The sequence below is a fragment of the Anabrus simplex genome, chromosome 1 (assembly GCF_040414725.1).
Source record: "Anabrus simplex isolate iqAnaSimp1 chromosome 1, ASM4041472v1, whole genome shotgun sequence".
In the NCBI taxonomy this organism is placed as follows: Eukaryota; Metazoa; Arthropoda; class Insecta; order Orthoptera; family Tettigoniidae; genus Anabrus; species Anabrus simplex.
This window is the reverse complement of record NC_090265.1, coordinates 185,335,164-185,623,521: the sequence shown is the minus strand read 5'-3', so window position 1 is coordinate 185,623,521 and position 288,358 is coordinate 185,335,164. Positions and strand designations below refer to the sequence as shown.

General features: G+C 41.3%; 1 protein-coding gene across 1 annotated transcript; it reads right to left on the bottom strand.

The window, feature by feature from the left end:
- Positions 1-91,650: 91,650 nt before the first annotated feature.
- LOC136885440 (meteorin-like protein) lies at positions 91,651-234,120 on the bottom strand. Its single transcript, XM_067157998.2, has 4 exons — positions 233,782-234,120; positions 100,508-100,911; positions 98,347-98,403; positions 91,651-96,245 (listed from the first exon to the last, which is right to left on the bottom strand). Exons 1-4 carry the CDS (start codon positions 233,937-233,939, stop codon positions 95,896-95,898), a joined length of 969 nt encoding a protein of 322 aa, XP_067014099.2. The 5' UTR covers positions 233,940-234,120; the 3' UTR covers positions 91,651-95,895.
- Between the last annotated feature and the right edge of the window lie 54,238 nt (positions 234,121-288,358).

Here is a 288,358-nt window from a genome sequence, read left to right as displayed (position 1 = left end):
CTACATTTGATATTTTGTTTACTATGTACAAATATACTATCAGAACATTTATTTAAGTAGAACATCTCTATAATTGTGGATATATGCAAACTAATATTTCAACAGTCATTTTTAAAACTTATACTGTATATGATATGTACTTTATATATTTAAACATGATGTTTCGCTGGCTGCATGGCAAGTTGCTGAATGCCACATATATATATATATATATATATATATATAAAGGAAGAAACTTAGACAGGTAATTGAAAGTAAAAACCTTTACCGCGAGACACAGTGCACTCTGAACCCTGTATCTCAGCAGAGATGGCATCTGGACAGACATCTAATATAAGGCGGGTTATCATGTTCACGGATAGATTGTCGAAGCTAGTGATTAGAGTTGTCTCCAGGCTCGAATTGGCAACAACAACAACAACAACAACAATATCAGCCACAAACAATTTCTAATCTCTTCTTCCGCTAACCCAGGAATGAGGGTCAAGCTCACTCCTCCGAGATGTCCTTACAAGGCGCATCGTTCGCGTAAGTTAAGCTTTGGGCAGGGCTAAATTTTCATTCCAAGACCCTCCCTGTCCTAGAAAGGGTTGAAATCCCTTTGTCCTTCCACTCTCACAAAAGCACTTGTCTAAATAAGAGCTCTGTGGTTCTTTTCGATCTTTGTTCGACGTAGGGACAACCATTTACTGAACCAGCCTGTCATAATCCCTTTTAAATTGCCACCCTCTCTCTGTCTACCCCTTCCTTACAGTTCGAATAACTGCAACAAAATAAAACGTGTTGAGTCCCCAGGGGGTGAGACCCGTAAACAGGTATGCACAAAAGAAACCTTTGAACGCTATTATATCATAAAATTCCTCGGAAAATTACAAGAATTACATTTTTCTGGGTTACCTTCAACATGCAATATTCCTTTTAAGAGCGTTCAGAGTAGGTATTTATTAGTTTCTACTTTTAAATTCTAAAATGATACTCCGCGGACCCAGTCTAATAACACTTATTACTGATACAGTTGTAAATGTTGTAATGGAGGTAGGGGAGACCGTTTGTTAGGGCACGCGCGGTCAGTGCTAGGGGCAGTCTCCCGAGCACGAAGTAAATTACATCGTTGCCAGTGATACTGAAGAATTCCCACATTTTGGGGGAAAATAAAACTTGCAATGTGTGTTTTACATCACAAGATGGAAGAAAAATTTGAAAGCTTGATGCGATTTTCGGTGGTAATTAATCGTAACCTCAATCAAGAAACTGCTTAAAGAATTAATGGATTGAGTTACTTATATTTGTGAAAAATAAAATTTGCAAGATGTGTTTTACATCACAAGATGGAAGAAAAATTTGAAAGATTGATGCGATTTTTCGGTAGTAATTAATCGTAACCTCAATCAAGAAACTACTTTCCAAAAGAATTAAAGGATTGAGTTACTTCTATTTTGTGAAAAATAACACTTGCAAAATGTGTTTTACATTACAAGATGAAAGAAAAATTTGAAAGATTGATGCGATTTTTCGGTAGTAGTTAATCGTAACCTCAATCACGAAACTACTTTCCAAAAGAATTAAAGGATTGAGTTACTTATATTTTTGTGAAAAATAAAACTTGAAAGATGTGTTTTACATTACAAGATGAAAGAAACATTTGAAAGATTGATGCGATTTTTCGGTAGTAATTAATCGTAAGCTCAATCAAGATAATTTATAATCAATCTGTTCAATATTGTCGGGTAATTCAAAACTGACAAAATAATAGTATTAAAATTTATTTAATTAGTTTTGTTTTATGAATGATTATACTGATTATGTTGATTTTGTACTTAAATAGCTTATATAGAGCACAACCCTATATACTGGGCGACCCTGATAATTTTACTCCTTGAGGGACTATACGAGCGAATATATGAGTTGTATGGTTGATTCACTTTCCAAAAGAATTAAAGGAGTGAGTTACTTCTATCTTGTGAAAAATAAAACTTGCAAAGATGTGTTTTACATTACAAGATGAAAGAAAATTTTGAAAAATTGATGCGATTTTTCGGTAGTAATTAATCGTAACCTCAGTCAAGAAACTACTTTCCGAGAGAACAAATGGCCTCGTTTACGTCTATGATTAGAAAAATAAAATCAGGAGTGATAAAATTACTGTAGATGTTTTGTACCCGCCGTCAGTGGGTTGTTTGACTAATTACAACAGTAATGCCATCTACCTAGCGAATGTCGGAGCGGTTTGGGTCACGTAGCTGTCAGCTTGCATTCGGGAGATTGTGGGTTCAAACCCCAATGTTGGCAGCCCTGAAGATGGTTTTCCGTGGTTTCCAATTGTCACACCAGACAAATGCTGGGAATGTAGCTTAATTAAGACCACGGTCGCTTTCTTTCCACTCCTAGCCCTTCCCTACCCGTCATGACCATAAGACCTATCTGCGTCGGTGCGATGTAAAGTAAATTTAAAGAAGAAGAATACAAACGCGAGTAATTTTTATAACAAAACTAGGTGTTCTGTACCCGTCAAGTCCAAGTCTAAGCTCCAAATGGCAATGAAAACTGGGGCCACAAAAAAGGGCCTATGTCCCATGTCAACGGAGGGGAAATTGCCTTTTTCTATTGGTTGATGATTACTCGCATTTACGACGTAGTTAATGTATTTACGGCGAAGTTGGTCCTAGTCTTCCAATGATAGGTGGAAGGGTAGGAGTGTGACTTGAGATGGAGTGGTTGAAATGTGGTTGTGGAGGAGAATTGAGTTACCAAGGGATCAGTACGAGGTTTTTGAGAGGGTGGGGCTACTGAACGTACACAGGAAGGAATCTGCCGTCCCTTCCGGTGCGCTTGTGAGGGCTACGAGGAGAGTGGTGTTATTTGATGGAGCATGCCGTATTTAAGGGATGGGTACGGGGTCTGAGGAGGGGGAAGTTCTGGGGTTAACAAAAGTTTGTCAGGAGGGAGAGTAGGGACTTTATCAGTTCTATAGTGAAGTAAGGCTGGCTGACGGGGTTCGTTGTGATAGGGGATGTAGGTGAGTTAATTTTGAGACTGCAGAGGGACGGGGGAGGTTGAGATTGAGGTTTTAGTCTTGATTGAAGCTATCGTGTGGAACAGTGTGCTCTAATGGCCTGCTTGACGAAGGGGCAGCCAGGATACGAAGCTGCGTGATTGCCGAGGCAATTTGCACACTTCGCCTGCATACAGAGTGATGGTGTTGATTACCACATCTGTTGCAGCGGGTGTTGTTCTTGCATTCTGCGGCTGAACGATGTAGTTGGAGGCAATTGTAACCCATCATGACCAATGAGGGGCAGTTGTTAGGCTTATTTGGGTTGGTTCGGGTTCGAACCTTAAGGAGAGCAGTGGTTTGAGTTGATGAGTGCTCCAGTTGGGCTGTAGATACTGCGGGCAGATTGGGTTTGGGTGCGGCTGGCTGTTCGTCGATTTGAATGGTTTGTGAGGAGGTGGGCTGAGTAATTGTTTGACTAATTCATCGCCTTCTATGTAGTGCATAGCAGAAGGCGATGGACCAATTATATCAGTAATGCCATCTTGCGGAGATGAGTGGTAGCAGAAGAAACAAGCGACACATCAACCAACGACATGCCCGGTAAGGTGTCAAGTCTATATGGTCTGACACCGTTGTTAGCAGATTCGAGACCCGTTGCTGAAAAAGAAAATCACCATCAGAGTGTTCGCCGGCAAGGTAGGAAAGGTAGTGGTATACAACTTCTAATCACTAGATTGCATGCTAAAACCTATATTCAGTTCCATACCTCTCCACACTGTTGATATGCAGTGAGGGCATATGCTGATTAATGGTGATTCGTCCGTCGGATGGGGACGCAAAGCCTTGAGCAGACCCCTTGGTGCTATTTGACAGGAGTAGGCTATCTACCGGCACCGGATTTCACCCTCTCCATTCCTACTTTCATATATCACGCCATTCATTTAATCTCATCTCATTAACTTGTTTAATGAGGTTGACGCTAGGAAGGGCATCCGATCGTAAAAACTCGCTACGACGATTCATCTCACTTCATACCCAACCCTGTAGAGAAACAGAACAAAGGTTGGACATATATTACTATAGTAATTTTATTTATGTAGATGATGAGGCAGAAAATCTGCAGGATATATGAGACATTGGTGCTCAATTCATTTCAGGTTAAAGCACTAGATGAAACAGAATTTCAGAGTTGTTTCTTCTTCAGTGGAGTGTACATGCCAGGTAAAAGACAGAGAAGAAAACAACCAAACAAACATTATCACAAAATATATCGGTGTGAATGGCCAAGTCGTCGATTAGCGCGCTAGCTTCTTGTATCTGGGTTCGAACCGGCCTAGGTCGGTGGATTTTTGAAAAAGTGTCGTGCCAGATGCGACCGTGCCGTACGCGACCTGTGCCACTAGTGACCGCATAATCTGTAATCGGGCCGGATGCGACCGGTGTTAACAACCTAGTTTTAATTTAATAAGCTATGTCATCATCCAAGATAAGGTAAGCTAAAGCAGAACATGAAAAGGTTAGAAAATAGACCAAACATTGATAGCATTCCTTACCGTGTTGGGAATTAGCTGGTTCTTTGTTCTGTTCAAATAGCGAGCTACTATAACCAGAAATCGTGCACAACATTGAATTATGTACGCTGAATTGGGCTAGTCGTCGGTAAGAAAAAAATGGCGTATGGCTTTTAGTGCCGGGAGTGTCCGACAACATGTTCAGCTTGCCAGGTCCAGGTCTTTTGTTTTGACACCCGTAGGTGACATGCGCGTCGTGATGAGGATGAAATGGTGATGACGACACACATACCTAGTCCCCGTGTCGGGAATCGAACCCCGGACCCCTGTGATTAAAGGCCAGCACGCTAATCATTTAGCCATGGAGCCGGAGTCGTCGGTAAAAACAGCCGATATAAATCTTTACGGAGAATAATCCCAACGACTGCGTGAAAAGTTTATAAATAAATGAGTACATTTTTATGACGAAAGTTCAAATAAAACATGCATACATTATATCACACACAAAGGTAATATCTAAAACCAACTGAGGAACTCGTCGTTCAACAAATCAGTGTAATGTAAAGTTTGGAATGCCATAAATAGAGATACCCTTCCCCGAGAGAAAACTTAGATGCGTCATAAATAAATAATGTAAGAGATATTTTAAGGTCAAAACCCTAAAAATGAGAGAGAAAATGTACAATCAGGTAATTCTATAGTGAACACTACAATACCACAAGTTCAGTTATATTTTAACGAAGATTATGGTTGTATGTAATAATAATAATAATAACAATAACAATAATAATAATAATAATAATAATAATAATAATAATAATAATAATAATAATAATAATAATAATAATAATAATAATAATAATTGTTACCGTGTTTTTGTGGTAGTTAGAGGTGAAAGAAGGTGCGGGGTGGTGAACAGGTCTCAAGCTACGAAAGTAAAATTAATTTAAAATTTAACAAGGTTATATTTTCTTTTCAAACTCAGAAATAACAAGAATGGCAGGTACAGAGTAGCAAGGCAACAAAGAGCAACAATAGTATTTACAGGTTTTGGGCTTCGGGCCCCGAACTTCCAATTCTCGAGCAGTTAGCCCGAATTTACATGTACATAAGGTTAAGCAAAGGGGCAGAAAACCCCAATCATGCCCAGGAGCACTTGCTCCGAATTACACAGTAATACCTCCTAGAGGCACGCAGAAACAAATTGCAAAAGAGCGATCCGCTCTCAAAGTTTTGAGCCTATCACAAGGCCACACCTAACTCTACTTTCAAGCTGTCCTCTAAGGACGTAAGCACAGGGGTAAAATACCCAACCTACTGAGGTCTATTAAGCGATAAAAGGATAATTACATGACCTCTAAAATACCAAGTTGAGAGGAGGCGAACTGCACTCCTAAGACATTTGCTTTTAAAACCTAATCTGGCTCTAGGCCACAAATGCAAGGGCTAATCCCATACTAAAGAGGTGACTTTAGAAAGAAACAAATTTACATAATGTTAAGGAAGAATAGGTTGAGAAAATAAGTTCACCTCAAAACAATATGAGTGGGAGCTCGAGAGGGTTAAGCACTCTCTATCCCAATATGTAGTTTAAAAGATAGAATAGATACAAGTTTCTTTACATTTTAAGGAAGGTTACATAATGGAAAAACTTCGGACCCGCCCCGAGAGTTAAACTGCTGAGCAAGCAAGAAAAGAAGTAATTAATCTGCCATTACCTGGTTGTTGACTGCCGCCGAAGAAAGAGGCGCTTCCCGCCCCCTGCTATGTACTTTACACACGAAAAGATGGAACAGAAGTGGCGCAGAGACCCTAAAATCAGCAGTTTATATACTCTCGCGGAAAGTTCGAGGCGTTTTAGGAAGGAAAACACCCGCCCACAATCTTTTATTGGTGGTTAAAGAAAACCCCTACACAAGATGAAGAAGAAACACATCATTGGTGGAAAATTAATTTAAGAAATTCGGGATTGGCTAAATTCAAAACAAGGGGAAAGAAAGGGTTAATATTGCCAACTTAAATAATGACTGAAGGAAATTTAGCAAAGAACAAACTTTTGAAATTAAATTTTCTCCAAAAAAAAAAAAAAAACAGTTCTTTCACTCCGCACTAGGGTGCACTATTGTTGATCTTCAGTAGTGTCCTCTAGAAGAGAAAGTTCACACTTCTTACTACAAGCAAAACAAAAATACGTCGAAAATGACACAGTTCAAAAACTCCAAAATTTCCAGGTAGTGACATCTTCTGAGAAAGTAGAAAATTAATACCGTAGATAAAGTTCAGACTTCCTCCAGCAGAGGAGTTTCAACTGGCGCAAATTTTAAATAAGCGGCATGGAGGTGTACCGCCCGGTACAATAATAATAATAATAATAATAATAATAATAATAATAATAATAATAATAATGACTTTACGTCCCACTAACCGGGCGAGTTAGCCGTGCGGTTAGGGGCGAGCGGCTGTGAGCTTGCATCCGGGTTTAGTGGGTTCGAATCCCACTGTCGGCAGCCCTGAAGATGGTTTTCCGTGGTTTCCAATTTTTACACCAGGCAAATGCTGGGGCTGTACCTCAATTAAGGCCACGGCCGCTTCCTTCCAACTCCAAGGTCTTTCCTATACCATCGTCGCCATAAGACCTAGCCTATTTGTGTCGGTGCGACGTAAAGCCACTAGCAAAAAAAAAGTCCCACTAACTAATGTTACGGTTTTCGGAGACGCCGAGATGCTGGAATTCAGTCCCGCGCGATTTCTTTTACGTGCCAGTAAATCTACCAACACGAAGCTGACGTATTTGAGCACCTTCTGAGCCAGAATCGAACCTGCCAAGTTGAGGTTAGAAGGCCAGCGCTTCAACCACCTGAACCACTCAGCCCGGTGATTATATTTGTTTTACAGTTATCTTATCTATGAACACAGTTCTTGGGGATCATGAAGTTCAGTCCCTGGATTTTAGGGAAACAAGTAGTTTTTTACAACACGAAATATGAAGATCCGTTTACATTTTATGTAAAACATGCCCATTCATAGAGCTGCGTGTCCATGTCTAGAAGTTACCAAACGGGTTAACTCAGTGCGTTACGGCGCTGCCTGTTACGGCTATTTAGGGAGACGGCTGGGTTCGAATCCCCGTCGGTCATCGTCGAAAATGGTTTTTCATGGTTTGCCATTTTCATTTCCAACCAAATGCCGGGATGGTACCTTTCTCATGGCCACGACCACTTTCTTCCCATTCCTAGCCCGTATAATTACAATTACACTCACCGACAACACCCTCACACAGTAGTACGCCTACATGTACCTCACTCCCGTGGGGTGTACTGGGAAAAGGGGCTACAGATATGGCGATCCGAACATGTCATCGGACACTCCCAGCACTAAAACACATGCGCTAAATATAGATGTGGGAACGTTCAAGTAATCTTAAGAAATGGGAACAATTATTCTATGCTATTTGCTTTACGTCGCACCGACACAGATATGTCTTATGGCGACCATGGGATAGGAAATGCCTAGGAAGTGAAAGGAGGCGGCCGTGGCCTTAATTAAGGTACAGCCCCGGCATTTGCCTGGTGTGAAAATGGGAAACCACGGAAAACCATCTTCAGGACTGCCGACAGTGGGGCTCGAACCCACTATCTCCCGATTACTGGATACTGGCTGCACTTAAGCGACTGCAGCTATCGAGCACGTTGAACAATTATTCAAATACTTTGAAGTTTGGTGAGATCGTGTTACATAATCAAACGGGCCGATGACCTTCGATGTTAGGCCCCTTTAAACAACAAGCAAGCAACATAATCAAACCACATTGCAGTATATGCAGCATGGAAGGTAACTGATGCACCAAATTAACATTATAGATCTTGGAGAGAGGATCACAATATCGTAATTTCTAGGTCTGTAGCTTGCACCGTTACGCTTAGACTTGCGAGAAAGGAGACGAAGTGCTCGACTAAGCGGTATGTTCCGAGCTGTCAGTGGAGAGAATGGTGCTTTTAAAAGTAGGAAAACCGAGCTCGATATCTGCAGTCGCTTAAGTGCGGTCAGTATCCAGTATTCGGGAGATGGTAGGTTCGAACCCCACTGTCGGCAGCCCTGAAAATGGTTTTCCGTGGTTTCCCATTTTCACACCAGGCAAATGCTGGGGCTGTACCTTAATTAAGGCCACGGCCGCTTCCTTCCCACTCCTAACCCTTCCCTGTCTATCGTCGCCATAAGACTTATCTGTGTCGGTGCGACGTAAAGCAACTAGCAAAAAAAAAAAAAAAAAAAAAAAAATGTAGGAAATATCACAATCTTCTTCTTATTCTTCTTCTTTTCTAGCCTATTTCAATCCACTGCTGGATATAGGCCTCTTCCATGTGCTTCCATCGTCTTCGGTCTTGAGCCACTTGGAACCAGCGTGTTCCAGCCAACAGCTTTATGTCGTCGAGCCATCTCTTCAGGGGTCTTCCAATGCCTCTCTTGTGTCCCCATGGTCTCCAGTGAACAATCCTAGAGGTCCACCTGTTGTAGTCTTGTCGAGCTACGTGTCCTACCCATTGCCATTTTAGTTTTGCTACTATCTCTAGGATGTCTGTTACATTAGTTCTTCTCCTGATGTCCTCTGAACGGATCTTATCCCTAAGGCTGATCCCTAGCATCTGTCGCTCCATGGCTCGTTGTGTTCGCTGAAGCTTGCGAGCACTTTCCTTCGTCAGAGTCATCGTTTCCAGACCGTAAGTTGTAACTGGCAGCACGCACGTATTATAAACCTTGGTCTTCAGGTTAATTGGAACATCCTTGTTAGTGAGGATGAATCTTAGTTTTCGGAATGCAGTCCAACTCATACCTATTCTGCGAGGAATTTCTGCACGTTGGTTGTCTTTTCCAAGTTTTATCTTGTGTCCAAGATAGATGTACTCATCGACAGCTTCTATATATTGGTTTCCCGTTTTAAGTGGTCGACTCTCTGGGCTTAGTATTTTCGTTTTATTAATGTTCATTTCCAAACCAATCTTAGCAGAAGCAGTTTTTAATTCTTGGATCATGCTTTCTAGCTCATCTAGATTTTCACTTATGAGCACAATGTCATCGGCAAAACGCAGGTGGTTCAAATATACCCCGTTGATTTTTATTCCTTTATTATCCCAATGAAGGGTTTTGAATACATCTTCCAAGGCAAGGGTAAACAGCTTTGGAGAGATTGTGTCACCTTGTCGAACTCCTTTGCCAACTGGGATTTTATTGGTGATGAGGTCTTCGTCCACTCTGACTACCATTGTTGCTTGATCATAAATGTTTTCCAGAAGCTTTATATACCTTGAGTTTATCATGGCATTTTGAAGTGCCTTCATGATTGCCCAGATCTCCACTGAGTCAAAAGCTTTTTTATAATCAATGAAGGCCAGATGAATCTTGATGTTGTACTCAGTGGTTTTCTCCAGAAGAAGACGAATAGTCTGGATGTGTTCAATAGTTGAGAAGCCTTTACGAAATCCCGCTTGCTCGGCAGGTTGATAAAAATCCAGTTCTCTTGTGAGGCGGTTGGTTACAATTTTAGTCAGGAGCTTATAAAGGTGTGATAACAAACTCACAGGACGATAGTTCTCTAAATTTTCCTTATCACCTTTCTTGAAGAGAAGTATCACTTCAGCATTTTTCCAATTTTCTGGTATTCTTCCAGAGTTAATACACTTGTTCGTGAGTATTCTCACGGCTTCTAGCAGATCTCTTCCACCTAATTTCAGCATTTCATTCGTTATTTTATCCTCCCCAGGGGATTTTTTATTCCTTAGTTGTTTAAGAGCACTTTCAATCTCAGCAGTGGTTACTTCCGGTGTTACTTCATGTGTATAATTCTGGGCTAGTTGTTCATCACTGGATGGTTTATTAATGGTTGATGTATACAGCTTGTAGTAGAAATCTCTAATAACTTCAGTAATCTTTTGCCTATCTTGACTATTTCTCCATTTTGGTTCTTAAGTTTTGTAATTTTTGGTCTTCCTGTAGACATGCTGTTCTTTAAAATCTTCATGTTTTTATTTTCTTCAATTGTCTGTATGATCATGTTATTATTAAATTTCCTTAGATCTTTTCTTATTTCCTTGCGAATGGTCTTGTTAAGATTTTTGTATTCTGCTGTATCCCTGTCCATTGTCTTCCTGTCCTTAATGAGCTGCATGGTATTGAGTGAAAGTCGGCTCTTCTTATTAGTTTTCTTCAATGGGATCTCCTTTGCTGCATTTTGAATACTGGCTGTAATTTTCTCATTAAGTTCGTTCAAGTCCAAGTATTTCAAATCTTCTGTTGGGTTAAGTTTTTTGGTAAGAGCTTGTTGAAATGATGATTGATGTGTTTCTAAGTCCTCTACTCTTGGAAAAGTGTACCCCCTTGTCATTTTGGACCGTTCAAGTTTGAGGTCAAATGTAAAGGTTGCTCGAACTAGCCTATGGTCGCTTCCTGTATCAAATCTATTGAGAACAGTAACATCTGTACAATATTTCTTCTTGTTGGTCAGGATAAAATCTATCTCATTCTTGGTTTGTCCATCGGGGCTCTTCCATGTCCATTTTCGTTGGATGGGCTTTTTAAAGAAAGTATTCATGCAATAGAGATTTTCGGCTGTGAGATATTCTAGCAATCTTTCTCCTCTTTCGTTTCGATCGCCTAGTCCATATGTACCAATGTTCTCTGGGTCTCCGATTTCCTTTTGACCCACTTTTGCATTGAAGTCTCCAATGATGATACAGAATTGTGTCTTTTCTGAATTTTTCGCTTTGGTGATATCTTCATACAGCTGTTCCACTGCCTCTTCGTCAGAAGTACTCGTTGGAGCATAGACATGTATGACTTGTATGGAGAATTTACTATTCAATTTGAGGACGATATATATCACTCTGAAAGAGACACAAATCATCTTGTGTATGAATTCTTTGATATTTTTATTGACAAGAATAGCAACCCCATGTGTAGAAGCATCCCCGTTATTACGTAAGATGACGACCTGATGGAAGGGTCTCAGCTTTTTCTCCTTGAAGGCGAGTCTCACAAATACCCAGAATATCCCATTTTATGTCATGCAGTTCTTGTTCTAGCCTTTCAAGGTCTTCAGCTAGTCTCATAGTTCTTATGTTGTATGTGGCTATTCTTACTTTTTTAGTCGTTCTTTTCGAATTTGTGCCTCCCCCAGAATCCTTGAGGCAGACTGACGTATTGTCAGTGTGAGATTCTGAGTCTTTCACTCTACTCACCTGGGGTAGTTTCGTTTGAAAATTCGAAGTCATAGGAGTTTATGGAAGGTGTTCGGCAATAAAACACCACGCTTGCCAGACGTGTTGGTGAGTTGTGATTCAGCCGCCCCTAACATGGGGAACAGACGCTGTCGGGGTACCGCCACTAACATGTGGAACCGTCGTGCCCTTTGTGTGTTGTACACGTATTAATCCCCATGTACAGGGCTGCCTCTTCCAACATCTCCGCCGTACCGAAGGTCACCCTCTCCGCCGTTGATGTCGTTGAGTTGGAATTCAAGAGGACAAATTGAAGCAAATATTCGTTTATAAGAGAGAGTTAGGGATTGGGATAATTTCTTTCTTTCTTAATCCGTTTACTCTCCAGGGTTGGTTTTTCCTTCGGACTCAGCGAGGGATCCCGCCTCTACCGCCTCAAGGGCAGTGTCCTGGAGTGTGAGATTTTGGGTCGGGGGTAAAACTGGGAAGGAGGACCAGTACCTCGCCCAGGCGGCCTCACCTCTTATTTATTTATTTATTTATTTATTTATTTATTTATTTATTTATTTATTTATTTAATTAATTAATTTATTTATTTATTTATTTATTTATTTATTTATTTATTTATTTATTTATTTATTTATTTATTTATTTATTTATTTATTTATTTATTTATTTATTTATTTATTTATTTATTTATTTATTGCACACTACAGGACTTAGTGTCCCAATTACAGTGGCAACTACGACAGATAAGCTACAATTAACACGGTGAAACTTATAACTAAACTGTATTCTACAATTTTATCTAATTTCCTATAATATTGATATAAAATATCGAAGTATTTTTCTAAAGACTAAAGAACCGTATGTCAATGCGGTGGAACAACACACGACAAAGTAAAATGATAAAATAAATGAAGCAATACATTATATTGCATAATATTATAGAACTTCACCTTACAACTTCCTCTATTTTTAGGACTTCATACAATTGCGCGATGAAGTTCAGTTACAAACTCACGCAATGGCAAACTGAAGTCAAGGCCATTATTTTTCTGATTGGGACTGTTGAAGATACTGCAGAGTCTGTTTACCGGCGAGTTATCATGGGCACACGTCCTGGTTTTTTCATTTAAAAATGTTATGTTATTTCTGGAATTGAAGCGAGGTACATGGAAATTTAGGACAGAGAAAGTAATTCAGGATTATCAATAGCATAGTTTACAACTTTTAAAATAAATTTTACTGCATCCTTCCGTCTGCGAATTTCTGAACTCTCCACTTCGAAATTTAAAAAGATATCACTATAGGGTACCATACGGGGATAGCAGCTAGTTTTTTATATTGTAACTATTTTAAATTTTTTTTTTCAATCTGATAGACATATGATTGACACCTAGGGCTCCAAACGATGCTGGCATATTCTACTTTTGGTCTTACTGTGGTATTGAACAGATGAATGCAAGTTTGTGTGTTTTTGAAGGGTTTTATATTCCTGATAATGAATCCTAGGGTCTTGTACGACTCAGCTACTACTTTCAGTACATGCGAATTGAATGTAAGCTAGTGGTCGAATAAAACCCCGAGGTCTTTCATCTCGCAAACCGATCGTAAATCAATGTCACCTAGCTTGTAAGTGTAGTGGACGGGAGTTTTCCTCCTGGTGAACGACATCGATACACATTTTTCTACATTTAAATACAGTTTATTTTCAGTCGCCCGCTCTAGTACATTTTTCAAGTCTAGTTGAAGCTGTTCACAGTCGTTTATGTTTTCAATGGCTTTGAACACTTTGAAATCGTCTGCGTGGGGCCTTGTGAGGGTATGGAAAGACTGGAAGGGATAGACAAGGAAGAGGAAAGGAAGCGGCCGTGGCCTTACGTTAGGTACCATCCCGGCATTCGCCAGGAGGAGAAGTGGGAAACCACGGTAAAACACTTCGAAGATGGCTGAGAAGGGAATCGAAGCCCCCTCTACTCAGCTGACCTCCCAAGGCTGAGTGGACCCTGTTCGAGTCCTCGTACCACTTTTCAAACTTCGTGGCTGAGCCGGAAATCGAACGCGGGCCTCCGGGAGTGGCAGCTAATCGCACTAATCACTACACTGTGAACTAACGAAGATGAATCCTTCGAGCAATCCAGAACAGACGCCTCGTATAGCGAGGTTACACAATGCGTCACTCCAATTTAATGAGAATTGTAGCAGAAGGCTTCCTTGAAGCAAAATATTCACGAGGAAGACCTAGAAATACCTTCGCTTAAACAAATTACAAATGACATCCAGGCACAGAAGATGTACCAATGACGGAAATTTCAAATAACAAGATAATCTGGAAATGTTTTGCGATAACTGATGAGTCTTAAGGCTGTAAACCAATGATGAAATATAATTATGGTAGCGTTTCCGAAGAGCAAGTAGTATTTTTTTTAGTACAACAAGTCGAAAAATCCTACCTCTGTGACGCTTAAAAGTGAATTTTCTGCTTGAACTCAGTCCTTATAAAATGTAACAGGTGTACTTTGACTTCAGCTTCCTACAGAGAAAGTTAATAGTTTCTTTCTAAAAACTTACCACGAAAAGAATGTTATTCTTTGTTTTGGTCCATGTTTTATCCAACGAAAGCCAAAAGGTATTTATTTATTTATTTATTTATTTATTTATTTATTTATTTATTTATTTATTTATTTATTTATTTATTTATTTATTTATTTATTGCCTCTAAGAGCCAACGCTCGTGCAAAAAATCTTATATAACAGCACAGGCAACATACAAAATTTACATACGAAATATACGATATAATTAAATACTTACTGTACTAACTATGCACAAAAGAACTAGTAAAATCAGCCTCTACAAGTACCACACCCAGAAATTATACTATTATGATTTCACTGCAAATAACATTAAATGGCTTAAATGAACTAATACATAAGCAAACTATACAACCTACATGAGAGCACAGATAACATACAGGACAACATTTATGAGTAAAATATAAAAAGTAAATTCTCATTGTACTAACGAAATTCAGAACTGTTAGTCGAATCAGAAAAGGAACATACATGCAGGATATATAATTACATTTCCTATAAAAATGTACATCTTATCCGAAACTGTCTGCCAGAACATTGCAGTTAAAAAAAAAGCGTTTCCAGCATGTGGAGCTGGGCGCTTTGCACGTCCAGCGCGGAACAGCTGAGTGGATAAGTGTGAAGAACATTATTTGTTCCATTAACGATGTAAGTTCAGCAACTCTTACACTCTTTCGTTCCGTGAGTGAAAGTTTGAGGTGGAAGGTAAAGACAGTGAAAGAAAATGTGGACCACGCTGAAAGAAATATACGTCTGAGTGAAGGGACCCTATAAAGGAGAACACAGTGCTCTAATTTGTTAGAAGTACAAGTTCTGTAAAAAAAGTAATGTTCCTGGCTGCGGTCCTAGGCACTCTTAAGTGATACGAGGCTGAAAGGGAGATGAAAATTGACAGAGAGGGTGACCTTGATAAATGATTGTTCAATTCTTCACCATTGTTACCAACAGTGCACCAATCTAATTAAGTCACTTCATTGCGGATGGAGCCGTGTGACCTGCTTGTCAATTATTGCAGTATTTATCGTTCGAAGGCATGTCCTTATTTTATACAATATACTCAAGGAAAAATCAGGCACCCTTTACAATTTATTATTAGTGGATGCGGGAGAAACTCGGTCGACGTTGATGGTCGATATCTGGAGGAAATATCAGTAGAGTCTCCTATCACCGATTGCCAAGACGGTGATAATTGAGCGAGTCCTCCTTCTGGGCAGTGTTGCCAACTTATATTTTCAAGATCCGCTAAATAATACTAAAAATCCGCTAAAATTCCGCCAAGAAATCCGATCTCAAATAATGAACTATAAAAATGAGCAATAATAAAAGTAATAAATAATAATAAATAATAATAATAAAAGTAAATGTCTGTACTCACCTGATCTGTGAGTTTCACCGGGATTAACCCCCTGCGTGCGAGCCGGCGAGCTAAAACTTGTAGACGTTTTACTGCCGGGTGCAAACTAGGTGAATCCCCTACCTCAAGGGCCGCACACAGAACAGGCCAGTTCATTAAACGGTCTACCTTCAGAGCATAAATATAAATGCTACTCTCTCACAGTTTCATTATCTGTCGTCATTCGTCAACTAAGAGATAAGTAACCTTTCCTCACGCATTACAAAGTTATGATACCACGATCTCATAACATCAAATCCATATAACTTGTTTTCCTCATGTGACTGCTACCCCCTGACAAGGAATACGGAATAGCTCGGAGACAGACTGGTGTAGAAATTCAAAATAAACGTTAAAAGGATAAAACACTAAATTCCGCTATAATAAATCTAGAATTCCGCCAAAAAATCCGCTGTCCGCTAAATGATATATTTCTCCGCCGACAGTCTTCTAATTCCGCCAAATTTAGCGGAAAATCCGCTAAGTTGGCAACACTGCTTCTGGGAAATCATCTTATGTGTAATCGAACATTTATGTAACTATGCTGTGTCTTATGCTAGCCTGTTGACTGTCAATTCTGTAATGAAGAATTACATATCGATGGCAGTTCTAACAATACCACGTAAGTGACGTTTTGGTGAACACTGGCGTCTAGAAGCAGAATTTATGCTCTACAAAACTATTCCAATTACTCATGTGTAGCGTACAATACAGTACTGTCTGTCTGTCTGTCTGTCTGTCTGTCTGTCTGTCTGTCTGTCTGTCTGTCTGTCTGTCTGTCTGTCTGTCTGTCTGTCTGTCTGTCTGTCTGTCTGTCTGTCTGTCTGTCTGTCTGTCTGTCTGTCTGTCTGTCTGTCTGTCTGTTAAGTCATCAACCCAAAGGCTGGTTGGATCTTCAAATAGCACCACCAAATGTTATGCGGTTACGGGGAAACCGCAACAACCGATGGCGGAGCCAAGATGAGGAGTGAGGTAGTTTGCCATTGCTTTCCTCACTGGGCCAGACAGTGCTATTGTAGCACGACTGATCCTATGAGCAACACCTTTCATAACACTCAGACACTATTTGTGCTCCGAATGTCATTACTCAGCACTACTCATACCCCAGCAGCTTCCATATTGTCACAGCCATGGATGAGACTGGGACTTCGGTGGAAGCTACACTTTATTCTGGCCTGTGCCAAGAGACAGATGCAAAGTCACTGCATCCATCAAGAAATGACAGTACAATGCCTGAAAATTACTTTTCCAATACCTCATACCAGACTGAAGTGAAAACTTTGTGCTAATACCACGTAAGTCGATTCGTTCTAATACTAAGTTTAGATTTCACTTTACATAAAACTGTTAATACCCCGTATCGCAGGTGCACGTATTACTGCTTAATTCCTTCTTCCGCTCACTTTCAACAATAAACCGTTTCTACAACTAAAAATCTAGAGGCAATGGCACAGAATACAACAGAAATAGATTAAAAATACAGGTCGATGTGGAAAAAAGAAGTCTTTACGCAGATCCCGTGTTTAGTCATCTAATCCATGTGCCAGTCATGAAGGTTACTCTCACAACAAATATAAAAAGTTTCTTCTCTGTGCTCTTTACATGGGCCTGGAGCAACTGCTAGCGATTATTTTGAGTGGAACAGTTAACATTTAGTTTCTTCCGCAGATTCATTTGTGGGGGTAGCGTGTCTACTCCGGCAGCCTTCTTTATTTTCTTCCTGAGACGAAGAGAAGGGTTTGGAACTGACATACCTCTGAGCAAAGTTGGTATTACGAGCATCAATTTACTGAGTTGTGTGAGATATATCCTTTGTCTGTGCTGATGGTCATAAGGCAGAAGGAGACAGAAAGAGGTCAGCGATTATTTATTCTTGAAACGGAATACTTCGAATTCGACCGATCCACAACGTCCAAACCTCATTATGTGTTACCTCGAAGGTTCCCTATCAATTGTTTCCTAGCTTTGTCTTAAACATTTTTAAAGAACTCGGAATGTTATCGAGCATTTCCCTTGATAATGTATTCCAATTCCTTACTCCTCGTCCTATGAATGAATATTTGCCCCAGTTTGTCCTCTTGAATTCCAACTTTATCTTCATACTATGATCTTTCTTACTTTTACAAGCTCCACTCTAGCTTATTCGTCTACTCGGATACGTTTCGAAGGGTTGAATGAAGGCTGATTTAAACAATGTCCTTTAGAAGAGAACTGTTCGGGATGTGCCAGTGACGTCTAATGATAGCAAAGAAAGCTGTTGATAATACAACTGAGAACATCCCACCTGCACACCAGCTAATGAGCTGTAACACATGATCTGAACATCAGCCAGGCGTCGCAATAAATTGTGCACATTGAATGTAATATGTGATCATAATTACCTCTTTTTCTACCGCTTTTCCCACATCTGTGGGGTATCGGGTGTGGACTGTGTCTGACATGTGTATTTGGCCCTGTTTACGGCCAAATGCCCTTCCTGACGCCAACCTTATTACATGTCTCTGTGGCGGTTGGTAGTATGGTGTGTTGTCTGAATATGAGGGGTAGAGAGTTGGAACAAACACAAATATCCAGTCCCCGAGCTAGAAGAATTAATCAGACGCGATTAAAGTCAACAACCCGGCCAGGAATCCCACCCGGGACCTCTGAATCGAAGACATCAACGCTGACCATTCAGCTGAGGAGTCAGACATGTGATCATAATTATTATTATTATTAATCTTAATTGTTGTGTGCCATGTAGGACTGAAATAAATGCTCAGTAATACAATATATTTTAGCACCGGATTTGAACCTTTCAAACACATGCCTCAACATTGGTACGTTAATTTGCAGGTGTTATACCGTAACGTTTCAGAGTCAGCGCAGTGTCTGATCAACCCGAAGAGTTCTTTTTATGGTTCTACGTATTCATTCGGTATTAGCTACTGGATTACTAACAATGAATACACGTATTTCAGGTCATGTACTTACACAAGAACTTATTATCGGACAGGGGAGATATTTTCACGTTAGATTAAAATTAGGGGTTACATAAATCCGAAAAATTAGGGACGGGTGATTGACCCGATATAGTTAATGATGGCAGTGGTTGGTTTCTTCTGTCAAGTATATGTCTGAACTCGAGCCACCAAAGACTACATATTAAACTCCACACTTTCTTGCCACTATACGTGTAACACATTTGACTGCATTGAGCATGGAATATTATTCCTTGGCGGACTGTTTTGACTGCTCTAGAAGTGATAACAGCCGCCAGGTCTGTACAGTGTCTCGCAGAGCCGCCTGTGAAAGGCTTCTTTTATGAGATGCTTCGTTCTTCATAAGCAAGCTGTCTGCTTCCCCGCGTAAAAAAAAAAACATGCGAAAGACACTTCGATGTCTGAATTGCTCTTACAACTTAAGTAATAACATAGTGTAATAGGAGACTGGATGTTAAAATCTAAAGGGAAGTGCCTTTCACACTGCTGACGCAAGTCTCTCGCTCACATTCACACATCCTCGCAGCTTCACACGCATGAAATTTGTGTGCATTTACAGAACATTATGAGCACAGGAAATTAACTCAAAATGTGTGCATTAGTTGAATATGTAGACACATTCTCTGCAGGGAAGAAGAATTTCGATGGCTACAGTGAAGTCACAATGCTTCTGTATGTCGCGCAGCAATGTAATTTAGTACCGATTTCAGTCTGACATCAGCGCCATGTGACGTTTGTGAAGCATACTAAGAGCTTACTTCTTTGAGCCACCGCCGTCTCAATCAGGGTCGGATTTATACATTAAGGCGCTCTAGGCTTGTTAGAATAAGGCGCCCCTCCAACGCCCCGACACCCTCCCCCCGCGCATCACATCTCGAGGTCGCTCAAGATCACTAATATATGTTTGTGATCATAATGCCACTGTTGTCATCAAAGCTGGAATGTTTTTATTTCTAAGAGTAGAAGAATTGTGGTGTAGTGGTTATTGTAATTAGGTGCCATTCCCGGAGGCCCGGGTTCGATTCCCGACTCTGTCACTTAATTTGAAAAGTGGTACGAGAGCTGGAACAGGGTCCACTCAGCCTCAGAAAGTCAAGTGATTGAAGGCAGGTTCGATTCCCACCTCACCCATCGTCGAAGTAATTTTCGGTGGTTTCCCTCTTCTTCTCCAGGCAAATGACGGGATGGTACCAAACTTAGACCAGCTTCCCTCTTCCTTGTCCATCCCTTCCCAACTTTCCATCCTCCCACAAGGCCCCTGTTCAGCATAGCAGGTGAGGCCGCCTGGGTGAGGTATTGATCTTCCTCCTGAGTTGTATTTCCCCGACCCAAAGTCTCCCGCTCCAGGACACTGCCCTTGAGGCGGTAGAAGTGGGATCCATCGCTGAGTCCGAGGGAAAAACCAAATCTGGAGGGTAAACGAATTAAGAAAGAAAGAGTAGAAGAAAATTATATTTCTTAACTGAGATAATGAAATATTGATAAATATTCTACAATCAGCATAAAATACCGTATTGTAGCCGTGTTGTCTTGTGTTAACCATCCATTCTTCGATCGTTTTTAAGAGAATGAGACTTCCAAGTTACAATTCACGAAACACGGTGACGCAAATGAAACCACTTTCCTTCTTGCATTACGTCGAGCCAATGCATCAATGACGTCATCATAGTTGACCTCTTGGGTGATTTTCCCCTCAATGCCGAGTTGATAATCTCTCAGCTCCAACAGTTGATCTCGAATAATTCTTTATATATCTAAAGGGTATACAACGAATGTTCTAGTGGCTAGTGTGCAGAGGACTATCCTAAGAGCTATGCTGTTTGTTTTACGTCGCACCGACCCAGATAGGTCTTATGGCGACGATGGGATAGGAAAGGCCTAGGAATTGGAAGGAAGTGGCGGTAGCCTTAATTAAGGAACAGCTCCGGCATTTGCCTGGCATGAACATGGGAAACCACGGAAAACGATCTTCAGGGCTGCCGATAGTGGGGCTCGAACCCACTAAGGGCTATGCCTACATTAGAATACACCTTAACCGTGCCGTCGTGACGTAAGTTTGCTTATTTCTATTTAACTAACACTATTTTTATCTTCTGGTATCGTTGTTTCAGAAACGACTTTCGGTGCAAACATTCATCTGTTAACGAAGACTCAAGCTTTTTACGAATTCACTAATGTTTCTGCCTTCTTTTTTTTCTATATATCAGAGGTCTTTCGGAACTTCAAGAAATCTAAATGACTCTGAAAATGGTTGTATTCTTCAGTGTGTTTTCTCAGCTCTGTACTCAGTGCATCGAGTATGACAGTAAATGTATTTACGTGGAAGTTCATGGAGTTTCCAAGCCGAACTTCTCCATCTCTGGATTCACCAGGAGCCGTTCTTGCAGTCACTAAACCCAGTTGTAAACAAACCCACGGATCTCCTCGTCAACGTCCCATAGATTAGGATCACCATCATGGACAACATGTGATAGCCAGGAGATCTTTTCGGATAGACTGGCTGGCAGAATATTGTGTAGAGTACTTTACGGACGTGAGCAACATCAACCCCTGTGGTGCCGCACGGCAAACCATCCCTCACATCGTCGGCAGCTGCAAGCTACGTGCCTACTCGGGTAACTGGGCTGATTTCCTGATATTCCATCAGAGGCAGTATTAGAATGGACAGAAGCACTGGATTTCCTTATTTGATATTATGTTTTCTTGTTATTGTAATATTTTCAATTGTATATATGTACATTTTATGCCATACGCTAAATCATCATGGAGTCCGACTACCTGGCTGAATGGTCAGCGCTGAGGCTTTCGGTTCAGAGGGTCCCCGGTTCGATTCCCGGCAGGGTCGGGCATTTCAACCTCCGTTGGTTAATTTGTCTATTTCGGGGGCTGGGTGTTTATGATGTCTTCAACATTAGAAATCATCTTAGGTAGGGCCCCATCCTCACAGACATGCAAGTCGCCTATAGACCGTCTCCGGAAGCCATACGCCATTATTACCATCATAGTAAAAGGTTATACGAGTCCGGGCCTCTTTTCCTTTAACAGCAGTAACTCCAGTGGTTCAGTTTTCAGTGTTCTTACTAACATTGTCTCAGCGGTCACCTCAACGTCATTGTGAATAGTTTCATTTAAATCAAAGGGTAGGCTCAGATAAACGCTACTACTACTACTTGCTTCACCCACTTTAAATCATTGTCGTCCTCGTCCTTACGAGAAAGAAAGCTATTATTTTTCCCGCCTGTTTCGTTGGTTCATCGTCCTTAGCTTCCCGCTCTTCCTGCCGTTTGTTACATTGTGCACCACCAGGCTCGGACTTCCCACTGCTACTCAGTTTCCCGTCCATCTCTGTCACATTTACATAATAAACTCGAAATGGATCTGTACGTTTAACACGGCCACGACCGGAAGAACAGTAAAGCTAAGTGTAGATATAAACCACTGTGAGAAACTACACAGGTACACAGCTGATTGTTACTAACAGTAACGCAAACATTCGTCTTTACCAGAGAAATCTACAGTAAAATTAAGACGGCTCTGTCTTTACACAAGCGCTTGGCGCTTGCTTCTAGCCCAGCCAGCCCTCCCAACTTGCGATAGTTGAAATATATTTTTTCCCATTACGGTCGAGCGTTGCGCCCCTCCAGAAGACGCGCTGTAGGCCAGGACCTGCGAAATACGGACCTGGTCTCAATCCTATTTTAAACTGCCTGTTCTATGCTACTCGGCATGCTGCTCAGCGTGAGCTCTTAGTACCACAAATCTCCAGTAGGCGCGCCAGCCAACGCACACAGCTTATCTCCGTACCCACGTTCTTGTGTTCACGCGCGTTTTCTTTGAGTTTTCGTGTGCGTGTTTCTGGTCGTAAGATGTCGAATTGTTATGTTCCCCCCTGTAAATCAAAGAAAGGGAATTCAAATTCTTCAGATGTGAGGTTTCATGAAATCCCCTGAAGTGAAGGACTTCATATTTAGGCAAGGATCAATCAAGGTTAGTGAATGAATTCCATCCGACTATTCTCATTTTGTAGTCTGCATTTAGAGATGGAGATTATCGAGAAAACTGTAAAGGCGCGTACACACGTGCGAGGTCGAGCGGCTCATGAGCCGCTCACACTACCATGCTCGCAAGTGTGTACGGGGTACTGAGCGTGAAGCGAGCATGTTGTGAGCTGCTCACACTACCATGCTCGCAAGTGTGTACGGGGTACTGAGCGTAAAGCGAGCATGTTGTGAGCCGCTCACACTACCATGCTCGCAAGTGTGTACGAGGTACTGAGCGTAAAGCGAGCATGTTGTGAGCCGCTCACACTACCATGCTCGCAAGTGTGTACGGGGTACTGAGCGTAAAGCGAGCATGTTGTGAGCCGCTCACACTACCATGCTCGCAAGTGTGTACGAGGTACTGAGCGTGAAGCGAGCATGTTGTGAGCCGCTCACACTACCATGCTCGCAAGTGTGTACGGGGTACTGAGCGTGAAGCGAGCATGTTGTGAGCCGCTCACACTACCATGCTCGCAAGTGTGTACGGGGTACTGAGCGTGAAGCGAGCATGTTGTGAGCCGCTCACACTACCATGCTCGCAAGTGTGTACGGGGTACTGAGCGTGAAGCGAGCATGTTGTGAGCCGCTCACACTACGATGCTCTCAAGTGTGTACGGGGTACTGAGCGTAAAGCGAGCATGTTGTGAGCCGCTCACTGCGAGCCGACTGGAGTCGGTTTTCTAGGCGAGCACAAGGGATGCTCGCGTTCAGTGTGGACGGCCAAGGAACGTGCTCGCAAGTGTGTACGGCTACAGTGAGCATCCCGTGAGCATGGCGGCTTGGTCGGATGAAGATGTGCTTACGCTAATAGACACTTATCGGACACATTCTGTTTTGTGGGACCCGAAAAATGGCGATCACTTTAAAAAGAATGTGAAAGAGGATGCATGGCGGGATATTGGCACAACAATTGGACGACCCGCGGATGAATGTAAAAAGAAAATTATTTCTTTGTTGGCATCACTCCGGAGGGAAAGGAGCAAAGAGAAAAGCAGTCGCACTACTGGAAAAGGTAAGTTCTCGTGTTTAAATAAAATGAAAATGCCGCTCATGAGCCGCTCGTGAAAAAATTAAATGTCCCAGCGGCTCGCGAGCACTGCTTGAGCCATTTGCTCGCCGATTGCTCGCCATTTGGAAGCAGGATCAGTCTGTGAATTCCATGCAAAGATGTCTTCTGAGCATGAAACTCTGCTTGCTGTGATGGTAGCAAGTGGCGCAGCTATGATTATAGCCTATTTAAATAAGCAAAAGAAACCTCGTCGGTATTGGCGCACTGAGCTGTACAAAAAGCGAATTAATGTTGGACATGAAGTTCAAGAGCCGGGAATCGAACCCGGGCCTCCGGGGGTAGCAGCTAATCACACAAATCACTACACCACAGAAGCGGACATAAAGCCAATGGCAAAAAATAATGTATTAATAATTATTAATGAGAAAATAATAATAGCTCGTAGCACGTTACCTGAGGATTCATTCCCCTAACTTATACACACCACCCGGTTCACTAGACCATGAAGCGAACGGAGAAATAATTGAAGGAACATGGAGACACAATGAAGAGATGACTTCCATGAGACGGCTACGAAATGTTCCTAGGAGATCTTCTGCTTACAGTGAGCATCCCGCGAGCATGGCGGCCTGGGCGGATGAAGATGTGCTTACGCTAATAGGCACTTATTGGACACATTCTGTTTTATGGGACCCGAAAAATGGCGATCACTTGACAAAGAATGTGAAAGAGAATGCATGGCGGGATATTGGTACAGCAATTGGACGACCCGCGGATGAATGCAAGAAGAAAATTATTTCTTTGTTGGGATCACACCGGAGGGAAAGGAGCAAAGAGAAAAACAGTCGCACTACTGGAAAAGGTAAGTTCTCGTGTTTAAATAAGATGACGCTTCAACTTCCTTTTTGTACTTGATGTATTCATTTATTATCTTTTTAAAGCAACAATTGTTGTAAACAAGTAACGATATAATAACCAATAAATATCAAACGTGAACACATGTTGCAATTCAATAGGTAGTACTTATACAATTCAATCATTACGCACGACTTTTTTTTTTTCTTTAAAGGAGCTACGGAAATTTACAAAAGCCGATGGTTTGCGTTTGAAGCTTTGGTTCCTCAATGAAATATATAAACCAAGACAGACGCTAAACAACACAGGGAGCATTTTTCCTTTTCTTTATATTTTTCAAGCGTACGTATTTTGCCATGGCAGAGCTCCTTCTTTCGTGCAATAGGCAGCTACTTCAACTCTAATTTTGTTTACGTAAGCAGAAGATCTCCTAGGAACTTTTCGTAGCTGTCTCATGGAAGCCATCTCTTCATTGTGTCTCCATGTTCCTTCAATAATCTCTCCGTTCGCTTCATTGTCTAACGAACCGGTGTTGTGTATAAGTTAGGGGAATGAATCCGCAGGTAATTATGCAAAACTACTACAGACATAACAATGGTTTCGGCTTTAGGGGGCTCCAAAAGCATTCATTTTCTTAAAACTCGAAACAATGAACTTGATATACCAAAGCTATTTTCCACTACTCGTCGAGCTCTGCTCAATCGATAGTTGAAGATTCTCTTGTAAGTTCCAGAGGCATGATCTCCCGGGTATGGCTTCATAACATTTTCGCTGAGTGCAAATGCACTATCACCTACGAAAAAGTACGGCAACTTCATTTGACCATCCGGAAGTTCTTCTGGTCATGGCAGACATCTTTGCATGGAATTCACAGACTGATCCTGCGAGCAAATGACGAGCAAATGGCTCAAGAAGTGCTCGCGAGCCGCTCGGACATATAATGTTTTCCATGAGCGGTTCATGAGCCGCTAGGCTCGCAAGATGCTCGCAAGTGTAAGAGAAAGATACTCAAGCCTGATGTTTTGCCTAGTCAGTTTCCGAATTGTACCCATTACTATCAAATAAAAAAACAGGCACGAAATATTTCTTCGGAGCAAATTCACGATACACTGACTGACTGACAGAGCAAATGCAACACCAAGAAGGAGTGGTCAGAACTTTATGACGAGTACGAAATACATGTGATCATTTTCCTTGCTGCGACGACCACAATGGGCTAAATCATGTCCATGTCCCTCCTAAGTCCTGATACTGGTAGCCTAACAATTCCCAGAAAGTGAAGTATGTACTTGTAAGTTGAATGCGTTCAGCACAATGCTGACAGCGATATACACAATGCGTTCGTCCGTAGTCAGTGTTTAGGTTGCGGTATGTACTATAACTTCGTTATAAGGATATCTGAGACACCAGAAATGTCAAATCTTCATGAACGATGCCTACCCGAGTACAAAATGAAAATAAATATTTAAAAAACACGATTTCCTTTGCAAAAAACAAAAACCAAATAATATACACTGACTGACAGAGCAAATGCAACACCAAGAAGGAGTGGTCAGAACTTTATGACGAGTACGAAATACATGTGATCAATAATCTCTCAATTCAGGTCGATATTCCAACGAGTAATAATGTAATAATGACAGCGATCATCAAGAGATCATATTCAAGACTCCTATCGAGAAATATGAGATTGTGAGAAAAGCTGATGAAGAAGGATAATCCGGGCTGAGTGGCTCAGACGGTTGAGGCGCTGCCTTCTGACCTCAACTTGGCAGGTTCGATACTGGCTCAATCCGGTGGTATTTGAAGGTGCTCAAATATGTCAGCCTCGTGTCAGTAGATTTGCCGGCACGTAAAAGAACCCCTGTGTGATTAAATTCCGGCACCTCGGCGTCTCCGAAAACTGTAAAAGCCAATAACATTATTATTATTAAGAAGTATAATGAACTTAAAATACAGAGGATATTCGAAGACAACCCAGACCTTCATCTGAGCTAAATAATGGGAGGAACTCCTCTGTCAGCGATCCATAAAGCTACAGTACGCAACAGGAAGGCACATGTCCATCAAAATCGGTATTTCTCCATAGCGGAGCGACTAATACGCTTTCCTCTTCGCAACGTACGCTGTTAGAGAAGCAACTTTACACATTCGACTAAAATATAGTTGTCACCTGTAGATAAGGATTTGTTTTTTCAGAACGTTGTGCCCAAAGAAGCAGATTGAACTTATTTAGCCAATGAATTTGCTTTCTTCCCTTCCCAGAATCTGTTCATCCTCCCGCTGTGATTTTTCTTCCATTCTTCCCTCCAGGCAGTGGTCGTTCCCATCTTGAGTTTTTCAGCAAAATGATGTTCTTTCACCAACGTTCTAAAGCTAGGCCTACCCCATATAATTATCGTCTGTTATGCTGATGTGTTGAAGGTCTTTTCCAATTTCGAATATTCAGTTATTCCTGACTTGTAGTGAGGAGCCATAATTAAATATCCTTTTAGAAAGCATTCCATTGTCCATTCTAAGAATATGGCCATAAAATGTCAATCGTAGTTTTCTAATAGTATCTGATATTTTCTCAGAATGCTGGTATAACTCAGGAGACCTTTTCATTCACACACCTTCTACGCATACTGGGCCAAAAATTTTCCTAAGGATTTTCTTTTCTTGTTTTCCTAAATTTTTAATTAGTGATCTGCCTCCATCGATCAGGGTTTCTGATGAGTATAATGCTTCACGATTTAATCCGGATGATTGGATGATTTCCCCTAAGTATTTGAAATTATTTACCTGAAGGATTTTGTCATATCGAGTTACCAGAGGTTGTTTGTTTAAGTATCGAAAAGATCCTTCCACGTATCGGGTTTTCTCATATGAGATGTCCGGCTCCATGGCTAAGTGGTTAGCGTGCTGGCCTTTGGTCACAGGGGCCCCGGGTTCGATTCCCGGCAGGGTCGGGAATTTTAACCTTAATTGGTTAATTTTGCTGGCACGGGGGCTGGGTGTATGTGTCGTCTTCATCATCATTTCATCTTCATCCCGACGCGCAGGTCACCTACGGGTGTCAAATCAAAAGACCTGCACTTGGCGAGCCGAACTTGTCCTCGGACACTCCCGGCACTAAAAGCCATACGCCATTTCATTTCACATGAGATTTGGAGTCCAGTTTTAGATACAAATGCACGAAATTATTATTATTATTATTATTATTATTATTATTATTATTATTATTATTATTATTATTATTATTATTATTATTATTTTATTATTGGCCCCTCTGTGCCTGAGGTGGTTAGACGCCAGAATTTCATCACAGAGTCCCTGGTTCAAATCTGACATACGACATTATTTGTGCTGGAAAAAGTGGAAGCGGGACAGGTTTTCTCCGTGAACTGTAATTTCCCCTGCCGCATTTATTCCAACGTAGCTTCATAATCGTTCATTTCGCCACCACGGTGAGAAACAGTCCTCACCAACCGGCATAGCCTACTTCCATATCTCGGCGCTAGCCTGGCCTAGTATTAGACTGCAAAACAGGTAGTACCGGTAGTATGAAAACATGTACCTAAAATGTGGAGTAATAATGTTGATGTTATCTCCCTACGTACAACGCACGATGATGATACCATTGATTTTGACTCAGGTGAAGCAAGTAAGACACATTTTCCTTGCTGCGACGACCACAATGGGCTAAATCATGTCCATGTCTCTCCTAAGTCCTGATACTGGTAGCCTAACAATTCCCAGAAAGTGAAGTATGTACTTGTAAGTTGAATGCGTTCAGCACAATGCTGACAGCGATATACACAATGCGTTCGTCCGTAGTCAGTGTTTAGGTTGCGGTATGTACTATAACTTCGTTATAAGGATATCTGAGACACCAGAAATGTCAAATCTTCATGAACGATGCCTACCCGAGTACAAAATGGAAATAAATATTTTAAAAACACGATTTCCTTTGCAAAAAACGAAAACCAAATAATATACACTGACTGACAGAGCAAATGCAACACCAAGAAGGAGTGGTCAGAACTTTATGCCAATTGTAGGGTAGACTGACGTCACTGAGGTATGCTCATGATGTGAAATGCGCCGCTGTGCTGCGCACGTAGCGAACGATAAATGGGACACGGCGTTGGCGAATGGCCCACTTCGTACCGTGATTTCTCAGCCGACAGTCATTGTAGAACGTGTTGTCGTGTGCCACAGGACACGTGTATAGCTAAGAATGCCAGGCCGCCGTCAACGGAGGCATTTCCAGCAGACAGACGACTTTACGAGGGGTATGGTGATCGGGCTGAGAAGGGCAGGTTGGTCGCTTCGTCAAATCGCAGCCGATACCCATAGGGATGTGTCCACGGTGCAGCGCCTGTGGCGAAGATGGTTGGCGCAGGGACATGTGGCACGTGCGAGGGGTCCAGGCGCAGCCCGAGTGACGTCAGCACGCGAGGAACGACGCATCCGCCGCCAAGCGGTGGCAGCCCCGCACGCCACGTCAACCGCCATTCTTCAGCATGTGCAAGACACCCTGGCTGTTCCAATATCGACCAGAACAATTTCCCGTCGATTGGTTGAAGGAGGCCTGCACTCCCGGCGTCCGCTCAGAAGACTGCCATTGACTCCACAGCATAGACGTGCACGCCTGGCATGGTGCCGGGCTAGAGCGACTTGGATGAGGGAATGGCGGAACGTCGTGTTCTCCGATGAGTCACGCTTCTGTTCTGTCAGTGATAGTCACCGCAGACGAGTGTGGCGTCGGCGTGGAGAAAGGTCAAATCCGGCAGTAACTGTGGAGCGCCCTACCGCTAGACAACGCGGCATCATGGTTTGGGGCGCTATTGCGTATGATTCCACGTCACCTCTAGTGCGTATTCAAGGCACGTTAAATGCCCACCGCTACGTGCAGCATGTGCTGCGGCCGGTGGCACTCCCGTACCTTCAGGGGCTGCCCAATGCTCTGTTTCAGCAGGATAATGCCCGCCCACACACTGCTCGCATCTCCCAACAGGCTCTGCGAGGTGTACAGATGCTTCCGTGGCCAGCGTACTCTCCGGATCTCTCACCAATCGAGCACGTGTGGGATCTCATTGGACGCCGTTTGCAAACTCTGCCCCAGCCTCGTACGGACGACCAACTGTGGCAAATGGTTGACAGAGAATGGAGAGCCATCACTCAGGACACCATCCGCACTCTTATTGACTCTGTACCTCGACGTGTTTCTGCGTGCATCGCCGCTCGCGGTGGTCCTACATCCTACTGAGTCGATGCCGTGCGCATTGTGTAACCTGCATATCGGTTTGAAATAAACATCAATTATTCATCCGTGCCGTCTCTGTTTTTTACCCAACTTTCATCCCTTTCGAACCACTCCTCCTTGGTGTTGCATTGTCACTGTCAGTCAGTGTATATGTCTCCCGGTCATGGCCTTCCACCAAGGGCTGCTAATTTCAGATGCCAACCAGCTATAAGACAGCCAGCACGGTTGCTAGGTAGCATTGTCTGACCATCCACCCATACCTTACATCACTACCTGCACGTGTGCTATGGTTACACTTCCGTCATGCATTTTGTTGAGTCACATTGCACAAATTTCCGGATGACCCCCAGCCATAAGACATATTTATGTCAAAAAAAGATTATGGACAATTGCGTATTCGAACTCTCACTGCTCTGAGAAGTGAAGTACAGTATACCGTTTTATTTCTTTCTTAATCCGTTTACTCTCCAGGGTTCGTTTTTTCGCTCGGACTCAACGAGGGATCTCACCTCTACAGCCTCAAGTCGCGTCCTAAAGCGTGAGACATTTGGTTGGGAATACTACTGGGACGGAGGACCTGATATGCTGAACAGGGACAATGAAGAGGGGAGGAAGCGGCCGTGGCCGTAAATTAGGTACCATCCCGGCATTTGCCTAGAGAAGAATTGGGAAACCATGGAAAACCACTTCGAGGATGACTGAGTGGGAACCAGACTACCTCTATTCACTTGACCTCCCGATGCTGACTGGACCCCGTTCGAGTCCTTGTACCACTTTTCAAATGTCGTGGTAGAGTCGGAAATCGAACCCATCCCCTCCGAGGGTGGTAGCTAATCACAATAACCATAGCAAAATAAATACGATAAATAAATATGATTATTCTTCAATATAAATATGATTAGAGAAGTGGACTTCTCTATACATAAAAGGATACAGTGTTTTTAAGATTAGTCTCTTGTGCGGATTTTACATTGGACGGGAAGCTTACATCAAACTACAGTATACGTGCACAGCATTGCTGCAAGATGTCGCGCTGACATTTAATTCGTAGCAGGTTGCGTATGTTCAAGAAAAAATAGGCGCAGATGATTCGCCCACTATTTCTTTCTTTGAGAAATTAGTGTCCGACTCCATAGGTTAATGATCAGCCTGCTGGCGTTTGGACTAGGGAGAACCAGGTTCGGATCCCGGCCGGGTCGAAGATTTAACCTTCATTGGTTAATTTCGATGGCTCGGGAGCTGGGTGTGTGCGCCGTCTTTCATTACCTTCATTCTATCATTAGAATTCATCATACGTTGAGTCCCATTCTCATACACGCGCCCAAACCACTATCTCCCGAATGCAAGTTCACTGCTGTGAGTCCCTAACAATTATTATTATTATTATTATTATTATTATTATTATTATTATTATTATTATTATTATTATTATTATTATTATAGACGTTTACAGCCATTAGAGACCACAATAAGCAACATTTCAACATTTTTAGAAACTTTCTTTGCTACCCAGTATCGTTGCATTAGCTCTCTGGCAGCCTGTCTCTTTTCTGCTGTCCACCCGCCCGCTCTTCTGCTGTTCTTCTTCACGAAAGTCCTTGAAGTTATTGATCTGGTGTCGGTACTTGGTTTTGTTAGCAATGTCTTCACGATTTAGTCCAATTTATCTAGATCCCTCCAGACCTCCTTGAATCTAGATTATTATTATTATTATTATTATTATTATTATTATTATTATTATTATTATTATTATTATTATTATTATTATTATTATTACTACGGGGATACCCGTGGAGCAGAAAGAGGTTAAAGAAGTTGCCGGGGTGAATGGGTCCATCTACAATACTAAAATTAATTTAAAACTTGAACTGAAGGTTATATTTCCTCAAAAACAACAACTCAACAAATTTCCACATAACATGTCAGGTACAAAAGCAACCTTGAAACAAGACAAGGAAGATCCAAGATAGTGAATTTTACAGATTATGGGCTTCAAGCCCCTAGTTTTACAATTCCCGAGATATCGGATCCAGTTTACAAAACGTTAATAAAAAACAAGGAATTATTTAGTTAAGGGCAGAAATCCCCTCATTCAAGAGCACTTGCTCCCAAAATACAATATCTAGCCTCCAGAGGCACTCGTTAAACTTACAAAAATTTTGGAAAAGAGCAAACAGGCTCTCAGTTTCTTACTTCCCACTCAAGGCAACATTACATCAAAATTTACAATCTCTGGCCTCTCAATCCACCATTTACTAATTGAACTTACTTTTACAGGGGTATTTAATACCCAATCTACTGGGCCTTCATGGAAAAAAGAACAGGTTAGATCACTGGCCCAAACACAAAATGAATGGAGGCGCACACTGCGCTCCAAGATAATGAAAACTTAAAACCTACAGGGCTCTAGGCCGATGAAGCAGGGGCTATTCCCAAACTACTGAGGTGGCTCGCATGGAAGTTACTTTAACACATTACAGAAGGAAAAACAGTTACAATACGTAGTCACCTCAAACCAAGATGAAGGGGAGCTCGAGAGGGTAACTCACTCTCTATCCCCGATTTACAGTTAAAGACTTAATGAAGTTTTATGAAGTTTTACCTTAGCAGAAATACAATTTACACTTTAGAAAAGTATGTTACATGGTTAAAGATTCGGACCTTCCCCTCGGAATAATTTTAGGATACAGCAAGAAAGATAGAATTATGTTCTGGCTGCCGACGAAAGAGGCGCCCCGCCTCCTGCCTTAATACACACACTTAGAAAGACGACGATCAATTGGCAATTGGCAAGGAAACATGAAAAGCCGCAGTTTATAAACCCTCAGGGAAGGTTCGAGAGCATTCAAGACTAATCAGGACACACCCTCTTAATTTTTATTGGCAGATTCAAAGACAACAAGAAATGCGGGATTGGTTGAAAATTAATTACAAAAATTCGTGATTGGCTATATTCAAAACTGGCGGAAAGAAAAGGAAGTCTTGCCAACCCAAAAATAAATGAACGTAGATCAGTTATGGAAAACCTAGGAATATGAAACTTCTTTAAGTTATAAGTTATTTCATCTTGCACCAGGCTGCACGATCATAGTTTTTTGGTAGTGTCATCTGTGGAAAAATGTCCAAACTTCTTGATGTACAATATAGCAAACCAAAACAAGGATAAATTCAATCAGTTTAGGAAACTTCACAATGACACAATTACTTAACATTTCAGTGGTGACATCTTCTGATTAAAGGTCCAAATTCGGGTATTATCAGTTTCACCTTTTGATCGATAGGGGAGTTTATAAAGGCTCTAATTTTGAATGCGCGGCGTTGAGGTGTACCTCCCGGTACATTTATTATTATCATTATTGTGGGTTTTCTCTGGTTTTTCCGGTGTTCAGTTACATTGGGTGGGATTACTATACAAGCCTAGAGATCTTCTGAATTATATTTACGCTGCAGGTTCCTCAAACCACTCTCCTCTACATGTACATGTTCTCCTTAAATTTTAGCTGATGAAGTGCATCATACAATTGGTGGATAGTTTGTCCTGTGCTCACACCACTGATGGAACAACGACAACTCTATCCAGATCCTATCTCTCTTATTTCATTTGTCAGATGCACGTGCTGGTGCACTGTTCTCTTGTGTGCTACTAGATGTTCTGTAGAGCTAGGAATGCAATGTCGATCGGGTGTGAGGGTTGTTCAAACAGACGTTGCTCTTCACGGAACTGATGCTTACAATGTTGCTGGAGGCAGCTATTCGTAATTCCATTCCTGGAGTGGTACATGAGAGTTACAGACTATAAACGAGCAAATCGGTCTTCATTGAATGGAGTAGACCTTTTGAGTGATAGACTTCCATTACTCCGATTATGGGTTCGAAACCAGTTGCATGCAGCTGCAACAAGAGCTGCATTGACTAAAATGGATACAGGTGAAGGGCCGAGATAATTATAACATTTATAACGGGACGATTATTCTCATTCAACGGAACTCGCGTTGAGGAGTGCAATCAAGCGTCAAATATTAGGGCAAGATTGTGCTGTATGTTGTTATTATTTCTTACGAAAGGAGTCTGTATGGAGGAGGAGCCTTGGGAGTCGAGTGATATCAGCACTGCTTTCTGATCAATCGCGTAGTTCGAATTTCAGCCAATGAATCTGAGAGTGTAGAAGTGAAAAAGTCACATTCATATGGTTCAGATTCCACGCAAAATGGGAGTTCTCTAATACTACTACTAATAATAATAATGATTTATTTTTCTTTGTTTGCGCATAACGTCGCTTAACTCAGACAGATGTTCGGCGACAATGCGATAAGAAAGGGATTGGACTAGGAATGAATTGGCCATAGTCTTAATTAAGGTACAGCCCAAGCGTTTACCTGATGTGAAAACTGGAACCAATGAAACCATCTTTGGAGCTGCCTATTGTGGGGTTCGAACCTGCCGTTTCCCGAAGGCAGGCTTACAGCTGCGTGGCTCGTACCACGGAGCCAGCTCGCTCGTTGTTACTGGTTTTACACCCAACTAACTAATTTACGGTTTTCCAAGAAGATGAGATGTCAGGAATTTTGTCCCACAAGAGTTCGTTTGAACCGACACGAGGTCGATGTATTTGAGCGTCTTCAAATACCACCGGACTGAGCAGGATCGAAGGCTCAGAAAACCAGCACTTAACAATATGAGTCACGCAGCCCGGCAAATATACACAGTACGTTTCTGTGGCTATGATCTCTATAGCAAACGTTAGACCCGCCGTTAGTGATGTACATCGATTTTGAAACTTGTATGTGGCTGTAGCAATCATTTACAGACCTATCCCCCACATCAGTGACACGCGACCGACCCCGTAAAAGGGTCTGTCTTACAAGGGCTCCACCAAGCTAGAAGTAACAATACCCTACTACGTAATTATATTGTGCACGATATTCTGCACATCAGATATACCAAATTTTGGCATTGGTGTAGCTCAGCATTGTCAGTCAGTCCCTGTCTTCACTCTAAGAATCTAAGAGTCTCTATTTAAATAAAAAGAAATGGATTTATAGATATTCTTCTTCTTGTTCGTTTCACCCTCTTTGATAGATCTATCAATGGTTAGTGAGTCGTGTTTTCCTGTCCTCCCAGTATGTTTTCATTCTTTCAGATCTCTTCTTCAGAAATTCTGTATAGTCGCTTGTCCTGAAACCTCTTTATTTTATCATTAGTTATTTTCTTCGCAGATCCATCTACAAGCATCTCTTCTGTAATTTGGAATTCTCGTAAGTCCTTCTCAGTTTCCTTAAACCAGTTCGGCTTGGTTTTCTTTTTACGGAAATAGTCGAAGATTCTTTTAGTTATCCTTTTCGGGTCCATTCTTAGGATGTGGCCATAGCAGCAATTCTCCTTTTCCTTATTGTGTCGGAAATCCTTTCTGATTTCTTATACAAGGTTTCATTGCTGATGTGTGAAAGTTCGTTATATTATTATTATTATTATTATTATTATTATTATTATTATTATTATTATTATTATTTAATCAGTTTACCGTCCAGGGTTGGTTTTTCCATCGGATTCAGCGAGGGATCCCACCTCTACCGTCTCGAAGGCAGTGTCCTGGAATGTGAGACTTTGAGTCGGGGATGGAACTGGAAAGGAGGACCAGTACCTCTCCCAGGAGGCCACACCTGCTATGCTGAACAGGGGCCTTATCGGGGGGGGGGGGAGGATGGGAAGATCGAAAGGAACAGACAAGGAAGAGGAAAGGAAGCGGCCGTGGCCATAAGTTAGGTACCATCCCGGCATTTACCTGAAGGAGAAGTGGGAAAGCATGAAAAACCACTTCGAGGATGGCTGAGGTAGGAATCGAACCCCTCCTTCTGCTTAGTTGACCCCCGACATATATTCAATTCATTTTTTGTGGCACAGTCGTAGTGGCATCACATGGTGTAGAATATCAGTGTACTTCTTCTTGTACACTCTTTCCACTATACTGTAGGATCGAGTACTTATTCCGTCATGATAGTACTCGTAATAAGAAGAAGTACTTATTCCCAGATAGCTGGGTTGTAAACTGTATAGTATTTTGTGAAAGGTATTTCATGCTTGGTAAGCGCGTCACACATCAAGACGAGGCCATGACAGACGAGGAAACGACGGTGATAAATTGTCAAAATACTTCAAGATACATACTGTATGTAAAGCACACATCATAGTCAGTTTTGTAGGCCTATTACAACGTCCCTGTATACGAAGTCACAGTAATCAAAGCGTGTAGAGGCGCGCGGCTGTGAGCTTGCATCCGGGAGATAGTAGGTTCGAATCCCACTATCGGCAGCCCTGAAAATGGTTTTCCGTGGTTTCCCATTTTCACACCAGGCAAATGCTGGGGCTGTACCTTAATTAAGGCCACGGCCGCTTCCTTCCAACTCCTAGGCCTTTCCTATCCCATCGTCGCCATAAGACCTATCTGTGTCGGTGCGACGTAAAGCCCCTAGCAAAAAAAAAAAAAAAAATTCATCTTGAAAAACATACGTATCTATATATTTAAATAGTTTTAGAAGAACTTTCTTCAGCTTATTCCAGTTATTTGTGTGGGAGCCACCCTGGCCTATTTTGACTTTGGTCGGATGCCCTGCCTGACGCAGCGCACGTTTTAGATGAAAAATCATCAATCCAGAATCGACGGGGATTCGAACTTCAGCCCTACAGCTGGGATCTCATCAGATAAGCCACTGAGCTGATCTTCAGAGATTGTAGCGAAGAAATACGCTATTTCCCCCACTCATAGGCCCGGTTAATTATAAATACACACATCGGTACAGGCACTACATGTACACATTATTAGAGAAAAACTTCATCTACACTAGACATGACCAAAATGTCCGAAGTCGCTTAAATGAAGCAGCATAAATAAATAAATCAGTCACTACGCCAAAAGCATGCTAAGTGTGTACAGTAGTACCCTAGTGTTTAGTTGGGTAGGGAGTCATTATTTGAGGTAATAGGCGTAAAATTGCTGTTGGTAACTGTGTGTACAATGATGTGATGTCGTTAAAGGGAGCAAAAGGGCCCGAAAAGATAATGTGGTTCTTTCCTGTGCGTATTAATACTCTAATCACAGAAAATTACACTTCTGTTGATTAAAAGTTTGTCATCTTCGGTAATCTTCGATACTTTTTTATTACTACGCTGTTGCTCACTTGAAGTGTTTTCAAAGAATTCTACTCAACTCAAACGCTGCCGCTGACGACAATTTTCTATTATGTTCACCACGCTTGGACGGTTTTTATTGTGTGTTTAGTTGTTTTGTGTAAGAACGCCGTAAAGTGTATATCGATACGTAATGAAGTGTCACTCGCAATTAATAATCAAGAATATTAACATCGAAGCTGAATAAAGAAAAGGAAATTACATAGCTTGGTTCTTGTCGTCTGGCTTTAACGTTTAATGACCTCCTTTTGAAAACCCTTCGACGACGCCGCTGGCGCTAGGGTCAGGCGTGGCTTTGGTTCAAGTAGCACTCTATTTTTATGTACTATAAACATAGGATGTAGGAAAAATATCAGCAATAATCAATGGCGGTTTGTTTATCGTGTGGCACAAGGCCGTACCCAGGATTATTTTTTCGAGGAGGTGGGGATAGGACTTGTCGCGGGGGGGAGGGGGTGCGGACGCTCCAAAACCAAAAGCTATAGGATTAATAAAATACTCTGTAGATGAGTGGGGGGGGGTCTTCCGCCTGTCGTAAGAGATGATTAAAAGGGGGACATAGAGGGCTCGATTTGGGAGCGTGAGTTGGCAACCAGAGTTCTTGTATCTAAGTCTGGCATTGCCTCCACTTTCAACTTTCCTATTCAATCACCCTTGGTCAACACTGGTTCTCTTCTTCTTCTTCTTCTTCTTCTTCTTACCCCGAGTTTATTAGATTTGCAAGGCCTACGGATTCTATAAATTTCAACCCCTTCATCGACCTTCCTTTCCTTTTACCGATGCCGTCGTTCATCGAAGGTCGGGCACCTTCTACATTTTTTCTGATTAGTATTGATAGAGGCTGGTTGCATAATAATAATAATAATAATAATAATAATAATAATAATAATAATAATAATAATAATAATAATAATAATAATAATAATAATCTATATACATAAAATAAGGGTTTTGTCTGTACATTGCTCAGAATTTGAAAAGAATGGTATTTCTGTATCGATCATGTCCACAGTAACGAGGAAATGCAATTTTTACTTTTCCGTAAAGTATGTCTGTCTATCTGTCTGTCTGTCTGTCTGTCTGTCTGTCTGTCTGTCTGTCTGTCTGTCTGTCTGTCTGTCTGTCTGTCTGTCTGTCTGTCTGTCTGTCTGTCTGTCTGTCTGTCTGTCTGTCTGTCTGTCTGTCTGTCTGTCTGTCTGTCTGTCTGTCTGTCTGTACACGCATCACGAGAGAACGGCTGAATATAATTTAATGAAATTCGGTATGTAAAGCCGGGGTATGAGCCACTACAATCTAGGCTATAAATAATTTTATTCACGCTGAGTGAAATGGTAGTTTAGAGGAAGGTCTGAAACGTAATTCTCAAATATTTACATTATTAGAGGTCCTATCGACAAATACTACATAACTAAGTTATATAGAATTAAAATTTCCGATCATTTATGACTTTCCGTACCGGCTGTGATAACACAGATGTTCATGAATTTGTATTTTTGTTGGTAAGTCCATATCAACGCCGAGCCACGAGAAAATAGGTAAACAGAATTTTATGAAAATCGGTATATAGAGTCGAGGAATAAGAAACTACAGTCTAAGCTATAAAAAAAAAAATTCACCCTGGATGGTGCAGGTCTTTCGAGTTGACGTCCTATGGGCAACCTGCGTATCTGTGAAGATGCGGCCCTACCTATGATGAATTCTAATGCCGAAGACGGTACAAACACCCAACCACCGAACCAGAAGAATTAAACAATGAAAGTTAAAATTCCCGACGGGAATTGAACCAGGGTCTCCTTGGATCAAAGGCCAGCAGGCTAACCATTTTGCCATGAAGCTGGACAAAACTCTTGTCCTCATCCCAGGGTGCTAGAGCTCTTTTCAGACACGGGCCCAATGGAGGTGAGCTACCTGTATCATTTTAACCCCATACAAGCCCTCCTGCCATTCTTAAATCTCTGGCAGTACTGGGCCTTTGATGACGGCAGCTAGTAGCACTAAGAGTTACACTACGAAGGCGAACGTTGCACGGTTGAACATTCTCTTAAAGCAATAACCACGACCATCAGCAAATAAAAATGCTATATTTTTAGTCATGAAATAGATTTAATCGAATAAAATAATCATGTTTAAAGTAGTCTCATTTACTGCTCAACGGGTTAAGTGGAAATGTAAAGTCACAGCTGTCTAGAGAAAGATATCTGCCATTTTTTTAAACTGGAGGAAACCATTCTTTTACACTAAATTTTTATAAAGGGCGTTTACAAGTTTGATACATTTAAAAAATCTTATATCGGCTTGATACTTCTGTATGTTTATTTAAAATGATGCTACCCATGCATCATATTTAATAGTTCGTTCTTGTTTATATATCTTACTTGAATTTCATTAATTTACAACTCGAATTTACAGAATTTTTAAAACACTGCATACAAATTCATTTGTCAAATATTTCCATAATATTTTGAATTTTCAACGTTAACTATAGCCAAAATATATTTCATTTAGTACTATTAGATTATGTAATTTTTGCATTTGGATAATTTTGGTGAAACAGGGGACCAATTAATATATTTTGACCCATTTATATTATCAATTACACTTCATTCTTCAAGTCTGTCTGTTACAAATTAATCTTTCAAAAGATGTGTAAATGCAGACATTTTTTCCGTAAGTACCGAATGTTGTCTTTCGGCATAATGTTGGAAGCAATAATTTGTTCATACTAGTTTTGCGATTTTAGTAGGTAAAAATATTCACTAATACGCATTTTCTAATTGGGAAAAATTGTACTTTTTGTTCGTATAGAAGAAACTTTGGCGAGAAAATGTTAATATTTCATCAATCGTGTACACAAATGTATGTATAAATACTGTATTATTATGCAACAGATTTAACTAATTTATTATGTCTACTTATATATGTAAATTGTTGCTTAAAATCAGTTTAGAATCAATTCATTTTCACACTCCAATAAACTATGACACTTCACGCACATAAATAAATATAAATTATAATAACTTCTATTATAGCAAATTATATAGTTTTCAAAAACTCGCGGGTGTGATGTAATGTTAGAATGAGGAACTCGCGAGATCACGATCAAACTATAATTGTTATCAATTAAGAAGTTAACTGGCAGTCAGAACGATACGATGGTGAGACTTGTGATGTTCGAATACGATTTTAGACTTAAAAAACTTCGTTCAATTTCTCTACATATTTACTGCATAGATAACCCTGTAGGTGGGGAAAATAAAAATAACAAAAATGTGTATGCTAGGAAAAAGGTGGCCCACATCTGTTTAGGCCAGAGACCCTCTTTGCGAGCATTTATTTTCCTGCTTCTGACTAAGGGACTGGCTTTTTGTCAATAGACTTGACACAAGTAACGGTTTTACAAAATGCAATTAATATAAGGACAATTTAAAATGACGAACTGTTTAATAAAAATAATTCATGTTTATTTATAAGCATGAAAGGGTGACAACCATTCTGGATGAAATCTGGCAAGACACTGGAAAATTTGAGACTAAAAACTGAATATTTTTTAACAAAAACGAATTTGTTATTCGAATTCTTTGCTATAAATTATTGAAAATTCTCTTGTATGTATGTATGTTGGGTAGCCAGCCCGAAGGCTGGTTGTATCCTCAACAGGTCCACCATTAGATTGCCTAGGTGTCACTGAAGAGGCGTACTAGGGAAATGAGGAGAGGTAGTTTCCCGTAGCTTTCCTCACTGGGCCTGAAGTTGCTATTACATATCAGTCTGCCAAGCCCACTGAAATGCGTACACCAACCGACCCTATGAGCGACATTTTCACACCATTCATAGCAGGGACTGGCTGCATAAAGAATGGCATTACTAGCATCACTCATACCGCAGCCACTTTCATATTGTCAAAGCCAAGGGTAAGACTGAGACAGGTCAATGAAAGTAACAAATTTATTCTAGCCCATACCAGAAGACACAGTGCGCTGTAAACACTACATCTTGCAAGCAAAGGCACGAAAATTCTCTTACGAATATTTATTTCAGGCTTCTTCCAGGATTTGTGTAGGGCCCCAGGTTCATATCAAGGAGGGGCCGAGAATATTAACCACATTTGGTTAATTCTTCTAGGTCGGAGACCGAGTGTTTGTAATCATCCTAATACACCTTCCCCTACTCACAACATTTCACACCGCTAATCACCACAGAAACACGCAAACATAAATAAATCTCCACCACCACCACCACATAGCGTTGGCTTCAGGAAGAGAATGCTAGTGCTAATCCCAGATAACTGAGAAAAGGCCAGGAAAGTAGGAGGACCTCTTAACTACCTATATCTGAAATGTCATCCACATGAACTGATAAAATATATGTCAAAAAGTGAAGAATATCGTAGGTTTCTAGGATATAACCATTCAAATATATTGGTATTTCAAAACTTACAAAATTTTTGACAATGTACTTCACGTTTTCCACTTTCTGTATTTATATAATGCTAATAAAAGGCCCAAGCAAAACATTTTAGCTCAGAATAACTTGGTTTGAAGTGTGTAAATACTTGAATGATAGTGCAATATTCATTAAGAATATTAAAAACAAGCAAATCACACCAAAATTTAAAATTTTCACTCTTTTTCAGTAAATACATTACCTATATTTAGAGAGAAACTTTAAAGGTGTTTGTAATCATCCTAATACACCTTCCCTTACTCACAACATTTCACACCGCTAATCACCACAGAAACACCCAAACATAAATAAATCTCCACCACCACCACATAGCGTTGGCTTTATAGGTTAAATTCAATTTTTTTTCCAAAGTCTCGATTTCATAATAGTTTTAATTTGATGGGTTGATTTTTTGGAAACCCATAACTTATGTGTTGCTTACATTCTTCAAGCCATTTTTTTTTATTTCGAGGAGGAGAGGGGCGGGCGGGTTGAATCCCTCTAACCGCTCCTCCGGGTACGGCCTTGGTAGGACACATGTGTCAAAGCTTGCTCGCCGTAAGCGCAATGCCCATATTAGAAATGCCTGTGAACGAGGTCGGAAGTCGCTTCCCCTGACTCAGGGCTGCGCACGCACACCGGTGATAGGCTCTAATTAACTGTTTTGGTCTACAAGTAATAGTTCAAACATTCAGCTGCATAGGTTTTGGCATAAGGAGTGACACAGTGATTTACTATGATGTGTTTGTATACTTCAGTATTAACAAGGTTGCTTGAAGAGGTGCTACTTCCATCATAACCTATTTTCATTTGCTTTTTGTTTAAGTTTATAAAATCATGACGTTTTGCTACAGAAGCGATACAGTAGCGGCGTAGTATTCGGTATTATTCTGCTTCATAACTGTTCATAGGAGAGTTGAGCGTGTTAAACTCCTAAAAAAATAAATGTGTTTTATTTTGTACTTCATTGCTTATACAAACCTTTAAAGTAATTATTTATTTTCCTGGTACACTGTGATTACAACCACACAAACATCGTGTTGGATACTTTTATTTATGTACGTTCTTATATGAAAGAGTATCGCGGAGTACCGTAGTTCTGGACGTATAACTTACCTCCCTCCAGGCTTGCGCTATCTGATAATGTCCTGCATTGGCGCTCGTAACAGCTGTTTCTCTTGCACGCAGAGTTGTCCGTCAGCTCGTGACTTTGACATGACTGCCGTATGGCTTTTTGAGCCGGGTGTGTCCGAGGACATGTTCGCCCCGGGGCGACCTGCGCGTTTTCTTGCGGGATGACGATGTCGATTCAAAATGCTTACTCTTTGCTGACGACCTAAAGATTTATAAGCAAATTACCGGGTATGATGATGCTATGGAATTGCAAGCCGATCTGAACAACCATTACAAATGGTGTGTTGCAAACAGGCTTTTTTTTAATATTAAAAAGTGTTTTGTGATCACTAGAGCCCGGATTTCCATGCAAATGCATGTTTTTAAATAAGCTAGCTACACTTCTCAAACTTTGCAAATATTCGTTTTACGGCTTAACAATTCCAAATAACCGCTCTTTTTCCGTGCATGTTTGCATGTTTTGGCATTTTTCGGAGAAAATTCATGCATAATGCATATTTGGAAGATTTTGGATTTAATAGCGCATATTTGGACGTTTAATATTGCATAATATGACTTTTATTCTGACTTTCACGCATATATATTGTTAACTTGCATCATAGTGCATTTTCTGAATGTTAGTTTGCAGAATTTGGGACAATTTTTCACGTTGTAGGCTACAGTATGTCTATTACTGAGAGACGGAGAGAATGTATTCCTGGCATCCTATGTGACAACCATAGTTAGTAGCCTACATACGGTACAGGTCCTGCAGTATAATGCAATTAACCAAACACTTTATTATCTGTTGCTTGAGTAAACAATGACGTAAGTCGGAAGGCCCCACGTCGAAATCTAATTCTTAGGAATAAGGTGTCCCAGTTTTACAGTTGTACATTGCTATAAATTGAACCGTAAATTGTGCATTAATCATTGACGGCTCATTTTTCGTCTGTTAGACGATCAAGAGAAACCTTGTATCGCACTTCTGTGGCGCCGCGTTACTGGGATAGCAGCTTACAAATTCTGGTTTTTCATTGAACCCTCTACCGTTGTTATCCTGGAATGTCCTACCCGGAACTCTCAATCGTCACACGTCTGTGTTATCGCAGCAAGCAATCGTTACCACTGGTTCTAGGACATTTCGTACCACGGACATGTCGTACCACCGGACTTTTCGTACCACTTGACCGGCTGATTACCTGCGAAGTGTCAGATAATTACTTTAAAGTATTTAAGAGAGGACATTCCGTACCATTTGAAAGAGTGGGAAGTATTGCGAAGTAAAAATGATATCCTAATGAATGTATTCATGTGTATACCCATTGTCCACTACTGGCGCATGAGTCTTCTCATGGTGTGACTACTACTCGGGCGCAACTGATCTGAGTGGCACACGTGTTAATACTTATGTCGTATTCGACATTCGCTACTTCCACCTTTCAGTAGTTCCCTGTTTCCGCGTGACCTTCAAACCAATATTGGCCAGTTCATCAGAATCTTTTATGTTACTTACTTGATACTGAAATAATCCGGTAGTTTATAAATATTCAAAGTAACAGTAATATTATCCATCCTTATGCTAGTCAGGCACATTGTACCCGAACACGATGTATATTTCTATTGTATTGTTTTGTTTCAGGATTTATACTTCAAAAAATAGACTTTCTTATGACCATATTTAGGTAATCATACGCGATAGGCATAGTTCAAGAAGCAATTATTCAAGATCATATAGAAGTTTTCTTCAGCAAATGTAAATTATTCTTGTTTCTGATTTCTAAAGTGTGTCTGCCTGGCTCATTATGCCCACTGGCGTGGAAATGGAATTCCAATTTGACATCAAGTGGTACGGATTGTCCTGGCGTAAATATTTGGGGATTATGGGAAAACTGTTCGCAGGTAGATAACGACCTAGGTGGTACGAAATGTCCTCGAAAATCAAGTGGTACGGAATGTCCATGGTACGAAATGTCCGGACACCGTTACCACTTATTGAGGACATTCAAATGTGTCTGCAATCATCGCATGGAGAAGCAGCTGCCGCAGATAGAGATAAGTTGAACAAACTAATTAGTTCAAATCCTGATTTTGAATTCCTCAAGCTTATAAAAGACGTATTGTGGTGAAAATGCAAAAGACCTACAATTTGACCTCACTTTGTCCAAATGTCTTCATTGAATTATGCATCTATCACTTCTCGTGACGTAAAAAAATAATTTTCTGTGCTTGAGTATGTGCTGAATGATAAACGGATGAGCTTAAATCAAGACAATTTGGAGAAATTAGGGTAGTTTTTGTTCATATTTCAAAAGGAACTGAATTTTGATAGTGCATATTTTCCAGTTTATTGTGCATGTTTTGCCATATGATAGTGCATGAATGCATGCATATTTTGAGATTTGGTAGTGCATGGAAATCCGGGCTCTAGTGATCACATTTTCTCGTAATAAGAATGTGACTGTGCATAAATACAGTATAAATGGTGAGATCTTGCGGAGGTGTAATTTAATAAACGATCTGGGTGTTATGCTTGATTCAAAACTTTCATTCAACAGTCATATTCATAAAATTACAAATGATGGATTTAAACAGTTAGGGTTTATTATTAGGAATACTCGGGACATTAGGGATGAATATACTTTGAAAATCTTATTCAGTCATTTTGTTAGAAGTAAATTTGAATATGCATGTGTAGTGTGGGATCCTCAGTACATGTGTACAATTAACGAAATAGAAAAAATACAAAACACATTTTTGCAACATTTATATTTCAAAAAATATAACCGATCATCATATCATCAAAGAGTTTCTTATAGAACTCTGTTAAATGAATTTGGCTTAATGCAGCACAGTACACGTAGAATATTAGCTCAACATATATTTCTTTACAAGACAGTTAATGGAATATTAGATAACCAACAGTTTCTTAAAAGAATCAACTTCAGTACCAAGAGGGTAACTCTACGTTTGAGACAAACATTTTACTGCCCCTTCTCAAGCACCTCACATCATAAAATTCACCTGTTGTAAAAATGTGTGAAGTATACAACAGAATATCTTCAGACAACAGACAAATCGATTTTGCTTTATCACTTCCTTTATTTACAAAAATGTTAAAACAATATTTACATTACAATGAATACTTTATTGGAGGAAATTAATTCAGCACTGAAATACGGCGTATGTAATGCCACTATTATTTTTGCAATGTATACGTGTTTGTGTATTTTCTATTCTTATGAATATTTTTATTTTTTTCTCTCCTTTAAATTTGATATTTTATATGTTTGTATGTTTTATTGAAAATATGTTTAAATTATTCTTAATTTAGTCATGGCAATCTTGGTTTCTTAATTGTTATATATTCTTTTGTTCATATAGTACCATTTATAAATTGAATGTATTTTGTACCATCCATTGTAATTGGGGATATACAATGTTATGGATGTATTAATAAATAAATAAATGAATGAATAAATAAATGACGATACGGGAGGGTGAAACCCGGTGTTGGCACATAGCCCCATCCGACGGACGAATCACCATCAAGAACGTAATCTGCCCTCCCTCCACACGAACACTGCTGAGAGGTTTGGAATTGAATCCAGACTTTTAGCTCGCAATTTAGCGATTATAAATTGTATATACTTAGGGACAAAACATGACAGCCTCAGTTCCTGGAAGCGAGCTGGCAGACAGCAGTCAATTACACTCTGCACCCTGCTGAGTTGATGTGTTCTAAGCGATTATTGTATGGTGTGGAGAGGTTGCCAAACCACTTTCGCCACACTGTCTTTTCAGTTTTTACCATTTCTTCTTGTTGAGTGCAGAAGACAATTTGGCAACTCCGGTTAGAGTAGACATAGTAAATCCTGTAAGCCCCTAATAGACACCGGGCTGCCGCTGCAGAATAGTAGCATGAGGCGAGGTCGTCATGTTTTTTCACCAAGTATACCACCACCTCTCCTATTATACTCTGCTAGCCAACGGACTCGAACCAGCTAACCATGGTGTCAGACCATACAGACTTGACTCCTTAACGATCATGACCGAACAAGTGACCCCGCGATTTGGGTCACGTAGCTTGTAATAATAATAATAATAATAATAATAATAATAATAATAATAATAATAATAATAATAATAATAATAATTGTACCGGAGGTACACCTTCTCCGAGTATTTGAACTGAGCGCCTTTTAGAAGGCCATATGGTATCAATCTGAAACGATGTATCTACAGAAGTTTGGACCTTTAATCTTCAGATGTCTCTACTATCGACCTATGTGCCCCCTCTGGTGGGAGAACAGACAATTTTTCGGAGGGAGTTTGCTAGTGCTTAAGTTGGTAAACCTTTTGTGTTTGTTAATTGTTTTCTTATGTGCTGACGTTGTCAACACTTCTTCTACTTCTTTCTTAAGTTATTAGCCAATCAGAAATTTTTGTAATAATTTTTTGTAACCAATTAAAATTGGGGTTGTGTACAGGCTTTCGGCTTAGAGAGTTCTGGAACTTTCCCCTCTACTATAAAAACTGGGAGTTTTTGGGCTATGTTGTCTGCTTCATCGCTCCAGTCTAGAGTGCATAGGTTAGTGGAGGCAGGGAAAAGCCTTGCCCGTCGTCGGAAGGCCCACCAGCTCAAGGTAATGGCAGATATCTTTTAAATATGAGACAGCACCAGAAAGCTGACCTGAGGGGAAGGTTTCAATATTGATTCTTAATGTAAATTTCCGAAGTTTAATAAAATCTCTTACATGTTAATTTTCAAACAAGTCTAAGGACTCTATTCAAATCCCTGCTGGGAAGGATGTAACTTAGGGAATAAAGAGTGTTTACTCTCTTTTAATTCCCATTCAACTTGGTATGGGGGTGACTATGATTTTCGAAAACTTTAAATTTTAACTCTATTTTGGGACTTAATATTTTCGCCATCTCCTCACCCTTTGTAGTGCAGGCTTAGCCTCTGTAACTTCGGGCCATAAGCCCATGTATGATCTTAAGTGTTTTTCAAAGTGTATTTCAAAAGGAGTGCAAGTGTTTCGCTACCTAACATTTTGTTTATGGCCGATTCCTTAAACCTTTCCTTTTGACAACTGAGGCCACTTAGAATGGACACTTATTGCCTCTGTTTAAAGTATCATTAATTATAGATGAGTGTGTAATAGGCTGACGAGCTGAAATGACATTGAACACTGTTGTCAAGGTTTATTTAATGTAAAAGTTGGAAAAGAAATTGTGCCTTTGAGAGGCTGGACTGTAGTATGTTAAGGGCCTCACTCTCCTAAGGTGTAGTTGAGTGGAGAAAAAGTGCTTTTTGAAATAGTGTAACTTTCGTGCTACAAGCTCATTTTGTAAATTACTGTGTACCTTAAGTTTGACTTAAGCTTTTCCTGTTATCAGAGCTGTCGAGCTCATCGTAATTCTACTTTACTGTTATTTGTTGTTGTTCATCAAATTTTAAGTCAGGGGGAAAAAAAAAAGAAACGAAAGGAATAAAATTTCAAATATTAGTGTTTTAAATTATGCTTTCACATTTTCTCCGTCCACCCATTCACCCCGCACCTCCTTACACCTCTGCCACCCACGGTATTCCCGTAACAACAACAATAATAATAATAATAATAATAATAATAATAATAATAATAATAATAATAATAATAATAATATCCAACATGAGTCTGGCGAATGTGAGCACATACAAATACCAGCGGACTGAGCCAGGATCGAACCTGCCAATCTTCTTCTTCTTCTTTATATGTTTACGCTCCAGGGTTGGTTTTTCCCTCGGACTCAGTGAGGGATCCCACCTCTACCGCCTCAAGGGCAGTGTCCTGAGGCTTCAGACTCTGGGTCGGGGGATACAACTGGGGAGGATGACCAGTACCTCGCCCAGGCGGCCTCACCTGCTATGCTGAACAGGGGCCCTGCGGGGGGATGGGAAGATTGGAAGGGATAGACAAGGAAGAGGGAAGGAAGTGGCCGTGGCCTTAAGGTAGGTACCATCCCGGCGTTTACCAGGAGAAGTGGAAAACCACTACCAGGATGGCTGACGTGGAAATCGAACCCACCTCTACTCAGTTGACCTTCCGAGGCTAAGTGGACCCCGTTCCAGCTCTCGCACCACTTTTCAAATTTCGTGGCAGAGCCTGGAATCGAACCCGGGCCTCCGGGTGTGGCAGCTATTCACACTAACCACTACACTACAGAGGCGACCGAACCTGCCAATCAGGGCTCCAAAAGGTCAACGCTTTTACCGTCTTAGTCACTCAGCCTGTTAGGGTCGAAATACAGTCCTGATGAGCGCTGGCTGTGTAACCCTCAGACCGTTCGGCGGTGTGGTAAGAGTTTCACGTCACTGAGCCGGGTAATTACTTACTCAGCGGACACAGCTAATAAAGTAGTTACTTCCGCTACGAGAACAGTTATTTATACACACTATAGGTCACCAGACCCTGACCAGGTTAAGGTTATTTCCTACCTTCCCTCTTCATATTGTTACGACGTTCCAGTTGAGCTGCTTTTCTTCCATGTTGTCGGAGGGTGAGCAGGCCATGGCTGTAAAGTACATCTCCAAGATCTTAACACTATGGACGAGAAGAGTGCCTACTGCCAGGACTATTCGCAAGACAGGACGGGCAGTTCATAGAGCAGTTATTTTAAACTACCTGTCTTTTGGGCTGATATTGATTTGTACCTACCGGTGTCCGATTGCTTGGCTTCGGTTCAGAGGGTCCCAGGTTCGATTATTTTTACGGCGTCTGATTAATTCTTCTGGCTCGGGGACTGGGTAACTTTGTTTGTCCCAACTTTCTTCTCTTCAAATTCAGACAACACACCACACTACCAACGACCACAGAAACACGCAATAGTAATCACATCCATCCACATACAGTTGACATCAGGAAGGGAATCCGGCCGTAATAGCGCCAAATCCACATGTGTGACACAACACGCACCCGCGACCCCACAGGTGTGGGGGAAAAGCGGTGGAAGAAGAAAAAGATAGATTTGTACCGATGGTCGGGGGAATTTAGAAAGATCAACCATCCGTCCACTCCAAGAAGTATTGAATTGAACAGGTAATTTAAGTTAATGTGAAAAAAACTTATCCGGAGTTTTTATTTTCTTCTTCTTAATCAGTTTACCCTCCAGGATTGGCTTTTCCCTCGGACTCAGCGAGGGATCCCACCTCTACCACCTCAGGGGCAGTGTGCTGGAGTGTGAGACTCTCGGTCGGGGGATACAACTGGGGAGGACCAGTACCTCGCCCAGGTGCCCTCACCTGCTATGCTGAACAGGGGCCTTGTGGGGGATGGGAAAATTGGAAGGGATAGACAAGAAAGAGGGAAGGAAGTGGCCGTGGCCTTAAGTTAGGTACCATCCCGGCATTTACCAGGAGGAGAAGTGGGAAACCACGGAAAACCACTACCAGGATGGCTGACGTGGGAATCGAACCCACCTCTATCAGTTGACCTCCCGAGGCTGAGTGTACTCCGTTCCAGCCCTCGTACCACATTTTCAGATTTCCTGGCAGAGCCGGGAATCGAACCCGGGCCTCTGGGGGTGGCAGCTCTAACCACTACACCACAGAGGGGGACATCTTATTTTAGTGCCAACATTGACTTCTGAATATGTCTTAGCAATATTTTTTTCAGTTCAAAGTTAAAGAAATTATGTGGTTAAATAATTATTTAATTGGGTTTGCATCGAATCACTGAAGCGGAATTGTTGAGGCGCCACACCAGAAGTTGAGAGTGAACTGGCCAATTCGATGATAGGCTACGAAATTTTGAAATTAACTAACCACATCACCGCAACTCTCGAGACGGTTGCTCATAGTTCTCAGAAAAACAAACAACGGACAAGTGTTTCAACAAAGGGAATAAATAGCACAATTTTTAAATCAACATAATAATTATAATAAATCCGAAAAGAGCTGTATTTCTGCATCGGTCGTGTCCACAGAAGCAAGGAAATGCACTTCTTCATTTTCCGTTCTGTCTGTCTGTCTGTCTGTCTGTCTGTCTGTCTGTCTGTCTGTCTGTCTGTCTGTCTGTCTGTCTGTCTGTCTGTCTGTCTGTCTGTCTGTCTGTCTGTCTGTCTGTCTGTCTGTCTGTACGGGCATCACGAGAAAACGGCTGAAGAGAATTTAATGAAAATCAGTATGTAAAGTTGGGGATGAGGCACTACAATCTAGGCTATAAATAATTTTATTTACGCTGGTAGTTTAAGGGATGGCCTAAAATTTAATTCTCAAATATTTATGGGTTTTTTTAACGCCATTTGTTCGGGGCGTCGACCGATGTGGATCTTTTGCCCCCACTGGCACCATATTGTATGAACCTGCGTGTAACTGGAATGGCTTCAGTGTGGAATGTTGTGTGTGAGGAAAGGAAGATTAAGGACGTCACAAACACCCAGTCCCCAGGCCAGGAATATGAATCATTACAATTAAAAGCCCCTGACCCGGCCGGGAATCTAACCCGGGGCCGCCGGGTGACAGGCGGGCGCGTTGCCCCCTACACCGCGGGGCCGGACAATATTTATGTTACTAGTGGTCCTGTCGATAAATACCACATAACTAAAATGACACAGAATTACATTTCCGATCATTTATGTCTTGTACATTTTTACTGTACCAGCTGTGATAACAGAGAGATTAATGAATTTCGATTTTTGTTGTTAAGTCCATATCAAGGTCGAACCACGAGATAATGGGTGAACAGAACTGAATGAAAATCTGTACGGTAGCTAAAGTCTGGGAATACGGTACTATAGTCGAGGCTATAAATCATTTTTATTCACCCTGGATGAAATTGTAGTTTAGGGGAAGGCGCCTAAAAAATATGTAGGCTACCTATGTTATTGGTCCTATTGAAAAGTACGTCTTCTTCTTCCTCTTCTTAATCTGTTTACCCTCCAGGGTCGGTTTTTCCCTCGAACTCAGCGAGGGATACCACCTCTACCGCCTCAAGGGCAGTGTCCTGGAGCTTCAGACTCTGGGTCGGGGATACAACTGGGGAGGATGATCAGTACCTAGCCCAGGCGGTCTCACCTGCTATGCTGAACAGGGGCCTTGCGGGAGGGATAGGAAGATTGGAAGGGATAGACAAGGAAGAGGGAAGAAAGCGGCCGTGGCGTTGAGCTAGGTACCATCCCGGCATTTGCCTGGAGGAGAAGTGGGAAACCACGGAAAACCACCTAGAGGATGGCTGGGGTGGGAATCGAACCCACCTCTACTCAGTTGACCTCCCGAGGCTGAGTGGACTCCGTTCCAGGCCTCGTACCACTTTTCAAATTTTGTGGCAGAGGCCAGGAATCGAACCCGGGCCTCCGGGGATGGCAGCTAATCACACTAACCACTACACCACAGAGGCGGACGAAAAGTACTACATAACGAAAGTTATTGAGAATACATTTTCCGATCATTTATGTTTTATACAGTTTTACCGTAGGAACTATGATAGAATTCATGAATTGCTAACATGGAAATATTCTTTGATCGTGTTAACTGGCGATGGTTTTTGTCATGTCTTAAGGTGTAAAACGGGCGTGACCATCGGTTTGTACCGACAAGGAAAATTGTGAAGATGATTATAAAAAATGAGAAAAAATCGTGAAGGAACGATCGCTTGAAGAACAAGATAAGAGAGAGTAATCAAAGAACGAGGGATTCCCTTTACATCAGATGCTCTCATATTCCAGAGTCGGAAGAAAACTGAATGTAAGGCCTACAATATCGAAAGTTCATAAAACTGATCAACAGTAACATTACAGTACATTGACCATTGTTGTGATGTGATTTGTCTCATGCCTGAATACTGGCGGAAAGTAGCTGAAGAGTTAGATAACTTTTCACATTCTATATGACTGACCCATCAACGACGGGTATTACAGCTAGTTTTTAATAAAGATGAAAAATGTTCAATTCTGTAATATTTTGCCAGTGCGCTAACCGGGTGCTTTTACTGGCCCAACGACTGCACTGTTTGAAGACACCACTAAAGCCATAATTTGACGAAACGTTGAATCAACTTGGCTTGAAATGTAGAAATCTCTTCGGTGAAACTACTGACAGTGCTCAAGCATTTGAGGAAAATAATAAGGATTCGTTTACTTATTCAAAGCTTGAGCAGCTAAAGTAGGAAACATTCCTGCAGTGCAATATCACTGCTTAATACTGCAAGAAAACTTTTGGGTTAAATCCCTGAATTTAGGCAGTGCTCTGCGGGCCCTTACAAAATAAGTGAATTCGTTCACAAAGTTTGCACTTTAGAGAATTTCAGAATTTCGTAAACAGTCAACATTTCGTGCATTTTCCAGTCCTACAGAAATGTAATAATCAAAATTCGCAAAGGTTCGCAGAAATTATATCAGAATTAAGGAACGAATTCCAAGTTATATTTCAGGACTACAAGGAGAATGACGTAAGATTCGATCTCTGTTCTTCTCCTGCTAATGGCGGATATGGAAGATACTGATTTTCACACCTAAGGAGCCTTAAAAGACTTGCAAATTACACTACTAATTAAACCTTACATACCGGTAGTATTAGTCTTAAGAATAAAATGAAACCGGCCTTCTTAGTATTGTATCACACAAGCCATTGCCTCTAATTTTTAACTTGCAACCCAAACTTTAAATAGGGGTAAGGTCAAGTTATGAGTATGACAAACTGATTACTTTAGAGCACTAGTTATATCAAGATGAACATTTTAGTACAGAATAGGCTGGAGCAGAAAATTGCTTCAAACCATGATCTAAACACAACGCACAAATGCTAATCCTTTTGTAGGGAATCAAAAGAATGCTCATACACTTGCTTATTTCTTATTTCTATTTGATTGAATTATAAATGTAAAAAGCAAAGGCATAGAAATAATGTTCTCAAAATATTGTGCCATTCTGTTATACACATGGCATATAACAACATTAATTTTGCTTAATCAACTTAAGTTTCTCTTGATAGAAAAAGGTTTTGTACACACTCTGCGGTCTGTGTGGTCGTGACACTTCAACGTAAGAAGGGGATAGCATTTTCTTTGACCATATGAATGTGTAACAATGGACCACTTCCTGCATGATCAACGTACACGTCACGATCAGTTTCTTAGATTATTCTTTGCATTCAGACCTCGTTAGTTATAAGTACCCCAAAGCAAACAAATGGACTTCGAAATTGAACAGGATCCAGTTGCACTTTTTGTTAGCTGATCCAGTGGTCCATGACAATTCCAAGGCTCCCCAAGCCACATGCAAAACACTGACTACGTGACGCCGTGGCTTTCACTGACCCGGGTTCGTTCCCCAGCCTCGTTAGGCCAACGGCCTGGCGGTGTTCTGCAAACGAACTGCTATCAGTGCCTTTCAAAAAGATAGTGAACCATTTCAAGCAGTCGGTAAATCATTCCACATTGGTTCTAAGAGCTGCTGCCTGAGGCAAACTATCAAGTCACGATGTGCAAGTTAGTTTACTCAGAGATATCATAGACAAGTATTCTATTGTACGCTACATGGTCACGAACTGAACCAATTACTGAGACAACAAAGTGTGTTAAGAACCTGGCTTCATAAAGGATAGCAGGAAATAGACATGACAATATTGAAATTGAACACACAAAATAAAGGACTGTTGTTCCGGAGGTCAAGTACTTGATTCTCGGAGTTGAGAGATAAAAGTCCTAACAAGTAAAGCACATTAGCAACCAAGGAAACAAAACCTGTATATGATGTGGAAAGGAAAAATCAGCTCTCTTATCGCTTAAGTAAAGCAAGGACAGCTGAAAATCAAGGACTAGTTTCTAAATATCAATTTTTTGTCCATACTGATTAATTATTTCATTCTGGTGGTGGTGATTATTGTTTTAAGAGGAAGTGCAATTAGGTAACCATACTCTATATAACACTAATCAGAGAAAAAAGGTGGAAGGGATCCGACACTTCGATAAATGAAGATATCGGCCAAAGAAAGACAAAGGCCACGAAGGGCGTGAAAATGAAAGACTCCCTAGGCTTCCATACGTAATACCGTCGGGGTCGAAAAGAACAATAATTGGCCAGGTGAGATCGGATAGGATAGACGAAAGTGAGGAGCCTGGCAAAAGTAAGTAGAAGCAATGCCAGGACTAAGTTGAGGGCCCCGTGGTCGCCAACCAACGTTCCCAGTTAAGAGCCCCTGGGGTCCCTTTTAGTCGTCCCTTACGACAGGAGGGGATACAGTGAATGTTATTATACCGTCCCCACCGACAGGGGGAATTATTTCCTACCCAATACCTAAAACTAGGATGTTTCATTCTGAATCCCAGAAACAGAGAAACAGTGCTCGAAGATGATAGTGAAAACAGCGAAAAGGAGATATCAGGAAATACTTCAAGGAAGAAGCATGGAGCATTATGGAGAAGAAATAATGCTAAGAAGCAAAGAGAAGCAGGAAAATCTTACATTAACAGTGAAGGTTAAGAAGCCTGTGTTAAATACTCCTGTGTAGGTAAGCTGCTTTGTAAACCTAATTGTCGTTTAAACTGTGACAAACGATTCATAGATCATTTTTAATGAATATTATAAATAAGATGTAAATGGGGAAAATGTGCATTTGTTTGAGATCATGGAACCTGTTGAGGTTAAACAAGTCAGTGTATTTTCTCAAAAACATCGTCGAAGTCATACAGATACTATCTGACAGTTAATGGTGAACAAAGGCAGATCTGTAAAGATGCAATTTTAACTGCAGACGACTAGGTAGGAACAAAATAGATTTAATGAGAGACCAAAAATCCAAAGGAGTTTCTGTACCTAAAGCTGATAGCAGAGGTAGGCATCATAGTAGACCAAATGCCAAACGTAAAAGGGATATAATGATTGTTTGTGAGCATATACAACCTTTCCCAAGTGAAATTTCTCATTATTCAAGAAGCAAAAATCCCCATCGTTAGGTATCTGGGTCCTTCACTATCGGTAAATAAAATGTATGATTTTTATGTAAGTGACTGCCAGAAAAAGTATGTGAAACCAATATCCATTAACATATAAAGACAAATCTTGATACACGATTTTAATCTAGGGTTTGGCTTTACTCGCACTGATACATGCAAGATATGTGATGGCGGGGACAGCAATGAAGACCATGTTCAGAAATACAAGGCTGCCTTCAGTGCCCAAAAAGTTGACAGAGAAACAGGAAGAAAAGAAAAGGAAACATTGTGTAGGTATGAGCTTTGATTTGCAGAAAACTTTATCGCTTCCAAAGCTTTCCACAAATACTGTTTTCTATTTGGGACAAATTTGGTTGTACAACCTAGGAATACATGTTATTGCTAACATTGAACCAAAAGGCATGTTTTATTTTTCACGGGTAGACAGAAGATGAAGGTCATAGAGGTTCATTAGAAGTCTGTAGTTGTATACTAGCTTTCCTAGAAAATATTAGCTCCATCTACAACTCTAAGAATATTATAGCTTGGAGTGATTCAGCCGCTGGTCAAAATAAGAATGTTCAGGTTGTATGTCTATGGCAATATGCCGTACAGAAAGGGAAAATAGAAACTATTCAACACAAATTTCCGCAGATGGGACATACATTCACGGATTCTGATCGGGATTTTACAGTGATAGAAAAGGAGGTAAGAAAGAGGGAAACATTTACAGTGTTGATGAATACTCAACATTAATGACACAGGCACGGAAAAATAAGCCTTTTACAGTAACACGAATGAAAGATAAGTTCCTTAATGTACGTGTTCTATCAAATGTGCTAGGTCTCATTGACAGAAAGAAAAGTACAACAGGACAAAAAGTGTCTTTGAGAGATGTCAGATGGATGATAGTGGAAGAGTTTGGAACTGTAAAATACAGGTACTCAGTCAATGAACGGGCGGCTGAATAGACCACTGTGGATCTAAAAAAAAAATATTACAGAAATTCCAATTCACAAGTCACACCAGATAAAATAGTTCTGCAAAACTTTGACAATGCACGTAAAATTGCTGCTCCTAAGTATGATGATGTACAAAAGCAACTGCCATTTATTCCGGAACTAGCTGATGTACCCGTGCTTCGCTACGGGATTCTCAGAAAGACTGACTTTGTGGTTTTCCTAACTGAAATAAACATAGGTCATTACAAAAACGTAAGTATGAATGTAGCGATTAAAAACAATGCTATAATATAAAATACTCGATCAAATGGAAAGCCTCATGTTTTTTATCACTTGTAACGAACAGTGCTGCGGTTAGATTGCGGTGCCAATCTAATAGTTCAAAGTTCCAGAGCTGGAATGACCAGGCCGCAGATTGCCATGAACACTCATCTGCCATTATTCAGCTAAATATGCGCACTGTTCATTTCAATCAATGCCTCAGAGTAGGGATTGAATAGCCCGAATGGTATGATGATCCAGTGTGTTACGTACCAGTAGTATCAGAAAATTTATAAACCAGGGGAATGGCATGCTAAAGAAGAAAGTTATCTAACTCCCCAGCTACTTCCCATCAATATTCAGGCAGGCTGTTACACTCTGTACGACTGGGTGAGTTGACCGTGTGGTTAGCGGTGCACAGCTGTGAGCTTGCATCCGAGAGATAGTTGATTCGAACCCCATTATCGGCAGCGCTGAATATGGTATTCCGTGGTTTCCTACTTTCACACCAGTCATATGCTGAGCCTGTACCCATCGTCGCCATAAAACCTATCTATGTCGGTGCGACGTAAATCAAATAAAAAATACTCTGTACGCAGCAGTAATCCTATCTACCGGAGATGAGGGGCAACAGAAAACACAAAGCACATCACGACAAACAATGTTCAATGTAATGTTATTGTTGATCAATGTTATGAGCTTTCTACTGTATATTGTAGGCCTACACATTTATTGTGACTCTGTGATTTGTAAAATATTTTATACCGTAAACTGTAGTTTCTTATTCTCCGACTTTACATACCGATTTTCATTAAATACTGTTTACCCATTTTCTCGTTACTCGGCGCTGATATGGACTTAGTAACAAAAATCCAAATTCATGAATATCTTTGTGATCATAGCCAGTACGGTAACAATGTATAAGACATGAATAATAGGAAATTTAATACTACATAACCTTAGTTATGTAGCATTCATCGATTACACCTCTAATAAGAACTATTTGAAAATTACATTTTAGGCCTTCTCCTAAACTACCATTTCACTCAGCGTGAATAAAATAATTTACAGCCTAGACTATAGCGACTTATTTCCTGACTTTTCATACCGAGTTTCATCAAGACAGGACTACTAATAAGTAATAACAATATTTGAGAATTAAATTTTAGGCCTTCCCCTAAACTACCATTTTTCTCAGCGTGAATACAATTATTGAGAGCCTAGATTATAGGAATTTATTTCCCAACTTTGCATACCCATTTTCATTAAAATACGACCACTAATAACATAAATAGTTGAGAATTAAATTTTAGGCCTTCCCCTAAACTACCATTTCACTCAGCGTGACTAAAATGATTTATAGCCTAGATTGTATAGGCTCATCCCTCGACTTCACATACCGATTTTCATTAGACCACTAATAACATAAATAGTTGAGAATTCAATTTTAGGCCTTCCCCTAAACTACCATTTCACTCAGCTTGAGTAAAATGATTTATAGCCTAGATTGTAGAGGCTCAGCCCCCGACTGCACATACCGATTTTTATTAAATTATCTTCAACCGTTTTCTCGTGATGCGTGTACATACATACAGATAGATAGACAGACAGACAGACAGACAGAAATTACGGAAAAGTAAAAAGTGCATTTTCTTGTTACTATGGACATAATCGATACAGAAATACCATTATTTTCAAATTCTGAGCAATGTACAGACAAACCTCTTGTTTTATATATATAGATGTCACAGAGGCTTTTGCAACAACTTAAAAAGAGAAAGCTGTTAAATACAGTAGAATGCCTCACTTATACTTTCTAAAGGGCCACAGAGAGGGAGTAGTTTAAGCTGTGTTAAGAGTTAGTATTTTAAACTGGTAGATTGTGCATGTGAAATTATTACTGTTTTAATAAACAAATTATGACACATAACCCTTTCTTCTTTTATACAATTAGATGTTGTACCATTCTCTCCACCCTGCAAGAAGGTGTTAACTAAATTGTTTTGGGCATATTGCTTGAAAAATTAATTAATTATGGTAGTAGAACATTATCGCTCACATTATAAAAAACAACAAAACATACTCACATTTACATAAAAGTTCCAAAACTATAAATTTATCTTAAAATATTTCAAAAGTAATATTAACATGAGTTAACACCTTCTTGCACCAAGGTCTTCAATTATTGTCGTCTTCAAGGCTAGAGGTTAATAGCGTACACCGAAACAAAACTATATGTTAACCGCCATTCGGTGATGAGAAATAGAGAAGTGGCGTCTGACACAGTACCGCTAGACAATTAATTAATGTGTTGACACTTCATTCCACTCACTCCCTTCCCTCCCCTATGCGTGCCATCATCATGAACTGTTTTGATTCCTTACCTTAAAGGATAAGGCTTCCTCACAACATCACACATATCTCGCGAGAGATCCTCAAAGCCCACTGCGGGGGACACACGCACAGGCTTTTCATCTCTAAATTGGAATATACTTACGTCCACGCATCCCTTCGTCTTTTTCTGCGGCCGGGTGGCCATCATCTATAGTTGCTACCCAGCCGACCCCCCAAAAATATAGGTTGACACCTCGTTGGCTGTCGCCATGTACACCTGCGCCATCCTAGACATTGCTCCAGCCATCTCCGAAGATGATATCTGCACCGCCATCCGCTCCGCAGCCTTCTGCATACATGACGCCTACCGGCTATTGGACGGCACGAGTTCATTGCCATCTCCACTGATTCTTCTCTACATACCAACGTTGGACGAGCAGGAGCGCCTCATCGACGCCGGCGTATCCGTTAATAACCGTTTCTACCCCGTGGAATCTACTCCTCCATCCATACTTGCCCAACTCTCCGCCGACCCCACCACTCTCCCCGTCGTCCAAATGCCGCCTAACATAACCTCGCACCAACCCACATCGACTTCCTCTTCCCTTTCCCCTATAACAACTATCACCACCACGACTTCTACCACGACGCCTTTGTCCTCCTGTCATATACCGGCTACATTGTCACGACTTGCCTCCCATCGCCCATTATGACCTCCTGCCTTCCACTTTCTACATTTTCTACAACGGTAAACCCCCTCCCTTCTCCTAACAACCCCTTGGCATCCACCGACTCAAAGCCGCCATCACCTCAATCGTCGCTTCAAGACAACGTCACAGCAGCACCACCGTCATCATTGCCCATGCAGCAATCCACATCTCATCATGGTCTCCCCAGCTGTGTGATCCGTGGACTCGACCCTTCCATCTCCAGCCAGGACATCCTACAAGAACTTCACGCCGCCGGAATCCCCGCCTGTCGTGCGTTTCGCATTCAGACCAGTTCAGGACCAACATATATGGTACGTCTCCTCCTCCCGACAGTCGCCGACGTCCAGCGCCTCATTGCCACCGGAGCCCCCATCTATGGTCATCGATATAGAGTGGAGCCTTCTCGTTCACCACCAGCGCGCTCTCAAACCCCTCGTCGCCCCCGGCCGACCTCTCCTCCCGTTCCACCTCCTCAACCCGTTAGTCCACCCCTCCTCCAACTAATTTCTTCTTTTCGCCACCACCGTGCCCCCTGACCTTTTCCGACTCTTACTCACTTCTCTTGTAACCTTCTCATCGGTATTTAATCTCATTGCTCTTCAAATCCCTCATCACCCCCTTGCTTAAAACTTCTCTTCCTTCAGTTCCATCACGTCTCTCTTAAGTCATATATTAAACCTTCCACATGCAGCTCACTTTTCCTCACTTCAAATTCCCATTTACCAACTTCCCTCGCTCCTTCCCAACCAGACGAAACTCCTGGCCAGGGTGAAGGCGTAACCTTCAAGGTGACCCGCCCCTCCCCTTCAGGGAGGGGAATGAAAACTTAAAAAATTAGGGGGGAATTCGGCCCACATACACGGCAATGCCCTCTCTCTGGCTACAGTCACACTCGATGTGGGACTCGCTTTGCGTGCCCTCCTCGAAGGCTCACAAGGGTTGATGAAAAGGTGGGACCGCCGACCTTATAAGATCATTTGTCCCATGATGAAGGGGTGATTGTTGCTTGGTTCAAGAGGTTTAAATAACGTCGATATTTATTATTACAGTTTTTGTTTTGAATTTGAAAGTCATTAGATAAATAATGGGGTGTTGTTGGCCATCTGTTGCTCTAATTCCAATATTTCACTAGGACGCGTGTTGTTGATGTGGTGTCTATAGTCCAGTTGTCGTGCACTTGAAGGTTCTGGTGTATAAACCTCTAGCCCTGGTCATCATTGTTATTTTAAGGTTTATAACATTGAGGTCGTCGTCTCGCTTAATTTCAAAGGGCTACCGAGTTTGAGCTGAGATATGCTTTCTACATTTATGCTCATTATTCGGCTGCAAGAGATCGACTGCTCAGCATAGAAGATTAGACACTCCCCTCCGGTTGGGAATTCGAATTCCAGTGCAGTCGATAGGAATATAAGAACGACCGTCAAAGAATCACTTTGCAGATCCTTAAGTGCCCATTTACGAAACCATTCCGTATGATTTTTAAATGCATTTCATGTGACAGGCAAAACAAAGGTTCAATAGGTAATCTAATTTATTTCAAAAAAGTTCAAGAGCTTTCTAAATGGAAAACACTCTTCCGAGTACAAATAAAGCTATAGGAAAAAATACATGAAAAACGACAGCTATTATTTTGTAGAGAAACAAGGCATCAAGTGAGAGAGGTATTTCCAAGGGCTTTCGTTATACGGAGACGGCATTGCCTTTGCATTACTTTAAGGGGCGGTCGAAACGTTTCCTTTTGACGGCCGTACAGTCCTCAATCGGATGCCAATGAGGCACTCATACCACCGACGTACCAGGTTGAAGATTCCCGTGTGATAAAACATCGTGTCCTGCTGCGTGAAGAAGTCCGTATCCACCTGCTGCGGATCCTCGTCGGACAGGAAGCGTCGGCCCTTGAAGACCTTTTTGAGGGGACTGAAGGCGTGGTAATCGTGCGGGGAGAAATCAGGACTATAGGCCTCATCCACCGCCCACTTGTTCCCCGTAATGGATGAGGCTGGCCTCCCAGATCGACCGGCGTCTTGTGTCGAAACGAGGAGTGGAACAGTTTAACAGGGGTAGTGTTTGATCCTTTTCCAAAATCTGTACAGATATTCAAGAAGAGAATAAACAACAACAGAGATAATAAATTAAATGTTAGAGGGCATTCGACCAGTGCAGGATATTGTAAATAATAAATGTGTGTGATTAAATTAATTCCATGCCCTGGTCTAAGGAGTTTGGACAGCCCAAGTAGGGGACTGCCTGTAGGGGTGAAGTACAGTGGGGACTTCGAGGGCCCTGGGACCGCTACGGTAGCTGTGAAGGCCCTTCAGGAACTCTGAAAAGTGGTGGCAAAAGGGGCTCTGGTTAAGACGCAGCAGGTCGTTATGCTACTTAGGTTCCAAAATGGGTAAAATATAAATATGTAAATAAATTCAATGTTAATTTTAATCTTATACCAGTTGTATAGTATTATTAGAAGTAATTTCACATACCGTACTGTATATGAGTTGACTATGTTTGTAAGATATTATAAGTAGAATTTTGTAAACAATATAAATTTATTAAGGATGATGTGTGTGTTTAATAGAAAAAATTATTAGCGTAAATTGTATTCTAGGAAAATTTTCTTCGTCTCCTGTTAATTTAAAATTTAGTGCTTGACAATAATGTATTTTAGTGTACCATTTGCCACCGAGATAGACACCTCATTTGCAAATAAAGAGATTTTGATTTGATTTGATTTGATTTGACACGCACGGAACTTGGTGCACCATTCCACAACAGTGGTTTTCGACAGACATACTGCCCCATACACAGTCTTCATTCTCCGATGGATGTCCACCGGTGTTTGTGCTTCGACAGCCAAGAACAGAATAACAGCACATTGGTCCTGTTTGGACGCATTTGGTAATAACGTCGCCATAGTTCACGTGGTCGCATTTAACGCACGCACCTCGGCACGACACGACTGCTACGCTAATCCCCTTCCCTACATGTCCGTGCTTATATACCTGCATCGGAGTCGCACTTCGTTGCGTGCCCACTGCAGCAATGCACTCAAACGGAAACTTTTTGATCACGCCTTATACAATACAGATGAACTGGAACATAAAGGGTAAGAGAAGCAAAGGAAGACCTTGGGGACAACAATTAAACTTGTTCATTTATTATTAATAACAATTTTATCTATTTTAAATTTGTATTTTGTATCAATTAGAGCCTCCATGGTTCAGGCGGCAGCGGCCGGCCTCTAATCACCATTTAATGCACTCCACGCCATGGCGGAAGTTGGATGTTGTCATAGTTTGTTGGATGTATTCCTGATGGAATTCCTGGTTTTTCCCTCCGTCGGACATCCGGGGTGGATTCTTCAGCGACGCAAAAGATGAATTTATCACTAAAGCACGCCTAAACCAGAAGTGAAATATTTAGTCTACTCAATTGCACTTTCATTCGTGATAATCAGTTATGTTTTTGAACTGTTAAGCTGGATAATATTTTTCGCTTCATAATTTAAAAACAGAGGTAACTTACTACTGCGTAGCTAAATTTGGAGATCTTATAGACACATAAATTATTTAAGAAGTGTATAAGATAGGCTAATATTGTGCCTTTTTACAGTCTTCAACACTCTAATCTTTTAAAGAATTAGCCCACTGAAACCTCTCAACTGATATTGTGGTCGTGATCTTGCCTTTCCTTCTTTGTCTTCTTGTCTTTATACCTGCATGGCATAGTCGTTTTCTGACTGTTGCAGGAGATATTTGTACCCCGCACTATTCCATTCCCATTGCTGGTTGCTTTGCAGGGTTAATGAGTTTCCTTTTGGATCTTGCTGTTAGCTCTGGCCGCCTGCCACATTTTCCTATGTGAATTTGCTGGTATACGCGACCACCATCATCACTTTTCTTGATATTACTCACGGCTTTCTGATATATATAGTATCTTGCAGCTATGTGCTGTTGTGTAACTACCCTCTTCCAGTACGGTCCTAGAAATGCCAATTTTTCTTAGAGGTCATCTTCTTCGTCATAAATTTAAAATGTTGTTAGCCTCGAGTAATCAAAGTTCAAAACACAAAACCTGCTAAAGAAATATTATTAACTATTGCAAAAGTGTGCAACATACCGATATATCATCATACTATACATATGTCAACTCAAAATCTATTAAAGAAAACTATTTAAAATAGTTTTTTATGTTGGGTCCACCTTGTCAATACACCTTTAATGATTGAAAATTATTTATTCAAATAAAGGATTTGACTTCACTGATGAAGGGAATACATATTGTTCCTGAAACATGTATGATGGAGTAAATAATTTTCAATACCGTAATTAAAAGTGTATTGACAAGGTGGACCTAACATAAACTATTTGAAATAGTTTTATTTTATAGATTTAGACAAGTCAACACAGGATTAAATAAAATACCTATTATGGTTAAGTTTATTAACAGTACGTCAACTCAAAACAAAAATGGATCAGATCTCTTCACAAACTTTAGGTAAGCAACACCGTATAACGCGTGGGTTCAACGGATGAAAGTAAATAGTTGCAATACACAATCAGTATTGCCACCATTTCTCTCCAATATTGTCATAATAAATAATACATTTATTGCATGGCATCCCTGAAGACATATCAGGAGTCATGAATAATTTATCAATAAACAGATTGTCCTTAAAACTTACTCGTGAGACGAAACATGGGAATTCAGTGTTTTACCTGATGACTTGCACACCTATGTACACCGTGAGAGCTCATTTATTCCCTATCACGGAATTAAGTGAGTCCGGAGTTTGGGTCTCGTAGTTATCTGATTGCATTCGGGAAATAGTGGGTTAGAACCCCAGCCCTCAATTACACACCATGCAAATGCTGGGACTGTACCTTAATTGAGGTTACGGTCGCTTCCTTCCCACCCCTAGCCCTTTCCTATGTGATCGTCACAATAAGATCTATCTGTGTCCGTGCGACGTAAAGCAATTGTAAAAAAGACTACATGTGACAAGGCATCTAGTTTACGAAGATAATGACCTCCTCTACGGATCGATTCAGTTCATTTGAAATTCAAACAATTGTTCATTGCATGTTTATGCATGAACTACTTATTTAAATACGTAACGGGACAAACAGTAGCAGAACACGACGAACAGTTATTAATAATGACTTAATTGTTCACTAAACAGGAAATTATACCTCAAACATTATATCGTGGACGAACTTCAACTGCAGGTCAGTGAGTTAGTCTATAGGAGCTTGAGCATGTTGCATGTTACACAATAAAAACTATGTAAACATATTTAAGTATAAGTGGTCTGGGTTACTGTAGTCACGACCTAGTTCGTGAACCATAGGCAATGGCTGAGTAGCCTAGTAAGTGGTCCTGCGAGTCGGGATACCAGTTGCTATGGAATGGGAGTGGGCATCTCGGACATATTCTGAGTCATAGCCCTCCCTGTGCTCAGGCAGCTAGGATTATACAATCCACCGTGGTCCCTAGCCCGTTAGAAGAGAGATCCTCACTGGGACTATGTGTAAGTAAGGCTAGAATCCTGTTTCAGCGGGACTATGTGTAAGTAAGGGTAGCATCCTGTTTCACCGGGACTATGTGTAAGTAAGGGTACCATCCTGTTTCACTGGGACTATGTGTAAGTAAGGGTAGCATCCTGTTTCACCGGGACTATGTGAAGTAAGGGTAGCATCCTGTTTCACCGGGACTATGTGTAAGTAAGGGTAGCATCCTGTTTCACCAGGGCTATTGTAAGGGTAGCATCCTGTTTCACTGGGACTATGTGTAAGTAAGGGTAGCATCCTGTTTCACTGGGACTATGTGTAAGTAAGGGTAGCATCCTGTTTCACTGGAACTATGTGTAAGTAAGGGTAGCATCCTGTTTCACTGGGACTATGTGTAAGTAAGGGTAGCATTCTGTTTCACCGGGGCTATGTGTAAGGGTAGCATCCTGTTTCACTGGGACTATGTGTAAGTAAGGGTAGCATCCTGTTTCACCGGGTCTATGTGTAAGGGTAGCATCCTGTTTAACTGGGACTATACTTGTGTAAGTAGGGGTAGGATCCTGTTTCACAGAATTTTCACCGAGCACTCTTGGAACGTTTTCACGTTACCCATGGGAGTAACGGAGTCCCACTCCAATTTGAAAGGCGGCGGACTTCTGGAAACAACTTGATGAAAGAAATGGAATTCGATGGGGAGCTATCAATATTAATGGGGACTGTGGGTGAAAGAAACTAGAACTGTCCGAGTCAGGAAAGAGGGAAGATATGATATTCGGATAAGGAGAGATAACGAGGAAGAGACAGGAGATTAAAGTGTACTTGACGGGTGTCAGAAAGGAAAGGACGGAGTATGGGGTAGGACTGTTCATCAATAATACTACTGCACGCAACACAGTTTCCGTAAAGCTCGTGAATGAGCGAATGATGTGGGTAGATTTAACAGTTGGAGGAATTAGTACGACAATGATCTCAGTGTATTCACCATGTGAGGGTACAGATGAGAATGAAGTAGACAAGTTTTGTGAAACACTGAGTGATATCGTAGTCAAGGTCGACAGAAAGGATAGGGTAGCGCTAATGGGCTATTTCAATGCGAGAATTGGAAATAGAACTGAAGGATATCACACGGTGGTGGATCAATGTGGGGAAGATATGGAAGGTAATAGGAATGGGAAGCGGTTGTTGGACTTCTGTGCTAGTATGGGATTAGCAGTTAAGAATACATTCTTCAGGCATGAGGCTATTCACCGCTACATATGGGAGGGTAGGGGCACCAGATCCATGACAGACTGTATCTTAACCGACTTTCAATTAAGGAAGTCTGTTAAGAATGCGCGGGTTTTCCGGGAATTTTTCGATGATATGAACCACTATCTGATCTGCAGTGAACTATCTCTAGGCCTAGGATTCCAAACCCCAAAACCGATGGCGCAACAGCTCCAAAGGGCCATGGCCTACCAAGTGACTGCTGCTCAGCCCGAAGGCCTGTAGATTATGAGGTGTCGCGTGGTCAGCACAACGAATCCTCTCGACCTATGATTCTTGACTTTCTACACCTAGGCCTAGGATCGAGAAAGTGAAATCTGCCTGTAGACGAATAAGGGTAGAAAATCTCCAGGGCGAGGAAATCAGACAGAAGTACTGTATATAGACATGATTAGTGAAAAGTTCCTAGCAATGGAGAGTAAGCAGGTTCAAGGTATAGAAGGAGAATGAATGGCATACAGGTATACTGTAGTAAAGGCAGCAAGGGAATACCTAGCAATATCTGTGTGTAAATTTGGGAAAAGGCGAAATTCTTGGTGGAATAATAAAATGAGGGCAGCTCATAAAAGTAAAAACAAAAACAAATAATGCATATAAGAAATGGCTCCAAACAAGGACTGACGCAGACAATGAATTTTACGTAGATGAAAGAAACAGAGTGAAACAAATAGTTATTGAATCCAAGAAGAAGTTTTGGGAAGATTTTGATAATAACCTGGAAAGGCTAGGTCAAGCAGCAGGGAAACCAGGGAAACCTTTTTGGACAGCAAAACGGACTCGTAGAAAGGGAGGGGGGAAAAGAAAATGATCAGTGTTTTAGGTAAATCAGGTGAACTCATGATAGATCTCAGGAAATCACTGAAAAGGTGGAAGGAATATTTTGAAAATCTTCTCAAAGTAAAAGGAAATCTCTCTGGTGACATCGTGAACAACCGAGTTCATGGGGAGGAGGAAAATAATGTTGGTGAAATTTCACTTGAGGAAGTGGAAAGGATGGTAAGTAAATTCCACTTAAAGCATCATGAATAGATTAAATTAGACCTGAAAAGGTGAAATATAGTAAGAAGGCAGGGATGAAATGGCTTCATAGAATAACAAGATTAGCTGATTGGACAAAAGCAGTAATTGCACCTATCTATAAGCAAGGGAACTGGAAGTGTTGCAACAACTTTCGAGGCATCTCATTAATCAGTATACCAGGCAAGTGGTTCACTGGGATTTTGGAAGGGAGGTGCTTCAGTGGTTGAGACGAAGTTGGATGAAAACCAGTGTTGTTTCAGACCGCAGAGGGACTGTCAAGATCAGATTTTTAGAATGCTTCAGCTAATTGAAAAATGGTACGAGAGAAATAGACAGTTACGTTTATGTTTCGTAGATCTAGAGAAAGCATTTGATAGGGTACCGAGGGAAAAGATGTTTGTCAGTCAGGGAGACTATGGGATTAAGTGTAGATTATTAAAATCAATCAAAGGCATTTATATGGACAATTGGGCTGCAGTGAGTATTTATGACAGAATGAGTTCATGGTTCAAGGCTACTTACAGGGTTTAGACAAGGCTGTTATCTTTCACCCTTGTTGTTCGTAGGTCACATGGATCATCTGTGGCAGAGAGAGAGTTTCAGTTAGGTGAAAATATAATAAGCGTTTTGGCCTATGCTGACGACTTGATCTTAATGGCAGATTGTGCCGAAAGCTTGCAGTCTAATATCTTGGAACTTGAAAGTAAGTGCAATGAGTATGGTATTAGAATTATCCTTTCCAAGAGACTAAATTGATGTGAGTAGGTAAGAAATCCAAGAGAATCGAATGTCAAGTTGGGAGTACAAAGCTGGAACAGGTGGATCATTTTAAGTATTTGCGATGTGTATTCTCCCAGGATGGTAATATAGTAAGCGAAATTAAATCAAGGTGCAGCGATCAACAGTATTCTGTAAGAAGGAAGTCAGTTCGCGGACGAAACTATCTTTACACCGGTCTGTTTTCAGACCAACCTTGCTTTACGGGAGTGAAAGAAGGGTGGATTCATAAGTTAGAAGTAACAGACATGAGAGTAGCAAGGATAATCGCTGGTACGAACAGGTGGGAACAATGGCAGGAGGGTACTCGGAATGAGAAGTCAAAGGCTAAGTTAGGAATGAGCTTGATTGATGAGGCTGTACGCATGAGTCGGCTTCGATGTTGGGATCATGTGAGACGAGTGGAGGAGGATAGGTTACCCAGGAAAATAATGGACTCTGTTATGGAGGGTAAGAGATGTAAACGACGATGGTTAGACTCGTTTTCAATGATTTAAAGGTAAAAGGTATAGAAATAAGCGAGGCCACAGAGCTATCGTAGCTACAAATAGAGGATTGTAGCGGAGTTTAGTAAAATCACAGACTTGCGTCAGACATTCTGAATTAATGTGGATTAAAGCCGTGCAATGTGCGTGTCTGAGCTCATTCCATTTCCAATACTACTACTCAGCTCGTTTGGCTAGAGAGCGAGCCTGCTGTTACTAGTTCGAACAGTCTGGGCAGACTCCAACCACACTGATTGCTGCTCAGTCGAAATGTGCGATATTTAAACAGTGAGCAGTGTGAGTCAACCTAAACTCGATAACAGGCTCTGTATACCATTCACTTGGTGGGTGATCAAACTGCGACTTGTTGCCATGTTTCTGCTTCGCGCTTATATGGTACGAGTGTTATATGCAGTGGAAGTACAAGAAAGATGTGCGGAGAACCAATGCTTGCGCGAGTTTCCGAGGTGCTCGATCTGTCCATACTCATTTCTGCTCATTGTGATCAGAGAATATGGACAGTTTGGTAGACTCGTAAAGTTGAGCACCTTTTCGAGTTTGGTCCTTCCAGACACTCATTGAACAGAATCCTCGAGCAGCAAGCTCTGAACGAATCTTATATTGAGCGACACTCGTTTGTTGTAAATGAGCTTGCTTGAGCCAGTCTACGGGCCTGCGCACAGCTCTAATGTGGGGGTGTTGGAGAATGTTCAAGATTTCATGGGTAGACCATGTCACCATGTCGTGCTGGCAAATCACGAGAAGTTTTGACCTTCGCAATATGCGGGAGAACAGCCTATTTAGGACACATCTTCTGAAATGGTCTGCTACATCTGATTATAGGAGTCAAGACAGAATGGAGACGTGGATATGGAAACAGAAAATAGGAAGAAAAGAAACCCCATGACGGTCGCCAACCATCTCTGAGGAGGAGAAAAAAGGAAGAAGGAAAATATATTTTGAAATGTTTTATGATACTGCCGGAATTACGTGTTTATCGGACGAACTTTTATTAATAAAACTTTATCTTTTGCAACTTAGTGAAATCAAAACAAACCAAAAATATGGTGTCAAGTTTTCCTTTGCAAAAATGAAATTATTATAAATCTTTCAATGAATGAAACTCACATTGTATTGTCTTGGAAAGGTGTTGCAAAACAACTGATGAACCCAGTGTTACACTGGGGCAAAACGCTGGTAATTTCACGATTGGAAAAAGCCTAAAATGCTTAAATGTTTTTGAAACTCAAATTGTTAACGATTAATTTATTTACATCTGTAGAACTGTTATCGAGAGACATTGTATAGAATGTGGAGTCGACAAGTGTAGGATTCAGTGTATCGAAAAAGGGAAATTAACTCAGGTCCTATGAAACTTCTTCTTCTTTATATGTTTACCCTCCAGGGTCGGTTTTTCCCTCGGACTCAGCTCTACCGCCTCAAGGGCAGTGTCCTAGAGCTTCAGAGTCTGGGTCGGGGATACAACTGGGGAGGATTACCAGTACCCCGCCCAGGCAGCCTCACCTGCTATGCTGAACAGGGGCCTCGGTGGGGAATGGGAAGATTGGAAGGGATAGACAAGGAAGAGGGAAGGAAGCGGCCGTGGCCTTAAGTGGGTACCATCCCGGCATTTGCCTGGAGGAGAAGTGGGAAACCACGAAAAACCAATTCGAGGGTGGCTGAGGTGGGAATCGAATCCACCTCTACTCATTTGACCTCCCGAGGCTGAGTGGACCCCGTTCCAGCCCTCGTACCACTTTTCAAATTTCGTGGCAGAGCCGGGATTAGAACCCGGGCATCCGGGGTTGGCAGCTAATCACACTAACCACTACACTACAGAGGCGGACATATGAAAATATCAGGAATAAATTAAACAGTTCTCTAGAGTATGATGAGATAAGGCCTCTTTGATAAAATAGCCTTCTATATGTCTCTCAGTCATGGCCATCCATCAGTATTTCACATCACAGCCTGTACGGTTGCTAGCCATATTGCGTCACACATTTTGTATCTCTAATTTCAGATGACCCCCAGCCCAGAATAACACTAGGTATTCCTTTAATACCCAAATGAAAGTACACCGTTCATTGAGCTTCCCGGCCTGTGACGTAAACACAACGTTGCTGTCGCTGAAGCGCACACATTGATCGCTCGCCCGCTTCCCCGTTCACTTATATGCTGTGTACCTGCGGTACGAAAAACCTTGCGCGAGCAACTCTCTTCTAGATTCATTTTCACTCCATCGATAAAGTATGTTCGTAATCTGAGGTAAACTCATTCAGGTAACAATCATTCAATCGAGCAAGTAGCTGCGTGGTTTGGGTTACGTAGCTGGCAGCTTGCATTCGGGAGATAGTGGGTACGAACCCTGCTGTCCGCAGCCCTGAAGATGGTCTTCCCCGGTTTCTCATTTTTACACCAGGCAATTGCTGGGTCTGTACCTTAATTAAGGACACGGCTGCTTACTTCCCACTCCTAACCTTCTCCCACCGGTATCCCATCGTCACCATAAGACCAATCTGTCGGTGCGACGTAAAGCAAATTATATATATATTCTACATCAAGACCCACAAACATGCTTAATATGTAAGGACAGCTAAAATTAGGACAATCATTATTATTTTATAGTTGAGTTCCCTGTCGTGTTCATTATTATACTAATATCTATCTCGGCTCATAAACGTGTATAATTACCGCTATGGGCAGCTAATATTGGTGCAATAAGTATTTATTACAGCTGAACTTTTCATGGTATTTTAATTCATACCATTATCAGCCAGACATTTCGCGAATGCGCCTTGTCTATATAAATAAAGTTGTAGGGGGTCCGCTGTCTGTAACTTTTTTTGTTTTGCCAATTTTTCAGATATTTATCCGTTTTAGATCAACTCAAGACCGAATCGGTGGATTTTACTTTTCGCGTCTGTTTGTCTGTTCCACCATCACATCTAAACAGCTGGATAGATCTCAACCAAACTTCGTACCTAGAGTATACTCATCCCGGGGAAGGTTTCGATATGCATATCATTGTAAAATGTTTGAACAGACGGGGGGTTTATAGGAAAACCAGAACGGTTTTCCTCCATTTTCTCTTATACTATTGATTTTCTGTAAACTCCGTGGACCGTACCTGAAACATCTCTTCATTATAAACAATTTTCGTTATGTTCATAATTTACCTTACTCTTCACATATCGGAGAAATGTACTATTTTCTGCTCTGCATTGAGTGACCGACAGACCGACAACGAACCTACAGGTTACCATGGCAACGTCTCTGACTGCTTACCAGCAGGGAAGTAACGTGTTGCCATTTTCCTCATCATGCTTCTAAATTCGTGGTTGTTCCTTGGGTAGAAGGCAAGAGAGGCGTCAATCGGCCTATCTGCGGGATATTGGCGGAATATCGTTGGAGGTTATAACCACCCTCGAATAGATTAAGTAATAACACCATTAGTCATCTTCTTATCTGTTTACCTAAGAATAACTGCGCCTAAATTTCTCCTTTGTTACCGCTTTATTATATCCATAACTCACACCAGCATACTTTATTGAGGGACATTTGATTTTCCAATACATTCACTTGGCATTTACATATTTGTCGTTATCCGACTGTCCTCAGTTATAATCCATTTTATATTAATTTCAACTTTCTTAACTGTATTATTTTCTTCCTTAATTACTCCGTATGTACGCGAGTGCTAGAATCTACTGGGTATACTTCTACCAAACTTCATATTTAGAATCCACCTGTTCTTGGGTAGGTTTTAGGGCAAATATTGTTTCTAAATCCCTGAACTGACTGGGGGTTTATACGAAACCGAAACCGTGAATTTGCACTCCCACAATATATACACAACCAATCTTAATGGAAATCTACCTGCCTTAATGGAAATTAATTTCTAAACCTTTTTACTCATTGCATCATTTCGATACGAATAAGGGAGATATCATTAACAGACCGTTTTTCGGTACAAGTCCCATCGGACTTGACTCAAGAGCGGGTGCGTGTAAAGCGTATTTCTTACAACTTGAACACTTCTGAAGATATTCGAACCAAACTTTATATTTAGCATCCACCTGTCCAAAGGTAGGTTTTAAAAGTCAATAACATTTCATGTTCCCGGAATGGACTGGACGTTTATAGGGAACCGAAATGGTGATTTTACTCTTCCACGATATATACAGTACAAGACCAACCTCACTGGAAATCGACCAAACGTGATGGAATTCCATTTCTAAAACATTTTTTCATGTGCATTTTTTCGTCAGGAGGATTAATAAGGGAGATATCATGATTGGTCAGTTTTGCAGGTTAAGTCCAGCGGACATAGCGCAAAAGGTTTTGTACGTGGAGCAGATTCCTTATCTATCTATATAAATAAAATCGTAACGACTGTGTGCCTCTACATTGACTATTTTGGCGAAATTTTCGCACGGCTACCCGTTTAAGGGGTGATAATGACCATCTGCATATTTTTTTGGTTTAGTTTCCTGAAAGTCCTAATTTTTACCCTCCTCGACCAAAATCCAATTGCGGCATAATCTGGCAGACGAAAAAGAAATGGAAATTTGACAAAATTATACGTTTTGGCCTGTAACGGACGGAAAACTTCCAAGATCTTTAAATTTTTCACTTTTTATCCCCGAAGAATATCGAAATATGGAGGCAATTTTAATGATGGTGCAGACCTTCGGGAAGTTCTATCACATAACGGATTGCAAAACCTCCGTTCAATTTGGTCTTACGACTTTTTGTCGTATCTGTATCCCTTTTACGTTTGATTTTTCTCTATTAATTGATGTTAAGTAAATTTGGACTTTTCGCATGCATAATTCATACTTTCAATCACGTATAGGTAATATAGAATCATCAAATTCTTCATGAAAATTGGCCCACTCAGTAGCCATATGTGAGCCAAATGCTATGTATGTAGCTGTCACATAATTATCCAAAAAGTAATGTAATGTGAGATAATCTTACAAAAACTTTACCCTGTTCAACGTTTCTAACTCAATCTGACCCAAGAATAGATGAGATATCATAGGACCAGCCATTTAGGCCACTAAATCCGGCGTCTTATGGTACAATCCTTTGTCTATAAGACGAACGTTTAGCAGCAGTAAATCTGTAAATGAAGGTCTGCAATATTGTAAACACGCGTATACTTTCGTATGTCGATCTATATATATATTCACTGATGTCGATTTGTAGCGATCGAGAAAGGGTGTGTCTGCTTTTGTAATTACTCCCCACACCGACTTTGACTGGCAGTAGGAATGGGGTCCTTCTCCAACTCCTGTGTAACTGTCATTAGTAAGGAAGGCCTACCATTGTAATGAATAATTCACTTCTCGATTTGACTTGCAGAAGGCAAGGGAGCATACAGATTTGTTTAAAACTCCCCTGTAGGCCATGGTGCCCGCCATTATAAACAAATGTACCCATCTAAAATGTGACTGGCATTAGGCATAGTGGCCTGCTATTTTGATGGAAACTCACCAACTTGGTGTGACTGGCAGTAAGCTGGCTGGCAGTAGGAAAAGGGGCCTGACATTATAATGATAACTGCACAACTCAATTTCGACTGATAGTAGGGTAGTTGTCTGTCATTATAACAGAAACTCCTGAACGGTTATCTGTCTGGAAGTAGGAAAGGGGGCTGCCATTCTAACGAAAAATCCCCCAAATCGATTGTGACCGCGCAGTAGGCAATGGAGCCTGCAATTATAATGTAAACTTACCAACTCGATTGTGAATGACAGTAGGCAAGTAAGCCTGCCGTTATATCACAAATCCGCAACAAACCTTTACATTGGAAACAACGTATGGCGACCTCCTCATGCTGTTTCTCGGATAACGCTAAGAGACATGCAATTTTAAAACAATTTTATTTACTCCATGTACAATATTTACTTCGATATTCGAATACAATGTAGAATACCGTAGCGAAGCACGGGTACATTTGCTAGTAAGTAATAAGGTCTGCCACGGGTTTTCACCGTGTAGTGGGTGGCCTACAGCACGGTTAAAAAAAAAAAAAAAAAGTTGTCGAGTCAGTGTAAGATTTGGACCAAGCGCTCATACCGTTCTTCTGCAGAGACGACCGTATCCTTCAAGGCGTGTCCAAACGAAGTGACAGGCTTTCAACTCACTCAACAGGAATACGCCCAATCATCTTGCCGTCAAAGGCAAAGAAAATACATCACCAACAATTAAGAGGCTGATAGAAAATACTTCAAAATAAGAATAAGAATTCTAATTACAGTACAAGACATGATCTGTATTATTATTATTATTATTATTATTATTATTATTATTATTATTATTATTATTATTATTATTATTATTATTATTATTATTGGGATTGTTGGACATGAAAGGACGCATGAACTTCGCAGCTACAAAATAGCTCAAGAAAGCGGGTTTATATTGTGAAGGCACTCACCGAAACGAGCTTGTATGGTTATTTTAAGCTCCATTGCATGGTAGATGTGTTTGTTTACAACTGGAACGACAGAATATTGAGTGAAATATTGAAAAGTTTGCGGTGAAATAATCCTGTTGTGAGCAGCCATCTTGCCAAAGATCAAAATCACGCAGAAGGTACACTGCGGTAGATTAGACGATCGCTTTATAGTGTAAGCGCTCCCAGCCGCCTACTCACAACTTCATCTCCTTGACTCTAGACACGGCCAGCTAGACTCTTACATTGGCATGATGGCAGAAGCAGACATTCTGTGTGATACAGTGGAGCTCCCTGGTGTATCAAGGGAAAGTATTCACAATGGCCGAAATGGTAGGAGTATTGACCTAAATCTGATTGATGATATCAGTCGGCAGATAATGGATAATCAATACAAAGAAGAGGTGCATCTTGAGACAGCAAGATCACTGTTAAAGAACATAATGGCTATTCCTCTCAAAAATCTCAAAACGGAAATAAAGAATGGCCTCATGAAGCTGGAAGAAGCTTTAGAGGCTGGAGCAGCATACAGGATGTTGTGGAAGAAATCTGCAGAAGAACAAAAGCAGAGACCAATTACCATGGAGAATAAGGAATTGTCCAACACATCACTAGTGACAAATGACTCGGAAGAGGAAGATCAAGGAAAATGGGAGACGTTTCTGTCAAAGAAGAAAAGAAAGAAGAAGAGCGAGGATAGGAAGCACGAAGATATTCCAGTGAAACAGGCCAGTAATGATCCTGAAACTACAGTGCTTAGCGAAAGTGGGAAACGACCTCAATCTAAATCTAGGAGTCGTACAGAAGCCGTAATTATCAAACCGATGAACGGTAAGACTTTCGCTGATGTTTTGAAGGATATCAGGAACAGGGTGAAGCCTGAAGACAGTGGAACAGGCATTCGATCCATCCGTAAAACAAGAGCTGGAGCTGTCCTTATTAAATTCAACAAAACAACTAAGATTGAAAATAGGGAGGTATTCAGTAATTCTCTGAGAGATGCCCTCGGACGTGATGGCGATGTAAAGGCGTTAATCCCCCGAACTACATTGGAGATTCGAGACATGGATGGCGTCACTACCGCCGCAGACGTGGAGGAAGCTGTAAGACGAGATTCCGGAAATCCCCATGGAGAACTTAAAATATCGGTCTCGAAACCAAACAGCTGGGGACAGAAACTTGCCATCTTCGAAACCAAAGATGAGGACGCTCAGAAATTACTGGAAGCAGGAAGAATTAAGATAGGATGGCTATACTGCAGAGTAAGAGCTAGAACCATGTTACCTCGCTGCTTCCGATGCCTATCATATGGCCATCTAGCAAAAAACTGCACAGGTCCCGACAGAAGTAAGCTCTGTTTTAAGTGTGGAGAATCTGACCACAAGGCAGTAGACTGTAAAAAGAACAATCCACGATGTATGCTTTGTACAGACAAGGGTGTTAATGAAGCTAAACGAAATCACATTCCTGGATCGGGAGCATGTGCAATATTTCGTAAAGCTCTGGAGAAAGCAAAAAGTCACAGTAAATGATGCGAATACTTCAAGCAAACATGCACAGGAGTCAAACAGCTAACGATCTTATGACACAGCTGATTTACGAGATGGAAGTAGACATCGTTATTATTAGCGAACCATATCAAGAGAGGGACCATCCAGGGTGGTTTGTGGATAACCTTGGAACAGCTGCAATTTGGATACCAGATCTAGGAAAAGTCCCAGTAACACAGCATGGATGCGATGACGGTTTTGTTTGGGTACAGACTGGGGGAATCACTATTGTAAGCTGTTATTTTACGCCAAATGAATCTGTTTCCGATTTTCAGATGAAAATTGATGGTCTTGAGGATGTAATACGCAGAATGGAAAAAAAACTAGTGGTCGCTGGTGACGTAAATGCTCAAGCGTTGGAATGGGGCATGCCACAAACAGACTCCAGAGGACGTCGTATAATGGAGATGGCAGCCAGAACGGGTTTGGTGGTCAACAACATTGGAAATGTGCCAACATTCCGACGGCCAGGATGCCAGGGAACAATACCGGATGTAACCTTTTCATCAGAGGATATTACGCCTAAGATTTCTGAATGGCAAGTGATTGAGAACTATACGGGGAGCGATCACCAATATATCATCTTTCGACTTCTCCAAGAATCTCCTCAAGAAAGAAACATCTTGCGCAGACCAGCACGGTGGAACGTAGCCGGTATTGACAAGGAAACGTTCATTGATGTAATACGGAATGGAATGGAGAACATAACTGAAAAATGTTCTACTCGTAGAGGGAAAGAAGCAGCTGGTGTATGTGTTGAACTCACTATGCAGCTAATCCATCAAGCATGCAACGCCTCAATGCCCCGAAGGAGGCCGCGAAATAGCAAGCGCCCAGCGTACTGGTGGACCGAAGAGATTGCTGAACTGAGAAAGAATTGTCTGAGACTTCGACGCAGGGCTCAGAGGATGAGAGGCAGTCAAGAGAATACCTCAGTCACAGCGGAGTACAAGTCAGCGAAGAAGGAACTCCGTAATGCAATCAGAAAAAGTAAAGCCGATAAATGGTGGGCACTGGCTAAAGAAGTAGAAGATGATCCATGGGGACAAGGTTATAAGATTGTAATGAAGAAACTCGGGACATTTTCAACCCCGAGTGCGGATCCGCAAACAATTAAACAAATTGTGGATACACTATTCCCAGACCATCCAGAGAGGATTGACTGTGATGACGAAAAAGAACTGGATGACATACCCCTCTTCACTGTAGAAGAGCTGAATAGAGCTATTAGCTCTCTTAGAAATAAGAAAACTCCAGGACCAGATGGTATACCTACAGAAGTGTTAAAGATAATAGCAGAACTATGTCCAGAACTGTTGCTGAATATGTACAATCATTGCCTGCAAACGGGTGTTTTTAGTCCCCGATGGAAAATGGCTCGTTTGGTTCTGATCAGCAAAGGAAAACTTGGCGGTTATAGACCTTTATGTATGCTGGACACAGCCGGAAAAGGCCTGGAGAAACTACTGCAGCCCAGAATCCTCTCAGCAGTTCAACTAGCAGGGGATCTATCTGTTCGCCAACATGGATTTCGGAGGGGACACTCGACGCTGGATGCAGTGTGGGAGGTGGTGAATACAGCAGAAAGGGCACAAATGGGCAATCATCATTCCCGTAAATTGACACTTCTTGTGACCCTGGATGTGAAAAATGCCTTCAATTCGGCAAGATGGAGCGACATGTTGGTAGCTCTTGAGGAAACTTTCAAGCTACCACAATATCTTATGCGCATAATGAGAGATTACTTCAAAGATCGCACTCTGTTGTATGATACGGAAGATGGAGAAAAGACAAAACGCCTGACGGCTGGTGCAGCGCAGGGATCGATCCTTGGTCCAGATCTTTGGAACATAATGTATGATGGCTTGTTACGTTTGGAGATGCCAGAGGACACGAAGCTTGTGGGCTACGCCGATGATGTGGCCGCCTTGATAGTAGCTCGTAATGTTGAAATGGCTCAAATCAAACTGAACCAGGTGATGCGGCGCATAAAAGAATGGATGATGAACCACAGTCTAACATTAGCCGAACACAAAACGGAGATAGTTCTTCTGACGAGGAAAAGGATCGAAACTCTTGTACCAATGACTGTTGGAGAGTTAGTGATTGAAACATCTGCGAGCACAAAATATCTAGGAGTGACACTTGACTCCAAGCTCACATTCTGGAATCATATTCAGAGAACGACAGACAAGGCAGTAAAATACATGACTGCACTTAGCAGACTAATGGGAAATATTAAAGGTCCGAAATCCAGCAAACGACGTCTTCTCATGTCGACGGTTCAGTCAGTGCTCTTATATGGCTCTGAAATCTGGGCTGAATCCTTGAGATTCGCTTGGTATCGGAGAAGGATAGCTGCCGTACAACGGAGAGTGGCTTTACGTATTGCATGCGCATACCGCACGGTCTCCGAGCCTGCAATCCTCACGGTGGCAGCAATAGCCCCAATAGACCTACTTGCATTGGAGCGACATGAAATCTGGCGAACCCAAGGAGAGCTGGGAAAGAAATGTGCAAAGAAGCGTGCCTTCAGTCAACGGATGAGGCGATGGCAACTCAGATGGGAAAGTGACCCTCGAGGCAAATGGACCAAGCGATTGATACCACGCTTGGATATCTGGGTTGAAAGGGCCCATGGTGAAGTAAATTACTACCTCACGCAGCTTCTAACAGGGCATGGATATTTCCGGAAATTCCTGCATAAAGTGGGCAGAGCGAATGACGCAGCATGCATATACTGTGATGACATTGATGACGTATTTCACACCTTTTTTGTATGCGGGTATTGGACGATTCAGAGAAGATGTGTGGAAACTGAAATAGGAGAATTGACAGCAGATAATATTATTTCGGTGATGCTGCGAAACCAGGAATCCTGGGATCGCGTGGCAGTGTACGTGGAGAATGTCCTTCGTCAGAAGAAGAAGGATTTGGAAGCATACGAACGTTCGTAAAGGAGAAATGAAGAAAGAAGATGTCTGAAAGACAAAGCACGATATCACCCTGAAGTAATGCGAGAGCGGTTCCGGGGTGATGATACACATCGTGGGAAAAGGGTGTGTGGTTTTTAGTGGGTAAGAATCCCACACACTTGTGGAGTGCGGACCCTTCACAAGTGTCTTTTTGAAGATTTTCCACAATCCCTCGTAAAAAAAATATTATTATTATTATTATTATTATTATTATTATTATTATTATTATTATTATTATTATTATTATTATACAGATATCTCCATTTTAGACTACTATGCCTTTCAGCGTTCAGTCTGAAAGCCTCTGTGAATTTACTAAACGCATCCAAAACCCTCTATTTGTGGCCTCGTTTACTGTAGTTCCGCACCTCTAATAATATTAAATCACTAAAAACTGAATCTAATCATATGTGTCTTGACGTCCCTCTACTTCACTCACCCTCTATGGCCTAGTCCATTATTCTCCTATGTAAGCTATCCTCCTCCATTTGCCTCACATGACCCAACCAAAGAGCCGGATTATGGAGTTTATTCCTCAGCATTTATCCTCTCATTTCAAATATCCTCTTACAATTTTTCCCATCCGTTTGTACCAGCGATTATCTTCACGACTCTCATGTCTGTTACTTGTAACTTATAAATAAGATGACATGAAACCACCCAAATTTCACTCCCGTAAAGCAAAGTTGGTCTGTAAACAGACCGGTGTAAAGAGTTTCGTCCGGGAGCTGACTTCCTTCTTACAGAATACTGTTAATCGCAACTGCGAGCTCATTGTATTAGCTTTGTTGTACCTTGATTCAATTTCACTTACGGTTCTACACTACCAGGCAGGGAGAATAAAGACAAAGACAAAGGTGAATCCAGGGAGAATACACTTCCTAAATACATGAAATTATCTAGCTGTTTCAGTGGCGTATGCTGGGGTTCAGACATGGGCTACCACTAGACTTAGGTTACCTCTTTTCGATGGTTGATTCAGTGAACGTAAAGCCTTCAGCGTTTTGAGCTGCAGCCAGTAGCCAACGGAAAAGCCTGCTATGTTCAAGGCTGCTTTACAGGCTACAGCCTCGGCCTCTGCTACTGCCAATGCTTAACCCCTGATCATTGGAGATGGTAGCCTATGGTTTAGCAAATGAAAGTTCGGCTTTGTGGCTACATGGATAGAACGTTTGCTTTTGTTTCGATGGCCCCGTGTGTGTTTATGTCGTCTCCGCCATTCATTTTATCCCCACTAGGTCAACACCAAGCCTATATAGATGCCATGCCCCATTATTATTATTATTATTATTATTATTATTATTATTATTATTATTATTATTATTATTATTATTATTATTATTATTATCATAATTTTACAGCGGTCGTACCCATGATCACAGGTTCGATTCCAACCAACCAACCAACCAACCAACCAACCAAAAAAAAAAAAAAAAAAAAAACACTAAACCTGAAAGATGACATTTCATTTTTGCAGATCTACCAATAAAAATAAAACTATATTGCTCCTCTAACGGCAGCCCAGCAGTCTCTTCGTACAAGGATGTAGAAGTAAACGGGAGTGAGGAATACCCACACTCTGTTATCAATATCATTAAGTTAGAAGTATGAGGTGAGGAAGTATATATGATGAGTAACGCATGGTTGATAGCAGTGGCGATCTGATGGACCGAAGCCTAGCATACCTATCCTCCGCCCGTTCCCGCTCCTATCCGATATCCTGCAGCAAGCCGCGTGTAGCGAGTCGAGGGGAGAGGGGCGAGAGTCAGGGCTGCAATATCAGTCTCCGATGCCTGGCTCTCAGAAATATGTGCAACGTTTTTTTCTCACTGCTTTCAAGTTTTGTAAATGGAACAATGTTTCAGATGCTTACATTATTATGTGCTTTAGACTTCCATCATTCTCACTTGAGATTTGGGCTCACTGATAGCCTTGGTAGCCCTCATTATACGCCACTGAGCTTTTCCAATTTTTATTCACAACGGACATTCATTTATCTTAGGTTTCTTAACTATAGTGACATCGCTTTAGTGTTGGAAAGGCTATCAATACCATATTCATTGGTGATACTGTACTGTAGATTACAGCCTTTCAGCACAGACTGCCATTAATACCACGTCATCAGCATAGGCCTAATTGCTCACTACATTTCCACCTAACTGAAACTCTCCGTGCCACGTTTTACCTTTCAGTAGATGATCTACGTAAACTATGAACAACAGAGATGAAAGACAGGCTTGTCTAACCCTTGTAGTTGGACTGAGTGGTTCAGACAGTTAAGGCGCTGACTTCTTGAGCCCAAGTTGGCAGGTTTGATCCTGGCTCACTCTGGTGGTATTTTGAAGGTGCTGAAATACGTCAGCCGTGTATTGGTAGATTTACAGGCAAGTAAAAGAACTCCCGCGGTACGAAATGTCGGCACCTTAGCGTCTCCGAAAACCGTAAAAGTTAGTGGGACATAAAAAAATATTATTATTATTATTATTATTATTATTATTATTATTATTATTATTATTATTATTATTATTATCTAACCATTGCAAATACCTTGAACCAGGAACTCATTCTATCATCAATTCTCACAGAAGCCCAATTGTCAATATCTACCCTTAACCCCATAATCCCGCAGTACGGCTAACAATTTCTCCCTTGTTTGGCCTACTCTATCATATGCCTTCTCTGAATCTAAGAAACATAAACATAACTGTCTGTTCCTCTCGCAGCATTTTTCAGTTACCTGCCGCATGCTGGGAATCTGATCCCTACAGCCTCTCTGTGGTCTGAAAACACTCTGGCTTTCATCCAGCTTACTCTCAACCACTGATCACAGCATCCGTTCCAAAATCCCAGTGAACATCTTGGCTGGTATACTGATCAATGAAATATCTCGATAGTTGTTGCAGTCCTTCCTGTTCCCTTGCTTATAGATAGGTGCAATTACTCTTTTCGTCCAATCAGAAGGTACCAGTCTTATTACTCTATGAAGCCATTTCATCCCCGCCTTCCCGTGATGTTTCACCATTTCAGGTCTAATTTCCTGTATTCCTACTGCGTTATGACAATGGAGTTTATGTGACATCCTTTCCACTTCCTCAAACATAGCTTAACTAACATCGGTGTCCTCCTCATGAGCTCGGTTGTTCGCGACTCCAACAGAAATATTTTCTTTTATGTTGAGAAGATTTTCAAAATATTCCTTTCAGCTGTCCAGTGATTCTCTGGGATTTAATATGAGTTCACTTGATTTACCCAAATACTATTCATTTTCTTTTTCCATTCCTTTCTTAGATTCTTTATTACTGTCCAGAAATGATTCCCTGCTGCTTGATCTAGCCTTCCAGGTTATTGTGAAAATCTTCCTTTGATTCCTTCTTGGATTCAACAATCATCTGTTTCCTCTGTCTTTCATCTACGTAGGATGACCTATCTGCATCAGTCCTTGCTTGGAACTACTTTCGATACGCCTTCCTTTTACGTTTACAAACTGCCCTCACTTCATCATTACACGAAGATGTTCACTTTTTCCTATCTTTATACAGTTGTTCTTAAGCATCCCTTTGCTATTTCTATTATATCATCCCTGTATGCGACCCATTCTCTATTTTCTGAACCTGCTTGCTGTCTATTGTTTGGAACTTTCCACTAATCACATCCATGTCTAATTTCCTCGTCCTGGAGTTTCTACACTCATTCGTCTGCAGATAGATGTCACTTTCTCTATCTGCCTAGAGGTACTTAGTTCACTACATATGACATAGTGGTCTGTACCATCAAACAATCCCCGGAATACCCATATATTTCTAACAGATTTCCTGAATTAAAACGGTTATGATAGAGTATGTGGCTACTCCAACCACTACTCTTATACCTTCATATCTTCCACACAATATAAATGACATTTGTTTGAGCGCCAGTTGTTTTTTAAATAAAAACAACAAAATTCGGTAGAGCATACCTCTTATATCAATTATCTCAAGGCGTGAGGTGATAAACTCACATATCTGGCAATATACAGGGATATGGATCAGGACAATATTAAATTACTGTTGCATTTCCACAATTGAGGATTGTACATGGAACTGGAATCACTTATTATAATTAAAATAAAACTGAGTTTATGACTATAATTTACGTCACAATGAACAAGCATTGACGTTTTTTAATTTAACAAAAAAATATATATAGTGACATTTGCGGTAAAAATAAAAGGAAAATTTAATCTAAACAAAAAAAGCTATTGGCATGAACTTGAAGTGAGATGTGATATCGCCGCTGATTACATTCTTCTTCATGTTATGAATGCATAACATGTCTGATGCTTTAATTACCTGATGTCTGCATACACTGCTGTTGAACTTGAAATTCTTGGAAAAACCTATGAGCTGAAGTCGGGAGCCGTCTGCTGTTATCTTCTTATATAACAAGGAGTTGGCCTACATGCCATGTACGCGTGTAGGGAGCTCCAATGTAATTACGTCCACTCAATATATTATAAGAAATAGGAAAATATTATTGAAACATCTTGTGAAGTCCATCCTCACAAGAATATGATGTTTCTTTATCAGCATAGTACCCGTCTCTGTTCGGATACAACCACCACTTGTAGACCTCCTCGATTATTACAAGACCTCTTGAAAACACAACTCTTAGCTCTGACCATCACACTAAGACCACTTCTTCCATTTGATACATCTGACTGTTACATATGATCTGCACGATATGATCTGAATACCTCTCACCACCGTTGCATCGACTTTTATAACCTCGCGATGACGACTCATCTCCCTACTCTCTGTTCATCCCTTCTACTTCAACATACAGTAGCTGGCGAATACTGACACTTGGTCGCAATCACGTGCCCACGCACTGATGTCATCAGTCAAGTGTTGTCTAAGCGTGCCCAAGCGGATTGTAGATGACTAAGTTTCATGCGTCACCGGGAATTCTTCTTGCACACAACATTCTCAGTTAAACATAGCCTCGATTGCAAAATACTATGCCAGCTCATCTAGCCAGAGTTACAAGCCATAGCATGACTATATGAAACCAACAAATCTCACTTACAGCAATACAGAATAATTACAAACAAATTTCACTTAACCTATGATTAAATACAATAATATACGTGATGCTTAATTATTACAGTCTAAATGATGAAAAACAGAATATAAAATCTAATGAATCGGGTTAATAATAATAATAATAATAATAATAATAATAATAATAATAATAATAATAATAAATACTGAATGGAATCTGTAACCCTGTTGTACGGTTACAAGTATATTATGGATCTGGTGCCTCTACCCTCGCACGTGTAGAGGTGAATAGCCTTATGCTCGTAGAATGTATTCGGAACTGCTAATCCCATAAGTTACTAGCATAGAAGTCCAGTAAACGCTTTCCATTCCTATTAGCTTCCATATCTTTCCTTCATTTACCCATCACCTTGTGATATCCTTCAGTTCTATTTCAAACTCTCGCATTGAAATCGCCCATTAGCACTATCCTATGCTTGCTGTTGAACTTGACTATGATGTCACTCAGTGCTTCAAAAATTGTATCCTCACCAGCAACGTCACATGGTGAGTAGACAGGCAATTTTCGTCCTAATTCCTACAACTGCTAAATCTGCCCAAATTATTCTCTAATGTATTTCTTTACATCCAATAGTGCTCCTGATGAATAATCCTGCCCTTCCCTGTCTTAGCACCTATTAAGAACACTCATAATCTCCTATATCTTCCTCGTGTCCGGCTCCATGGCTAAATGGTCAGCGTACTGGCCTTTGGCTACAGGGATCCCGGGTTCGATTCCCGGCAGGGTCGGGAATTTTAACCATCATTGGTTAACTTCGCTGGCATTGGGGCCGGGTGTATATGTCGTCTTCATCATCACTTCAACGTCAACACGCCCCGCAGGTCGCCTACGGACTTCAAATCGAAAGACCTGCACCTGGCGGGCCGAACATGTCCTCGGACACTCCCGGCACTAAAAGCCATACGCCATTTCATTTCATCTCTTCCTCGTTATCCTCCCTTACTCGAATATCATTAACCCCGAACACATCCTGACATACCCTCTTTGCTGACTGGGACACTTCTACTTTCTTTCTTCCCTAAGCCGCATTAATATCGATATCTCTCTATCGAATTCCGTTCCATTCGCCAAGTTGCTTCCAAGAAATCCTTCGCCTGTCAAATTGGAAGTGGGACTCTATTACTCCCATACGTCCAAAGCTTGCTTAAAACGTTCTGAGCGGGCTCGGTAAGAATTCTGTGAAACAGTATGCTACCTTACTTACACATGGTCGCAGTGAGAGTCTCTCCTCTAACGGGTGAGGAACCACCGGTGGGTTGTATAATCCTGGCCATCTGACCACAAGGATGGCCGTAATTCAGAATATACCCGAGGTGACCACTCCTACTCCATAGCAGTTGGTATCCCGACTCTCAGGACCACTTACTAGGCCACTCCTCAGCCGTTGCCCACGTTTCGCGAACTACATAGGAAGTGACTACAGCAACCCACACCACGAACGCTTATTGCTATTATTCCCGGGTTTTTGACTGAACGGTCCGCATAGTGGTCTTCGGTTCAGAGGGTCCAGTGTTCGATTTCCTGTAAGATTGGTGATGTTATTCACGTTTGGTTCATTCTTCTGGCTCGGGACTAGGTGACTCAATACAGGGCTCTAACCTACAACACACCATCCTGTAACCCACCGGTTTTGAACACGAAATAATGGAATTCATTCCTCAGGGAGCACGCTGGGTCGTAAAACTGAGCCAGGCACAGACCGTACCCGTCACCCCACAAGAATGTGGAAAAAGAGGAATACGATTATTATTATATGTTCATTCATTTTTACTAGGTTTTCAGCTTGCACCCCCAGCCCTCTGCGAGCCGGTTAACACTACTTACATCGTCTCCGACATACTGTTAGTTTTAAGACTGTTGAGGGTGAGGGTATCAGTGCTCTTTGAAGCAATATGCCTGTCCCATGTTAAACATATTAACAGACAGGGATAAGGAATGATAGATGGTAGCGATGGAGGGCTCGGAGACAACCCAACAGCTGGTCTCTGTTCACCGTCTTTTATTGAATTTTTACCCCCCTCCCCCAGGTTAACGTCTTTGGAGTAACGTAGAATGTGACGCTTTTCCAATAGTCAGATGGAAATGTTTCCATGACTGATCTGTAACTTTGGAGTGGGTCGTGATGTTCATCTTTTCTCCTGCATAGTGGTAAATTCTGCGTTCAAGAATGGTTAGTTTTGTAACCTTCCTACCCATGTCGTTCGAGTGTTTCTTTATTTCTATAGCATCTTGGATTTTTCAAAAGAAATTCAGTGGTTTTGTTATCAATATGGATATGTTCTTTTGGCCTCGTAGAAATCAGCCGCTTCGTTTCGCCTACCGGTTACGTACCAGATTGTCACAGCTACATTCAATATGGTAGACTGCAGAAATATGTAATTCCGTGGTGACGATTAACTGGCTGTAAGTAACGCGCTATAATTCTGTGCGGCTTGTAAACGATCTGTGTTATTCACGTATGATCCTCCCAACATGGTCTGTCGTGTCTTCCTTTTATACGCTGTCTCCATATGGGGTAGGTCTTCTTCTTTCCACAGAACATTTCCTTTATTTCGGTGTTCTATTTTCTAAAAGATACCGGTACGTTGAATGTTGTGTAATGACTAAAGAGTATCCATTTTTGTAGAGGGTTCTGGTTAAGTGTTGTCTCTTCTTCATAGTGTTTTGGGTTGGATATCACTATGGCGTTATTAATGACTGTGTTTAGAACAGCTTGCTTTGTGATGAGTGGAGGGAAGCGTCAGGCATGTACTTATCCGTATATACTTTTGCAGTCTACCACGCTGAATGTAGCTGCAATAGTTTGGCACGTAGACGAAACGAAGCGGCCGATTTCTAGATATACTGCATAGCTGAGGAGTCAAGGATTGCGTTTGACCAGAACGACCAGAAATGGTAGCCTGGATATACGGGTACACGTGAATGGAGATGAGAAGGTGCAGAAATGACTGAAGGTCATTACCACCGTGTAACCAAATGAGAAATGTTTCATCCACACTGCGAAGGATGCGGTTAGGTTTTAAGAATTGATGATGTGGCTATGGTTGAAGTGTTTGGAGTCGTTAGCGTAGTTCTAGATGTGTCCTATGTGCGGTTGTAATATTCCGGCGAAGTAACAGGATGAGTCATCTCAACTTTGTGGATCTTTGGTAGGCCGTACAGTTTAGGTGTTGGGTCCGAGGGAAGCAATTTGTGTTTGAATTTCAGATGGAGTACTGGATTTCTTCACTAAACGGTGTAATTTGTTTTGGATGTGGTTAGTAAGGTTTATTTTTACTTCCATTCTCTTCTGACGAAGGACGCAGTGGAAAATTCTGGATTTTTACGTGTCGTCCAGCTGCACGTGCTTACCTAGTACGTCACTGCTCTTCGTCTGCTTCCGCTGCATATACAAGTGCATTTCGACCTTGGTAACTTTTTCTTGTTACCATTCTTATATACCATTACAGGTGTCCGGACATTTCGTACCACTTGATTTTTGAGGACATTTCGTACCACCTAGGTCGTTATCTACCTGCAAACTGTTTTCCTGTAATCTTCAAATATTTATACGAGGGCAATCCGTACCACTTGATGTCAAGTTCGAATTCCATTTCCACGCCAGCGGGCGTAATGAGCCGGACAGACACACTTTAGAAATCAGAAACAAAAATAAATTACATTTGCTGAAGAAAACTTCTACTGCATATTATTTTAATAATTGCCCTTTAAACTATACTTATCACGTATGTTTACGTAAATGTTATCATAAGAAAGTCGATTTTTGAAGTATAAATCCTGAAACGAAACAATACAATAGAAATACACATCGTGTGCAATGTGCCTGACGAGCATAAGGATGGATAATATTACTATTGCTGTGAATATTAACTAAGTAAAATAAAAGATTCTGATGAACTGGATGATACGTGCTAGAAGGCTACGTGGAAACAGGAAACAGATCAGTTGCGCCCGACGGAAAGTTAACATCAGTAGTGGTCACACCGTGCGGAGGCTTCTGCGCCAGTAGTGGACAATGGATACACAAATGGATCCATGTATTAGGATATCGCTTTTACTTCGCAATATTCCCCACTCTTTCAAGTGGTATGGAATGTCCTCTCCTAAATATTTTAAAGTCATTAACTGGCACTTCGCAGATAATCAGCAGGTCAAGTGGTACGAAATGTCCTAGAACCACCATTACAAGGATGTGAAAGAAATATTTTAACATCATATCTTGATTAGTCAGATCATAATAAAAATCTCAAAAGGTGATGTGATTGGCTGGCAAATGCAGTGGGAAATGATAGCCATGGAAAGATTAAATGAAGTGGCCAAGGTGACACTATCTGTATGCTCTGTACAGCTGACATGAAAAACTTGAAATTTTTAGTTATATCACTTGAGTTCAGGAAGTAGAGCCCATGTGAGTCAAATGTCTATTAACTGGCTGAAATCACTGAATAAAACATAACGCACAAGCAAGCAGCTGTGGTGATTGACAGGGAGCAGAATGGAAATTAAACATATCTTACAAATGGAAAACTAACCAAGTCCTCAGGCTTTCAGATGTTTTGCAGCAGCTGTACAAACTGATGGGCAATTTTGATGGTTTCTGTCAGAAATGAGGCAAACATACAATCATTGATACCTTCAGTACAAGGCTCATCAAAAGCATTGTGAAGCAGGCACGTATAGAAATGGGGAGGCAATTAATGCTTTTATAATTCTTCATCTGTGCGGATAGAGATGTAGGAATGAGTTCTGTACTGAAGATTGGAATTCCTGTATATTGAAACTGACAGATAACCACTTTGATAGAAGTCATAAAGTCATCGTCATAAGACCTATCTGTGTCGGTGCAACGTAAAGCAACTTGGAAAAAAAGTCATAAAGATCCTCTGAAGGGATATAATTTAATACTAGTGGGGAGGGGGGCTAGGATGAAAGTGTTTCTCTTCATAGATCTTGCTCTTGTCAATCACACTGGAAATATACACATAGGAATGAGAGGTGTGTGGATGAAGGTTGATGGATGAACTTTGGTAGTCAAGGTTGAAATGAGATGGGAAGAGGATGGCAGTAAGCACCAGTAAGGCAGATAAACAAAATATGCCCCATTCTTTTCCTTATCCATGTTGACTCATTGCTTAGCATTGTTTGACATTCATCAGCCAGCATCAGATGTTACACTCCAACTGTATTTATAGAGATATAAGCCTTTCTCCTAAATATTTACCGTTTTTAAATAATTCTTTTTTTTTTTTTTTTTTTTTTTTTTTTTTTTTTTTTTTTTTTTTTTTTTTTTTTTTTTTGCTGATTATACTACAGGCAAAGGGCAATTGAATGTTAGCTGTTATTTGTGTGTATATGAGCTGTCTGAAAAACTGTGTGATTGCATTGTTTACAAAAATGGGATGAGCTGGTATTATTTGAATGCAGGATTGGGAAAGGTACCCTACAATTCAAAATGAAAGTTGCAGTCCTAGTACTTTTCTGTAGTGACTGTTGTTTTAAGGGGCTAAACCCAGCTTATTGGTCCCTCAAAATAGCCTCTAACTTGGCTTTTAAATCTTTAAATGGTGTGATCCAGGGGTGGCCACTTCACAAGGGCATGCACCTCTCTTCTTATCATTGGAAAGCAAAGAAGGAAACCCCAAGTGTGATATGGTTCTTCATTTTATATACTCTGAACAGTAACACGACATTTCCTTGGTCATCTATTTATTATCTTCAAAACCAAAATGGAATGAGAATTTGTTCGCTCAGGCACGAGGGCTCAGTAAATATGTAAATTTGTGTCCTCGTCCAGAAGTAGTCCAGGTCTTTTAAGGCACACATCCACTGGAGGTGAGATGAGTGTATTGTTTTAACCACGTATCATCCCTCCTGCCATTCTCTGGCAGTACTGGGAATCGAACCTGGGCCTCTTGAGGACAGTAGATAATAATGTTAATTGTTACACTATAAAGGCAACCAAGAGCTGAGAGGAAGAGAACTATTATAATTATGCAGTAATCCCACAATTCTGTATGCAAGCCTCTTTCATTAAACACTGTTTCAACTTAAAAGCATGACCAGGGCATGCAATCCTTCTTATTCTCAGCCATCTCACTCTTGGCTGAGAGACAGAGGAAAAGTAAAATGAAGCTGATGTTAGGGTCTTAGAAAAGGTGTTAGCCTAAGGTATTTACTACATGTGTATTAGATTTTTGTGATGCATAAAGAGAAGTTGTGATTTGTTAAATGAAAGTGTTCATAATAAAAACTCCTGAAATAAAATACTTATAAGTTAAAGCTGTAAGTTATGAAGAAAGAATTTAAGAAAATCAATTAGCAAGATCAGAAATGTTCATAAAACAAGTGACAAGATATATGCAAATCTTGCACAAGACTTCTCACCTGGTCTCTGTATGGAAAGTGTGAATGGATTAGAACTTGTTCTGTGAGTAAATAATTCTTCTGTTTTGTTGTTACTTTGTTTTAATTCTCATACTCAATTGCTTTTGTTTGTACACTTCACCTTTGTTTATCTGTTTGCTCATTTCGATTTCAATGTTTGAAACCCATTTTATCTTCCTTCATGAGCTGCCCCTCCTGTAGCCTACCAGACTTGTGACCACTCTACCACATTGAATCTGATAGGGACATGAGAAAAGGAACTGCAAAAGGACTTCTACTCACTACTCATTTTTATCTTCCTCAGCAACATAAATAAGAACTAATATGATTAGGGTTTGAAATAATGAACGCAACATATTATGGAAGAAAATGCAGTTTTGAATATATTTGTTCAATAAATTCTCTAATTTTTTATATCACAGGCTTCTGATTTTCAGAAAACGTTTTATAAAATATATGGTACAGTAGTTACTATTACAATCCAATAGCATGGAAGTGAAACTTACACGTATACCACTCTGGCATGGCTATAGAAGAAAGTTTAACACCAACAAAAATGTAAGGTTTCCAGCACAATTTTCCAGTCTCTGGTTAAATGAAAAAAAAAAAAATCATAGAAACTCTCTGGTTGGAACAGAAGACAAATTCCAACTAACAAACATTTGTAGGTTCATCATTTGAGATCACCTTTGCCATCAACATCAAATGAATTAAATAAATCAGTTTCCCCACAACTCCAAACAGCACAGAAGTAAATAAATGCAATTGCATTGGCATCTGTAGTGAGGCTCCTGCACATCTTAATGAAACTTTTAAAAAAAGATCACATACATTAGACAATATGGTTGTGGATTCCGATGATCTCTTGTGATTAAACAAAATTAAATTATTGGTTGTACTATTTACCTATACAAGACAGCAAATTCTCTTTTTTGCAAGTGTGATTAATGCAATTTGAATATCTACAGTAAAACCTCATTAAGACGTTTCTGCAGGGGACAATAAAAAAATGTTAAGCGAGAAAACGTATTTCAGAATATCCGGATAAAAGCTATCTTAAGAAGTATATGGAAACATTTTTTTCCGACATGAGGGCATTCTAGGTCGTGTATCCATGGGTACAGTGAAAACCATATCTACAATTTCTAAAGATGACAGGAAAGTATTGAAAAGTGTAGGAAAACACGAGAGAACAAATATGAAAACCTTTTCCGGTGGGGGTTATAAACAAACAAGTGCACTGAAAAGTGTGAAAAACACCAGACAACAAAATGAAAATGTGCACGGGGGCCAATAAAAATATCAAAGTATTATTGCAGGTCACACTCTTTCTAAAACAAATGTTAGTAGAAGCCCTTTTTTTCGAGCAGTGGGTTATTAAACATTATTTTCTGGTCACGCTCTTATACACAGACAATGAATTGGAGGTTACATTCGACCATATGCAAATGCAAGGAATGACTTTGCCTGCCATTCTGAAATCAAACAAAACTTTGACAGCTAGAATGATCGAGTCGAAACTCGAAGGTGCGAGTTTCAACATTCACGACCTCTACGCGTTTATAGATGTGAACACCAGTACACTTTCCGACAATTTTTAACCGTCTTCATTAGTAAGGATTTTCACGACTTCTTGTGATTAAGTGAAATCACAAGACAAATACCCACCACGCTAGTCAATTTCACATGATTACGTTCCGAATCCAGATACAGGCTACCGTATCATGCGGCTATTCGCTAAACTTCACTGTACCACTCAACACAAAATACATTTCTAACTTCTGAATGGAATGCGAAATATAAGCACAAATAGGCTCATTGTGTTATTCAGCAATCTTGCTCCTAACTGGCAAGCAAAACTGAACATTCCTGAGGCTAACAGCTTGCTCCCTGAAGGTGCAACTTATCCTGTGAAATTCAGAAATTTAAGCCCTTTATCTGTAATCACACAGCTGTGGCGATGGCTTTTACCCGAGTTGGAAATAACGTTTTCTTCACAAGGGGTGACAAATAATATTTTCAAGGCTAAGAAAACGTGATCCTTCTAAGCGGTAAGAGCGAAAATTTGTGGCGTGATAAGTGAGGTATTTCTATACAGATTTAATATGATGAGAATCGGGACTTCAAATTTACGACGTACTAAGCGGGAAAACGTGTTAATGAGGAACGCACTAACGAGGTTTCACTGTATTCTGAAAATACATTCTTTTCAAGAAACTAGAGCAAAGTAATGCTTAAACACAAAATATATGACAAAAAATCCTCTCTAGATAATATCTCTAACATTTTATGAAGACATATTTTTCTTTTATTTGAAGACAATTTTTATTTGTTTTTTTACATATTTCAAAACATGGCTGTGACATTCCAGATATGAATAGAATGGATATAATATTCTGACAGAAAAACTGGTTCTACCATGTGAAACTTGAGTAGTTCTACTGATGTACACATATATTAAACATAGGATTATGGAACTGAAGTTTTTCTTCCAGACTCTCTTAAACTTCCAGGAACAAAATCTGTAGTAAGATATTCTGCACATCATGAATCATCACTTGTTGAAACTAAATGATAAACATTTGCATTATGAGATATCAGGAAAGTAATAAGACAGGGTGAGAATTTTCTGTCTTGCAAACAAATCTAATTTAAAGCAGTATAATCATATTACATTCTGGAATTAAATCTCATTTCGTAAAACTCTGCTAATAGTAACATTCATCGAGATCTGCACACATATAATTTGTATTGCTATTTTTGTAACACCAAATTGTGGGGAACATGGCACAATGTAAAATAAGTGCACCAGTACTTATGGGCACACAACACTATTTACAAGATATATTTACACTTCTGTTTAGAACTATGAATATAAACAATAATTACAGGTCACAATTTGTCCATCTCAAATTACTTTTATTTTTTTGAAATGGAACTCTTGTTATTATCCATAGCAAGCTTTGCATGGAATTTCTAAAATGGTTTAAATAAAAACAAAGTTAGAATTAAAAGAAATAGAAACTAAACAAAAGAAATGAAATAATAATAATAATGAAAAAAAATCAATATTATCAAAGGGTCTCCAGTGGAATGGCAGACATTTTGGCACAATGAATTCACAAGGAAGACATTAAAAACTTGAACATATTTTTGTGTTAATTTATTAGTAGATATAAACCATTTAGAAAAATGCTTTAGCAGTGATATAGCTGGTTTTATTGCTTTTCTCTTTTTAAAGAAGAGATATGTACAAAAGCTTAAGGAGTTGAGAATTTGTAGTTCCTCAATTCCTAAAAGCATGCTTTTTTGAACTGTTTCTTCCCCCCTTCAAGCTATAATAACTTGAACTACTCTACCGCTCTACCGTCATTTATAAACAGGTCTCCAATATGGAGAAACTAAGATTACATCATTTAGCTATACACAACGTTTACAAAACAGATTTTCTCACTTTTTCTGTCTGGACGGTTTGAGGGAAACCGCTGTACCCTCATCACTGTATATCTATTCTTATATCAAACTAACATTTCAGCCAAAATATAGACATCTTATTATATCTCATCATTATTGCCCCAGGTTACAAAGATACTAATACATAGTGAGTAGTTATTGCACATTTGCTCATAATACATTCAAATCTTTCTTCAAAAGAGTACTGGTATCATAGATTATGGTACTGAGTCTAACTTATAAAGAGGAAAGAGATACTTCAATGGGTATACTCTTTATAACACATAAGATTATTGCTTAAAGTCAGTAGAGAAGTTCTGATTATGTGTAATGGTTTTACATTAGTATTCCTTTCTTGTTGTTCTATTGTGTGCAGCCATAATCATTACTAAATTGGATTTCAAATGCATACATTAAATTTCACAAATTTCACTACATGTATCAACAATAAACTAGCAAGTACAGTGAAATCAGTGAAATTAAGTGTATCCCATTATCATCACTATAAAAATTTTAGACTTCCCAAATTATATTAAAATACAATATCCTTTGAGCAATAATAACTGTGAGCAGTCTTAAAAGGAACAAATTTTCCACCACAAAATACCAACAATGTGTGTATATTTGGATATCCTATTGTATTTCTTTTCAGAGTGAAATAACTCCTAACATTTAACTCTTCTTATATATTGCTAGCAAGGTAAATGAAAGCAGAGTGTTTTGTTGGGAATATACAGTATTATTTCAAATGTATCAAGTTATCATTGAAAAGGGATGTTTCTAATGTAGTCCTACATCATATGCTATTTTCTGCTCTACATACACACAGCTGTGGATACTTTCAGTATTGACAGATTGTTTTCATACAATATAAAGATGTGGATGACCAAAGATACTTCACTAGTTCCCTGTAATGAAATATTTTGGCTAGGTGTGAAGTACCATTTACATTTCAACACTGAAAAGGATAAGCATCTGAGCTTAAGGAAATATATGAATACTACAATGAATATTTTAAAATGCACCAGAAAGAAATAAGACAACCAAGGCATCAAGAAAACACCGATGTCCAAGCATATAAAGTATCTTTGACACACAGAAACACAATGTCATTTATTTACTTTTTCACATATAGGTGATGCGAGTATTTTAGCTGGCCAAAATACAATGCGCTGTGCCATCTTGTGTGATGGAGCGCACCAGAGAGGCCCAGTCTTCTAATCTAGGTGCACACTGGAGAGCCAGCTCGCCCAGTTTCCGTCTTGCCATGAAGACGAACTCCCCCAAACCGTGTCTCGCTCCACAGTGCTGAGGTACCTGCACCACCACCTCTCCTACCCGCTCAGCCTTGCTACTGTCCAGCAGATTACTTTCACAACCTTGCTCACCACACAGTCCGTCTTCTGTAGAGTGGCGTAATAATTTAGTTACCTTCACCGTCACTTGTGTCATCTCCAGCAAGTCTTTATTCTCAATACTACGGATTATGCCCCGTGTCACTGAAAAGAAAGAAAATTATAGATCAAATATTGTATATTAAATACTCTTCAAGAATTAAATTTTAAAAAACAACTTACAAGGTAAGTGTATGTGACCAGTTTTTTTAAGGTAAAAAAATGAAAACTATTTTTAAAAATAAAATTTTTTATATTTGGTCTATGAAACATTTATAGGTTTAGGAAACATATTATATGTTCATGGGGCTAGTCCTTTTTCACTAGACCTTCTGTATTTTGGTAATGAACTTTTGTAAATAAAATGATTCTAAATACTAATACCTCATCAACATTGATAACAACTATTGAAATTCACATCCAACTGCAACTGACTGACGTGTCGATCATAAGAACAAGTAGCACTTTTGTATCATGCCCCCTTTCAAATTTTGTGCAGTACTTTCAGCTTCAGTGGTCAGCTGTTGATATATCTGTTCTGATTTCTTTTGTTTAACAATTAGAAAAAAAAGATGAATATTTTATTTTAATTATGACTAACATAATTACAGGTGAAAAGTTGTTGTATAATGCAACCCATTTCCTAAAGCAGCAATGGGCAAAATTCTAGTGGTCCCAAGTATGTACTCTGCAGTGTGTACGGGGTGGTAGAGTGGAGGGGGTTTAGCAGTCACTGTCCAAGAATGCGACAGGGTCCTAGTAACTCAGGAATTCATACATATTAATTTCCCTCCCATTTATATAAGTTTCATGGGGTGTTGGGGGAATGGGCAGGGTATTCCAGGCAGACAACACATCAGAATCGATGAGTACAGGTGTAATTCACTTCAGCCCGAAAGTCTCCATCAGAGTTACGATGGTATTGTTCTTGTTGAGGGTTGGGAACAAATGTGGTCAGCAATTCCAACTACATACAGCAGAGCAGATGAAGTCTGCATGCTGACCTATACCACCACGTGATCAATATTCTTCTTCTACTGCTTTCCCACACCTTGGTAGTGTCGTGGGTGCGAACCATGTCGCACATGTGGATTTGGCCCTGCTTTGCATCCGGATTGCCTTCCTAATGTCAACCTTATGTGGAGGGATCTAATCACTATTATGTGTTTCTATGGAGGCTGGTGTGTTTGAATATGAAAAGCAGAGTGTTGGGACAAACATCCAGGAGCCGAGCCAGAAGAATTAATCAGACGTGATTAAAACCCCTGACCGAGCTGGGAATCAAATCCGGAACCCTCTGAACCGAAAGCCTAAACACTGACCATTTAACGAAGGAATCGGACATGTTATCAATATTGATAACCACATATTTTAATTAACAGCCTAAGGTAATTCCTTGTGAAATGCATGTGGCAATCAAGAGTCTCAAGCTGAGTCTGGCACTCAACTCACTTGTACCAGGTTCCCCTCTTACATTCAACCTGTTCAATATTTCATGGCCATTATTCATTTGTTATTGACCTGCATGGTAAGTATGCAAGCTCTAGGACAGCATTAATTTCTCTAATGGTTTTGTAGTGATCCTTCCCTTTTTTTATTCAATATCCCTAAAGTTCACAAAGCTCTCCCTTTCCTCCATTGCTTCATATTGGGGGAGACTAAAGTAACAAATGCCATTACTAACAGTTTTAATTAACTGAGGTTAAGATGGGGAAGGCATGGACATAGTTTCCTCCAGGAGATGAAATGAAGAAACCATGGAGAACCCTTCCCTTTACCCTTTTCTAAGATCTCCATATTCTAATCCTTGTACCAGCATAAAAATTCTACACAGCAAGGCAAAGAATCAATACTACAATACTGCAATGCAAACTATTAGCACATACAAGGATAACAACTAATACAGAGTACCTAACTTTAGTATTCAACATACATTCCTCTCATGCGGGGTGGAGGGGTGTGCAGTATGAGAAAGTTTTAGAAAGAAGTCCCAGCTGTGCTGCACACATGAAACACGATCTGTTTTTGACCTTCAGTAACCCCAATAAACTCCTTTATGTTGTGATATTTATCACACAATTGTTTATCAAACTTGTGCTCCCCCTGCCAGAAACTATGTTAGGTACACAATCTCACGGTCTCCCATCCCAAGGGCACCTCACCACATGGCTTCTAACTGGTCTGGAAAGTGAATGTCAGCACTCACCTAAATCGCTGGTGCAGAATGCATGAGCCATCTCCTCCTTCGTACAGGGACGGCATTCTGGAACAAAAAGAAATAACACTACTTCAGTACTGTAATAGGAATGAATACACGACATTGATAACATCAGAAAATCTTGATTACATTCAAAATAGTCTTATAACTAATCATAGAAGAGATGTTGGCACGATGATTGTTATTTTCAGTAGGATGTCCCGAGTATTGTGCGTACTGAATTAGTTCCGACGGCACCTTCCAGTAACCCCATAGCACTATAGCCCTGGTGGGCCTTGGCCAACCAAGGGACCACTGCTCAACCCGAAGGTCTGCAGATTATGAGGTGAAGCGTGGTCAGCGCGACGAATCCTCTCGGCCGTTATTCTTGGCTTCCTAGATCGGGGTCACTACCTCACTGTCATATAGCTCCTCAACTGTTTTCACGAAGGCTGAGTGGACCTCGAGCCTGCCCTCGAAAACATGTAATAGAACCCGGGACCTCCAGATAAGAGGTAGGCTCGCTACACCCTGGGCTGCGGGACCAGCACTTTCCAACAAGTAAAAATAATATGCACAGCTTCATTCATTGAGTTCCTCACTGAGATAGCTCTGTAATCATTGTTCCCACCTGTTTGTACCATCATTATTCTCCCTATTTTCATGTCTGTTACTTACAGTTTATCGGAATCCCCACAGCTTTCATTCGAATATGGGAAAGTCGGCCTGAAAACAGAGCGATGTAAGGATGATTTCGTCAGGGAGCTCACTCTTGAACTCTGCAATGTACCCATTACATTGTTCGAGAGTAAGGGGCAAAACAATAAGATTATCGGTCTCCCTACGGTTTGAGACAATATCGAAATTACTACTATTGTTGTTTGAGTCATCAGTCCATTGACTGGTTTGATGCAGCACTCCATGCCACCCTATCCTGTGCTATTGTTTTTTAATTTCTGCATAGGCCTAACTGCTGCATCTTACATCTGCTCTAATCTGCTTGTCATATGCGTAAGTTGGTCCACCCGTACCGTTCTTACCGCTTACAGTTCACTCTAAAACCAACTGAACAAGTCCTGGGTGTCTTAAGATGTGTCCTATCATTCTATATCTTCTTCTGGTCAAATTTAGCCAAATCTATCTCCTCTCACCAACTTGATTCAGCATATCTTCATTCGTGATTCGATCCATCTCACCTTCAACATTTTTCTGTAACACTTTCAAAAGCTTCTATTCTCTTTGTTTCTGAGCTAGTTATCGTCCAAGTTTCACTTCCATACAATGCCACGCTCTAGGAGCAGGCCGCCTATGGCGTCAATTCGAAAGACCTGCACTAGACCTCTCTAAGGATACACGCTATTATTATTATTACTACTATTATTGTGCATCTGAAGTTCCCCGTCCCCTATTTGGGAGATAAAGGGATTCGGAGACTGCCAATTCAGTTCTCAAATCTCGTAGTTTTCTTAGCTGTTTCTAATAATGAGGAGTTATTAGAGACAGCTAAGAAAACTACATGTACTATAAATACCCTTCTACCTTGGACTTAAGCTTACTTTTACTTCCACTACCATGCACCTTGGATACAGTCTATATCATATTTAGGTCTACAGAACTAATACATAAGCTCAGGCTGTTGAGCTCAGTCCGATGGTATTTGAAAGTGCTCAAATACGTCGGCCTCGTGATGGTAGATTTAGTGGTACGCAAAAGAACTCCTGCGGGCGTCTCCGAAACCCATAAAGATGTAGTTAGTGAGACTTAAAAAACCAATAACATTATTATTGATACATAAAATGTCATTTATTTTTTAGGCATTACGTAACATTTAGGCCTAATATTAGCAATAATACGCACTATTTTTCACTTCAGAGCTAGTCTAAAATTCCTGTCGCTACTGTAGAGCGCTTGCCATCAATGGGCGACCTCTCTCTTCCCGCGCGAGCGAACAGGGAAGGCTGGGTTCTCTCCGCTTACCCTGGCTCTTCGGCGAGATTCACTGTTTGCCTGCTTTACAGCGCGCGGATTTCAATAGTACATTAAATTCAAATGAAACATTTTCTTTTATTTTTTAGAACATTTTTGGATAAGCTCAGCTTACCCTGTCTACTCTCAGGCTTCGCTACTACACAATGTTACAGTGGATAAAAGTATTCTGGTAGCTACTCACCTTCCGCAGGATCGTAGGCCTTGCCACCTCTGGGTAGAGTCTCCAAGTCGTAGGTGAAGGATGCCACCTCTTTAGTGAAGTCCCCACCACCTCTCGTTCGCACTGCCTCCACATATAGAGCCGCTTGGCCGCCGCGGCTATGGAAACACCGCACGAGTTGTGCAGGGGCGCCGTCGTCGTGGGCGAACAGGGGTACTAACGATCGGGGACCTTCTAGGAACACTCGTGCACCCTTGAAGTTGTCGTGCAATCTGAGGCAGCCCCGGAACTCAGCTCCGGAGCCTCCAGCTCTCAGCAGAACTCGGAGAGCTCCTCTGGGGTACGACCACCGCAGCCGTCCCTGAGAGCAGCGCAGGTAGACGGGGGTGACGCCGCGTTCTGGACCATCGGGAGAGGACAGGCCGCTGGAACAGCAAACAAAAACAACAATTAAATATTTTCTCATAAGTATACTGTGATAATTACAACATATTTTGTTTTATTAGGTCTAACTACAGGAATATCGGCCCCACAATAAAAATCTGGAAGAACAGAGAATGTGCAAGAATTTGTATAGTTAGGCAAAAGCATGTGAAAGAAATGTCATATTTTATTAACTGGTGACAAAGGGTTTAAGAAAATAATATGTTACTTGACAAGGCCATAGCAAAGTGTACGGAGCTTCCGCTTAAGCCTCAGCCTCATTTGTGGCTGAGACAGTAAGAAAGATGCTGAGATGTTGGTGGGGCGACTAGTATGTTTGAGTGTTACGCAAGTGTTACTCCCAAGGTCAATCGAGCTGCTATAGCATTTTCTGGCCCAGTGAAGAAAGTCGCTTCTCATCTTGCCAAATATGCCACATTCTGACTTTTGTGGTTTTCCTACAACTACACAATCTTCGGTGGCGCTATTCGAAGTTCCAAACAGCCTCCGAGCTGTTCACTTAACAAACAGAATGATTGGCTGTCATCTTGACAACTGGCGACTTGTCCATAGACAAGCATTCTCATGGTTTTCGATTTGGATAGGTGTTATTTAAATGTGTTTGGTATTGTTCTTCTTGACCTTTTCAAAAATGTATTGGGGTAGTCAACTAATAGGAATTGGGCCCAGTTTTACGAATGGATGCCCTTCCTGACTCTAACCCTATGTCGAGAGATGTATTAACTACTGCGTGTTTCTGTGGTGCGTTACATGTAGGTGAAGAAAAGTGTATTAAGACGAACACAAAACCGAGTCCCCAAGCCAGCGGAATTAACCACAAGCAGTTAAAAGTCCGACCGGGAATCGATAACGGGGCCCTCTAAACCGAAGACCACTACGATTACCATTCAGCTAAGGAAACAGACTGGTCTTGTTATTCTTTTTTTTAATTTTATAATAAAAGTTTACGTACGTTAATTAATTATTTTATTGTCAGTACAAGTCATAAGCACTCAACGCAGCTATCTTCAAAGAATAAATACATAGATAAATAAATATGACAGTAATGAAGCACTTCATTTCATAGGGAAAACATACAACCAAAGGACACATAAGAGCAAACAAAAGTACAGCTCCAACACAGAGTTAAAAAACGTGCAAAAAGTGTCGAGCAGAAGAGCAATAAAGAAATGTTAACTGCTTGAGAACGCTGAGCATACGATGGAGCGTGTAGGTTCGGTAGAAAATCGTAATAACGTTACAACACGCAAGAGAGTAGTGATACTGCAACCAACAGAGGGAAATAATATTCAACGGAGTCAGAACAAGGTAATTTGAAATACGAATATATTCAAGACTAAAGGAAGACCTCATGCAGGGCTTCAAAAATTACATGTATTATTCCGAATAACTGAATCAGAAACGAATGAGATTATTTTTTCTGTGCTGAACGACAGATGTTATCCGAAGGAGACTAGAATAGAGGAATCGGCAATATTGGTTGTAATTCAGATAAGTGAGCATGTAATAAAGATAGCAGGCGGGTACCTTGTTCCAGACGTAAACCGCAAGCAGGCAGTATTCCAGAAGTGAAAGTAGGACGACTGGAGACCAGCCAGCCTCGCCCACGCCTTGGGCACGCGGGGTTCGAACCTAACAAAGAGTAAGCCATGGCTTTCACATCTCGGTGGCCAACTGGGCGTGGTTCTACTTCGCGCAGCGCAGGCTATCCGTCAGCAAACTCTAAAACGGTTGATTCAAACTCTAGGCTTCTGGTGGACCATGGGAGTGGTTCTTCTTGAGGAGGTGTTTTTTGATTGCTTCAGGAGAACAGTAGAATCTCTTCAACCACGTAATGTACTGTACTACAATCACATTTTCCAAGAATGTAACAAAATATCGTAATTTCGTACGCACCAGAAATGGAAAGGATCATTTTAAAATGAAGTTGACACAGGTCACGATACTTAAAGCTATCGTTCAGAAGATGATGAGTTCGCACCCCACTGTCAACAGTCCTAGTTAGATTTCCATTTTCACCTCAGGCAAATGTCGAGGACTGTACTTTAATTAAGGTCAAGAGATCACTCCTACCTTATCCCACCACAGTGTTGCGATAAGCTTGAGTGCAACGTCCCGCTAGAACAATTTGCGCACAGTGGAATAGACACTTGGCTTTCAATCCATGTGTCGGGAGCTCGAATACCGGTGACTTCAGGATTTATACTAAAATTGACGTGTGAAGGCAGGAAGAACTCTGCTGTTAAACTCCCGGCTAAATCTTAAATTGACCGCGTAGCATGCCTATCCCACATAAACACGGAAAAGTGGTGTTGAAAACAATTACATTGGCTTGATTTGAACCAGTGACGACCGACTGCATAAATCAAAACTGTGTTTTTAACTGTAAAGAAAGAGGGCCTTAAAAGACTAGAACAACATTGCAAAATGAATGATAACTCAAAAACAATCTCCTAAAATGCAGCATTTGTTTTCTCTTGTTCTATATTGTTATAATATACAGACCAACACAAATTTTGGACATTTCTGTATGATCTAATAATGCCACGAATTACATGTAGCATTTTAGTTTATGAAATCAGGGGTTACCTAGCTGAGGCGGTAAAGACGTGCTCGGTTCATCTGGAAGATTCCCCATCAAGAAGTCGAAACATTAGGAAACGGATTTCTACTTCAAGAGAAGTGAGGTTCACTCAGCGTACACCAGAAATTATTAGGCACCACTACTATTCCTGGAGTCAAAGTTTGCCAGGCCAAAAGCTCATCGCTCTATTCCATTTAATGCCGAAGTTAGGAGTATTGTAGAAACTTAACCATCCACTCATCCAAGGGCCTTCATAGGTCTGTACGAAGATGACTTTGCTTTGGTTTAGTTTACGATATTGCTATGGGAGAAAAGGGAGGTTCTCATTTGAATTAATTCCAGATCACAGTCCACCTCCAGTTCCCAACCTCGTACCAGATTACTCTTTCCTCTGGTTTACAATTCCGTTGCTAGAGGGTTACCAGGACATGGAACGTGTACATTGCATGTTAATGGTTTACAGCCTTGATATAACGAACACCTTTCACTGCGATGTTGCCTAAAGCGATCTATGATATGCACTTGTTACGTCTTTTCTCAGAACTTTGGTTATTACGAAGTGTTTACGAACGTAAAGTCGTATTATCCAGCAAGTTTATGTTAGGAATACAATTAAAATACAGGATCATGGCAGTAAAGTTATAATCATCAAACCTTTCACTCAACACTTCTAACTAGCCATGCGTCCGCCATCCTAGTCAATAAATTAGGATATTCACATTAGGATATTCCGATTGCCCTTGGTTCGATTCCTGGGTCTACCATTAATTTGAAAAACTGGAACGAAGAGTAGGACTACTCAATATCCATTCTCAAGTAATACAACTAGTACGTCACTAGTAATATCATTCCTTAAGGTGCCTATTGTTATGGCCACTGTATGACGGTGCCACCTGTAGAGTCTGCTGTACCGAGCTCGATAACTGCAGTCGCTTAAGTGCGGCCTGCATCCAGTATTCGGGAGATAGTAGGTTCGAACCCCACTGTCGGCAGCCCTGAAAATGGTTTTCCGTGGTTTCCCATTTTCACACCAGGCAAATGCTGGGGCTGTACCTTAATTAAGGCCACGGTCGCTTCCTTCCCACTCCTAGCCCTTTCCTGTCCCATCGTCGCCGTAAGACCTATCTGTGTCGGTGCGACGTAAAACAACTAGCAAAAAAAAAAAACGTCTGCTGTACGGTTCATTGGGCTGGACAGATTGATATGTAATAGTGAGGTAATAAATAGAAAGCTATCTCACTCCTCAACATTTCCCCGTACACCTCTTCAGAAATGTGTCAGCTTTTTATGATAACTAAGGGTGGAATACTTGGGGATCCGACCAGTCTAGACTGAAGACTTATACATACATACATACATACATACATACATACATACATACATACATACATACATACATACATACATACATACATACATAGTGAGTTTACAAGCAAAACACGTTACGTCAATTTTTGAGTTTGTTACTTTGACACTGCCCTACAGCGCTATTCTAGTTACTCGAACAAACCCATCGCGTAATTTTAAAGATTAAAATATCCATATTGTGAGAGCTGACACTGGCAATAAAATTGAAAATTTTGAGTCTTCTTTCTTTCTTTCTTGCTTTCTCTCACAGAAGTAAGGTTTTTGACTTAATGTATTCTGCTTTTAAATCTACAGTATGTTGAGTCTTCAGCTTGAAGGGTGATTGGTTCCTCAAGGGTTCTACCATCATGTGTAATGGAAAACCACGCGTCAATAAAACGGCGTACTAGGACAAGGTAGTTTCCTCGTTGCTTTCCTAAGCCAGAAAGTGCTACTGCACGGTAATCTGCCATGCCGACTGAAATATACACACCAAATGACTCCACAAGCCATACTTAACATCATTCATTCTAGATAAAGCTCCATAAAGAATGCTAGTATCGCTTGTACCTCAGTCACTTTCATATCGTGAAAGCCGAATATCAAAGCGATACAGATCAATTAGAGTAGCAAACTTATTCAAAGCCGACACCAGAAGACACAATGCCCTTGTAAATACCGTACCACATCTCACCAGAGACGAACGCTATCATACGACGCTATGTGAGCAGTGAATACTATTTACAACCATATATATTATAAACATTTATTACGTTGCATTCCAAATGGTTTGCCTACACATTTTAAGTAAGGTAATAAGACGATTGGGGCTTCCTACTATGAAGGAGCAGATGTAACTAAATCAAGGATTCGTCAGCATTCGTAAAACTATTAATGTTGGGGTCGGAAGGAAAGCATAATATGAGTACAGAGAAGTACAGACGAGAAAGAAGAGTCTGACGAGTCTCTGTTGTCACAACCCACGTCTCTTCAAGTGGAGAGCCCAGAAGCTCTTTTGAACATCTTACGTATCGGATCTAACCATAGCCTTGTAAACACGGAAAGGTCGACGAACGTGTGATAGGGAACTTCAAAAAGCGGTCACGGAAATGCAGCCCACACCTGCTAATGTACCTGTATCATATCGACAATGCACCCCTTGTTCAGTCTAAGCACAAAGCAACCTCTCAGTTACAAAGTCGATGATGTGGTAAGTAGGCTCTCAAGAACTGGCAAGAGGAAAAAATGATCCTTAATAAAACTGAAGAGTTTTTAATGGACGTATACTTGCATCAAAGCGGAAGATTCTGAAAGTACTTATGTTCACTTCACAAATGCAAGAAGAAAGAGAAATGCTATGTTTTGCTGTGTCATGAACAATAAAGAGGAACAGTTCTCTTATTTGTTATGCTTTCCGCTACGAAGACATGATTAACGCAACTTTTTTTGGAGAACTAATCCCGTTGCCAAAGAGGTTTCTTTGCACAACGGCTTCTTTTTTCTTCAAGACAGTGTCTTTTTCGCACTGGCATTCACTACTTTTGTCTCCAAGCTCTACTTGCTGACAGCTGGGTACGACTTAAAATAACTACGGTACTCGACTTTTAAAGACGATTACAAGCGATTCCGATCGACGTACGAATAAACTAACGCAGCCAAGTTGGTCACGATTACGACAGTAATGATGTATTACGAATGGCCCAAGAAAACAGGAGTTCCCTTCTCTAATTTGTTATAGGGCCGATGACCTCGATGTTTGGGCCCTAAAAACAATAAGAATCTAAAGTGTTGTAGAAAATAACTGTTCTTCTGAACCATTAGTCCAAAAAAGAAAAACTGTAATTCAATTACTGCTACGTTGTCTTGACTGCTTTACTCAATTATCGACCAGAAAAACAAAATCAGGACTTCCACTTTACTAACTTAGTACCCGTGTGCTAAATATTCAGAACCTTCGAGCTGTTCATAGTTTATATAACGTACTAAAACTCTCAATAATCAGAATAATGAATATTCCTGATCGTTTCTCTACCCAACTTCAAGCACCAGTACTTACAACGAAATTGTATCCCCAAATATAATACCTGCTGCCTTCAGAATAACGCGGGACATGGAGCTTACCACGGAAACAAAGAAAAGGACAAAAAGGAAGCATACCAATATATTTATCAGAGATGAAATGAATAAGACATAAAAATTGCGTGTTGCTAACAAGTCTAGCTCATAATCTAAGTTTGCAGGTTCCATGTCACATTGCTGTCAGTTAAAGACCTCTGGTAACGCACTCTGTCAAACGACAAAATAGGCTCAGTTTTTGGGAACAGTCAATCAGATGGCAGGAAATCGGAATGTCGGAATGTGTATCGCACTCAGAGGGTCTGTAACCTAGTAGTGGAAGACATTTTCTGAACTACTAACCATGAGCAATGGACTAGAGAGAGCCGTTCTCCTCACACTAAGCAGTTAGCAGGCAAGCGCCGAAGACTCGTGTGTTTGGAAATTCGAGCTAGCCCACTTTTCATACGGGTGCATTCAATGGGCTACCAGTATGCAGTGTGCCAGGGACCCACACATGACAAGCCAGAGCACAAGAAGAGCAGTGTTGATGGTAATGTGTTTTATGGAATCTTAGTGGTGTTGATTTTTGTTTAAACAAGAGTATCAGTACCAATCACTCGACAAATGCTGGCGGTCACTATACTTACTTAAGAATAATTTCTCCTCATATTAATTTTCACTCCAATATCTTGATATGTCTGTCTGTTTCTCTGCCTGTCTTATCACTAATATTAGATTGAGTTCTTTCATTATTTTTATCTTTACCACAGAACTATCCTCTTCACTTTTATTTCTGAATCCCATTTTAATATTTATGGAACTTTGAATTTCACGTGTAGGTTCATAAGTTTCGGTGTAGCTAATAATAATAATAATAATAATAATAATAATAATAATAATAATAATAATAATAATAATAATAATAATAATAATACAGCCTCCGTGGCTCAGGCGGCAGCGCGCTGACCTCTCACCGCTGGGTTCCGTGGAACAAATCCCGATCACTCCATGTGAGATTTGTGCTGGACAAAGCGGAGGCGGGACAGGTTTTCTCCGGGTACTCCGGTTTTGCCTGTCATCTTTCGTTCCAGCAACTCTCTCCACTGTTATTTCATTCCATCTGTCACTCACTAATCATTGCCCCAGAGGAGTGCAAAAGGCTTCGGCAGCCGGCACAATTCCTATCCTCGTCGCTAGATGGGGGGGGGGGGCTTTATTCATTTCATTCCTGACTTGGTCGAATGACTGGAAACAGGCTGTGAATTTTCATTTTTCGAGCACATATTCTGGATAGTAAAACTTCGGGAATTGGGACAGGTTTACACTACAAATATGCTTTTCGGTACTCGGCACTGAATTTTCGAGTAGGCTACCAAATAAAGTACACGCTGAGTTATAATGGTGATCTCACTCGACTTTGTCTTGCTGAAATATAAATGACGAACTTAGTTAATAATGAGACGTTTCTGGGTCCGTGTTTGAATCCGTGTTTACCAGACAGGATAACATGTCAACAGACTAAGATAGTGTCTTGAAGGGCTGATAATGTTAACCATTTATTCATGGAGACACTTCCCGAGAGGAATGCCTAGCCAGACCCAAGGTAGTTAGTGTATTCTACGTACCTTGGCCAGATCGATGAAGACATCACCCGAAAAGATAGCCAGACAGAAAGTTGAAGAATATAAAATTGCGTGTACCGGTTTTATTAGATGGGTGCATGGTCATCGGGCTCACTCAGCCTTCAATAGATATGGACAGACTACCAGGCGAATTCCTGGTGATAACCGTTCTATCCTCGCTAACGGTACCTTCGCTCCTCCGGGGGCCTTCATTACCTATGCGAGATCATTTCGCATTTATAGGGAATAGGTTCAAATTTAAGTTCGTAAGAACTGTATAATGAAGGAGACAAATACATTTGTTCTCACTTAGAACAACAGTAGCGCTGGAGATAGAGAAAGCAAAGACGAAAAGGGAGAAAATATAGTTATGAATAACGTAAGAAATGAAATAAAATATAAAACTTTACACTTCCAACTATTCACGGATATGAAAGTAACGAGAATGATCGCTGGTACAAACAGGTGGAAACAATGACAGGAGGGTACTCGGAATAAGAAGATAAAAGGTAAATTAGGAACGAACTCGATGGATGAAGCGGTATGCATAAATCGGCTTCGCTGGCGGGGTCGTGTGAGGCGAGTGGAGGCGGATAGGTTACCTAGAAGAATAATGGAATCGGTCAAGCAGGATAAGAGAATTAGGGGGGAGAGAGAGAGAGAGAGAGAGAGAGAGAGAGAGAGAGAGAGAGAGAGAAACGACGTCGATTAGACCCAGTTTTTAACGATTTAAAGATATGAAGTATATAACTAAACGACGCCACAAATCTAGTTACAAATGGACTATTGAGGAGGCATTTAGTAAATTCACAGAGGCTTACAGACTGAATGCATAACAGTCTATAATGCAGATGTATGTATGTATGTATGTACTTCCAGCTGGTTCAGGCAACCTGAACATCTTACTTTACTTGAAATTCATCGTTTTACCTTTAAGAAAGTCACATAATTTCTTAAAAGTCGCCTACATATACATAAATAAATACATAAATGTCCGACTCGTTGGCTGAATGGTTAGCGTACTGGCCTTCGGTTCAGAGGTCCCGGGTTCGATTCCCGGCCGGGGCGGGGATTTTAACCTTCATTGGTTAATTCCAATGGTTCGGGGGCTGGGTGTTTGTGCTGTCCCCAACATCTCTGCAACTCACACACCACACATAACACTATCCTCCACCATAATAACACGCAGTTACCTACACAAGGCAGATGCCGCCCACCCTCATCGGAGGGTCTGCTTTACAAGGGCTGTACTCGGCTAGAAATAGCCACACGAAATTATTATCAATACATAAATAAATACATAAATAAAAATGTAAAATAGACGGTCTTGAATACTGAATCCTCGTATATCGCTATTAGCCTACTTCCTAGTAATTTGAATTATATATGCCAACTTTGGCACACCTGGGTGAATTTATAATCAACAAGTGTTTCTGGGGTGAAAAGTCGTGTCATGTCATTTCCGACATACACGTATTATCTGAAAAATTTAGGTGACTAAACGGAAGAACTTAACCTACTTTTCAGTAGCAAAGGACAGCTCTCAAACGGCTGTGGACACTATCTGCAGGTGGAATATCACACCTCTTAAAATATCGTTATGTCTAAGGCTTTGCTCATGAATAATGGAAGCTGTTGTTGTCACATGTTTACCATGACAAGAGTCTACAGTGGTGACCGCTACTGGACAGAGTAAACAAACATGCAAATGTGTTTACAAGGCTTCCGCGTGGGTCCGCCTGACAACTCATTTTTAAGCGAGAATACAAGAGTATCTCGTCCGACTCCTTGGCTCAATGGTCAGCGTTGAGGCTTTCGGTTCAGAAGGTCCCGGGTTCGATTCCCGGCCCAGTCGGGGATTTAATCGCAACTGATTAATTATTTTGTCTCGGAGACTGGCTGTTTGTGTTTGTCTCAACACTCTCCTCTTCATATTCAGACAACACAGGACACTACCAACCATCACAGAAACACGCAATAGTGATTACATGCCACCGCAAAGGGTTTTCGTCAGGAAGGGCATCCGGCCGTAAAACAGGGCAAAATACACAGTTCTCACCCACGACTCTACAAAAAGCTGTAGAAGAAGAATATACGAGTATCTCGAATTTAGAGCGGATCGAAGGGCATAATATTGCAGACAGATGTATAAATCATCTGTATATGGGAATTAGGGAACAGTTCAAGGAAAGAACTCAAACATTACAAAAAAAAACCGCTTACAGATTCCGTATTCAGACAACACTATATGTTTCTTGGACGAAAACTGCGGGAGAATCAATATTTTAGTTGCACATTGTGAGTAGACAAACTTCCATAGAAATAATTTGAAAACGAGGGAAAATACATATTTAAATGTTAATCACGAGAAAGACGACCGACTAAAAAGCGAAACGCTGATAATGAATCGACTTTTGCAGGTAGTATGGTGGAAAGGGCGTACAAGAAGAAGTGCACTGATATTCTTCACCATGTGATGCCAACACGACTGTGCCACAAAAAAGTTATTTGCACCAACTGAATACCCCGCATTGTCCGCCTCTGTGGCGTAGTGGTTAGTGTGATTAGCTGCCACCCCGGAGGCCCGGGTCCGATTCCCGGCTCTGCCACGAAATTTGAAAAGTGGTACGAGGGCTCGAACGGGGCCCATTCAGCCTCGGGAGGTCAACTGATTAGAGGTGGGTTCGATTCCCACCTCAGCCATCCTGGAAGTGGTTTTCCGTAGTTTTCCACTTCTCCTCCAGGCAAATGCCGGGTTGGTAACTAACTTACGACCACGGCCGCTTCCTTGTCTATCCCTTCCAATCTTCCCATCCTCCCCGCAAGGCCCCTGTTCAGCATAGCAGATGAGGCCGCCTGGGCGAGGTACTGGTCATTCTCCCCAGTTGTATTCCCCGACCAAGAGTCTGAAGCTCCAGGACACTGCCTTTGAGGCGGTAGAGGTGGGATCCCTCGGTGAGTCCGAGGGAAAAACCTACCCTGGAGGGTAAACAAATGAAGAAGAAGAATCGACTACGATTCTTACGTAAATAAGAATCCAGTGACATATGTTGTAGGGGAAAATGAGATGATACAGAGATGTGTAATCCTCCACGCTAAATCTATACAAAATAAGCAAAGTAAACAATTAAGCAAACCACAAAGACGATCATAACATGCCACTGTCGCCTTAATAAAATGTGTATAAAAAAAACATCCTCAGGGCTGCCGATGTTGGAATTCGAACCCACCATCTACCAGATGCAAGCTCACATCTAGTGACCCGAACCACGTAGCTAAGTCATTCAACAATTTAACGTCACTGGGCGAGAAAGCATTTTTCGTAAGGAAGCAAGCTTGGAGGTTTATGTAACTATGGATGTCCATGGTACTGCAGTTGAGAGTTGATTGTCCGGCTCCATGACTAAAGGGTTAGCGCGCTGGCCTGTGGTCACAGGGGTCCCGGGTTCGATTTCCGGCAGGGTCGGGACTTTTAACCATCATTGGTTAATTTCGCTAGCACTGGGGCTGAGTGTATTTGTCGTCTCCCTCATCACTACGCGCAGGTCATCTACGGGGGTCAAATCAAAAGACCTGCACCTGGCGAGCCGAACACGTTCTCGGACACTCCCGGCACTAAAAGCCATTTTTTCATTTTTTTTAGAGTTGATTCAGAAGTAGAAGGACGTGACTTTTCATTTTCAAATATTCTACATTCAATGGCCGAGATTTAACTCGTTGCCACATAGGTAGTAACTTTATCACTCGTTTATCACCACCCTGTATTAAATTCCACTTGCGGTCGTAAGTATGAAGGACACCCTATAAGACAATATGGGCTACGTGGAGTGGGACGGTGAAATCTGATATCAGGGCCGCCACCATCCAGTCAGTTCTTACAGTTAGGGGGGGGGGGTATATGTCACTGACAAGACATCATCCCATATAAAGTAGTATAAGAACGGTGTTGTACCGGGCACGTGTTTGGGCGCAGAGGGACCTTGAGCCAGGACTTCGCCTTATATAGCGCCAGGCCCAATCAAAACCTGTCTGACACAGCGGCCACTCCGTAATTACAATGCCATCCCAATCCAGTTTCCCAGCGAGAGTTCCGCATGGTTCCGCTGTCTTGTCGAGCATTAGGGAGTGGAACGATAAGCTGACGTTCATTTCATAACCGATGGTAAATTAAACTCCTGTCCTCCAGGAGGTGCAGCTCTTTCCAGGCACATCCCCAATGGAGGTGAGTTACACGTACTTTTCTTAACTCTCTGACGGTACTGGGAATCGAACTCGGACGGATAAACCGAAACTCAATCAGATGGTTTCTAAACCGAAACTCGATCAGATGGTTTATAAGTAGTTAATTTTTGCTCAGTAGACGCTGCGTTCCTCACCAGATGTCATTTAACATGTCCATAATTATTAATAACAATTAATGTTGTTGGCTTTACGTCCCATTAACTACGTTTACAGCTTTCGGTGACACCGAGGTGTCGGAATGTTGTCCCGCAGGAGTTCTTTTTACGTGCCAGTAAATCCACCGACACTAGGCTGAGGTATCTGAGCACCTTCAAATACCACCGGACTGGGCCAGGATCGAACCTGCCAAGTTGGGGTCGGAAAGCCAGTGCCTCAATCGTCTGAGCCACTCAGCGTGGCTCAATAATGATTTGTTTGCGTCCATACCAAAGATACTTCTCCCAATTACAACAGTTTCTAAATGTTTCATCCCGAAGATGGTGGGTTCAAGCCCCGCTGTCGGCAGCCCTGAAGATGGTTTTCCGTGGTTACCCATTTTCACACCAGGCTGTACCTTAATTAAGACCACGGCCGCTTCCTTCCCACTCCTAGGCATTTCCTATCCCATCGTCGCCATAAGACCTATCTGTTTCGCTGTCACGTAAAGCAAATTCTAAACAAAAGTTTCTAAATTGGGTGTGTAATATTTTCTCCGCGAATTTCAAGTTTGCTTTTTCCTCAAGTTGATGTTCTAGAAAAAGTGTTTAAGTTAGTTGGTGTCCTGACAGGAGAAATGACTAACGGTTCTCACCTGACCATATAAACAATAACCTCAAAAGCTGAGTCATACCAAGAGTTCGCCGTACAATTAATTCCATTCTCACATCTACAAAGTAATGTTAATCATGATATAGCAGTTCATTCTTAGAGCTCTACTCTTCAGTTTTTCGAGAACAATGACCCAATGAGGCTAACACTTAATACAGCTCAGAAGAATGCATACTATTCTCGGGATCATCTACAGTGAGACTGATGTGAAGACCAGTCCGGCCCCGCGGTGTAGGGGGCAACGCGACCCCGGGTTCGATTTCCCAGCCGGGTCAGGGATTTTTAATTGTAAATGATTAACATCCCTGGCCTGGGGACTGGCTGTTTGTGTCGTCCTTAACGCTCCTTTCCTTATACTCAACACCTTACACTTCCGCAATTACAATTACACGCAGGTTCATATCATATGGTGCAAGTAGTGGAAAAAGATCTACAGAGGTCGACGCCACGAACAAATATCTTTTTAAACAAAGTGAAGACCTATGAGGTTGAGGTAGGTTGAGGGATCTAACATCTAGGCCACGGTCCTTTAAGGTTTGTGTATTGTGTGTACGTCCAACCCTTGTCCCGTTTCTTTACTGGGTCGGGTATGAAGTGAGATGAATCTCCATAGCGAGTTTTTACGACTGGACGCCCTTCCTGACGTCAACCTCATCAGAGGCGTTAGTGAGATGAAATGAATGACGTGATATATGACGGCGGGAAGCGAGAGGATGAAACCCGGTGCCGGCACATAGCCTATTCATGTCAAATAGCAGCAAAGTGCCTGTTCAAGACTTTACGTCCCAATCCGACGGATGAATCACCATGAACAGCGTCGTATGCACTCACTCCATATGAACACTGCGGAGAGGTTTGGAATTTAAGCCAGGCTTCTGGCACGCAATCTAGTTAATGGACATTGCATATCACCACCTTCCCTACCCCGCCGGCTAACATTCTGATGGTGACATTTTTTACCAACGGGTCTCGTAAGCACGGTGTCAGATCATACAGACGCCTTAGATCACGGTCACCAGCTGGGCTACTACAGTATTTGCAATTGTATTGAGAATAATAATAATAATAATAATAATAATAATAATAATAATAATAATAATAATGAAATGGCGTATGGCTTTTAGGGCCAGGATGTGTCCGAGGACTTTGGCTCGCCAGGTGCAGGTCTTTTGATTTGACACCCGTAGGCGACCTGCGCCTCGTAATGAGGATGAAATGATAATGAAGGCGACACATACACCCAGTTCCCGTGCCAGAGGAATTAACCAATTATGGTTAAAATTTCCGACCCTGCCGGGAATCGAACCCGGGACCTCTAAACACGCTAAACATTTAGCCATGGAGCCATAATAATATGATACGAAGTAGTAGCAGAAGAAGAATCATAAAACTGGTTTGCAGGCATTCTGCACTGCGTACCAGTTCCAACGTTCTGATTGTGCGAAAAGAAAGTCTAACGAATAGTTCCCGAGTTGATTTTGTCAAGTGGAAGCAGAGTGCAATATGGGAGGCTAACAATAATTACGACATAAAATGTCAAGACGTTTGTTTTTCAGGGCTATTCCTTTCTTTTGCTGATACTTTAATTCTTCGAAGGGTTAGCATTAAGGAGAATATGACTTCTGTCATTTGAAACAATCACCGCTACCATGGGTTGCCGAGTGCGTTGTCTCAGTACAAGCCACCATTATGGAACCAGCACTTAACTCCCGTAGTCGCTGACGCTGTGTTGAGAACGAAACCGCTCATTAGCATTTCTCTTCTCGCCGAGAGCACTTGGTACGGGCGCGGCTGTGCTAAGGACCCTTCCATGGACACTGCTTCGTGACTTCTCGCAGAGAAACCAAGAAAGACTACGGTATGAATACTGTTGAAGAAGGATGGATACGTAAGGGAAGCGGCATACGTTTTCAAAATATCTTCAAGGTGATCATGATCACCCAATATTTGGGAATAGTAAGGGAAAGGATTGGATTAGAGCAATAAAAGTTGCCAGTGTCTTGATTTACTTAATGTGAGGTACATTCACATCAAAAAAGATTAGATGAGTGTCAGCCATCTATCGAAGAAAAGAATTGCAGAATAAGATATGTATTCCAGTAACCTACAGTACACTCTACACTAGACAGTTCTGATGCCGTGGGACATTTACTTAGCAACATTACATCCGATTTTCTTTTCCAGTACAGCAACAAGAAGTTTACAATTTGTAAACACACTTCGTATACGTAGGTATACATACATACATACATACCTGTCTTCATTATAGACTACCATGCTTTTCAGTGTTTAGTCTGCGAAGATCTTTGAATTAACTAAGCACCTCCAGAATCAGTTCAAGAACTCTTATGCATTTAATCCTTTATTTAGGAAACTGTACGATTAAGCATGGACCCACACACAGCAGCCTCGGCAATCGTGGCTAAGATAGCTTTGCTTGAGGGCAAACCTCTTCCACAACTCGGCCATCATCCCTCGTGTGCACCCACTAAAAATCCGCAAACGGTGACGAAGTTTACATGATATTTCTCCACGATGTAATTGGATACTGGAACGTAGATTGCCTGCTTCTCGTGCGGCTGTTGTTCGCCTGATTCGATGGCTAGAATCTACTCTTCTCGTGCTACCATTTTCAGCTAAGCACTTAACTTCTACATATACTTCTCATCCGTTATCGCGAAAGGCTTTTGCAATAAGGCCTCATTAAATCATTCAAAAATGAATATAACCATCGTCAACTTCGTCACCCTCTACTTCTCTTACCTCCATACCTAAGTCTAGTATTCTCCTCCTCCTTTGTTCTAAAAGCTCTCTTTGTTCTTGGAGGATACAGTGCTTGAAAGAACCGTGCAACCGCTCCTAGGCTAGTATTACAATATCAAAGAAATTTGTCAAACACCTTTTGTAAAATATTTTGTGCAAGTAACTTTTATAAAAGATTGTAGCATACAGCCATTGCACCAGTGCACTACATAAACTATTTTATCACATTTCAGCGAAAAAGGATGGACAGTTGTGCACATGTTTGACTACTATTCGTTTTTACTTGTATTGTTATAACAACAATTCTCATAAAATGTACCGGTATGTTTTAAATTAAACCATCACAGGAGAGTACATCATAAGTACTACATTTGTCTGCTTGTTCATATTACAAGTTTAAAACCCATATGGTTTTAGGTTATCTCTCGTGACTAATAAGAAAAAAAGAAATTGCTTACAATAATCAAAATGAAATGAATGGAAGAAATATAATTCAATTTCAGTTTTTCAGCCAAATACTGGCTTCGAAATCCATTTAATTTCTTTTTCACGTCCAAAACTGTGCAACCTTCGTGTATAGCATATTTGGCATATTTGATCTGATTTGTTGAATTATTTATCATCAACGGAGTTATTACTTCTCCACTTACAGATGATATATAAATTAAAATAATAACATTGTTAACAGCACTTACTACTACTACTAATAATAATAATAATAATCATCATCATCATTAAGCAACGTACAATATATACATATTTACAAAACACATATAGAAGGAAGAAGGAAATAAAAATTTCAGTTACCAAAACCGCAGAACAGCACACAAGGAACTATTTCAATCAGGGATCTTAGGGGGTTGTACGTTTCATTCATTTCATACTATGAAATAAGCATTGTTGTAGCAACATTCCAACTAAACTTTTAGAACAGATAGTACAACGCTGATACCTTTTATCCAAAAAAATATGAAATGACTTTCTAAAAATAAATAAATAAAAAAACTTTGGCAACCGGGCGAGTTGGTCGTGCGGTTAGGGGCGCGCAGCTGTGAGCTTGCATCCGGGAGATAGTGGATTCGAACCCCCACTGTCGGCAGTCCTGGGGATGATTTTCCGTGGTTTCCCATTTTCACACCAGGAAAATACTGAGGCTGTACCTTAAATAAGGCCACGCCCGCTTCCTATGAGACCTATCTCTGTCGGTGCGACGTAAAGCCAATTATAAAATAGTGTAATACTAGCCTTAGGTCCTTCTCTGAAACAGACCAGTGAACGAAGTGGAAACATCATTGGAAATATATTCTAGATACTGTATGTCATTAAATTACGTGCCTCATTCGACTTTGTATTAGCGTTTTATCGATACAATCAGGTCCCTGAAACTGGTTTCACAGCCAGAGTCCGTTGCTCTGGCTTGGCGTGTGTGTGTGTGAGAGAGAGAGAGAGAGGGGGCTCTGAAATATGTACCATACAATAGTCGACACAGCAATATTCAAATCAGAACAATCCATATCGACTATTTGAATTAAGACGGCAGGATCACGTGTTGGAAGATTTCGGTAGCAACAAGATAACCTGTGGAATATCACTTACTTCCCGAGTTCGAATTCTAAAACAGGATGTCACGATAAAATCGTATCGTACTGTGGTTTATTTCTTCCTGACTGGCAGTTAATGGGGGAGCGTCACTTTGCAATGAATGCCCCGTAAACAGGAGACCGATAAGATAAAAATAAAAACGTTACTTATTTATAACATACTGTGAATGTGAAAATTCCCCAGTCAATCAAGCACAATGTATAATATAAATGAGAAAATAAAGACGTAAGTTCTCTAAAGTGCCGGTAAATCTACCCACAAGATGCTGGCGTATTTGAGCATTTTCTAATACCAGTGGACTGGGCCGGGATCGAATTCGCCAACTTAAAACTCAAAACGCAAGCGCCGTACCATCTGAAGAACGTAGAATGCGTGACGACGTATGTGACTACACAGATACATATCAATTCCAGTTTTTAACAAGAAGCAGGATGACCAATTATTTAAAAAAGCACAGAATATGCCTGGGAAAGAGCGTGCGAACAAGCGAAAGTCGAGTCTAGCGGACATTCCTCATGTTCCGGACCAGTATTTCCCTTTCGGAACATATTACCGAACAATGGGTATTTAAAGGCACCACAATTATACGGTAGTTAACGTTCCTCTTACGAAGAACACCTGTAATTACATTTCAACCGTTGAACACACCGAACAATTCGCTAAATTGTAACAGAGAACACAAAAACAGAGTACCAGTTACTTCGTCTCTCTAAAGGGTCTGCGTCGAAGCTAGGCGAATGCAAACAGAAGAGTTAAAAGTACACAACCATTCACTGTTGATTGAACGTACATTAATTCCTCCAATTACCTCCAGATGATTATAATGAACAACGCTGAACAATATTATTATAAATGGACATTCTACACGTACTCGTGCTGACCACACGATACCTCGTAATCTGCAGGCCTTCGGCCTAAGCAGCGGTCGCTTGGTAGGCCAAGGCCCTTCAAGGGCTGTAGTGCCATGCGTTTTGGTTTGGATTCTACGCGTACACAGAGCTTAGAATTAATTACAACCCCTTAAACTGAGCTGTCAACAAAGAAACTTAGAGATGAGTCATGATGCCACTGACTCCAGGGACTGGTCGATACATTCTAATCATATTGTGCTCTCGTCAGTGCGTATGAAGATCTTATTACTGTATACAGTAACCTTCTTCTTCTTTTTATACCGCTTTTCTCACACCTATGCGGTCGCAAGTGCGAACTGTGTCGCACATGCCCTTCCTGACGCCAACCCTGTATGGAGGGATGTAATCACTATTGCGTGTTTCTGTGGTGGTTGGTAGTGTGGTGTATGAATATGAAGAGGAGAGTGTTGGGACATACACAAACACCCAGTCCCCGAGCCAGAAGAATTAATCATAAGTAATTAAAATCCCCGACCCGGTCAGGAATCGAACCCGGGACCGTCTGAACCGAAGGGCTACTGTATACAGTAATATCCTTCACTTATTTTTATAAGAAGCGGTCGAGTTGGCCGTGCGGTTAGGGGCGCGCAGCTGTGAGCTTGCATCCGGGAGATAGGGTCGAACCCCACTGTCAGCAGCCCTGAAGATGTTTTTCTGTGGTTTCCCATTTTCACGCCAGGTAAATGCTGTGGCTGTAACTTAATTAAGGCAACTGCCGCTTCCTTCCCACTCCTAGGCCTTTCCCATTCTACCGTCACTATAAGACCTATCTACGTCGGTGCGACGTACAGTAAGATTGTATTTTTATGATATAATCTGTTTATTTGCTCTTGAGATGAATGTGAAGAAATGCATTTCAATGTAAATGTGTGTTTGATTCAACGTCAGAAAGTTGAAATAATTAGAAAATATATTTCCACTTCTGGAGAGGCATATGGCACTGAAATTCACTCAGCCCACAGTTTAATATCTGGGGACAAAGGCGGCTAGGCATGGAGCTAACTATTCTCACCAACTTGGTGGTGCCGAGTTTAAGGATAGTGGAAACCTTTACTTTCCACTCCTCCGAGGGTCTTCGTGGCCTGCATGGAGATGACTTTGCTATAAATGGAAAATAAGAAATATGGATTATTGTATCTCTCCCGAATTCATTCCCTCGTTACCGATTCAATGCATTCATTCCCCTTTCCACAGCCCCCCTCTCTAGACGCGACTACCGCGAGCTGTCACTACTCTAGAAAATTACTACTACTACTACTACGAACCGACCACTACCATGGATGTCCAAGGCAGCAAATCTGCAGAGTATATCTACATTGGTCCGATAAAGCGAGAAGTTTAGACAATATTATTGGTATCAAACACCTAAGGAGTAGCTACCACTTTCGGTGTAAAATTAGCATCCTGTGAACTTTAGGCATTGTGGTCACCTTTCTTCTGAGCGGATTCCCTGTGCTTTGTGCCGTTCTTAAACCTAGTTTGACCGGGCGAGTTGGCCGTGCGCGTAGAGGCGCGCGGCTGTGAGCTTGCATCCGGGAGATAGTAGGTTCGAATCCCACTATCGGCAGCCCTGAAAATGGTTTTCCGTGGTTTCCCATTTTCACACCAGGCAAATGCTGGGGCTGTACCTTAATTAAGGCCACGGCCGCTTCCTTCCAACTCCTAGGCCTTTCCAATCCCATCGTCGCCATAAGACCTATCTGTGTCGGCGCGACGTAAAGCCCCTAGCAAAAAAAAAAAAAAAAAAAAAAAAAAAAAAAAATAAATAGTTTGCTAACGTCCTGTGCTTAGCGCCATTTTTACTTTGTTGACGTCCCGTGCTTAGTGCCATTCTTACACCTACTTTTCTGACGTCCTGTGTGTAATGTTATTCGTACACCCAGTTGACATCCTGTGCAATACTTTCTTATGTTGAAACGTGATATCCACAAACAATGAGTAAAAGAATTATCTACAATAAACTTATATCCTATCTCAAAGTATAATTCTAATTTAGATAAACCCTGCTTCTCATTGTACGACGACATTGCACGGACTATGGCGACTTATATGAATTCAGCTAAATGACACGGTTTAATGGTACGGACTGTACGGTACGTCGTAAATGGCACCTAAGCACAGCCTCAACAGCTATACCATTGCAATGCATTGGACGTAGCGACATGTTGTCGAGCACACGAGCGGTGCGCGTGCCAAAGTGTTGTGACGGACTACAAGCGGAGTGTGAAGGTTGCCACTCTATATTCAAATTAAAATGAGAAACATACGTGAAGTCATTATACAGACCAACCTACACGTCTGAAATCGAGAGATGGAATCGCTGAATGCATTATAGAGTTCATGAATACATTACCCAGGAATGTGTGCACCAATCCAAAACAATATCCACCCATGTGTCTTCTCGAACTGTATGAACTTATGTCGAACAGAGGAAGATATCTATATTCAATTTTAAATGTATTGCTTAAGACGACATTTTGGAATACTGAGATGTTTTTGGTCCAGCATTCTGCAATGCAAGGACACTGCTCGAGCAAATCATGGATGTACGTCATCTTTAAGTGCAACACTGAAATCGAGTTCTTTCGTACCGAGACTTAGGACTGCTCAACAATTGAGGGAATTTGAGTTTCGTCTGATATTGCTTCTAACTGATCGTCCAAGACACTTGTCTTCGTTCACCACTACCATCTTTGCTGGGCTGACCCTCATAATATTATGTTTGCGATGCCCCAGCGACGTACTAGTAGTATGTGAATACTTATACTTTTTAAAATCATTTTAGAGAAAATGTCCCACAATTTGATTATTATTTTAAAACCTCTGGGGGGCTTAAAATTCCTAAAACGTGGTAACATGGTAGACACCTCTTCCAACAGTACCATATAATTTCCTCCTTTCTCCTTTTTCTTTCGCAGCCCCGATTCTAGTTGTATGTTCTATTATTTGAATGACCCAAGGTACATTTGGTTTTAAGGTTGGTTGACCTCACGTTAGACTACAAAACTAGTATAATGTTTTTGTCTTTCTTTCACACACTCTTTCTTGATTCTGTGTTAGGCCATGTTAGAGTTTGATTTTAAAATCTTGATCCTTACATATTCCTGCCCACCTAGAAACAAGAGATGTGCATTCCTTACCTCCCATACCCTCGTCCTTTGGAAATACTAATGTGTCAGTAATATTCTAGCGGAGCTTTAGAATATTTTCATCATTCAATACTCTTACGTTTTGGAAATACTCAGATATCATTCATTTTCTCGCTTTTCATTGTCTAAATCTTCGAAAATACAAGTGCATCTTTCATTCTGCCAGTTGTAAGGCGTTATTTCCTAATCCCACATCTTTATTTTCTAAGGATAGTACGTTTATAAAGAGAAATGGGAGGTTGTGAAATCATTAAAATAAACCACCAATGATCAATGTCAGTATTTGGATGGGTAGACCATGTTCTGCTGGCAACAGAAGGCTCAAAAAAGGAACTCAATATAATATGTGCGAAGACTACTCGCAATAAATTATTTTTTATATAGAAAAACATAATGAAGATTTACTATCAGTAAGGGAAGTCGGCTCCTATTCACAAGTCAACACGTCAGGCAAAGCAGAAGTAAAATGGAAATGGAGATAAACGGAAATTACTGATTTATGGATTCATTCTATCCTAATGGAAATGCTTAAGGATTATAATATAAAAGTGAGTCCGTACGATGTTTCAACATTCTTGGGACCATAAGTTTTGGCCTTCTTAGATGAGAGATTCTTGTCCGATGACTTGAAATCCCTCGCGGCTAATCTCACAGAGGTCGGCCAGTCCTGTAATTACATACATAAAAGTAACAAGGTGGGTCTTGGTAACTGTGAGCAGAGGGAATTAAAGAGCCGGGAATAGTTAGCGTGCTGGTATGTTGGCATCATTGTAAAGTGAACTTTTTGTACGGAGAATCTCAGGGCAGGACAATCAGCAATACAAGGTCCATTCACTGGGCTGGTCGCGTGACTGTTTTTACTACTCTGTGTTGGTGTCACTATGCCACACCGTGGGAGCCCTCGTCCTACATCTCCCGCCTCAGGGCTGGGTCTAGGCCACACAATGATAAAGACGGCCGTACCGGAGATTCCTTCTTCTCAGATTCCAAGCGAAGCTCTTCCTAGGTTTCTTACATGACTGCATTATTATAGCACAAATTTAGAATCCTCCAATATTACTTTGTATCGGAAGAATAGCGACAGTGAGGTCATTGCTATATTAGTTGGAACCTTATTATTATAGGTAAATACCGGGCGAGTTGGCAGTGCGGTTAGGGGCGCACAGCTGTGAGCTTACATCCGGGAGACAGTGGGCTCGAACCCCACTGATGGCAGCCTTGTAGATGGTTTCCCATGGTTTCCCATGGTTTCCCATTTTGACACCAGGCTGTACCTTAATTAAGACTACGGCTGCATCCTTCCCCCCTCCTAGGCATTGTCTATACCTTTATCGCCATAATACCTATATGCGTCGGTGTGACGTAAAGCAAATTGTAAAAAAAGGTAAATATCATTCCTAGAAAGGATGAGAGTAGGAAATGCAAGCAAGCTGTCGATATTTTGTTCACAGCCATGGGCCCTCCAGTTTTACGTGGAATCCGAACTATGGGGGCGTAAGTTTTCGTTTCTAAAATCCCACATATATTGATCAGGATTCGAACTTCGACGGCTATCGTGTTCCATGAGAGCAGGACTTAAAACTCTCACTATAAACCAAACCCAGGTCAACTGAACAGAAAGCCATTCTGCTAAGTTCTTGGTTGACGATGTCTCGAAGTCGCAAGTTCGTCGGAGATGCCCGCACGAAATATTCGCCAACTAATTGGCGGGTAGACTTGTGTCCGTCGCGGTACGTGAATGTCCGACTTGTTCCAACCCTGCCACTTAGCTAATCTTATTACAAAGAGAATGGTCGGCGAGAGTTGGTCACGAGCTGTCCACTGCCAGGTCAGTGAAGGACAGGAAACATTTCTCACACTTACTCCTAAGTGTCCAGCTGGTCTACATCCTCTCAGGATCCTCCAGGCAAGCAAATCCATTCTGATAGATCGACAGGGCATTAAGGAGAATGGAGAGCTACGAGAAAATATCCATTCATATAACCCAGTTAATTCTGAAACCGCAAGAAACAACCTGGCTTATAGGTTTTGGCCGGGAGTTTAACTTTGAAGTAGCATTATGGATTAGGAATTGATTTGCAGTTCTGAAAGCCTTTCACGTGAAGTAGAATAATAATAAGAAGAAACAAATTAACATAGGGCATTTGCTAAAATTAATAACCATATGATTTATACATAATAGACCGAGCGAGTTGGCCGTGCAGTTAGGGGTACGCAGCTGTGAGCTTGGATTCGGGAGATATAGGGTTCGAACCCCAATGTCAGCAGCCTTGAAGACGGTTCTCCGTGGTTTCCCATTTTCACACCAGGAAAATGCTGGGGCTGTACCTTAATTAAGGCTACGGCTGCTTCCGTCCCACCCCTAACCCTTTCCTATCCCATCGTCACCATAAAAACTGTTTCTGCCGCGCTGCGACGTAAAGCCAATATTGTTAAAAAAAGTACATATATATTTATATCCATAAGGAGCTGCCTACCTTGGGCAGAAAGGCGCACTCGGTTCATCCGGAGGACATGGGTTCTATTCTCCGTCTTGTTAACTGCTGGGGATGGGGCGGGCAGTCATCCGGAGATGTGACTAACCACTCTGTCGCTTCTAAATACTGAAATAATGTTTCTGGTTTTACGTCCCTATAACAATTTACACGGTTTTCGGAGTCACCTAAGTTCCGGAGTTTTCTCCCGCAGATTAATTTACCGACACGAAGCAGACGTATTTGAGCACCTTCAAATACTGCCAACTGAGTCGGGATGGAATCCACTAACTTGGGCTCAGAAGACCAGCGCTTCTACCGGCTGAGCCACTCAGTCCGGCTTATGATGATGATGACGATGATGATGATGATGATGATGATGATTATTATTATTATTATTATTATTATTATTATTATTATTATTATTATTATTACTTTCACACTGAAACACTCGCAAGTGCCACCACCCAGAGCCAAGATCAAACCCGCTATCTTGGAAAAAGGAAGACGATGACTGCGCCACCGAGGGTGACTGCGAAGTCGTAAGAAGACGGCAGTTTATACCTTGACAATAATTCTCCACAACTCGCTATTTCTCGTTAGACTTAAAGTATGGAAAGTAAACAAATATTTTAAAAACGCTCTATGACATAATCGGTCTTCAACATTTTTACAGTATTAACATTACATTCTTAAGTGTCAAAATCCTCTCTCCTGATTGCAATTATTCAGCTGACACGAGCAAGAGCAGCCATTTGTATGATACTGCCACGGCAGCACGTGATAACGAAACCGCAGAAGTCTAATTACAATGGTGTGTTTTCGCCACTTCCGCTCTTGCTATCATCGGCCACTCTACAGTAGTCTGTATCTCACTTCCTTCCTACGGCTTGCTGCCACATCTTACTACCTGCGGTCAATTCAACGTGAAAAAATCATTAAGAAACTGTCCGCACGAGACGGTAATAGTATAATATTATGGTCTCGGCCAGAGAGGGTAAAACAAGAGAAAGTGGACATTGGTTGGACTTGGGTTTGATTTCACAGGAAGGGGCATAGAAACAGATGTGGTCAAACTACTAACGGAGGCGATTTTTACAAGTACATCCATAATCGAAACCCACTTTTCAGCAGAGCGAAAATATGTCCTGTATTCAAAAAAGTAGTTCATCCAAGTCTAGGAATTTCCGTTGAGTATTCTATGAACGGTTTTTGTTTGTACTACAATAATAATAACAAAAGTAAACTCGTATCCTCTCCCCAAGGTAGTGCAACTCTTTTCAGGCACATCCCCAATGGAGACTATATTAGCTGCATGTATGCTTTTAACCGCATACCAGTCCTCCTGCCATTCTTAAATATCTGGCAGTACCTGGAATCGAACCTGAATCTCCTAGAATGGCAGCTAATAGCGCTGAATGTTACGTTACGGAGGCGGAAATAATAATAATAGTAATAATAATATGATGATGACGATGATGATGAAACATATACAACCTGGAATTTTTAATACGGTATTGATATATTTTTTAAATTCTTTGGACTTGTCCAAATCATGTCAACTGTTTATTTGATGCTATGCATGTTTTCACACATGTTTTCCTAAAAAGTGCATTCCAGTTGTTTACTACATAAGTGTTGATAAGGATCGAACAAGTGGCTGTGCGGTTTGGATCACGTACAGTAGCTATCAGCTTGCATTCTGGAGATAGCGGGTTCGAACCCCACGGTCGGCAGCCCTGAAGAGGGTTTTCCGTGGTTTCCCATTTTCACACCAGGCAAAAGCTGGGGCTGTGTACCTTAATAAAGGCCACGGCCGCTTCCTTATCACTCCCAGCCCTTTCCCATCTCATCGTCCCCATAAGATCTATCTGTGTCGGTGCGATGTAAAGCCAATTTAAAAAAAATATTGATGAGTACAACATCGGGTTGCAAATGTAAATGTTTTCATTTGATATTAGCTGAGCGGCTTATGCATGAATTTCGTTGCCCCTACCAGTCAATAAATCAATCAATCAATACTGGAGATAACTAGAGCCAGTCAGTCGTGCAGGCAACTCTAATGGTACAAGAATTCACAGCCTTAATATTTTTAGAAAACCTGTGCTGGAAATGCCCTTGGTGAATGGCATTGAGGGTCTTCTGCTCATGTATGGGCATTGTGAAAAATAATTCCCCTCCCCCTGTAAAGGATGCCTCAATCAATCAATCAATCAATCAATCAATCAATACTGATCTGCATTTAGGACAGTCGCCCAGGTGACAAATTCCCTATCTGTTGATTTCCTAGCCTTTTCCTAAATGATTTCAAAGAAATTGGAAATTTATTGAACATCTCCCTAGGTAAGTTATTCCAATCCGTAACTCCCCTTCCTATAAATGAATATTTGCCCCAGTTTGTCCTCCTGAACTCCAACTTTATCTTCATATTGTGATCTTTCCTACTTTTATAAACGCCACTCAAACGTATTCGTCTACTAATGTCATTCCACGCCATCTCTCCGCTGACAGCTCGGAACATACCACTTAGTCGAGCAGCTCGTCTTAATTATTATTATTATTATTATTATTATTATTATTATTATTATTATTATTATTATTATTATTACACACCATAACACCTACAGTTTTAGCGCGTCTGGGACAGATTTTTTCCTCTACTTCGTATTCCTCCAATATAGACAGGAATCAAAATCAACGACCTTCGGCGCAAGCAGCTCACTAACGATTCGATCACGAGCGGTTATAAAACCCATGAACATCTCAATAGTGGCTATTACTACAGTTTGTGGCATGCGGTAAAGTCAAGGTGTTAAAATTATAGACAAGTCATGGCCTATAGTCTCATGTCTCTTGTCAACAGGCTGCTCGCGTTGTTATGCAAAACATCAACTAATGTCCCATTGTTCGGCTCTCGAGACGCTGTAATAACAACGTAAGTGGAGGGCAATGTTCTTAGTGTAATGCAGGTGATGTTATGAATATTTCTAGACGTGGCGAGGTGACGGGACTGCGCGTACCGCGTATTATTATTATTATTATTATTATTATTATTATTATTATTATTATTATTATTATTATTACTTAACTCCCTTCCATAGCTACATAATTTAAGTAACACTCGGGTGTTCAGGGAAGCGGCATTGCATTGACAAAGATACAGCCACAGCATTTGTGAAATGAAAATGGAAAAACCATTGAAAATCATCAACAGGACTGCTGACAGTGGGACAAAGAATCAAAACGACGAGAGAGACAGGAAAATAATAAGCCGGGAAAAACAAGTTAGGATTTGGTTTTGCATGATTTTCCATTTTCATTTCAGGCAAATGCTGAAGCTGTATCTTTGTCAACGCCATGCCACTTCCTCGATCACCTGGTTGTTTCTTAACATCTGTAATTATTATTATTATTATTATTATTATTATTATTATTATTATTATCATCATCATCATTATTGTCATCTCGCCAAGTGTACATATATTCATAACAGCACATGCATTACATTAAGAACATTGCCCTCCACTTACATGTCTTGTAATTTTAAGTTATAACTCAACAGCATCTTCATTTTTTATGTGAGGTACAAACCACTGAAGGCTGACTATTCATTTCGAAAATTGTACTTACTGTACATTGATCAGAAAACAAATCATGGCCACCTTGGTGAGAAGCTAGCAAAGAAATTGCTCAGTTGCCACACCTCGAACAATTTGAATACTTGAGCTGCACAGCATTCCGAAAAGGCTTCAATTTATCAAACACAGGCGAACTTACGACCTGTGAGCTTAATATGAAAATTAAAGCATTAACAGTAATGTATGAAAAAAAAAACCCACCGAGTTTAATAATTTGGTCAAATTCTTATTTCATGTTCAAGTAACTGGCGATAGGCCTACTTGGTAGGAAGTCATTAGAACTATGGGCTACAGATTTAAAAAATGTACTGACAACATGGGCACAACCCTCTGTGTACGTGTAAATATTCTGAGAGCCAATGTAACGGGTTCAGAATTATGCCGTACGCCTTATCAAGTATATATGACAGGTGAAGAGGAAAATTGCTTTGCTCCAACAGAGGAATAATCTCTTTATTTGACAAAAGGTTCATTCATCACCCTGTAATTAATTGAAGAAAGGCAATCAAAACGGTTTTAGAATGAAGTAAATGGATCGGACTTCATTAACTCTGGCCTGCTTTTGTTGACTCATGGGTTGCTACAGGCGGCAATTGAATCATGCTTAAGCGGCTGCAGGTGAACAAAGACTTCGAACATGCTCCAATCTCATCGACTAGTACTTTATTATGTGAAATATTTAATTGGATCTGGCGGCTTACAAAGGCATTCCAAGAGCATACCACAACTTTTTTTCCGCTATCAATTCGAAATCATGATTAACTTCATTATCAACAAGAGATATCGCTTTCCGAAGCGCCGCCTAACCATAATGGCCAGGAATGACAGTAGACAGCAATAGCTGATGGATAACGAAATAAAATGAACAGCTCACATGAGCTGAAGCAGTTCTGCTCACCAAGTTCTATTATACTGTAAGTGAATGTGTGCAAAATTACTCAAGTCTGTATTCCAACTACAGTATATGGTTTGGTGCTGGAGAAATTCAACTCTCCTAAAAACTGTATAAGCATACAATGAATCATTGGTAAAAATGTACTGTACAGGTTCAGCCAGTAATACAGTATATTTTGCTGTTGGTTTTACGTCGCACCGACTCAGGCAGATCTTATGGCGACGATGGGATAAGACAGAGCTAGGACTGGGAAGGAAGCAACCAACGGGCATTTGCTAGGTGTGAAAATGGGGAAATCGAGGAAAGCTAACTTCAGAGCTACAGACAGTGGAATTCGAACCCACCACTCCGGGATGCAAACTAACAGCTATACGCCCGACCCGCGCAACCAACTCGCTCTTACTTTTATTAACAAATACATCGCAACTGGGAAATATCCTGGTGGCAATGATCACTTACAGTATTGTGATAATAAAATAAAGTTAAAACATAATTACACAACAACAAAACAACACGAGTACAACAAGCAATTCCATGGAAAAGAAATACTACTAGTTTAACATTTTGAATCCAGCATCATCATATACAAATTCACATACAACTTAAGTATTTCCACTGCTTAATACTACGGCTTACAATACTACAGATTGAGCTTACTACTAGCTTAACATTACAACACTGTCATATACAAATTCACACGAGCCTTAAGTATTTCAAAATTTTACACTATGACTTACAACAACAACAACAACAAGAGTTCAACAAGCAATTCCATGGAAAGAAAATATTACAAGAAATACTACTAGTTTAACATTCTGAATCCAGCATCATAACAGACAAATTCACATACAACTTAAGTATTCCCAGTGCTTAACACTACGGCTTACAATACTATATGTTGAGCTTACCACTAGCTTAACATTACTTACAGGATCCGGTAATGAAGTGAATATCAATGGAAACGATGTATTGAACCTCCAAAGAAAACAAGGAAAGAAAGTAATCTCAGCACAGCCGATGAAAGCCCTTCGAGGACTGGATGATAAAGGCACCCACTATCCGCAACCTAGGAACTAAGCTATAGTGGTTGCCAGTGTCAGGCCTCCAGGCTAGCAATAGGCACATGCAATAATAATAATAATAATAACAATAATAATAATAATAATAATAATAATAATAATAATCATCATCATCATCATCATTATCATCTTTCAGCAGATGATCCATGTAAACTACGAACAGCAAAGGTGAAAGATTACAGCCTTGTCTATCCCCTGTAAGTACCCTGAACCAAGAACTCATTCTACCATCAATTCTCACTGAAGCCCAATTGTCAACATAAATGCTTTTGATTGATTTTAATAATCTACCCTTGATCCCATAGTCCCCCAGTATGGTGAACATCTTTTCCCTCAGTACCCTGTCATATGCTTTCTCTAGATCTACGAAACATAAACGCAACTGTCTATTCCTCTCGTAGCATTTTTAATTACCTGGCGCATACTGAAAATCTGATCCTGACAGCCCCTCTGTGGTCTGAAACCACACTGTTTTTCATCCAACTTCCTCTCAACCACTGATCGCACCCTCCCTTACAAGATTTCAGTGAATACTTTGCCTGGTATACTAACCAATGAGATACCTCGATAGTTGTTGCAATCCTTCCTGTTCCCTTGCTTACAGATAGGTGCAATTACTGCTTTTGTCCAATCTGAAGGTACCTTACCAACACTCCATGCTAATCTTACTTAAAGATCTTACGGAATGAAAGAGAATTAGAGGGAGACCAAGATGACGATGGTCAGACTCAGTTTCTAACTATTTAAAGATAAGTGACATAGTACTAAATGGGGCCACAGCACTAGTTGTAAAGAGAGGATTGTGGCGACATTTAGTAAATTCAGAGGCTCGCAGACTGAACGCTGAAAGGCATAACGGTCTATAATTATGTATGTACTTATAATAATAATAATAATAATAATAATAATAATAATAATAATTGTGTTGGCTGGTGAAATCCAGGGCCACCTGCCTCTCCAAAGGTTTACGTCTCGGTTGTCTAATGGGTAATCGAACTCTGGAATTTTAGGATAAATGGAGCATGCCATTACAGTCTTCGCTACACAAGACAATTCCTTACAAATTATTTACTGTATTACAGTTGCTAATGGAGGTTTGTGGAGGCACTCAGTTAATTCACAGGCGGCTGCAACTAAACACTGACATTTGCAGGAGTTCTGTATGATTGAGAATTTTCTCTCGCGGGACTACTCCGTATCCAATGTATGGTGCGGTCCAATTCAGCGTCCAGTTTAGACAGCTTTTGCTAATTTATGTTGATCGTTATCTTCAATTACCTTATGTCTTGATCACAAACATTATGTTCTGTCTGGTGATATTACACAGAAAAATGCTATCCAACGCGTAAGATTACAAAATATCATTTTATAGTAAGCCTTATCAAATGCAGCAATTTACCTTTTCATTTCTTTAGCAGATGCAGTGTTCTGTATGCTACCTAACGTTTAGAGAGAGGAATAGCGACATGACGAGAGGAACAATCAATACGATACAAACAACCTTTCATTTCGTCCGTTCAGGAGAAAACAGGTCCCGTACACGTCATCCATGTCCATGAAAGGCAACGAACCAGTCTGTAGACCCAAATCTGTACGACTTGTTACAGGAAAGACAAGACAATGATCTTACAGAAAGCCTAGGAAGGGCAGTGAAATATTCGTGTCAACCTCCACATCACGTAAGAAATTACATTTTCTTGTTACAGCTGATTCTCGAAAGACTTCAGTATGTTCATAGCATGTGAGATGTCGAGGACCGGGCGAGTTGGCCGTGCGCGTAGAGGCGTGCGGCTGTGAGCTTGCATCCGGGAGATAGTAGGTTCGAATCCCACTATCGGCAGCCCTGAAGATGGTTTTCCGTGGTTTCCCATTTTCACACCAGGCAAATGCTGGGGCTGTACCTTAATTAAGGCCACGGCCGCTTCCTTCCAACTCCTAGGCCTTTCCCATCCCATCGTCGCCATAAGACCTATCTGTGTCGGTGCGACGTAAAGCCCCTAGCCAGCAGATGTCTAGGAGATTGCAGGTCGCCACTGATGCAGTACCTGGCGTTCAATCAGAGGACATATCCATTAATATCCGATTGTTTCCTACTCCGTACACTGCATTCTAATTCAAACAAGAAAAAAATGTTTTCCAAACTAAATGGTATAAATATTGTCTACTTTAGCAGACAGTGTCATTAGAAAAACAGATGTTATGTCAATCATCGTATGGTGGCGTTATTTGTCTTAAAGGGAAGAACAACTAGGCAACCATCCCAGATAATAATAATAATAATAATAATAATTTCAATCTGCTTTACATCTTACGGCGACGATGGGATAGGAAAGGGCTAGGAGTGGGTACGAAGCGACCGTGGCCTTAATTAAGGTACAGTCCCAGCATTTTCCTGGTGTGAAAAATGAGAAATCCCTGTCGTAGCCCCCTTCGGTATTTTCTGGAAGAAATGCGTGAATCAGGCCGGGCGTGTAGTCGCCGTGCTCTGTGATTGTCGACAGACTTGTGTTCAAATCTGTGGGCAAGTCCTTGCTATGTACAATGGCCTGTGGTGCGTCCAAGTGAAAGGTGATAATCTAAGGCGAAATAAAAAAAAAGAAAAAGTGAAAGGTGAGAGCTGTCGATCAAAATTACGGAAGGGTCACTCGCTCCAGATGTAAATAGCCGCTCATTAGATAACTGTTGTAATTCTTTTTAAGGTATAATTGTATATGTGTGTGTGTGTGAGAGAGAGAGAGAGAGAGAGAGAGAGCGTGCGCGCTAATTGGGTCATCCTAACTTATATCAGTCCATTAAAACAGTGCGTTTTATAATAATAATAATAATAATAATAATAATAATAATAATAATAATAATAATAATAATAATAATGAAATGGCGTATGGCTTTTAGTGCCGGGAATGTCCAAGGATATGTTCGGCTCGCCAGATGCAGGTCTTTTTGATTTGACGCCTGTATACAACCTGCGCGTCGTGATGAAGATTAAATGATGATGAAGACAACACATACAACCAGCCCCCATGCCAGCGAAATCAACCAATGATGGTTAAAATTCCTGACCCAGCCGGGAATCGAACCCGGGACCCGTCTGACCAAAGGCCAGCACGCTAACCATTTAGCCATGGAGCTGGACAATAATAATAATAATAATAATAATAATAATAATAATAATAATAATGATGATGATGATGCATTGCCTTAGGTACCGAGTTACAGGCCTGACGAAGTGCTGTCATTTAGGCGACTTACCTATCAATTTCGACATTCCGATTGTGCGTCTGGACGGATACTTCTGTATGAATGAGATAATTTTATTCTGTCGGATGACACCGAATGCGCCATCTTTAGCAAGCCAACAAGAAAGACAAGCAGCACCAAGGTTTCTGACTCTCCAAAAATTGAGTCGGGATCAAACCCGCAAACTTCGGATCATGGGTCGGACATTACACCACTGATTCAGCGACGCAGGGTTGAAAAATAGGACGACATCTAGGATATCGCTTTTAAGCAGCTACTTAGTTAGCGCCGACTAAAAGAGGTGTAAATGTGAATTAACAAAAAAGGCAAATTGTGGCACAACAACCCATTAATGGCCCTGGCCTGCCAAGACGATTGCTTTAAGACTTTGGAATGTCACGTGATGAACTTCCTCAACAGTATTGCTAGGATTCTGCGAACTGGTGCTGTGCATCTCATATCACACAGCTCCTCAGTTGGCTTTACGAAACTGAGTGTACAGAATTAAAATCCTCAGAGGGACCGGGAATCCAACCCAGGGCGTTCGGGTAACAGGCAGGCACGATATCCCTACATGACGGGGTTGGCACTATGAGAAAATTTTGCCTTCTATCAAACAAAAAACACGATTTCGTCACTTTCTCACTGCAATGATCATAAGCCAAATTAAACTATTGTTTCCGTGTTTATTAGCGACTGTGTGAAAAAGAAAGAGAGAAATATGGAAAAAGCCACATGCAAGGTGGTCGAGGAAGGTCTTCGTAGACAATTCACTATGGGTTTACAGGTCATTCCACAGTACGAGATAAAAATCAAAGTTACAACAATATAAAACAGTAAAACTTCGGCACTATGGTCTATTCCGTGTATAAAGCTGAACCACAGAATAGGAGGCAAACTCCCTCCCCAAGCAGTGCATTCACTGCAGTTCATTTGCAACAAGAGAACACTGCTTGTAGCGAATGCACGGTGATCTGTACCAATATCAAATAATGTGTCGACAATAAGCTTATCACTACAACTGTTTCCCGCCAGGAATAATCTAATGTTCGTGCAGCTGTACTGCGGGCACAATGCATCCACTGAGAACAAGCGACGTATGGGAATATCAAACATTACACTACTAAGAAGATCAAACAACGAGACGCCAGGAATCACGTGAAAGATGGTCGGCTTTCCTTCAGGTTAAGCCAGTTAACGCATAAACGTGAATACCTTTTTGATTCATACTCACATTAGACAGTAACCACTTTAGAGCAAGGTCACGTAGCTATCAGCTTGCATTCAGGAGATAGCGGGCTTGAACCCCACTGTCGGTAGCCCTGAACATTTTCCGTGGTTACCCATTTTTACACCGGGCAAATGCTGGGGCTGTAACTTAATTAAGGCCAAGGTCGTTTCCTTCCCACGCCTAGCCCTTCCCTATCCCATTGTCGCATTAAGACATGTGTTGCTGCGACATAAAAAATAAACAACAAAAACTTTTTAGAGCGACAGCCTTGGTTTAGAGGTTTCGTCAGACCGTAAATAATTCAAGAGGAAGAAAATTCTAGGATTATGGTCACTGAAGACCACTGGCTTCGTTTGAAAAAGTTCATTACGATTGCGATACATTGTTCAAGAGATGATCCTAATATCCCTGCCGTAGAGGTTAGGAAAAGCGAAGGATATAACGAGTTGAATATTATTTAAAAACTTTAAAGTAAGCAGGATCAGAGGTAGACCAAGTGTTGACTGTGAATAGAGGACATTGGACGCCTTGGTTTCTTCACAGATGTTTGGATAGTGGAAGCTGAAAAGATTAGCTCCGACTCTAATTTAAGTTAACGATACTACTAACATACTGTCATCTCTGACAATCTTCGGTGAATTAAACAACCGCCTCCACAATCCTCTACTAGCAACTAGCTCCGTTTAGTTTCACACCTCTCGTCATCAAACCACTAAAACCGAAGTCTAAACATCGTCGCCTTGGCCTCGCTCCAAAGCCAAACATCTATCTCCTCCATTCTTCTCACATGACCCCACCACCGAAGGTCTAATTCATCGCGTTCATTCCTAACTTAACTCTTTATCTCCTCATTTCGAGTACTGTCCTGCAACTGTTACCGCCTTTCTGTACCAGAAATCATTCTTGCTACTTTCATGTCCGGTATTTTCAATTTATTAATAAGATATCCCGAGCCGACCCGCTTTTAGTCAGTCTGAAAATAGACCGATGTAAAGATATTTTCACCCCGGAGCTTACTACTTTCTTACTCAGAATACTGTTGATCGCAACTGCGAACTTACGGCATTAGCTTTGCCGCAACTTGACTCAGTTCCACTTAACTTAGTATAGGTACCATCATCGTAGGAAAATGCACATTCTAAATACCTGAAATCATCTACCTGTTGTAGTTTTGTATTCCTTAAGGGGCCCATAGACGTGCAATATTATTGCGCAAAATGGATTGTACAATATATTGTTAGCTGCCTATAGACGTACAATATTATTGCACAAAAATCGAGTTAGTGCAATAAATAGAATCGTGTGGAGATAATATTGATAGTTGTGCAATATATTGTGCAAAGCGGTCATAGACGTACAATATGCGTTGCAATATATAGTCAGTCCATGCCGGTATTTTATTTGGTAATTATATTGCGTGACACTGATCTTTGCTGCGTTTTGATTACCGTGGGCGCAAGTGCCAAAAAGAAGCAGAAACTGAAAAGAAGCACAAGGGCCAAACAGTGGTTTCTAGACAGAGAGAAGTACACTCATGAAAATTTACTCAATGAACTGAGAAAATGGGAACCAAATGATTTTCGAAACTTTCTGCGCATGAATGGTGAATTGTATATGAGGAATTCCTCGCTTTGCTCTTAACGACCCACAGAGCCGGAAGGCATGGTACACTTCGATAAACTCCAAAATAAACTTTTTCTCCTCCTTTTTGCCTGCCATTACGATACCTTCTCCAACGCTTGTTGATAGCAACTGGTGGGAGGACGGGATATTGCGATTTGCGCAATATATTTCAAACTTCCTTGATTTTGTACAATATATTGCACAACCCTTCAATATTAAATACACACGTATCAATTTTATTGCACAAACCCCGATATTGCGCAATAATATTGCACGTCTAAGGGCCCCTTTACTCGACACTCGATTTTCTTACGTTTCTTCTCTACTGGCATAACTTTGGACTTGGAAATGCTAATTTTGATACCCTACTCGTTGCACTTCTTTACAAGCTGCAAGATGGTATTGAATTAATTTTCTTAAATTTTATAGAACATAAGGAAACACTTCGTGGAGGCCAGAGTGTTTAAATGCAGACGATCTGAGTGGGTAAATAATTCCTTTCCATGCAAAAAACCGGTACTCGTACATCTATTCGGACGATTAAAAACTGAAGGGCGCAAAATACATTACAGCATAATAACATTGTTATTCTGTAGAGGTAATAATTACTACGAGGGTCAATGTACATTTGCATTACATACACTGACTGACAGAGCAAATGCAACACCAAGAAGGAGTGGTCAGAACTTTATGCCAATTGCAGGGTAGACTGACGTCACTGAGGTATGCTCATGATGTGAAATGCGCCGCTGTGCTGCGCACGTAGCGAACGATAAATGGGACACGGCGTTGGCGAATGGCCCACTTCGTACCGTGATTTCTCAGCCGACAGTCATTGTAGAACGTGTTGTCGTGTGCCACAGGACACGTGTATAGCTAAGAATGCCAGGCCGCCGTCAACGGAGGCATTTCCAGCAGACAGACGACTTTACGAGGGGTATGGTGATCGGGCTGAGAAGGGCAGGTTGGTCGCTTCGTCAAATCGCAGCCGATACCCATAGGGATGTGTCCACGGTGCAGCGCCTGTGGCGAAGATGGTTGGCGCAGGGACATGTGGCACGTGCGAGGGGTCCAGGCGCAGCCCGAGTGACGTCAGCACGCGAGGATCGACGCATCCGCCGCCAAGCGGTGGCAGCCCCGCACGCCACGTCAACCGCCATTCTTCAGCATGTGCAAGACACCCTGGCTGTTCCAATATCGACCAGAACAATTTTCCGTCGATTGGTTGAAGGAGGCCTGCACTCCCGGCGTCCGCTCAGAAGACTACCATTGACTCCACAGCATAGACGTGCACGCCTGGCATGGTGCCGGGCTAGAGCGACTTGGATGAGAGAATGGCGGAACGTCGTGTTCTCCGATGAGTCACGCTTCTGTTCTGTCAGCGATAGTCACCGCAGACGAGTGTGGCGTCGGCGTGGAGAAAGGTCAAATCCGGCAGTAACTGTGGAGCGCCCTACCGCTAGACAACGCGGCATCATGGTTTGGGGTGCTATTGCGTATGATTCCACGTCACCTCTAGTGCGTATTCAAGGCACGTTAAATGCCCACCGCTACGTGCAGCATGTGCTGCGGCCGGTGGCACTCCCGTACCTTCAGGGGCTGCCCAATGCTCTGTTTCAGCAGGATAATGCCCGCCCACACACTGCTCGCATCTCCCAACAGGCTCTACGAGGTGTACAGATGCTTCCGTGGCCAGCGTACTCTCCGGATCTCTCACCAATCGAACACGTGTGGGATCTCATTGGACGCCGTTTGCAAACTCTGCCCCAGCCTCGTACGGACGACCAACTGTGGCAAATGGTTGACAGAGAATGGAGAACCATCCCTCAGGACACCATCCGCACTCTTATTGACTCTGTACCTCGACGTGTTTCTGCGTGCATCGCCGCTCGCGGTGGTCCTACATCCTACTGAGTCGATGCCGTGCGCATTGTGTAACCTGCATATCGGTTTGAAATAAACATCAATTATTCGTCCGTGCCGTCTCTGTTTTTTCCCCAACTTTCATCCCTTTCGAACCACTCCTCCTTGGTGTTGCATTGTCACTGTCAGTCAGTGTATTTATGCACTCCTAGTGTACAATGCATGTAAGGTTCATTTTCCTTCACTCGCCGACATAGGAAAACGAACACAACGGACATTGTTCTGATGGACTGCGTATCCATATGTGGCTGGGAGGCGTGACCAGTCTTAAGGAGAATAATGGATAGGAAGAGTATTGTGGAATACGTTTTACCGGTGAAGCGACGATATGCATTTGGAAATATAGGGCATGTACTTATGCACAGTGCCTGAAGACAAATTCTGACTTCAGGAGATTCTCGTAGGAAAGTGACAGAACACAGGCCACTGGTAAACATTGTTTTATTGTGGTATAGCCAGCAAATACACAAGACTACGTACAAAGGACAGGTCTCCACTGGTTACAAACCTTCGAAATAATCTACTCCGTACGTCTTTGTCCATGGACGAGGCAAATCAGCAGTTGATACTCAACCCCGTTTGATCGTCTCTACCCACCTCGCCACTGTTCTATAGGGCATGGCATGCACACCTAATGCGTGGCGTGCTGTTCACCTGGAAGGACGTGGGTTCGATTCCCCGCCAGGAAGTCGAAAAATTCAAGAAACGAGTTTTCCTCTTCCGGAGGTACACACGAGGTTCACTCAGCTGCACGAAGAGCGAGCACCAGGTTAATTCTTGAGGGCAAAGGTGGTCGGGCGTAGAGCTAACCACTCTACCCCACCAAGTGTCGAGGTTACGTATGGTGAAAACTTTTAACCTTCCAACCTTTCAAGGGCCTTCATGGCCGGTATGGATATTTAAAAAGAAAGAAAGAATTACTTGTGGAAAATGTATAGTCATTCAAAAAAGAAGAAAGGAATTATATGTTCTTTGCATTTTGTATTTTATCAGGATTAATTTTAATTAACAAAATATAATATTCACCTCCCATGTACTTACAACCCCTGTGGATTCCCACAACAAACAACAAACGGTCAATCACCTCTTCCCCACCGTAAGAGAAACTAGATTAAAAAAAAAAAAAAAGACGTTGCCGAGACGTTTCTTTGTACTTGAATATCTACCTGTTCCAAGAAGCGGCTTTATAGTCTATACCTCTAATAAATATCCTTCCTTTCTCCCTATTTTTATGATTTTGTCCCGGTGTCGGTTTCACCTCCAATCTTGGGTATGAACACTGCTCTGTATGAACTTTTAGAGGGGCACGGCAATGTAACAGAATTATAGGTTATGTTTGCACAGGCGCTTGGAGGTATGTGCCACGTTGGCACAGGTTAAACAACGCTTTATGAGACCTCTGACATCTCCTATCTCGTATGGGGAGTTTTATTTATGAGATGATTTCAAGAAACGAGATTACGTAATGTTAAACATTGAAAAAGAAAAATCCTGAAATTTATTTCACGTTAAAACTTCCTTCCTCCCTTGACTCATTAGGTACTAAGGCTCAGGCTTCGAAAAATAGATGCAGACCAGTTACTTGTTATTCGACGCCCATAACGGGTCAAAATCACCGTGACATTGCCATTGCGGTCAGTTAAGGCAGAACTTCAGTTGCCGAGTTTAAGTTCATTCCTTCTGGGGACTTAGGACACCGTTGTGTTATTCAGTCAACAGCCACTGCCAAGGCTGGGATGAGAACCTTGGATCCCCGCATGGTGTCGTATCCTACACCTAATGAGGAACGGACTTAATTGCCCGGTTACTGATTACCATATTAAGAAGTTCGACATCATGGTCTCCTCCTTACCTAATAATAATAATAATAATAATAATAATAATAATAATAATAATAATAATAATAATAATAATAATAATAATACTGGGACTGTACCTTAATTAAAACCACGGTGACTCACTTTCCACCCCTAGCCTTTTCCCTACCCCATCGTCACCATAATACCTATCTGTGTCGGTGCGATGCAAAGCAATTTAACAATAATAATAATAATAATAAGAAGAAGAAGAAGAAGAAGAAGAAAAAAAAGAAGAATGATTATAACAGAAGTCTTTTAGGTATTATTGTTATGCAAGGTTTATAATTCGAAGCATTCGACTTAACTTCCTTTATGATGAAAATAAAATAAACTGGATCATTAAATCTATCAGACATGTCATGATTCTAATCCTACAAAAGAATACCATGCCAATCATGATAGCACAGTTCCCACTACGGCCAACCCTGGTTTCGTTTATAGGCTACCCCAGAAACATCATGCTCAATGAGATATCGTATGTTCCGGGAGTTAAGATTTCTGCTCATCATCTGGCACAGAGAAATATTCACAAGCGAGATCAATGAGGAATAAATTAGCGGGCTGGAAGCAGCTGGACAGAGCATCACCATCTCTTCCTTAATAGTTTCATTAAGTGGCGGGAGTGCCAAGGTTAAATGTAGCGGTCAAAAATAGAACTACATCGCATGAGTCACTCCGAAAAGACTGGTAACGTGTGTAAAATAACATACGTGTAATATCGGCCAATCAATACTGGGTTTTCAGTACGGTTCCTTGGCTGAATGGTCAGCGTAATGGTTCAGAGTCCCGGGTTGAATGCCTGACCGAGATCGACCTCATTCGCATACAACGTATAAAAAAAACCACACACACAAAAATCCATATGAATACATCCCTCCTCCACATAGGGTTCGCATCAGGAGAGGCATCCGGCCGTGTAATTGGGCTTACTTATCATGAAGAGCTGACCCCAAGTAGTCAGGAAAAGTCCAAGCAAGAGAAGAATAATTCTGGATTCTCAATTGCAAAAACCTATGCTAATTTCAAACTATACGCTTAAGATCTCGGCACAAACGGAAAATGATTTTTATCATATCAAGATCTGCGTTACAATGGTGTCATCTGAAAACATGATTTTGTAGTAAAATAGGTAATAATAATAATAATAATAATAATAATAATAATAATAATAATAATAATAATAATAATAATAACAGAACTCCCTTAGATGTCAATCGATTTTACAAGATGTCAGATATTTGCCCTGAAAATTTTTAATCGTATTACTAAATGTATTGACATGGATGTCTCTTAATTTAAACATTCTTAAATGCCAACGGCCTGCGCAGAGTTTCGAACCTACAACCTTCAGCATAAGAACCTTGCTCCATTATCTCTTTAACATATATGTTGATTGCATTGTATAAGAATGTCGAGAAATAATAATGCATGCGTTTCAATAACCGCTTCTGGGAGATTCTCTCTCTTCAACAGCTTAATAAATACCATCTTCCACTATGGCACACACCAGTAATGGAATTTTACGGCTATACCTTCTTTCTAAGCAATGTTTACAGGTGCTATATGTATTTGTTATAAAAAGTCAGACGATGGTCGCTGATATAGCGTGGTAAACATTTGTTCTGGTAGACACGCTAGGTAAAGACTAGTCATGTTTGAAGATGCATCTCCCTATCAACTCGAAAATGCCTCTTGTTTAAGGAATAAAATGCTAAACGGCTACGGGTAAACACGACTTGGGGATGAAGAGAGGGTAGTTCTCCGCCCTCGCAGGCAAGCAAAAACGGGGAATGCTCACCACATGCGCTGAACTACAAAGGGGTGCCCACCACCCATGTCTGGAGCAGGTGGAGAACCAACTCCCAGCATTATACGAAGTAAACAGATGATTTTCCTCTTCAACAACGGATTACTTATTAGATGCAGTTTAGGTTATCTTTTCTTTAAAGGCGTATGAAATAGTCCCAGCAGAGAATACCGGTTACTGATGGAATCCTAACCAAGTGACCATAGAACGAAATTTTTCTTTTCCTGAAGACACCTGGCAATTTTTCAGTTTGGCTATAAATTTATTACTTCTTTTCATCCAAGTACTCCCAACCTTTCTTGGTCCAAGTATCTCCGTCGGTGTTTTCCCTTTTTCTCTAATTCTTTAATTTCTCCCTTTTTTGTTTAATACAGAACATTCTGCCGCATTCGGTTTTATGAGTGTTGTATAGTTTGATGTTTTAAATGAGAGTGATTTTTATTGTAAATGTCTTTCGTTGATTGATATGTCAATTCCATTTTTAAGCTCTATTTTTATTTGCTTCTTTATCTAGGCCGTTTGGCTGTATTATTTCCTCTAGGTACTTCAATTTATTCATTCTACTGATTCTGCCATATCTTGAGTTTAGGAATCTTGGAGCAATGTTAATATTCGTTACTAAAATTATTATTGTTGTTGCTGAAACTGTGGTACAATTACTGTGATCAGATTAAGTATAAGAAAACTCCATTAGACATTACGTACATGGTTTCTCTCACACAGACCGAAAGGGTAACCGGATATTTTCAATGCCATACCTATTAACACTGGTTTTGCCCTAGATAAGGACATACGGACAGCTCAGAGTTCGAAGAATTACTGCTTAATGACATGATCCGGACGACCTTGGTTCAAACATATAAGGGGAAAACAGAACAATATAAAAGTGGAAGAGAAATGCCTTTGCTCCCTTTTAGCATTTCTTGATGTGCTATATCACACTCAGACTGGGAACAGAAGACAACCAGATGCCATCCAACTGGATACTTCATCGATGCACGTACAGAAAAAGAACACGGTTGAGTAAACAAGCCAACAAAATGCTGATTGGCGTACAAATATGCTGCTTTGCTGGCTAAACATGCACACAAATTACCCCTTCCTGCAAAACATCAGAGTTTTCTTAATGAGGAACTAGTTTGTTGCATTGTAAAATATCTTCTCAGTCACACGATCTCTCGCAATAAATACGCGCAAGGCCTAAGAAAGTGAATAACGGAGTGAGTTCAGGATATTTTGGCTGTTTTTTTTTCAATATTCAGACATGCTAGTTTCCGGCATGAATTCAAGAGTTTCGTCAAAACGGTGTAGGCTTATATATCAATAGAATAGAATTTTACAGAAGACAAAAAAAGTAATATTTTCGAACGCTTGTTGATTGTGATGATGCTGGATATAGTATGTGGTGAAATATGAAAGTGTACATGTCGGCAATGCAATATCTCCTGTTCTTATTTAATGGGAGTTAAATGTATCGTAGTTGTCTTGGCTCATGTCCTTTTACGTCTTTGATTCGAGTTTAATAGCAATGGAATCTCTTCATATTCATCTATGTCACAATTGTCGATGGTTGTTAATATATGTTCTGAATATTAACCAGATGCTACATAAGTTTGACAGATGATTTACTTTAAATATTCAGGATGTTGCACTAGCACATTCTTCAATCAGTACCTTATACTGAACGTTTCTTTGATTCTTCCAATGCAAACTTCTTCTGGGGTCTTTCAAATTAGGGAGCCATATAGAATGAATGATACATAGATGGATGCTATTTTTTTTACAGTATATCTTTCAGCAATGGGACGACAGATTATGTGAATACAGAGGTGCGATATTCGATATGTATGGGTGATAATGATGTGTTCACCCTAGAAATGCATGAAACACTATAACTCATCGAGTAAAAGCTGACTCATCTCTCTCTTTCTTTAGTTAACCCTCAAATCCGGACCAAACTAAGTGAAAAGAACTTGTATTATAAAAATAACCAATTCTAGGACTTTCGTGATTATTCCCTTCAGTTGGAGATGCACAATCGCCGACCAAAGTAGCACAGTCGGTTAGTAGTTACCCTCCTGTTTCCAAAACAGCGTGTGTTCGATGCCGGCAGAAGTCGATAGCACTTGGTCTCTAACACGTTAAAGAATTCTCACAGCTACGAGACTCAAACCGCGCAGCCACTTCCTCGGTACTCCACCGAAGTCTCAGTCTCACTTACGGCTGCGATTGTAAGGAAGCTGCTAAGGTAAACTTGGTGCTCAGTAATGGCATTAAGAGCACGACTACTGCGTCTGAGAGTTATGAAAAGTGCTACGTAAAGGGTCAGTTGTGCTGTAATGGCACTTCCTGGTCCAGTGAGGAAAGCAAAGGCGAACTACCTCATTTATCATCCTGCTTAGCATGCCTCATTTTGAAATAAAGTCTTCGTGATTTCCCCATAACCAACCTTCGGATTGATAACCTAACAGGCAGTAAAAGCAGTAAAGGCAATAAAGGAAAGGGAAGGGAATTGCAATCCAAGGAGGGGAAATTAAAACCCTAAGATTTGCTGATGATATTGTTATCTGAGACTGCAGAAGATCTGGTGAAATTGCTGAATGGTATGGACAGTCTTGGGTAAGGAGTACAAGATGAAAATGAGTAAGTTCAAAACAAAAGTAATGGAGTGCAGTCGAACGAAGTCAGGTGATGCAGGAAATATTCCATTAGGAAATGAAGTCTTAAAGGAAGTAGATGAATATTGTTACTTCGGTAGTAAAATAACTAACGATGGCAGAAGTAAGGAGGACATCAAATGCAGGCTAGCACAAGCAAAGAAAGCCTTTCTTAAGAAAAGAAATTTGCTCACTTCGAACACTGATACAGGAATTAGAAAGATGTTCTTGAAAACTTTCGTCTGGAACATGGCATTGTATGGAAGTAAAACATGGACGATAACCAGCTCAGAAAGAGATTTTTTTTTTTTGCTAGTTGTTTTACGTCGCACCGACACAGATAGGTCTTACGGCGACGATGGGACAGGAAGGAGCTAGGAGTGGGAAGGAAGCGGCCGTGGCCTTAATTAAGGTACAGCCCCAGCATTTGCCTGGTGTGAAAATGGGAAACCACGGAAAACCATTTTTAGGGCTGCCGACAGTGGGGCTCGAACCTACTATCTCCCGAATACTGGATACTGGCCGCACTTAAGCGACTGCAGCTATCGAGCTCGGTCTCAGAAAGAGAGAGAATGGAAGCTTTTGAAATGTGGTGGTACAGAAGAATGCTGAAGGTGAGATGGACAGATCGAATCACGAATGACACAATCGAATTGGTGAGAGGAGATCGATTTGGTTAAGTGTGACCAGGTGAAGAATAGAATGATAGCAGATACCCAGGACTTGTGCAGTTGGTTTTTGAGGGAAGTGAAGGCGGTAAGAACGGCAGGGGTAGACCAAGATATGGATATGGCAAGCAGATTAGAGCAAATATAGGATGCAGCAATTACGTAGAAATGAAAAGGTTAGTACAGGATAGGGTGGCATGGATTGCTGCATCAAACCAATCTATGGACTGATAACTCAAACAACAACAAACCTAACAGATTGTGTATCCCATCCCCTTTCCTTCTCGTTCCACCATTTGCTTGCAAGATCAATTTGTTTTTTATCGTAGATACTGATGTAATATTAATAACTTCTCTGCAGTTGTGAGACGTTTCACTTATGTCACTAAACTATAAGTCTATTCTCTCCCTCTCTCTGTGTGTGAGTGTGTGTGAGCACGTGCGTGCGTGTTGACCACTGACACAGTATTCTTAATAGTTGCTATTTAAACCGGTCTGTGAACTAGCATGGTGGTTGGACCTGTTGAAGACAACCAGCTGCAGAAAAGACCTGTCGCCTTATGAAGACGGTGGGGTTGTCAGAGGCCGAACAGTGGGTCCCATTGTGACCTCATGTGGCGCCCATACCTAACCTCATTCACTCTCCCCTATTTGTTTATCTCTTGTGACTAGGGGAAAATTCTGTTTGGCGGCAAAAGTATGCCACTAGCTTGTCATTCATATACAGAATCCACTGGAATTCCAAGAACAACCACTAGTTGAAATTTTGTTGAAGTGGTATTACGGGGGATTGCAAAAACGTTCTTATTTTTACTGACAGCATAAATATTGGCGAGATGGGGACCATTAATTTCAATAAATTACTTCTGTTGGGAGTTGATTATCAGGAGTTCAAAACTGTCAGTATGAATATACTGTCCGAGGTGTAAGATGTCCATGCTGGTCAAATGCAATTAAGTCGTGTTAGTTAATTTGTGCGATGACTACATACCAACCACCACAGAAACATGCAATAGTGATTGCATCTCTCCATATATGGTTGGCGTCAGGAAGGGCATCCGGTCGTAAAACAGGGCCAAATCCCCATGTTCGCCACAGTTGCACCCGCGACCTTACAATGTGGGGAAAGCGGTAATAGTATAGAGTAAGTTCATTTGTGTGATGAACATTTTCTGTTGTTTTTATTACTGGTCTTTTTGACATGGAAAAGTTCTGTACAGTACATGAAAAAGTACTCGTTTCACTTACCTAGTATGTTAAGCCTGCAGTCCGATTTATTCTAAAAAAGTGTTCGCACTTCATCTCCACTTACATGCATGTTTATTTGCCATTTTGACAACCTGTATGAACCATCATTCTGTAGCAGGATATTTCTCAGTCTGTTCTTTTTTGACTCCTCTTTGTCAGTCTGGTAATGTGAGCAGTTTCGCATGTCGGAGAAGGCACCCAGAGCAGCGGAAATCATTATTGTAGTCTGGCAGGTGCTCGGCAGGTAGGTATTGTCCAGTGATCTATCAGTTCGGACAGCCGACTCTTCTCTAGGGCTATACCCTACAGCTTCGACAGACGTTCAAGGTTGACCGCAACACAAGAGGTTTAGGGTGGACATGTAACTCATTGCGACGCTAAATAAATGATGAAAATACATTAACAGTAAATTAACTAGTAGAGGAACCGAACACAATAATGTTATGAGTTATTATGGTCTTTCTTTTTTTGCCGGGCTGAGTGGCTCAGACGGTTGAGGCGCTGGTCTTCTGACCTTAAGTTGGCAGGTTCGATCCTGGCTCAGTCCGATGGTATTTCAAGGTGCTCATATACGTCAGTCTCGTGCCGGTAATTTACTGGTACGTAAAAGAACTCCTGCGGGACTAAATTCCGGCACCTCGGCTTCTCCGAAAATCGTACAAGTAGTTAGTGGGTCGTAAAGCCAATATATTATTATTATTACTTGTTTTACATCATAGTGATTCAAATAGGTCTTATGCGATGATGGGATGAGGCAGGGCTAGGACAGAAAAGGAAGTGACCTTGGCCTTAATTAACGTTCAGCCCCATTATCTGATTTCTCTGCTTTGAAAATAGAAAACGACGGCAAATCATCTTCAGGGTTATCGACAGTAGGGTTCGAACTCACTACCACCCGAATTGAAGCTAACACGCTTCGAATTGCGTTGCCAACTCACTCAGTTATTATATAAGAGAACTATTTTCTAGACTGTTATTCTGATAGGATGATAAACGTACAGTACAGGAAACGTCAATCAGGATTACAGAAGGAAAGTAATATTTTAAAAACAAGGAAAGAATTGCAAAATTTAATCCTTTAATGATAATGTGAGATATAGTAATGTTGTCGTGTGTGATACAATACAGCAATATTTTACTCCGCACGCACTGATTTCTTCCATTCCCGTCATCCCGCTGTAACAAAGGCACGTTATCTTCATACATTAACATGAATATCCATCCGTTATGGACTGCCAATTACAGAATGTTATTATGTTAACGACATTATGTATCGCATCATGCAATGAGCATGAGCTGCAATTGTATTAAAATTTGGTATTTTATGTTCATAATTTAAACAGGCAATCGTCTAGCCGATTTCCCTAGGTGATGTCAATTTAGCCAAGCCTAAGAACAACTCTGACTTGCGTTTTAGAACCTACAGGACCAATTGCAGGAACGACGACTAGTTTTAAGCCTTAGACAACGTCTACCTAAACAACGTCAAGTCGAGCACGATCATCAATTGCATAAACAATGTTCAACCGGTGTTCAGGTAGACGTCGTTAAAAGTGTCAATATTGGTTCGAAAATGGAAACAGAAGTATCTTCCATGCAGCTCTGCTTGTCGCAAGCGATAAAATTCGTCGGTGCGTGCGCCGAACATAAAGTGAACTGTCGTCTTCCTACACATTACTCAAATATGACTAAGCATGACTTGCCCACAGATAAGAATATCGCTTTCGGTGGAAATAAAATCTCATTATATTATCAACACTAAAGCGAAACGCCACCGTACGAGGAAGTGTAGCTTTGATTATAGTTTTGTTACGGTGAGTGTGTAATGTAAATAGCTTCTACGAAGGGAAGATGAAGCTATATTACTGTGTAACCGAATGAGTTGTACGGGCCATATAGATGTAGGTTGAGGGAAAAAAAAACACAACATACTTTTTAGTGTCAATATTATGTGTGCTTACTTGGCAGTAAATGTAATAAATGAATCCCACCCGGTTGATGTATGTGACAGCCTTCTGACGATCGGGACATGTTATTCTGGTTATTCTGGTATGGATGTAGTCGATGTGACCTATTCGAGGGAAATTATCGGAAATAAAATATATAGGTTACCAAAAATTGTAGTCAAGTTGACAGTTACCGGAGTGTCCCTTGTCTCATATGTATATTTCATGGTATATAACCTCTGACTGTGATTCACTCCTAAAATTTGAGGTTAAACAGTGTTCTCGGCAGTGTTTAAACATGGCAGCGGTTGAACGTCGGTTTTAGACGGTGTTTAAGTGATAAATAATGTCTTTGTAATGCGGTAGCCATACTCAGACACTGTTTAACCGTAAGCATGGTCTAAATACCGTTTCTACAATCGGTCCACTGTATTTAAATTATTGCATTTCATATGAGCCGGTATGCCATGTGCGCATGATACAACTGAAATAATTAGCAGACTATTTTTAAGCGCAAAATATGTTACCGGATTATGCTGTGAACAAGTCAAGGTCGAAGGACAGCAGTGCGCGGTCTTTTGTTAGACGGGGCTGTGCGTGCGATGAATCACGCGCGCGAATTGCAAGTAGCAGGCGGCATGCCAGTCACGACGCAAGAATGCAACAGGTGCCCGCAACTCCATTACAAACATGGTAGTATCAAGCTCTGAAAGATGAATGTGTATCCGTGCTTAGCTTACAGTTCGATCTACAGTAGCCGCTACTATAACCGACATCCGCCGGAATCTGAGAAATCCAAGAGCGAGGAGAATGGAGTCCCTCAAGATCAAAATTCGTTTTCTAAAGTGCTCTATGTGAATACAAATTTAGATACAGGAGATTGTACATCATATCGCTCACGGACTGGAGTAGTGGTACAACTTAAAAAAAAAAAAATTCTGACCCCAACTTGGCAGGTTCGATCCTGGCTCAGTCCGGTGGTATTTGAAGGTGCTCAAATACGTCAGCCTCGTGTCGGTAGATTTACAGGCACGTAAAAGAACTCCTGAGGGACTAAATTCCGGCATCTTGGCGTCTCCGAAAACCGTAAAAGTAGTTAGTGGGACGTAAAGCCAATAACATTTTTTTAAACTTTAAAAAATACGAAATCTAGCATTCAGAAACCTCTGAACGAGTCGAGACTGAGAGAGACCAATTTTTGTAAATGAGTTCGAGCGAATCTGCGCGTTGTTTTGAACAGCTCTACCGACCATCTCCGAATGCAAATTCAAAGCTACGCACCTTCAACCGCACGACCAATTCGCTCGGTGTTATACGATTATTACGTTAAATGGTTAAATGGTTAGCGTGTTGGCCTTTTGTCCAAGGGGTCCCGGGTTCGATGCGCGGGGATTTTAACCTTCGTTGGTTAATTCCGTTGCCTCGGGGATTGTGTGTGTGTGTGTGTGCCGCCTTCACTATAAGAATTCATCATACCGGGCGAGTTGGCCGTACGGTTAGGGGCGCGCAGCTGTGAGCTTACATCCGGGAGATAGTGGGTTCAAATCCCACTGTCGGCAGCCCTGAAGATGGTTTTCCGTGCTTTCCCATTTTCACACCAGGCAAATGCTGGGGCTGTACCTTAATTAAGGCCACGGTCGCTTCCTTCCCTCTCCTAGCCCTTTCCTATCCCATCTTCGCCATAAGACCTGTCTGTGTCGGTGCGACGTAAAGCCACTAACAAAAAAAAGATATTATCATAGGTAGGTCCCCTCATATACGCGCAGGTCGCCTATATGGCGTCAACTCGAAAGAACTGTCCTATGAACAAAGGTCGCCTATAAGTGCGAAGTGAAACGGGGGGGCGTAAAGAAAATGTTAACCTGAGTGGTTGAAACGGACTGACCCTTGCCCACATCAGAGCTGTCGCGTGAAAATAGGTATCTACTATGGTAGCTCAGCGACCCCCTCCCCCCAAATCCATCCGCCCACACACAGAGATACGGCGCGTAGCGAGGTTGACCTTAGCAGTGACGGATCCTATAGTCATCATAACGTAACAGTTAAACTCAATTTCTTTCTATACACTAGGCGGAGTTGCCGCGCCTGTAAACGCGCTACTGCTATGGAGCCAAGCTTTGCATTCGGAAGGCGAGTAGGTTCGAACCTCACCGTCAGCTGCCCTCAGAATTGTTTTCTGTTGTTTTCCATTTTCACTTCCAGGCAAATGCTGGGACAGTTCCTATCCATAGGCCACAGCCGATTAGTTCCACTTCCTTACCCAATTTCATTCACCATCATTCATTTCATCTTCATTAACTCCTCAAATGAGGTTGGCGTCAGGAAGGGTTTTCCGGTCGTAAAACATGCCATATGATTTCATCTCACCTCATCCCCGACCCCGTATTAGGTGACGGGACTGAGGGGTAGACATACACATTTCCTTTCTATACGATTAAATTATGATTTATTACATTCGTTTCACTACCATTTCGATAATAAAGCGTTTCTAACAAACATGTATAATTATAATATAACGAAATGTGTTGAAAGCATTTATTTGCATATAGATGTAAATGAATAAAATTACTGTACAAAATATAAACGGCCAACGGGACACTGGGGGGAACTCCACAACCTGAAGCTATTCCACTTCTGAGAAGGTATTATATGCCCGAAATATATGAAAGATACGTATCTTGAATCTAGATAATAATACACCAATATACCACGGAAATGGCGAACAACTGCAAGAGAAATGCGTGGGGAAGAGTTTAAAATGTAAATGGGCACAGGCGTTAAAACCTACACACTTGGAACAATTTACTGCCGACCTCCACACTCCAAAACGCGGATCACACCATACGGCCGCCCACTGGACCACTATGGAGCGGATGGGCACCAACATGCAAGCACGTGCAGATGTGCATCCCTGTGCTGGCTTAAAACAAACGGCTTCCGTACCTTCCGTCTTTGCAACTGCGAGGAAGTATCGGATATGTCCTGAACACTTATGAGGTAACATTTGGTGAGCTGACGAAGGCGAAAAATGTATAAGGAACAAAATAATATAAACTACTTTGAGTCTTATAAACTCTAAAATCTGGCAGAAAGTATCAAGTAATTAAGGATTAATTACCTTTCTTTTACCGACTGAGTTGGCCGTGCGATTAGGGTCGCGCAGCTGTGAGCTTCCATGCGGGAGATAGTGGGTTCGAATGCTACCGTCGGCAGCCCCGATGATGGTTTTCCGAGGTTGCACATTTTCACATCTGGCTGTACCCGAATTAAGGCCACGGCCGCAACATTCCCAATCCTAACCCTTTCCATCCTTCCATCGCCGAAAAACTTCCATGTGTTAGTGCGACGTTAACCAATTAGCAACAAGAAAACCTGCCAGGATTTTATCCCGCGGAGTTCTTTGACGCGTCGCAAAGTTTTCTACGCGAAGCCGATGTATTTGAGCACGTTCAAATACCATCGGAGTGTGCTGGGATCGAACCAACCAACTTGGGCTCAGAGGGCCAGCGTCCTACCACCTTAACCACCCAGCCCGGCGAACTCTACTGGAGGGTTACTAAGGCCGAGTTAATTGCAACGAGTGTGCACATAGTGTGTCACCGGTTGATAACAATGGAGAGCGACGATTTTTGCTCATCCTTAAAAATCGATTTCCGCGAGACCGGGTCGAATCCATGGACTTAGGATTACGAGTCCGCACACTCTACTTGTGAAAAACGCAGGGACATAAATAGGGAAAAGGATAAACGTCGTATGAAATGAAATGTCGTATGGCTTTTTTAGTGCCGGGATATCCCAGGAAGGGTTCGGCTCGCCAAGGTGCAGGTCTTTCTATTTGACACCCGTAGGTGACCTGCGCATCGTGATGAGGATGAAATGATGGTGAAGACAACACATACACCCAGCCCCCGTGCCATTGGAATTAACCAATTAAGGTTAAAATCCCCGACCCGGCCGGGAATCGAACCCGGGACCCTCTGAACCGAAGGCCAGTACGCTGACCGTCCAGCCAACGAAAAACCCACACAAGAAAATCCGTACAGAGGTTGACAACATGGAACTTTATGACAGGTAAAATAGGCATTATTTAGAAGATAAGCTTGAAATATGTTAAAGAAATAGAAGAGCTTTTGTTTATTTTCAAGTTTCAATAGGCGAGGCCTATATTCAAAACTTCCAAATAATAGAAGCTAGTCAGTGAGAGTGACCCCTTGGAACGTAGAGATTAACTTGGCGTGCTTCACTCACAGCGCTGATGTCATGGCCATCTTGAATAACGAATACATTCAATTGAACCATTGTTTACGCTGCGCGCGTGGCAAGACTAAGAAGTTATGTGGTAGTGTAGAGATGATGTTCAAATGAAAACAAATATCTGATTTCACGTCTGCAGAACTGAAGGAATCTTACAATTACAGGAAGAAAGTAAGTTTGTTATATAACGCTCCTTCTGAGTGATGGACACAATATAAATCCCCACGTTCAAGAAGTCAGTCTCTCTGAGTAGCTTCCGTTGTTTGGAAGTTTTGAATACAGACCTCGCCTGTTGAAACTTGAAAATAAACAAGGCGTCGTGGTGTCGGAATTTTGTGCTTAACGTACGTTAAGGCAACGAAGCGTAGTTGTTGCATTTGAAAACCCTAAACACCTCAGCCGAGGTTGAACCCGCCATCTTGTGAACAGAAGGCCAACGAAACAAACCAACAAACAGCCAGTGAAGGTACAATACGAGTGAAAATAACATTTCCTGTGACATACGTGCCAAAATGAGGACATATGCAAATGTTATACGACGTTAATTTACTGTGATAAATCAGCCATTGTCAGCATAGAAGGTATTGCTTTTCTTACAATATTAAATCTTTTACAGCACTTACTCAACACATATCAACACAAAATGTTAACAGTCCCTCAACAGTTGATGGACAACATGACTAAAAATGTCTGAATTTAATTGGAGAGATTTCGCGAAAACAAGAAACAAAGGGCAAGGTATTGTTTCAACACTTATTATTTTAATTTGTGTTTAGCATTAAATGTACCGATAGAAAACCTTCCCAATCAACGCAGTCTTCAAACCAACCAAGTTAGCTCAACCGTCGAGGCGCTAACCGTGAAGGTCTGACTTCGGGAAACCAGTAAGATATAATTATTCGTTCGTGATCTGTTTATCCTCCAGGGTCGGTTTTTCCCTCTGACTCAGCGAGGGAACCCACCTCTACCACCTCAAGGGCAGTGTCCTGGAGCTTCAGACTCTGGGTCTGGGGATGTAACTGGGGAGGATGATCAGTACGCCCAGGCGGCCTCACCTGCTATGCTAAACAGGGGCATTGTGGGGGGATGGGAAGTTTGGAAGGGATAGACAAGGAAGAGGGAAGGAACGGCCGTGGCCGTAAGTTAGGTACCATCCCGGCATTTGCCTGGAGGAGAAGTGGGAAACCACGGAAAACCACTTCCAGGATGGCTGAGGAGGGAATCGAACCCCCCTCTACTCAGTTGACCTCCCGAGGCAGAGTGGACCCCGTTCCAGCCCTCGTACCACTTTTCAAATTTCGTGACAGTGCCGGGAATTGAACCCGGGCCTCTCGGGGTGGCAGCTATCACACTAACCACTACACCACAGAGGCGGACAAGATATAATTATTCATAGAATAATTCATAGACGGCCATTCTTAAAATGCTTCTTCACGCTTCACATTTAAAACACCCGCCATTTTTCAAATGCACGAGTGTTTTCACTCCTACCTCACCAGAACGGACTTTCTAAAATTTCAGATTATTATAATAAAAATGGTATTAGCTTTAGGTCCCACTAACTCCTTTTTAAGGTTTTCAGAGATGCCAGGATACCGGGATTTAGTTCCGCAGGATATCTTTTAGTACGTGCAAGTAAATCTACCGACACGAAATTGACGTATTTGAGCACCTTCAAATACCACCGGACTTACGTGAGTCATGATCGACCCTGCCAAGCTGGGGTCAGAAGTCCATTAAAAAATATTGGGGAATCCGAGGGCCTAATATTTAGAGTTTATTAGTTAACCTTTAATTAGTCTGAAATACAATCCCAGAATGGCTAGGCGAATTTTACTGGGGCATGATTTTACATGTTAAGAGTTAGGATTATGCTGTTAAAAACAAAGACGAGATGGTTATCTCATTTTACTTCCCCTAAAAGCAATAATCACAAACACCAAAAAAGAACAGCAACAAATAAACATACAAGCATACAATGAAACATGTGAAAAGTATTAATTTATGGAAGTGTTAACGTACACTCAATCAAATCAGATTCAAGGCGTTATGAGGAAGGTCATTTACCTCAGGAGCAAATGAGGAAAAACGGAAAACCATCTTCAGAGTTGCTGACGGGACTCAAACCCACCATATCCCGAATGATACACGGTCCGAACAGCATAGCCAACTCACTCGGTTTATTATTACTGTTAATGTTGGGAAAAATAATGTCCATTCAGCACTATATGACATACGATGTCGGAAGGTAAAACATCTCATGACATATTCGGTGTTTACCCGACAAAATTACTTATAAGGGAAAAGATGTCCAATAAAAATGTTTGATTTCTCTATCATTTGGTACAGTAAATGGGAACTTTGAAATAGGCATACAGGCAGCCTGGATGGCGTAACACTGTAATGCATGCACACAGGAGCTGAAGCCATGTTATTATTTATTATCATAGTAAGCATGGGAAGGGATCGACCCATGCCTCAAATATGGTGGGGCTTGAATCCGACGTACCAATGTCGCATTTGGCTCGACTGAAGGACGTAAATCCTACTCAGAAAGAGTTGCAGCGACAAGTTCAAACCAATGTCTCAAGCTACAAAGACAGATAATTATATCAATTTTTAACTGCAATTTTAATTTGCTCATGGAACCACTGAGCTATAATCCTATCAGTCACCAGGTGACAAAGATCAGAAAATGTCAATAATGTGTACTGTATGATCAATAACGTCTCAATAGTGCTAACTTGCTAACTTCTCAGTTCCTATTAGGACAGTACATGCATTCATTCTCCAGACTTTCCACAACTTGTAGCACACACTGTACTACCATAACGATAACCCAGAGAGGGTGTTTTCATGTTTCCCCGCAGGGTGTGGGTGCTGTGTTTCGTCTTTTGGTTCTTTTCTTTTTTAAGCTTCGTTCCCTCGGTAATCAATTCTCTCTTTCTTTCTACTAGTGAAACAAAAGGAATATTTAGTAGTGGCCTTAGGCTCGACATAACGTGTTCCACTGCACCAACTCTGATAAATTACCGATCCAGCTTCAAAACACTGAACAGTTCCGAGTTGTTAAACGATGAGACCCGCTGTGATTAACGATTCGTGCAACGTGGTCCATCATGTTTTCCGGCCGTCAGTCGAAAGGAATTTCTTGTTTCTTAACGAGCCAGTCGCAGATTCAGGATTCTCTAGCCAGGACAGTTTAAGGGAAGAGCTACTTCCAGCGTCCTAGGTCGCAGGGTACCATACATTTGGACTGACCGATGATATAAACACTCCAATATGCCGATGGTCAAATTAATGACATGTGTTTGAACAATCCGTCAATTAGGACAAGAGAAGCATGTATATTGGAATTTTGCACAAAACTGACTCATTTGTACGACATAAATCCTTAACATTTAGGCAGTCTTAAATACGAAGCATGGAATGGAGATGATTTGTTTTAAGGAGCAAAACATCAAGAGACTCAAATTTAGTGAAATATCTTAGCGATTATAAATGCACTTATACTGCAATAAATTTTAAGACAGTGTAGAGTACCAGTGAAAGGAATATCTAGCCGGGCAGAGTGGCTCAGACGGCTGAGGCGCTAGCCTTCTGACCCCAACTTGGCAGGTTCGATCCTTGCCCAAGGTGCTGAAGGTGCTCAAATACGTAGGGGAAGTTGCCCCAGTGCCGGACACTTAAGCCGTTTGTCTATTTTATGGAAACCTTCCCCATGAATTAATATGGAACCCAGTTCCAATGATAAAGGATAACATATGTAATAAAGTAATAAGAGAAAATTGGGTATATCTGATATTTTAATAGTGTAATTTTGAAATATAAAAAGGGGTACTAATGACGTCGTTCAAAAAACTGTTCCCAGTACCGGACGCATTATCTTAAGTACAAAAAAATATCAATAGTCAACAAGCACATACAATTTCAAATGACATTATGATACAGAAGTTAGTTATTTACGTCAGGTGAATCACTTAAGTCATAGCTTGCAACGTTCACATACAAAGTGATCAATGTTATCACTATCAGCACACGCAACGTGAGCCCAACCACTACAGGTGCAACACTGTACCCAGTCCTCTTCAAAACACTCTCCACAAATGAGACACTCAGTCGTCTTGGAATCATTTTCATCTGCTTTCCTATCCCAATCTTCTTTTCCGAACTCAATCCTCCTTTTCGCAGCAGTGATATCTGACCTTGACTCCTTTTTTGACCTCTCTCCAATGTTTTCTTTTTTCTGCCTTCGTTGTTCTTGTTTTTCTTTCTTTAGCAACTTCACTTCTTCTCTCTCTTCCAGCAACTTTTTGTAAGGCGTGGATGTCAAAATCTCGCTTTTTTCTCCTCTCCTTTTTCTGACAGTGATTTTCCTCTTCAAAACATCAGTCACAGGGGAGATCTGTTCGATGGCGTTTTGAAAGGCTTTAGAAGTGGAAGAAACAGCCATATTGACTAGGGGAGTTTTCTGTTGTGGGACGATCACAGGAAAGGTGTTCAAGTTCCCTAAGGTCACTGCTTGTGGCTGATCAGAAGCACTACCCACTCTGGCATCTACTTCTGGCACTGACCTGGTGTTTGACGCTGGGAGGAAGTCCAGTTCTGTAAAAATATCCTTATTGAATGGGTAGATCCCTGTGCACTCAAATGCTGATTTTGCTAGATCCATTCTGCAAATTTTTGAAAAGGCAGTTCCAACCAATCCGCAGATGTCTCTTTCAGTGATTTTCAGTCCATGTCTTCCATACTTGCTCATCCACACCTCACATGCTGAATTGAATGCAGTTTTAAAAGGCTTCATAATTGCTCGATCCAAAGGTTGGAGCTTGTGTGTGGTGTGGGGGGGCAAACTCAACATATGAACATGGTGCTTCTTTGCGTACAGAACGACTTCGAGATCTTTGTGAGTACTATGACCATCCAAGATAAGAAGAACTGGACTTTCTTCTGATGGAGTAGTTCTCTCAACAAAAGCTTTCAACCATTTCAGGAAGCCTGAAACTGTGATCCAACCGCTGTCTTGAGCATCAAAGATGCTTCCGTCAGGTGCGTCCTTGGTCAACTTTGGATCCATTCGAATTCTTGGAAAAACGAAAAGAGGGGGAATAAACTGGTCCCCTGCAGCGTTAATACAAAGCATAACTGTAATGTTCCTCCCTCGTTCACCCGACGTCAGCTTGCTGACTTGTTTTTTTCCTTTAAGGGATAGAACTTTCAATGCGTTCGAATGCACAACACTGACACCAGTTTCGTCACAATTAAAAATTCTGCTTGGAGGAAAGGAATATTTCCTTAATAGTTCCTCTAATTTGACATAAAAAGCATCCACTTGTTCCTTGTTAAATCCTTGGGCTCTTTGTAAACTTGTTGATTGAGCACAGCGCAAAGAAAATTCCGGATGCCGCTTGATGAATCCACGATAAAACTTGTTTCCAGCGATTTTTTTTGTTTTGTTAGACTGGTGTGGTAACTGGAAGTATTCAGCAAGGTCATACGCTAGTGTTAGAAGTTCGGTTTTGTTCACGGATAAGAAACAAGCGTCAAGATATTTGAGATGGTTAACAAGTTCATTTTCCAACTCGTCGTTGAATGTCTTATGAAATCTACCCATTGATGGCGCCATTTTAATCGAGTCGCCCTTTTTAAGGGCACAAATACGATCTCCCAAAGAGCTTTTGGGGACACAAAAGTGTTCAGATGCTCTCCTAACGCTGAATTCCCCCGCGAGCACACCATCAACTGCCTTCTTCATCATTTCATCACTCCACTTTCCCTTTTTGTGTGCATCCATCTCATTAACTATCCCTAAAAAGAAACGACAGCATTAGTATGTTTGTCACAGAATTCTGTCTTTCTGTCCGGTACTGGGGACATATGCAGTGTCCGGTACTGAGACCAGGCGAGAGGTCAAATAATATTGCTTACTATTAATATCCAATGAATATTTCCTTTATCGAAGCACATTATCCTGTTCTCTATTCACAAAGAATATTGACTAATGTATACATAATTTCTTTAACTCACCTAAAGAGGGTAAAAAGATGCTGTAAAATTTAACTGCGTAGTACAAGTAGTATGTGACGCGCACTTCACAACGAATATCTCAACACTGGCAAACTCTACAAGCAAGTCGTGCGAACGTCTGCTTTCCTCTATGTCTCCCTAACACATGTTTGTCTATCAGGTGCTTCCATCTAGCGAAGGAATGTGTAAACCTCCACTGTCCGGTACTGGGATGCGTCCGGCGCTGGGGCAACCTCCCCTAAGCCTTGTAGGGCCTATCGGTAGATTTACTAGCACGTAAAAGAACTCCTGCGAGAGTAAATTCCGGCACCTCCGAAAACCGTTAAAGTAATTAGTGGGAGGTAAAACCAATAACATTATTATAATCAGAAAAAAATACATCTTTAGAATTTAAGCAGTCTAAACAAACTGAGTTTGTTGTGTGATGTGCGTTAATGAAGAAGTGTATAAAAACGATTACAAACGCCCAGCAACCGCGCTAAAAGAATTAACCATATGCGGGTAAATCCACGGTCCGGTCGGGAATCGAACCCGCGCCCCTATGAACCAAGGAGCCGGATATCTATAACCGTGGAATAGTTATGTTATTATTTTAAAGGCCAACAAAGCGTGATTATCAGCCCTCCCACAGACTCAGTGAATTAGTGAAACAGCATGGTGACAACAAGGCTCCCACCAAGACGAAATTATTTCATTCCCATTTCCTATTCCATCTGTTCGTGTTACAATTCTGCTTTCCAGCATACAAAAATAAAAAAATTGTACCTAATGAACAGCTTAAGAGACTCTCTAGTACTTGACGAAGGAATATTATCGTACACAAATTCCCACAGCAGATGCTTTATTTTTGCTCAATCCTGTACAGTAAAGTATTCCTGGAAGGGGATGGGATAAATGGTTCACATTCCTCTGGCTGTATATTTCACTCCACTTTACAGAGCTTAAATAACGGGCCGCTAAAACCAATTATCTGTCATTTTCCTCTTACGAGCCTGTATTCAATGGCTGCTCTGCTGAGCGTGGAATAAATATCGCCCAAGAACACATCCCGACAGGAACTGAGGAGTGCCGAAACTCATGCTGCCTCGAACTTCGTCAAATTTGAGCCCGGACACGGAGTACAGAATCAGCGCTAAGGGACGTAGAGTACTAAGAGCCAGCATACAGAAGAGAGTTTTGCTTACAACAAATAAGAATATCACTGCTACACAGAGTACCTTTTTAATATTCTGTGTGGATAGAGATAGGTCAGTTTCGTTTTATTTCGTGGTATGTTTCAATTTTTTTTTTCAATTTCTGTGTTTTACTGATGTACTAAAAACCAAACCTCACTGCACAACAACCCTGGTGACTCTCGGCCTACCAAGCGACAGCTGCTCATACGAATGCGATGTGTGTTCAGTGCGACGAATCCTCTTGGCCGCTATTCATGGCTTTATAGACTGGGGCCGCTATATCCCTGTCTAAGCTCCCCGGTAAATTCTTTTCACGTACGCTGAGTGGACCTACACTCAGATCCTGCTAAAAATCCCTGACCTGGCCGAGATTCGAACCCGGGAACTCCCTGTACGAGGCAAACCGCTACCTCTTCAGCGCGGGACCTGCTTTGTAACTATACTAACCGATTCATAACTTTAAGTACTTGTGTGGCTATTGCTAGCCTGGTAAGGGAGACCTATCGACGAGGGTTGGCGAAATATGCGCGCGCGCGCGCGCGCGCGTGTGCGTGTTAAGATTAAAATCCCTGACCCAGCCGGGAACCGAAGACCATTTTTTAAAAATTTGCTTTACGTCGCACCGACATGGAAAGAACTAGGAGTGGGAAGGAAGCGGGCGTGGCCTTAATTAAGGTATAGCCCCAGCATTTGCCTGGTGTGAAAATGGGAAACCAAGCAAAACCATCTTCAGGGACTGCCGACAATGGGGTTCGAAGCCACTATCTCCTGTCAACCCGCACGGCCAACTCGCCCACTCCAAAGACAACTACGCTGACCATTCAGCCAACGAGCCGGACAACTGCTGTAAGGAGTTCTGGACGTCCCACATTACCCAGCAGATATCTGAGATTTTCCTATTCTTATGGTGGTGTATTTTGTGGACTCAGCCAGTCTCCGCGATGACCCCACAGGCATGACATATCTTCATAATTTACTCCGACGCCAAAGGGAGGGAGTCGGGAGTGTCTGATAATATGAGTCAAATGGGACTCACAAAAGCACCACTTGATTTAATGCCACGTGACGGCGTCTTCCAGATAAAACTTAAGGATCGGAGCTTACGGCCATGAGACTGAAGGTCCGAAAAACTTGAAATCTACTTTCGTTCTTTCTTAACGAAACAATCGCCGCATAACCCGGTATTTAATCCTAGAAATGAGATGTAGTCCGCCTCTGTGGTGTAGAGGTGTGATTAGCTGTCATCCTCGGACGTCCAGGTTCGATTCCCGGCTCTGCCACGCAATGTGAAAAGTTGTAGAAGGGCTGGAAGGGGTCCACTCAGCCTCGGGAGTCAATTGAGTAGAAGGGCGTTCGATTCCCACCTCAGCCATCCCCGAAGTCGTTTTCCGTGGTTTCCCACTTCTCCTCCAGGCAAATGCCGGGATGGTACCGAAATTAAGGCCACGGCCTCTCCTCTTCCTTGTCCATCCATCCCTATCTTCCCATCCCTCAACAAAGTCCCTGTTCTCAGTATAGCAAGTGAGGCTGCCTGGGCGCGGTACTGGTCCTCCTTCACAGATGTATTCCCCAACCCAAAGTCTCACTCTCCACAATATCCTTGAGGCGGTACGGGTGGGATTCCTCGCTGAGTCCGAGGGAAAAACGAACGCTGGAGGGTAAACGGATTAAGAAAGAAGAGAAAGAAGAAATGGGCTGTAGACGAGCACATACGAGTACATCTCATAATTACCACTTAGTCGTTTAAAAACTATGTGATCTGCTCCGAGGTCTGCCATACCCAACTAGCATCTAAGAGTGTTGAAGCACAAGAAACTCCCCAGCTGTACATTTATAAAAATGTTTTATTATTAGTTAGAAAGTGTGCACAGACTTTGAATAATAGAACTTGAAAGACATCCGTGTGGCTGCTTTTTAGATTTTTTTACCACTTGCTTTACTTCGCACCGACACAGACAGGTGTTATGGCGACGCTGGGATAGGAAAGGGCTAGAAGTGGAGAGGAAGCGGCCGTGGCCTTAATTAAGTTACAGTCCAAGCATTTGCTTGATGTGAAAATGGGAAACCACGGAAAACCCTATTCAGGTCTGCCGACAGAGGTGCTCGAACCCACTATCTCTCGAATGCAAGCTCACAGCTGCCCGACCCTAACCGCACGGTCAAATCGCTCGGTCTCTTTTTTTAGTCTCCCCTGTAAAAAAACATAATCTATGGGAACATTCGGAGTGGCCTTTCCTAAGATACCCAAATCTCCACGTACCTCGCAAGAAATGGTAGTCGTTAAGGTTCTATAAAGGGCATGTGATATCTTATAATACACTTCAGTGCTGAAGCAGCCGCATTGGGAACCTACTTGGCTCTTGTTTACAGATAGTGATTTCAAAGCCAGGTAATGTACTTCACATTCCAAGCTAGGCGGAGAGGAATGTTGTCACAGGCCATTCACATTCCGGGAGGGAATTATATCTTCAAGAATATTTTGTACTGTCAACTACATTCCAGCAAGCAGGTGATAAAGTTACGACCATCACGTAAAAAACACTATTGCAAATATTCAAGCCAAAATGGGCAGACAATTCTTTTAACATCAGGCTTGTAAACGACAGCCGGCATAAAACCGTTTCTCAATCAACATTCTGATGTCGGTTACTTCAAAAACGAATAATAAACTAATGTCTTCAATAGTTTTCATTTCTCCAGTTGAATTACGTTAAGCAGCGGAGTCTGAATGCCAAGAATTCGGTTAAAAGTTCACCGGGATTTTATAAGTATTTCAGTTGTAAGAGGTACCATAAGCCACACTTGTGAGCATTTTTACAGACATAAAGATATCAATATTGGAAGGGATGCCGATGGTGATTATTTGAAAATGAACAACAATTAGATAAAAATCGCCATCCGGTTCGCGACATGGAAAGCCATCCTGAAAAGGTGAACGAGGCAAAGGAACGGACAGTCAACATGAAGGCACGATGCCATTCTACACCATTAACATCAATGGTCATCTGATCGGAGCAATGGCAACGATTCCCGCTTTTTTGACGACTTTTCTTAGAGACTTGGACAGAAGAAGGATCTATCTAACAGATATTATTCTGTGATCAAAAAAGGGCTCATGTCGCATCTTTAAGAATCACGCCTACGACCCGTAAAAAAACCTCTTTTGGTCTCAAATCTTCAATATTTATATTAATAACTTTAAATTCTGTAACATAATGGATTTGTGAAAAATTGCCAAATGTGGATTCATGTTTACTGTATTGGTACTTTTTATCCTTCCGGTAACTTGCTTTTGTAAACACAAGAAGTAATCATTTTTTTTAAAAAAGATTAAAACGAAGAGGTACAACCCTGTGAAGAATGGAAGTACCGGGAAAAGAGAAGGAAACCAACGCCATAATCTGCGTGAAAATGAATGACGCTTTAGGCTACGTACCTTGGCTTTAGGCGTCGCTAACTTAACGGTGTCGGAGAGTGAAGAGAACAAGAATAGAACAGGGGAGGTCGGATAGGGAAGATGAAGGTGAGGAGCTTCACAGGAGTAGGTCTAACTGGGGGGGGAATGCCAGACTAAACTAGGGACCTGGAGGTCGTGTCATACCTCTCTTCGAAGCTGAGTTCCCGTTGAGAGTCACCCATTTTATTGGTTTCTTACAACAGGTCAGGATTACTGTAGATTCATATTCTATGGCACCATTCACAGAAGGTGATGAAGGCAACACATTTTGTCAAGGGACATTGTAAATGCCCAATTGAATGTTGATAAATGGATTTTGTAATAATAAACTAATACTAGCAATAATAATAATAATAATGCCGGGCTGAGTGACTCAGACGGTTGAGGCGCTGACCTTCTGAACCCAACTTGGCAGGTTCGATCCTGGCTCAGTCCGGTGGTATTTGAAGGTGCTCAAATACGTCAGCCTCGTGTCGTTAGATTTAGTGGCACGTAAAAGAACTCCTGCGGGACAAAATTCCGGCACCTCGGTTTCTCGGAAAACCGTCAAAACTTAGCTAGTGAGAGGTAAAAACAATAAAATTATTAAAATAATAATACGTAAGAAAGATTTTAAGTTTAGCTCGCAAACGACAAAACAGCATCCAACCGGCGACCTCCAGTACTCCAAAAGAACGCGGACGGTCTGCAGCTCGGCTCGTGTCTGCGCATGACGCCATGTCTCGCACTGGAGCATGCTGACCTTTTATACATACACTTAAGAACAAGCCTACACTCCCAATTGTACAAATTGACTGATGCCCTCCTTACTCGCTACTTTTAGTTTTGTTTTCTCAAAGATTGAGCTTATCAAGGATTGTTTATGAATTTCATAGCATGCAGCTGCCCCAAGACACAGTAGCAGCTCGACAGCGATCTCTTCTTTATAACACTAGTATTTTTCATGGAGACTCTTTCTGTTCATACATTTCGAATTTTCTGTTAATACTAGGTGGATATTTCGGATGGGCTGTAAAATAAATTCCCATCTTCGCTTTTACTTATGTTTATTTGTGGCAGTATCACACGGAATCGACTGCAGTGACTGACATGGAAGAAGGGAAGCTAGAAAGAAAACAAGGAGACGAATTATGAGAATATCCCTATGTGTTAATCCGAATGCGGCTCAATCATGGATTCATATCTCCGTCGCATCACCGCGCTGTCGATGTCAGTATGCGGAGGATGCAGATCTCAACCACATTTTGTTTAAGTGTGGTCTTTATGATGCATCTCGAAGCCGCTTTTTATCTGAACAATCTGATTTACAAGTGCCGCTCCCCACCAGCGCTGCATTGGTGTTGCACAGTGAAAACAATTCAGTTCTCAATGCTGTGATGGACTTTTTGAGAACCACTGAAATAAGAATTTGACTTTGTGCTCTTCACATAGTTGCCAGTGTTTTGTTGTGTTTTGTATTTTGTTTGTTCTCCCCCTCTTCTCCCGGAGGAGAGATTCAATGTAGTGTTCTCTACTTGCAGACTGTGGACGATTTGGTTTTCATTCTTACATGTACTTTGCACTGCCTATTTATATTTTTGTATGTGAGCTGTGAGTGTTCCTTGTACATAGAGGATGACCAAATGTTGTTCCAAGAAAGGTTAATTAATTAATTAAATAAATAAATAAATAAATAAATAAATAAATAAATAAATAAATAAATAAATAAATAAATAAATAAATAAAAATCCCCATGTGGAGGGAGGGTTACGAGGGGGCTACTATATATACCTCTTCTTCTTTTTCTACCACTTTTTCCCACACCTGTAGGGGTGCGAACTGCGTTGCACATGTGGATTTGACCCTGTTTTACGGCCGGATGCCCTTCCTGACGCCAACCCTATATGGAGGTATGTAATCACTATTGCGTGTTTCTGTCGTGGTTGGTAGTATTGTATGTTGTCAGAATATGATGAGGAGAGTGTTGGGACGGACACATACACCCCGTCTCCGAGTCAGAAGAATTAATCAGAAGCGATTAAAATCCCCGACCCGACCGAGAATCGAACCCGGGATCCTCTGAGCCGAAGGCCAGTAACGCTGATCATTCAGCCAACGAGTCGGACGGCTACTATGTATACCTATTTTGTATAATTCCACAACAGTTAATTTTTCGAAAATATGTACAAAATAAGTTTAAAACAGTGAGAATGATTTCTGGTATAAACAGACAGAAACAAGCCGAGCTAAGTGGTTCAGACGGGTGAGGCGCTAGTCTTCTGACCCTAACTTGGCAGGTTCGATCCTGGCTCAGTCCGGGGTAATTGGAGGTGCTCGAATACAACAACCTCAGTCGGTAGATTTATTGGCACGTAAAAAAAGAACTCCTGCGGGTCTAAATTCCGGCAGCTCGGCGTCACCGAAAACCGCAAAAATGTAGTTAGTGGGATGTAGAGCAAATATTATTATTATTATTATTATTATTATTATTATTATTATTATTATTATTATTATTATTATTATTATTATTATTATTATAAGTAGAAACAATGACAGGAGGGTACTCGGAATGAGGAGATAAAGGCTACGTTAGGAATGAACTCGATGCTCGGTGGGTGAAGGTGGTAGACACCGGTTTCGGTAGTAGGGTCATGTGAGACTAATGGATGAGGATAGGCTTCTTCCTATGAGAATAATGGACTCGGTTATAGAGGGTAAGAGAAACACAGAGAGACGAAGTCGACAATGGTTATTCACATTTTAGGGATTTAAAGACAAGAGGTGTAGAACTAAATGGGGCCTTGGAACTACAGTAGTTCCAAACAGAGGATTGTGGTGATGCATAGACAATTACATCATCACTTAAAGTGACCGGTATTCGAACCTCAGTCTTCGGGCTGGGAAGCAGCAGCTAAGCTACTGAGCTAATCACACTCTCCACTTATATTCCAGTATTAAATAATTCCAATTACAGGACTGAGTATCTTATAATTTACAGTCATTGAGTGGACATTCAACAAATAACATTACCTACTTTACTATCAAACGGGCGTGAGTTGCCTCACTACCATCCTTTTCAAAGTAGTATGGACTCGCTTCACTGCTTTTCATGGAAAGTAATTATAACACAACTGAACTGTGTTAATACGGCGAGGAGATAGGAGAGTTATATACGTGACTCTGAGAATTACCCTGCATGACTCAATAAGAAGAGCCCCCTTGCCGTCAAGACGAATCTAATTGTGTTTCCTCCCTGCTTGTTGATGCGGTGTGCGTTACCTGACCGACACCGCGGGATCTCCCCTCACAATAGCAGCCCACCTGAAATGGTTTGTGACCACACCCGAACTGTTTGGGTCACGGTGGGCTAAGCCGCACAAAACAGGGTTGCCAGCCTTCGAGTACAGGTGGAATCGAGGGACATTCATGAATCAACAGACAGCTTCACTTGTCTCGTTCAAGCAGAAACCGCATTAGAATGAGATTTAGACTCTAAAAGACTAACCTGAAACAAAGTTACCACGTCTGTCATGCCACAGTCGAAAATCAATATATATATTTACATTACTGCATCTTTTACTTCTTCGGCATAATTAGTCGCACTTGATCGCGGGACCGCGGGTGCTGGTTCTTTTTTAAAATCTGTTTACTCTGATTGCACATCACCTTTTCCTTCGGATGCAATACACTCATATCAATGACAGCGGGTTCAACCCCGGCAGAGATAATCTGATTTAAAGGGCGGAGAAAAGTCCAGTCGACACTCCATGTTGTACGATGTCGGCTTCAAAAGATCTCTGGTGATACACTTGATGTTTACCCGACAAAATTCATTTTTAAAAAATCTCAGCCATAGACGCCCAAGAGAGATTAGGTTCACTCAGCCATGTAGTAGGCCTAGAGTAAAAGGGAACGTCGTAATTGACGAGCAGACAGCCAGATGGCGTCACATTTAAAAAAAATACTGCACACGGTAGCTGAGACCATACGACTATTTATTTATTTATTTCAATGATGACGGAGGGGCGATACTTATTCGTAGTATGCCTCTTCTCCTTCCTAGTATTTTAACTTGTAGCACTACTTCCCACATAAATCACCCTTTCTCCTTAACACGAATGTTGAGTTACGGGTCTAATAGCAGAAACGCCACTAGGATTAATTCAATCAATATGTATTATTTATTTATTGATTTATTTACTATCCGGAAGCAGACGAAATGGTGGTCCACTTACATCTGCGAATGAGAACGATGTCTGATATACATGCCAATAGAGCAGGTACCTTTAACTTCAGGACTGATTGGGAGTTGGGGGACGGCTAGAATTGTGACTAAAATTTGAAGTAATTTCTGAAGTATTTCGAGGGTTACTTTTTTAAAAAGCCACAAAATGCTTGAAAAACAGACGAAGGTCAATACGACGTTGATTAGACACAGTTTTAATGCTTTAAAAGACAAGCCGAACGACAGCACAAAGCTGCAAATGGAGGATTGTGCAGGCGCTTAGCTAGTTCACAGGGGTTTGCAGAGCCTGAAAGGTCAACAGTCTATAACAAGGCCTCTCAGGGTGCATGCACTGTGCAAAAGACGACTTCGCTTGGTCGACCAGAGTCCAGACCCTCACTCCTCGATTTGGAGCAATAGCGCTGTCTCTCTCCTTCCCCACGCCTGTCTCGCTCGCTCCGCCTGTCTCCCTCTTCCTCACTTGCTCCGTAGCGCTCCAAATCCGAGCCGAGTGGGACCGATGCACTGTGCACAGGAACTCTGCTCCTCAGTTTGCACGCGTGAGATTTTGGGCGTTTGAGAGACCCTGTCTATAATTAAGATTTATGTACATATGTAGGCCTATATGCTTTTACTGCTGGATGCCCTTCCCGCCCCTCACCCCAGCTGAAAATGAAATGAATGAAACTGGACAAAGAGGTGGAAGAAATCGGCTGTGGCCTATGAACAGAAACTGTCCCAGCATTCACCTGGAAGAGAAAGTGGGGAACCCACAGAAAACCATTCTCAGGACAGCCGACGGTGAAGTTCGAACTCACTCGCCTCCCAAATGCAGAGTGCGGTAACACGCGGCCACTCAGCTCGGTCAAAGTATTTCTGTACATGTAATGTTGAAATAGGCTTACAGTACTAGCGATATAACCCTCTATAGATACCGATCATTAACTTCAAATGCATGCAGATTATCTACAAATGAAAACGACAATGGAAATAAAATTAAGTTTCTGCCTCTGTTCTGGACTATTTCCGAGGTGACAAGAGCCGACTTAAAGATGGATAACATCCCTCTCCAAAGTAATAATCCAAGGAAATCATCGGAATTCAATTGTTTTCCATCAGGGTAAAACTGTGCTAGTTATCACGGTGTCTCATTCCAAATATCAAGAAATCAATACCACTACAAAATACAGGATAAAAGATCCATTAAAATATACTGTACTACTTTAATGTGGTAGCAGCGGGGGGGGGGGCGTTGATTAGCGCTATGGCGTAGTTGCAGGTTTTCCGTTCGCATGACTGAGATCCGAATCCCTGAAAAAATGAGGGGACATCTGGCCTTAAATCCCATAAAAAGAAAAAAAAAACAGAAATAAATAAAAACCGACGACTCCAACGAAATAATTGGAATAAGCTGAAAAACTTTAGTTTACGTTTATATGGCAGTTGTGTCAAGCCACAGGAAATAAAAAACATAAACAATTTAAACTCACAGAGTGAAGATCATCAAGCACCAAACTCACCTAGAAAGAGAAGAAAAGCACAATTAATTTATATTAAAAATACACACTTACCAGACTAATTAATACTCACATTTTTTTCCATTAAAGACTTTAAGGAAGTCATAGAGGTAACTATTTAGGAAAGAAACTTCTGCACACTGACGGATTATTTCTAAACTTCCGTACGAAGTTCCTTCAGGAGGAGGAATACATTTCAGTCATTAAGCGTTTGTTTACTTAAAGTCCTAAACTGTCACATATAATAATAATAATAATAATAATAATAATAATAATAATAATAATAATAATAATAATGACAGCCTAATAATACCAAAATTAACATCCAGTATTAGTATTTTCATGGAAAAGGCAGAAACTGTACTGTCTGGTCGGATGAAAGAAGAAAAGGACGCTTTGGTATATTCATTCGACTAACTCAGGTGTCTCGTGTTCGAATCCTGGCGACTTCAGGGAGGAAATCAACAGGAATTTCCCAAAACGAGGCTGACCCAAGCCTACATAAACAACGGAAGATAGCATTTGGTTAAGACAATGCTAACATAATCAAGAGAGGAAGCAAATGTTCACACATTTACAGTAGGAAGTTAGAGTAGAGTTCGAAGCAAAGGAACAAGCATATCGGGAGCGAAAAAAGGAAGGGAGCACATTCTAAGTGTCTACACTGGAGCTTCTGTCTTGCTCTTCAGCATGTGCCCAACATGATGTCAAGATAGGGCAGTCCTAATTGGATATCTGTTAGCCAAAACCGGTAGCATTCCGAGAATAAAATGGGGCACTGCTTTTAATGAATGGGACCACTTCCACTATAAACCAATTAGGAGAAGCAATGGAATATAAGGGACTGATAGACGGAACACTCCATTTCCAGCCTTAATTAATGTGAAACATATTACATTACAGAGTTGGAGAGGAAATAGGACATTATTTAGGTAGTGGAACTGGATTCACAAGTCACACTCTGTGACATTCCATAACATTAGTTATTTTCATCTAAGAAAAGCGTGTAAAAGATAAAAGTATCTGAAAAGTAATTATTAATGAATTAATTAATTACAAATAGACTACTAGTGGTACCGGTGCGTTCGCTACACGTAACAATTCCAATGAGTTTTTTAAAGAAAAACATTCAACGACAAATGCCTATTACCAATGAAAAGGATTGTAACATTGTAACAAGGTCCATCGTGTTCTTCAAAGAACCAATATACAGTACATTCCGTAAGTCATGGAATGTACATGAGTTATATTATTTCTTAAATATGTGTATTACATTTGAATGGGATGACGTATAGCTTTTAGTGCCGGGATGTGTCCGAGGACTTCGGCTCGCCAGGTGCAGGTCTTTCGATTTGACACGCGTAGGTAACCTGCGCGTCGTAATGAGGGTGAAATGATGATGAAGACGATACATACACCCAGTCCCCTTGACATGGGAATTAACGAATTATGGTAAAAATTCCCGACCCTGCCGAGAATCGAATCCGGGACCCCTGTGACCAAAGGCCAGCACGCTAACCATTTAGCCATGGAGCTGTACATTTGTATTCAATTTAATTGACAATATACGTAATTCAATGTACTTTCCAGCTGCTATTTCTGGATGAGTTCAGTATTTTTGCACAGCTCAGAGTAAAATGTAGCTTCCACCGAAGTCTCAACTCCATTTATGGCTGTGACAGTATGGAGCTCCTGAGGTATGGATGGGGCTGAATAATGACATTTTGAACACGACTAGTGTCCCAGTAAGGAAAGTAATGGCAAAGTATCTCACACCTCATCTTACCTTGTACGCCTCATTTTGGCGCTGCCATCGGTCTTTGCGGTTCCCCTATAACTGCATAACCTTTGGAGATGGTATTTGGGGATCCAGCACACATTCAGGCTGATGACCTAATAAGCATGCGCTCATTCTGTTTCGGAGCGGCTGTTCATTAAAGTCGGTCTACTAATAATAATGGCGTATGGTTTCAGGAGAGGACCGGTGCAGGTCTTTCGAGTTGACACCTCATAGGCGACTTGCATGTCTGTGAGAATGAGGCCATACCTAAGGTGAATTCTAGTGATTATCCAATGAAAGTTAAAATCCCAAACCCGGGACCTCTTGGACCAAAGACCAGAACGCTAACCATTTAGCCACGGAGACGGACAAAGTCGGCCTGAAAACAGAAAGGGACAGGTTCGCACGGAACGAACGCACTTCATCCATACAAAATATAGTCGATCTTAATTACGCACTCACTGCGTTGCTTTTATTTTTTTCAATGGAAGAATGCACATCTAGCGAGCTGGTATTTGAAAACCAAACGATTCGAAATATTACGGAAGTTTAACATCTACGAGACAGGCGCTGTATTATGTTCGGAGGGATGCAAAATGTTGCAACTCTGGAGACTACCACCCCCACCCAAAACTTTGTCAGCAAGACAACCAACCTACCCTATATTGGCTTTAACTAGCCGAACACCGGCCAAGCAACACAAGGACCATAAAATTCTCCGCTATTCAGAACACGATATTCTTGTCAACGTCCGGGCCAATTCGTTCTCCTTCTCACATAATGTAGCGCGTGCGGCCATAAAGTAAATTGAGGGTCGCTTTCTCTTTGGAGAATTACGTCCGAAGACACCCCGCTCTTCAGCTCGGCTGAGGCGACTGAAGGCCGTGCAAACTTGCTCATGATGACGAGTTCCTGCCCTTCGCTTTAGCTGTAAATAAAAGCCTTAAATCATTATGGTGTCCAAGATTTTGATTTGGTCGTCCTCTTCTCTTTTTGCTAATAAGTTTTCCTTCGAAGATATTGCAAAGGAAGCCATCGTGTCTAAAAATGAAACCCAGTCTTCTAAAATTTAGGCCTATTTACTTGTAATTTAAGGAATACAACACTGAAGTTATTTAACATTCAGTATAATGCGATATTGGACTGCATTTGTACTACTTTCATTAGAAATTTATAATTCAAAACAGCACGAGATGAATGGTCTCAGAAAAGTACCGTCAGCTGCTTCGATTCTCGGGTAAGATAGCAATCCTAAGCATAATTTTCCCTAAACGCAATCTCATTCAGTCTACGAGGAAGCGACAATAGTAAACGTGCGGATAGTCGCCTGTTACATACATCATTTCAGTACAATATACAGTATATAACACTTTAGGCAGACCATTACACCGTACTTTGTCTCCTTGGTCGTCAACAATCTACTTTTGACGTTACGTCCAACTTCAGAAACTGTTAACATAGTTGTATCAGAATCAAAACTACGAACTAATCGAATGATATATATTCACTTATTAGCGGGAAAACAATTTAAAGAATAAAAGAGTCACTCTATCGAAGGGCAGTAAAACATAATTATTCAATAATACACCAAAAGCAAAAACATTGAAGGTAGATCTACGAGAGGAGGAAAGATTAGTCTCTATATTCCATCATATCAAACTGGAGGTTTAGAAACAAAATATTCTAGGTCCCACAGACTCGCAGACTGAATTACGAAAAGCACAAAAATATATCACTGATGACTGCACTGCGACTGACTTTATTTTTTAAAATATATGTATATATAGGGCCTATATACATTTTTGCTAGTTGCTTTACGTCGCACCGACACAGATAGGTCTTATGGCGACGATGGGACAGGAAATAGCTAGGAGTGGGAAGGAAGCGGCCGTGGCCTTAGTTAAGGTACAGTCCCAGCATTTGCCTGGTGTGAAAATGGGAAACCACGGAAAACCATTGTCAGGGCTGCCGATAGTGGGGATCGAACCTACTATCTCCCGAATACTGGATACTGGCCGCACTAAAGCGACTGCAGCTATCGAGCTCGGTAAAATATTTTAGCTACGGACATACTAAAGAGAGAGTCTCCAACAATCTTTACAATGTCGTCGTCCGTTGGTATTTCGAATTTAAAACCTATTCTTAGAGATTCTTCAAATAGCATTTAGCAACCTGTAAGTCATCTGTAATTTTCTGAAAGATGTCAAATGGCAGGGAGAGATTGTAGACTAATAAGTGCAAATGCAGTGAGCAGTTTGGCCTATGCCGACGAGTTGGTCTTTATGGTTGACTCTGTTGAAAGCCTGCAATCTAATATCTTGGAAAATGAAAAGAGCTCCAGTGAGTGGGATATGAAAATGAGCATTCCCACGACTGAAGTGATGTCTAATGGGAAAACACCTAGGAGGATTGAATGTCAGGTAAGGAATACAAAACAGGAATAGGTGGATCATTTCAAGTATTTAGAATGTGTCCCAAGATGGTAGTAGTGAAATTAAATCGAAGCGCACCAACGCTAATGCAGCGATTTCGCAGTTGCGATGAACTGTGCTCTGTAAAAAAAGAAGTAAGCACTCTGACAAAACTACAAGACGATATTTACATCGGTCTGTTTTCAGACCGAATTCACTGTACGGGAGTGAAATTTTCAATGTTACTGCTAACCTCTCCAGAACAACCACCTCTGCTTTACACTATCGCTGGACTACAACCGCAACAACAGTAACTTACGGACAGTAAACACAGAAAGGTGATGCATACAAAGCTCGACAACCGCTCGTCGTAGTAAAACAATTAACCTCAAGTCAGCAGAGATGGAAGGCTTCGGTACTGGACACAGCAGGCGGCGAAATCCCCTCAATAAATCACGAGCTGTCGCGAAAAAGGACGCCAGAAAATGAACTCTGGAAGCACCGCCACAGAACAGGGGATAAAAATATCTTCTTCACATCCAAACACACCCCTCAAACCTGATCTAAACAGTCGGAGTAATTTATGATTTAAATGACAATCACTCCTATCAATCAGCAACTTAACACGAAAAGGGGAGAGTTTCGATATCTTGAAGAATGTATGCAGAGCGTTAAGAAAATGGAGATACAAGCGGGAAACTAAAACGCCCCCTATGCGTCGCAAACTATGGGATACGGAAGAAAACAAGGATCACACGAAAACGATGAACAGGAAATATGTAATGAACATAACACATAACACCTATTCATACATAACCTAGCAGGCTCGATCCTGGCTCAATCCGGTGGTATTTGAAGGAGCTCAAATCGGATTCTTTCAATTTTTTTCTGTCTGAATAGTGTTTTATAGAGGATGGTTGCCTAGTTGTACTTCTCTTAAAACAATAATCACCACCACCATCACATTATATCTTTATGTACCAAAAATATGCAGTTGTCCTGGAGTGTTCATTCATTCATTCATTCATTCATTCATTCATTCATTCCGGACTGAATGGCTCAGACGGTTGAGGCGCTGGTCTTCTGATCCCAACCTAGCAAGTTTGATCCGGGCTCAGTCCGGTGGTATTTGAAGGAGCTCAAATACGTCAGCCTCGTGTCGGTAAATTTACTGCCACGTAAAATTACTCCTGCGGGATTGAATTCCGGCACCTCGACGTCTCCAAAAACCGTAAAAGTAGTTAGTGGGGCGTGAAATCCAATAACATAATTATTATATTCCTTCATTCATTTATTCATTCATACTCAGCCATGTAACAAAACCAACGAATTATTTCCCAAGTGTAATAAAACAACGCACAAAGGAAATAATCTATTTCCATTAGAAGTCTAGTCGCAGGCACCCTCGCACCACCTACAAGCCGCAGGTGTAATTGTTTTCCCGCCCGCCATACGGAGCAGCCGGTATGATTTTTTGTGGCCAATAGATTCGTATCACTGATGATGTGTTAGAAGCGTCTTGGGCACGCAGATCCAACCCGCTCATCGAGACCGATAAGCCATCTCGCAGCCGGCCGCTACAGGCAGGTCACGTTCGATATAAATCGATACCTATTTATATCGTTAGATCGTTTATCGATAGCATGATATAGAACGTTCAAGTAGAACGGCTGAAGAAAATTATATCAAGGCCTTCTATCGCAACTCACACGGTGTTAAGTGCTTTATTTTCTTATTTACTTGTTACCGATACCTTGGGGCGTTCAGGCACAATTTAAAGGAGGACAACGTTTTCTAAGATTGCCACATTCAAGTTTTAAGTAGAGAAAAACAAATAAAATTTGAAGCAAGGTAAGTCTCAGGTACCATTAAATGCTGACCGTACTTCCCACATAAACGGACATCCTGAGGGTGGGGGCGGTAGAATAACACCGACGGTAACCCATGCCTGTCGTAAAAGGCGACTAAAAGAGGCCCCAGGGGCTCTGAATTTTGGAGCTGGGTTGACGACCACGGGGCCTGTAGCTGAGTCCTGGCATTGCTTTCACTTACTTGTGCCAGGCTCCACACTTTCACCTATCCTATCCGACCTCCCTTGGTCAATTGTTCGTTTGTGACCCCGACGGCATTAATAGAACTCGAGACCTAGGGAGTCTTTCATTTTCACACCCTACGTGGCCCTTGCCCTTCTTTATAGAGGATGGTTGCCTAGTTGTACTTCCTCTTAGAACAATAATCACCACCACCACCACCACCACATAACCGGTTATAATTAGAAGTACAAAGTACTAAGCGACGTCCAATGACGTGCATTCTTCATTCTCTGATATACTCTAAAAGTTTTTCTAAAGGCGAACTCTTCTTTCGGATACGACAGTTAAATCCTAATAACCAAATACATTGAGCGAGTGACTCCAGTAAGAAACACCCGACATTATACACACTATTCCAGGTCAAAAAGCACAATAAAATAAGCATCTAAGAAGTCCGTAAGAAATGATTACAGATCGTTTCATCACTGCGCGATTCTAAAATTAGCATACGTTCATTGAAGAGTATAAAATAATTAACTTCGTAATATTCATCAGACACAGAAAATATCTGTATCTGTGACTGATCGTTCTTTATGGACCGAAAATGTGGCTGTGCGTTTTGGGTCACGTGGCTATCAGCTTGCATTCGGGAAATAGTAGGTTCGAACCGCACTGGCAGCAGCCCTGAAGATCGTTTTTCGTGGTTTCCCAATTTCATAACCTTAATTAAGGCCACGGTCACTTCCTTTCCACTCCTAGCCCTTTCCCATCCCATCGTCGCCAAAAGACCCATCTGTATCGATGCGGCGTAAAGCAGATATAAACAAAGAATAAACGTGTTTCATGGGAGAATACAGACGTTATTGTATCAGTTAATTTTGATGTTTATCGGATTTCTTCATAGAATATATTTGGACATTTGAATTCCTTATGTTTAAAAATCGAAAATGGGCACCTCTAGAATGATTGTGCTTTATAGACATTTATCGCAAACCAATCTTGAGTTTCGCTTGGCGGAAATGAATGAATTAGAGACTGTCACTGCAGAAATCGGAATAAAGGCATGGAGAGTGTGTAAACTGCAATAGCTGTAAGCTGTGTGTGGGGGTGCTTCAGTTGCCTAGCAGACAATTGTTACCAGTAGGGCTTTCGGAGCATAACATACTATCTCACTCCAATTAAGTTGGTGGTTGGTCCAGTTTTACCGGAGGAGCAGCAAGCGTGTGAAGAAATGCAGACAGAGTTTCGGTAATTTAAAACCATAGCATTCCACTTTTATGTGTGCATTTTTATAGCTTTAAAACCCTCTCATTTCTAGGCATGTTGCCCCGGAGGCACGCGCCCAGAACAACAACCGACAGGTGTGAGCTGATCCCCTATCAGGGCTGGGAAATCTCTTACGGTCCACGCTCACTCTCATGCGTTTGTAACCAGTGTCCTCAACCGTGGAGAACCACTACCACCACCACCACCACACTCCTGTATCACAATACTTTGCGATTCAAATCTTTGAGTACATAAACTAATGGTCTGTAGAAGAGTGTCGCTGAATTAACCTGGCCGCTGATGGGCACAACAATTTGAAGACTTACGGTTATAGCAACTATAATAATTAAAAACACAATTTGTTCTGCGGCATCTCTTTTTCAACACCACAATGCAATAAGAGTGACGATTTGTAAAAACGCTAGAGTCATTCAACATAGTATTTTTTGTAAGAATAGGGTTAAGTAACCCTCTTGTTAACTTACGAACCGCAATAAGCGCACAAATACGCAGCGTTCAGTGGTCCGAGGTTTGAAGTCCGGCACAGACAAATGCCATCCACAATGCGATTATCCCTGGGATGTTCTCCTCATGTTCCAGGAAAACACTTATGAAATGGCCTAACGAGCAAAATATGCAAAATCCAATTAAGAATCAACAACTCCAAATCATAATCTTCTTCAGCACTGTTCACACTACAGACTGGAAGATACCAACTAATGGATGAAGTAGCGTAGACTAATTACTATTAATAATCAGGAGAGTTATCTTGTTACAAATCTCCGTGGCAATTGTGACAATATCAACAGTCACGTTAAACTATAATAATTCGTTTTAACGTCCCTTCGATTGGCAGAGATTTTAAGAGAAGTCTGAGTGCCAGAATCTTGTCTAGTAACGGATTTCTAACATTTAACCACTCTGAAATACCAGCAGACGACGTCTGGATCTGATCCTGCAATCCTGATTCTAGAAAGCGGGCGCCTTATCAACTACGACACACAGCCGGTACCTTGCTTTATATTTCGTACGTTTTCCATCAGGTCACATGCTCAAATAATAGAATAGGGGCTGCCAGCGGCAAAATGTGAAAGACACCAAACGGAGAAATACAGGAACTTCGTCGGGAATTTTTGGAACATCTCGCTAGCTACATACAACTCCTCCGAACCCAGTGTATTCATTGTTCTCAATGCCATATGACAGGAAACTATTTTAAAAGTCCTTTGTGTGGGCTTCCTTTAATACAGTTATTCCTGGCTAGAACAATAATTTTCAGTTTTAAAAGTCTAATTTTAGAAGTGAACATGTAGTCATGTATATCCATCTTGCTTCCATCCCTAGTATATTTTTGACGGTAGTTTTAATTATTAATCCTTAAAGAGTTGAATTATACCGAAGTTCAAATTCATTTTTTTGCACGAACCAGCAAGCTCCAGAGAAACACACGAGCATTGATCCGCATACGATCCATCACAAAAGCGAATGTAAATTGGTCGTGTTTTTGCCTCCATGGCGCACGGGCTACAAGCGTGTCACGAACAGTTCCTATTCAAGGCCCACACGACATGTCAGTAATCATAGGTGTGGACCAAGTATGTAATGGCTCTCTTCCCGGGCGGAAGCTAAAGCACTGCCAGTGGTCCAGTGTGTGAACACATGGCATATTCCGAGGAGAAAACCATTTCACTTTCATTGTCTGATCACAAAGGGAGCTCTCAGGTGTCCACGAAACACTGAGAAAGTTGTGGTTATCGACCGAGAGAGCAAAATGTACATCACAGTACAGCTAGTTTTATAGGATAGGCCTATTCAAAACAGTCCAAGTATGTGCCAATAGTACAGATGTCAGATATATCAACTTAAATACCTGTCCGCCTCTGTTGTGTAGTGGTTAGTGTGATTAGCTGCCACCCTCGGAGGCCCGGGTTCAATTCTCGGCTGTCACGAAATTTGAAAGGTACGAGGGCTGAAACGGGGTCCACTCAGCCTCGGGAGGTCAACATACTAGAGGGGGGTTTGATTCCCTCCTCAGCCACCCTCGAAGTGGTTTTCCGTGGTTTCCCACGTCTCCTCCAGGCAAATGCCGGGATGGTACATAACTTAAGACCACGGGCGCTTTCTTCCCTCTTCCTTGTCTGTCCCTCTCCGATCTTCCTATCCTTCCACAAGGCCCCTGTTCAGCACAGCAGGTGATGGCACTAGAGAGATACTGGTCCTCCTCCCCAGTTGAATCCCTAGACCAAAAGTCTCACGCTCCAGGGCACTGCCCTTGAGGCGGTAGAGGTGAGATCCCTCGCTGAGTCCGAGGGAAAAACCAACCCTGGAGGGTAAACGAATAAAGAAAGAATGAAAGAAGAAATACCTCCTTTTTTTAAAATAAAATATTTCAATAACTATGTTTTAATATTTATCAGACTGTAGTATTAATTTATAAGTTATGACTCTTTTTTTTTCACCCACAAAATGTACGTACAACAAATAATGTATGCTCTCTCACTCTTAAATGCTGGCCGCATGGTTTTCCCAGGCCTAACGCCATTAGTAGTATTAAGAAAACTCTGTTATACCCGAGCATGGGTACGCTATAGGCCCACATTATGTTCCCCTACCCTACCAACACCTAGTCTGTAAAGAATGATAACACGAACAATACTCAAGAATCTCTAAATTCGGCAACACAGGAGCCGTGAGCCTCTTAGTGATTCATGCTCCCGTATTTTCCGAAGATTCCTATACGGTATCCTTAAAATTCGATCGGCAATATTATTTCACGTACTTGTAATACATAATACCCAAATGTTCTCGAACTATATTACGGTATACAAAATAAACAACAACAATAATAATAATAATAATAATAATAATAATGTTATTTGCTTTACATCCCACTAACTACTTTTACGGTTTTCGGAGACGCCGATGTGCTAAAATTTAGTCCCGTAGGAGTTCTCATAGGCCCCAGTAAATTACCGACACGAAGCTGACGTATTTGAACCCCTTCAAATACCACCGGACTGAGTCAGGATCGAACCTGCCAAGTTGGAGTCAGAAGGGCAGCGCCTCAACCGTCTGAGCCACACAGCCCGGCAAAAACAAACAAAAGAAGGACTAATGATTGTCCCAGAGCTTATGTAACTTAAAGAAAAATCGAACTGGGATGTCGGGGTCACATTGGATTTTTTAAATGTAGAATACGTATAATGTGATAGGTATCGTCGAAATGAAGTTTCTAGTCGGGATGGGTTTGAAGTGTTGTTGATGAAATTTTATTTCTTAATTCTAATATATATATTTGCTAGGGGCTTTACGTCGCACCGACACAGATAGGTCTTATGGCGACGATGGGATAGGAAAGGCTTAGGAGTTGGAAGGAAGCGGCCGTGGCCTTAATTAAGGTACAGCCCCAGCATTTGCCTGGTGTGAAAATGGGAAACCACGGAAAACCATTTTCAGGGCTGCCGATAGGGATTCGAACCTACTATCTCCCGGATGCAAGCTCTCCAGCCGCGCGCCTCTAGGCGCACAGCCAACTCGCCCGGTAATTCTAATATTAATGTTATTGTTTCTACGTCCCACTAACTACTTTTTTGACGGTTTTCGTAGACGCCGAGGTGCTGGAATTTAGTTCCACAGAAGTTCTGTTACGTGCCAATAAATCTACCGACCCGAGGCTGAACACCTTAACCGTCTGAGCTACTCAGCCCGGCTTTCTTAATTCTAAACAAATATGGGGCGACAGGTATGTTCGGCTGGGATCCGGTAATGCGGAACTCGCATCACAAATGTCGACTGCCGTAACTTTAAGACGCTCCCGGTAAGCCTTTTGATAGGGCCTACTCGACATTCGTGACTCTGGAGTTCTAACAGCTGCTCTGTCCTCCCGAATGAGTTTTCTATAATTCTGAAGCCATTTACTGTTCATATGTCACGATATTTTGCGAATGAAAGAATTCCTTTTTTCTTTCTTGCTCTCCTTCTCACTACAATAATTATCTCAAATGTTCACTATTTGGTTTGCTTTTGCTCACAAAGACGAATCAAACTACACCTCACACGGCGTGCTGCCACGCTGGAGACCAGAGCGACACTAATGACTAGCCACGCGGAATGGCGATTTTAGTATCTTGAGATGGCGATGCTAATGTATCATCAGATGACGTCATTCAAAGGTCAGACTCTCGTTGCTACGTGCATAGCTTCTTCCTCATCACAATGAAGTACTGAACATTGTCGCCGCACTAGCTGTCTAAATATTATTTCGATTTAAAAACGTTCATGCTTTTATAATACTCACTGGCCTGTGTAAAGCAAAGCAAAGTCATCTTCGTACAAGCCATGAAGGCCCTTGGAGGGGTGGAAGGTAAAGGCTTCCACTATCCGTAACCTCGACACTTTGTGGGATACAGTGGTTAGCTATACGCCCGGCCTCCTTTGCCCTCCAGGAATTAACCTGGTGCTCATTTTTGGTGTAGGCTGAGTGAACCTCAGGGCCATATGCACCTCCGGAAGTGGAAATGTCGTTTCTTAAATCTTTCGACTTCCTGACGGGGAATCGAACCCACATCCTTCCGGGTAAACTGAGAGCACCTTCACCAGCCCATTTGAAAATGAAAATTTACAGCCTGTTTCCAATCATTCGACCGGGTCAGAGATGGAATTAATGAAGCTCCATCTAGCGGCGAGGATGGGAATTGTGCCGGCTGCCGAGGCCTGTCGCACTCCTCTGGTGGAATGATTAATGACTAACAGATGAAATGAAATGATATTGGAGAGTGTTGCTGGAATAAATGATGATAGGGAAAACCAGAGTACTCGGAGAAAGGCCTGTCCAGCCTCCGCTTTGTCCAGCACAAATCTCACATGAAGTGACCGCGATTTAAAACACGGAACCCAGCGGCGAGAGGCCGGCGCGCTGCCGCCTACCGGTCCATGTATGGTTCCGAAACTACAGACTTATTGTACATCAAACCGCCAGCAATTGCTCTCTAGAGAGCGATGTACAGGCTACAATGATTTTAAAGATGGTTTTATGGCAATAGCCTTCCCTTACAATTGGTCAACATTGAGCTATAAGATTAAACGACAGAACAGTTTGATAGACGGACGGACACATCATCCGTTACGTATTCTGAATGTTCAGACAGAAAGTCTCACATACGGTTCATTTTTCCTTTAGTGATTTTTACTAGTCTCGTCAATGCTTTCCTAGTTTGTAACCTACAGAAAAATATCCTAGCAAGTTCTATCTCAGTATAATTAGCAATATTGTAAATCGGATGAAATACATATAGCAACGATCACATTTCTATGAAATTACCCACAAAGTACAGAGGGCACTGTATCACACTAGGGCAAGGTTTTTCTTTTAATGTATGCACCTGGGTGCTTTCATAAGGTATCCATCCAACCGGTACTTGTCTTGTTAGAGGGATACTTCATAAGGAGAGGGGAAAGAGTAAGAGAACCTGCGTAACATAGCCCACCCACGGAGAAAAATGCAAGGGACTGCTCGATATTCTTGAACTAGTAGTTTCATTTTAAGTACAAGGAAAAAAACCAGCCATAGCTTTCGGGGTGGCAGTATACTAACACAGAATAACTTCAATACGTAGTCATGTTGTGCTGCATAATTAACTACAGCGTATTACAGCCAAATCAGAAATGCACTATAAAACATAAATCCTACACAAGTGAACACATCGTTATGTCTAAACAATTAAAATGTAAAGCGCCCGGTTGCTTGGCTGAATGGTCAGTGTACTGTCCTTCGATTCACAGAGCCGCGGGTTCGGTTCTTGGATTTTAATTCCTCTGGCTCGTGGTATAGCTGCTTGTGTTCGTCTTCATACGCTTCATCTACATACAATCTTCTACAGCTTTTTCCTATACCTGTGGGGTCGCGGATGCGAATTGTGTCGCAAATGTGGATTTAGCCCTGTTTTACGGCCGGGTGCCCTCTCCGACGCCAATCCTACGTGGAGGAATGTAATCACTATTGCGTGTTTCTGTGGTGATTGGTAGTGTAGTGTGTAGTTCGAAAATGAAGAGAATATGGGGACAAACCAATCACCCAGTCCACTAGATAGAAGAATTAATCAAACGCGATTAAAATCCACGATCAGACCGGGAATCTAACCCGGGGCCCTCTGAACCGAATGCCTCAACGCTGACCACTCAGCCAAGGAAGCAGACTTATCTACATATAATACACCACATTAACCACTACAGAAAAAACGCAATGTGTGAGTTTAAAACTGGGCCGAAACCGCATCAAGACCCGACCCCAACTGGGAAAAAGTCTAAGAAGAAGTTAAAACTACGCGTTTAATGTCCTTTCAGGCGGTGCCGGAACGCATAGCCACATATTTTGACCCCTCCACAAACGGTTGACGTCAGGAAAGGCATCCGGCCGTAAAACTGGTCGAAATACAAAGTTCTAATCTGAGACATTTTATTTATTTATTTTTCAATGTTGTTAATTTTTCAATTTTCAATTTATTGTAATATTCCTTGACAGCATTGTACAATATTATTGCTTGCGATTCGAGTAAATAAATAATAATATAAAGTGCCACCGGCTGGCAATTGCGAGAAGGCCAGAAAGAAGAATTATCAGTAAGAACACTGATTAACGGCCAAATTTATAAACACACGACGATGATGTCACAGAAGCCTCCGATATGCGTGAATGTAACAGTACCTAATCCTCCCAATAAAGGCACTTGTACGCATTCTGCTACCCCGAATATAAGGCTCTGTACACCACAATCTTCATTCCAATGGCTTCATAGAACAAGGGAACATTTTATGGGCACTAATTGCGAGAACCTTAGCGCACACCTAATTAGGACCTAATAACACGCATGTCAAATACTCACTTTGAACATGATGTTTCATATGCGCACAGTACTGATTTTAACAAATCGAAATATAGCTCAGCCTGGCATTCCACATCACTTGCTCTGATTCTTCAAAAACGAAACCGCCTTGTCATAAATGACAGAAGGACTGGTCTTGATCTAAATTTCCAGCACAAAACCACACTACCTTGTATGACGTAAGGATGGGCTGTGCAACACATATGGCGAAGTCTGCTAGTTAATGACTCTGCTTACCGCGAACTGAGAGCTAATGAGAATCTCTCTTCGTAGTGGACAAAAAATAAAGTCATGTGATATCTGGTCCAGAATTGCACAAGCAACGAGTAGTTGTGTGTCATTAACAGTGATTAAATTTGGATCTGGGGAGCAGCATTCATTTATAATTGCACCGAAAAGCTATTAACAATTACGATACACACAATTTTTGCTCGTTACCTTCATAAAATGCAGAGACTTCTAAACGAGTTCTCTGCGAGTTGGTCGGCAGGCTTTAAGAATAGGAAGTGCTATATAAATATCTATGATACCAAGCAATGACCACTGTGTAATCTATGGACACGGCTGTTACCTTCCCGCCGAACCTATATCAAAATGGAAGTAATCCAATTGCACTCTAGAACAACGAACGCATTCTCGTTCTCGCTAGGTGGAGAAATTTAATGTTACCACTCTCTCTCTCTCTCTCTCTCTCTCTCTCTCTCTCTCTCTCTCTCTCTCTCTCTCTGTGTGTGTGTGTGTGTGTGTGTGTGTGTGTGCGTGCGCGCGCGCGCGCGTGTGTGTGTGTGTGTGTCCTATCTCGAACTATTCTGTCATGCTATAGGCCACTGCTTAATAATATAATGTTAATCCATCAAGTTGCCCCTTCAAAACAATATTGTTGATAATAAAAACAATTTCACATAATGCCTACCTTTCTTTCTGCGCTTATGACGTCATATAGCCTAGGGACACAAAACCCAGTCCTAAATAAGACTGAAATCGTGCGTTGGAACAAATGAATTAGAATTTTAGAAAAAAATATTAGGAGAGTGGGCTGATAATCCATTGGCATCGTCACAGGCTTCTCACACCAGTGAACGCGGTTCGAATCCCAACCAAGGCATGTAGGAATTAAGAAATGTAAAGTTACATTTTGTAGTTTGGATTCCCCGTAAAACTGGGAGTACTGTGGCTATAATCATGATGTCAAAATTCACGTAAAAGTGTGAGTATCCCCCACCCCCCAAAATCTTTAATAAGAATACCCCTGTGCGTCGTCTGATTCGTCAAAATATTAGTTTTAAGTTGTTTGTAATGAAAGGATGAGGATACACATTTAGTTTTGAAGATTGCATTCGATCGTGTTTTGACCTGGCTATATTCCTGAGGACATAAACATACTATAACTCAGATTTCATACGCAGTGTGTACTTATTATCCACCAAAGAGAACAGCCGACAACAAGTCAATTTATTCCAAAATAAATATCTACTTTCATTCCGAATTTTTCCTCTTAAACCAGCTGGACCTTTCGCTAGGTTTACTTTCAATAGCTAGGTAAGAAAATAAGATAAATGAAATTGGTTGCAGATGAAGGAAAAAAGTTGTAATCTCAACATGGTTCAACCAGAGCATACGTATAAACGTGACACACTCGTAAATAATGTATGCAGTAGAAGGCGCCCTCAATGCATGCAATAAACAATCGTTACACGTACATGCGATGAATAATGGAGTAACTAGAACTGGTTTTCAAGATTATTATAATGCATGAATAGGCGTAACGCTTGTTCAGATATAGCATAAATACAGTCCTCAAACACCATAAATATATAAATGGTCACAGGAATATTTCAGATAATTGTATAAACTGGAAAGGTGTGAATTTCAAGATCCGTATTTCAGCCTTGAACTTATCCTGAGTGAAAGTTGCCCATAATTTTTATCATTCACAGCAGCCAAGCATCCAGACAACACCGTATGCATTGCTAGAAGACATATGTCAACCAACTTTATATACCAACACCAAACATTCCGATAAAAGACCCTTTTACAAAGGTTAAAGCTCAGTCCACGAAAGGGAAGCTTTACCATACAAATTCCGGTGCTAGAGCGGCAAACCAGAGTAATATGTAATATTACTTCCCATCTCCTCCCATCAATCAATCAATCAATCAATCAATCAATCAATCAATCAATCAATCAATCAATCAATCAATCAATCAATCAATCAATCAATCAATCAATCACCACAAAACAACGCAAAGCAAACACCTTCATTACAGGCAACGGCGGTCGCTGGAAAAGCAGAATATAAAGGCTTCTACTACCCGTAACATCGACTCGGTTCAACCTGCAGGAATGTATCGGATACAGTACTCATTTTTGCTGACTTAGCAAATCCCAGAAATGGAGTACTGTATCTATGTTTCTCGTTTTCACAGTGGGAATTCGAACCCACGAACTTCTGGTAAACGAACTCGTCCACTTCATCCTGACTTCCATTATAGGAAAATGACGGGAAAATACCGTATTTCAATCCCTAAGACTAAATAATTAGCAGCGCATTTTACTGCTGCCCACACATAAACACAAGGGTAGGTACCACGCAATCAAGACAAACGGAAGTACAGAGGATTGATAACGAGAGATATTCCTAGTCTCAAAACGATCAACGTCTACCCCCATGGTGTAGAGGCAGTGTGCGTACCTACGTCTTACCAAGGAGCCCCGGGTTCGATTCCTGATCAGTTGAAGGATTTTAAATTCCGGGTTATGGTCTAGAACGAGGTTCACTCAGTTTCGTGAGGACTTGTCTGACACGAGAGGCAACGTACCCAGTCACGAAAGCTAATCGATACGGCTGAGGATATCGTCGCGCTGACCTCGTACTCCCAACATCTGCCGGCATTCATCTTTCCAAGCCAAGACCCGGGATGGGCGAACACAACAATATATACAGAACAACTGACCGCCCGAAAACGGCAGAAGGACCTGCATTTAACTGGTTGAATGGCATAAATAACACCGGTGATATACCTTACATGTGCCTCTGAGTGAGGCAGTTCTCACTTGCAAAATGCTTGTCCATAACTATTATAGTCTCACCAACGTTACAATATGACATCCTTGAGCCAACCTAATACGGATGATTTAGTTATATTAAACAATCCCCTGTTGTATGGTTTGCCTCCTGAAAATTATTAGCATTAAATCAGATCCACTTGAGTAATAAAATCCTTTTGAAGATATTTTTCAACTCCTTCCACCCACGCTTCTTATAACATTGAACTGTTAATAAATTCTTGTACCGCACTAGCCACATCCCTTGTCCTTAAAATATGTTGTTGTTGTATGGTCTAGAATTATTAAACAGAGTCGGTCTAGCCCATTGTTATCCCCACCTCCACCCCTGCAGGCATTTGTCACCATTTCCTTTCCTAATGTACCATTGTACAATATAAAAACCTCTATTGTTAGACTGAACAAGGATGCGTCTCCTTCGTGATTTGCATATCCTTTACGAGAAATACCATCGGCATTTAGAACGAATGGCTCCCCGTATACATTTGCATATAAGAAGCACGATACAACAACACAGATATATCCACGCATATATAACAATCATTAAGAGACAATACTTTGGATAACGTGTCTTGAAATGATTTGTTTCTTCTGCTGTGGTCGACAGGAGAGGTGTGAAGAAGGTGGCCTGTTTCCAAACTAAACCACACCACTACAAGTGGTGTCAGGCCCACTTTCCGGGTCTAGAGGCACAGTGTGCTCCGATTCGATTCCTGGCTGTCATGAATTTATTACTGGTCTGAGTAAATTCAACCGACGGTAAAAACATTTTGTTACACGTAAGGCTACCATTCGTCCAAAATTACTCGGGACCACCCCAGTTTCGACAGAATTGTCCCATGTTCCACCAAGACTCCATTGGGACAGGTGTCCCATCAGTTAAACACTCCATGTCGTACGATGTCGGCATGTAAAAGATCTCTGGTGATACATTTGGTATTTACCCGACAAAATTCATTAAATCTCAGCCATAGACGCCCAAGAGAGATCCGGTTTACTCTGCCATCTAGCGGACCTAGAGTAAAACGGAACGTCCAAATTGACTAGCAGACAGCCAGATGGCGTCAAATCGAAATGTCTGCACACGGTAGCTGAGGCATACGATTATTATTATTACTTAACAAGCTCTGCTGAATTTCTTTAAAAGCTGTGCCAGAATGAGAAGATATTGAAGTGTGCAGTCATATGATCGAAACGTATTTAAAGAAAACTATAGCATCAGCAGTTCATTTACTTGTTTATTTATATATGAATTCTCAATTATGCGGGCCCCATTCACCAGTAGGGATCTCAACCTTCAGCTCCGAGTTCGCATGTTGCGATACTATGCTTTCCCTGTCCTTCTGTATAGTTTTGAGGGCAGGACGTTCAGTCCTTTGCTGGAAAGACGGACTGAAGCTTTCGAAATGTACCTGTAAAGAAGAATGCTTCGAATATCCTGGATAGAAAAGAAGACCAATGAGGAAGTCCTCAACTTGTTAAAGAAGATAAAAGGCCGTCTAACATTCGTCAAGGAACGAAAGCTCGGGTACATCATGAGAGGTGAACGATGTGAACTTCTCCAACTAATCATCGAGGGGAAAATTGAAGGAAAACAATCTGTGGGGAGACGGAGAAATTCCTGGCTTAAAGACCTGCGCCGTTGGTACCGACAAACTTCCATCGAAATCTTTCGAGCCACTGTTTCGATCAATTGGATCGCCAACCTTCGTAGGGAGGCGGCGTCCTATCAAGAAGATTATGAAGGAAACTGTTCCAAGTTGTTGAAAATGGGTGGGATGGCGGAATGTCAATTTAAAAAAAAATGGAATGCCGTACTAAATCATGTCAGTTAGAAACCTAGTTATGACTTAAAGTGAATTGAAGTGAAGCTGAATTTTTATTTTCATTAGCAGGATCTAAATGGTAGTACTGAAATTCAAACATGAATCATTATTGGCATGTCAGTGTCCGGTGCAGTGATATCAAGTTCAACGTGAATTATTCCCGCATAGACATAATAAGCAGTTGCTGAAAAAATCCATAACATTAGAAAATATTTCTGAAGGATTCATATACTGTTATAATATACTGTAGTGATGATTAGTAAAATAAGTAGTATATTACATTAATGCGCACATTTTCAGAATATAGGATAATAATACTAAAATAAAGTCACAGATATCTAGTCTACAGGCCCGATGACCTAGATGTTAGACCCATATAAACAACAAGCATCATTTAGTCTATACTATGTATATTGGTTATGCGAGTACTACAGTAGTTACACATGACCATAGCATCGCGGGAGGCGTCCCAATTTTTAGCTTGAAAAATCTGGTTGACTTAGCTACGGGTCACTTCAGAAATTGCCTTGCATGGGTGCTCTCCTTCTTCAGGCGAATGCAGGGATTGCAGTTACGAAAAATATATCGAACAAAGTTGCTCCCTTCCTAATCTTGCCCAGAAAAAAATATAGACCTACACCATTAGATGAACCTAATCGCGAGAGATATTAGAATGGCTTCACACATACATTAGGCGCAAGAGATTTTAGCAACAACTGAATTGTCAGAGATCGACCACGATTACAGGTACAGTAATTAAAAAGGTTGCAGTGAAACCCAAGTAGCCCAAAATGGGGTCGAAATACATCCAACTTTCGAACAGAAAAGTGTAGCCTAGAGTGGATGTACTGGGCGGCAGTTCAAATAGCTTTTGTAAACAACATCCAGTGTCTAACTTCATTGTGTGCACAAACAATTATCACTTCATTGATCGTTAGCTGTGCACTGTTTAGAAATGTAGATCATTCCTGCAAATTAAGTAAAAGTGTCTATTATGTCGTTACTGACATTCCCACACTTGCCCTGATGCAGGATTTCGTCCTAGTTCATACATTCCTATTCAAAATTTGTACTTCGACCACTTTATGGGCTACCTACACCAGTTTCTACATAATCTTTTGAATCACCCTGCATAAGACAAAGCCGAAGAGAAGTTAAGCTCTCCTGTGATACAGATTTCCAAAGCCGGAGTCACGATCCTTCTCCTTGCTTACTTCGGGCGGTGCGTGGTATTCTCCTAATTTGTTAGTTTAAAAAATTGTTTTACGTCACACCGACACAGATAGGCCTTATGGTGACGATGGGATGGGAAAGTCCTAGGAGTGGCAAGGAATCGGCTATGGCCTTAATTAGAGTACAGCCCCACCATTTGCCTGGTGTGAAAATGGGAAACCACGAAAAACCATTTACAGGGCTGCCGACAGTGGGGTTCGAACCTACTATCTCCGGATGCAAGCTCACAGCTACGCGCCCCTAACCGCACGGCCAACTTGCCCGGTAATTTGTTTGTTTAATAAACCCAGTATCTATTCTAAAATATGTATAAAAAAACATCTTTGCTTCGTAACGGACCAATGAAACGCTGCCGGCTTCGAATCAAACTCATGGGGTTTGCTTTCCTACGGCGACTCTCAAGCGGTAAACCTAAGCCTGTACGTAGCATCAGGTAGAATGCTCGCCAGTATCGGCCCTTGGGTGTAGCACAGGACCGACAAATCCCCTATCGAGTAACAACTCCAAATAATGTCCCCGTTAGATTGCACCACTTTGCGGAGATGACTTCACACCTGCTTTCTCTCTTCTCGCAACAGTAATTTCTCTTCCACGCTACTAGGATACGCCATGCCGGTCCATTCACACACACAAAATTACTAACAGTTTGCACATTCAAGAGAGTTAAGAATAACTGTAGTTATACTGTCGACTACAATTAGCCTCTTATTTCCTGTGTTTTTGCCGGATATATGTAAGTTTTAATAGGAATGTAGTTCATTAATTAGCGATAAGAGGTTATTGTTATTTCTATAAGCTTCTCATAGAAAAATTTGACGTAGAAAAATTTGGTGCAACACAACTTCAGATGCCACCAACCGCCACTACCATACAGTACATTCTAATCTTCATTTACTAAACTCTTAGATGAAGAGTATTCGTTTGCGCAGCAGAATTGTATTCGTCTATTCCTCTAGTTCTTGTTTCACCTCCTTAAAAAAAAAAAACTGTTATCTGTTATGAAATCAATGTTAGGACACAATTATCATAATTATTATTATTATTATGATCACATGAAGGGGTTATCAGCCATCCAAACAACCCGAGACCGAAGAATAGTGTAGTTAATTATAACATCTTAGGCGGTCTGCCGTTTAAAATACTTTGTTCCTATTTTCAAAGTTACATTCGAGGTAATAAAATGCTTGAGGCGAATTGGGAACCATCGTCTATGAAAAGAACGGAATATTTCAAAGGTGTTGCTCATCTCTTTCTGAAGATAAATCACAAGTTTATGGTTTCTTAGGAAGGGCGTTGTGAAAGTATGTAAGTGATGAGTCAGCTCCTCTCCTGAAACACCCCTGAGATGAGGGGTGACACTTGCCGAAACTCTATCTCCAGCACAACCCCTGCTGGGACTATAAGAGCTATAAATAACACAGCAAGTAGCCATGACAATAACTTAGGCGTATTGTCCCAAGTGTTACTGACCTGACCTCGCCGGGAAGATACTCTAATAGCTGAATAATAAATATACCTGGCTCCCTGCTGCCAACGGAGAGTAAGTTACAGGGCTGCACAAGCAAGTAGACTTCGTCAAAAGACGGAAGGAGCACGCGTTGCAGCTACCCTTTCCCCACCACGAGAAATTCAGGTTTATTGGCGGAAGTAACTAAAGGACATCGTTGAGCACATTAAGTAGACATTCAAAACTCTGGGGACACAAAATTCTTCTTTTTGCTATTTGCTTTTACGTCGTGCTGACACAGACAGGTCTTAATGGCGACACTGGGATAGTCGAGGACGAGGATTAGGAAGGAAACAACCGTGGCCTCATTAATAATAAAAATAATAATAATAATAATAATAATAATAATAATAATAATAATCTACCGCTTTTCCCACGCCTGTGGGGTCGCGGGTGCGAACTGTGTTGCAAATGTGGATTTGGCAATGTTTTACAGCCGGATACCCTTACTGACGCCAACCCTATACGGAGGGATGTAATTAGCCTACTATTGCGTGTTTTTGTAGTGGATGGTAGTGTAGTGTGTTGTCTGAATATGAAGAGGAACGTTTTGGGACAAACACAAAAACCCAGTCCCTGAGGCAAAATAATTAATCAGACGCGATTACAATCCCCGACCCGGTCGAGAATCGAACCCGGGACCCTCTGAACCGAAGACCTCAATGCTAACCATTTAGCCAAGCAGTCGTATAATAATAATAATAATAATAATAATAATAATAATAATAATACTGGGGTGGGGGGCCTCAACCCCGACACGGCGCGTCCCATATGGCTGATAGGGGATGCTCCTGTAGATATGCAGGACAGGTGTGAATAAGGCCAAGCCAAATAAGCAACCGCGGATCAACTGAGGCAAAAAGGACTGCAGTCAACGGTCTCGACGGCGGAAGAGGATATTTCCCAACGGCTGAGAGAGCGGAAGAACTGGCTCTTCGGCTTACAACCGAAGTTCTAACCACGGACTCCTAAGTAATTGTAAATGATAATTTAGCCGGAAGACACCAAGAGGCACCTCTCGATCTTAACCATCGAGTTGTAACCTTGTGATCATACCAGTATGATCACCCCCTGCATGTATCTTCAACTTGCAACATTGGCATGATGGATAACACGTTATCACAGCAACTACCCCAGGCTTTGGACACACCTAGTCCGGTTTCTCCCGATCATCGGATTCTGGGGGATCGGGAGCATCATGCAGAGAAGAGTCGGAGCTTCTCAAAATCTCTTCGTCCCAAGAAAAAGACCTTCTTAGGTACAATTAATGTTAACACCTTACTGAAAACAGGCAAGCTTAAACAGCTAACGGACACCCTGGATAAGTTCGATATTCAAATCATAGCACTCCAGGAAACGCGCTACCAGGATGAAAACCATTTTGACTCTGAAGAGTACAGGATATTTAAGGGTAAACCTGCCATAAGAATCCATGGGAACTTAACACAACTTGGAACAGCTTTTGCGGTACGAAAAACTATCATCAGTTCTGTACTTGACTTTACATCCCCATCTGAAAGAATCTCAGTACTTACTGTGAAATCTGGCAATAAAGCTTACTCCTTGGTCAATGCCCACGCTCCCACAAATACTGACAATAAGAAAAACCCAGAGAAAGTGGAAGCCTTCTGGGAACTCTTAGAAGAAACCACTAGCAAGATTCCAAAGCACCACGTGAAAATCTTAGTAGGTGATTTTAATGCACAGGTTGGCAGAGAGAGGAAACACAAATGGATTGTTGGTCATCACGCGGCACATTGGAGAACGAACAAGAATGGAGAACGTCTTATAGACTTCTGTAAAACATTTGTCTTAAAACTAATGTCTACGCATTTTGCGAGACCCCCACATAAGAAGAAAACGTGGAATGGGCGAATTCCAGATCGATCACGTCGCAATCTCCAGAAAGAATATGTGTGAGATCCAAAATGTTAGAGTACGGAAGGGATTTGTCGACTCGGACCACTACCTAACACAAATCAAAGTGAGATTCCAACCCAACAGATGCAGACCTAAACACAAAAGATCTCTAAGAGTTGATCCAGAATGTCTTCGACAGAACGCCACGACCTTTCTACAAGACATACGAGAGCAGGACCCCAAGGACTGGCCAGGCCTTCGTAAAACACTTCAGACATCAGCCATGAAATTAGGGCAGCCTCCAAGGAAACGCAAACATAGGTGGTGGAACACGACCTGTGATAAAGCCATTGATGAACGGATGAAAGCATGGAATCAGTGGAATGGACATCAAACAACTAAGAGATGGGAGACCTTCCTAAAAGTTCAGAAAATCTCCTCAAAAATAATCCGCAGGGAGAAACGAGCCTATGACAAAAATAGACTCATGGAAATCGAACAAGATTTCCTTAGAAACAACTCCAGGAATTTCTACAAGACCTTCCGTGAGAATTTATCTAGCTATCAACCACCATCTTTATGTTTCCGTCGAGCAAATGGAACATTAGAAACGAACACCAAAGAGAACTGCACTATTCTAGCTGACTACTTCCGAGACCTCCTCAATTGTGATCCTCCAAAGGAAAGACTGAACTTTGAAAAGCCCATGCCCAACCCCGATTCACAGCCACCGACAATACAGGAAACAGCAGAGATTATACGATCGCTTAAAAATAATAAAGCTCCTGGAGAGGACGGCATCACTGCGGAGATGTGTAAACTTGGAGATGATCTTGTAAGCAAAATTCATGCAATCCTAGTAGAAATATGGGAAACGGAAATGATTCCACAGGATTGGAAGTGTGCATTAATACACCCATTGCACAAGAAAGGTGACAAGGCAGATCCAAACAACTATAGAGGCATATCTCTACTGCCAATCGCATACAAAATCCTTTCCAAAGCTCTCTTGAACCGGTTAGAAAAACAGACAGATCATCTGATTGGCGAGTACCAAGCGGGTTTCAGGAAAGGTCGATCATGTGCAGAACAAATATGGAACTTGAAGACGATATTAAGGATTCGCCGAAGTGCCAGCACGATCGTCACCTTTGTGGATTTTAAGAAGGCGTATGACTCTGTGGACAGACAGACAGTATTTGATACCCTAGAAGAACTCAGAGTGGACAAGAAGACCAGAGCACTTATCCAGCAGACCCTCACAAGTACGACCTCTAAAGTGAAATTCCTTGGAGAAATCTCTGAGCCTTTTGAAATATGTACGGGCGTTCGTCAAGGTGACAGCATCTCCCCTATTCTGTTTAACTTAGTTCTAGACAAAGTTATTAGAGAGTGGGAAAAGGATATCAAGGGTGTGAACATCGGAAATTTGGGAAGCAAGGTCAATGTGAAATGTTTAGCATTTACTGATGATCTCGCAATCATTACTAAGACCAAGGATGAAACAAGGTATGCCATACAGAGACTACACAATATAGCATCAAAGGCAGGCCTCCAGATATCCTACGAGAAAACCAAGTACATGGAAAATCTACGTCAAAATAGCAAAAGAACTCCGCTAGAGATGGAAAACGGCACAATTTCACAGGTGCCCTCCTTCAAATACCTTGGAGAAATTATACTACCATCAGGATTAGACAGTAGTGCCAATGTAGAAAGAAACACCAAACTACATAAGGCATACAGACTGACGTGGAATTACTACAACAAAAGAGTCATATCGCGTAATGCAAAATTACGACACTACAAGACAGTTGTATTGCCCGAAGCTTTATATGCCTCAGAAACCATATGCTTAGGTGGTCACTCTAAAATTACAGAAATTGAAAAGCAGGAGCGGAAAATTCTCAGGAAAATTTATGGTCCTACGAGAGAAAATGGAATGTGGATTAAGAGGAAAACAGCGGACCTCTACTCCTTCACCGACAGGTTTACTGATGCTGTACGGAAAAGGCGCCTTAATTTCTATGGTCATATCTACAGAATGAACAGCGACAGACTAACTAAAAGATTATTCAAAGTAATCAACTCAAAGAAGGTCAAAATAAAATGGCTAGAAGAAACTAAGGCGGACCTCCAAGAAATAAATATTACAGACGACATCATGGAAAATCGTGGAGCTTTTAGAACCAAAGTAGCTAATCATAAATTTAGGGAGAAACCAAAAAAGACAACTGGTAGGAAGTGGTCGACAGAACGCAAGATGCAACACAGTGCATTCATGAAGAGATTTTGGGAGGATAAGAAGGCACAAACCATCAAACCAACTATCAAGTTCAAACGCGCTCTATGAATGGGCATAACGAAGGAATAATAATAATAATAATAATAATAATAATAATAATAATAATAATAATAATAGCGTGTGGCCTTCGGAGAAACCTGCTGCAGGTCTTTCGAACCGACGCCTACAAGCGACCTGCGTGTCTGTGAGGGTGGGGCCCAACCTATGAAGAGTCCTAATATTGAAGACTGCACGTACACACACACACACACCCAGTACCTGAGTCGGAGGAATTAACCAATTAAGGTTAAAATCCCCGACCCGGTCGGGAATCGAGCCTGGGACCTCTTGGAGCAAAGGACAGCACGCTAACCATTCAGGCACCAAGGAGCCGTACATTTACCTCAATGAGTCAGAAGGTGCTACTGCACTGCGACTAACCCTGTTAGTAACGAAGCCCGCATCGCCAGTAAAGTGTCAAGACTTCCAGCTATCGTGGTTGTCCAGCATACTAGAGATCTCCGACAATGTTGACTTTCTTGAGCAATCCTAAATGTGATTTTACTAGCATACCTATTTCAAGAAAATGATGAGTTCTTCTTAGTGTCCTTATCCTGCATTCATCACTGTTAATGCATGGTGTTAAAATCGCGATAACAATAACAATTACTCTCGGAATTATCACAAAAAGAAGAGAAAATACTGTACAAAGAAATATCTATCCGCTTCTTAAAGAAAGGCGAATACTGAAAAGAATCAGTCATGTTTTCTCTTTATAGATTGAACTATAAACGTTGGGCGTTGTAGATGAGTGACACTTTAGTGCGCTTGATGGGCGAGGCAAAACCGCTATAGTTCATTTTATTAACATATTTAATGATGTTCTGAGAAAAATCTTTCAATCGACCTGCAGGATGCGAAAGCTAAATAAGCGCTATGTAGGGAACCTGCTGCCATTTCTACAACAAGCGCGCTCAAGTGTTCCACCTTTATCACTTCATCTTGGTAATGATTACAGGCTTTCAAGCCCTGCCTGTATAAATTGACACATTAACAACACGGCGACTCGACTTCTCAAGATTATCTGGACGAGAGCCTTTCAACCGCTAATGGCTTCTGCAAAGTAGAGTTCGTCTCCTCTTCGCTCCCTGCCACTCAGGTAAACAGCCCCTGAACTTTACAAACATGTTCACATCAGTGTCACAATGATGGGAATATTCGAGTTTCGGTCAAACAATTCAACGAACACATTCGACTACTGCTTATTACGACCTATAGCGTTGAATACCAGCACACACAGAACGTGGTAGATCCGTAGTAAGCTTTAATAATAATAATAATAATAATAATAATGTCCGCCTCTGTGGTGTAGTGGTTAGCGTGATTAGCTGCCACCCCCGGAAGTCCGGGTTCGATTCCCGGCTCTGCCACGAAATTTGAAAAGTGGTACGAGGGCTGGAACGGGGTCCACTCAGCCTCGGGAGGTCAAGTGAGTAGAGGTGGGTTCGATTCCCACCTCAGCCATCCTGGAAGTGGTTTTCCGTGGTTTCCCACTTCTCCTCCAGGCAAATGCCGGGATGGTACCTAACTTAAGGCCACGGCCGCTTCCTTCCCTCTTCCTTGTCTATCCCTACCAATCTTCCCCATCCCCCACAAGGCCCCTGTTCAGCATAGCAGATGAGGCCGCCTGGGCGAAGTACTGGTCATTCTCCCCAGTTGTATCCCCCGACCAAGAGTCTGAAGCTCAAGGACACTGCTCTTGAGGCGGTAGAGGTGGGATCCCTCGCTGAGTCCGAGGGAAAAACCGAACCTGGAGGGTAACCAGATGATGATGATGATGATGATGATGATAATAATCTTATTATATTTACGTCCCTCACCTGCTGTGCTGAACAGCGGCCTTGTGGGGGATGGGAAGATAGACAAGGAAGTGGCCGTGGCATTAAGTTTACCATCCCGGCATTTGCCTGGACGCTCAGGTCTCCCACGGGCATCAAATCAAAAGACCTGCATCTGGCGAGCCGAACTTGTCCTCAGACACTCCCGGCACTAAAAGCCATACGCCATTTCATTTCTGAAATAATGTGGATGTCCCAACCTGTTCCAATAATAACCATCCGTTGCCTACCACTCACAACACTCAACAAGGCTTTTGAAGTAATTAGCCAACCCAGTAGTCAGCGAAGATACGATAACAAGGACATCCTCCTTATCTTAACTCTAAATACTGTAGTCTGGACACTAAAGGGATGCACATTTCTGAGAGAGTGTCAAGGGCAAAAGTATAGCGTTGCAGCCACTACCTATGTAGTGTGGTTCATTGGCAGTCACAGGTACTCCGGTATGCACCAAGTACATCTGCCAAGAGGTCACGCAGCAAGCCCTCTATTGGCCACGGTCCAAGGCTCCTGGTTCGAATGTCGATGAGGGCAAGGCCGTCTTGAACTGTATACGGCACGTCTACATGAACTGCACGAATGGGACGTGATACAAGGGCGGCGTTCCAATCGACCTCGAAGAGATCCATAAACACACACACACGAAGGCTATGATCAAGCTTTGACAACGTTTCAGCTTGCCCGGTACAGTATTACACCGCATGCATACATTGACTGACAGAGCAAATGCAACACCAAGAAGGAGTGGTTCGAAAGGGATGAAAGTTGGAAAAAAAACAGAGACGGCACGGACGAATAATTGATGTTTATTTCAAACCGATATGCAGGTTACACAATGCGCACGGCATCGACTCAGTAGGATGTAGGACTACCGCGAGCGGCGATGCACGCAGAAACACGTCGAGGTACAGTCAATAAGAGTGCGGATGGTGTCCTGAGGGATGGTTCTCCATTCTCTGTCGACCATTTGCCACAGTTGGTCGTCCGTACGAGGCTGGGGCAGAGTTTGCAAACGGCGTCCAATGAGATCCCACACGTGTTCGATTGGTGAGAGATCCGGAGAGTACGCTGGCCACGGAAGCATCTGTACACCTCGTAGAGCCTGTTGGGAGATGCGAGCAGTGTGTGGGCGGGCATTATCCTGCTGAAACAGAGCATTGGGCAGCCCCTGAAGGTACGGGAGTGCCACCGGCCGCGCACATGCTGCACGTAGCGGTGGGCATTTAACGTGCCTTGAATACGCACTAGAGGTGACGTGGAATCATACGCAATAGCGCCCCAAACCATGATGCCGCGTTGTCTAGCGGTAGGGCGCTCCACAGTTACTGCCGGATTTGACCTTTCTCCACGCCGACGCCACACTCGTCTGCGGTGACTATCACTGACAGAACAGAAGCGTGACTCATCGGGGAACACGACGTTCCGCCATTCCCTCATCCAAGTCGCTCTAGCTCGGCACCATGCCAGGCGTGCACGTCTATGCTGTGGAGTCAACGGTAGTCTTCTGAGCGGACGCCGGGAGTGCAGGCCTCCTTCAACCAATCGACGGGAAATTGTTCTGGTCGATATTGGAACAGCCAGGGTGTCTTGCACATGCTGAAGAATGGCGGTTGACGTGGCGTGCGGGGCTGCCACCGCTTGGCGGCGGATGCGCCGATCCTCGCGTGCTGACGTCACTCGGGCTGCGCCTGGACCCCTTGCACGTGCCACATGTCCCTGCGCCAACCATCTTCGCCACAGGCGCTGCACCGTGGACACATCCCTATGGGTATCGGCTGCGATTTGACGAAGCGACCAACCTGCCCTTCTCAGCCCGATCACCATACCCCTCGTAAAGTCGTCTGTCTGCTGGAAATGCCTCCGTTGACGGCGGCCTGGCATTCTTAGCTATACACGTGTCCTGTGGCACACGACAACACGTTCTACAATGACTGTCGGCTGAGAAATCACGGTACGAAGTGGGCCATTCGCCAACGCCGTGTCCCATTTATCGTTCGCTACGTGCGCAGCACAGCGGCGCATTTCACATCATGAGCATACCTCAGTGACGTCAGTCTACCCTGCAATTGGCATAAAGTTCTGACCACTCCTTCTTGGTGTTGCATTTGCTCTGTCAGTCAGTGTATAAGCAAGACAGATAGCAGACATCTGGAATTGTCTACCACGCCGACCTTTGTGGCGCAGTCGGCTGGTGATTGTCCTTCTGTCAGCAAGTTAGTAGGTTCGATCTCCGACAAACTCGATGGCATTTGAAGGCGGATATTTGTAGCAACACCGTATCGCTGGCTGGCTTCGGCGCATTAAAAACAACTTCTGTGGAACAAATTCGCAACTCTGAATCTCTTAAAATGAAGATCTTCAACATCAGTTCCAGAAGATCTTCAACATCATTTCCAAGGAGTTCATCGACTGGGGGCTGAAAGCGCTCAGGGGTTCTCTTTTGATACCACTTGAGAATGAGAGATAATGTACTTAAATTTGGTTTATTTTCGAGTGAAACTGTTTTGTGTAATCTTTATCTTATGCAGCCTCGAAGTGGAGGAAGATTTTGAAAAGAAATAAAAGAAAAGGGAGAGTTTGGGAAGGGGCTTTACAACAATCATATTCTTAAAAATACTTTTTTTATTATGAAAGCAGTCCGGTTCCATGGCTAAATGGTTAGCGTGCTAGCCTTTGGCCACAGGGGTCCCGGGTTCGATTCCCGGTAGGGTCGGGAATTTTAACCTTAATTGGTTAATTTCATTGGCACGGGGGCTGGGTGTATGTGTCGTCTTCATCATCATTTCATGCTCATCACGACGCGCATGACACCTACGGGAGTCAAATCAAAAGACCTGCATCTGGCGAGCCGAACTTGGCCTCGGACACTCCCGGCACTCAAAGCCATATGCCATTTCATTATGAAAGCATTCCTTACACGATGAATTTCCAAAACAAAAAATGTTTAAATTTGGCACGAATTCAATGCTCACCATGACTCAAACAGTAGACCATTTTACCGCTGGAGAGGGAACTTACTACAGTATTCCGTAGCAGAGGAGCGAAAGAAAGTCCAGATCTAGGAAATCACGTACTGGTAAATGACATATTATTTTCAAGCACTTGAGCATATTTTATGACCTCGTCTAGTAACTGGAAGGACGTTACACACGAAATATTACTGTATTATTATTATTATTATTTGCTCTTTCGGACTTGAGATCAATGTGCTGCTTGACTCACTAGCCACTGAGCTACTGTATCTAGAATATACCGTTCGTTTAAAAATCATTTTTTACACAAATTGTACTTTTCACCAAAGGTTGTACACCTTTACACGGTCAAATATATGAAAAACTGTAACTTAATAATGTTATTTGTTTTACGTCCCACTAACTACTCTTTTACGGTTTTCGGAGACGCCGAGGTGCCGGAATTTAGTCCCGCCGGAGTTCTTTTACGTGCCAATAAATCTACCGACACGACGCTGACGCATTTGAGCACCTTCAAATACCAGCGGACTGAGCCAGGATCGAACCCGCCAAGTTGGGGTCAGAAATCAAGCGCCTTAACTGTCTGAGCCACTCAGCCCGGCAATCTGTAACTTGGGCACAAACCAGTCGATATGGTCAAATTGGTAGGTGGTAAATATGTCCTGGATGTGTGCAAAAACTTGACACTCTGACATTTCCTCTGACCTCGGGACAAAGAGTTCTCTTTGATCATACTGAATGCAAATTTCATGAGGTCTGCCCGGCCCTCTGCAAGTGGTCATAAAAAGGCAACTTTAAAATGTCCATTAACAGAGAAGTACTAAAGCGGCTGTACAAGACGAGAAATGGGCAATAACGTCTGGTGGCGTGGTATTTGGTAAGTCTCATCATGTTGCCTTCTCAAGGTCTACCCGGTCCATTTTAATAGCTGTGTGTTTCAGCCTCAGAGCCAGGGGCACTATGAGTCCACTGGAACAGTCCCGAACAAACTGCCATCATACCACACATTCCGAGATCGCGGCAGCCAAGATGTTCCCTTCTACATTTCTCACCCATCGCTTATACTACTACTCTCAAATTTTGATACTATGTAGAATTCCATACGGTTAAGTCTCCATGATTGGTTTTTCCCTCGGACTCAGCGAGGGATCCCACCTCTACCGGCTCAAGGGCAGTGTTCTGCAGCGTGAGACTTTGGGTCGGGGGATACAACTGAGGAGGCGGACCGATACCTCGCTCAGGTGGCCTCATCTGCCAAGCTGAATAGGGGACTTGTGTGGGGATGGGACGATCGGAAGAGACAGACAAGGAAGGAAGCGGCTGTGGCCTTAAGTTAGGTACCATCCCGGCATTCGCCTGGATGAGAAGTGGAAAACCACGGAAAACCACTTCGAGGATGGCTGAGGAGGGAATCGAAGCCCCCCTCTACTCAGTTGACCTCACAAGGCTGAGCGGGCCCCGTTCCAGCCCTCGTACCACTTTTGAAATTTCGTGGCGGAGCCGGGAATGGAACCCGGGCCTCCCAGGGTGGCAGTTAATCACACTAACCACAGAGGCGGACTTCCATATGTTTACGGTCTTCAAAATAATGTGGAAAGTTGAGCTTGACGATGCTGAATGAATACATTATTTCATCGGTATAACTGGCAATGAGAACTGTCAGAAAGTTACGGCATTCAACCGAATGCGAACCAAACGGTCGAGCAGTTTATTATGAATGTCTATCCTTTGTGGTATAGCTAAAAATATAATGTTTTATAGGCATGTATAAATAAAAGCCCAGAGGCTGAATTTGCCTGAAAGAGTGGATATTTAGCTAATTATAATGAACGCTTTACAACTCACAAGTATTCGCCTTTGATCTCTCTGACGGGAAGCTTCCTGATCACCGTGGCGTATAACTTTTTATTCGATGTTTATGGTGCGTTGTTCTGAACATCTTATTAATGTAGCCCTATATGATATCCATCTTGTGAAGTTTACCAAATATATTCCATAGAAAGCTGCTCTCTGCAATTTGCTAGTTGCTTTACGTCGCACCGACACACGAGTTCTTATGGCGATGGGATAGGAAAGGGCTAGGAGTGGGAAGGAAGCGGCCGTGGCCTTAATTGAGGTACAGTCCCAGCATTTGCCTGGTGTGAACATGGGAAACCACGGAAAAACATATTCAGAGTGCCGACAGTGGGGTTCGAATCCACTAACCCCCGGATGCAAGTTCACAGCTGTGCGCTCCTAACCGCACGGCCAACTCGCCGGTTCTGCAATTTGTATACATTAATTTCTTGTTTAGTCTCCTTCATTTTGACTCATTGCCAGCTGATACATACACTAGTACACAAACTTTCGAATGGTCCTAACTAGACACTGCACTTGCGACCTCCCACCAAGTAGGTGTCCAGCTCCATGGCTAAATGGTTCAAGGGATCACGAATTCGATTCCCGGTCGGGTTGGGAATTTGATATTTCATTAGTTAATTCCTACGGCTCGAGGGTTGGGTGTTTGTGACGTTTTCGGCATTAGATTTCATCTTAGATAGGGCCCATCCTCACAGGCGTGCAGGTAGCCCATACGACGCCTAATCTTTTTTGCTGGTGGCTTTACGTCACACCGACACAGATAGGTCTTATGGCGACGATGGGATAGGAAAGGCCTAGGAGTTGGAAGGAAGCGGCCGTGGCCTTACTTAAGGTACAGCCCAAGCATTTGCCTGTGTGAGAATGGGAAACCACGGAAAACCATGATCAGGGCTGCCGACAGTGAGATTCGAACCCACTATCTCCCGGATGCAAGCTCTATACGACGTCTAATCGAAAGACCTGCACCAGACCTCTCCGGAGGCCACACGCCATTATTATTACCAAGTAGGTTCCTTGTTAGCTTGACATGGAGATGTTACCAGTGTAGCAATGAGCAATTCGCTGTAGCTTATATAAAGCCGTTTAGGAGATCGTCTTTGGGTGTCTGAATTATAGCAAATTCCGTCGTCAGCAAATATGGGCGTTTTAATGTAAGAGGTGTCAATCATTCTTAATCTCTGCGTTAACTAGAAATTACCTTGTCCGAAGCATGTCATTAATCTCTTTCCAAGTTAGTGGATTCAATTCCAGAAGAGACCGGTGATATTTGAGGGTATTTAAATGCGGTAACCTTGTATCATTGACTTCCGGCACGTTATATAAACCCTGCAAAACAAATTTCCGACACCCCCGACGACTCTTAAAATCGGAATGATTATTTTTTTAAGTGCTATTGGAAACATTATCCTTTACAGACACCGAACCAGATTTAAATACCACTCGTGAGTAGAGTAAATGTGAATGAATATCCACAACCTGTTTCCAGTCATTCGACCGGGTCATGAATGGAATGAAGCCCTCGTCTATCGGCGAGGATAATAACTGTGCCGGTCGCACTCTCTGGGGCAAGGATTAGTGACTGACAGATGAAATAAAATTACATTGGAGAGTATTGCTGGAATGAAAGATGACAGGGAAAACCGGAGTACCCGGAGAAAAACCTGTCCCACCTGCGCCTTGTCCAGCACAAATCTCACATGGAGTGTCCAGGATTTGAACCAAGGAACCCAGCAGTGAGAGACCGGCGCTCTGCCGTCTGAGCCACGGAGGTTCTCAGTGGGGTAAATATAATCATAAAGGTATCATTATGATTATCATTTATCTAAAATTAAGAAGTGCAGAGAGAAAAATAAAGGCTGGAAAAACCGGTAGCACAGTATACTCAAACAAGCTCCTCCAAGCTTAAGTACAGTATAACAACGATCGCGTCCACGCCACACGCTAGTCTATCGGGTGGTACTAACCACTGCACTCCCGAAGCAAACGATTATAAGAATGAGATGGACATAGAGGAACAGAGAAAAAAAAGTGGGCAAAAGACAATACATCAAGATGGAGGAAAACAAACGTATAGCGGATACTGCCAACAGCGAAGGTGAAGATTGTGTTAGTACGACTAACTCTTAGCTTCATTTCAAAGAACATCATAATCCATGGGACCTACAGGCTCACGTGGGATGAGATTCACACGGTTGTTAATGAAATTTCGGTATCCTCACACACATTGACTAGGATTACAGCTGTACTATCCCTGGCGAGAAGCTGGTGACTATGTCGAGATCACCACCACCCGATTACTTGCTACTAGATGAGAAATTGCCCCTGATGTGGGGCGCGTCATCTTCAGGATCTCAGATTTCCTCACCCAATTTGATACTAGTAAAACTCCATTAATTACTCTCTTGTAATCGCCGCAGAAGTGGCCTTGTCTATGGACATGTTCCGACACTTCAGCGCTAGTTGGAGGCTTCAATATCCGATCCACCATGTGGATGGAATCAGGTTTATTATTCTGATTATTTATTGTTAAAATAAGTAGAGAAATGGCGATGTAGTTTTCTTGAAAGACGCAGAATACAATAATAATAAATTATTATTATTATTATTATTATTATTATTATTATTATTATTATTATTATTATTATTATTATTATTATTATTATTATTATTATAAAGCTCCTCCTGTGGACCAGTGGTAGTATGTCGACCTCCGGATCCCAAAATGGCTGTTCAAACTCATTTGCCACCTGGTTGCAGAAAACGGAAAGGTCAAAACTGACACGGGACAAACTAAATGGCGTCTAATTAAAATGCCTCTACATAATAGTCGAGGACCGTACGGCTATTGTTGTGTTATTATTAAGTCATAGAGCGCTAGGCCTATGCCTTTCTCTGTTCAATCTGCAAACCTCAGTAATGATTTCTTAATCTTTTACTATCTCATAAGACTTCACCAATGAAGTAGGTTATTATGCATAGCTTCCTTACGTGTCAATAATACAAAAGTAATATCTGACACAGTTCTGGCAATACAATTGTTTACGACTAGAAGTAAATCTCCGTATTATCTACAGAAAATAATCTTGGTTACTGTAAATGGACAATAGAATCATTAAGACCAGTATTCCTTTTTGTACGGACGAATACATTAATAACTATAAAAAACACACAAAGTCCATGGTTTGTGTTATTACAGCGTGGAGATTGCTATAGTTCCTCGAAATTGCCGTAAGGCACAAATTCACAAGAGGAAGCGTAGCATTTCATGTGGTCTGTCTATTATACAACGACTTCCAAGGAACGAAATAAAAAAAGAGCTCAATTTAGCAAATTGCAGCGAAAATTCTTCAGTATCCCCCCTAGTGTCCGCGGGCAATTTCTACCTGTCTGACCACCGCTCCTTCAAACATTCACGAATGATCTTAACATTTGGAGGTCAGAATACTAATATGCACACAAGTAATGAAGCCGAAATGGGTTTCCAAACTGTCTAAAACATACCCTAATTCTCTCACTAGATACAAAAATTAAACAAACATAATTTATCCGTTGGGATAAAAATGAGTAAATAATATTAGTTTTCATTGTTACATATTAACTGCGAGAGAGATAGAGAGAGATCATGCATTTCACTGAAAGTTTAAAATATAAAATCAACTTACAAGAAATCTGATCCACACTAGACATCCATGGCTTTAACACCAGAGTGAATTTGCTTAAAACATTCCCTACCGTTATAGATAATATGTATTTATAATATATTTAATTAAGATTCCTTTTCCTCTAAAGATTCTAAATTTTCTCCATTTGTTGAACTGTACTCCATGGTGAATTATGAAATACTACGAGACGAAATCTTTAGTTTAGGAAAGAGAAAAACAAAAAGCATAACCTAACCTAGTGCGATAGTCTGACGAGAAAATAAACTTCTTTTAGGGGAGGATGATTTTCATTACTGTAATCGCCCTCTACAGACAACTATGTACCAGTCATTTATTCTCCTTTGAAATATATTTAAAAATGAGTAAACATCTTATCAGCTTTCGATAGAATAAAAGGCAAACAATTGTTAAGTAACTACATTACCTTCTAAACTGTAGTCAATCGTAAGGAATGGGTGGTGTTCATGCCTGGATCAGTGCTGTAACCAATTACAGCATTCAGGGAGCACTGACGCACTGCTGATAATAGAGACCCGAAGTTCTGAGAACAGGTTTCTTTTCATGGAACCATACCTAATATAGTCTCACAGTTGACTTTGTGCTAGCTTTCCTGTTGACCGGGCGAGTTGGCCGTGCGGTTAGGGGCACACAGCTGTGAGCTCGCATCCGGGAGATAGTGGGTTCGAACCCCACTGTCGGCAGCCCTGAAGTTGGTTTTCCGTGGTTTCCCATTTTCACACCAGGCAAATGCTGGGGCTGTACCTTAATTACGGCCACGGCCGATTCCTTCCCATTCCTAGGCCTTTCCTGTCCCATCGTCGCCATAAGGCCTATCCGAGTCGGTGCGACGTAAAACAAATAGCAAAAAAAAAAGCTTTCCTGTTGCTGTGTGGGTCAGCGAGTTAGACTAGCTTGGATCTATCTGGGTAAAAACCCTCCCTCTATCACATAGGACGAGAAATGTCCGCTGATGCCGCCAGCAGTGTCAATGGATTGAGAAGACTGCGGCGCTAATCACCGTAGCGACCTTCAACTGTTAAGTGTAATATAATTGATCCACATCAAGGTGAACATGCCCTAGGAGGGCTGAATAACTAGACATTTCCGTTGCACGAAGTCATTCAAGAACATCGTCCACAGAAGTCCAATACATATTTAAATACGTTTCCAGAAAAATAAACTGTGTTATGACCTCCACGTCTCGAAGTGGTTCCGCTCCACATTCGAAAAGAAGCAGGACACTTACATGAATATGTGCCCTCGAAAATGCTCGAAGGACGTCCACATATTTGAATAATAATTATGTCGTTGGTTTTACGTCCCACTAACTGCTTTTAGATATTTCGGAGTTATCGAGGTGCTGGAATTTTACCCCACAAAGAATTTTCTAAATGCCAGTAAATCTACATACGCGACGCTGGTGTATTTGAGCACCTTCACATACCACCGGACTGATCCGGGGTTGAACCTGCCAACCTGGGCTCAGAAGGCCAGCGCTCTACTGTCTGAGCTAATGAGGAACCTCACTGGGTGAGCATGAAAATGTGACTCCTGATCACATAATTTCAATAATAATAATAATAATAATAATAATAATAATAATAATAATAATAATAATAATAATAAAACACCTATCGATTAATGACAAACTAAGACACTATAGTGCAATAGTCAGACTATCAGTCCTCTACGCAGCAGAGTGCATATCTCTAATTAAGAAGAAGCCACTAAGAGCCCTCGAATTACAAGAAATGAAGTTCCTGAGAAATACAGTAGGACCAAGGATCCTATCAGATGGAAGGGATGGTACAAACCAAACCGTGAACTGTACCAACACCAAGAAACCCTTACAGATACCATCAGAAGAAAACGGCTTGTTTTCTACGGACACCTGTATAGAATGGATTCCCACAGGCTGTTCTATAAGATCTTCAAAGTGGCCAGCAAGAGTAAAGCCACTGGATGGCTGTGGATCCAGCAAGTAGAGAAGGATCTGGCAGAACTTATATTAATAATGCCATCATAATTAACAGAAGCAACTATCAAAACCAGACCGTTTCTAACATCCTTCATAGAAACTAACCACAACAAGACCAGGAAATGGTCCGAGCAACGCAAAGTAGAGTTCAGCCAGAGAATGAAGAATTACTGGGCCAACAGAAAAGGTCAAGGTATCGTGAAGGAAGTAGCAGCCAGACCTGCCATTAAGAACACCACAAGCAGCACCATCGAAAACAACAACACAGCTAAAGCACAAGCGCCGTGGTCCTCAGGTAGCCTAAATGAACTAATAATAATAATATTATTAATAATAATAATAATAGCAGAATAAGGTTATAGCCGTGACAAGCCCCGGAGTTCCTGTAGAAGCAAAAGTAAATATTTGCTCTATTTCAATGCTAAGCAGGCAGAATGGTTAACTCTATGCACGGCCACCTTTCTTACTAGCAATTAAATCGGTAGTGAATTCTGCTGTAGACTGACCGACCTCTCGGTCCTCATACCTCACCAGAATTAAACGATTCCTCCTTACATTTTTTGACGTTTAAGTGGGGTGGTCGAGCCCAGTTCCTCTATATGAACCTAGCACATCTTTATCACCCTTATTCGGTAGCACTCATATATTATAATAATAATAATAATAATAATAATATCGAACAGCCTCTATCATCCATACCAAAGTCCTTGATGCAACCTGCACATTCATTTCTACCTGATTATTGTTCTAATGGGAAGGACTAGCAGGCAGCCAACCTCTCTTAACTTTAACCAGACGTGAAAAAAAGAAAAAATGAAAGTCTCGCAAACTACTGCCATCGGGGTCCGAATAGAAGAGGAGTTGACCAAGAGAGGTCAAGATGAAATGTCCCTTTTGTCGCCTCTTGATGACAGGCAGGTGATACTGTGGTTGAATTCTACGCTCGCACCCATGGGGATGAAGATGACAACGAAATTAGGCCTCTTAAACCAGGCAGCATCATCTCTTGCGTGACGGTATGAACGATGTAGGTGAGCTATGGTGTTCCTCCGCCTCAGAATCTTCCGACCTTGGCTGCAAAGGAACCTGCGATATTTGACACTAAACCTCATTATAGAAAGGACAGCATTACAAACCCAAACTCACAACTTCATTTGAAGAATGAAGCGGGCAATACTTCACCTAGCATACGTCCCCAGCCCGCACCTAATACGGCATGTTTTATACCACGCAACGGTGTCGCCTTACTCTACTCCCCTGACATTTCCATGGGTCGGATGTAAACCTGATACCTCGCTTCGTACACTCAACTCTGGACTCATTATGAGGGATCTTCACGAATGTTTAGATTTTGAACAACAAATGTTTCCATAAAATACACAGGTAATAAATACTACAAAAAATACAAGCTAGGGATTGGCCCTATTACCTGTAGCGGACGAAAGATCCTACCATAAAATTTGGTCTGCACGTTTAAGTTAAGAGGTCTGATAATCGTATAACCTCAAGGAACTAGGAAATCCCAATTCACTACATATTTAAAAAATGAAACATGTCATACAACACCGATTTTCGCCGTTTCGCCCACCCCATTGTGAGCTCTGCAAATCCCATGCCAGTCCCCTATACCGTTATTACAAATATTTATTTCTCAGAAACATTTACTGTATATTTGAGAATATTGTATAATAAATGAGATGATTTCATTCTTCAGAGTAATACAGTAACTTTTGAACAAAAACTGGAACATGAGGTTGAAACAAGAATGCAAATTGAAATATACAATATAATCAAATGTCAACACTGTCAATACGAATTTGTTGCTTCAAATTCAATGTGTTGACCTGGAGAGAAGTTTAAATAAACATGTAATTATTTAATTGGTCTGTATAATAATGTAAATTTATATTACCTGGATAAAAACAAAAATGCCTCTAAGATCACAAGTTTATTCTTCTTCTAAGTACGTTGTTGGTGTCTCCCTTGTAAATTTCTCACGCACTCTAATGGGGACACCCCCTTCCCTCTTGGTACCACTATTGCACATATCGACTACTTCTGCACTCGGTATCAAGTAATTTCCTATTAATCAGAAATTTCACATTTTAATTTGTGCATTTAGTAATTTCCGGTGTTTCGTAATTTATCGTTTTATAGCATTTTGAAGAGAAACAAAAAAAATTGAGTTAATTTTGATAAATGGGTACTGATTTTTGATAATATTAATGTGAAACTAAAATCCCATTTGCATAGAGATAATAGCAAAATAAAAATCAGGTATAATAAAATAGTAAATTATTATTTTAAATTGATATACGGGGCGTGAATCAAGTTCAAGTTTTTGTAATCCAACTAATCCATTCTAATCCATCCAAGTAAAACAAATGTTCATTATTATCCAGCCAACATTATTTTAATAACTGAACGAGCTATAGACAAAATATTCTACCTCACTATATTGTATTGTGCGTAGCTTATGAGAAGCAAAATAAACTGGAACGTTAATCCGAGGGCTGTTGTGGGTTTGAAAGTTAGGAGTCTCCTGTTTAAACTAGGATATGCACGTTGGCAACACTACTATGACAGCTTGAACATTCATTGGTACTTATCTCTCTTGTCACTGAAACCGAAAATCCTGTGATAATAACCAAGCAAGGTATAGTGGAAACACTATGCAGGTGTGTGTGGTCATTAGAGTGATAAAGACATCCCAGACAATGGCAAGCAGGTTAGGCTGACGACAAAGGGGGACAATACCGTTACTATACCCCGATCTTCGAGTAGAGAGGTGATATCGGCTTAGGTTTCCAGCAAAGTAGCAAGCCACACAGCAAAGTGATTTTGTGTGTCGTGTCGTCTTTCTCTCTACCTGAGCAGACAAGAACGCGCGGAAAAGCTCACATTTGTCAAGTAGGCAAGAGGCCTCCAGGCGTTAGGTAATTTACAGGTCCATTAGTCAGGAGGGAAACAATAAAAGTCTTAATGGCGCTAGGCTCGTCTCCAGTTAGTCAAGAGTGCGCTATCCCTCGGTATAAATTCGTGGACTGATATAAATACGACAAGAAAGTTTCTGTTTCCACTTTCATTACGAAAAATATGTTGGATATGTTTTATTATGCGTTCGAAACTCAGAATAGACGATGCATTTTATCAGACTGGCATGGGTAGTCTACAGTGTGGCGAGCATCTAGGCCTACTATATTTTGTCGAGCTTTCACGAGGTTAATCTACATGGGTACAAAATCAGTACCTGTTTGAAAATTCTCTGGCATGGGCTTTAATTTTCCGAGATTTTAATAAAAATATGTATTCAAACCAATGGCCATGCATCGTTAATTTACCCTTTATAACACAGTTTATATACGGTATAATAAGTTTATGTACACAATTCAATTAAAGATATTAGCCTATTTTTGCACACTGAGGCGTGGCATCTCTCACTATTTTCCCTATATACTTCGCATACGCAGTTTGCATCTGGTTTGTGGTGGATAGCTTTCTTGCTGCAAAGTTTATGATGGAAGCCGTTTACTGCAAAAGGGGCCGTGGTGTGTCTTAATTCGTATCCTCGGGTCTTCTATTCGTTTGTAGTCATGGCGTCCTTGATAAAAAGTCGCTCCAGATGCTTGATTTCTCTGCATATAGTTCGTTGCTTACTGCCTGATACTGGGCAGTAGATGGCAGTCGGAGCTCTTCCAACAAAGAATAATGATTCTCGAGTTAGCTCGAAGACTAGTTTAGAGGGTGTAGTCTCTTTTTAGATATAAGGATTTCACTGTTTCAATCAGTGTAAGGTTAGTTTTCGTAAGATATTCCCATATTATTTCCATTCATCTGTCATGATAGGGGAAATTTTCAGGTGAAGTAAACTGATTGATGGCTGAATTGAAAGCTTTTGAAATAATATGATGTCACTCACTGCGGCGATCGCTGCATTAGTCCACCGTTGCAAGTTCTGCATTTGGGTAAGTCATGCTGTTATGTTCCTCCATTTCGGAAATTCATCAGAACGGTCTTCTGCGAGTTTAATTTGAAGTTGATTTTTCTGCGTTTATCCGTGCACTTTTTCCCGCGATGTGAATGCCAGAGCCGATTTTAGCGTATCAGGTTTCAAACACCAGTTTTAATTTCGTGTGGCTATTTCTAGTCGGGAGCAGCCCTTGTAAGGCAGACCCTCCGACGAGGGTGGGCAGCATCTGCCATGTGTAGGTAACTGCGTGTTATTGTGGTGGAGTATAGTGTTATGTGTGGTGTGTGAGTTGCAGGGATGTTGAGGACAGCACAAACACCCAGTCCCCGAACCAAGGGAATTAACCATTTAAGGTTAAAATCTCCGGCCCGGCCGGGAATCGAACCCGGGACCCCAGTAACCAAAGGCCAGCACGCTAACCGTTTAACCACGGAGCAGGACTCAAACACCAAACATCAGCAATACACCACCGTATAAAGCAGTACTCAGAGAGGCGTCCTGTGTATTTCTTTGAAATGGCTTTTCACAATGCCTAACTTTTTTAAGTGTATTAAATAAAAGTCTATTAAGGGGAAGCATTTTGTATGTGTTCGAATTTGACTTACTTCTAAACTCCTGTTGATAAATAATAATAATAATAAACCAAGCGAACTGTTGCGCGGTACGGGTCGCGTAGCTGTGAATTTCACACTGCACTACAATTTAAACCTATGTTTAAATCTGGAGACTATTATCAGGTAAATAGGTGCTAAAATGGTAGGCAGCCGAGAAAATGCACACATATATCAAATGTCTTCGAGCGACTGTCTTTAGTTTTGTACAAATAGATTGAAAGAGATCGAGGCACATAGTATAGAATCAGAACACGTGGAAAGATAGGACTTTTTTCAACAACTGCTTTGAAAACAAGGGTGGGTTCCTCAATATTAGAAGAAATTTGAGGACAAATATATAGTAGAAATATCAAGAGAAAAATAATTTTTAATCATTGGTCGGTCTATATACTTATGCCAACCGATAACTCAATCGTCTATTCAACTTTCGCGTAATAATTATTGTAATATCGGTAATATATAGCCTACTACAGTTTATATTCAACTCAACGGTGAAGTTGCATCAAATTCCAGCACGCCTGCTGCATAGGTGTACCATCGAGCTATTGAAATAAGCGGGTTGCATAAAGAGCAGCGCCCCAGGCGCGTTACGAAAGAGAAAGTTCTAATAAATAAACCTTCTCAAGGAAAGAAAGTATTGGTATAACAACCAACATCTCGCAACTGGTAACATAATTAAGCTCAGAAATAACTATTGGCCCAATATTTATTTTCGAACTAGTATTCATTCTTCATAGGTTTCTTCCTATCCAACATTACTTCAGTATCAAAAAAGGCTGGTTTGAAAAGAAACAGAACTTGGCAGCATTCAGTGAAACCACTTCACGCTGTTTCTTTCAAGCCTCTTCCTATAAACTGAACAGGTGAAATCAGCCATCGTCTTATTCCGGATAATACAATTATAATCATGTTGCCATATGATGCATAGTTCCGGGTGCATGGTCAGCTTGAGAAACATCCACCTTGGTACAGCACCGCCTTCGGGCACTGCTTATTGAAACAAGACCAAAACTAACTTCATGCATCGCTACACATTCTGTATTGCCGTGAAACAATTCTGCATCGTCACCTCCTAGCAGAGATTACATATTATAATTCTGATGAAAGCATGTGATGCCGAGTGGTTTCAAGGGTCAGTGAATTCAGAAATAAATCGCCCTCGGTTGAGTCACGAACGTGGAACAAAGACGAAATCACTATATGCATCATATTCTATTAGCCCATCAAGCGAAACCATCTCCTCGCTTTTTAATTTGATAATCTCATTTTTTATACTTTGTTCAGGCATTATGGCAGACAACATCTATATTATTTGACGATGACTCAAACGAATTCACAGGAGGGGGAGAATACGAGATAAAATCTTTCATAAACAATATACGCCATGACTGTTCAGTCATTCCTCTTGAAGTGTAGCATGATTACTGACAGGTCGACATTACAGGATTATTAGTTTACAGGGCCAATCAACACCAACCTTGCTCGCCACTTGGGCAAAAGCAAAAGCGTAGCGAGAAATGAATCTAACAAGCGAATTGGATGACAAAGTCAGTTACTTGGATGGATAAGTTCACCTAATTTCTCAGAGAACTTCAGGTGCTTAGTTATATGCGGTATGGACAACATAGTCTGCTGGTCCATGTAGTTACTATGTGATGTGTGAAGAATGCACGACAGAGGGTACCGGTGTCTCCCTTTCAAAAGTCATGTTGGAATGTGTGAACCACATACTGACCTGACCTACAACATTAGCGTGTAAGTAGACAGATAACATACACATTCGATTATATATCAATAAACCACCTATAGAGAAATAAAACGTCATACATTCGTAATTAAACTGGCAATATAATTACATATTTCATAATTAGTTGCTATGTTAACGTGTCTTAACACAAATAAAATGCTTGGAACGTGAACGTTCAGGCTGAGCTAAAAGACAGTGTTATACAGTACACACATTTCTCCAAAATTAAATTACTGATTCGGAATTCAAAAACGTCCACATTTTATAGAAACCAGTGAATGGTATGCTGGAGGCTGCTCTTCTTTGGAATGTTCGAAATCAGATTATCAATGTCTGAACTTAAATTTAATATTCTTCATTTCCTACTCATTTAGGATAAAAATTTCGTATGAGAAATGTTATTCGGAACATGAGAGCAAACAGTTAAAAAGCAATTCCAAACAAATTGGAAACAGAAAAATTAACAGACCTGCAACCTATATTCATTCAACCACCGCGGAAATATGCTTGGCTTGGTTGTACTTTTACTATCAAAAATTTTACATGTGCAGCCTATTTCACACGTTCCTAAAATGGCCAAATGACGCAAGCCAGATCGAAGGTGAGCAGGAGAACAGGTTGCTGAAAGACAAATCGCAGCATCATCTACATTACTTCTGGTATCATGGAGATTTTTTGGTTGTTTTATTTTTTCTCGTGGTTTAGCGTCGTACCAACACATCAAAGGTTTCAGCGACGCTAGGATGGAAAAGGGCAGGGACTGGGAAGGTAGAGACCTTGGCCTTAATTAAGGTACAGTTCAGCATTTGTCTGGAGTGAAAATGGGAAACCACGGAAAACCATCTTCAGGGCTGCCAACGGTGGGATTCGAACCCACCATCTTTCAAATGCAAGCTCACAGCTACGCGGCCCTAGCCGCGCGGCCATCCCAGCTCGGTCACACAGACTTCAATGGCATTCTGAACTCAATATTTTGGTCAAATTTGAAGAGAAGCGGTATACATTTTAGACCAGAGAAAATGATTGAAAATTGACAAGAACAGTTTTATGGAAATCTCGTACATAGCTATGCAAAATTCATGGTGCATTAGCCGACTTGCGGAGGCGAGATAAGGGCGACTATGAAGAGTTAGGCAGGGGCTGACCTTGCAGCGCTGATCGCTATGTAGCTGGATCAGCAGTTCATGGTAACATAATCCCTGAGCTATTCACGCGATCACTTTTCGCTGAGAGGGCGCGTTCCACGAACATCCTGTCACAAGGTAGGGAAGCGCATAGATCGTAATTTGATTCACTTTCCTGGATCAGTCTACTTCAGAAAAGATAATGTTCTGTTTCGGCGCGAGGATTCATGTGTATGTGAGAGGAAAATAAACCATTACTATAAAGATGGGGAAACGAACCCAGGATTCCGAGCCTGAAGACCAAGATACTGCCCAGTCAGTCACGTCGAAAGATGACATAAACTCGAATTTTCTCAACAGATTCTGTTGTTAATTCTATGCTGCCGTAGCTACCGATCCCTTTCCAGAAATTATGTTATCAAATTCATGCCATTATACTTACTTTTATCAGATAGACATGAAGTTCAAGGGGACCTGGAAAGAACAATGCTGGGAATCCTTACGGAGACAAGCAGAATTCTTCGAATTTAAAACAGGATGTTTCTGATAGAAATATAACAACTCCCAAATATCACCCAAAACGGCAAAAAATATGCAAGCTAAAAATGTGAACAATATCGTTTATATTTCTTACAACTTGAACAATATCGTTTACATTTCTTAAAGCAGATATTTAAGCACCAACAAACGTGAAGAGAAACTAAAATTATTCGCCCTTTATTTGGTGGGAATGATTTTCTCTATACTTATAAGAGTAATTCTTTGTACAGGGAAAGGAAACTTTTTAAGGGAGAGATTCTCATTCTCGAGAATTGAAGTGAAGCCAGCTACTGAGAGTAAAACAGTAAAAGGGGTTTCATAATACCATGATAATGACTGTAAATGGAGCAGGCCTACTGTCCTAATCCTTCACAGACGCTTCTTGGTCGAATATTTTTTTTATACTCATCTGTCTTGATAAGCGTTAGTATAATACATGACATGCCGTACACGCCACGGTCACAAAAGAAGAGAGGCGTTTCATTTTGAAGATGAGTGTACAATATAGAGGCGATGCTGACTCAGGGATTCTTAAGAAGGCTGAATAAAAAAGAGTGAAGGAGTGATCTTAGAGAAGGCTCTTTCCATGATATACTTTAAGTGGTGTGCGATGTCGTATATGGCTGAAAGCGGAGGAATTAAAACTCAGGCCGAGCGAGGCTAATGGCAGGCGGGGTATCTCCTGCTGAAAGGAGCACACATAAGCACTCAAAACATTAGTTAGGCTGTCTTCTTAGAACTCACAAGTCTTAAAATGGCAATTAATCACTTCTGCGTTTCAAATCGACACGAAGGTCATTTCTTTCATATCAATTACTTCTTTATAAACTAGTGAGCGAGATTGCCAGACCATTCAAATCCACTGTACAGCGCAACCAAGGGCGCAAGCGTTGGAAGTCAGACATGTAAGAGTTCTAAAAAAGTTTAGACAATCACACTTCACACTATTTGGAAGAAGTTTCCACCCTCTAGTTCCCAACGCAAGGTGAACATAACTGTTTACGCACTGTAACAATAAAAAACTTAAAAGAAAAACTTCAACCGTGAAAAGATTAACAGAAGGCAATTGCAGACGAATTCTGTATATGTTGAGTACTCAGCCTGAGGGCTGGTTGGTTCCTCAACAGCTCTCATGGTTGGTGTCCGGCTCCATGGCTAAATGGTTAGCGTGCTGGCCTTTGGTCACGGGGGTCTCGGGTTCGATTTCCGGCAGGGTCAGGGATTTTAACTATCATTGGTTAATTTCCCTGGCACGGGGGCTGGGTATATGTGTTGTCTTCATCATCAATTCATCCTTATCACGATGCGCAGGTCGCCTACGGGAGTCAAATAAAAAGACCTGCACATGGCGAGCCGAACCTGTCCTGGGATATCCCGGCACAAAAAGCCATACGATATTTCATTTCATAGTTTGTCGGCCTAGACGTCGCTGAAGAAGCATACTACGGAAATAAGGAGTGATGTAGTTTCTCGTTTCTTTTCTCGGCAGATGAATTACGAATAATAATAATAGTAATAATGTGTGTTTGAGTCATCAGTCCATAGACTGGTTTGATGCAGCTCTCCATGCCACCCTATCCTGTGCTAACCTTTTCATTTCTACGTAACTATTGCATCCTACATCTGCTCTAATCTGTTTGTCATATTCATACCTTGGTCTACCCCTACCGTTCTTGCCACCTACACTTCCTTCAAAAACCAACTGAACAAGTCCTGGGTGTCTTAAGATGTGTCCTATCATTCTATCTCTTCTTCTCGTCAAATTTAGCCAAATCGATCTCCTCTCCCCAATTCGATTCAGTATCTCTTCATTCGTGATTCGATCTATCCATCTCACCTTCAGCATTCTTCTGTAACACCACATTTCAAAAGCTTCTATTCTCTTTCTTTCTGAGCTAGTTATCGTCCATGTTTCACTTCCATACAATGCCACGATCCACACAAAAGTCTTCAAAAACATCTTTCTAATTCCGATATCAATGTTTGAAGTGAGCAAATTTCTTTTCTTAAGAAAGCTCTTCCTTGCTTGTGCCAGTCTGCATTTTATGTCCTCCTTACTTCTGCCATCGTTGGTTATTTTACTACCCAAGTAACAATATTCATCTACTTCCTTTAAGACTTCGTTTCCTAATCTAATATTTCCTACATCACCTGCCTTCGTTCGACTGCACTCCATTACTTTTGTTTTGGACTTATTTATTTTCATCTTGTACTCCTTACCTAAGACTTCATCCATACCATTCAGCAACTTCTCGAGATCTTCAGCAGTCTCAGATAAAATAACAATATCATCCGCAAATCTCAAGGTTTTGATTTCCTCTCCTTGGACTGTGATTCCCTTTCCAAATTTCTCTTTGATTTCCCTTATTGCCTGTTCTATGTAAACATTGAAAAGGAGAGGGGACAAACTGCAGCCTTGCCTCACTCCTTTCTGGATTGCTGCTTCTTTTTGAAAGCCCTCGATTCTTATCACTGCAGACTGATTTTTATACAGGTTGTAGATAATTCTTCGTTCTCGGTATCTGATCCCTATCATCTTCAGAATCATAAATAGCTTGGTCCAATCAACATTATCGAATGCCTTTTCTAGATCTACGAATGCCATGTACGTGGGCTTGTCCTTCTTGATTCGATCCTCTAAGATCAGACGTAAAGTCAGGATTGCTTCACGTGTTCCTACATTTCTTCTGAAGCCAAACTGATCTTCCCCCAACTCAGCTTCAACTTGTTTTTCCATTCTTCTGTAAATAATACGTGTTAAAATTTTGCAGGCATGAGATACTAAACTAATAGTGCCCGCCACTGTGGTGTAGTAGTTAGTGTGATTTGCTGCCACCCACGGAGGCTCGAGTTCGATTCCCGGCTCTGCCACGAAATTTGAAAAGTGGTCTGAGGGCTGGAACGGGGTCCACTCAGCCTTGGGAGGTAAACTGAGTAGGGGGGGGGGGGGTTCCCTCAGCCATCCTCGAAGTGGTTTCCCGTGTTTCCCCCCACTTCTCTTTCAGGCAAATGCTGGGATGGTACCTAACTTAAGGCCACGGCCGCTTCCTTCCCTCTTCCTTGTCTATCCCTTCCAATATTTTCATCCCCCAACAAGGTCCCTGTTCAGCATCGAATGTGCGGTCACCTGGACGAGGTACTGTTCCTCCTCCTCGGTTGTATCCTCGACCCCAAAGTCTCACGCTCCAGGACACTGCCCTTGAGGCGGTAGAAGTGGGATCTCTCGCTGTGTTCGAGGAAAAAACCAACCCTGGAGGGTAAACGGATTAGGAAAGAGAGAAGAAATAATAATAAACTACATATTTAACATATTTTCAACTAATATTACTGCTAAGGGATTACAGATTGAAATTAATCTTGAAAGAGGTTTTCTTTAACATAACTCATTTAAGCACTCTTGCCTGTTCTACACAGTCCATGATGAAAGAAGGTCGTTCAGTACTTTTTACTGGGGCCTGGAAGAGTTTCAGTCATGAGGCATATGAATTTTACGTTGGAAACTATCAAATGACTTGTGGAGTCCGTGGAAGTAAACCATGCTACGGTATCTCGATTTAGGATGAGAACAAGTATCGTTACAGGAGACAACCACTGTAGAGAATATAAAAAGCCCTGAAAAGAAACCATCATCAAGATTGCAACTGTGAGCGCCGAACGGAGCGACTGCAGTCATACAGAGGAATGCTGAGATATGTATACGCTACAGTATTTGTTTTACGTCGCACCGACACAGATAGGTTTTATGGCGACGATGGGATAAGACAGGACTACAACTGGGAAAGAAGGGAGCGTGGCATTAATTAGGGTACAGTCCAAATATTTCCCTGAGATGAAAAAGGGGAAGGTGGGAAGAGGGGAGGTGCGAGCTGATAGCTACAGTCGTTTAACTGAGGCCAATATCCAGTATAGGCTACGTGTGATAGTGGATTCGAACTCTACTGTCGGCAGCCCTGAAAATGGTTTTCCGTGGTTATCTATTTTCACACCAGGCAAATGCTGGGACTGTACATTAATTAACGCACGGCAGCTTCCTTCCCACTCCTAGCTCTTTCCTATCCCATTGTCACCATAAGACCTATCTGTGTCGGTGCGACGTAAAGCAACTTGCAAAAAAATAAAAAATGGGGAAACCATGGAAAATCTTCAGGGTTGCCGAAGTTCGAACCTACTATTTCCCTAATGCAATCTCACAGCTATGTGACCCACGCCGCGCAGCCAACTCACCCGGTAGCACTGTGATAATACGCTTAGCTATCACGATAGGTGATAGGCATGCGCCAGTCATTCCACAAAATAAAACACTAACCACAACAAGAACGTGCATAAACGAGTATTCTACCTGAAAGCCCTTCCTTGTTATTTTCTAGGGTGATATTAACAAAACTGGCACAATTCACTTCAGATTGTAACAGTACAAAAAAAAGGTATATTTACTTCAAAAATGACTCCTATAGAGAAACCCGAGCCAACTCGGGATTTATTTTTGAGTAATTATGAAACGCTTTGTTCTGGCTCAAAACTGACTGATGTTACGAACTTCTTACCAGAAAGAGTGACTTCTCAATACGTAAACCTCAACTTCTTGCATTGATTTTTAGACTTTTAAAATGCGGTTCAAGTACTGAATCACCAGATGGCATCAATACCTAATATTCTATCATTCCTGCCTTGAAAGGCGACATCAAGTAAAATTCAATAGTTTTAATTCTGAGTTCAACTGTCATGAGAAATCTCGTTTACCTACTTATCTACGAATAAATCGTGCAGATTTGTATTATTTATCCCTATTATTACTAGCAACACAAATTGTGTCCTGATAAATCGCTCTACACTGCAGACAGCAATTCCGTTTACCTCTCCGAAAATGTCCAATACTGTATTACATGGGCGTGAAATCCGTACAAATGGTAAGAAACAGAGCCACAGTTCCAACGTATTGTACTTGCTGACGGACATTGTATTCTGCATTCCTAACATGCCGTCGGAATGTTGGCACAGCGGATGATGGAGGACTCAATCAGCTAGAAAGCAAAGCTAAGCCGGGTTATGTAGAGTACAAGAGATGTGGGAGGAGCTGGACCAAGAGACGCGGTCTGAAGGGCGTGCCGGACAACGCCTCTCGCGCCCTTAACATTGAATATTTCGGGATGACAACCATACACGATGTGGTGCCGTATGGTCGTGTGAAGCAGGATCTATGTCCAACCGGTTCTCATAATGTATTTATTACTGCCAACATACACACTTTATATCAGCGGTTATTTTTATTGCTCTAAGCTGACAAAAGTTTGATCTTATTGTGCTCTGGAGTTGAACAGGCGTGCCAATGAGCCTGAAGGTCGTCCTGCAACAACAACACTTAGTCACAAACCGCGGACAAAGAGCATGACTGGCTGGGGAGGGCAATGCTAAACTCAAGAAAAAAACATAAGGTCTTTCTTCGGACATTTATAATCAATAATGTTAGGATATTCTTAGGTAAATAACCATATTCTTTCCGCTAACATTTGTTACGAGGTCCTTAAATGTTGTATACTGTCACCTGAGCACGATTTAAAATTTCAAATAAATTATTTTATGAAAACATTACACAAATGCAATAAAAGCATACGTTGAGAGATAAATCTTGGACCGTTTTCAGTCGGGAATAAACTCAACATGATTCAATGTCAAGTACGGAACAGGTGGATAATATCAATTACTTGGGATGTGTATTCACTCCGGATACAGTAATGGTGAAATCGAATCAAGACGTACCACGCTAATGCAGTAAGCTTGTAAGAAATTCCCTTTAAATCAACTTCCCTGCACGGGAGTGGACGCTCGGTGGGTTCAGGATATCTTTAATAAATTGGAAGTAACAAACATTAAAACAGCGAGAATGACTGCCGGTGCAAACAAGTCACAACAATGGCAAGAGGATACTCGAAATAGAGATAAAGCCTAACTTAGGAATGAAGCAATGGATGAAGTGGTGCGTATAAACCGGTTTCGGTGATGGGACAATATGAAGCGAATGGACTACGCCATGGAGGGTAAAAAACGATGATTAGTTTTAGGTTCTAATGATCTCATGGAATAATGAGTAGAACTAGTTGCAAATAGAGGATTGTGGAGGTACCCAGTGAGTTCACACAGGCTTGAAGACTGGAAGGTATGTATGGCAGTCTGTAAGGAAGATGTACATATGTATTTTCCGTCCCTTGCTTCTCCAATTAAGTTCCATATTAATGCAGGAGGGAATAAGTCGAATTATTAGCAATGAATGGATTTCACTAGTCAGCATATAAGTGATAACTCACAGACATGCAGCTTTTGATGGCATATGTCCATGCATCCTCCTTCTGAGATTTAGATGCACAATGCTACAGTAATTCCAATATGTCATCAGACTGACTACTAAATTAGTCAAAGATAAATGACAATGTCACTGCACTTTCACTTTTGTGCTGAATGTATTAACAAATATTTTTCTAATTTTCTACCAGAAAAAAAAACGAGCTGCAATTATCGTCATCTTCATAATCCTTATTGTTGACCTCCTACGAAAATCTCCCTAGAAATCTCTGATGTAAAATCGCCGCTCCAAGCCATGAAGCAAGATTCCATGAACTGCAATGTTGCGTGCAGACACGGCAGCTCAAAAAGATGCGGGTGTAGGGTCACTGTTCGCTAACTCTCAGTGGCCTGCGGCCATCTCTCACATCAAGGACAGTTTGCAACAGCACGTACGGTTAAATCTCGAACGGCACCATTTATCCGCTTAAATTCATTTTTTTTTTTTTACACTGAGACAGATGGTATTTAGTAAATCATTAGAAATGTTGCTAACTTCCGAAATAATAATATTAATAATTGCTGGCTTGATGCAGCATTCCGTGCTAGTCTGTCTTGCGCTAACATTTTCATTTCTATGTACCTATCTACTACATGCTACATCTACTGTACTGTCATATTCATGCCTGGGTCTACCACTATTGTTCTTATTGTCTACACTTCCCTTGAAAACTAACCGAACAAGTCCAGTGTGTCTCAAAATGTGTCCTATCAATCTACGTCTTTCTCCGAAAAAATTTTGCCAAATCATTCTCCTCTTACTAACTTGATTCAGTATATCTCTATATCTGACCCTATCTACCCATCTCACCTTCAGCATCGTCTGTAACACTACATTTCAAAAACTCCTTTTCTGTACTAATTCTTATCCATGTTTCACTTCCGTACAATACATATTGCTTACTTTAAGGAAGGCCTTCCTTGCTTTCACTAGTCTACATGTTACGTCGTCCTTGCTTCTGCTACACAAGTACATATATAGGAAGGGGAAGGCAAGTTAATAATAAAAATAATATGTAACACATATTCAAATGCTGTGGTTTCTAAGAGATGTAGGTTAACAGGTTATTTAATGAGCCAGTAACGCTAAAGCCATAGGATTTTCATATATGAGCAGCAATAAATGCCAAACATCCACACTGGGATTCGACCTAGCAGAACCTAATAAAATGCACGACGCAGGCAACCTGTGAAGTAATACGACTTTTATCCCTTCTCTGCTGAGAATATTTTTCGATGGTTAATTTTCTGAAAATGAGTGAAGATTACCGAACAAATATAACGCCGGGGTGCGTGGTTAAGATTACACAGCGCTGGTCTACTGAGCCGAAGTTTCCAGGTTCGATTCCAGCTCAATCCGGTAATGTTGTCACTGGCTCGCCAGACCTTGTAGGTTTTGTCCTTCCTCAGAAGTTTCTGTCAGTCTTTCCTGTTCAGTGCCATACTCCTCTAGTTCTTATTCCCACTATTCTGATGTCCTGATGTCCACACATTCCTCCCACACAATGTTAAAGCATTCATAATGTAATTCTCAAGTCCAGTAAACGTTTGCTAGTCGTCGTAAAAGAAAAACTCCGGCCGGCTAATTCTTCTTTGGATTTCGAAACGAGTTTGTTTAAAAGGTTGGGTTGTCAGCCCTACGCCAACCTCCAGCAATCCTGGGGAACAAATGTTTTCTGTTAGGGTTGTCTTCTTTAGCTGATGGATCCCCATTTTAAGGCGTCGGGAACCCGCTTTTCCGTCCTTTCATGATTTAGCCGCATCAACGTTGCCCAGGGGCCATGGCGCTGACATGCATGCATTGGACTTGGTAGGACTGAATGCCACATCCTGTGTTTTATTAGTACACCTCTATCAGCAAGAACACCCAAAGGACCATACTACCCATTTGACCCCACCGTTAATGTTATAAAGATGATCAAATATGCCATCATTGGGCCTGTAGATTTATTGGTATGTAAAAGAACTCTTGGTGTCTCCAGTAACCGTATCTAGTTAGTGGGACGTAAAAATCAAGAACATTATTATATTAACAAACGTAAACTTTATTCGATTGCCGCTTAAGATGTTTAAAAATATGAACGTAAAAATGTGACAAATATAAAGCTCCTAAAACATTTGATACGAATTGTAAACACAAGGACTCCCACAGTGGTGAACCAATATCTGCTCTGGGTATACTCAGCGGAGGGGAAAATGAGGAAAGAAAAATTACAGCGCGTGACGACTGTTTACGGTCTTCACGTATGAGACGTTCACCCTCAAATAAAATGAAGGTAAATGCGCATCATTTCCCACCCAAACCTAACCATGTGTGCAAAGCTCGCCGTCACACCTGTGATGGATGGCATATGAGGAGCCAGGCGGGCACAATTTGGGTTACGGTTAGGCGAGCGAAAAGGGGAAGTGGTCCGTGGGAACTGAATACAGACTGCGTCCACCTTCAGTGACGCTACCCGCAACTTACTAACCTGATGCGTTCTGTCTGAACGCACATGTAAATGTTATCAGGATATTATTTAGCGCCAGTACAGATGGTTAACGTTAAAATATGGGTTACATGTTGTTACTTATACCCACGAATAGCGGGGAAACAAAAGAAAAGTTATTTCTGAAAGATTTCTTGCATTTTTATTCTGCCGTTTTTGTCATCAATTACTCAAATTGTGAAGGGCATCAGTCCGAGGTTAGATATCATTATTGTAGTGAATATCATCTGGCGGGGGAAAGGTGGGGGGAGGAAGTGATTATCTGAGTGGTTTAGCTGATGACTTCCCACCCGGAAGGCTGAGGATCGAATCTCGGCTGAAACCAAAAAAAGATCCTGGCTTGTTCCAGCAAACCCAGGCAATTGGGTAAAGGCCAGGAAGAAGATGTTGAAAATCATTTCTTTGCAAGCTAAATATTAATTCAGCCATTAAAAATCATGTTTTAAATAATATGTGTATTCTGAACAGTGTTGACGCCATTCCGTTAGCATTGTAAATAGTTTTAGGTAATAATTGAACGAGTTATTTTATAACAATGACCAGCCCCGTGATGGAAGGGTAACGTACCTGCGATTCCTTGCTCGTCCAAGGATTATAACCAAGCGAGCTGTCTGATGTAAGAGACAGGGAATAAAGATCATCAAAGTCACCCTACGCAGCTAAGGATGTTGTCACGCTGACCATGAGACACTCCAATACCTGCTGCAAGCAGTCCAAAACCTTTAACAGTCTACGTGCCATCAACAAACAACAGCATAAATACAATTTAGTACGAAGACAATTCAAACATGTAATCCTCATTTTCCTTTACATATTATCGCAGGGTATAATATGACTTTTCTTTTCAGATCACGTTTCTGTGTTATCAATATTTTGACATAATAGAGCTGGGGGTCATCCCGAAAATGTGTGTAACGTAATAGTGTGATGTAACAAAATATGTGGCGGATGTGTAACCTAGCAGCCGTGCAGGCTGTGATGTGAAGTATGGATGGATGGCCGGACAATGTTACCTAGACTATGTCTTATTTCTGGCGGTCATCTGAAAATTAGCAACCGTTGATGGCTGGTCATGACCGAGACAAATAAAGACATTCATGATCATTTGATTTTCCCATAGAGAAATTTAAGACCATCTCCACTTTTAAATTTATGCTGTTTAATTTGATCACCCTAAGACAATTAGGATTTTATCACGAATGACCGACTTTAAAGCCTATGTGATTATTTTAACTTTGAAATAACCAACGATGCCAAATATGGTTACAAAGTAAACCGACTTGCATTTGTCTTCCCGAAGACCTCAGATTCGGGCCTGATTTCCTAAACAAAAATTGGTATTTACCCACTTATGCGAATCAGAAATGCAAAGCACACGCATTTTCAATATCTTTAGTACAATATGGAAACTTCATTGATTCCGCACTCTTTCAGTTTTTTTTTTTAAATGCTAGTTGCTTTACGTCGCACCGACACAGATAGGTCTTATGGCGACCATGGGATAGGAAAATTCTAAGACTGGGAAGGAAGCGGTCGTGGCCTTAATTAAGGTACAGCCCCAGCATTTGTCTGGTGTGAAAATGGGGAACCACGGAAAACCATCTTCAGGGCTGCCGACAGTGGGGTTCGAACCCACCATCTCCCGGATGCAAGCTCACAGCTGCGCGCTCCTAACCACACGGCCAACTCGCCCGGTCTTTCCGTTTTCAGCACGGCAATAAATCATAGGCCTACATGTCAAAAACCGTCAATGGTCCAAGTATGCTGACACAGTGATGTACCGACATGGAAAACAACGGCGTATCAAAGTGGCAGAACTAGTTTTAAATTAAGTACGAAATAGAAACTGTCTTAAAGCAAATAAGGTTGCCTCAATTTAACATTTCTGGGAATGAGAAATTAAGTTTGATATAATTGAACTATGCACATCTTCAAATGAATCGTAATCTATAGAACTAGGCATAATCTGTTTCCAGCAGAGATAATACGAAGAGTGAGTGAGGTGATATCGCGCGCGTTTTATTTCTCAGATGAAGGGCGTGCACAACTTGCAACAGCAACTGCAGCCGATTACGTAATATGCAAGTTATAATATTCAAGTTTTACTGCGGTTTCCTGGTATCAGAGGAAGATATGGAAGTTACCGTGTTGAAGTAAGCGTCAAGTGGATTAGTTTAGACGCCACAGAATAAACACCAAAGATAAGCAGAGAGACACCCACCTGCAAGGTAAAGAAGGCCAACCTCCATACGAATATGAGCACATTAACCGAGAGATGCAGAACAAAGCTTGGTGTATTAGGCTATGTGGTTATTAATCTCAAACCACAAGCTAACCAAAATCACCGAGACGTAACATTTAATTGTGAAGATCTCAGTTGTATTGACCAGGATCAGGAACACACCCGCCTTGGTGAGAGACTAGTTTCGAAGTCACTAATAAACATTTAGAATACTGTACAAAAAGTACATTTTTGAGAAAGCATCTAGATAAAAACAAGGTCTCTTAAAAACAAAATATCCATGTCAAGCCTCCTATAAAGTCTACCACTATCTGCCGGTGGCCGGGCCGACTCAAACAGTAGATGTTGGCGGGTTCGATTCCGGTTCAGTCCAGTAGCATTCTAGCACCTAAACATCTTCGAAAACAGTAAACGTAAAGGAATATAATTATTATCTTCGGGTAGAATAAAGCAAAGTAATCTCCGGATAGACCATGAAGACCCTGGAGGAATGGAAGGTAACTCCGGCCCTAAGTAGGATAGAGCGGTTACCTCTATGCCTGGCCGCCTTTACCCTCAGGAAGTAACCTGGTACTCACTTTTTTGTGTACACTGAGAGAATTTGAGTACGACGGTAGTGATATTACCAGCAGGAGAGACATGTAAAAATGACAAATACTGCTGCATACGACCGATGGAATCCAATTGATCCCTGCAGTAGCTTTTACTGAACGGTCAAGACTAGAAGCCGAAAGGGAAAATCCTGGGATACAGAAGTACTCGTAGGTACAGGACATAGAATCCTCTCTAGAAATGCAGGCACCATTGAACCCTGGGGAATAATCGAACTCACCTGTCGTTCGTTTTGTGTATGGCTGGGTAAATACATAGAGGCTGTAGCGGGAAAAGAGAGAGATGCAGTCTAACCTCGCACCCACCTGCAGCCACTCGACCGAACAACTGCAATCAATCAAGGGAGCAAACAAAATTTCTTCATGAGGAAAAAAAGAAATGCCATAGTTGACACTCCCGGGAAATGAACAGCTTGGTAAATCAATGTCAACATGAGACTCCGACTCGAAATATTCTAAGTTATTTTGAATAAAGACCAATGAGAATACGAACTGTGTCGTGCGGCTGCCTTGTCCAATCATGGAGAAGGAAGAATCGTTTGTCTACAAGTGGATGGATGAAATACGTCAATAGGCATGCAATCATAATTTCTATGTTTGTAGGTGATTTAGAAGGAATTGGTTAATTCCAATGGCTCGGAGGCTGGGTGTGTATGCCGTCTTCAACATTAGAATTTATTATAGGTAGCGCCATCTTCACAGGTCGCATCTAGGCGTCAACTCGAAAGACCAGTAACAGACCTCTCCGGACGCTATACACTATTATATAATATTAGATTTCTTATAACACATTTACCTGAAGTCGACCCTGATGTGATAGAAAAAATAAAATTAATGTAGTTGGTCGTTTTGCATTGGAAGGTATCCAAGTAGCTAGGAAACACACAAGAGAGAGTAGGAGCAGGGAAGGCAAGCTCCGCAAGATCTGACCCAATACGGAATATCACGAGGAGTATCATGGAAATATGGTATTTTGGAAAACAATCTACTCCCATTAACTTGTTACCGTGAATATGTTTAGGGCTTAGTAATATAGTTCATTTTCACCGTCTACACTGTCACCGTCCTGGGCAGAGAGACGGTGTTCCCCTTTAGGTGGTCCGCTCCAACCCCTCAGGATGGAGAATGAAAGCATTACAGATAAATAAATAGGAAAGAGAATAACTGCTGTGCTTTAGAAACACGCTGTAATATTCAGGATTCCCCAAATTTCGATTCTACTACCCACCATTCTGAAAATAATTCATCACCATCTCTAGAACATTAGAAAATATCATACACCAAAAGAAAATCCTGACACATGCTGTCAATGGACAAATTATTTGCCATTTTGCACAACTTAACAGCGATTCATCAGTGCCGGTAGCCCTATATAATGTTGGCTGACCTCTATGGAAGTTTTGTTGAAATCTGAAAATGTTCAAGTTACACTTAACAGGGTTTCCTAAGAAAAAGTTTGTCGATACCCTGGAAAGAGAACTAAATTCAGGTTCTCACGGACCGGAAATACAGCTCAAGAGCAATAGGACCTTGGGAAAGCAGTCAGTTCAAACTATCTGACCATCTCTACATGCGGTGCCCATTACCAGTCTCCTCACGAGACCTCCCGCAAGGGTACAGAATGTCTTTATGTGGCTTAATAACGAGCGGCTTGTTTACTGGATCTCTCACAAGGTAGTGTGAAGCGGCTTTGATCTCCGCAGCAGAAGTGTGAACATTTCGCATCTGTGAGTGTTTATTTGTGATCAAGATCAAGCTCAGTAACACCGCTGAACTCAGCTGCACTGAGTCCGTGTGATAAAAACTGTCGCATCTCGAACATGTGCACCCTCGTGTACTTATTACAAGTACTTCACAGAATTTGGCCAAAGGGTCGAGAAATGGATAATACATAAAACCTATTGCAATAGCAATAATAATAATAATAATAATAATAATAATAATAATAATAATAATAATAATAATAATAAAAGTAATAATAATAATAATTTTACGATTAATTACGAATGAGGATTTTCGGAGACGCTGAGTTGCCGAAAGTGTGTCCCGCAGGTTCCGGTAGAACTACCGACACGAGGGAGCTACCAATCGTAATATTAAACGTGCAGAAACACCTGAGCTCTCGAAAAATTAAAGCGAAAGCGTTAGATAAAGAAAGGGCTATGAAAGGCACAAAGATGCCCTAGGTTGCGCAAGCTGAATACCGTTGCGGTCACGAGTTCACCAAGTGAGGTTGGATACGAAAGGTATACACATATACGTAGAAACAAGATCATATAGTTTGATAATGCCATGGTCGCCACACTGTCTCAAGTTGTGTGCTTCTGGGAACATTTCACCACAGAATCTATACCATAACGCTACAGCGATCTTCCTGATCTGTTGTCTATATCACGGATAAAAGAATGGTAACTTAGAATATTATAGTTTCTGAATCCCAGACTATTTCGACTGATCTCAAAAGCACAAAAATACAGCCTATATACAAAACAAAGAGATTTCTACATGTGCTTAAGGGGAAAGTCCAGACGCTGTCGTTCAAACCCGAGCGTCATGGATTCGAATCCTGACGATCTGAGGGAGACATCGGGTAGTACCGGTAGCGGACAGCCAACTTGCTCGATAGACCATAATTAATAATTGGCACAAGCTGTTTTGATCACTCCCACAAATAATAGCGACGATCGCTTACATCGTCTTTTCATCAAGGAAATTACTGTGACAGTACAGTAGTTTCAGGTGCGTTTGACGGGCTGAGTGGCTCAGAGGCTCAGAGAGTAGAGTGCTAAGGTGGTGGGTTCGATCGCGGCATCTCCCATTGTATTCGAAGGGGCTCAAGTACGCCAGCTTAGTGTCAGTACATTAACAGGCCATTAAAGTAATTAATGGGACATTTAATCTAAGCCTACAACATCATGTGCTTTTCAAATCTATCACTATTTACTGTGTTTCTGGCAGATGCTAATCCAATAATTAGAAACACATGTGTATCATGTATACAACTTAATTAGAATACTAGACAGACTTAAACTACAGAATTACGTTTATTATACTTACAACTAAATAATAGTCTACAATAATCTACATAATCTAACATGCCATTGTTGGATAATACAGTACATAACAGACACTCCTCCATATAGGGCTGGCGTCAGGAAGAGCATCCGGCCGTAAAACACGGCCCAATCCACATGTGCGACGCAGTTCGCACCTGCGACCCAACAGGTATGAGAAAAAGCGGTAACAAAAGAAGAACGTACATAACAGGCACTCCCATGCTATTTGATTCTTCGTAAGTCAACATATGCAATTCAAAATGCCATTTTTTTTAAAAAAAACAACACGAACATTACGAACTTATGCAGTGAATAATGCAAGGAAGTTAATGAGATGCAATTTGCTAGTGCAGAGGCCTGTGCAGGGCTGGTGCCGACCACTGGCGCCTTTACTGGAAAAGCGGACAACCTTGGTACTACGAGGCCAAGAGTTGCCCGCTCTCTCGCCCGTCAGTGTTGACAGAACTTCAGGGGGCTACGGACCACCACCGGACGACCACCAGCACCCACCATGGTCCGATCTCCCCGCTCATCACATCTAACGTATTATTTATTCCTCTATACGTCCTTGAGTGAACTTTTAATTCGAATACACTAGCTGACAGAAATTATATGAATGTAAAAATACAATCAACATCAAGAGTGCCGTTTACGCGTGTTAACAGACAGAGAACTTTTTGAAAGTTCCATATTAGGCCTAAAGTAAACTGAATGGATATCTATAAATAAAAGGGAACATAAATTGATTCCCTCCATAGGTTTCTTACGGCATAACCCGTTACACTTGAAAACATGTTCAATTTTTCGCAGATTCTTATCGCTCTTCCAAAAAGGTTTTCAAATGTTGAAAAGTGCATAGCAAAAGATATTGCTTCAACTTTTCGGTGAAAATGGAATAGAGTAACAACAATAATAATAATAAATTCGTGACTTTGACTTTTTTGCTATTTGCTTTACGTCGCACCGACACACACACTCTTAAGTTCAATCAATCAGTCACTACTGATCTGCATTTAGGGCAGTCGCCCAGGTGGCAGATTCCCTATCTGTTGTTTTCCTAGCCTTTTCTTAAATGATCGCAAAGAAATGGAAAATTATTGAACATTTCCCTTGGTAAGTTATTCCAATCCCTAAATCCCCTTCCTATAATGGAATATTTGCCCCAATTTGTCCTCTTGAATTCCAATTTTATCTTCATATTGTGATTTTTCCTACTTTTAAAGACACCACTCAAACTTATTCGTCTACTGATGTCCTCCCACGCCATCTCTCCACTGACAGCTCGGAGCACACCACTTAATCGAGCAGCTCGTCTCCTTTCTCCCAAACCTTCCCAGCCCAAACTTTGCAGCATGTTTGTAACGCTACTCTTTTGTTATATTTCTTATATTAACACCTAGGTACTTACAACCCAAAAGGAACTTTCACCCCATCAACACAGTAATTAAAACTCAGAGGACTTTTCCTATTTTAATTAGGTCTTTTGGCAATGATGGGAGTGAAAAGTCCTAGGAATTGGAAGGAAGCGGCGTGGCCTTAACTAAGGTACAGCCCCGGCATTTGCCTGGTGTGAAAATGGGAAACCACGGAAAACCATTTTCAGGGCTGCCGACAGTGGGGTTCGAACCTACTATCTCCCGATTACTGGATACTGGCCGCAGCTCGATAGCTGCAGTCGCGTAAGTGCGGCCAGTATCCAGTATTCGGGAGATAGTAGGTTCGAACCCCACTGTCGGCAGCCCTGAAAATGGTTTTCCGTGGTTTCCCATTTTCACACCAGGCAAATGCTGGGGCTGTACCTTAATTAAGGCCACGGCCGCTTTCTTCCCACTCCTAGCCATTTCCTGTCCCATCGTCGCCGTAAGACCTATCTGTGTCGGTGCGACGTAAAACAACTAGCAAAAAAAAAGAAAAGAAACAGCAATCTAACATAATCAAATAAGTTAGCTACGTGTTACACACGGTTGCATTTGGGAGTTGCTGAGTTCGAATTTCAACGTCAGCAGTCTGAACGGTTTTCTGTGGTATCTATTTACACACCAAACGATAGGCAAGTTGTAATTTAACCAAAGTCGGCGACCAACTTCCCAGCACCAGGCTTTCCTCAGCGTCGCCAAAACCCCTTAATGCAATGTTAAAAACTGGAAGAAAGGTTAACGGCTAGGAAAAGGGAAAGAAACTAACGTAAGATGTTTATCTGTAGGCTGAAATAAGCTGGTTCGAAGCTCTATTTTGTCATCCGAAAGCGGCGGAAAGAAGCGACACTATATTAAAATAAACAATTATCCGATTCATAATTGCGTAATTATTCAGCGATAAGGGACATTAATTCATGTCAAATTAAAAATACTTAAAATAATAAACCTATAAACCTCAAGTTGTAAATAACATATTCATCACAATCAGCGAGTCGAAAATTTAAAACTGATTTTTCTATGCTCCACTGAGTTAATAAAAGTAGTAAGTAGTTACTAATCCTGTTATATTTTTTTTTAATCAACAATCGTCCAGGCTTCATTAAAAAAAATAACAATCCATCAAAACAATGACGGAAAAGTACAATAGGCTTGATCGAATGTCATTGTCTGCTTATCCTTGGGATCCATGTGGAATTTGTTTTGGTGACCGAAGTGTTATTATAATAGTATAATTAATTTTTAATAACAGCACATTCTTTAGCACTTAGGAATTTCATATAATATTCCAGATCAAAACCTACTTAATGTTTTATCAACATCACCCACTGTATATCAGTGCTATGATTAACTCGTTCATTTTCGTACACGATTTATCTTATATGAGATTACCGCCAGCATGTTCACATGCTCAACCCGTTAAAAATACAGCACTATACGGAAGTTGAGCGGCCCACCCGAGAACCATCTGTTACCAGCATCTCATCTCGAGCGCGGCGCGGGGAGCCCCAGCACTTCCTAGAGCAAGTTCTCAAGTTACCCTGCGATGGAACTTGAGATCAACAGGTACCAACAAAATAACGTGCTCAAAGATAAAACAATGACTAACGAGGCTATAAATCTTCAGTCACAGAAGTTTACCACGATGAAAATAAAGACTGCAAAGACACTTACAAATTAACGTATAAATCACTTCGCGCGCTACAGATAACAGAACATTTATTTAAAAGTTATTCGATAAGAACCGGACAGAAGAGACATACAACGATTTTGTTTTCCCAATATCTGCAGCCATCTCTTTCCAGTTTCGACTCGGTCATAAAATAAAACGAATTACTTCAAAGAAAGTATAGAAGAGTGAGAGGGGTTTATAAAACTAGCTTCGGGTTTGAAAGAATTATCCTCGGTGAAGCGAAGCTGGTTTGACACGGTGCTCAAGAGTATTGGATCGAATCTCAGCAGTGCAAGTGCAACTGAACAGTATCACTAAGAACTGACAGGAACATTAAGATACCTCTATCAAGACAAAATTCAGGCAGGCAGTCTGTCCACAAAACAGTACTATTTACATAACTCAAGAAGGTCACAGACAGGTGCCTAAACTGGACATCTCTTAACACACCAGCAGATATCATAATTAAAAATTATGACCAAACCTAAGCTGAATTTGAACAATTGCTGCTTACCTTCCAGTCCAGTTACAGTCATCTCCCATAATATTTGCAACCACCATCGTGCACCGAGAGGCGAGCACCACGAATAAAACTAGACAACAGTACAGTCTTGCTACAACACCAGCACTACCAGGCCTGGACACCACACGCATACTCAACATCGCTGGCATATCCACCAGTACACATGTCACTTGTGTGAACCAGCCCAGTCCTAAGTTCCATCCGAGGGCGCGGCATCACACAACACAGTTTCTCATCTGAAAACACTATCGCAAATACTAGTCCGATAGCCCCCAGGAAGTACCTGACCTTTCACAATCGACACAGAATCCACCTACAACTAAACACCACGAGCCGTAGACTCCGACTGAGGAGGGACGGACCAGCGCTCTCCGCGGTGCTCTCCGTGTGCGATTGTGCTGCACTCTGGCGGACAGAACAGCAACTACTCAACGCCCCACTCCTCTCCATCGGACAACGTTCGAGCCGCTATGGATAATGAGAGCAAGAGCAGTCGGCCATGACAAGAAAAATATTCAAAAAGCACTCATCTGGCTGTCCGCTCGCTCACTTTCATAGCTAATATCTTGATTATCTATCTCAATGATTCACACTGCGAAGTACATTTTATGAACTACATGCATCCTCACTTTAACGCGTTCTACAGCTGCAAATCAGAAACCTCTCTCTTTTATTGTTGCATTTCACCTTCATTCATAACCGCTGTAGGCTATTAATGCATACACTTACTGTAATATTCTGAAGCTTGTGTCGAAATGTAATTTTAGCCAGATTAATAAATTAAATATCCTTCCGTATACCAGATAATCCACCTTTGCTGGCGGGACCTAGTATTTACAGTGCACTATGTCTTCTGGTTTAGGCTAGAGCAATTTTGTTACTTTCATACTGTCTCTGTCTTATCCTTGGCTTTGACAATATGAAAGTGACTGAGGTATGAGCGATGCTAGTAATGCCAATCCATATGCAGCCAGTCCCTGTTATGAATGGTGTGAAAATGTTGCTCATAGGGTCGGTTGGTGTATGCATTTCAGTGGGCTTGGCGTCTGACTCGTTGGCTGAATGGTCAGCGTACTGGCCTTCGGTTCAGAGGGTCCCGGGTTCGATTCCCGGCCGGGTCAGGGATTTTAACCTTCATTGGTTAATTCCAATGGCCCGGGGACTGGGTGTTTGTGATGTCCCCAACATCCCTGCAACTCACACACCACACATAACACTATCTTCCACCACAATAACACGCAGTTACCTACACATAGCAGATGCCGCCCACCCTCATCGGAGGGTCTGCCTTACAAGGGCTGCACTCGGCTAGAAATAGCCACACGAAATTATTATTATTAGTGGACTTGGCAGACTGATATGTAATAGCAACTCTGGCTCGGTGAGAAAAGCAACGGGAAACTACCTCACTCCTCATTTCCCTAGAACGCCTCTTCAGTGATGCCTAGGCCATCTATGACAACTGATGGCAGAGCTGTTGAGGATCCCACCAGCGGCATCGCTGACGGACTGAACATACATACATACATACATACATACATACATACATACATACCAGATAATATGCTGTTGAGACGTGCAATGTTGCAATACTTGGACGATGGAAAGGTTCACTAGAACTTGCTTATTTCCGTAGTTTCCCATTTCACACCAGGCAAATGTTGGCTGTACCTTAATTAAGGCCACGGGCGCTTCCTTCCCATTCCTAGGTCTTTCCTGTCCCATTGTCGCCTTAAGACCTATCTGTGTCGGTGCGACGTAAAGCAAAAAAATGTGCTTATAAATTACGAAAGTGTTCTATATACTGTATAGATAATATTATAAAGACTTTAAGAACGTGAAACGTGACAAGCAAGGGACGATTTTCAGGCAGTTTGACTTAGCCTGTGTTTTCAAAGATATCCCGAACAAAACTCCGATTAAGCTCTTTTCCTATTTTTGAAATTCTGTTTCCATTATGTCCAAAATTAAACTCCGGCCATTTACAATGCTGTCCTATAGGAGAGATAGCGTGTGTACTTTCTATCTGTACGTCTTGGGTTCTATTTCCAGCTCGACCAAGGATTTAAATCCTAGACTGAAGGATGAAACGAGGATTACTCAGCCTCGAGAAACCAATTGCCTCATGTTATGGAAGGAGGCGGCGAATTCGATCAGGAATGTCAAACAATATATCTGAGGATGTCACTCTTAACCACGTGACAACTCTTAGACTTGAGCTGTTCGTGCCACAGGGAATAATATGCATCAAAATAGGGTTAATTTGCGATTGTACATACTGTATAATATGTATAGAAGATAACCACTTGAGCTATTGATTTTACGTTCCACTAACTATTTTTACGGTTTTTGGAGACACCGAGAAGAGACGGAATTTCGTCCCGCAGGAGTTATTTATGTGGCAGTAAATCGAGGCTGGCGTATTTAAGCACCTTTGAATACTACTGGACTGAGTTGGGATTAAGCCCGCCAACTTGAACTCCGAAAACCAGCGCTCTTACCATCCGAACTATGCAGGCCGACTATATTATTTTCCTTCTTCTTCTTCTTCTTCTTCTTCTTCTTCTTCCAATACCTTGGGGTCGCGGGCGCGAACTGTGACGCAAATGTGAATTTGGCCCTGTTTTACGGCCAGATATCCTTCCTGACGCCAACCCTATGTGGAGGGATGTAATCACTATTGCGTGTGTCTGTGGTGGTTGGTAGTGTGGTGTGTCGTGAGAATATGAAGAGGAATGTGTTTGGACAAACATACATACCCCGTCCCCGAGCCAGAAGAATTAATTAGACGCGATTAAAATCCCCGACCCAGCCGGGAATCCAATCCGTATGAACAGAAGGCCTCGACGCTGACAATTGAGCCAAGGAGTCGGACAAGCCGACTGTATTATATGCCCTTAAATGACAGATGAAGTCTGGGAAGGTTTCTTTCTACCTGTTAATTTATGTGTTCATTCAATCATTAAGCGGACCCTGCACCTGTGCGGAATATACGCTAGGAGGAAGAACATTTATTTATTTATTTATTTATTTATTTATTTATTTATTTATTTATTTATTTATTTATTTATTTATTTATTTATTTATTTATTTATTTATTTATTTATTTTTAATCGAACAACATAGTATCCTACTTCCAATAACGTTGACCCTACAGCATGGTAGGTTCAGTGTTAAAGTGATGGTGATAGAGGTGATTATTGTTATAAGAGGAAGTACAACTTGATAACCATCATCTATTAAACAGGTTATTAGTGAAAAACAAGGGAGGGGCCACGATGAGCACGACAATGAAAAAACCCTTAGCACCGCAAACTTAATACCGCCGGTGCAGACAGTAGAAGCACTGGCCTTCTGATCCCGAATTGTTGATCCCGGCTCAGTACGGTGGTATTTGAAAATGCTGAAAAACGCCAGCTTTGTGTCGGTAGATTTACTGGCACGTAAAAGAACTCCTGCGGGACAACAATCCGGCCCTCGGCGTCTCCGAAAACCACAAAAATCGAGTTGGTAGGTCGTAAATCCAATAACATAAAATAATAATAATAATAATAATAATAATAATAATAATAATACTGTAATAACAACGGTGGCTCGGTTCACTTCGAAGGGCGCGGATTCGATTCCCTGTCAGGAAGTCGAAAAATCTAAGAAATGAGATTTCCACTTCCGGAGTTGCAAATGACCGAGAGGTTCACTCAGCCTACACCAAAAATGAGTACCAGTTTAATTCCTGGGGTCAAAAGCGGCCGGGCATAGAGCTAACCACTCTACCCCATCAAGTGCCGAGGTTAAGGATAAAATAAGCCTTTACCTTCCATTACTCCCAGCGCCTCCATGGTCTGCATGGAGCTTGCTTTGCCTCTATCATTTTTCTTTTTTTGTCAATTCTGATAACCAGACTGTGTTTTTTCTTCTATCCGTCTAGGGACTTCGATATTGCACTTCATTTCCGTTCAACTTATCCTCTGCGTTCTCCTCCAGCACCACATTTCAACTTCCCTGTTCTTTCCTTTTCCTATTTCCCTAATAATAGTGGTGGTGGTTGTGATTATCGTTCAAGAGGAAGTACAAATGGGCATCTTCCCTTAACACTAATCGGAATGAAATGGAAGATGTTCGTCACTTTGAAGAATGAAGGTATCGGCAAAAGAAAGGGAAGGGTCACAAAGAGCGTGAAAATGAAAGACTCCCTAGGCCTCCCGAACTTCATACCGTCGGTGTCGGAAAAGAACGAGAGTTGACCAAGGGAGGTCGGATAGAAAAGATAAAGATGAACAGCCTGACACAAATAAGTGTAAGCAATGCCAGACTCAGCTAGGGGAACTGCGGTCGCCAGTCCAAACTTCCAAGATGAAATTTCCCAGGTCCCCTTTTAGTCGCTTCTTAGGACAGGCTGGGTATGCAGTGGATGTATTCTTCCGCCCCCACTCATAGGGAATTGGTCTCCTAAAGTCCAGCTTTCACAAGCGTACAGAATTACGCTCCATACGAATGATTTCGCAAAGGCTTTCCGAGTTTGAATATATTTGTTGACCAGCAAGTGGTTTTTTATGTTGGGAATCTTTCTTTGCCATTGCTGTCCTTTTCCGGAATTCTGGTGGACTCCATTTGTCACTCGTGATTAGGGTTCCAAGGTAGAAAAATTATTTCACTTCTTCAATTTTATCAGACCAAGTAAACGTAATTTCAAAGGGGTTATGAAAAGAACATGAGGTAACAAAAGGAAGTTGGAATGGAAAGATGAACGTGAGGCATATAACACAAGTTGGAGCAATCCCAGTCTCATCTGGGCCGGCATAGTCGCCTCACAAAATCTGACACCCTGGAGGTAACTGCTTGGTCATATACATATTGTACCTCTTGCTCTGTATGTAACTCCAACGACTTCCCACTGGCTGACTGTAGATCTTTATAACATACCTCATAAATTATTGCTCGCTTCTCTTCACACACCTCATTGGACTGTGGAGTAAAAACAAGGGCTAAGTCTCCACTACGGTCGACAACAATACAATTAATTCGTCTTGTTGAAACTTCAATCCGTTAGCGTGAAAAATAATCCAGGATTATACATTCTATGGTAATAGAAAAGTGAACACAATAGAATCTCTCACGTCCAATAAACACTAGTGCTGAATGATAGATTTTCCGGTTAATTTACTCTGGAAAAACAAATAAATCCGTGGCAGAACAGCCTCTTAAGGGTTTTAGCCTGCCAAGGCGGCTGCTGTCTAGGCCTGCAATTCATCTTAAGGCGGGTACTCACTAGGAGGCTGCAACATGCAACGCAACGGTTGCTGCAACCTTCCCATTTTCACACCAGGCAAATGCCGGGGCTGTACCTTAATTAAGGCCACGGCCGCTTCCTTCCAATTCCTAGGCCTTCCCTACCCCATCGTCGCCATAAGACATATCTGTGTCGGTGCGACGCAAAAAAAAAAAAAAAAAAAAAAAAAAAAACTGCAACCTTGTATAATGTGTACCTTCGTCAAACCTCAATGCGAACACCAGTAGTTCCGCAGTGTTCGTTGTGACACACGCAACAATGTCATCCAGTATAATCGTCATAAGTGCTGCGTATACTCTGCTGCATTACCTAATCAAGAACTACAAACATCCCCGTCGTTGGTGGCAAGCTGACTTTTACAAAGGTAAAGCTAATTCCAGTTTGCTTCTGGATTTGAAATCGCAAGAAATACGTGGATATTTTAAGAATTTCACTCGTATATCACCGACCAATTTCGAGTATTTATTAAATTTGGTTGAACCGAAAATAAACAAGAGACACGAAATTTAGAAAAGCTATATCTGTTCAAGATAAATTTGCACTTACTTTGAGATTGTTAGCCACCGGTGACAGTTTCACCAGCTTGCAGTATCTCTTCAGAATATCGAAGTAAGTCATATGTTGTTCTTGTTTTGTTTTTGTTTTTTGCTTTACTTCGCATCGACACAGATATGTCTTATGGCGACGATGGGATTGGAAAGGGCTAGGACTGGAAAGGAAGCGGCCGTGGCCTTAATTGAGGTACAGCCTCAGCATGTGGCTGGTGTGAAAATGGGAAACCACAGAAACCCATCTTCAAGGCTGCCGACAGTGGGGTTCAACCCACTATCTTCCGGATGCAAGTACACAGCTGCGCGTCCCTGACAGCACGGACAACTCGCCCGGTAGTCATAAGTAAATTTGTACCACAAGTGTGTCAAGCAATCATCAGCGAATTAAAACACATAGAGGTAAGGTTCATTTAATTTTATTTCATTTCATTAAACATCTTTTTGTGAGACGTCATTGAAATTGAAATCATTTGGCACATCACTGAAGGGTCCCATAATAATGTAGAATTGCGATATAATTCTATTAAATTTAGGCAGGATTCCTCAGTCCACTCCATGACCTCTGCGCGTCCTGACTACGAAATGTGCCTGGAATACGTCAACGAACACACTGCGCGCCGCTTTCTGTTCACCGGAATACCGACAACCAGATGGATCACAGCGCGCCTCACTGCGAACGGTTGCAGCAACGAAGCTCAAGGCGTACTCATTAGAAAAATATGGTTGCAGCAACCGTTGCGTTGCATGTTGCAGCCTCCTAGAGAGTGCCCGAAGCAGAGTGAACCCCGTTCCAGCCCGCAATCCAGAATTAAATTGCTTGGACTGGTCAGAAATCGAATCCGGTGCCTCCGAGTAAGAGGAAATCACGTTACCCCTATACCACGGGCCTGGCCTCGTCTAGTGAAATGTCTCAGTTAATGTATTTAGGTGAAATAGAGGCCATTATAAGGATATAAAAAGGTTATTTCACTTTTTAACTGTAAATTTATCGTGTCGGAAAAGGTGGTGAAGAATATTTTCAAGGAGAAGCAAGAGGGACGTCGAATCAGGGACAGACCAAGAATCAGGTGGATGGATAACATGGAAGAGGACCTTAGAAGGTTGGGAAGGGATAGAGAAGTATGGGAAGACGTTGCCAAGGAGGCCGAGGCCCTTCAAGGCCTGGACACAACAAGGAAGGAAGGAAGGAAGGAAGGATGGAAGGGTGTGTTTTATTTTTAACTCCAAGCGTACCATGCAAACATTAAATGATAAAGTTGTACTCGAAGTCAGAATAACCAACACAATACAAAAAAATAATGATCACAATGCCAACCGTCACGTAAAACCACCTGATCGCTTACTTACAAACATTATAGGAAACACGTAGCAGTTAGCTTCCAGTTGGCAGATGGTGATTTCAAACCCCTCCATCAGCAGCCCTGAAGATGGTTTTCCATTGTTTCCCATTTCTACACCAGATATGTGCTGCGGTTGTACAATAATATTATAGCCACGACCGCTTCCTACCCTGCCTAGCCCTTTCATATCTTATCGTTGCCGATATCTTGAACTGGAGCGACGTTTAACCACTAGGAAAATAAATGCTTACAATTTTTTACACGTGTCTCTAATATACTTCTTTTTTCCATTTATCTCTTCGTTTTAACATTCACGGTGATACCGTACAACGTGAGCTGGCATATACATGTACAGACAAATAGGAACATTGTTAACTGAATCGAATTTATGTTGTAATTCCTGCGTTTGCGCCTTTCCTGCTGTTGGCTCTTGGCAGGTTTTAGGGATAACATTCTCGAAGAATTCATCATTATTGTCATCAAGATTCAGGATCAGTGTTGCAAATACGGTAGCATTTCCCACCAAATCTAATATTTTTAATGTTTGGATACCCTTTCTAGCTTGTGTTGTTCTTTCTATGTGATGGCTGTTCTTCCCATCTGATAGTTGGCTAGTAGTAGTGTTGGTGGGTCAGCAGTGGTGGTGTCGTCGGCGGTGGCTATTACTATTTTAAGAGGGAAATACACGACAAAACCATCCTCTCATAACACCAATCAGAGGGGGAAAAAAAGGTTTAACACTTCAAAGGATACATGTATAGGGAAACGAATGGAAAGGTCTTTAAGGGTGTGAAAATTTAAACTTCCCGAGGCCCAGCAATTCTAATACCGATGTGGTCGGAAAAGGACAAGAGTTAACCAAGAGGTCAAAAGGAAAGACCCACTGTCGGCAGCCCTGAAGATGGTTTTCCGTGGTTTCCCATTTTCATACCAGGCAAATACTGGGGCCACGGTCGCTTCCTTCCCACTTGTAGCTCGTTCCCGTCCCATCGTCGCCATAAGACCTATCTGAGTCGGTGCGGCGTAAAACCAACTTGTGAAAGAAAAAAGAAAAAAAAGAAGGAAAAGGAAAGATTACAGCGAGATCCTGGCAATAGTAAATGTAAGCAGTCCCCCCCCCCCCCCCCGCTACGGCCTCCCAGTAGGAAGTAGTATACAATACTAAAAGGGAAATCCCCAAGAAATGGTGGTGGTGGTGATCAATGTTTTAAGTGGAAGTACAAATGGGCAACCATCCTCTCTTAACCCTAATCGAAGGGCAAATTGAAGAATGAAGGTATCGACGGACGTCGGTGATTGCTGAGTAGGCTTTGGCCTACAAGTGGCCGCGGCTGGTCCATGGTCCGAGTAAAACCAAACGAACAAAAAAAAAACTAACAGAGGACGGGTGGCCATGGCTCTACTGTGGCTGTACGCCTCTGTATTCGGGAGAGGGAGAAGGGCTGGTCCCCACCGTCGGCTGTCCTGAGAATGGTTTTCAGTGGGTTTCCATTCTCCTACACTAAGCGAATGCCGGGACAGTTCCTACTACAGGCCACGGACACCAACTCTCTCACATTCTGCGAGAATTTCCTTCACTTTAACAAATCTCCCAGCTTGAAGGGAGATGTTCAATAAATATCCAATTTCTTTGAAATCATTTTAAAAAATGCTAGGAAACAACAGATAGGGAATCTGCCACCTGAGCGACTGTCCTAAATGCAGATCAGTATTGATTGATTGATTGATTGATTGATTGATTGATTGATTGATTGATTGATTGATTGATTGATTGATTGATTGAGGCCCGCCTCACCCTTCAGGGGAGGAATGAAAACATTTAGTAGTAGTAGTAGTAGTAGTAGTAGTAGATACCGACAAAAGAAATGGAAGGGGCATACGAGTGAACCTGGATTTTTGTAGTTCTGTATTGCCGGTCCTACAGCCTTGGAGTAACGCGCCTGCCCTCAACCGGAGGCTCCGAGTTCGATCCCCGGCCAGGTCAAGGATTTTTATCCCGATCTGAGGGCTGGTTCGCGATCCACTCAGCGTACGTTATTAGATCCAATAATTGAGTAGCTATCTGACAGTGAGACAGCAGCTCTGGTCTAGAAAGCCAAGAATAACGGTCGAGAGGATTCGTCGAGCTGACCACTCGTCATCTGGTGACCTGCAAGCTTCGAGCTAAACAGCGGTCGCTTGGTAGGTCAAGGCATATGAGGGATGTTGCACCAAGAGGTTTGTTTGTTTGTTTGTTTGTTTGTTTGTTTGTTTGTTTGTTTGTTTGTTTGTTTGTTTGTTTGTTTGTAGTTCTTTATTGAGATACCAGTGGGAGAAATCTAACATAACGGCAGAACTTACTGTATCGAATTTGTAATAAGATCCGGTGAAAGGGTAGAATAAAGCTTTGGTAAGTTTTTTTTTAAATAGCGTATGACTTTTAGTGCCGGGAGTTTCCGAGGACATGTTCGACTCACCAATCCTGTAGCTACTTTTACCGGTAAGCCTGCAATCCTATGAGCTACATGTACGCTGTGGATATATTGTTCGGACTAGGAATGAGAGGGGAGCATCCGTGGCCTTCAGAAACATACTATCCCAGCCTTTTCCTGGAGCTGGAAATCGTGGAAAACCATTTCGAGGATGGCGGACGGAGGATTCGAACCCGTATGTCTTCCGAGTACTGAACTGACAGCCATAACGTATGGTGTTAGAAATTAGTACTTCGGATGGCTTTGGATTCCACGCAGTGAGTTACAGTTTGAGAATGTCTACCCTTCAGCAGTGAACGCTGTTACCTGAACCTTGAAATGGTACAGGACTAAAACTGAAGCCGCGGAATCAATCAATCAATCAATCAATCAATCAATCAATCAATCAATCAATCAATCAATCAATCAATCAATCAATCAATCAATCAATCAATCAATCAATCAACTGTAATTAATTAACTGTAAACAGTATTTTTCGTTGCTAGCAAAGCCTAATTTTAATTAATTAATTTAATCAATCAATATGCCTTTGCTGGCAGGACCTAGTGTTTACAGTGCACTATGTCTTCTGGTATGGGCTAGAGCAATTTTGTTACTTTCATTGATCTGTCTCTGTCTTATCGTTGGCTTTGACAATATGAAAGTGACTGAGGTATGAGCAATGTTAGTAATGCCATTCCTTGTGCAGCCAGTCCCTTCAATGAATGGTGTGAAAATGTTGCTCATAGGGTCGGTTGATGCATGCATTTCAGTGGGCTTGGCAGACTGATATGTAATAGCAACTTCTGGCTCGGTGAGGAAAGCAATGGGAAACTACCTCACTCCTCATTTTCCTAGTACGCCTCTTCAGTGATGCCTAGGCCATCAATGACAGCTGATGGCAGAGCTGTTGAGGATCCAACCAGCCTTAGGGCTGAAGACTGAACATACATACAATCAATCAATAATCTGCATTTAGAACTATCACCTAGGTGGATTCCCTATCAATTGTTTACCTAGCTCTTTCTTAAATGTTTTCAAAGAACTTAGAAATGTATCGAATATTTCCCGTTATAATTTATCACAATCTCTTACTCCTCATCCTATGAATGAACATTTGCCCCATTTTGTTCTCTTGAATTCCACCTTAATCATATTATGATTTTTCCCGCTTTTAAACGCTCCGCTCAAGCTCATTCGTCTACTAATGTAATTCCACGCCATCTCTCCACTGACACCTCGAAACATACCACATAGTCGAGCATCTCGTCTCTTTACTCCCAAGTTTTCCCAGCCCAAAGTTTGCAACATTTTCGTAACACTACTCCTACTACCCAGAACAAATCGTGCAGCTTCTCTCTGGCTGAGCGACGGTGTTCTCTAGAATGCAGTAGAACTTAGTTATTTCAAACCTGAAGGATCCAGAGAAAAAACACACACAATGATGAAAACCTACAACCTGCTTTTCAGTCATTGACCGGGTCAGGGATAGAATGAATGAAACCCCCATCTTGCGGCGAGGATAGGAATTGTGCCGGCTGCCGAGGCCTGTCGCACTCCTCTGGGGCAATGATTAATGACAGATGAAATGAAATGATAATGAAGAGTGTTGCTGGAATGAAAGATGACAGGGCAAACCGGAGTGACTGGAGAAAAACCTGTCCCACCTGCGCTTTGTCCAGCACAAATCTCACATGGAGTGGCCGCCAGGAAAAAAAAACCACAAATTCCAATTAAACAATATCATACACCGTACCTACCCGAATATCGAATTCAAAAGTAGGTATCCTGACGCAGCATACTGCAAGTTTTCTACTGTAAACAACAGCAGTATTTTTCGTTGCTAGCAAAGCCTAACCGTTGTCACTTAATTCATCTGCAATTTATAAATAGCAGATGTTTTACCAAGTGTCTCTCTCGTCCGCCTCCGTACCGTAACGGTTAGCATTATTAGATGCCGTCCTCGGGGGCCCGGGTTCGATTCCCGGTACTACCGGAAATTTAAGATTGGCAGGAGGGCTGGTATGTGGTTGAAATGGTACATGCAGCTCACGTCCATCGGGGGTGTGCCTGAAAAGAGCTGCACCACCTCAGGATGAGGACACGAGTTTACTTACTACCAAGTGCGTCCATGTTCCAGTGGAATATCTCATTCCATTTCCTGACATCTGTCAATCAACTCTACATGGAATGTTTCGTTTAGGCCTAATGAGCGTATTTTCCCGGTTACCGAAGTCTGTTCAAAAAACATCCCTCAGGCGGCAAAGAGCTTAAAACTTCGCTTAGCCTCGCAACAACTACTGTAGTTCCGTTTCTAGCACTAGCACAATTCTACAAATTTCCTCTTCTATCCAGGCAGCGTTCCTTCATCCTTAAACATTCTTTTTTTTAAAAAAATACAGTATGCAAATTCTGATATAGTATTTTTATTTCGAATTGAAGAATAATTTTTAACGTAGTTTTGAAGAGCAATTTCAAAGGATCGCGAGTTCGAATTATTGACGAATTCTAATTCGAAACGTTCGAAATAACCAAGTTCTACAGTAACGTTATTTCTCACCTCCTACTAAACGAATTGATATAAAAGCAAGTGCAGAGAAATTCTGGATGTTCTCTATTAATACTGACAACTTTCATAAAAAGTGGATTAGCAGTTTCTGCGTTTAAATTGAATGACAGACAGACAGACAGACAGACAGACAGACAGACAGACAGACAGACAGACAGACAGACAGACAGACAGAGTGACAAAACATACAAAAATGATGGATATCGTCTCAGCATCAGCACCTTCTCAAAATCGCAACAATGAAAACGAATGTATGATTAGACATTACATTCTTGTTATATTAGTAAGATTACAGGTATTTCAGTAATGTCTTAATAGTTTGAGTGAGATGGATCAGCCGAGAGAAACTCGAACTGCGGCTGCCCTTAGTGAACCTGTATGTTCATCTCCAATGTCTCAAACTGGTATTAACTTTCCCTCCCCCACGTGCTCTCTAGCCTGTTGAATCCCCTCGCTGGGGTAATTTATTGTGAGTTCCTCCCTAGTTTAGTCCCCGGGGGTAAGGTAACCTGCCTGCATCTCATTTGAAGGGCTTGTCTGCACAGCAAGATCAAATACTCCACTCCCCTTCTCGATCATAATTGTGGATGACCTACATTCTGCCTGTTGTATTGTACACGATGGATCATCATGTCCCGTGGTGAAATGACATTGAACTGTCTGTCACTAGCTCGGAAGATAAATAAGCAACATACGGTAAAAGAAGTCTAGAAAATATGTCTTCTTTAACGTGGACAAAAAGAAAAAATCAATCCTTAGCGGAAGTTGGGGCTAATGAAGAGCAATATCAACAGAGCAAACAATAGAACAATGACAATGGATGATGCATCCATTTGCCTGCTTATGTACGTGTACGGTATTATGGTGGTTATTTTCAAGCAGTGTGAGCCATAATCCATGGTGTAATTCGACTATTTTTGTTACTGGCTTTACGTCGCACCGACACAGATAGCTCTTATAGCGACGATGGGATAGGAAAGGCCAGGAAGTTGGAAGGAAGCGGCCGTGGCCTTAATTAAGGTACAGCCCCAGCATTTGCTTGGTGTGAAATGGGAAACCAGGGAAAACCATCTCCAGGGCTGCCGACAGTGGGATTCGAACCCACTATCTCCCGGATGCAAGCTCACAGCCGCGCGCGACTATTGTTGTCTAAAGTTAAACTGTACATTCGATAGGCCTATAAGTTCATGGTTTAATATAGATATAATTCATGTTGCAAAGTTTGGGCTGGGAAGACTTGGGAGAAAGGAGACGAGCTGCTCGAGTAAGTGGTATGTTCCGAACTGTCAGTGGAGGGATGGCGTGGGATGACATCAGTAGACGAATAAGTTTGAGTGGTGTCTTTAAAAGTAGGAAAGATCACAATATGAAGATAAAGTTGGAATTCAAGAGGACAAATTGGGACAAATATTAATTTATAGGAAGGGGAGTTAGGGATTGGAATAACTTACCAAGGGAGATGTTCAATAAATTTCCAATTACTTTACAAACATTTACGAAAAGGCTAGGAAAACAACAGACAGGAAATCTGCCCCCTAGGTGACTGCCCTAAATACAGATCAGTAGTGATTGATCCCCGAACTAATTTTGGTATAAGATGATTTGTTTTTTTGTTTTTTTTTTGACAAAATTGAGGAATGTATTCTCTTTCTTACACATAACTATTGCTTAACTAATATACGACTGTATTACTACTAACAACTACACTTCTTATTCTTTTTCTACCGCTTTTCCCACACCTTGTGGGGTCGCGTGTGCGAACTGTGTCCCACATGTAGATGTGGCAGTGTCTTACGGTCGGATGCCCTTCCTGACGGCAACCTTATGTGGGGGGATGTAATCACTATTGTGTGATTCTCCGGTGGTTGGTAATGTGGTGTGTTGTCTGAATATGGAGAGCATAGTGTTTGGGCAAACACAAACAACCAGTCCCCGAGCAATTACCATTAAACACACGCGATTAAAATCCCCGACCCAGCCAGGATTCGAACTCGGGACTCTCTCTACTGAAGGTCTCAATGCTGACCATTCAGCCAATTCGGCCTACCAACAACTACACTCAACCAATGTAAATAATAATAATAATAATAATAATAATAATAATAATAATAATAATAATAATAATAATAATAATAATAATAATAATAATAATAGAGCCTAATAATAACAATAATAGAGAGAGGTTGTGGTTATGGAATACCATGATATCTACCATGACCACGTGATAACAACTTGTCCCCAGAGTTCCTTCAGCTGTAATAAGAGTAATTGTTCTCGAACAGAGATTGAAGAAACTTTTACAGGTGCGTACTCACGGCACAATTTTGAGAACTGTGTTGTGTTATTATTCTATAACTCCAGTGTAGCTTTGAAGGACCTTAATGGGCTCTCAAATTATATAACTGAATTTAATATGAGAGGTGAGGTGTAACATGTAAGAACGTGTAAAACGTTACTTTATATGGGAGGGGGTTATGGACCACGCGAGTTGAAGTATTCCATAACTCCCTCTCCGGTTTAGGTGACTGCAGTGACATTAAGATTGGTAAGAACGATTTTAACCCTCTACCATACGTCTATATCATACTTTATTTTGCTATGAGTATAAGAAGCAAGCTATAAATAATTACTTCATGATTAGGGACATACAGTATACCGCTGTTAGTTTTAATTCCCAATATTTTCAACTATCCACAGCCAAAGGAATGCTGGATTAGTAAACATGTACCGCCAGATCACAGACAACGAAAGAAATGGAATCCATTGGCAATGGCAAAAGCTATCAAATTAGTGCGTGAGAAGAAAATGGAATATCTGAAAGCTACGAACAAGTTTGGTGTGTCTAGAACTACACTTTTCCGCCTTGCATCATCACAACAGTCGGACGAAAATGCTGCAGCTGATAAGAATTTAGGGGGATAACTGTTCTACGAGCAAATTTAGAGGAATAATTGGTTGCCTATTGTATACAAATGGAACCACTTTTCTATGGCCTAAGCAGAAACGACCGGGCGAGTTGGTGGTGGTGGTGGTGATTATTGTTTTAAGAGGAAGTACAACTAGGCAACCATCCACTATATAGCACTAATCAGAGGGAAAAATGGAAGGGATCCGACACTTCGAAGAATGAAGACATCTGCCAAAGGAAGACAAGAGCCACGAAGGGCGTGAAAATGGAAGACTCCCTAGCCCTCGCAAACCTAATAGCGTCGGGGTCGGAAAAGAACAAGAGTTGACCAAGGGAGGTCGGATAGGATGGATGAAAGTGAGGAGCCTGGCATAAGTAAGTGGAAGCAATGTCAGGACTCAGCTGAGGGCTCCGTGGTCGCCAACCCACCCGGGCGAGTTGACCGTGCGGTTAGGGACGCGCGGCTGTGAGCTTCCATCCGGGAGATAGTTGGTTTGAAACCCACTGTCAGCAGCCCTGAAGATGCTTTTCCGTGGTTTCCCATTTTCACACCAGGCAAGTGCTGGGGCTGTACCTTAATTAGGCCACAGCCGGTTTCTTCCAACTCCGGGCATTTCCTATCCCATCGTCGCCATTAAGACCTATATGTCTCGGTGCCACTTAAAGCCACTACTGTAGCAAAAAAATTAAAAATAACCAGAAACGATATTCGGCAGATGGCATATCAGCTGGATCTTAGAATCCAGTGATGGCGAAACCGTCAGTTTCCGACACCAATCAAAGGATGACAATGTAGAGTGCATCTTCTCTGGTGTCAGATTTTCAAAATAATTTAGAGGCGAAACATGGGTTCAGTGCCTGCAGTATGAGATGTGGGCCCATGAGGATTTTTCTGGTTGTGATAAGGACCATTATGTCTGTGATTTTTGTGTGAGGATACCTTGTTTAGATTCAGATAATAGTATTCCATATCCCCAGCAGTATTCCATAATCCCCGCCATTTATCTTTTTTTGTAATTTTGGAAACTGCAATATTGTGTTTATGTCAAGATCTTCCAATGTGAGCGTAATGGAGATAAGGAAATTGCCAGTAAACTGGAATATTTCTTAAAAAATCGTGGAAAACTTTGGACTTAGTTTCGTAAAACAAAATGGTACTCTATAACCACCTCCTTTCCTCTAATAATAATAATAATAATAATAATAATAATAATAATAATAATAATAATAATAAAGTAATCGTGTCCGCCTCTGTGGTGTAGTGGTTAGCGTGATTAACTGCCAACCTCGGAGGCCCGGGTTCGATTCCCGGCTCTGCCATGAGTTTGAAAAGTGGTACGACGGCTGGAACGGGGTCCATTTAGCTTCTGGAGGTCAACTGAGTACAGATGGGTTCGATTCCCACCTCAGCCATCCTGGAAGTGGTTTTCCGCTGTTTTCCACATCTCCTCCAGGCAAAATGCCGGCATGGCATCTAACTTAAGGCCACGGCTGCTTCCTTCCCTGTTCCTTGCCTGTCCCTTCTAATCTTCTCATCTCTCCACAAAGCCCCTGTTCAGCATAGCAGGTGAAGCCACCTGGGTGAGGTACTGGTCCTCCTTCCAAGTTGTATCCCCCAACCCAAAAAGTTTCACGCTCCAGGATACTGCCCTTGAGGCGCTAGAGGTGGGATCCCCCGAGGGAAAAACCGACTCTGCAGGGTAAACAGATTAAAAAAGAAAGAAGAATAAAGTAATCGTATTAACAATTAAAACGTATCATACATTAACTGAGACGATAATGTTAATATTAGTAAGGTTAAAATAACAATCTAATTAAAGACAGTTTGGATATTAAACGAACATTAAAATATGAACATCCATGAGATACCGAAATATTGTCCTCGATTTAGTCATGGAGCTGAATGAAGAGAAGAAAAGTGAAGAAGAAAACAATACAGAAAATTATGATGAGATGGAGGAGTTTTAACATCATAACTAACGGATGATCCATGTTTTGTTAGTATTTCTATAGAGGTACGTTTAATTCGTAACTGCTACAGGTAACTGCAACCTAAGGGTCGTATTCAAGAAAGATACGTTCTGCGGATACTTCAAACATTCTACTTTGATAGGAAAGTCTAACTTTGCTCTAAGTCTGTTTCATAGACGCTATTGCACTTACTCCAAAGTCAACTTTGGCTGAAGTAGACTTTGCAAAGTCGAGATTTTATGAACCGGGAGTATTTGAGGTTGTCAATGATAATTCATGTCTGTAATAATAATAATAGAAACCAAGAGAAGAGCGGTTTCCGTCAAGCCCTTTTCATTATTACTCATCACGCCTAGCGTACCGTAATTATTCGTGTTCACGTTTCCTCAACCACAGAAGAAAACAAAAAGATTTTCAGCTTGTTAAAACTTGTCAAACTGATGTCTTTTCTTGGCAATCAGTACAAACACCCTTCTAATTATTCTGCTGACAGTTCGTAAGTCAGCAGAAACTACAGTAGTGGAAAATTGCCACAACCTCAATCAGTTACGTGTAAAAGCATTCGTAGAAATAATAAATTAATAAATCTAGTAATTCATGATTACCCATGGAATAATATCTTAGAGCAATTAGCAGTTGTATTGGAGGAATAGGTAGTCGTCTTTGATTCTCTGTCATTTGTGCATCTTCGAACAACACATAGATGTCTAACACAATTCGTTTATGAATCTATACCTAACTTTGAATTCGCTATCCGGGATTTGCGCATCTTGTACAAGTGGTGATTGTTGGTGGTGATTATTGTTTTAAGAGGAAGTACAACTAGGTAACCATTCTCTGTATAACACAAATCAGAGAGAAAAAATGGAAGGGGTCCGACACTTCGAAAAATGAAGATATCGGCCAAAGGAAGACAAGGGCCACGAAGGGCAGGAAAATGAAAGACTCCCTAAGCCTCCATACGTAATACCATCGGTGTCGGAAAAGAACAAGGGTTGACCAAGGAAGGTCTGATAGGATAGATGAAAGTGAGGAGCCTGGCACAAGTAAGTGGAAGCAATGCCAGGACTCAGCTAAGGGCCCCGTGGACGCCAACCCGCGCTCCACCGTTTAGAGCCCCTGAGACCCCTTTTAGTCGCCTCTTACGACAGGCAGGGGATACCGTGTGTGTTATTCTACCGCCCCCACATACAGGGGGACATCTCGTACAACTCGACGAGGAGTGTGTGCTCCTTGGATAATCTCCTGGACATCGTCAACACCTTCCACAAACTGGAGTAGGTTTAGAATGTCCGCCATTGTATTATCTTCCACTGTCGACTTTGTGAAGTCTACGTACGGGCCATTGGTGACTTTGAAGCAAAGTCTCAGCCAAAGTCTATTTTCCGCTAAAATGAAATGTCGTATGGCTTTTAGTGCCGGGATATCCCAGGACGGGTTCGGCTCGCCAGGTGCAGGTCTTTTTATCTGACTCCCGTAGGCGACCTGCGCGTCCGATGAGGATGAAATGATGATGAAGACAACACATACATTGGAATTAACCAATTAAGGTTAAAATCCCCGACCCGGCCGGGAATCGAACCTGGGCCAGTACGCTGACCGTTCAGCCAACGAGTCGGACTTATTTTCCGCTAAGTCTTGACTATGAATAGGTGACTTTAGTTGGTACAAAGTTGACTTTGCCTCAAAGTTTTGTTCTTGAATACGACCTAAGACACTCATGGGTCCAAGGAATCCGACTGCAATTGAGGACATGGGTGGACTAACAACTTAAGTCAGAAAATGGAGTTCTGAGAAAAAAACACGGTCAAAGTTGGCCATGACAGAGAGCTTTGATACCAAGCGCCATGTTCTCTAGACCAACACCACTTTGAAATACTTACCTCTAGTTCCATCGAGGATCGTCGGAGACAAACTATTATTTTATGGATATTAAAACAGACATCGGGGATTCAGAATTCATAATGGGTGGACTTCAGCCGGCTAAAGTCGTTAGTCCACCCATGTCCTCAATTCCTTGTTTCTGATATCAGAATGATGGTAATGAAAATCAACCACTGTTATTTCAATAAATAAGTTTATTATAAAATCTACTGGTAATTAACAATAAGCTACCGCCTGCATAGCTCTCAGGGTCATGTGATCACACGTGCCCCACCACCATAGATATCTGTGGTGGTGATTACTGTTTTAAGTGGAATTACAACTTGGCAGACGTTCACTCACAACACTAACCAGACGAAAAATGGATGAGCTTCGACTTTTGGAAGAATTAGGGTACCGGGTAAAGAAAGAACGGCCGCAAAAGGCGTGCAAATAAAATAACCTCTAGGCCTCACAAATGAAAACAAGGCATCTGACACGAGTAAGTTGAAGCAATGCCAGGTTCAGCTGGGGGCCCCGTGGACACTAACCCACGCTCCCAAAGTGAGACCTCCTGACGCTCTAATTTTAGTTGGCTCTTGCGAGTAGTAGGGGATACCGTGGATGTATTCTACGTCCCCAACCACGGGGAGGTCAGAGTACTCCACATACATTTTGGACATACGATATAATGACAATTACCAGTAATTCTCTGCCCTACACTTCGTACTCTCTCCACGTCTACACGATTCTTAATCTTTGTGAGAAAGACCGAGGTCGGTCCTGTGTTGAACTTCTCACATCAGTGTCAGGAAGGGCATCCGGGACTTTAAACCCCCGGCGAAAACCAAAATGAGCCCGGGTGGTTCCAGCGACCTCAGAAAACCGAATAGGGTTGTGAAAAGAAACTGAACAACGTTTTCTTTTGGATTTTGGTGAAGTAGTAATTGCTCCTTGATTTACCAAGTTTGAAGTTTTAATTTGTTGCTCACTTCCGAAAATGTCTTTTATCAATACCCGAATTTATTTTCTCAGTTTGGTACAGTAAACATGTAGATTGTGAGCCAAGTATAAAAAGGATACCTGTGAATACAGAAAAAATCAGAACGGAGCGATTTTATACGTAAAAATACCTTGCCAAAGCCGAAAAAGGAAAGGGTTATAAAGAACCAGGAATTGGTTTTTTCATTAAGACAGAAATTTAGTTTTAAGCTGATGGTATATATAGGTCTACTGTATTTTATTATTACAGTTTATAATTAAACTAAAAACGCGGAAACGAAGTACTGTAAAATACACGCTCTGTTTTCTGGTATTCATTATTGATATCATCCAGTTATTTACGTAATGTTAGTTACGTAATGTAATTAAATTTTAGTGTTGTACTTTGTGATAATGCAGTAATATTGTAAAGCGCTGCAGGATAATATATATTTGTTAATTTCAACAATATGCACTCAAATTCATTTTGGCAACAAGCGGGAACTTCTTTTTGCTCATATTTAAATTACAAGTTGTCACGTCCTCAGTCGTACATAAACTGAGCTAGGAGTTACAGTTCTGGTGTAATTACATTCTGTGTTTTGGTTTGTAGAAAACTCTTTCAGTGAAGTTGAAAATGAAAGTGATAGAGGAACATCAGAAAGAAAAAAAATCAGTTCTTCGTGAGAAGGAAAACTGGCAAGGCGAAAAGTTTTAAAAGGAACCATCATGTTCTAGGATATACATATTTTATTGTTTCAATTTGTTTTCTTGAATAATTATTATTTCCTTATTACCTTAATGCAAAACAAAATTATTCACATTCATCAAATGTGACTATTGACGAACGTCGTGTGCGTTATATTTGATACACTTTTCATCCAAGTCATCCACATCTCGCTTGGTTAGATTACAATCCATAAACTGGTGACTCGTGTTCTTAACCAAATTCCTCTTTGGAGTAATTGTTGAAAATCGATTCACCACTTTACCCATTTTTGAGATGAAAGAAACTGTTGTTTGCCTTGAAAATCCAAATTAAGTAACTTCATGTAATCTCTTCCGTTGGTAGTTTCTACTATGGTCGTCTGACGAGAAGTCGCGTGGATGCGGGGTAAGAGTTGCGAGGAGTAAGCATGGCTGCCGTGCATGCGCATATCTCAAGTCTCAAGACCTGACAATAAGCATGTGTTCCGTCCGCTGTGAGTCTTGTGGATTGAGATGGTGTCATGGTGTGGTAGACCAATTGTGCTTTAGGTACACATTTACTATAATTAATAAGTAGGCTACTGCTTAATCAATAGTATAATAAGGAATATGTAGGAGATCGCTTTGTCTTTCACGACTAATGTTTGTAGCTAAGAGCGCAGTCTCCGTTGCTCGTGCCGTACTTACAAGCTGCCGCGACATCTCGTCAGAAGCAGCTAGTAAATTGTGGTGGTAGGTAACGATTATTCGTTTTCCTTGTCCTCACATAGGTTAATTTGTTCTTGATAAGTCCATCTGGTAGGAGGATAGTGTATACAAAATTACAAATTAGTAAAATACATTTTTTTTTTAGTATACAGCAGTGATTGTCGTCATTGAATATTATAGCATATTTTTATTCTAAGTACTCTGGTGGTGATGATGGTGGTGGTTGTGGTGATTGTTGTTTTACGAGGAAGTACATCTAGTCAATCATTCTCTCTTAACACTAAAGAAAGGAAAAGTGGATTAAGTCCAACCCTTCGAAGAATGAGTGGGTCAGCAAAACAAAGGAAGAGGCCAGAAAAGGCATTAAAATGGAAGAGACGTTAGGCCTCGCAAACCTGAAAGAAAATAAAAGAAAAGAAGAGGACAAGAAAAATAACAAGGGTCGTAAAAGAACAAGAGTTGAACTATTCCAGGCTTAGAGCCCGTGGGCACCCCTTTCAGTCACCTCCAACGACGGGCAGGGTATATAATGGATCTACGTTCACCCACAGGGGAAATATTAACACACCAAGTCCCCAACGATTGGTTTCTACCTCGTGTACTGAGAGCAGACCGAATGAACCACATGAATTCACTGCAAGCCATTTAATGAGATTTATCACTGAACATTCCTTACCGACAGCTATTACCCAGCATTCTCTTCGACATATTTTTCCTGAAACCAGCCCTTCAATTCATATTATTTTACTGGCGCTGTACAAACATTACCGTACAGTTAATACGTAACTAAATTATTACCCTGTGAGTGGTGACATAGGACACATTATCGGTATCGCCTGCCTGTCAGAAGAGGCGATAAGAATGTGAGGGGCTCTTGGTGACCACAGAACCTCTAGCTGATCATGACATAGCTTTCAGTTACTTGCGCCAGGCTCCTCGTTTTTATTTTTCCTATTCAACCTTCATTGGTCAATTTTTGATCTTTTATCCAATGACATTAGGCTTGCAAGGCCTAGGGAGTATCATTTTCATGCCCTTGGTGGTCCTTCCCCTCAGCGTTGCCAGGTCTACAAATAAAAAGTTGGTAGATTGTACGTAAAAATTTCGGGAGTTTTAATGAAAATTTCGGTAATTTCTCGAGCACTGAAATTTTATAATATTTCTAAATAAAGGAATGCAATAGTCATGTAAAGTTATGATTAGAAAAATATACAATTTCACTCACCTGTACTCTCTGACCAATCTATTCTTCTTCCTCTTCTTCTTCTTTCTTTCTTTCTCCTCACTCTCCCTCATCAGGCTTAAAAATTGTGTGCCAATTTTGAAGTCGTAGCAGGATGCAGATTTTGAATTCCTTTTTGAATGCAGAACTCAGGAGATCGTTTGAGTTTTCAGTCTATTTCTGGTTTTTGTTTTCATTCGATTGATAGCAGAAGAAATCCTTTCAATACTGGCAGATGAACGGCGCAAACACAAGAGTGACAACATCAGGACTGATAGCTTAGGGAACATTTGTGATCCTTCTCCCTTTTTTACTTTACATACTGCATTCCAAAATTCTATTGGATCTGTACTGTCAACATTCACCTCCGTATTTCTTAATATCCGGCACTCAGTGTCAAGTTCCTGAATATCATTTTTAACTAAAGTGGGAAATTTTAATGCAAGACTGGCTACAGATACAATTCTCTTGCTTCTGATGAAGCCGTTCTAAATCATTTATTGCAGTATTTGTAAAAGGAAATCTTGCCAATATCTGCAAGGCACTCTCAATAAAAATTTAAAAAAAACTAAATATTTCAGTTTAAAGTTCTTGACTTCTTGAAGGGAAAGATGCTTACTTGTTTCAATGTACAAAATAACTTTTACGCCTAGTACATTTCATCAATAGGCTTGAAATGAGAGGGATTTTGATAATCAACATCTTTCAAAGGCGTTTTCTCCGGATAGTCTTCTTTCATAAAGCACTCTAGAATTATTCTCAAGGTACCCTCAACCTCACGATACATAGTATGGATTTGAGGTCTTTCTGACTGCATTTTGAGATTTAAAGTGCTGAAAACAGGCAGAACAAAGTACAGAAATAGAAGAAAATTTTCGGTTGCACCATCATTTAATTTCTACAAAATAAGTGTTGATTGTCAGAACGCTGTCATTATCCACAGCAATTATAAAATACAATGTCCGGCTCCATGGATAAATGGTTAGCGTGCTGGCCTTTGGCCACAGGGGTCGCGGGTTCGATTCCAGGTAGGGTCGGAAATGTTAACCATCATTGGTTAATTTCGCTGGCACGAGGGCTGGGTGTATGTGTCTTCATCAACATTTCATCTTCATCACGACGCGCAGGTCGCCTACGGGAGTCAAATCAAAGACCTGCACCTGGCGAGCCTCGGACACTCCCGGCACTAAAAGCCATACGCCATTTCATAAAATACATCATATTGCCTAGATATAACCATATATTGAAATGTCGTATGGCTTTTAGTGCCGGGATATCCCAGGTGCAGGTCTTTCTATTTGACTCCTGTAGGCGACCTGCGCGTCGTGATGAGGATGAAATGATGAAGAAGACGACACATACACCCAGCACCCGTGCCACTGGAATTAACCAATTAAGGTTAAAATCCCCGGGACCCTCTGAACCAAAGCCCAGTACCATATATTGAGGAAGCCTGACTAAGGTGAAGTAATTTATGGGGCTTTACTTTCACAAAATTTTGGAATTATTTTAGTTCACCTACGCGTTTAGGACTAAAATGAAAGTAGCTGTACACATCCCTTGCAAGATCTTCTATGCCCTCTAGTTATTTTAGGCCAAGAAAACTATCAGTTATGGTACCATACTTCATTACTCTCGTCCGGCACACGCACTGCCATGCACAAATGTTTTATACACTCCTAGTCTATAGATTCATCAACAATTAAACTAAATTTACTTACTTTAAGCACATCAGTTATACGGTTGAGACTTTCCTTACGTGTAACCTGATTTATGATTACTGCCAGTTTTGTTCTTCCACACTGAATGTGTTTCGCAACCTCTGAATCAGGACATATAAGTTACAGCAAATACAGTAGAGATAATACGCGACACTTACGGATTTCGCCTTGCTAAAATGGGAGACAATTCGACCGTGGCGCTCCTAGTGACTTGACCTGAACAAATCGCGCTAAATTCAAATATCAATGGAAATGTATATACGGAAATGGATAAATAAATTACGTCTAGAAAAAAAGTGTTATTGAGATATTAACTTCAAAGTTGCTAAAGCAATTCTGGATAAATGAATGAAGAATTATTTAAAGGGTTATTATTCAAAGACTGAAATTAGACATATAAACAAGAAGTAAAATGGACTGGTGTGAAATGATCTTTTATTTATGCATTACTTTTTTAGCTTTAGCATTCCTGCCTGAACTCTTACGGTTGGATTTGTCTTTTTTTTTTCATTTAAAAACATTGTATTATCACATTAAGACACATGTCAATAAAAATATCGGCACATTCCTTACACATATGATGCAATGAATTAACATTTAATAATAATAATAATAATAATGTTTTTTTGTTTTACGTCCCACTAACTACTCTTTTACGGTTTTCGGAGACGCTGAGGTGCCGGAATTTAGTCCCGCAGGAGTTCTTTTACGTGCCAATAAATCTACCGACACGAGGCTGACGTATTTGAGCACCTTCAAATACCACCGGACTGAGCCAGGATCGAACCTGCCAAGTTGGGGTCAGAAGGCCAGCGCCTCAACCGTCTGAGCCACTCAGCCCGGCGAATTAACATTTAATAGCTGAACAATTTTCCTCCTAACATGAAGCCTACTAACAGAAAGATAATCTATAAAATCCCGGCTTTAATCTGAGAAGAGGGATAAAGAAAGAAAAGTATGAAAATGTTGTCGATAGTGATGCTTTAAGGAATATTTACGTACAATTAGAGCAAAAATGTAACATACCCTTGGCTGTATTGCCGAGGATTTCTAAAGTCGCTGGCCTGGAAATGATCTGAACAGATCTTATAATTCTTATATAAGCGTAACGTCCCTTCTTTCTTGTACACCTTATACAAATCGCTTCTGTGACATTTCAAAACACACAGATCACACCTACAACAATACATCGGTATTGAAGGTTAACTGCTGCACTATACAATAAAATATGCGTATTACATTTTATGCCAGTTAAAATATGGGTCGAGCAGGTCAGAAGATTATGAAGTACTATAAAAATCTCTGTCACTGGAAGAATACATATGCAAACACAATATTACATGTTCTTGTCACGAGGGAACCTGAAGAACGACCGCGCATTTTTCTCTCCTTCGTAATTACTGCAGCCAAACACAGCACATATACCTTTCCCCTCATGTTGAGAGGAGATATCAAGGAATGAAACACACTACTATTTATTTATGTCAACTCACTGAAAACGCATAAATAACACCAAAAACTTCACACAAAAATACACGTGCTCTTATGAGAGAATTAGTACTGTTCAGGTCTATCCGCTAGAGTGAGCTCCAGTAGCTGTCCCTCGATATCTCGCTCAGTGTCGCATATTATCTCTACTGTATTTGGTTACAGTAGCTTGTATGAGTTCCGGTAAATGCTCTATCGCTCTGCCACAAAATTTGCAAGTGAAATTTACCGGCCTCAACTGATTCACTTAATTCTGCTTTGCCGCTAATGGATGGCATATCACTAAGTTTTATTTGTTTCTGAACACTGGAGCACCTACCCATATGTTTCTTTCCCCTAGAATGTTTCACCGGGTCAGTTTTATCAGATGTTATATTCAAGTCACAATCACACGCACTACAGAACGCATTTTTTATCCATCCACGAAAAGTTGCATCTTTTTTTCCCATTCTGCATTATGCTTACAACTATACTTCACTTCTTTCTTTATTAATTTTGACACAGATACCGAATCGGAACTCGAACTAGAAACCATATTTCTAAAAAAGCTTGCCAGTTAACTATTAGGAACTGTGACACAGATTAACATGCAGTAGAAGTGGCCTGATGTGAACGACAACTGACTGTGACTAATTAACTCACTTAACATCTTGATCTGATTCTACAGTATATGCGGGTCGGGAATTTCCCTTCGAATGATGCAGTCGAGCGTGAGTTCTGAGTTCAATAAGAGGGGAGAAATTACGTAATTCGAGCCTAAAATGAATGCGGGGAAGTGCCTAACGAGTGATGTTATCGATAAAACTTCACGCAGTGAGACGAGGAAAACGTTTTCAGCATAAATATACTATTTACCATTAATCATTATTATACGTTTTCCTTAAATTTGGATTGGAAGAAATTTCGGGATAGATTTTTGTTTTTTCGGGTTTTCTGGTGTGTTGCAAAAAAATCGGGAGATGACCTGAAATTTCGGGAGATCTGGCAACACTGCTGCCAAGCCCACTGAAACGCACGCACCAGTGGACACTACGAGTTACACTAGCATCGCTCTTACCTCAGTCATATTCATATTGTCAAAACCAAGATGAAACTGAGACACATTTATGAACATAATAAATTATTGTTCAGAAGCGCTCTGTATACAATTATGTCTCGCCAAAAACTGATCTGGGTTGAAATTAGATGGATAAGTTCTTGTATTGTTCAAACCAGGCTAGGACTTAATGTAGCCCAGCCCTCAACTTTAAGATGTGCTTGATTTCTCCACAGTGTCAGTAGAAATATGCTAAGGCAATGGAGGAGATGTTGGATGTTCTGTTCAGTGTACCCTACTTGGCTCGTTGATCAATCAACTTGACGGACGGACTCCTTGAATAATGTATTCGCTCCTAATTAAAGGAGCCTGTACCTAAACTGAATGGAAGTATAAATAGACATTTACATTTAAACCAAAACACGACTGTAATTTAAAAACGACATTCTGTTCCACGAGAGCATCCAATACACAGTTTTTGTCCCTGAGACCCTTGTTCTATCAGGTAAGATGGTTGATGTTCGGTGAAACTCCCTCCGCTGAAGAGTTAAGAAGGCTTCTGAATCATTTCCGTCAGCATGTCTGTCAGCCTTCGTTTCCTGCAACAAGAAGCGGTAGTTACTACCATTGTGTTAGATTACTTTTTATTTTTATTTTAATTTTGAAAATGAAAACATTTCTTAGCAGACAAGGTAGGGGTCACGTATCACGAAAACGTAAAATTAAGCAATTTTGCTCAATTGTGCCGAAAGTTGAAGAGATAAAGGACCCGAAAAGGTTTCAAATTGGGTGTCCGGACATTTTGTACCACGGACATTCCGTACTTCTTGATTTTTGAGGACATTTCGTACCACGGACATTCAGTACCACTTGATTTTTGAGGACATTTCGTACCACCTAGGTCGTTATCTACCTGCCAACGGTTTTCCCGTAATCTCCAAATATTTGCGCCCGGACAATCCGTACCACTTGATGTCAAATTGGAATTCCATTTCCACGCCAGCGGCCGTAATGAGCCTGTCAAGCACACTTAAGAAATCAGAAACAAAACTAATTTACAACATTTGCTGAAGAAAACATCTATATAATTTTAATAATTGCCTTTAAACTATACTTATCAGCCATGTTTACGTAAATGTTATTATAAGAAAGTCGATTTTTTAAAGAAATCCTCAACAAAACAATACATAGAAATATACATCCAGGAGCGCACGGCTGTGAGCTTGCATCCGGGAGATAGTGGGTTCGAATCCCACTGTCGGCAGCCCTGAAGATGGTTTTCCATGGTTTCCCATTTTCACACCAGGCAAATGCTGGGGCTGTATCTTAATTAAGGCCACGGCCGCTTCCTTCCCACTCCTAGGCCTTTCCTCTCCCATCGTCGCCATAAGACCTATCTGTGTCGGTGCGACATAAAGTCACTAGCAAAGAAATATAGCCTACATCGTGTTCGGGCGCAATGTGCCTGGTGAGCATAAGGATGGATAATATTACTATTATTGTGAATATTTATAAACTACTGCATTGTTTCAGTATCAAGTAAGTAAAATAAAATATTCTGATGAACTGGCCGATATGGGCTTGAAGGTCGCGCGGAAACAGGACATTACTGAAAGGTGGAAGTAGTTAGTTCCCCGCGAATGACGAATACGAGATAAAAATTAATACGTGTGCCTATCAGATTAGTTGCGCCCGACGGAAAGTTAACATCAGCAGTGGTCACACCGTACGGAAGCTTCTGCGCCACTAGTGAACAATGGATATACAAATAAATATTTTCATTAGGATACCGTTTTTATTTCGCAATACTTCTCACTCTCTCAAGTGGTACGGAATGTCTTTTCCTAAATATTTTAAAGTCATTAGCTGACACTTCGCAGGTAATCAGCCGGTCAAGTGGTACAAAATGGCCGGTGGTACGAAATGTCCGTGAACCTTCAAATTGTGAGGCTTCGATAGGGTGTCCGGACATTTCGTACCACGGACATTGCGTACCACTTGATTTTTGAGGACATTTCGTATACCTAGGTCGTTATCTAGCTGCGAACCGTTTTTCCGTAATCCTCAAATATTTACGCCAGGACAATCCGTACCACCTGATGTCAAACTGGAATTCCATTTCCACGCTAGCGGGCGTAATAAGACTGACAGGCACATTTTAGAAATCAGAAACAAAAATAATTTACAACATCTGCTGAAGAAAATTTCTATATTATGTTAATAACTGCCGTTTAAACTATGCTTATGTTTACGTAGATATCATAAGAAAGTTCATTTTGTGATGTATAAAGCCTGAAACAAAACAATACAATACAATAGAAATATACATCGTGTTCGGGTGCAATGTGCCTGACGAGCACAAGGATGGATAATGTTATTATTATTGTGAATATTTATTAAGTACTGCATTATTTCATTATCAAGTAAGTAAAATAAAAGATTCTGATGAACTGTCCAATAAAGGCTTGAAGGTCACGCGGAAACAGGAAACTACTGAAAGATGGCAGTAGCTAGGTCCCCGCGAACGGCGAATACGAGATAAACATTAACATGTGCACCAATCAGGTCAGTTGCGTCCGACGGAATGTTAACATCAGCAGTGGTCACACCGTGCGGAGGCTTCTGAGCCACTAGTGGACAATGGATATACAAATTAATACATCCATTAGGAAATCGTTTTTACTTCGCAATACTTCCATTCTCCTTCAAGTGGTAAGGAATGTACTCTCCTAAATATTTAACTGATACTTCGCAGGTAATCAGTAGGGCTCGGATTCATATGCACTAAAAACTCCGAAAATATGCATGCACATATGCACTAAAAATGTTGAATATATGCACGAAAATAGGCACTAAATATAAAACATATTGCAATTACCAAACAAATTATTTAATTTTAACTCAGTGTTAAATTGATAAACAAGTTTCACTCCTTATAAAATGATACATGGCAGTAGGCTTCAACAGTTTTTCAATGTTTTCAGGAGTCGATGACATCCTGTTGTCGGACATAAGTAATTTATACGCTGAAAATTATCGTTGTACGTCGACGGACGTAACTGGGCAATACTTGTACACCGGCTCTGACTGCTCGGAACATCCTTCTGGCAAAGACTTTAGGCATTTTTGCAGTTTAATCTGGTAATAATAATAATAATAATAATAATAATAATAATAATAATCGTATGGCCTCAGCTACCGTGTGCAGACATTTCAATTTGACGCCATCTGGCTGTCTGCTCGTCAATTTCGACGTTCCGTTTTACTCTAGGCCCCCACTAGATGGCAGACCGAGTAAACTGAAACTCTCTTGGGCGTCTATGGCTGAGATTTAATGAATTTTGTCGGGTAAATACCAAATGTGTCACCAGAGATCTTCTACATGCCGACATCGTACGACATTGAGTGTCGAATGGACTTTTTTCCGCCCTTCAAAAATCCGACTACCTCTGCCGGGTTTGAACCCGCTATCTTGGCATCCGGAGGCCGACACTCTACCGCTGATCCACAGACGCAGCTAGCTTAATCTGGTAAAACATTGCAATGGACGAAGAGCAAGTTAACAGATGAACGCACTTGTTTAAGCAAACCTTGGCAGGCAACTGTAAGGAGAAGGAGGAAAAAATGTCAGAAAGAAGGAAATTGCAGTTGTGGAAAACGTCATTATTCATCTACCTACTTGTATTGCGACACTGAAAGCACTTTCCTTGATCAGGGAAGGTTTTTCATGTTACCAAGTGATGTGCAACATACAGATTTCATTAAATTTTTCATTTCGTTCAGAAATCTTAGATAATCCATCACACATAAGAGAAAAATATGTCTGTATATGCACTAATGTTCAAAATATGCACTAACGTTTAAAATATGCATTTGCATATGCGCATATGCATTTTTAAAAAGTCCGGGCCCTAGTAATCAGGAGGTCAAGTGGTACGAAATGTCCGGTGGTACGAAATGTCCGTGGTACAAAATGTCCTAGAACCCTATCAAACTAAAAAAAATCGAAAATCACTTCCGGTCTAAATGCAGTTCCGGAAAAACAGCCTAAAATCGCTGGTTTCTTTACTCGTTTTCTTTTTTATTCAAGTCCTAGCCAAATTAACTTATTTACATTATTCTTTATGTAATAAATGTTCCTTGGTTCAATACACTCAGACGTTTTTTGATTTTTGAAAAATGTCAACACCGAATGTAGTCATAAGGGCTTAAGTGAAACTCTGCATCGACTCACATTAGCGCTCGTAGTAGTAGAAAAAGATAAACTTCGAATCTAATCGACCGGATAACGATGATTAAGAAATGGATTGTAACTTTTAGGAATAAACACAGAATATATTCTCATATTTTATTATATTTTATTTACCAAAAATTCGTAGCTCATATCCCGAAGATATTTTCAACACTGAGTTGCTTGCCTGAAGGGATTTTTACAATTTGCTTTTCATTGCACCGGCACAGACAGGTCTTATGGCGACGATGAGATAGGAAAGGCCTAGAAGTAGGGAGGAAGTAACCGCCGCCTTAATTAAGGGACAGCCCCAGCATTTGAATGGTGTGAACATGGGAAACCACGGAAAATCATCTTCAAGGCTGCCGGCAGTGGGGTCACAGCTGCACGCCCCTAACCGCACGGTCAGCTTGCCCGGTAGATTACTTATTTTATTATATACTGAGTTCATCAGCCCTAATAAGGCGAGGTCTGGTAGCGATTGTTGTTTTAAGGGAAAACAATAGCAGTAGCGGAGATTGGGAATTAGAAGTGGGGAAGGAGAGGACAATTTTTTTTATAGACAACAAAAAGTATCGTGGGTGTGGGGAATATAGTGAGGGGTAGACAACTGAACAAAAATAGCTACAAAATGATAAGTTTTGATGTTCTCTGAGCAAAATTTCGACAGAGAAGTAAAGGTTGGCAGTTCACCAACTTAACTGCGGTACACACATGTGTACAACAAATGTTTTGTGCCATCAGATACTAATCGCGCTTCTACTGTACATGCTGCTGCACGAGTCTCCACTACTTGCTATGGCGCTGAAAAAATCGGTTAGGTGCGTCGAATGACATTTGGTATGTATTTCCGTTAGTAAAGAGTTAGGTAATAGACAACAGGGTCTGTATAAATTGCTTTAAAAATACTTCCTAATTTAAGGTGGCTAAAATGGAATAAAAATATTTTTTTCTTCACAAATCGCCGCCACTTTCAACAATGATCATTGGAGAGATAGGAAAGAGGTCTGTATCAGGCAGAAGACGTGACTTGGCCTGCTACTCCCCCCACTCTCCCAATTCTACCAATCTTCTGAAGGAAATATTCCATTCGCTTTTACTGAAAAATGGATTGAAGTCTTAGGCCGTTAACTATCACCACATTGTAACAAATAAAATGTAATGCAAAAAACTTGAAGGCGATTTACCTGAAATGTGAGTGCTGAAACTCTTAAGACATAGACCTTCCCTGATTTAATAAGACCAATTTGTCAATCAGTTTAGGTGTATAATAGGCGTATTTTACTTCTCTGTGTACTTATGTAGATAAAATGATAAATGGAAGAAACAATAATTTGTTACTTGTTCAATGAGGAAAATATGATTTATTACATGTACTTTGATCGATACTCAAAGATTTAACATGAAGAATTCTTTATTTGCTTGAGACTTTAACATATTTCGATGTTTAAAGGGACTTTCCTACATTTCTTATACTGTTCTGTTATGGTGTGAACAGCAAATGCACGACTAAAAACAAATGTGTATTCAAGATCATTACTCATGTCGTTAACTTTGGACATGTTTAACTTGTGAATATTTTCATTCATCTTTTTTTTTTTTTTTTTTTTTTTACAATATTTATGTGGTACGGGCCCTTAGACTGCAGCCTAGTAGCCTACTTCTAAATCCGACCCTGTACCCTGTTATCTATTGGCTCTCGTAGCAGACACAAGAACCTAAAATGAACTTGGCTTATCTTATATATTTGTAGTAGCCAGTATTTTCACTTTTTTTTTTTTTTGCTAGTGGTTTTACGTCGCACCGACACAGATAGGTCTTATGGCGACGATAGGTCAGGAAAGGCTTGGGAGTTGGAAGGAAGCGGCCGTGGCCGTAATTAAGGTACAGCCCAAGAATTTGCCTGGTGTGAAAATGGGAAACCACGGAAAACCATCTTCACGGCTGCCGACAGTGGGATTCGGACCCACAATCTCCCGGATGCAAGCTCACAGCCGCCCGCTCCTAACCGCATAGCCAACTACCCCGGTATTTTTACATTTATATCCATTGTCCCAACGTTTATAAAAATAGTTTTAAATATTAAAACTGATGTAACGTTGTACTGGTGTACTGGCGTAGATTTGCCGTTTATTTACACTAATATTGCAAAGAAAGTTTGTTTGTGAGTTTGTATCTGTACGGCAATCTCGAGAATCTCACAACTGATTAAAATATATCTTTCACCACTTTTCAGATGATTGTACGCTATACAGTATGGTAACTACTTTTGGGCCGAGGTAACTTTTCAAAGAGTGGAGCAAATCTGAAAAAAATTGTTTGTCCGCGACTCCCAAAAGTAAAAACGCTGTTAAACTGTTAGTTCTATTCAAATGGAGCCCAACAAGCGTACTCAGAATTCAGTCTCCTACACAAAATGATTATATGCAATTTCTTCCTAATTCTAGCAGTTTCCCAGGAAAGTGTGCTTTACTGTGTTCTTTTACAGCCACCAATAAAATATCTCACATGCAGGATTTATATTTGAAGTTCCTATCAAACATTCCAACACACTTTCTTTGTAACTCTGTTTGGCAAAAAATTGCACTTTTACGCGTTAAAGGAGCATAGTTCATACTCCGTGAGAAAGAGCTTGTAAGGTAGAAAGGCGGGAGCAAGACAATAAAATGTCGGCCAAGACAAGGGGAATGACTACGTCTGAATTCTCACATGAATAATTTAAGTCAGGGATGGCGAACCTTTTCCAACTAGTGTGCCATTTTAGGTCTGGATTATTATTCTCAACTGTTTACTGTGCCACTTGTTATTTTCGTTTTGTAATGGATACAACCTCCGCCCCTACTCACCACCGCCACCACTGACTTCCATCCCTAATTCCAAATAGTGTTTCATAATATGATATTATACATATATATTGAAAATACCAAATATGATTGCATGTTTCATGGTCGTATTTTGCGAATGCCGCAAAAATAGTTAGTAGCTTTGTCATTTATGTTAGGTTCATAACTTGTCTTCACAACGTTCACTGTAGAAAATATCTACTTACAGGCGTATGATGACCCAAACAAAGTAAGTAGCGCTGTAGCAAGTTTCTTCATGGCCGAAAACTTTTGTGGGAGACTGTTCCACTGTTCAAGTATTAAGTTCTCCGGCTTCTGGAGAGAGTATTCACCAGCCACAGCACACCCGATTTTCACTAATGCTTCATCAAGTTGTACGAAATTTTCACCCATACATGCTTTCTTAAAATTCGGTCAACTCCATTTCTAAACTGCCAATATGTAACCACTCAAAAAAAAAAAAAAAAAAAACTTTGTGCAATATGAGGTTTGGAAATTAAGTGCGATACTTTCTCCATATCTCAATATTGGGATCATTTCTTGGCAACTATTTGTCTTACAAAATTCACAACAATAAACAGTTACTCACTAAGAAAAACTACGCGATGTTGGCAACCACACACAAGCCAAATTTCACTAATTCACTTGATATGGGTGAGCGAATGGCTCGTCGGCTGCATCTGACATTTATTTCACTTGACTTCCGGACCTGTGGGTGTTGTAGTGTTGCCATAATGCACGTTCGAATGGAACTAGAATTTAGATATTCGCTATTTATTTCTTAAACCTGAAACACTGTGACTATACGATGAATGAGATATGTATACTCTAGAGTACAAAACGTACATAAAAATGTTAAGATGGTCTGTGGTGTGCCACCGAAATCGTGTTCGCGTGTCACCTAATGACACGCGTGGCATAGGTTCGCCATCCCTGATTTAAGTAATTATGAACTATCCATTAGGTTTGCACAGTAATAGTTGGTGTACTTACGTGGTTATAATCATGATATGGAAGAAAATATGAAGTATTCTCGAGAGAATACATTAGCTAATCTGTTAGAAGTATGGGTTCTGGAAAATTTAATGTTTTCTCGCTACGGCTAAGTGATGTGGAGCCCAAGAAGAAAAATGAAATTGTCAGGGAGGGTGAATAAAGACAAATTATTTTTGAACTGTTCACTATTGTTACCAACAGGGTTCAAATCTTATTCTGACTTCAACGCGAGTAGAGCTGAGGGGTCTGCTAGTATATATTTGTAAGTATAGAATTTTCGCTCTTTTTATCTTTTATAATAAATGTATTTTATTCATGAGAATTTCCGGCGTGAGGTAGAAAATGAAATATATATATGTATTAATATAGCCATAGATTTTGTAACAGTTCCTCTTTTGTTGAAGATATACCTTCAATGTTAATAGAAATAATTGTTAACTGTGGGCCTGAAAAGGACCGTGAAGATGATGTTTCTGGTGTGAAGGGATCAGCCGTCAGCACATTTCGTAATAATGTCTGACGTTGCCCAGGGTACACCCGATTGCTATTTAAATCTCTTTTTGCCATAATTGCAATCTTCGTGGAGGTTCCTTTCGTGTACTGTGAAACTCCAAAATACCTAGGAGTGACGCTTGATAGAGCTCTTACATTCAAGAAACACTGCATGAACACTAAACTTAAAGTTTCCACCAGGAATCATCTTCTACGTAAATTATCTGGATCAGAATGGGGCAGTCAACCAAAAACTATTCGTGCTTCCGCCATGGCACTATGTTATTCTGCAGCGGAATATGCCTGCCCTGTTTGGTACAATTCATCTCATGCCAGACAGGTAGACATAGCACTTAATGAGACCTGCAGACTTGTTACAGGTTGTCTAAAGTCTACTCCAACTGAAAAACTCTATCGTCTTGCAGGGATAGCACCACCTGGTGTGCGAAGAGAAGTAGCTGCGAATAAGGAAAGGACAAAGGTTAAGCACGAAAGTACTCATCTACTGCATGGACATGAGCTTCCAGTACAGAGACTGAAATCTAGGAAGAGCTTCCTACGAACATCTCAGGAACTTATAGTACCAGCTGAGAAGGCAAGGATACAGCTATGGAAGACGAAGATCCCCCAAGGCTCTGAGCAGATGGCGGTTGAGGAACGTTTGCCACCCGGTTGCAATGAGAGCTGGACAATCTGGAAATCTCTCAATAGGTTGAGATCAGGAGTGGGAAGGTCCAAAGTTAATTTGGCAAGATGGGGCTTCATCAATGGCGACAACACCAAGTGTGAGTGCGGAGAAGATCAAACCATCCAGCATATGCTTCAGTGTCCGCTGTGTCCATCTTTGTGCACGCAAGATGACCTGCATCGAGCTACGAAGAGAGGACTCGAAGTAGCGTTGTATTGGTCCAAGATTATTTAAATGTTACTTGAAATTATTGTAACTGTTTTCTTTTTTTGATGTATCGGACACGAAAATAATAAAATAATAATAAAAAATATAGCCATTGAACATTACTCACGCCTCGTCCAAAAAGACATGTTCAGGTACGTTGCCGTTCTCATCAGTGGTTGGCTCTTGATCGTAGGTTTCAATGTTCATTGTTACCATGCCTGTAACATTTCCATCAGTAATATCGTTATCGTTGAGATGTTTAGAGTCCATCTCACCATTTTTATAGCAACAGGATGCTCTATTCTGGTTTGTTCTTACTAATATTTCGTTATCTCTTACTATATACAACTCAGTATTTCTGAACAAAAATGAGTACACGATTCGTTAAGTAAAGAATATTCACCTCTAAACACATTTTATTGTTATTAATAGAAACCGAAATACAAGTGAAGTGGTGGTGATAATTGTTTTAAGAGGAAGTACAACTAGGCAACCATCCTCTATTAACACTAATCACAGAGAAAAAGTGAAAGGGATCCGACACTTCGAAAAATGGGAGTATCGGCCAAAGAAAGACAAGGGCAACGAAGGGTGTGAAATCGAAATATTCCCTAGGCCTCATAGACCTAATGCCATCGGAAATGAAAATGAGCGAGAACTGGCTGACAAAGGGAAGACAGAAAAGTTGAAAGAGTGGAATATGATATACAGGTATAAAAGATAGCAATATCTGACTCAGCTCGGGGCCTAGAGTCACCAAACCACTTTCCCGAGTATAGAGCTCCTGAGGGTCCCCCTTCTTGTTGCCTCTGCATTTTACGTCCACATCCACGCATTGACGGAAAATCCCAATTATTATCTCTAAGAAGTACTGAAAAATTAGCATCTTGCTGACAATAATTAAATGATGTTGTGCCCCAAGGTATGTTTTCACATGGCATCCTTCCATACTCACCTATCTCCCGCTACTCTCTTCATTTTCATGTAGTTATTGTCTACCTTGATGTCTGCTATGACATCTTTCTCCCGTACACTAACCCTTCAACTGTTAAGGATTCTCGTCTTAACCAGTCCAATCTAATCCAATACCATTCCTTTTTTTTCTTGCAGGAGTCTTCTCCTTTAATAATAATAATAATAATAATAATAATAATAATAATAATAATAATAATAATAATAATAATAACATTTGCTTTATGTCCCACTAACTACTTTTACGGTTTTCGGTGACGGCGAGGTGCTGGAATTTAATCCCGCGGGAGTTCTTTTACGTGCCAGTAAATTTACCGACACGAGGCTGACGTATTTGAACACCTTCAAATACTACCGGACTGAGCCAGGATCGAACCTGCCAAGTTGGGGTCAGAAGGCCAGCGCCTCAACCGTCTGAACCACTCAGTCCGGCTCTTCTCCTTTAGCCTACTCTTTCCATCAACTCCTCATGACTTTCCACCCAACTAACCTTTCCCACCCTCCTCCAAAACTGCATGTCAAATGCTTCTACGGTCGTCATTCTTCCTTCCTCAATGTCCACGTATCTGTTCCACACAGTCGGTGAAAGCACCTGACAAGTCTTTTTCGCAGGTGTTCACATTATCTTGCTGACATCGACTTAATTTTGTGTTCAGTATTGTTAGGTCTTACTTTGATCAAGTCATCAATCTCGCCAGCAAACTAAATTACTTACCTACCTCAGCAAGACGATCCACTGTAAATTCTTCAATGCTTAAGTCAAAAGGTTTACTAAGAAGGAGAACTAGGCAACCGTCCTCTATTAACATTAATCAGAGGGAAACAAATGTAAGGGGTCCAATACATACTTGCCAAAGTGAGACAAAGGCCATGAAAGTCTTGAAAATGAAAGACTTCTAGGCCTCGTAACCTAATACCGTCGGGGTCGGAAAAGAACAAGAGTTGACCAAGAGAGGCCGGATAGGATAGATGAAGTGAGGAGCCTAGTACACGTATGGTAGCAATTACAGCACTCGGCTAAGGGCCCTGTGGTTGCCAACCCGCGCTTTCAAGTTGAGAGCCCTGGGGGCCCTTTTAGTCACATCTTATGACAGGCAGGGGACAACGCGGGTGTTATTCTACCAGCCCCACCCACAAGGAGAGGTTTACTAAGAAGTTGTATGAAAATGTAGGGAAGAAATAGTCACCAGAGTCAACTTCTGTTAAGAATTGTTGTTTAAACACCATATGTTCAGTGTTATCTATATAAAGTTCAGAATAATTTAAGCCTTCCACTGCTTTTGATTAAGTAACCCAGGTTTTATAACCCATAATAAAGTGCACTAATAATAATACAAGAAAATAAAATGGAACAGTTGTATAAACAACTGAAATATAATAAAATAACACGGATCACTTACTTAAACAACTAAAATGAACACCAAGATGCAAGGAAAGTCTCTACATGAAACAATACAATCGGGAGAAAATAGTATAACGATCAAACTGTAAAATACTGTATTTTAATTTTGATACCTGTTCGGTACTGCTCTAATGTGATGTAGCCCAGTCCAGACGGATCCAGAGACCTGTAGAGCCCCTGGACATGTACTGGAGTGAAGAGCAGAGGTGGTTCCGATAGGCCTGCGCGGAATAGCATGCACTTGTCCAGCAAGTTGATTAGGAAGGAGACAGGATCGTCTGCAATGCATGGAGAGATAGTAGAACATATGCACACACAGAATATATGTTGCGATACAATTTCGAGAATGAACTCCTCATAAATTACAACGAAAATAGGCTTTCCGTCCGCCTCTGTGGTGTACTGGTTAGTGTGATTAGCTGCGATTCCCGGCACTGCCACGACATTTGAAAAGTAGTACGAGGGGTGGAACGGGGTCCAGTCAACCCCGGGAGGTCAACTGAGTAGAGGAGGTTCGATTCCCACCTCAGCCATCCTGGAAGTGGCTTTCCGTGGTTTCCAGTTCTCCTCCAGGCAAATGCCGGGATGGTACCTAAATTAAGGCCACGGCCACGGCCGCTTCCTTCCCTCTTCCTTGTCTATCCCTTCCAATCTTCCCATACCCCACAAGGCCCCTGTTAAGCATCGCAGGTCAGGCCGACTGGGCGAGGTACTGGTCCTCCTCTCCAGTTGTATCCCAAACCCAAAGTCTCACGCTCCAGAACACTGCCCTTGAGGCGGTAGAGGTGAGATCCCTCGCTGAGTCCGAGGGAAAAACCAACCCTGGAGCGTAAATGGATTAAGAAAGAAAGAAAGAAAGAAAGAAAGAAAGAAAGATCCCTTTCCTCTGTTTGAGGAGCTGCCTGGCCGAGGCGGTAAGGGCGTGCTCGGTTCACCCGGAAGGACGTGGGTTTGATTCCCCGTCAGGAAGTCGAAAAATTTAAGAAACGATAATTCCACTTTCGGGGGTGCATATGGCCCTGAGGTTCATTTAGTCTACACCAGAAATGAATACCAGGTCAATTCCTGGGACCAAAGGCGGCCGAGCATAGCTAACCACTCAACCCCTCCCCTGCCCCCCAAGTGCCGACGTTACGGATAGTAGAAGCCTTTGCCTTAAACACCTCCCAGGACCTTTATGGCCTGTACGGATATTACTTCCCGTTTTTAGTTCCCCTGTCATCAAAACGTTGCTAACTCATTACATTTACGAAATATAGGCTACGTACTCCACAGTACCATTTACGTTACTGGGGCCATAACAAGGAAACAACATGCATATCAACCTTATGCCAACGAACGCTGTCTAATACGGCAAGACCAGCACCTATTCTCAGCTACTAAATTCACAAGTTGAAGTATTATTGTTATTTCAAATTTAAAAATAAGTGTCAGATGTATGAATTAATTACATGTCTGAATGTGTAATATTTCTAACTCGACTATATACTAGTGTCAGAAATCAGTATAATTTATTTCTGTTTAAAATGTAGCACAATGTTTCACGACCCGCGGCTGAGGATCAGTTGCCCGTCTCAACTAGGCCTATTTATCCACGCCAAAACAAATTCCTAAAACAATTCTTGTTCGAGACTTCAGTAAATTTGACGTAAACAAGTTTCGTGCTGATGCTGAATTACTACCCTGGAATGTGTTTTTCCAGTCTAATGACATACAGTGGCTCAAAAAAGTATTGGTCTGTCGAGATATGCTACATTGAGGACGAGGAATCGAATGGAATGGATGATAAAAATTGACATATACTAGAATCCTTGATTATTTATCATCTTGGGTAACATTTTCATTGTAAAAAACATAATTTTTCCTTGTCCATATAACTAAGAAACCATAACTTAAAACAATCATTTTCACTTGCCACCAAAAAAGAATTGGTCTGAATTACCATAACGCAGTTTCCTGATCCTTTGTGAACGTTTCGGTACTTGGTAGGTCCTCCTTTTCCCTCTATAATCTCAGCTAACCTATTTGGCATCGATCGTACCAAGGTTTCCGTAGTTTCCTTTGGTATGTTATTCCATTTGGTGAGTAAGGCTTCTTTCAGGTCAGCTTTGTTTGACATTGCATACTTTCTCACGGTTTGCTCCAAATAGTGCCACAAATTCTCGATGGGGTTGTTATCGGGAGATTGTGGTGGAGTTTCCGTCCAACGGGGTGTATTATATAACAGCCATAGCTTCGTGTTCAGAGCTGTGTGTTTGGGGTCGTTATCTTGCGTAAACGTATACTTTGCTGAGAGTCCCATTTTTTGTACACTTGATGGAAGATGTGTCCTGAGGACGTTCATGCATGCTTTGTGATCCATAGTCCCTTCAATAAAGGCTTATTCACTTCACCATTCGCACTCATGCAACCCCACACCATCAGGGAACCACCTCCGTGTTTCACCGTAGCTGTCAGATTCTTTATTTAAAGTTCAGAATTCGTTTTCTTCCACACAGTCACTTGTCTGTCTGACCTGAAGAGGGTAAATTTACTCTTATCGGTAAAAACGACTGTCTTCCAATATTCATAGCTGTAATTTCTGTACTCTTTAGCGTATGCGAATCTCTTCTTCGTGTTAGCCTTACTGCTGTGCGGCTTTCTACGGGCTGTCCTGCCCACATATCGTTTTTCGCGTAGCACATTTCGGACGGTTTCAGATGACGCTTGCACTTCTACATCTTCTTGTAATGCAGTTGCTATCTTCGGCGCACTTAGTTGAGGATTTTGAGCCACTTCACGCACAATTTTCCGTTAGTACTGGTAACTTCGAGGGGTGGCCATTTCTGGTCTATTTTTTCTATTGTCTTTGTTCTTTTGTACGTGTATACAATATGTTTAACAGTTCTAACAGCTCTTCCAATAATTTCACTTTTGTCCTTGAAAGATTTACCTTTTTGAAATAGTCGCACGGCAATCCTCCTTTCTTCCACGGTTGTTTCTTTCATTTTCCTTCCCATTGCTAGCTGAATGTTACCTTCCCACGTGTCAGCACAGGCATAATGAGCCCGAGTTGCGGCAGATAGCACGATGTCACGATGATATTGTTTACTAGACCAATACTTCTTTGGCGTATAATGACGCACGCCATTGTATTACTGGTCCGTTTGCAAACAGCGTGAATCTCCTTGGCTCCATATTCAACGTACTGATGTACGTGACTGTCCTACATACCTACATACATGTAATTCCATTATATGTACCATTATTTGTACTATATTGTTCCGTTCATACCACAGCTATGGGCAGACCAATACATTTTTGAGCCACTGTAGATCAAAATGTCTCTCTCTTCAACAGCTTTGTACTTTCTCTTTATGACAAGCCTGCGCCCCCAAAAATAATTCTAGTAAAACACCAGTCAACACCATGGTTCAATAAGCGTATTAAGGAATTGATAAGGAAACGGGACACAGCTAGGAAGAAATTTATTAAAACAAAACTTCCAGATGATTACGAGCAATTCAGGGTCTTGCGTAATGAGACAAAACAAGTCATTAGAAACACTAAAGTGAAGTATACGTACATCTTCCGTAACTGTAAGAGCATCTCAGCTTCTTGGCGTGCTGCAAAATCACTTGGTATTGGAGTCAGTCACTCTCTAGATACAATGCTAAAAAGAGAAAGATGTTCCACCTATTCAATACAATAATATTGTTGCACAAATTAATGTAGCAACATGTTTAATATGTTATGGGAGCGGTTTCGACATATGTCCATGTCATCATCAGCCGATACAAAAATGGCAAGAAGTCAACACAATTGTAACACTTATGACACTTTTCTTGAAGAATTACAGAAGTTCATGTAGCACTTTTAAGTGAAAATAATTGTTTGTAGATATCTTAGGTTCTTGAGCACTCTTGCTGTAGATCTTGAGGTTAAAAAATGATGCAGTATAATTCACAATTGTTGTTATTCATTCCTTGAATAAAGCTAAAGGTCCAAATAATATCTCAATATCCATGATTTCTAATTGCATTGACATATTTCTTCCTGCCCTTGTGCATTTAACTTCTCTCTACAGAATGGAAGCGTGCCAATGTACGTCCTGTGTCCAAAAAGAAAATCCCAACAGTCTGTAGTGATTTTAGGCCTATCAACATCCTCTGTGCACTTAGTAAGGCACTAGAAAGAATTGTTCATGAGCAGATATGTGAATATCTGTCTAAATATCATATTCTAAATCCCTACCAATCTGGCTTCAAGAAGGGCCATAGTACTACTACGGCTCTGCTGAGAGTTACGGATGATATACGGGCGGCCATCGATAAGAGGCAGCTTACTATCTTATGTCTCTTTGATTTCTCTAAGGCATATTTGACTCTGTTAATCATGAGTTGTTTCTTGCAAAGTTGAAGGCAATTGGTTTCTCGCAAAGTGCTCTGTAGTGGTTTGAATCATATCTATCAAGTAGATCACAAAGAGTCACGTTTGTTGACGGACGATCCTCTATCTGGGAATCAGTAAACTCAGGCGTACCACAAGGATCAGTCCTCGGTCCTTTATGTTTTTCTATTTATATTAAAGACATTTCTGAAGTATTTAAAAGTAGTACCTTTCACATGTATGCTGATGACTTACAAGCTTACTTCCACTTCAGTCCCAATAACGCACCTTCTTGTATAATGCATTTTAACCATGATATCTCTCGATTGATCGAATGGAGCGCAAATCATAACCTCCAATTAAATGTGGATAAGACCCAGCTTATTTGCATAGGTTACTCAAAACTCCTGAAAACTGTTGACCTCAAAACCCTCCCAGCAATAAAAATACTAGATACAGATATCCATTATAGTGACACCGTTAACAATCTAGGACTCATTTTCGACAGAACCCTATCCTGGTCTGATCATACGTTAAATGTGATCAGAAAATTTGTGTCATCCATGCATATTTTGAAACGTAACGTGTCATGTACACCACCTTTTATGCGAAAACTGCTTGTTCAAAGTTTTATTTTCCCCATAATTGACTATGGATCAGTCGTATACAACGACTTATCTGAAACTTTGAACATACAACTCCAGAGGGTACAAAACGCATGTGTTCGTTATGTGACAAATGCCAGGCGTGATGAACATATAACACCCTATTACATACAGCTGCAATGGTTGAAACTCCTTGAACGACGGGAAATCTCAGTAGCCGTTGCTACGCACAAAATTCTCAAACTGAAAACCCCATCCTACCTTTATAATGCATTTAAATCTATGGAGTCAGTATATAACAGAGATAATGGGTTTACAAAAATTACCCTTCAAATTCCCCTTCATCGTACCCCTAAATTTAACAAATATTTTGTTTGCACTGCATCCTGTATCCTTAATCTTTAATCTTCACCGTTTGGCAAATGACAGTAACTGTACCCAACTAAAGCAGTCCTTAACATCCATCTTCCTGGAGGAGTACGCAAGGGGCTGAGATCAGACATTCTTGTGTCTCGCAATCAGAAATATGTATACTTCTAAGAAAAACTGTTTCTGTTTTTTATATTCTTTAGATTCTTGCAGTATAAAATATTAAATAAGTTGAATGATATACTTTATTACTTCTTATATAATTTATGTTTTAATTTTATTGGAATTGGTATCTGTATTTTAATTTTTAAGTTTAATGTTTAATTTAATATTTTAATATTATAAAATGTAGTTAGTATATTCATAAACCTGTATTATGTTATAAGGATACGCTACATAAAGGGGCTTTTCAGCCTCAGTGTCATGTACATCATCATTATCAATAAATTCAATTCAATTCAATATATCTCGTTGCCTACGCCCCAGAGCCCCTATGCTTGCGCGCCGACGTTGGCAAGCCTGTTGTGTGTTATGTGACATCGTCCGAGCCGCGCCATGTTAGATCTCTAACCTAACGTTCGCCTTTTAACATTATGTCACCAAACAAGACTTCACGTACCTATTACAGGTGATCATGTGCATCACCAGTTATTTAAAAAAAATTAAAAAATTTAAAAAACACAAAACAACGTATTCCTATGCATAGACATTGCACAATACAGTAGTTTCTGCATGTTCAGAGGGAAAAAACTGAAGGGTTTCAACCTTCGAACAATGAGGATATCAGTAAAAGAAAGTGAAAGAGCATGAAGGGTGTGAACAGTAGCGGCGACTGGAAATTAAAAGTGCTGGGACAAAAAATATACAAACAAACAGTACCTGGGCTAAAGGGATATAGCGGACGGGGGGAGGAGGGGTATATACATCAAAACATTTAAAAAATTGTAAGTTTTTAATGCTCTCTCAGTGAATTTCGACGAATAGGTGAAAACTGACAGTTTACCAACTTAGATTTTTTACTCGGACTCAGCGAGGGATCCCACCTTTACCGCCTCAAGGACAGTGTTCTGGAGCGTGAGATATTGGGTCGGGGATACAACTGCGGAGGAGGACTAATTCCTCGCCCACGCGGCTTCACCTGTTATGCTGAACAGGGGCCTTGTGGAGGGGGGGATTGGAAGGGGTAGTCAAGGAAGAGGGAAGGAAGCGACCGTGGGCTTAAGTTAGGTACTGGGACCTTTCCCACCGTCCCCTATGACTCATGGGACCATGTGACAACAAACCAACCCTTTCGGGTCACGAACACATGGGACCATGCTCCACGGAAGTCGATAGTCAAGGGATCTTTTTGGTCTGTGCCGATTTCTCCTCATTGGGATTGTATACTTAATCCACTCACATGAGAAGTTATCAGCCATACGACTCAGCTAGATCACAGCTACTCTCCCGTTCCTGAGGTCTGAACACGGACTCCTCAGGGCCGAAGAACGTTCGCGGCATATAGAGGCTATCAAACATAAGCTATCTTAAAGGCCTACAATGAACGGAAGAGGATTCTGGATGCATGTTTTTCGGTATAGATAGGCATGAAATCGTTTAGAACAATTTACTATTCACTCGGTGAAATATACAAAATTTACATACACTCTTGATCCTTTTTACACAGTTGATATCAGCAATCACTTATTTTAGCAGCGGAAAAATCCGGGCTGCCATTGACATCAGATGTTACCTCCACATTCCACAGACCAAAATCTATGTGGACGGCAACGTTAACTGGTACTCTCTTTAATCCAATTAAATTTCCCTTTTGACACAGACGTAAATATCCATATCCCTCTCTACCAAGACAGAGAATTACCGAGAGGTTATTAATATGATCTCACCTTTTCACATACTATCACTTTGAATTGCCTGTGTCCTATATTGCTTACATAACTATTACATTAGTTTGGATGTATGCTACACAAATTGTTTTGTGTATCATCGCGATTGTTTTGTGCGTTCCATCCCCCGGTTACCATAAACCACTTGAGTACGACATACACAATAAAATGACCCTATCATATTCACAAAAACAAAACAAGCCATGTTCCCCCCAATGCGAGTATTCCATGGGACTGAATCCCGTATTACACATTAGACTCTATTTACACAAAAGAAAAATGTCCGCTTTTGAATGGTCGGCTAACTTGAGAAATCACGAAAGTAAATATATAAAAAAAAACATAATTAATCCGAACATTCTGACCATATCAGAAATCCGTCATTAAAACACGGAGAAAGAAAAAGAAATGGACTCAAGTCTTCCATATAAAATTAAACACAGACTTGAACAACGAACTATCACTTGCGATCACTACCAGTGGACTTTCACGAAGTCTAGATTCAAATCGACATCGATTATAAGTAAACAAAACACTTCCTGGAAAAGAAATATATCAAACACATGTATCAATAAAGACAATAGCTGTAAATAACCCGTTGTAACCCGCTGTCTTAGCGAGCTGTTGATCACTGCTGTGCCCACACGAGGTTCGAACCTGAGACTCTGGTCGTCTCCATCCAGGGTACTGTAATCAAGCCCTAATTAATCTAATCATGTATCGAACAGTAGTTACTCTCTACATTGTTTTCCGGATCAAGGCTAATGGACAGTGTGTATTATTTACATAAAATTTGTGTCTTCTTTCACACAGTAGAACGCAACATTCTACCAGACACGTTTTCTTAACAAGGCGAGTTCTTTCTTTTCTCTGGTCATAAATTCTGACCCAAGTCCGCTCCCCTCTCGCACCACAGCGAGACTAATTCACCACATTCACAGACGGCCTTTCAAGGAGTCCATAACCTCATTCAATTTAGCTAATGCAGGGTCACCTGCTCAAATTAGCTCATTACGATCCTTATGACCAATAATTATTTATTTATTTCTATTACTCAGCCAGATTATATCAAAAACTCCCTCGTTATACTAGCAATTGGGATTTACCCATACATTTCCAATCGTATCCTCATTCACACTTCCAATCGCCTTTCCTCGAACGACAACGTCTCCTAATTCCACCCGTGTGTGTATAGATTGTGTACCTGGCATAACATTAACTTGCCATTTTAATAGATCGGCATGAAATCATCGATCAAAACATGAAAGAAAATAATAATAATAATAATAATAATAATAATAATAATAATAATAATAATAATAATAATAATAATAATAATAATCCTCTAACCGGTTGCTTGAAATGTATAGGTATCAAAACACTGCTCAAGTTACATTAAGAAAATAATAATAATAATAATAATAATAATAATAATAATAATAATAATAATAAAAATTAATTAAAATTATTAAATCCTGCCAAAAACACTAACAGACCTCATTAGTGTAATGTCAATAGTGTAGTGGAGGACAGGGGTTCAAACCTCGGCACTTCATTTCTTGACCATCTTCAGTTGCAGCCAAAACTTATATTATCATGCAACAAACTCTACCATTACGAACATAGTGCTGATTCTAGCCCAAGCCTTTTCTCTCATACGGGCACTCGTTGATGACTCTGTCACCTCGCTAGTCCCTGTCTAACTTAGGCAATAGCTCAGATGAGATCTACATTATTAATCTACATAGCACTCTACTCCTTTTCCCCTCAATACCTTCTCAGCACTAAATAAACAAAATATGATAACATGCAAATATATCCACTAAAAGGGGTCCCATATTCTATACACTAACACAGGATCACTCCCTTCCCATATCTAATTAATTAATTGAAACAAAAATGAATAAAAGGATTCCCGACCATTCTTGGGCGGATTAAACCTATTTATATACGTTATTTTAACCCTATACTTCATGACTATTATTTACAAAGGGAAATACTAGCATTGGAGAAGAAAACATATCTTTGTACTCAACGGTTGCTGTCATCGGCCTGGTCCGGAGGATCCGGAGGCCTACCCATGTTGGATTACTCCATGGCGTTGGATCCTGGAGTCCTGGAGTTCAGAAGTTCCATATCTTGTCTCGCGTAATCCATTTTTGTAGCACACGGATCACTGAAATTAGATTGTAATTTACACAATTTATCAATTTCTTGCACACGTGTTACCGTTCACTCCTATTACTTCTTTTTCTACCCACTGCCAGTTACATGGAGATGAATATATCGGCTACTTTCAGCTGGTCTATTACACTGTTAAGCCGGGCGCTCCCAGCATCCGCATGATGCAGAATTTTCTATCCCTATCTTTTGTATGTTTTGATAGTTCAGGAACACTTCTCACTGCCTGTTACTCAGTTAATAATCTGACCTGCGCTTTGTTCAGAAACAGCGCGGATTTATACAGATCTATGTTCTCCCACAGAAATTCTGCGTACTATCCAGTAATTGTTGCTATACAAAACCCTACTTCATATTTCACGAAGTCTTAGTCTACTTCGCAACCGAGATCTAAAGTACATCTCATTACCGTAATCGTCTGTTGCCTATCACAAATTATAAGCGAAAAAACTGAAAATTTCCACACCCGCTTTGTTCACACAGTATACAATGGAGCGGTAATTCGATAGCGAAACGACCGTCGTTTCCCGTCGAAAGCTCCTCAACGACTGCTCAAGCTCCCTGGAAGTGCAAAAACTTATACTAGCCCCGGCAGTAGGGGCGGTTTAGTGACTTCATCCCCACTCTTATTTCGACTGCTCCTGGATAAACCAGCCTGTCGAAATTAGCAATACGCTAGACTGTGTGACTTGGTTATGCACAAGTACGCTATGCCATGCGGAATTGGATATGTTCGGCGGATCTGCCGTAATTAATTTATCATCTTGGAGGGGAAGTAGGGAATCCCCGAAGGCATCTGGTTTTCCACTAGGCGTCCGTACGCTATGAGTGTTATATAAGTTGTTTACCAACGCCTTTCGCTTGGAGAGTATTTTCTACCAGAACTCCTGACTTTATAATTCCACCAAAATTCAGCACACTACTCTAACGGGTGCAGTATTGTTAATTAAGCCTTATTTATGCCGAAAATGCATTAAATCTTGCCCGATCGCTTTGGCATCGCTGTACACTGGCATATGTTTTCCAATATGGAGTCGCTAAATAGTGTTCTTCTCCTGCTTCTTCTATGACGTGTGCCTAGTTCGGGGATTCTTTAAGCCACCCAGTGGGCGGGTGAAGGCGCCTCTCTGGCGGGCTTCGTATTGCACAACTTGATGATACTCCCAACATCTACACAAAAGAGAGCTTGCTGCCTGCTTCCTTACCAAGCATATCACCTTGAAATAACTATTAATTGTGCCGATACGGTCACAGTACTATCCCGGTATTTGCCAGGAGGAGAAGTGGGAAACCACGAAAAACCACTTCAAGGATGGCTGAGGTGGGAATCAAACCCACCTTTTCTCAGGTGACCTCCTGAGGTTGAGTGGACTCCGTTCCAGCCCTCGAATCACTTTTCAAATTTTGTGGCAGAGCCGGAAATCGAATCTGGACCTCCGGGGGTGGCAGCTAATCATGCTAACTCCTACACCACAGAGGCGGACTTGATTCAATAGCATACAATAAAGCTTTCACGAAAGGAACAATATCACACATTTGTTACAGTTAAAAAGAAATACGGCGTGATTATACAATTAATATCATTTAGTATTTGACTGTACGTTAAAAAAACTAAGCAGCACTAAAGAGACTGCCAGACTGACGAATGCGTGCGGCAAGGGGGAGGGGAGGGGTGAATCAACCTCAGTGTCCAGGACCTTAGCAAAACAATATAGCCCTGGTACCCTTCTTCATAGCACAGGCAAAGTCTCCACTACTTGCTGTGGCGCTATACAAATCGGTTAGCCGGGACGAAGGATATTTTGTGCGTATTTCCGCAAATAATTTTGTTAATGATTAAAGAAAATAAAGGAAAGAATTAGCTGATCTGATAACAGGTCTTGTACAAATGGCTTTTCTGAATAATTCCTATAATTCCTAGTTCCAGCCGGATAAAATGGAATAAAATGTAATATTTTCTCCAAAAAAGTGAGATAATCCCTAGGCCTCGCGAATCTGATATAATGGGAGTCAGAAGAGAACAGGAATCGACCAAGGGAGCACGGATAGGAAATATGAAAGTGAGGAGCTAGGAGACCCGTAGTCACTAATCTACGCTCCTCTAGTGGTGATGGTGGTGGTGATTACTGTTTTAAGCGGAAGTCAAACTGAGCATCCACCCTGTACCAAGAGGTACTCTCCTTCGCCGTATTCTCTTAAATCTTCAATTTATACAGATCGATCTGCGTATATTGTATATTTGTAGTTAGTATGTTTTCTCGTTGTATCTTAATAAAATACACATGTTGTCCCGTCCCCCTTATGGCCCCGGGGAAAAGCGAAAATTATTTCCGCCCTGGTGGCACCTTCCATATTATGTTGGCAAGCCTTCCTCCGCCCTGCGCACTTGTCGCGTTGTCTCTCCACCTTGCCCCTCCTCTCCCCTTCAGAGGGAGGGCACGGTACTGTGTAGTTCTGAGAGAACTTGGTTCAGTTCGCTTGGAGCGAGCAAGCTGTTTAGTCGCCTAGCCGTAAGCGTGGAGGTAGGAGAAATGCTTGTCAACCAACTTCAGGCTTAGGGAGGGAGTTGTTTAATATTCAGAGTGTAACATATTTGTTCTCTTGTCAGTAGAGGCTAAGGGCCTCAGTAAATAGTAAGAGGGCTTATTTCTGAAAAGGCTAATGTGTTAACTTGGTTTTCAAGTAATTCAGTATGTTGTCATTAAAGGACATTGTTCCCGAGGCTGAGCCTCGATTTCTTGGTAAAATGAGTGTAGCCCTCATGATAGTTGAATCGGTATGCGGCCTAAGGCCCCTGTAATTGCTAAGAATCGAGAATTGTAGTGTTTGAATTGTCGGAGGGCAGGTCCCCCAATGAACACGAACTTTAATCTTGTTCGCACTTACTACTGTAATAAATGTTCAGCATTGTGCACGACTCGGTTTTCACTGACTGTGTTATCGCTTCCCTTGCTCGTTACTGGTATTCAGCCTTCGGTCTTAAAGCCCGCACCTTCCTTACTTCCATATCGCTGCCAATCCTTGGTGCACACCCTATATAAACACTAATCAGAAGAAAAACTGGAAGACTACCGACACGTAAGGGAAGGGGCATGAATGGTGTGAGGAAGAATCCCTAAGCCTCGGAAATCTAACACCGTCGGTCTCGGAAGAGGACGGGTTTTAACCACGTGAGAACGAATACGGGAGACGAAGGGGACTGACACAAGTAAGTGGAAGGAATGACAGACTCAGGTGATTTATCGTCACCAAATCACGCTCCCCATGATGAGAGTCCATCAAGGTCCTCCTTGATTATTATTATTATGATTATTATTATTATGATTATTATTATTATTATTATTATTATTATTATATTATTATTATTATTATTATTCCTAACTTATAGACCAGTTGCTCTTCGAGGCATGGTATGAGACGATTATTTAAAATGAGTTTAAAATAATGATTAGATCTGATCCGCCGACGGTGGGATTCGAACACGCCTTCTTCCTAATGCATAGTCGCCTTTTGCGACAGTTGAGAAATCTGGTAGAACCTAGTAGAAGTAACTGAAACTATTGGCTGAGTAACCCACGAGCCCTGTGATCGCCAGTCCACGCTCATAAGTAGAGAACCCCATGAGGAGTCGCGGTGGAGAACGTATATACTGTATATTAATACCGTGAATGTATTGCACCCTTCGCTCCATCCTTAACGAAGTCAAGAGACAATGGATGGGCATTGTGTTTGTGATGATACCCAGTTCTTCTCACTCATCTACAAGTCCCAATGCTTAGTCGTCCTAAACACCGACCAAGCTCGGTGTTGTTCCGCTTGGCTTCTGAGGTTCCACGGGACTGAGTGGTAGAGAAAGGATAGTTACATTAGAAAGCATACATACCTGGCTCTGCTACAAGTAAGTGGCCTATCAGGTAATTAAACAAATCAAAGATCTTCTTTTCTTTTAAATACTGACTAGCTTCAGCTTGTGCTTTTGTCATGCCCTGAAAATAAAAGAACAGAAAGAAGTAAAGAATGATGTACCGAGGTCCTACCAAATAAATGTCGACAGGCGAATGATTATAGTTTTCTAATTCCTTTTAAATACTGTAGCATAACCCTTCAGTTCTACATTGGAAATGAAATGAGAGTACAGTGTTGAAAACACTTTAGTATCCATGAAATCAGATCAAGTAAATAGAAGTAACCCTTACAGCTAATTGAAAGAGGTGGACATGAAGATGAGGATTTTTTAATACTTCCCGATCTTCCATTACTAAAGATTAAAACAATGGGTAGATACAAAGGCATCATTATGATCTGGGAAATTGGGAAGATAAATGTTGAGTCCATGTGTGTCTAGTTTTTCTACAAATATGTTCCCTTTCCAGATAATCCGATTTCTGGGCTGAACGTTAATATATTCGACACACAATGTTAGATTAGTTGAGCGATTATTTGAAGTAAGATCAATGAACTGTACTCTTATGTGACAACTTCCTCGTGCGAAAAGGAGCGACTATTATTTACGCTGTAACTGGTATAGCTGGGTTCCGATGTATGGTCTTACGCATTATTTTCCCTTTGAATGGGACAGTCAATTTGCATTTAAGTGAAAATTAATTGTAGTACACCGATAGCCTGCGTGAAAAGAGAATTCTTTCAGCATCACTTTTCCTACGCCTTGGTGGAGTCACGGGTGGTGGCGGCGTCGGCGGTGGTGGTGGTGATGGTGGTGGTGATTATTGTTTCAAGAGGAAGCGTAACTGGGCAACCATTCTCTATTAACATTAATCAGAGGAAAAAATGGAAGGGATATAACACTTCGTAAAGTGAAGATATTGGCCAAAGAAAGACAAGACTACCAAGCTTATAAATATCAAAGGCTCCCTAAGTCTAGAATGTTCTAATACCATCGGGGTTGGAAAGAGAACAAGAGGTGACCAAGGGTGGTCGAATAGGACAGATGAAAGTGAGGATTTTGACACAATGCCAGGACTCAGCTAAGGGTCCTGTGGTCGCTAATCCACGCTCCCAAGTTGAGAGCCCCTGGGACCCTTTAAGGTCGCCTCTTACGACAGGCAGGGGATACCGTGGGTGTTATTCTACCACCCCCATCCACAAGGGATTGGAGTCTGTCTGTTAGGTCATCAGCTCAGAGGCTGGTTGGATCCTCAAATAGCACCACCAAAGGTTATGCGGTTATAAGGAAACCCCAAAAACCAACGGCAGCACCAAAATGAGGCGTACTAGGCAACATGAGGAGTGAGGTAGTTTGCCATTGCTTTCCTCACTGGGTCAGAAAGTACTATTGTAGCACGACTGACCCTTTTGAGCAGCACCTTTCATAACACTCAGATGCACTAGTCGTGCTCCGAATGTCATTACTCAGCACTACCCATACCCCAGCAGCTTCCATATTGTCACAGCCATGGATGAGACTGGGACTTCGGTGGAAGCTACACTTTGCTCTGGCCTGTGCCAAGAGACGGTGGATTCAATCCTGTTTATTGGACGGATGCCCTTCCTGACGCCAACGCTATGTATTCACTATTGTGTGCTTCTGTGGTGGTTGGTAGTGCGATGCATTGTACATATGAAGAGGTTTGTAAGCTATTAGGACAAATACGATCAACCAGTCGTCGAGTCAGATAAATTAACGACACGCCGACTCGGCAGGGAATCGAATCCGGGACCCTCTGAAGCGAAAACCTCGACAATGACCGGCCAGCCAAGGAGCCGCACTGCATGGAAAGATAATGAATGTATAAAATCAAAAGAAATTAACTTACATAAAATATTTATAATATTTTTATGGGATCAATTTTAAAATACGATGCAATTTTGAGATAAAAATACACATTGTTTTGTTATGTTTTGTGTTTATATTCAGAATTATATTATTATAACACGTAATTTTACTTAATTTGTGAAATGATATATTCTAATGTCATGGCACACCTTCAAGGAATAGGATTATATAATGCCTTCATTAATTAAGGTTAAAGATGGTTAATGAAAATGAAAACCTACAACCTGTTTTCCAGTCAGTGACCAGGTCAGGGATGTAATGAATGAATCATATACAGGCTATTATTACGATGGGGTCGCCACTCCCAAAATGAATGATAGATGCAACGAAATGAGAATGGAGAGTGTTGCTGGAATGAAAGATGACAGGAAAACCGAAGTACCCGGAGAAAAACCTGTCCCGCCTCCGCTTTGTCCAGCACAAATCTCACATGGAGTGACCGGGATTTGAACCACGGTACCAGCGGTGAGAGGCTGACGCGCTGCCGTCTGATTCACGGAGGTTCAAAGGTAATTGATATTTGTTATAAAGACCGGGTTAAATTCAATTAACATAATGTAGGGTATTCTATATCGAATACATTCAATTATTTGAATTTTGAAGTTCATACACGTTCTGCACTTGTTTGTTATTAAAAACTCGTACAAGCTAAGGGGCTAAAGTAGATCCGGCTATGTAGACGACATCCTGGCAAGTTAACGGACTGTAAAGAATGTGTCAAGCTTTAA

Excerpts from the sequence above, each read along its gene's own strand:
- LOC136885440 (XM_067157998.2), bottom strand. The coding sequence starts at position 233,939 with ATGCCAGCGATGTTGAGTATGCGTGTGGTGTCCAGGCCTGGTAGTGCT. Across the intron at positions 98,404-100,507 it reads GGCCTACGATCCTGCGGAAG|AATGCCGTCCCTGTACGAAG; the intron begins GTGAGTAGCTAC and ends TTTTTGTTCCAG. Across the intron at positions 96,246-98,346 it reads ATTCTGCACCAGCGATTTAG|TGACACGGGGCATAATCCGT; the intron begins GTGAGTGCTGAC and ends CTTTCTTTTCAG.